This window comes from Lycorma delicatula, chromosome 1 (assembly GCF_047948215.1).
Source record: "Lycorma delicatula isolate Av1 chromosome 1, ASM4794821v1, whole genome shotgun sequence".
Lineage (NCBI taxonomy): Eukaryota > Metazoa > Arthropoda > Insecta > Hemiptera > Fulgoridae > Lycorma > Lycorma delicatula.
In genome coordinates, this window is record NC_134455.1 from 178,990,774 (window position 1) to 179,193,661 (window position 202,888).

The following is a 202,888-nucleotide window of genomic DNA, read 5'->3' on the forward strand; positions in this document are numbered from 1 at the left end:
CATTTTGCATACACTATTATTATTATTGTATTTATTTGTTTTATTTTTATTATTTTATTAATATAATTTATTGATGTGCATGTTAAATTATGTACATTGAATTTATTGCATTCATAGCATACTTGGTCTAAATGTTGCCAGTGTTTTTAAATTATATTAATGGTATTACTTTAATTACATATTAGTGGCTTATTCAGTAATTATATCTGGGCAGTTAAGTGGTAAATTATTCCTCAATATAGAAAGAAATTTCCCACGCTAACTGGCTAAGCAACTATAGTAGTGTTTTTAAGCTTTATATAGCAGCCTTTGGCTGATAACTTATTTTTAAACATTTATTTTATTATAAAAGAAATAATAAAATTGAGATAATTATACTTAATTAATAATTATATTAGTGATTCTGTTGATCACTATCAATTGTTTAAAAGGTGCAATAATATTCTTACTGAATAATAATAAACAATATTTAAATAAACTAACTTACACTGTAAGATGTTTGGTTTGGTGCCACTCAGTTTCAGCATCAGGAATTAAGCAGGTAAACAAATAATTCATTAGCATTTTTAGTTCACCAAAAAGTTGTAGAATTATTGATTCTGAATTATTTTGTTAACAATTAATGCAGTCATTTTTATACATATATATATATATTTTTGTCATTTTGTACATAGTTTTGTGGTGGCTTTTTATTATTGTTGATTGCACATTGAAGCGATAACAAGCTTGATCTTATTTTAAATTTTATTGTATAAGGGGTGAACTTTGGCTATCACTGAAATCCAATGCGTAGTACATATCTGAATTGTCAAGAGTCGGATAAGTGCGTGTAGCCAGTGGTTGCATATGTTCCCTTTCAACTTCCAGCCTGTAGAAAAAATTATAATTTGAAATAAATACGTACATGGTTAACATTAGTTCTATAGAATATATACAGTTTAAAACTGTATAAAAGTAGTGAATCATCATCTTATGTTAAAAAAATAAGCTAAAGAGATATATTTTGTAGCCGACAGAAAACAGACAGTTATGTTACTTCACAAAAATCAACTTTTTTTTACTTACAATTTCTTAAGTTTGTTCTATTACATTTATAAATTTTATGTTCATCTGTATGCATATATATGTATACAGATATTTTATATAAAATATAAAAACAGGATAAAAAAAAAGAATTATTTTTTTCTAATTTTTATTTTTAATTTTTTTTTTTATATTAATAAATATCTTCAAAGTATTTTTCTACATAATCATGTGTAAATATTTTGTTAAATTTTAATGATTCCAACTTAAAACCCTTTTTTAATTTATAAATAATTAGTTGAAAAAGATATTAAAACATAATATTTTTAATAGGAAAAATATAAACTTAATATTTTAATCATATGTATATGATTATCTTTTAAAAAAGTCATTAAAATAAAGTATGCATGCAGTGTATTTGGTTAAGTCAAAATACTATTTTAAATTATTTATTTTGTTTAAGAAAATAACTAAAACTCATCTTTCTAATATATAGTATTTTCTTTCTATGTATTTTTAATTGAATGGAAATAAATGAAGTATGTTCAGAATATATGCAGCAAACTAAAATAAATAAATTTAATTTTAAAGAAATAAAATCATTATCAAGATAAAGTTTTTTTATAAACTGTTTATTTTTAATGACAAACAAAAACAAATTTATTACAATATACATTTTAAAAAGTTTCATTATTCCTTAACTCATGTTTACAGATATATTTAGTGACCAGATAAAAAATAACTGAATGAGTTGAGTTTTTAAAATGATATACTGTTATGAGTTTGGTTTACTTTATCAATGAAAATGAATTATTTTGCATAATTTTCACTCCTGATCATCATGGGCACAATGATGAATATTTTTCCTGTTTATCATCGCATTAATATGCATCATCCAGAGGTCATCTGAGACATAAATATTCAGGTATCTGACATTTTCATGAATGGAATTTCTTTCTAATTTTTAGATTTTATTTGACACTAGCACACTTCTATCTAAATGAAAACTCTAGTAGCTTTTATTAATATACTTTAAATACCATTATTGTGAATAATTATGCTCATTCTTTGTAATTTTATGAGCATTTAACATATGTAATCGTAAGATTATTTCCTTTCCTTTAACAGATTATTACTTTCGTATTTATTCTTAATTTCCCTTAATCCACATTTACCTCATTGGTTTGGTGTCCGATTCCAGTCGAGTTATGCTGCAAGGAAGAAGAGGTGTTGCTTTCAAGAAACAACGTTTGTATGTTTCATGCATTCGACAATGACATGCTGCCACCTGTAATACATAACATGTGTTGGTAATCATCATCAAATTTTTTTTACTGATGTAAGTTACATGATACAAATAATAATTTCTAATTTATTGTTATTATTTTTACCAGTATACATACTTTATTAATATGTATTTCACCTACTTTTTTACACGCTACCAGTAAGTGTTTGTGAAAGCAGCAAGCATTAATCCAAGAAAAAGTAATATTAAATTTAGAAAAATACAATTTTAAATTTATGTTCTATTTATGTCACTTTATTAGTGTTTTTAAATGTATTCTGAGCTATTAAGTTAAAAAAACAAATTGTCCTCAAAAATATTTTATGTCAAAAAATAGAAAATATTTCCATCAGGCATGAATTTTGATATCTCCAGGCAAGTGGTAAAATCACATTTGATAACAAACGAAGATCATTTATATAAAACCAGAGCACAGAGCAGTTTATTAATGCATTAAAAAACCCATGCTTTCAGTTTTATTAAGACAAGGATGAAAACTATAAGAATAAGGTGAGACACTAGGAGATAATGATTAGTTTGATGTGGAAAATTGTTTAAATTAGGAAGGAAATAGGAAGGGCAGAATGTAGTCTACATTGATTACTGAGAAATGTGATAGGTAGATAGGTATGAAAAAGATTAAGATTTTTAGTCCAACCAAAAACAAAAGGACTGAAAGGAAATATAAAAGTAAATGGAGGAAGATGGAAGTAGTGAAATCGTGTTGGTTCCTAAACAGTGAAATAGTATAGGTTGGAAGATATTCCTAAGTTTCTACTTCCTTAGTTTTAAAGTCTAATTTTATTGTTTTATAATAGAGAGTTAGTTACTATCTTGTTTACAATTTCTGTTTATTTGCTTATTTGATACTCTATAACTTTTATCAATGTTAGGTGTCATGACTTTTTACGACTGGCACCGCACAAGACGGCGGCTGTCTCGATCACCGGGAGAAGAAGACCGAGGGGAATGTCCTTCATGGTGGACGACGTACAGGTCCACACGTCCGGTTGCGCTAAGTACCTGGGCGTGTGGATTGACAAGAATGGGCTGTCTAACACCCACCTCAGAGAGGTACCGAAGAGGGCCGAGCAGATACAAGACGCTCTACAAAAACTAATGGGCAACAAGAGCAGACCACGGGCGAGCAAGCGACGGCTGATCCTTTCAGTGGTTTCCTCCGTCTTGCTGTACGCGGTCCCGGCCTGGAAGGACGCACTTTCGAGAAAGAAGAACGTACGGATGCTAGCCTCCCTTACCAAAAGAGCGGCGATACGCATAACATCGGCGTATCGCACCGTATCAGGATGCGCAATGGCAGTCATTGCAGGGGTGCCTCCCATCGAGCTGCGGGTCACGCAGCTCGATGGGATACCAGCTCAATAGCTGGTCTCCACATACGAAGGAACGCCGAAGGCGGAAGCCCGGAGGCAGCTGATGGTCAACTGGCAGGAGATGTGGAGAACGGCTACGGCTGGGGCATGGACCAGGAGACTGATCCCGGACTTGGGACCGTGTATCAGGCGGAGGCATGGGGAGGTAGATTACTTCCTCACGCAGTTCCTGTCTGGACACGGGGAGTTCTGGGTCTACCTACATCGGTTCAAGAGAAGACGGACACCGAGGTGCTTCTACTGCGGCCAGGATGACACGCCGGAGCACACCTTTTACGAGTGCGAAAGGTGGGCTGTGGTCCGGCGTAGGCATGACACAGATGGCCTCACTCCAGAAATAACTGTAGCTCACATGCTGAAAGGGAAGAGAGAATGGGAGGCGGTACAGACCATGGTGGCTGCTAGCCACCATGCTCTGTACCGCCTCCCATTCAGGATGCTATCCTGAAGACGAAGGAGGTACATGGAAGAGAGTACATGGAGAGGAGGTACAAGAAGACTTCTAGGCGCGGGTAAGCAGCAATGTCCCTAGCGAGAATACTGTGCGTTTCTTCTATTATATTTTTTATTTTTGTGTTGTATTGTATTGTATTGCGAATCCATTGTCTCCATTGTCACTGTGGTTGGTACTCTACGGCCGGCTCGGGATGACAAGCACGATCGCTTCGACCGTGTGCAGGAGGGCCACAGCTAGAGGTGACATCGCCGAAGAGACAACATGAAGTGTGGGTTTCATTTATTATGTATTTTCCTTGTATTGTATGATTGTGGTATTATTTTATTTTATCGATTGTGTTTCCGTTCCTGCTAACGGCTACGAGGGCACTCACGGCGAACGTGCCCGCGAATTGCGGAAGGAGGAATAAGTTCAGAGACCAACGTGATGGGCTGCAACTGAAGGGAGGGTTCTTCGCTATTGTCCTGATTGTGTTTTATTTTATCTTATTTTATTTCATTTTATTGAGTTGTTTTGTGTTTTGCTGCTGGTTGAGGAGTGCAATCGCAGCCAACGTGATAGTGGTGGCTGACTGCTAGAGCTGCCACAGCAGCGGGAAGTTACTGTGTTTACCGAATTTTATTTTATTGTAGTGTGTATTTCATTTCTTTTGTTTATGTTTTTGTGTTTATATTGCTGGCGGGATGGCATACACGATCACTGCGACCGTCTGTAGGAAGGCCACGATCAGCGGTGACGAAGCCGAAGAATGAGACGGATGGGAAGAATAGACTTTTATTAATTATGTTTTCTGTATGGGTGTGTTACTAGGCTTAACTGCGTTTTCCTGATGGCGGCTAAGTGGTGGTGTGAGTGAGAGTGAGTGTGTTTTATTACTTGTGTTGTGTCCTGCGGATGGGTGTGGAAAAAAAAATACAGGGGGCGAATCGTGGTCGCCGTGCAGGGCCAGGGAGACAGAGGACGCTTTGGCTCCTTCATATGCAAGAATGAAGGTCAGTTGGGGTGCTCCAATGATGCATTTGGGACCCTCAGGTGTGAGAGGGGGGACGCGGCGGTTTGCCGGCTTCGCGCAAGGCGTAGCCGGCAACCTATTGTATGGTCGGGAAGGGTAGCCCCTCAGTGGAGGGATGTAGTGGTTGTCCAGAAGGGAGGGCTACTGCATCTTGATGAAACTGAGAGGATCCTGATGGGATGCCAAAGAAAAGGCAGACAGGGGGGCAGTCGACTGCCACGACACTCCGACATTCCTGTGCATAGCCTAACAGCGGAGGCCGGGGATGTTTAACAAAAAAAAAAGAAAAAAAAAGTGTCATGACTTTTGTAGGCACAACCAGTCATAAGATGCAAATTAGTTATGAAAGTGGCACAGCAATTTACAACCATGAAAATATTCAGTGCCAGGTCAATTAGAAAATTAAAGAGTGAAATAGTTTCCTGTTACCTTCTTTAGTAAATCAAATATAACATTGCACATCAACATGCCAAATCTACTAAAATTAAAATGCTATTCAATTCAATAGAATTCACCTTTGCTCTGTTCGCTGCAGGCTGATTAAGGCAGCAGGGTTGCATTATATACCTCAGATACTTCACATGTTTACTTTACTTTTATTTTACATCTTTACATTTTTTTACCTGAGATACATTTTTTATATGACAGCTACAAGAAAACTTGGAAAAATAGTGAAAAGCTGCTAATAAATACATCCCATTCTTTTATGAAAAATGAGTTATGTACACTGCTTCAACAGGGGATTCTTTATTTGTTTGTTCTTGATTTGCAGATTGTTTTGTAAATTAATAAGAAAAACCTCCTTTATATATTCGCCAGTAGTGTTACTATTTTCTGAATAACTTGGAAACTGAAAATTGTCACATTTAGTCGTCTTCAGGAAAAAGTAAATTAAAATTATTTTGATTATAAATGGTTAAGGGGTTAAGAGGTTAGTAAAGGGATTTTCCTCATTCAGATGAGATGAAAAGACATCAAATATATTTTTCAAAATCATTATTTCTTTCTCTAGTCAAGAAGCAACATAAAAATTGTGTTGGTTTTTAAAATTCAGCAGGTATGAAATAAAAATAAAATCTTCATAAATTGTATTTAAATTAATTTCACTTAAGCAATTTTTCATAGAGCGTGTTCTCAAAATATTTTACCATGTAAATTAACAACATATTTTTAAGCAAAAATACTGAATACCACTGCAGAGTGACAAAGTGAGTGGTCAGGCTTGGCATTTTTCAAAGATTAAAAATTTTATTAAGTATTACATTAAGCACAAGTTTTCAGACTACAAAAAAAATTAATATTAATAAAAGTCACGTTTATAAAAAAAAAAATTGTAATATTTCCGTAAAGAAAAAAAAAACTTTTTACTTACAGTGAGGACTACAATTAGAAGTGCACAAGCCAAAGTACCAGCAGCTACATATACATTGTGCAAGTGATCCAAATGAATTGATATAGGCATCTGAAGATCTAATCCTTGTTGATTTTCCCCCATATCTACTGGATTAGAACTTGGTATTACTTCAAACACAACTTCCTCTAAAACAAGATCATAAAAAGAACACAAAATATAGAAATGTTATTATTAATACACCTAACTGGATTAAATACTTTCCCATCCTACATTAAAACATTGCATGTTACTGTACACTGACAAGGTGCAGTTATGATCAACCAAAAATATTTTTAAAAAAACAAGGAAATTTTCTTGTAAGTCCAGTTTTATAATTTTGTGCTGAGGAGTCTGAGGAATCTTGTTAGTAAGGATTTCTTGGAGTAACTACAAACAAGATATTCTCTCACTATATAATATATATATGGTTGTGTGTGTGCATATACTTGCGCTTGTGTACATATGTATTAAGGATAGTGATTTTTCTTTATTTACATGGCAAATTCTTTACCATCAAATTACAGGTTTTGCCATTTCTTTTTTAGTATAACAAATACATTATTCTTTAAAATTTAAGTCAACATTCATATTATTCAATACTGAAATATTAATTATTTGGTTTTTATTCATTGTGGAATAAGTAATTATTTTCTATCTTCATATTTTTGTTAAATGTCTATTATTTCATTAGATTAAAACAATTTGTGGCACCTGTTTAATGATTGGTTTCTTCAGAAATAGTTTTTGAATAAGGATGATGAAATTGAAGTAAAGATTTTGATAATGTTAATGAAGTAGAATTAATATTAGAAGTAATTTTAGAAGAGAGTACAGCTACAGATTTCCTAGTGATGTCAAATATCTGGAATGAAGATATTACTGATCATAATCCTAATCAATTTTTGGTAATAAAAAATACTCAATCTCAGTGAGTAGGAAAAGATACAATTAAATTTTTAGTTATCAGTTAAAATAATTTGAGTCCATAAAACTAGACGAAAGATCAATCGGCCATTTACTGGAAAAAATTTTTAGCCAAAAATGTCTTCTAAATTTTAAAAGCATAGCATTTATTTGAAAAAAAAGTTAATTGTAATTATTTACTAGTAGAAAACGGCGGGCCTGTGGCCCTCAACGAAAATGTTTCATTACACATGATTTTGTTAAAAGTTTTTGCCAATAGTAACTGAATAACGTTCAAGAATTTGGCGAACTAACAACAACAAAAACTTTTACAACGAAAACCTTCAAAATCCTGAACCTTTTTAGCTGTCCTTTAGTTGTGATTTTTTAACGTAGCTTTAACTCTGATGTTTTTCTTTTTTATCCCCAAAATACAAATAAAGTTTTTGATGAATCGTTCGTATAAGAGGTATAAATTGTTCAAACGAATCAATCGTTCGAGAAATATTCATCGTTCCTGCAAACGAATCGTTCAAGCGCTGCATGCATCCGCCCAGCGCACCACCATTGGTTCGCGCACCGCCAATAGTAGTTAAAATAAAAATATGAGCATATACAACAAACAAAAGCCCACGCACCATCATCTTTTATGGTGAAGAATAATAGCAGACTAGAATAACTAGACTACATAAGTCCGGGTTTAGCCCGGACAGCCCTGGTTTTTTATTACTGTTCGGAGTTGCAAGAATGTCCGGGGTTTGAGAATTTTATGACAGGCGAGGATTTTTTTTAATTTTAGAATTATATGTTCAACATCGCGTTTATTTAAACATTCCTTACGGCTGTTCACCTCTCACCGACCTTGGAGCAAGCGCTGACGACGATTTTGACGGAGGCGTGACTACCGGTCTCGCCACAATTTTTTACTTAGTCATTTGGCATTACAACAGGAGCAATGTGCAATTTGTGTGTGAAGTAACTCGTCTACACGTTATTGGTCATTTTATCTCTATTCGTTTTTGTTTCATTGTTTAGCAATGGGCAAAAGAAAATGTGTTTAATGTTAACCTGCAACAGGAATACAAATTTTTGAAATTGTGTAATGACAGTAACAATGAATATGTTTATTGCTCACTATGTACTGGAGAAAGGGTGACATTGAAGACCACATGAAAACAGCTAAACATAGGATGCTATAAATGCTACTGCTTCAGCAAAAATAACAGATTTTTTAATGCCAAAGGTGGGAATAAGAATAATAGTGATCTGGAGTGTGCTGCTAAAGAAATTACATTTTCATATCACACTGCTAGATACGAACTCAGTTTTAAAACAGACTGCACATCTAAACTTGTTAAAAAGTTTTGACCCAAATTTTTCATGTATTAAAATCAAAATCGAAGAAATTAGCGTTAACATTATTTTGCCATTTATATTTTACAATGTGTTATGTTCTTTGGAAAAAATTAATTATGTAACAGTAACTCAAACAGAAATGAAGTAAAACTTGATCTAATTGTTGTAAGATATTTCAGTCTGGAGGAGGGAATTCAAGTTAAACTACAAATTTTGATGAAGTGTCAGGTGAAACTGCTCAAATTTTGACTCTGTATCTTTTGCAGTGTGAAAAAATATAAACCTGAAGAAAAGTTGGTTTGTTATACTGCTGATAACACTAACAATAATTTTAATAGTTTGAAGAGAAAAGGAAATGAAAATGTGTTCAGAAAAGTTCAAAGTGATTTACATAGAACTATTTTAGGAATTGGTTGTTCAGCCCACATTGTACAAAATTCATACAAATAGCATGTGACTACTCTCTACCCCTGGACATAGAAGTTAGTTATAAAAATTGATAAATCTCTTTTCATAAGAGTAATGAAACTTAGTTCTGTGAATCTGTGGAAACATTACAAAAAAAAGTATTATCTCATAGCAGCTCAAGGTTCCTTAGTTTGTTCCCTGCAATAGAAAGCATTCTTTCCATTATCAATGGCCTAAAATCATACTTCTTATCTTGTGAAAAATGCCCAAAATTATTATTTGTTTTTTTGAAAATCTAGAAAGTGAACAGTTTTTGAAATTTTTATATTGCGCTCTATAGTTATTTAATAATGTAGTTCTGAAATTGGAAGCTAATTCTATCACAGCAACAGAAACATTTCAGGAATATTCTGAATTAATTTGTTAACTTCAGGAAAGAAAAACCCACAAATTCAACATTAGAGTTTTGGAGAACCAGTTTTGATAAAAGTTAGTAAGTTTCAGTGGATAAATTTAGGAACTGAAATTGCCTGGTATGATTTAGAAGTGAGCGCACAAGTTGTTAATAAAGTTATAAAAGATTTCATAAATATTGATGACGTATTTGATGAACATACATTGTTGAACCAGGTAATTCAAAACCAAAGGGTTGGTTGTGGTTCAAGTTCTGAATAAGTACCAGATCCTATTGAAGAGAATTGGAAAGCAATTTTAAGGTGTTTCAAAAGACTGATATTTCATGTAGCAATATTTCTAAAATGGTTGAGTTTGCGATGTCTTTGCCTGGTTAAGAGTTTTTTTTATACACCTCATCTAAAATAAATAAAATATAAAAAGATGGATTTTATATAATGTATATATATATATATATATATACACACACACTATATTTACTCCTATATTTACACTATAATTATATATATTTACTAGAATATTATATACAACTCTCACTGTAACACTAATACATATAGCTAAATCAAATATGTTAAGATTTTCTGCTCCAGTTAAGAGTTTTTTCAATTATGTGGAACACATGGTCTGCAGAAAGGGATAGACTTTTAGTATCTACTGCTGAACATCTGCTAAATGTTAAAATTAATTCAGAACTTTCTTGTAGTGAATTTTATGTTGTAATTAAAACAAATAAACCATTTCTGAAAAAAGTCATGTCTAGTAAAAAATACAACTGAATAAATAAAGTTTAATGTTTCAGTAACTGTTAAGACTTTTAAGTAATTTCAAAAATATGTCTTGTGTTGGACTTAATAAATATGGTATGTTTAATTATAACAGAAAATTACATGGCAGAATGAGATATGCAGGATTAATGCTGATGAAATTAGCACTGGCAGGATATTTTACTTTTCAGGTGTTCTGGAATAATTTTTATCAATGTCAGTGGTTCAACTATCACTGGTGTTGAAAGAAAAAGAATCAATGTTAAAATAAATTATGTATGTAAGAAATTATATATATATATATATTATATAAAATGCATCTTTTTATATTTTATTTATTTTAGATGAGGTGTATAATCAAAACCTATCCAGAAGAAAGATCTAATACGTGGCAGAAATATGTGAGACATATGGAACAAGAATTATTTGTTGGATACCAGAGGAGGAAAATGAAATTTATGATTTTAGAAGAAGAAACTGCTTTACAATATGAATTTGGCAGTTTTGACATAAATTTATTTACATTAGTGTAAGGCTTTGAAATAGATTTAAAAAGAATAAAACCTCTACAATTGACTGATGAATCTCTGTAATGTCTTAAGATTGATACATTATCATGAAAGGTTCATCAGACTGGAAAAGCACACTTAAATTTGAAACATTGTGTAATTGCAGTACAAGAGTAGATTGTACCTTAAAACTATCATGCTATTAGCCAGTCTCATATGTTGAAAACATATAGTAGGGTGTAACAGGCAAATATATGTTTGATGGAAGAAGGTTTTGTTGAAAAAGGCTATGTTCAGAAAGAACATGTCTAAAAGGATCATCAAATGAACTGTCTAATCACAAATTTTTTGGCTTAAGAAGAATAAAACCACCTAAACTTTATTGACAAATCTAGAAAAGGAATTTGATAATGTGGAATGGAACTAAATATTTAACATTTTAAAAAGTATTGTACTGAAATGTAGGGAAAGATGACAATTTGTATCAGAATCAGGTAACATTGATAAAAATATAATGTGAAGAAAGCTAACTTCTGATGCACAAAAGGAAAAATAAAGACTTAGCCTATCTCCATTGCTTTTCAACTAGCAGATGCATTTGTGTGGAGTGGAAAGTATAAACATTTACTCTATTATTTGTGTGGAATCATGCTTTATGATATTGAAATACAGACAAGAAGAAAGTAGTCAGAAAGAGAATAAAGGTCTTTGTTATATGATGTTGAAATATGACTGTTGATGTCAACAGTTACATCAGCTATTCAGTTAATTTTTATGAAAGGGAAACTGCTTCAGAAATTCATCACCAAACTATTTCTGTCTAAAAAAAAAGTAGTGAAAACATAGAAAAATGTCATAAATTAAAAATAAGAAGTAGTGTTTTGAAGATAAAGTAGAATGGAAGTCCAATCCACTTTATTCTTGAAATCTAGAAAATTGAAGAAAACATTTTTGTTGATAGTTGTTTAACAGCCAATGAACTTCCATTATCAGGATCTGTTCTATTAACCAACTAGTCAAAGATTAGGAATGCCATTGTAAGAAGAATGCCTAACCATGATAATGCACATTGCTTACATAGTACAGATACTCTTGCAGAGTAGAGAACTCTTGTAGAGACCTTAAATGGGAAATGTTAGTCCATCCTTCAAACAGCTGACACTGAGACTTTGTATCATTTATTTATATTTAACCTTAATGGGTAAAACTTTTCATAATGAGGACAGTAGATGCAGAGATTTCATGGGTAAAAGCAGGTGACCTCTTTGATGTCAGAATCAAGAAAATTGTTACCAGGTGTTTAATAGCACTGAAATATATAGAGGTTATGTCTAAAAATTTGTTCTAAAGGTATTATTATATCTCTATTTAAGATGCTTTAAAATTATTTTCTAGCCTTCAAATCTTTCCTTCTGAGCACACCTCAATCACAAGAACATTATCATATTGTAATACTGGGAAAAGAAGCTTCTAGTAACAGAAAGTGCCAGAATAACAAAGCGAGAAAAAATGGAGAACCCTTAATTAGACAAACTTTTGATTGAAAAAGAAGAATTCAGAAACAACAAGAAGAAATTCTTTTAGAAAAAGGTAGATTGATTGATGTTACTACAGGTCAAGCCTGCTTAAATACTGCCAAGGATCAGCAACCATCATTACAGTACAATAAATGCAAGGATAGTGTGCAGTAATAATCATGTTCACAAGCCAAGAGTGTTTCATGAGTATCTCATTTTGGGATAGTGTTCTCTGCGGTTGATTACAAGAAGCTGTACAGTGAGTTTGTTTTGAATAAAGGACAAAGTGACACCATAGATAGAAGTAAATAATTCTTGTATAAAGTTAATCATTGATTTTGTAATTGTTACATCACTGTTATAATCATTTGATAATGTTGTATTAATTGTTATAAGTTATTGTTAAGTTCATAGTAAAATTAGATATGTATTTGCAATTTATAATTTATTTATTTTGTACATAGTATTTTATTATATAGTAAATAAAGTGTATTTATAAAAAATTCTTATGTGTGCTATCTTTCATACCCTTTTCAATCGATAATAGGTGACAATATATTAAATTATTACTAAATTTATTTATCTAAATGAAAAATAAAGCAGTACTTAAGACTGATTTGTTAAATAGTGAGTTACCAATGAAAAACTTTGAATTTTGTTTCCTATTTCATCTTTAAAAGCACTAATGTCTTTAAATCCAACATACTGTTTTGTTACTTTAATAAAATTCAAACAACTTGCTTCAATATTTGCAATTTTAATGATTCTTAATTTTTCTCTGAGCAAAATTTACTTCATCAAACACCTAATGAATGTAAAATAACATAAATAAGGATAAAATTGTAGTAAAAATTCTCATAATTTATTAAGAAATTTTCATGGGGCTTTATAGTTAAATAAACCTGAGGATATCTATGCAAATTAAATAAAAATTTTTTTTACGTAAATTAAATTTAATTTTACATGTAATTAAATTTTTTTTACGTAAATATATCATCTGTATAGTAAATGATTTAAGAAAATAATAAATTTTAAAAATAAATGTAAGTGAAGTATTTTTACCATTACAAATTTTTCCAGTAAAGCCTGGCCTACATGCACAGTAGAAGGAATCTATACTACTCCAACAAGTACCACCATTATGACAAGGATTTGCACCACAAGCCTGGAAACATAAAAAAAGAATATCAGCTTGTTTAATGTAGTTATTGTTTTATAAAGCAATTTAGATAAAAGCCTAAATTAAATACATAATTTTGTACAAAACATTTTTGATACGTTATTTAAACACAGTTAATTTTTAAACATAAGTAAGAATGGCCCTCTATGTGTAATAATGTTTTTTATTGAGCATTAATTATGTTTAGGTGTAAATTTATCCAGATAATACCATTATTGGATGAGTACTAACACTAAACAGAAAGCATGTCTTATTTTACAGCAACATTTTCCATATAGTAATAATTCAAGTTTCTAATTAATTTTTTGTAAGAGACAGCTACATGGTTGCAGTGAGTAGAATTTAAAAAAAAAATAACTTAGTTCTATTGTAGTATTTAACTTAACAAAATTAAGTATTGTTTTCAAGATACCAGTTGCTCAACAAAAAAAATTCTATTGTACTACAACTTTTTTAGGTAGGTGATACTCATTTTTCTGGGCTAATGTTATCTATGTACCGTACATACAAAGTGTATCAAAACGTTCTCCCAGGACTTTCAAAACTCATTCTGCTTGTAAAAGTAATGGAAAAAGTTCATACAAACATGTCATAAAATGATTCGTTTGCAAGTTTGTAAGTTGGTGAAAGATATTAGAATTCAGCTAAAATCATACTGAAATTTTTTGGACTTAATTAAAGAGCAGAATTAGTGATTTCTTATGGTTTTTGACCTAAAATCAAATAAAATAAGTCCTAGAACCGTATCTGCTGTAGTTTTTATGAAATATGGAATGAAAACCAATTCATTAGGGTAAAAAAATCTGTTTTTTATCTTTGACAACTGTTAAGAAACAACTTTCTTAAATGGGTAATGAACGCATAAAACTTTAATACAAAACTTTTAAGAATCTAATTTTAAACAAAATGGTGTAAGATATAACCTAAATAAAACAAAGAAAAATTAGAAGAATTTGAATTTTATATAAAAATAATATATTCAAAGTGCGTTGTACCTACAAGTTTATAATAAATATTAAAAAATGAGCCTGCCGTTTTCAACACGTTTCTTGACATGTTTCTGTACTGCTTTTGTTGTCCTTTCTAATTCTTAAGGGATGTTCTTAAGTTAATCAGCCGCATCCATAATACGGACAATTAATTGCTCACGAGAATGTATTTTTGTTTTGTATACACAGGCGATTTTGGTGGCCAGGGACGTGAACCTCCACGACAGATCCATTTCTCGGGGAAAAGATGATTTAAATGGTGGAAATGGCATGAGAGAAATAGGGATGCATGCCATCGAGCTAGAAGTATACTTTGCGTCTCAGAGTTATAGGAAAATCTTCAAACAGCTGCGGCAATTCTTCTTGAAGAAAGTGCAAGAAAACCTCAGCATTTAAGCTGCTAGGTAATATGAACGATCCAAATGGCCGATTGTGAAGAAGGCCTTGCCGCACCATATAATGACGTTAAATCGGTGTTGAGAATTGCTTTCCACAGTTTCATGAAGATTTACTTCTGCACATTTGTGATCATTGCGTAAGTTTTCGACGCCATCTCGAGTGAAGTTTGCCTCGGCGGTAAAAAACATACTTGTAGAGTTGTCGATTTTTTATTTCACCAGTTGCAGACCTCCAAGCGAAGCAGTCCGCTTCCTGGGAGTAGATGTTGAAATGATTGTGATAAGGATAAAACTTGTTTTATTTAAATGTCCTCCAACCATCGAATGTGAAACTCCGATCCGCTTAGAAAGACGTCAAGACTGATAACAATTTAATCAGTAACAGCGTCGTGTTGGACAGATTGTTCCTAACTGGTACGAAAACTAGGTAGTGAACCTGTTTCCTGAAGATTGCGAAAATCGGACTAATTGTTTTGGGATCTGAATCCTGCGATTCGGAAAACGTATTTCATATTCTACTGCAGCAGCTGTAGCAACATACACACACACACACACACACACACACACAAAATGAACATCATATCAGCGTATATTCCTCTGATGTAAATAAGTTCGGCATTGCTTCAATGGTAAACCGATCACGTTCAAACTAAAATTCACAGAAAACCTTCGCTAACGACGCACAGTTCACAGTAACCCGATATACTTAATGTACCTTACAAAATGATTTAAATACTAATACAGTATTGCGCTTTCTTGATCAGCTGAAGTTATTTTATTGCCAACTTTGAAATAATATTTTTTCAAATAATCTATTGCATTTCTTTCATTAATAAAAAAAATATTGAAAAGTAATTTTTTTTATTTTACAATTGTTGTGTAATTTACAATTTTTTAACAGTATCTTATGTTTTTACCGATTTTTCATATCATCAAAAAGAATTTGATTTTTATTTACGATAAATAAGTACTTTTCTGACAAATATAGTACTACACTGTTTCTGATAAATGTACTTTTACACCATTTCTAAATAAAAATGTTTTTCTAACTTTTCTTTGTTATATTCTAGTTTACATAATTTTATACAAAATTAAACTCTCTACAAGTTTAGTTTTTAGTTTTATGTGTTTATTACACATTTAACAAAGTTATTGTACGTTAAATATAAAAAAAGAAAACAGGTGTTTTTATCCCAGATTTCTAAAAACTACTGCAGATGCAGTTCTAGGACCTATTTTATTCGATTTTTTAGACCAAAAGCCATAAGAAATCACTAATTCTGTTCTTTAATTAACGTCCTACAAATTTTAATAAGACTTCATTTCACCAGAGTAGCTGAAATCCAAGTGCAATCTTTCACTTTTTGCCGGTCACTAGCCGTAACTTGCAAACGCATCAGTTTAGAACGAATGATTATGTGAACGTTTTTCATTATTTTTACGAGTAAAATAGACTAAATAGTTCCAGGAGAACTTTGTGATACACTGCCTAATATTTAAAGTTCATATGTAAATAATTGCCAAGATGCATCCTGAACCCCTAGGAGAAGACACATCCCCCAACGAACTCTCCGTACCAAGCCCTGATGGGCTTCTCCGGAGGTCATCTTTTAAACCTCGCCATATGTCATCTCTTAGTCGCCTCGCACCAGGATGCCACCGATACGATTGCCACAACCGACGTTTCCAAAAATAACAAAATACATCTCTAGTCTCAAGCAGAACTGAAAACTATAGCCGTCGAAGGAACTGAATCACCTAGCTAACCGAAAGGTAAAGTGAGTTCATATGCGACACAAACGCGGAAAAACACGAAAATAAAACTAATAAAAAACAGACAAAACCAATATACCACTAATATAACAAATACAACACTAACAAGAAATCGTAACAAAACAAAGTACGCAGGAATAAGACCAAGCAACACACTAGATTCCTTCCGCAATCCGTTCCCTAGCCAAATAGTGCAGAAATTCTGCAACCACTAACTATTTAGCCCAATCCTTCCAGTTTTGACTGATGTCAAGCGTTGCTCCGATGGTATCCAGTCGAAAAATTACTGCGGTGCGCTCCAAATGGTATTTGGCGCATCCATACAACACATGAAAGCCATCAGCCTGCCCCACATACTGCGGGTACAGACCCGAACCCAGTCAGTCTACCCCTGAAGGTCCGGTAAGAAACTGAGTTATACTTGTTAGGGGAACCCCATGAGGAGCCCCGCAAGTTCTTAATGTCTGGGAAGAGATCGTGCATATATCGCCCATCAATATTCTTATCCCATCTAGCCTGCTGTATATCATAACCATGTTGGTCGATTTCCCGTATCTTTTCGGAAGTAAACTCATCCAACTTCATAGCAACATACCGCTCCGGTCTCTCAAGAGCTAGAATATCAACCGGTTTCATTCTCGCAATCACCAAGATCGCCTCCCGCGGAACTATCCGATAACTACCCGTTACCGTCAACAGTAATAGTCGTTGGGCCCTTAATAATATATCTTGGAATATAACTACAAAATTTCATCCTATCCGCCCAAACTGGTGCAGCATGCAACATAATGGCCTCTACACCCCCTTGTACAGGATACTTAGGGTCCTAAAATTGAAACTACAATCCGGATTGAACACACGTCAGATTCCAAAAAAGGCACTGCAAGCCTTCTCTGCTACATATTGAAGGTGCCTCTTGAACTGAAATTTCTCATCGAGATACACCCCGAGGTAGTGTTCTGAACCTGAGTGTACTTTATTCAGTGGCCTGACATCGATAGTCGAATTTGCCGACTCTTCGCCAAACGGCCTTTGAGGAGCATCATCGTGGTCTTTTCCAGGCTGAAAGTCATCTTATGTTGATGAGCCCACAGATCAAGTACCTTGCATGTACGAGTGGTCCTAAGACCTGGCAGGTAAAACTTTCTGGTGATGAGGTATCTGAGGTTCAGCATGATGATTCTTCGTTGTTTTCTGATGATGAGGGGCTGGGGGCTGGACCATCAGGGGTCCCTGCTTGTGGGGATAAGGACTATGTGGTCCAAAATTTCCAGAGGGCTGTTAGGAGTGTTAGAAGCTCCAGTCCTTTTTTGAGAGCTTTTGATGAACATTATGTGGCAGCATTGCACGTGTTAGAGGGTTCCAGTAGGACCAGTAAAAAGACCTTACATGAAGTGGTTGAGAAAGAGTTAAAGGAACTTAAAGTGATCATGACTGCTTGGTAAATGGTTATGAAACAGTTGTGACTAAGCCTCCTGTGGTTAAGGAGGTAGTTGTTAAAGAGGTTGTTAATGTTCCTACTTGGGTGCCACAGTCAGTGCAACCACAGTGATGGAGTGAAGTACTAAAAGGACAGTGTGAAGCTAGTTTATCTTGTAGGCTACCCAAGGTCCTGTTCATAAATTTAAAGGAAGGGGCTGCAGCATAGACTAGCAAGCAGATTAAGAATGACTAAATCGTCCTGTGTTACAAGAGGAAGAATCTGAGGATTTGAAATATCAGAGAGACTCAGTAGGATCAGAGAGACTATAATTATCATATACGATATTGATCGTTGGCTATCTGAGAAAGAGCTGCTGACTCTTTTGAGGCAACAGAATACTCAGATGAATGAAACCACTTTCAAGCCCGGATGTTGGTTGCTATTTCAACTGGGTACGCATGTGAGGCAGAGGTTTATCATGGTGTATTCAAGGTTTCTCCTGAGATTCTTGATAGCTTCGTGAAACAGGGTGGGTTGTTCATCAACTTTTCTTTGTGCAGGGTTATAGAATACATAGATGTCCGGCACTATTTCACGTGCTGCCAGTATGGTCATATGCCAAGAATTGTAAACAATTGGCAGTGGTCTGTGTACATTGTGGAGATGAGGGGCTTCAGCATGAAGAGTGCCCTAACAGGTCTGAGGGTCCTATTTGCATTAATTGCAAGCATTTTCACAAGGATCACAAGCACTTTATGAACAGCAAGGAGTGTCCATGTTATCACAGAGCTGTCAATATGTACTGTAATTCAATAGGTTTACATGGTTGGTTTCGGTCAGTTGATTTCACAGAGTGGATACATTGTTCAGGTAGAATTTAGTGAGATTGCTCTTGTAGGGATTGCTGTTGTAGATTGCTCTTCTTTGTAGGAATTTGGATGTTGTTTTATTGCAACATCCCTACATTTTGATTCTGGTGATCTGCCAGGTTTCTCTTGTTGGAAAAGTTTTTTCATGGTTCTAATAGTATGTTTGCTCTTCTGTGCAGAAGAGAGTTAGATTGTGTTTTTCTTTGAGAGTTCTCTAATGAGGATCATGTTGTCGTTCGTTTGGATACTCCAAACTTGCATCTTTATGTTCCAAGTTCATATTTTCAGTACTGTGACCTGGCTGATCATCATCTTGAGGTCTGGGATTGGATGTAGTCAATTTTTATATTCTCTTTGGTTTCTAGATAAAACTATAGAAAAATACTTGTAGCTTCTATTTCTCTGTTTATTTCAATTTGTGCCATTCAATTTCATTCTATTGTACTGTTTTTTCAGGATTATGCTTGAATGTCAAATTTGTGTTTAAGATTGAAATCTTAGCACTTACCAATAATTTGTTGTTTCTTAAGAAAAAATATTTACCTTAGGGTCGCTTCTTTGTGACAAAACAGTTTTTTGGGAATAGCTTGTTTAAAATGCAGTTTACAAAAAAAAAACAGTCAGAAAAATAACCAATTCCATAGTTGGTAAAATGTTATTTCTTTCAAATTTTCAGATTCAGCATACATTTTTACAAAGAATTTCAAGTTATGAAGATTAAAGCAGGTTGCTTTAATCAATATTTGCTTTAAATAAAGCGAATAGAATTAATTTTATATAACTTTTACAGAAACCTAAAAATATCTTTCTCTAATTTTATGAGACATTTTAGTACCTTACATACTGTGAATGAATTATAGTAAAAAAATTCAGAAGGAGAAAAATTAAAATAAGTAAAATTTAAAACAAGTTTCAAATGAAGTATTTTTTTGGTGTTTTAACAGAAAATTTACTTTAAGTATTAAATAAATTCTGGTATCTGAAGGAGCAGCAGGTAGTTCAGTTTCATATAATACATAAACATTAAGATGTATTAAGTATATATAGTTTATTAATTTAGTATAATATTCCCGAAGTATCAAAATGTGTTATCAGCTTTGTTGGCTTAGGGCTCAAAAGTAGCTGTATAATTCTTCTTCACATGTAGTAAGTGAGTCTGTTGCTTGTTAAATATTGAACTACTTGATGTATTCATAATAAAAATCTAATTACTGAGTAGTAGTAGGGAGTCAGTCGAGGAACAGTAGCGTTAAAATATATAACTCATTTAGCCCTGCTCTGAACTATAGATACTGCATACTGAAGCCTTTTAGTTTAAAGTTTCTTTTTTAAACAAATAGTTATTTGAAACCATAAAAATAGATTCAAAAAGGATGATGGGTAGGGTTTTTTTATCAAATCTATCACTGTAACAAAAAACTAGCCTATCATTTTACATTTTTTCTGAGTATGGTTCAAATATTTTCTTGATTCTTGAATTACACAACATTTAAAATTGTTGACTTTATTCTTTTTAATTTTCTGATCAAATACAAACTAAGTGAGAAAATGGCACAAAACACACACACACACACACACACACACACACACACACACACACACACACACAATGTATATGTATAAAATACATATGAAAATGTAGGAAAGTTTTTATACTGACTGCTCGAGTTGGAGTCAGACAGTCAACACCAGTGTAGCCTTTAGGACAATCACAGCTATATGTATTCCCTTTATCCACACAATAGTGATGATGTGAGCATGGATTTGGATCACATAAATCCACCTAAATGATCAACATAATAATTCACATAATATTAGTAATTATATATTATTATAATACGAATGCGATTAAAAAGTAAAACTTCAGTTTACTAATGTTCCATAGTGATTTTGATGTATAGAAGTCCTTCTTATATAGATGTCAAAGAAAATCAGAAATAATGAGTAAACATGTATAATGCCTTATGTATATATATGTACACAGGTACCCAAATAATTGTTTGCCAGAGGTTTATTAGATAGGTATAGAATGATGGACATGTATTTTTGTTATATTACATGATAGTATGAATTGCCTTTTCTTACTAATTCAGAAAGAAGGGATACAAACTCCTATTCAGTCCCCATTGTAACTTGTTCATACAAGAAGAAATGAAGAAACTGAAGGAAAAAGTTGAGATAGTGAAACTATCGAAGAAAAAAATTTGTAAATAATGAGATTTGCTGATGATACAGTTATTAAGGCTGAAATCAAAAGTTATTCAGAAGAAATGTTGAATAGTTGGGAAGGAAATTCAGTTAGAAAATAAATAAATAGAAAAACAAAGGAATAAATTGTGGCAGAAAGGAGCATAGAGGAATTTGATATTAAGTTAGGAGAACACAACTTACCAAAAGTTGCAGATGAAGAATTATGTTATTTAGGAAGTAAAATTACAAAAATGTAGATGAAGCAAGGTAATAAGTAGCTGACATTTGCTGTGAAATCATTTGTGCAACAATAAATGTCTGCTAGTATCAAAAAGGGATCTAAGAATTAGAAAGAAATTCTTAGAAATGTTTGTTTGAACATAACTTTTTATAGCAGCACAAAACAGGCAATAGGAAAAGTACAAAGGCAAATAGAGACATTTGAAATGTGGTGTTACTGGAGGATGTCAAAAATTAGTTCAGCAGATAAAATTCAGAATGATGATCTTAAGATGAATATAAAAGGAGAGAAATTTCTGGCTGAATATTATTTACGAATGATAAGTTGGTGGGTGATATATTAACAACATAATATTGTAAAGCACATGTAGAGGGTAAAAACTGAAGATGAACAAGATGGTTGCAGTATATAAAACTGAGGATGACTGATATGAAACTGAGGATAATAACTGAGAAATGGATGTAGTAAATGTGTTGAAATTAAAAGATAAATACAGTACAAAAGAATTGAGAATAACTGTAAATCAGTCCAGTGATGATGCCTAAAAAAAAAAAAAAAATAGTGTAAATTATTATGTGTTAATAAAGTCTATTCCCAAAACTCTGGCTGTTGAAAGTAAACTGATTGTTACAGCAACACTCCACACGCCTAACAACCACCAGCAATCTATACTCCTGTTAAATCTTCATCTGCCATCCATTAGATTCAGTGCTGGTGAAGTTTTTGTGGAAAAAAATATGCGGAATTTAAAATGTGTTAAATTTGTTTCTTGTAACAAGGCCACAACATTCCTGAGATCAATTGACCATTGTGTCATCCTAATGGTAATAATGCTATTTATAGTTATAATAACAAAGACACACATTTTGCCTGTGTAATAAACTAATATACTATATTATACTAACACTACATTACACTACTATACTAATAACTATATTCTAACAGGAATTGTCAAACCAAATAATGCTATTATATTTTAGATCAGTTTTTCTGAAAGGAAATTTTTCTTACAGAACCTGTAACCACAATAACATCAGAAATTTATTATGCAACACTAAAGAAGATTTGGAAGTGAAGCCAAAACAAACAGAATGGGATGTTCATTATGAGTGATGTTCTTTTGTATGACAATGAAGGGCCGAACTCCACAAGTCTACCCAGAACTTATTCTTAAAAAGTTCACTAAGGAGATTTTTAACGATGCCTTAATGCCCTGACTTTGTGCTAAGTGACTATCACCTGTTCACCAAAATGATCTGGCTGACTATAACCAATGCTTTTAGGTTCTCATGAATGTGCTTATAAACTGGTTGAATTCAATGAAGGTGGATTTCTTTTACATGGACCTACAAAAGCTAGTGCCATGTTAGAGAAAGTGACTGAATGTTGGTGGCACCTTTAAAGAATTAATACATAGCTTAAGAAGGCAACTTAATCATACAATAAAACCATTTTTATATAATCTACTATTGTGCGTTCAGTTTTTGAATAGATACTTTACATGTTGACCACATCACTTTCAATGCATGTAAAGAAGAGAAGAGAAAATTGTGAACTAAACATCTCACCTAAAACTAGCAATGAGTAAATGATAATTAAAAGAGTGATAGTGCTATTATATGAAGTTTGGAGAAGCAAAAGAAAAAAGACTACCTCAAGAGAGTAAAGAAATTACTTCATAAAATATTAAAAACAAAAGTGAGCAAAGACCACTGGAGTTAAACCATCAAATATTATTTACAATATGCTAATTTGAAATCTTTTCAAATGTTATCACAAATCCATAAAGATGTTATAGAACAATGAAGATTATTAATTTTGTAATTATCTCCATATATTGAAATTAAGCTGTGGGTAAGTGTATTGTTTTTTCCACTCACCCTAAGAAATCTTTAATAATTTTTATTGGCTGCTTTTTTAAAGAATTTTTATTCAAAGATACTATCTAAATTTAAAATAGCATTCTATAAAATACGTGTAAGAATGCATAAAAATGTTAATAATGTGCTTTTTACAATTAACATTTTATTTTAGTGTATGAAAAATCAAATTTTAATTTATGTGATAAGTGACATATCAATTAAAAAAAATAAAATGAAAGTAATCAAGAATAAATCACTATATATTGTAAATATTTTATATTGTCATGTAAGTCAAATACCAGAACCAAAAATATACTTAACAAAACAGGATTGAAGGTATACTGTTGTTTAAATTAACTTTTTAGTAGATAAATGCAATATACAAAACACCTCATATCATTCTTTTTGTAAAATTCTCATGTTCAGTCTGGCAATGCCGTAGTATCTATCAACGACGCAAAGAGGATTAAAATCACAAATAGATGTAGTTCATGTCAACTAGCTGGTAAACAAGCTTTAAACCTGATTGGAGTGACTCTGTACAGATGTTTGCAGATATTTTTGTGATCTTTGTTCAGAACTGTCAGTAATAATGTATTTAGTGTTATTGATCAGCTTTTCTTTTCCTGGCGTTAATGAACTATAATAATTTCTGTCGCTGAAGGTGCTATAAAATTACTTATTTCAGATATTTGTATTTATTTGTGAAATGCTCATCGACTCTTGAAAAGAAATAATGCATTGTTTTATAAATGCAAGGTCCATATATTGAAGCATTTAGAATATGTATCAAAATTTGAAAGAGGTATGATTCATATGATCATGAAGAAATGTATAATCGAAAAGAACATTTTGCTCCCTCAACCTCAAAACAAAGGATTAATAGGTGGAAATTGAATTCTGTAGCTGTTCATCCACTCAGCATTATGTAAGAAAAGATGTAATAAAATAAAAGGTGTCCTAACAGAATAATTCAAAAGAAAAACATTGTTATTTAATTTCAAGTATTACAACTGCAGCAAAAGTTATACGTAACAAAGATATAATTGTGCAGCTAAATATTAGATGATTTTGAAGTTTTCTTATTTCTTAAAGAATATTGTTTTATTTATTATAAATTGTATTGAGAATTCAACATTTCAAGAGTTTCATCAACATTTCATTGGGAAGAAATCCCAAAGCTATCAAGAGAAGGAATGTAAGAGTTGTATTAGAGGACAGGTGAAGGTGCTAATAATTTGTAAATACTAAATAAGGTTTCAATGTAGTACAATTTTACAATATCTTAAATAACAGAATTGTAAATTTTTCATACATTCCAGACACCTCATTATATGAAAACAATATATTAAATGCCTACTTTAAAGATTTAAATGTGTTGACTTTTGTTCATTTGTGAAAAAATTAAAAACGTATAATATAGATTAAAATTTTCTTAAATAAAAAATTGAATATAGTTTGGTTATAAATTTTTACTTAATTGTTATTAGTATTATTAATTAGTGCTTATAATTTATTCATTAATGTGTCGCTTATAAAGTTTCTGAAAATAGAAAATTATGTCATGTGAATTTAGGAACATAAAAACAAATAATATATTTAAAAATAAGTTTGCTTATAGTTTTCTTATGTCACTTTTTTATATTCTTTATAATTTAGATCAACATTCTTTGCCTGACCTCATACAAATTTAAAAAAAATCTCTTCAGTTTTATTCAATCACAAAACAAGTTCTTACTAAAATATAGTATTTATGTTCTACTTCTGTATTTCTTACACATATCTAGAAAATGTAAAATTTCTAATTTGAATTAATTTCTTATATTTTACTATTCATTATTAAAAATATGCAAGTGATTAATATCATAAATATCATTATTTCACAGAATTAATTTCATTCATATTTATTTACATAGTAGGCTGACTGTATACTCACAGATACATTAGACTTGTCTTAAAAATTGGTAAAAGCAATAACTGTTTTGTTCTAATCACTTAACCACAATATCCAGCAATAACGGGACACTTTTCTTATCATTCCAAATATGGTTATTTATATTGCAGAAGTAATCTTTAGTTAGTCTAAAGTTTGAGGTTTGTGATTTTGTGTATTTTTTAAAAATAAAATTTCATAAAAATATTTCCAGGTTTGATAGGTCAGGGAACAAAGTTTTGAGTTAACACAATTCCTGGCGGGTCATGGGGAATTCAGGTCTTATTTGTATATATTCGGGCTTGATCATTCTGAAAATTGTCCGGAGTGCGAGGTGGAAGAGACCCCCCCCAACATGTTTTCTTTTTGTGTCCGTGATTCGCCATTGAGTGTAGAGAGATGCTTGGCAACCTGAGACGTGAGCACATGTTTCACCCTGAAGATACCCTACGAGTCCTACTACAGGGTTAGGCACAGTGTCCTCGGCTGAGTGCCTAGGGGGTCCCCCGAACGTGTGGGAGTTGCCTGGGTGTGATGAGGCCAGAGACACTCTTTTCGTGCGTCTGATGGTGGCTACTAACATTAAAACAACTATAAAAAATACGTCAAAGGTATTGCCTCCATACGTAGTATGTAGACTCTCCGCTAGGTGGCGGACATGTTGCGCTAAATTCAGTCTACTTAATCACGTAAGTTGCCGGTAATTGTTAATTATTGAATATCAGAAAATTTTAATTCGTTTCTTTGATATACATATAGTAATTAGGTTAATGCAGTTGTATTTGATTTCTCAGGTAATGTGATATACTGTTTCTATGATAGGCGATAAATATTTGATTATTCAAATTTATAGAATTAAATAAATACAATTAGTAAATAATAATAAGTAAATAAAAATAAAAATATAAATAAAATTAATCTATGCTTAGAAATTAAATTAAATACTCTGTAAATTAATTGACAACGGACTGTTTCTAGCGGGAGAGAGCGTAAAGTAAAGCTTTGCTTTTAGCGTGGAGGGAGCTGTGTAAAGCCGCCCGGCGCACCACCATTGGTCCGTTCTGCACCAATAACAGCTAAAATAAAAATGTGAGCACATGCAACAAACAAACAAACTAATACAGTATAATTTTTATAGAGAATGATTTTGGCGATATTTGTTCAGCAATAAATATTTGATTATTCAAATTTATTTATTTATCTGTCTATTTTGGCGGTATTTGTTGAGTTCTTTTTTTAAAATCATACCGAAACGGAAGAGACGTAATATTGGTAGAAAATCTACAGATTGGAGGCGAATGTCTACATCGCGTTTACATGAGACTACGGAAGAGCGTGAGGATCTATTCTATGATGCTGTACAAAATAGAACAGCCACTTTAAAGTTCGGATCTGCTTTTGAATATGATCCTCATTTGGATTATATTAATAGTAAAAATTTACAAACTGGTGCAATGATTAAAATATGAAATCATTGTTTTGCAACAAAATGGAAAGATGAAACAGCTGGCACGTGTTGTTCTGGTTGGGAAGTTTCACTTTCTATACTTAATGAGTTACCAGAACCAATCAACAGTTTAGATTTAGGATATCCCTTGACAAAACATTTTCTCGATAATGTTGTAAAATACAAAACTTTATTTCAGATTACTTTTTTTCAGTGCTAAACAAATTGTTGAAGGGAATTTTATGCCTACGTTTAAAATTCAAGGTCAAGTTTACAATCGCATAGAAAGTTTATTACCAGCACCTGGTGTCGATCATCAATTTTTACAAATTTACTTCCTTTCTGATGTTGATCAAACTTCTCTTCATACTAATATTGTTCCAAACTTGAAGAAGGAACTAATAACAGCACTCCAGCTAGTTTTGCTGGGACATAATAATTTGACCGAGAGTTTAAATGCAATATAAACAACACATCTTTGGGTAACGCGGAAGATTTTTAATTAATAATTCATGCTGATCGTGTACCTATTAATCACCATAGAGGTCGCTATAATGTTCCAACTACTAATGAAGTTGCTGTTTTACTGATCGATGAAGATAAAGGATCTAGAAATAAAATCTGACGTCGTGACGGTCAAATGCAATACGTGTCTGAGCTTCAACGCTCTTATGATTCTTTACAATATCCCCTTAAGTTTTTGAAGGGTGAAGATGGTTATTATCTAATTATTTCGCTAAATAATAATGAACAAAATAAAACAGTTTCCTGCATGCAATTTTATGCTTATCGACTTTTGGTTCGAGATAAGATAGACAGTAACATTATTACAGAAACTTATTAATCAATATTGTGTTGACATGATGGCCAAAAAGATCACTAAAAGATTAGCCTTTATTCGTAATAATAAAAAAAATTACGCGCTGATGATTACATTCATCATCGAGATACTGTGCAACAAGACACCAACTTTAATGCTAACAACATGGGTAAAAGTCATACTTTCCTTATCTTTCACTAGTTCACCACGGTATACGCATGAGAAACCTCAAGATGCTATGACATACGTGGGTAAACATGGACGTCCAGATTTATTTATAAATTTTACGTGTAGTTCTGAGTTCTGAATGGCTAGAAATAAAAAACGAACTATTCATTGGTCAAAAATCTACTGATAGAAACGATATAATATCCAGAATTTTCCATTTGAAAATGAAAAAACTCATAGCCCTTATTAACAAAAAAGAAGTATTTGGTTCGGTTAACTACTATTCGCTAAGTGTCCTGTGGCAAAAACAAGGCTTACCTCTCGTATATTGATACGGTTAGTAATTAGAATACGACCTGATGAAATTGATTTTATTATATCTGCTCAACTACCTGATAAAAATGTTGACCCATTATTATATGACATTGTTTGTAAATATATGTGTCAGGGACCATGTGGTAATATAAATAGGTTAACACCATGCATGATAAATGGAAAATGTTCAAAAAAGTATCCTCGAATGTACGTACATTTGCAACACTAAAACTGCAAATGACGGTTACCCGGCTTATCACAGGAGATGTCCAGAGGACGGTTGTACTACATTTTTAAGCTTGCAATGTAACATAATTGATATTTATAATAAATGGATCATCCCACATTGTCCACTATTATCACTTTGCTTTAATGCTCACATAAATGTTTAATTTTGCAACTCCGTGCAAGCGATTCGATATGTCTGTAAATATATTACCAAAGGTTCAGATCAAGCGACTTTTTCGGTTGAAAATCAAAGTGATGAATTGAATCAGTACAGTAATGGTAGATATATATGTACATCTGGGGCCGATTGGCGAGTTTTTGGCTTTCCAATACACCTACGTTATTCCACTACTGTTCAATTAGAAAATTATCAACGTATTTATTTCACTTAACAAAATCTCTTAACGATTCCTGTAAAGTTCACAGAAGACCACTCTTTATGCTTTTTTTGAGCTTTGTCAGTCCGATGACTTCACTAAGACACTGTTATATCCTGAAGTTCCTAGATATTATACCTATAATAATAACAAGTTTAGCAGAAGAAAGTGCAAAACTGACATCTAAGGATTTCCTGGAATCAAAAAGGATGCTGCTCTGGGTATAGTATATACAATTCATCCAAACCAAAGTGAATGCTCTCATCTTTGTATGTTATTGCATAATGTTAAAGGACCTACATCTTTTGCTTACTTGAAAACTGTTGATGGTGTGCTACACCAAACATAAAAAGCTGCTTGCATTGCACTTGGCTTATTGGAAAATTATAGTCACTGGAAAGACATGCTGGCTGATGCTTCTATCTGTCAGTGATCGCCTAAATTAAGAGAATTATTTGCAATTATATTAGTTTTTTGTCATCCTGACCAACTGAACGTATTGTGGGAAATGTTCCAAAAAGACTTTTGTAGAGATATTTTATATCAAATCCAACATCAGACCAATAATGTTGAGATTACAATTTCAGATGAAATATTGAATAGAGATCTCATTGAGATTGAAGATATTGATGTTACAATAAGTGAGAAATACTTAGCAATTTCGGTTTACCAACACCAACACGTGATAATCAAGAAGTTATTAATGCTTATGATACAATGTTAAGACTTTGTTTTGACATCGATGAACAGAAAGAATTTGTAAGTGTTAATCTTCATAAATAAGTACCAGATCAATGCCAGGCATTTGATGATAAAAATGACAGTGTTTCTAGCAACAACCCAGATTTTTTCATAGATGCTCCTAGAGGCACTGAGAAAACTTTCTTAATAAATCTGCTTCTTGTTCAAGTCACTCAACTAAAAACGTTGCAATCAGTGTAGCATCATCAGGAATAGCTGCTACACTTATAAATGGTGGGAGAACTGCACATTTGAGTTTTAAGTTACTGTTAAATGTTGCATGTGAGCTAGAATCTGTTCCATTCGTAAAAATGGCCCACTTGGATAAATTTTTCAACATGCTAAACTTATAGTGTGGGATGAATGCACAATGAGTGCTCACATTGAAGAAATTGATCAGTCAAATTGAGGTATTAGACCATAAGGTAAATTAATGGGTGGTACGTACAACTTTCATGTTTTCTGGAGACTTTTGGCAAACATTGCCCGTCATCACAAGAGGAACTAGGGTTGATGTTGTTCAGGCATGCCTTAAATCATCACCCTTACGGAAATTTGTCCTTGCTATTAACTTAAGAACTAGTATGAGTATTCATCTTGGGGGTGGCAATGGTAACTTTCCATTACAACTACAAAACATTGGAAATGGGACCCAATTGCAAATGAAACCCTCACAATGATGGTTACATTTCTGTCAATGAAAACATTGGTACCGTTGTGCATACAGTGGATGATCTCATTTCATTTATCCAGAAATTAGTAAGCTTTTACAAAAATCATATGAGTGACTTTGCGAAAGATCTATCATAAATTCTCAAAATATTTCTGCATTTGAAATTAATAATATGATTTTAGAAAAAGTTGAAGGGCAAAGCAAGGAATATTCATCAGTAGATTTTTTAATTAGAACTGAAGATGCAGTTCACTATTCTCCAGAATTGAATTCTCTTAATCCTGCAGGTTTTCCAGGTCTAGGACTTTCCAGACTTGATAATTTGTGGATACCGGTGTTCTTTGGTGGTTGGGTTTCAATTAACCACACATCTCAGGAATAGTCGAACTGAGGATGTACAAGCCTACATTTCATTTACACTCACACATATCATCCTCATTCATCCTCTGAAGAATTATCTAAACGGTAGTTACCGGAGGCTAAACAGGAAAGAAAGACTTGATAATTCGGAAAATCAATACATTCTGCTACCAGAAATCCAAAACAACAAAAAAAATATCATATACCCGGAAGTTCTATCAGTTTAATACTGTTAGAAAATGAGATAGCTACATTATAATCATTGGCAAAGCCGAGATGGGGGATGCTATATATATATATATACATAAAATAACATGTCGTAAGTGATCAACACCCAGCAAAAACTACTGAAGATAAATTAATGAAAATTTCCACTTTCTGCTTATGGTGTAAGTGTATAATAAGAAAATCCACTTTGAAATTTCAAGTTTAATGGGTTAAAATGGAGTACAAATGAAATTATTATTTTTTTAATTTCTCAGTGTCAGATGTAGATAAAAACTTAATTTTTGGTGTGTGTAATCTTAATATGAATATGTAAAAATTTATTTGTAAATTTTTTTTGAAATTCAGAGATTAAATGTTAATAGGATTTTTGATTTTTTTTAAACCCTGTTATTTTTTTAATTTCTTGGCAACAAATGAAGAAATCAACTTGATTTTTGGTGAGTGTAATTTTCATGTCAATAAAAAATTTCTAGATTTTTGAAATTTGACCTTCAAAGGGGATGAAGAAAAGTAAAAAATATGTTGAACAATGATTATAAGTTTTCCCAATCCTGACCATAGTAAAATATATATTCAGTAGATTTCAGCTTGCAAATACTCTTCAGGTAAATATTTAAAACCATTTTAGGGTTTATTTAATTCCGATTTTTAAGGGGTGGAAGGTATACGGTGCTGTGGCTCAACCAACATAGCCACTGACACCATTACTGTATATGTGACTGGCTTTATTAATCTCCAGTTACATGACTAAAGAACATAAAATAAAAGAATTGACCTCCACGTAGAAATGCAATTAACCATATAGCACAGGCAAAGCTGCCATGTGGAGTTAGTTAATATATACAGGTGATTCAAAGAAACGGGAAATTAAAAAAATTAAATAACGTTAATGAAAAAATTTTTTTTAGAAAATGAATTTTATTTCATGTAATTGTACAAATGTTGGCATTTTAGGATACATTTTAGTTTATTTTTTAAAGATGACATCTTCCAGGTGACCTCCTCTTCTACGTAAACACTCACGAAGTCTCTTCGTTAAATTGTTCATGATTTGAAGATAACATCTCAACTGGAATTTCCGCAATTGCTTCTCAGATCTTTGCCTTCAGTTCTTCCGTTGTAGCAGGTCTACTTTGGAACACTTTGCTTTTAAGGTGACCCCACAAAAAGTAATCGCAAGCTGAGAGATCAGGCGATCTGTCATTTCGTGAAATGACACGTTGTCCAAACAATCGGCGTACAGCTGCCATCGATATTCGTGCAGTATGTGACGTTGCTCCGTCTTGTTGAAACCAGGCTATGTTAAGAATTGGTGGAAATCTCTTTTGTTGTTCCACAACAAAGGTTTCAAGCATGGCTACGTAACGAGCCGACGTCCCTGTAATCGCAAGACCGTTGTCATCCTCAAAAAAATAAGGGCCTATAACACCGTAAGATGACATAGCACACCACACGGTTACTTTCTGGCTGTGCAACGGACGCTGGTATAGCTGCGTTGGATTTTCTTGTGCTCAGTATCTGAAATTTTGCTTGTTAACAAATCCACTGAGGTGGAAATGCGCTTCGTCTAACATCCGCAGTTCGTGAACAAACTCTTCGTTATCATTTATCTTCTGAAGCATTACATTACAGAATTGTGCTCGCACAACTGCATCGTTCGGTTTCAGTTCCTGGACGATCTGCAACTTGTATGGATGGTAACATTCTTCGACCACTTGAACTATGCAATTGTAAAGATGCTGAGAGACGGCGGATTGACCGATGTGGACTTCGTGTGACAGCATCTTGTAAACCTTGAACATTCTGTGGTGTACAGACGGTTCGCTCACGGCCTGAATATTTCTTTTTCATTGCCGAACCAGTTTCCTCAAAATTAGATATCCATGTTTTAATTGCATGTGCTGATGGAACACGGTCGTGCCGTCCCAGATTAAAATTACGGTGAAATTCTCTACGCGCTCCCTCCACAGTCATTGTTTTTGTAAAACGCTTTGATAGCAAATGCACGTTGCGCACCACTCCAAGGATCCATGACAACTAAATGGCAGGTTCGATTAGAGAGGCTGGCGCCACTTATCAAGTGGTACCAATTGCCGACGGCTACCAACACAACTTTCAAAATTTCCCGTTTCTTTGAATCACTTTGTATATATATTCAATGTAAGAAAAAATATTTTTTTTTTCCTGAATCTACTCATAATAATTATTTAAAAACCAAAATATTCATTCAATTTTTATTATTTTTTAAACAATTTTATCTGTTTTCGCTTTATGATTTATTTTAATAATTGTTTAGCATAGCACTACCTTTGTATTACAATGATTAATTTTATTGCTAATTAAAATGTAGGTGAGCCAAGGAAAAAATCTTTAATGCTGCCCATTCTGCATTTTAATGTTAGAAAAGGAATTTGCAGAAATGACCTAAGTAACAAGTAACTACTTATATTAAAGAGCTTAAGATAAGGCTGTCTATAATATAAGACTAGGCACTGCATTTTACCTCTTAAAATTTCTATAAACATTTTCTTGAAATTTTTCATGAAATCCACTAAATAATAGAATTATATTGATAATGTATTATTACATTATAAACTCCAATGCAAAATAATTCTTTAAAACATCTCTATACGTCATGCAAATTTTTCTTTAAAACTGTTTTCTTCAGTTATTTGGAAAAAACCTACAAGAACACTAGATGTTTCTCTACAAAAGACTATTTATGAAGCCGCTTTTAGTGGCTTCATAAAAAACGTCAAAAATACATTGCCCTGTTACATGATGAGGTATTGATTTACAAAAAAATGTATTTTCTTTGATTGATCTATGCTTATCGCATTCATATCTTACAAAACATAAGAATTGAGAGATATTTGCCATAACTATGGTTTCATAAAATTGAATAGTAAAAAATTCACTTGAACTCACTTATTGAATTATCTGCAAACATCGGCAGTCATGTCATCGATTCGTCTTGATACTGTGTCGTTAGAAAGCGGAATTTTTTTGTTTCTTCCATGCTTATTAAAACAGTGATCTTATCATCAATTTCAGCAGGCAATATGAGGTTTTCTGCGATTGTGTGGTGTTTGGACATCTTAGCTACTCTTAATGCTATAATTAAGTCAGGATACTTTATGAGCACTTTCATCAGCGTGGCTTGATTTACAAGTAGCTTGTTGATTTCTCAGAGAATGTAACTTTCTTTCAAAAAATTTCAAGGGTTTGATTTTAGGTTCTGGATGCTTAGTTTACAAGTGTTGAATTAATTCTGATGGCTTCCTGCTTTCATTGGAGAGCACTTCAAAGCAAATAACGCACTGTGACTTTCCATCCAATGAGATAAAACCATAATTTAAATAATTGTCATTCTACAATCTTGTTTTTTTACCAATCAGTTCAGTGGATATTGATAGCTCATTTCGTTTTTTCAAAAATTTATTCATTTTGCATAAGAATTTAATTGAAATAAAAATCAGTTTCACTGTCTGATCACACACTAAAAAACTGAAATCTCTATTATTTTCAATGAAACTACATCTTTAAAAACTTAAGTAAAGGTACCAGATGCACACTTCGCACTTGAAACTAAACTGACGTTCTGCAATCCGTAACGCCACTTTTCTACTGTACAAAAGTATTATATTTGTGTTCGAACACGACAATTTGACAGCGAATATTAAACAAGAAGACCAGATTACAAGGAGCACATACACATCAAATTGGAACTGTAAATTGCTCATGTTTGTACACTTCATACATGCAGCTCATACCTGTTACTATCAGCAGAGCAATAGTTTTATCAAGGTTTCATTGGCTGGGGTTGGAAGGTTCAAATATTTTACATATATATTCATTCATTATACATGATTTTACTTTTTGGGACTGGTGGAGCTAAAAAGGTTGAGAATCACTGTAGAAATAGATTACAAATTTCCTAAATTTAATCATTGTGTGTTCTTTTAACCCAATAACCTGGTACAGTAAAATTCTTTTATAATTTTTAATAATTTATAATTATTAATTTTGTTTGCTTTCCAGCAAGGTTTTGTTGGTGATCTTGGGAGCCTTCTTTGTGAGATTTATAACATAATTTCTTTACAAATGTGTGGCCTTCATTAGATATTTGTATCATGCATGATAACGTTTTTGCAGAATACTTTATGCTTATGCTTTATTAGACAATTTTGTTTAATTATGATAATAATTTTTATTTTTCTAATACTATTGGGTATTACACCAATGTTGGCTAATTGGTATCTTCTTGTTTCATTGGGAACAATGTCAAATTCCAAAATGTATTTTTAATACTTACTAAGAAATTATTAAAATTACATTACTTTAAAGTAATATTTAAATAAAAGTAAAGTATAGTTTAATAATGCATTGTTATAATATAACAATGTATTTAATTTATATGTTTATTTTTATTTATTTATTCCATGCACGACATAAAGGAATTAATTTTGGTTTTCAGATTTCAACAGAAATATCCATTTACCCCATCCCCGAATCCATTTTGACAAGTTTCGGCGTGATGTCTGTACATTTGTTTGTATCTCACATAACTTAAAAACGATTAGCCACAGGGATGTTGAAATTTAGGATTTAGGACTGTTGTACCATCTAGTTGTGCAACTCTCCTTTTGATTGCAATCAGCTGAACCAAAAGTGTCCAAAAAAGCCCAAAATCCAAAAAAGATCTGGATTTTGGACTTTTTCTTAACTGCAGTAATAAGCCCTCATTGAGAGCTTTTTAACAATATATCATAAGTGGTATTTAATTTCATTGGTTTCCGAGTTATAGTCAAATGAAATAGTTGGGTCTTATAAGGGGAAGGCATATCGGTTCTAATCAAAATTCATCTCCCTTTTTTTTAACTTTTTTTTTAATTTAGATATATTGATTTATTAATAATTATTAACTTCTGATTGTAAAAAAAACTTACAATAAATAATAATTCAATAATAACAATAAAAAAATATCAGAAGTTATTAATGAAATAAAATTTTATGTACTTTTCATTTTTTTTAAATGTGTATATGTAATTTAATAGGTGTTCAAGGAAGTCATGTAGTGTCTACATCAGATTTTTTCTTTTAATTTATTTCCTAGCAAGTCATTTTGCACAATTCTAATATAAAACAAGTCAAAGTTTTTTACTTTGAACTTTACTTTGGTTGAGGTGTGGCCATGAAAAGAAACTGGCACATACATGAGTTCAAAGTTTCACTAAGTATTCAAAAATTATACTGAGTACATTTTACATTTATAATAAATAGATAATACAAAATTATTTTTTTTAAGATTTTATTTGTAATTCATGATTATGAATTATAAATAATTCTAATTCTTTTTAAACTTTAAATCCTGTCCATAAAATCACCTTTAATATAATTTATTCTAAATTATTTATAACTACCAAAGGTATTATAGGACATCTTAGTGCTTAAAATATAATTTCATCTACATTCAAAAAATAATAAGTATTACTCATTTTTAATAATTAGGTAGTATTAAAATAAAATAAAAATTTCTTCTGAGATAGAATATCAGTCTTCTTTGGTTAAATTTTGAAGCCAAAAAACTGCCTACACCTTTTCCTTGGGTCTATTCATGCAGGAAAGAGATTTGAGAGTTCTGAAGAACTCAACAGATTAGAAAACAATCTCAACATTGTTGACTGATGATTATTTTGTTGATGGACTCGTGCACCACATCCTCAATTTCAATGAATTTCAGAGAAATCTCAGTCGTCTTGGATGCATTGTCATTTATTGAAGTAAACCCCAAATTCAGAAAAACACAAAAAAATGATAAACCATAACTAAAACTAACAAAATTAAAACTAAAAGGAAAGTACTAATTAAAAAAAAACTAATTTAGTAGTATAAAATCAAAACATCAAAGAAAAATAAATAGTAAAAAAAAAACCATGCAAAAGGCTTAATATTGGTACTCATTCTCTGAGGGTGAGTCTGAATTAGTTTCTGGATTTAATATATAATATATTCTGGAATACATCAGTGTAGATCTTCTAGATTTTCTTTGTTATCTGAGTATAGAAATATAATAAATATAAGATTTTTGTGTTCTTTTATTTTTTGGTGGTGATAGTATAAGTTTTTTTATGCATTTTGTGTTTAGTATTGTATAGTATTTGTTTTAGTTTTTGTTAATATTTGTTTATATTGTACATGTTTTTAGTTTTTTTGAAGAATTTATGATCTTTTGTAAGTTTTACTTTTTGTTGTTAGGCAGAAAAATAGATTTTTTTTTGTTTTTCTTGGCATGTTCTTACAGCCAAGGATAATGGGTTTTGTCAAAAGTAGTTTATATGAGGAAACAGTTGTCTTATAGTGGTATAATAGAATATATACTTCCTTCATCCACCTTTAATATTTCTTGTCTCAATTTTTAATAATAAAATTGGGCAAAAATCAACTTTTAGAAGAATTGTTGAATAGCATTGTTTAGTTCTGATAAAGAAACTGATGATTAAAAGAAAAGAACTACAATGACACTAAATTAATAGTGAAACAAAAATGAAAGTTAAATATAAAAGTTTTAAGGAATATTCTTATGAAATTTCACTGTTCTAATTTTAATGCACCTGGTTGTGATGTGTAGGTGAATGAGTGAGAAGTTTTACTTTTACATACTTATAGTTATTATGCATAAATATATTGCTGTGTAAAATGTAACAGAATATTGATGCTCCTTCAGAGATTCATAAAAAGTATATAAAAATGAACTGTAGATATTTGTTTAGTGTCAATAAATAAGAATCATATGAAATCATACATAATAAAACAGAACTTAATTAAGTACTCTAACATTACCAGGTGTTTATATTTGAAAATGTAACTTTTTTAATGCCATGTTGTCATTATTGTAATCACTACAATTTAATTTATACACTCTAGGTTGCTGTATTTGTAGTTAGTTTTTTGCTTGATCTTGTGTTGTTTGTTGTTTTAAAAGCAACTCAGTAATATTTTTTCCTAAAAATCAGTTAAATTTTAGGACTACTGCTTGGAGAATGTTAGCATTCTGTTCCTTCTGAAATTAGGTATGTTTTTATTTTACCTTTCATACAACATGTTTTTATATAAATGTGGTTAGGTAGCCATAAATCAGTATTATATTATTTTGTTAAGTTATTAAATTACTTCTTGGCTACATTAGGATAATAACTACATCAGCCAGACATACAAAGAAAATGTACATGCACTATGTACATCAAAATTAATTATTGCAAATCATTAAATCTAAACAGTGTGTGTGCATGTGCATACATACCACTCTCTCTCTCTCTCTCTCTCTCTCTCTCTCTCACACACACACACACACACACACACACACAAATGTGTGTGCACCCCCCCACACACACTCACACACAAAGAAGTTAGGCACAACATGAACATTTTATATATTACATATAAGAATCAATACTTCAATGTACCTGCACAATATGAGATTTACCAACATACTAAATTTGACAACGTAACCACTAGATGAATAGACACAATAGAAATCACACATCATCTTACATCCTACTGAAGCAGTTGCATTATTACTTAAAAATCAGTGCCATTAATAAGTACAGTATCAATTATCCTGGTATGTTAGAGAACTTTGTGTTTTTTCAGGTTGAAAATTCAGAAGGGCCTAATTTTTTAATAGAATGAACCCTTTCTACATCATGCAGAAATTGTGCGGACTGCACTTGACAGGTTTTCTAATGGCTAGAATAGGCAGAGAAACTCCCATCGTTGACCACACTAAAGTTTCAGTTTGATGGCGATGGATTTTTTCTTTTGGGGCTACGTAAAAGACATTGTATATAAAGAAAAAACCCATTCACTTGACCACCTGCACCAAAGAATGCAGCTGTGGAAGCAATTCTTACAGACATGTTCATCAGAGTGTGGAATGAGGCGGATTATTGATTTGATGTCTGCAGGGCTATAAATGGTTTTCATATAGATTTACATTAAGAAGTAAAAAAAAAAAAAAAAATAGATTTTATACTTTCATGTAATAAAAAAATATACATTTGTAATTCTGAACATGCTAAATTTAATTTAAAACTGCAGAGTTCTTTTTCAGACCAGGTGTAATAACAGTTTCCAGTTTTGATGAGCACATTCTAACAAAAAATACCTAAAACTAGACCAAAACTAAATACTAAAAAACAAAATCTTACAGCCAATATCACAGCTAAAATTTCACTAAAAACACCCTTAAAACTAATATTACAGTCAAAATCTTAAAAATAATAAATATTTATTTAAAAGAAAAGCAAATAAAAAATATAAAATTTTGATGAACTCAAATAGATTTAATGAAGTCTGAAAGGACCCCTGTTTGGATAACTAAACAGCTTAAGAACTAAGGTAAAATCATAACTATTATAAGATTACTATTAAAAAAAAAATGTTAACACCATAACGAAATATACAGATGAGTAAACAAAAATTGAATAGAAAATAATTGGTTTCAGATGGTAAAACAATATTAAATTCTATGAAGTATATTGATACTTTGTAAAATAACAAGACCCGGTCTAAAACCTCCTTATCATTGCCAAGGATAAAGTGAATTTCGAATCATTTCTTGGTAATTTAAATTAATGATGCAAGGCTTCATAACATATTCAACCTATAAGGGTATGGTGCACAGTCAAGCAGCAGTTACATCGTACGCATGGGGGTATGTTTTCTGATGGCATCAGATACCCGTAGGTAGCTCTGCTTTGTCCTAACTGCAACTGGCAGACGACCACATTCTCTTGACAAATTTTTCTATATTAAGAATCCCATGGCAGTACAGCATCTGTGTTCGGAGTTCATTATCTAGTGTGGCAGTCCAGTAACCTTGCCACTTTGCTTGAAGAGTTTACTTTACAAAATTAAAAAAGTCAGCAGTAGTAACACGACTGATGAAAAATGGCTGGCTACATGCGTCTTTAGTAGTGGAATCCACATGTTCATTACCTGGAATTCCCTCGTCACTAAGGATCCAGCAGAAACTCACTTGTGTATTGTGACTGTTCAAATCATTAATTGTTCTATCATCAGATTTCACAGATGATAGAATGCCTAGAAAATCTTCTAAAGCTTGGAGTACACTACATAAGTCGCTACAAATAAGGTCATAATGGTATTTTGAGTTAAAGATTTCAAATCTTTATTGATGGCATACAGTTCGACAGTGAAGACACTTGTGATGCTAGGTAGACCTATAGGTTCTGTCATTAATGACAAATATGCATCCAATGGTGACATTCTGTTTCGACTCATATTGTGTATGTTTTGACCCACTGGTATTGTATAACATGGATGGTCTTCATACCATGACTTCACTGGAGATCAGCGACTGGACTCAACAGCCCCTATCAGAGCTATTTATAATTACACAAATGTCCCTTTTTAGGGCTAGCTCTACAAAATTTCAAACAGCACTTCTCAGGGCAACTACAAGATTCTAAGGTGCCATGTGCTGTCGAAGCAATTCAGTGACAATTTATAATCTTTTTATATTAATGAATTCTTCTGCTCTGAAATTACCAGTCGCACAGTAACTTTCCAAAACTCTGAATTTTCAAACATCCAAATCTCCTGTTATTTTGAATAATAATTGATGTTCTACTATATTGTTATTAAAATTATTTTGTTTTTCTGCTTATCAACAAATTCATATCCAAAGTTGACTTAAACAGTTAAGTGAAACAATAAAAATAATTATACATTTATCATGATTAATTTAATTAAAGCTAAGTGTAAATAAAAAAATTAAATTGAAAAGTTAAAAGAATAGAAGTAACTTATAAAATAATGTCTATTAAAATTTAAAAAAATATATTTTGATGGATATATTTTAATATTCTTTACATTTTGACTTTTTGAAGTTGGCACCAAATTAGAATAAAATTTATCAACTTTACCAACCCCAAAATTTGGTGCCAACTTCAAAAAGGTAAAGTTTTTGAAATAGTTTTTTTTTTTTTGCTTATTACTAATGCAATTTTTTAGTTTGTTTTGTAGTTTTCTTTTAGAAGTTCTTAATTAATTTTTTTAATTTTATTTTTCTGTGCAGTTGATGGATCTGCTAAAACAAATATCATATGAAAACACAAAACCAAGAAATTTCCTGTTATTAAAAGTAAAAAAATTAAGAGAAACTGTTACTAAGTGTAAGATAACTTTTTCTGGACTGCAATTATAAACATTGTATTTTTACTTGTGATTTCCACCTGATTTTCCTGAATTTTCAAATGAAGATACTTTGAATATTAGAATGACATCTGGGCATATATCATTACACTGTAACAATGCAATGCTAAATAACAAATTTTTCCTAATGTGTACATTGCATTCTGTTCACCTAGTAAACATAAGCAACTCCCCATGGCCCAGTGAGATGAGGATGATATGTAAAAGAGGTGAAGTCTTGTACAGACTCAGGCCAATTACTCCTGAGATGTGTGTTTGATTGAAACAACCACCAAAATGCACCAGTATCCACTGTCTAGTAATCAAATCCATATTAAAGTAACTAACTTTTACTAGGATTTGAACCTCAGTACCTACAACTTCGCAAATAGCTGTTGAGCAACTGATTTATTGATGAGTTTACCACTAGACCAGCCTAGTGGGCATTGAAAATGAATACAAAAAATTAAAAATTATCTTCAAATCGTCTCTGTAAACAAAATAATTTTTACTAAATAAAGTCTTCCACATAAAATTATTAAAAAAAAGTAGTTTAAATGGATCAGTGGTTTTTCCTTTAAAAAAAATTCATACAAGTCTAACTGATTAACCTTCTTAAAGGCAGTTGAAGAGACTAAGTTCATAGATTCTATTTAGACTAAAAAATACTAGCAATTTATGCAACCTTTATTGTATTAAGTTGCACCTAAACACAACTCTATTTTATGTGGTGCTGTACTGAAATTCAGAAAAAATACAGTTAACTATTTGTATTATTTCTTATCCTATTAAACAGTAATAGTGTGAGAATGTTAAAAAAAAAAAGAAAAATACAAACTAATGTTAATTTTAAGGAACTACAAATATATCTGATAAAGGAACATGGACAGATGAGAAAAAAATCGATCTCTTTTACCGATGATTAATGGATGATCAGATAATGATGAATAAAACCATATGGAAAAAAATAAGTTTAAAGTAATTTTGCTGAAATTTAGTGGCTGTAATAATACAGTGACAAAATTTAAATATAAGCAGCTGACTGAGGAAGAAATAAAAATTGTCAGTTTGTGATTCTTGCATCAATCCTGCAAAAAACCTTTTTGGAAAATGTCATTAGTGTTGATAAAACATGGGTTTTGGTAATGACTAGGAAACCAAGTGCAATCATATCTCATTGAGTTGGAAAATCATTAATGCAGTCAAAGAAGTAAAGTTGATCCAGAGTCAAGGTCATATTGATTGTTTATTATACTAAAAGGTGTTGTTAATCATTAATTTACCTCTTGTCAATAATCAGTAAACAAGAATTTTTTGATAGTTGAAGAGCACTTGAGAATACAATTACAAAGAAGCACTGACAATGAATCAGTAATTCATACAGATATTCTACCATAACAGTCTCTGTTTACATGAAGTGTACGCATGTGTCATTTTTCAACAATAAGTTTTTAATGAAACAAGCACTGATTGTTGTTCTCAGCTTCCTACTCTTTCCCAACTTAATCCCTGTGCATATCTTCCTGTTTAAAAAACCATTAAAAATAGAAAAACAATCTCCAGAACCTTGAAAATAAACCATTTATAAAATAGAAGAAATTAAGAAAAATTCAACAGGTCCTACACAATATTACATCAAAAAATAAAAGGAATTGTTTTAAAATTATTAAAAAAATGCATTAAGAGTGCAGAGAAGTCCTTTCAAGAGGATAAGCCAAAGTAATATTTACAAAACAAATTACTGAAACAAAATTTGGTTTCTCTGTAGATAGTTCTCATCAGTATTTGATATGAAACATGTTAGGACTACAGTGTATTATGAATCCAACAAATATCATAGCAAAGAACTTTTAATATTGATAAGATTACAAATCACCAAATATAATTTCTAATGATTTAGCACTAAAGATGAAGCATTTATTTGAAACTGATATTCTTATCTCTTCTAATTAATCTTTTTAATGTAATTAAACTATATTACAATTTGATATAAAATAATTAGTCATATTATAATTTCTGATTGTTGATGCATTTTATTAAAAATTAAAATTAAACAATTTTTTAGTATTTTTTTATTACCAAAAATTTATAATAATAATAATTTCAAAATTGATATTTATTCATACAAAGATCATTTACAACAGTATAAAAAAAATAAAATCTGAACAAAAACTGAAAATAAAATAGTACTTGCATATTTTCAACAAAAACCATATTAATCAATTTGACTCTCTAACATGGTATAGAAGGAAGACTATTTAATTACTTTTGTATGTTCAACGTATAAAAATTGAATATATAAAAATAATTAAATAGATATATGATTATGAATAACTCTAATATGGCCTGAGTGGTTCCACCACTATTAGTCATATGTGACCAAAATGGCAATGTAAATGTTAAAAAGAAATCATAAATTACAAACATCTTTAACAGTAATGAAAAAAATTTATATTTAGGAAAAGGATGTGTGTGTGTGTGTGTGTGTGTGTGTGTGTGTGTGTGTGTGTACTTTTGTTTATAAAATAAATTTTACATACAGTAGGAATTATTTTTAAAATAATCAGCCATTCATTTTAAAGATATTATTTATTATTGAATAAATAATATTATTACAATTTTTTATTTCTTACAATAATAAAACAAATTCTTGGATGCTAAAGTAAAAAAAAAAAACTATTTCAAACATATATATATATTAAAAAAAAGATTAGTTAGCAATCAATACAAAAGTTAATTTTAATTATTAATAAATTTATGAATAGTGATTCAAAGATAAAATTTATATATTGAACATGTAAAAATAATTGTTAAATTTACATAATAGATCATTATAAGTATAAAAATTACTTTTAAACAATAATTAATATGTGAGCATATTTTAATATTTTACATATTTCTAACGTACTTTGATGTTGCAGGTCTTGCCAGTATACCCTCGGCCACAAGTACAGCTGAAACTTCCTATGTGGTCAGTGCAAGTACCACCATTCCGACAAGGTGAAGATTCGCATTCATTATATTCATACTGACACTGATCTCCAGCAAATCCTGAAACAAATCATTCTCTTGATTTAATTTCTCATCAAATCTTTATATATATATATATATATATATATATATATATAGTTTAAAAAGAAGAATGCAAGGATAAAAAAGTTGAAAAAACCTTATATCATCCACAAGTGTCATTTTAATAATTGTTCTTTCCATCACATGACTACATTGATTTCCAAGGATGAACGTATAGTGAATGAGTTATTTCATGTATAATCTTCTGAGCAAATGGTACACAAATTTCAATTTGTGTTTCCTCATTGTGAAGTTTGCAGTATATAAAATACTATTACATTTGACAAAAATTTTACGAGACTGGGAAAGTAAAGATCAAAAGGGTGATCGATGTTAACCACAAAAGCTTTTGCCCACCAAAAGATTTTTCAGAATGTCATCTTCACAAACTGGACTTTAGGTTTTTAGGTTGCCACTACATACAAATTTCTACTGAATCAGGACTATAAAAAATTTAAATTGCATGCTTACTCACCAGTGTTCCTTATAAAACAAAAGAACCAAACTGTGAAAGTCAGTTACAATATTATCACTAGTTTTGATCTTTTGTTCATAAGAATAAGATTAAGGCCTGAATGATGTTTATTTGAGTGACAAGATTTTGTTTTACCTAAATAAACAGTGTTATGTGAATAATCAAAACTGCCAAATACTGAGCAATGAAAATTCTCTCACTTTCCATGAACAATTATTATACATACATAAAATTTCTATCTGGTATAAGTCTCCTACTGCTGCATAGGGAATAAGTTCACCATAATTTAATCCAATAATGTTTAGGATATTGATAGAGGAAAAGAAGAATGTTGTTTTTACAAAAAAGTGTTGTTTGTCAATAAACTATTGTTTTTTTTTATCATCACTTGATCTGAAAATACTAACAATTGCCAAGATGATAAGATCTTACACCACTTGATTTTCTATTGAAATGCTTAAAAAATGGATTTTTTCAGAATAATCCTTAAACACTTGATAAAAAACAATTTACTTTGTAAGTGAAATTTCATTGTCCAAAGTTGATGCAAATATCATTGATTAGGTAAGGGAACCTCATCCAAATTAAATGAAATTACTTACAACATAAACTGTTAAACAAAAGGCAGATATGAATATTTTGTGATTTGAATACTATATCATGAAAAAATAAATAAAAAATATATCATGAAAATTCAGATTGCATCTTTTTGCACAAAGATTATTATTTATATTTAAACAAATGAAGGGATTATTGCATCCCAGATTTATATGGCATGAAAATCAGATTCATGATGAATATCTTTCTTTCAGTTAACTAAGTATAAGTGCAAATCATTCTGAGAGCATCAGGAGAGAATTGAAAACAAACTACACGTTTACCAGCCAAGAATTCACTGAAGACAAGTAGAATGAAATTTAAACTCTTACTCAAAAAGATTGGCTAATTACTATTAGGGAAATCTCATGATAAACTTGAAATCAATGATGGAAGTAGAAAACAGTAGTAAGAGAACCAAACAAATTTCAAAAAGTGAGTGTTATTGGGTTCACTGGTTTTTTTTAGACCAGGAACAAAGAAAGATAATGGGTTACTGTCATACGTCTTCTACAGCAATATGAAAATGATAGAGGCAAGTCTTTAATTCTATAATAATCTATAATGAAACAAGGGGGCAATTTTAACCCACAGTCAAAACGAGTAAGTGTGCAGTAGCAACATTTCCATTACAGAAGATGTCTACTATGAACAAATCACCTCTGTTATGGAAAGCAAACCTTGCTCTTTTACTTTGAAAATAATATTTGGAAAGCAACCTCAATTTCTACTTTCTCGTAGAATAAAGAACCACTTCTTTGTGTATGCTATCATTTAAAAAGATAAAGTGAAAGTTTGCAATTTGATTGAATCAGAGACTGGTCCAGTTTTTTGTCTGTTTCCTCCAGAGTACTGTTTATTCTTTATTCGCTACTTTAATCATGGAAAACTGCAATAGTCGAAGTAGGATTTGCTTATCCACTCTCCATACAGCCCAGATTTAATTTTTAACTATCTGGAACCATCTGTTCCATCTCTGGATGAAATTTAGGAAGAAAGAAATTGAATTGAATGTGAAGATCATATTAATGATACATAATGGATCAAGAAGCTTCCTGAGCACTGGTAGCGGAGTAAACTAATGAATATTGTGTTGTCTGTAGATACAGTCTAGTTTTTTTTTATAAATATGATTGTATCTCTATTAACAAAATTAAACTTTGAGAAATCGCAATGCAAATTCATTTTATTCCCTTTGATTAAAGGCTTTTACTTCTCTTTGATTTAATAATAATAATAATAATTAATATTTATTTTATTTCTGTTTCAATTTTTAAAAGTTTTCAAATTATTCAGTTTTTTTTTTGAACCAGGCAAACAGTTAAAAAGAATACCGTACTTTTAAATGTATGGAGTTTCAGAATATTTTTTATTAAAAAAATATTCTGTTAAATTGTTAATATTGTTATCACTTGAACATTTAGATTTTTGTTCACAAAAAAATAATAAATAAATAAAAAGCAGATTCTAATATAATGTACATTTAGAATGAATTATTACTAATCATTTAGTAAAAGTAGGGTTGAACTGACGGTACAGATCACTAAGTAGAGTTATAAGACAGAGAAGTGTGTTTAACCACACACTTAACAAATTTCAAAAAATGTCTGTTATTACACCAAAGAAGGAAGCAATAAAAAGATATGAGAATTATCACATTTTAAGTCTAAAATTTCAACACATTAAGGTAGTTTAAAGGCTTACGTACAAGCAGAAAGTATGGGAAAAGTGAATTAGATGAAGAAAAATTAAGGTTCAGAACAAGAGAGACCAATTTGGCCTTCAAATTAACCTTAAAAGGGAGGGTTAAGAAAAAATTATACATTGTCCCAGACATTATGCTTTTGGTAGAAAACAAAAATGAGTTAGAAGGAGTAAAAAATGGCATGGATTTACTACTAGCAAAGAAATTCAGTTTTAAAATAAATAGGAGTAAAGCAAAGACAATGAAGTTTACTAGAAAGGAAACCAATGTTCAATTAAATATTAGGATAGGGACATAAGTTGAACAAGAATGTGCAGAATTTTATTTCTTATGTGATAAAATTACAAACTATGACTGAAATAAGGTACAGGTAAAAAAGGAGACTAACAAAAAAGGACAGCATTGTATAAAACTGATATAACTAATATCAAATTCAGGTCTAGAATTATGTAAAAGGTACTATGCTGTTCATAATACAATGTTCTGGCTACTGATTTATTTAAAAGTCAATGTTCTCACTCCCATGAAATATTTAACCAAATCTTTATTTACAAATATCAGTTAATCTGTGACTTAATAAAAAAAATTTGTTATTAGTATATTCACTTTTTTACCTGGCTTACTAAAGTGAATGAATTACCAGTTCTTTCATTTTTAAAAGTAAATTTTTGTAACTGAAATGGCTATAATTGTAAAATGATCAATAGCTTAAACTTGTCAAAAACTTTTAAATCTTGCAAGAAGAGATTAATTATTAGACAACAATAGACCTTATTTTTAGAATCTTTTTTAGGGCCTAATATGTTTAATATAGACTTAAAGTATAGTAAGGCTAAAAAGTATACAAAAAAAGAGTATTCTGTTTAGTTTTTATGAAGAAAAATTTCAATCTTAATATGAAATGTCAGTCTCAATTATCAGAAAATTGATTGGGGAATAAAATAAGATAAATTTTTATTATTATAAAATACGTTATTAAGTTTCAAACTTAAGCTTAAAAGATGCAGCACAAGTTGTGTAATCAAACTTTCAAGTGCTGGTAACCAGGGAATAAGAGAACAGGAAAGAGATGAATTACACACAAACTACTTTGTTCAAAATGGTTCAGTTTCTTATTTAATAATTACAGTACACTATTGTTCTGTTTTGTATTTCTTATACATATACACTAGCACAATAAAGATTAAGAGCATTAAATTTTGATGAAAACTTAAGACATTCTTGCTTGATACCACTGCTACAACACATAAAGTATATGCTGGTAAATCTGTGAGTGATACACAAATTAAAAAGTGGTTTAGAAATATGCAAAGCAATGCTCATAGACTTTTTTTTTATAATCAGGATGTGTTCACTATGATCACACTCCAAACGACCAAAGAATGAACAGAAAGTATTAGTGGAAGTTTTAAAATGGTTACATGACTCAGTAAAAGGGAAATGGTCTGATTTACAGAAAAGTGATGACTGCTTGCTTCATCACTACAACACGTACTTATTGCAATTTATCCAGTAATTTCTAATGAAAAATGGGATTTTACTTTTTTATCAGCTCTTTATCAAGGGTTTATCAAGGAAATGGAATATCTAAAACTCTTTAATGCTTAGAGCTGTCTAGAGTTGGATGGTAAATCAAAGGTATATACAAAAGCAAAAAATAAATCCTAAATTTCTAACCTAGGATAAGTATTTATTCAAAATTACTATTTTTCAAAAGTTTGTATGACATCTGTATTTATTACAGTGCTGTCACTGTTATTATTTATTTATCAGTGTCATTATTTTCTATACCACTTGACTCATCATTTTTTCATCAAAATTAACACTACTACTTATCTAATCCTTTCCAGTCCATTTAGAATCTCTTGCAACTCTAAATTACACATTTCCATAACATTTTATATATTTTTAAATAAATATGAACACGATTCAATAAATAAATAAAATATAACCTGAATGATATAAACCAGCGTTGTCCAACAGGCCCGTGGGCGTCATGGCGCCCTTAGTTTCGTCTTTTGGTACCCATGCCCATTTGCCAATTTTTAATACTAATTCACATTTCAGAATAACGTTATATTTTACATCTTAAAAAGAATATAAAAAATATATTTTAGCCGTTATATTTTCCAGCAGTTCAACAGAAGTAATTCTGCCAGCCTTTGTAACACGTGTTCATTTCTTTGTCATTGTTGTTGACAAATTCATTTCCTTTATAATGATATAAGTAGGCATAAGACCCTCCTAGCAGGGGGTCCAGCTCAACAGAACAAACTATCTAATTATCAGTCATTTGGTGGTCTGCTCTCCACTCATTAGCATTCTTTGTAATAAATTTCAAACTGACATTCTTTTCTATTCTTTTGTAAAACTGAATCCCTTTCATTATTTGTATTTCGTAACATTGATTTTTAATAAATTTTAACCTGATCTTCCTAAAATAGAAACAGATGTTTCCCTTAAGGGAGAATTTTTGAATTAATTTGTCTGTGGGTGTGGCCAGTGAATTTTCTGTTATTTAGAAAAACCAATGTGCTTCTATCTTTCAATCTAATTAAGTCTTCAACTAATATGGAGATGAATTTGAAACATTTTAACAATTCTGACTCTTTGAGTACAATCCAATTCTTGTATTTTAACTTCAGTAAAACTTGGTAGTTGTAAAGTGAAGTAGGCCTACGTTCTGTTGGTACAATTTATTATGTTGTCTCGTGCTGTGATATGTTGTACATTCTACATGTCATCAGTGTTTTTAAAGTGAAGTTCTTTAAATTATGAGACATTATTTTAATGTAATATCTAGTGTAGTGTTACATGGCTAACAGGCAAAGAACTTACAGCTTTAACAGTGAATGGGAGAACCAATATTGTTTTATTGAATATAGGGGAAATTCTGTGTGTTAATTGTGTAATGCTAGCATGTCTGTTTTTAAAAGAAGTAATGTAGAACAACATTTTTGGATTAATCACAATCAGTTCGATAACGAATTCCTTCTGAACTGAGAAAACCAAAAGTGAAAGACCTTAATTCTAAATTCCAATTGCAACAATCCATGTTTACAATACCTGTTCAGGACACCAGTAACTTGACAGAAGCTTCTCACAAAATCTGTTACGTACTAGCTAAAAGGAAAAAACCATTTAGCGATGGAGAAGTAGTAAAAGAAGCAATGATCAGTGCCGCTGAGTCTCTGCTCGAAGGTCACAAACATAAATCTGCACTTATGTCTTCCTGTCTTCCTTTAAAGGTCTACAATTGTCTCACCAAACTGTTGCTAGGCAGGTTGAACATATTTCTAATAATTTGGAATCTCAATAACATGAGGATTTGCAATTATGTGAATATTTTTCACTCCAGTTTGATGAAAGTACTGACATGTCTGATATTGCAGAGTTGTGTGCATTTATTAACATAGTTTTCTATGATTTCACAGTAAAGGAAGAGTTTGTCAAAGTGTTGCCACTTCATGGACAAACTAGGGAAGTAGGCATATTTAATGCGTTCCTTAAACTTGTCAAAGATAGTAACTTTTCACTTTCAAAGCTTGTTGCTATAACAGCGCCTTCTATAGCTGGTAGGAATATTTCTATCTCTGATAGATTTCTATCTCTTTGTGCTAAGGATGAATCAATTTCCAAAATTTATTTCTTATCTTATTGCATTATCCACCAGGAAGTTTTATGAGCAAAGATTTTAAAGTTTGATCATGTCATGAAAGATGTAGCTCATGTAGTGAACTATATCAGATTGTCTTCTATACAGCATCAATTGTTATGAAATATTTTGAATATATCAGATACTCAGTATGGCGATGTAATTCTTCATGCAGATATAGGGTGGCTTAGTAGGGGTAAAACACTGGAACAATTCTGCTGTCTGCTAGAAACTGAATTAAGAAACTTTTTGAACCATATTTTCACGAACTTGATGATATATCTTGGCTATTAGATTTACATTTTCTGGCAGATATCACCTCAAAATTAAACGAGTTAAATCTCAAATTACAAGGGAAGTATCATAATATTTTACGTATAAGTGTACTTCCCCATTGTTTTTAAAGAAAGTGAAGTTATGGATTACACATTTAAACAGAAATTCCCTTTCACACTTCCCAAATTTCAAATCAAGAAACAGTAAAGATGGTGAGTCTGATCTTTCCTTTTACGCTACTGATCTTGAAACACTTATGTTTGAACTTGACAATAGATTTAGCCAGTTTTTGGTACTTGAAACAGTAATATTATTTCTTAATAATCCATTCGCTTTTGTTGACGTTTGTGAACTTGGAAATAGGATGTGTGAAATATTCGGAAAGTATAAAATTGAAGAATTAGAAATGAAAATTTTAAATTTTCAAGAAGACGTTTCTTTAAAATCCTCATATGCAGTGTCTAACATTATATGGACCCTGGTGGACAGAGAAAAATACCCCATTCTCCTTAGTGTTGCACTGAAAATGTATTCATGCTTAGGTTCGACATATCTTTGTGAAGTTGCATTTTCATCAATTAACATCATCAAAAACAAGTACCGATCCTGCCTGACAGACTCCCACCATGATGACGCGTTAAGATCAGCTTGTTCCAGCTACACACCAGATTTTACACAACTTGCAGCAAGCATAAAGTGTCAAATTTTGCATTAATTATTTGGTGAATAAATATAATTAATTTTTGTTTCATATGTTTTCGTCTTTATTATAATTTATAATTATTGATTTGGTTAGTAGCAGCAGTAGTGTGGAGATAGATGAAATGAAGCCTGGCGCCCGCGCAACCTTTGTAATCATTCAGATGCACCCCTAGTTGTAAAAAGATTGGACAGCGCTGATATAAACAATATCAATCATCATATGAAAATCAAAATAGAGGTTCTGATAACACATTTAGCTGAGTTCTCAACTTTTTCTTCTCAATAGTACAATTATTTAATATTTGTTTATATGGAAGTAGTTTAATGATCCTCCTCATGATGTAAACATGAGATTGTATTGTATGCTGGAAAGAATTAATTTCTTTTAAGCAAAACAATACCCAAATTTAGGAGGCTAATTAGTTTTAAATCTTTAATAAAATATAGTGTATAAAAATCAAAATCTGAGTTTTAATATGTAAATCTAGTTATTTTCCAATATATGATAATAATACTCATGTTATCAATACCTTTGATTTTAGAATAGATATTTTCTCAAACTTTGGTGCAGGTTCTTAACCATTTCATGACATTTGCAGCCACTTTTTATGTTTAAAAATATTGCTCCTAAATTTTAGTTTTCAGTTCAAGTATGTGATGATTATTCTGAAAACTCATATCTTTTAATTACTCCAAAAGGAAAAATATACTAGTGTAAGGAGAGTTTGATAGCTACAAATCATTTGAGATAAGTGACAACCAACAAATTCTCATGCTATGACTACTGGTTCATTAGCAGTAGGGAGTAAGTCATTTTTGAAACATATATTCTCAATATTCTCATGCAATTCTCTCTTACAGTACAATAAACTTCACCAAGTGCAGTTTTATAAACATAATAAAATACCCATTATATAATGACAGGAGGCTGCACATTCAACACCTCTTTATGTGCGTATCCATGTGAAACCAAGTTTTATGCTAAAATAATCACAATCCAGCACTTTCACCAACAAAGGCACAAAACTAATTAAAGTACTATAAAGATTTGGCCTGTTTAACTTAATGAACAACATTAATGTAGTAAGCATGCAATTTTAAGATTTTTTGAGAATAAATTTCTAAAAAGTTTTCTTGATGAATAAGATAATGTCTTCTACATCCTCGAGAATTTCTGTAGTAAAAAATGATGGTCAGCCATTTTGTTTCTGAACTCCCTTGGTCATATGGAATTTATCTAAGACATAATATCATTAATTTATTGGAAACTGCTAGCAGGAGAAATTGCAACTGAAATTTGTTTTCATGTCTGACAGATTTATATGTGAAATAAGTCTATTTTAAACTTACTCTTATCCTTAAAAAATTACACTAAACAATACAAAGGAATGATGTTTTACAAAACAAGGTTATTTCAACTTGCACCACTATCCTTGCATATAATGCTTCCATTTGATAAATAGAGAAACAAAAAAAAAAATTACCATGCATTATGTTTAAGATTTGTAACCTTTCATTATAAACATTACAGTTTAATTGTAAATATGAATAAAATAAAATTAAATCTCTAAATTTGGGTACCAAAAACTGGAATTATTACGTAGAAATTCATAATTAGTATAGCTTTTAAAACTAAAGTATTAGCCAGTGTACATGTAGTTAAAAATTTTAGTTGGATAAGTGCATTGATGCACCTATTTATTGTACTTTGATTCATTCCCAACCCTGACTAAGATTTTGTGGACCTGTTTAGAGTGGTACTATTAGGGTTCCTATGCATAAACCTTTTGTTTGACAAAATGCCACTAAAATACCACATTTTAAAATATAAACTTGTGAAACAACACACCATACTAAATTTTTTTAAATAAAACATTTTTAATGATGTACTTCAAAATGTTTGTTTCAGTTACAAACAAGATAAAACAACCAGACTACCTTCAGTGTCTGGTGATATTATTATTAGCTTGCTGTTATTGCTGATGGGTTTTTGTGTTAGGGAGAGTTAAGTACGTTACACTTTTTAACCATTCTAAATACATATCTGCTTAACTCAAAAAGCTGTCTGCAATATTGATAACATCAGCTGACATTAGGGTGAAACAACAATGCTGCTCATTGTAACTGGTACAGCACCATAATTACCAAAGGCAACTAAAAACAATTAAAGGAGGTTATTAAAAACATTTTATTTATAATATTCATATTTTCTTTTAGTTTCAGAAGTTTATAGTTTTAAATAGACATAACTTCTTTGCTTTTCCTACTGTCTTGCAGGAGTATATATATAATTATTTCACAACAGAAAGGGATACATTAATTTATTGCTTTTGCTATCTATCCTTGTGTTTCTTATGGCAGTGATATGACAGGGGAAGGAGTCACTTATTAGGCTGAATACCACCTGTATTTCTATGGGCTTGGCATGCTGAATTACTACCATTTCAGCTCAGTGAAGAAGGCAACCCAGAGACTATTTCAATCCTCAGTTTATTTAGCAATCCTGGAATTGGATATCATTGTTCTTCAAGTAGGTTTTAATTGCCAGGAGTGATGCATCATCACATTACAGATCATTTACAACTATTTCAGTAATACACTTGAGACACATATGATTGACACACGGTCACATTCAACATGTTACATCTTCAATAATTTAAAAGTGGTCATTGGTGACTACTTTTAAATCTGAAACCACTTTTAACTTGTGACTGATGACCACTTTTAAATCGTGAAAACCATTCATAACATTGCTTACGACCCACAGCATCATCTTTGTAAGTTTGTGAAAGTTTTCCCCAGTTTCACGTAAATGTTTATGTTGTATCATTGCTCCTGAAAATCACACATTGCAAAAATCACTATAACACTTAAACCATGTTGCACTCAAATAACAATAACATGAAAACTAAATGAGTTATCAACAATCCAAGAATATGTGGTTGCACAGGAGGTTGTGCAGAACATAATGCTGCTAACCACATGTCACTAAATATTTCCCTTGATGCGTAATTAAAAATGTTTGGTAATTTTCTGAACAGACCTCGTAATTAACTAAAAATAGGAGGGCTGCAAAAACAAAGTATAAGAATAGCGTTTTGAAAATCTATGGAGAGTGATACCAAAGAGAGAAAAACGGAATTATAAAGTGAAAATAATGTGAAAAAAATGGAAAGTTTTTTCTTTGTACAAATGAGGAGGTATATCTTTTAAGTTTGGCTTTACACTTGGAAAAGCTATTAATATTGCCCAAATAAAAAATTCTGCACTACAGATTTATTAAAACACACACTATCAATTTTAGAAACATCAAAAAATAATTAGCTATAAAAGTGTACAAAAAAATTGCAAGCAGTAGCATTTAAGAACAAAAAGCATAAGGGGGTTGTAGACGGGCCCCATCAAAATTAAAACCACAAACCAATATGGATGAGAAAATCTACTACTGCAAAACCTCAATCACTGGAAATAGTTTAAATAAAAGATAATTAAAAAGAAATTTAAAATAATTTTAAGGAATGACAAATATAAATAATAACAGTAGTTCTTTCTCTGAGAAAAACTATTTAAAAAATCAAAAGTTCAGAAAGCAGCCTAATAGCTTTGAAACTTCAAACAATTTATCTGCCAATTCCTTGTTATAGCTTGAATTTTCATAATTCTACATAAAATACAATGTAAGAAAATATGATAAACCATAATATAACAATATTGAAGTATCATCAGAGTAGATCAGAAATGCTTGTATCAAACTGATATTCCTGAAGCAGGGATACCAATTCAAGATTGACAAGCTTGCTTTAAAAATTTCCGATTTTAGCAGTTAACCAATCATTTTACTACAAAGTGTTAACTGATGTATTACTTGTATAAAACATTTATAATTAAAATTGATCCCTCTCTATAAAGTTTGATTGGGTGTAAGTTTCCATAGTGACAACATCAGATTATTCATTCACTTCCCACACTTCTATGAACCTAGAAGAAAGTGAAAGTGATACTGTTACTGCCAAAAATTAAGATACAAGTATTTGATTAGAGGATGTTTGTTGTTTGTGTACAGGCTTAAAAAATAATATATTGAAAAATCATCAGGAACTTCTATAAAAAAAAATCAATTTTTACTTAAGAAGTAGAAGCAGGTTGAGATCATAAGAAGGGGGAATAGAAGAAACCAGGATAAGAAAATGAGAAAAATAAAAATCTGAAATCAGATTTTTGAAGAAGAATCTTTTAGAAAAGAGTACAGAAAGGGAAGTTTGCAAGGATTTTGCATATAAAACGATGATCAAAAACTTTTTAAGACTGTGAACTTGGAAGTGTCACTAACCAAACCAAGAATCAAGCTCAAGAGAGGTGGATAGACAGAATAAGTAAAAGGTTTTAGGATTTGAAGAGTTATGGAAAAGGGGTATGGAAGGAGAAGACTAAGCGGAGGTCACTGTTTCACAAAATATCCAAGAAATTAGTAAAAGGATCTAAGAGAAAAAAGAATTCAATACCTGGTTGACAAAAGCAGCGGTAACCATCATGCTGATCAACACAAATACCATGTTGGCATGGAGAAGAGGCACACTGATCTAAATTGTGCTGGCAAAGATTACCACTATAGCCTGGAGGACATTCACATTTGAATTGCTGAGCAGTTAAGTTACTAGGACTACATATGGCTCCGTGTTGACATGGTGAAGACTCACATGGATCTGAGGTATCCTGACAAATCTTTCCAGTGAAGCCTAAAAAAGGAAAATTTTGATTTATATAAAAAACACTTCTAAATTTTATCTTAAGTAATTTAAAATTTGATTTCCTTAATTCTTTAAATTACATATCATAATAATTATAACATATCATAAGTTTATCTTCTTACTTTTGAAAGAATCTTCTGATCGGTTTACTTATTTTACACTATTCTCAAAATAGTCTCTACTAAAAAATTTAGATCTATATTTTTCCATAAGTTTATGATTTCCTCTGCTTCATCAAGTGAAGACCAGAGGGTGTGAGTTTTGGTAAGGAGTGTTTTCAAAAATTTCCAGACCTACTGTTTCAATTCTAGAGTATGTTTCCATACTTCCAGAAATACAAACAATTTCAGAGTTATGAAAAAACTGAACACCCGAAGTCCAATCCAAAAATTTATAAATGAATGACTTTTAAAATTTGTGTCAGGTTTTAATGTAACAATTAACTGTGTTAATTTTTTAGCAACAATAATTTGAGATAAACTTCAATCAACCCTCCAGAAGTTATAAGATTATGTCCAACCAACAGACAGCTCCAAAATCAGAGCCAGACTATTAAAATTGTTACAAAGAGTACTCTACATCGAGCTGAGTTATGTGAACCTGAAAACGAAAGACATTTACATGAGTGATATTGTTTTTTACACTTGACATTAAAATAATTTTTTTGTATAATTAAAATTTCCAAAAGTTCATATACAATGGAATACTACTACTTCAAATAACTAAGGGACTTTTGCCTCATAAGTAGGAGTTCATGAGTAGTCTATACTCAAAATGTTTAACAAGTATGCATAAGAATGGTAACACAGTAAGTAATATTTAAATGTATAAAAATTTTTTTTATTGGGTTATTTCTTCTAGAATAAATAAATCCTTCAGAGCAGTATTGTTTCACTAAACAATATGTGAATCTTACTAAGCCAAAAGTTCACAAACTCTTAAAAAAACGTTTCCCTTTAACTTTGAATTTCCAGGTTGAACTACAATGTTATAATGTTATGGCATATTTCGTCAAACTATTGGAGGCATCAAAAAATGTTCTTTATTGATTTGATTGTTTAGTAATTATAGAATTCAATAAAAATTCAACACCTTGTAAAAGATTTCTTACTAATGTATTTTTACATTCTTTCTTCTAAAATTCTAAGTTGTAGTTGTACTCTTCTTTGATTACCTAAAAATTATACAAAAACAGAATTTTCATAAACTTCAAATTGATTCAATTTATAGAACTCTCTTTACAAGTAGGAAAAGTGCCCATAATCCATGTTTGAAAGCTCTAAAAACTTTTGTTAAAGTTAAAATTTATTTCCTTGAATTTTTATCACTTGAAATATTTCAACAGAATTCAATCATAGCAAATTTAACCATAAAAATTGTTGTTATTTGGAGGATCAAACTCCAGTTTACCATTGCATTTAAAAATAAAACTTCCTGCGATTTTATTTTGTTTAATTGAAATATTTTGGTAAAGTGGATATTGTAAATTGTATAAAAATGTGTTTTATAAAAGACAAGGAGTTTTTTTTTGTAAAGCTCATCCTGAGAGGATAAATGCCATTTTTCAAGTGAAGAAGTAGCAAGTAATGCTAAGATAGCTAGGAAAAATTGCTACATCAATGAAAAAAATTCATTAGGAAAATTTTCGTAAAACAGGTGTATCAGTAATCTAGTGCCATCAGAAAACAGACACAAACAGATAGATGTATGAGCATTTATTGAAATAAATAAAATCATTGAAGAAAAGTTTTTTTTTGTTTGAAACGTAAACAAGAAAATAAAACGCATATTGGCAATCATTAAAAAGATGTAAATTTAATTACGTTTACGGTACATAAATTCTTCTACGAAAAATTGTCATTCACCTACACATGACATCATGACACAATAAAATATTCATTAAAACAGCATTTCGAGAACAATTCACCTGATTTTTATAAATAAAGGGTATTTTATCACCGGTTGGAGACCTCTGAACGGTACACTCTAGTCAAATCAACACTAACACTCTCCAAAGTTGTCAGCGAACGTTTTTGTTACTAGTGTGTGCGTAGAAATTATTCTAAAAACAAATTCTATTCATTGGTTTTCGTATGTATATTAAAATGTTTTACCAACATACTTTTTTGTTGTTAACTGACATTACTCATGCATATAGATAATTTAAAAATTAATTGTCAAAAAATAACAAAAGGTAGACTGATTATTATTCGTAATGTACTATTTATTTTTAAATTTGCACATCATTTCTAAAGATTTGATGAAAATGTAATATTAAACATACGGTGTTAGTTCTGTTTTATTAATTCACATAGTTCAAATTTTAGAGATCGTATATGAAAGGAATACTGAGACCTCTTAAACAAGTTTGAATATCTACATTTTTGGGTATTAATTATTCCTAAAGCCAATTCGAATAATTTTTGAAATTAATCACACTATGGTAATTAAAGTCAGTATTTGAGCTTGATTTTCACATCGAGAAACAAGCTGCAATAAAACCTGTTTCACTTCCTACATCAACAATTATAAGAATTTGACTTTTTCAATAAGGAACATTCATTTCTTTCTAATTTTCCACTTCATATGATGAGCTTTTACTGTGAGAGTGGCTGATGTGAACGTAAGTTTTGTTGATGCAGATTGAAAAAAAAACTAACAAGGTCGTTCCAAAGAGATTGTAATTGATAGTTACACTTAAAAACTTTACAAGTGATAGCGTTCTATCATACTACTGTCATCTGTCATAATAGTATTTTTTTCTTATTTGCTATATTTATTTTTAAAGTAATAAAATTGAATCTATTTTCATTTGTTGCTTTATTACAAAATAAGAAGTTTAACATCTGAATTTGTTTCTGTAAAACTGACTATCTTTAATATTATTTACATTATCACTGGGTCATATCAGCACTGGATTATAATAATAATAATTTTTTTTTTTTTTTTTTTTTTTATTGCCTTGTTTGTGCAACAGAACAGTTACAAAACCTTTGTATGCCACACAATATCACGTAAAGTCACAAAAGAACAGCCACAAGTCAACAACCCACATATAAATTAAAAATACAATATTCAAAACACAATAATAATAATAACAATTATGCAGTCAAATACAAAAAATAATTAGAACTTTAAAAACGGTAGCTACGGAGTGATAATAAAAACACATAGATGAAAACATACAAAAACAAAAAGAACATTACTAATACATTCCAAATAAAACAAGTTATAAGCAATAATCCTTAAAAAAACAACAATAATTTTAAAATCATGAAAGTGAGCATCACACCAAGGACAATGATCCATCGCCACGTAACCCTCTCAAATTTTTAACGAAGGTTGCCTCATCTTCCCAAAAGCTTAGCTTATCCTGGAACTCCACTGCAACACTGGTACACCGTTCAATCGGAGACACGGTGGAACCAACCGGCGTCACAAATTGCCTAAAAGACCTCACTGACCTGGCCTGGTTCCGCAAGACAACATGATAACGCGTCGGAAGTCTGTTGTGCAGAGCTTTATAAAAGAAAACCAAGTCAAAGTACGCTCTTCTATCGGATAACCTGGAAAGGCCTAATTGCCTCAACATATCCTCTCTACTAGCACCAACAAAACAATCTCCAAACTTAAAACGCATCCAGTTCAAGAACCTATCCTGAACACCCTCAACCAGATCAGAGGCAAAACGTCGTGTACTATTCCACACCACGGTCGAGTACTCCAAGCGACTCCTCACCAAAGACTTGTACAGCAGGTTACAAGTGGAAATATTGCTAAACCGTCCACAAATCCAAAGGACAAGACCAAGGTCCCGGCGTGCTTTACTGACAATCCGAGCAACATATTCGTGAAAATACAACTTCGTGTCAAATAAAACCCCGAGGTCCTCAACCAATGTCTCAGCGACAATAACGTGCGTACCAATCCTATAGCTGAAAACAGAGCTCGACGTCTTACGAGACAAAGTCAAATGTTTGGTCTTCCGAAAATTCAAGGGCATACAATTGCGGTCAGCCCACTCAACAACCTTGTTAATATTCAATTGTAGCAACAGGTGATCCATACTATTTCTGATCGGACAATATATTTTGACGTCATCCGCAAACATCTGAAAATTGCACGTCAAAAGATGCCCGATATCATTTATAAAAATAATAAAAAGAAGGGGACCCAAAACAGAGCCTTGCGGCACTCCAGACTTAGCCAAGAAGGATTCCTCAGACATCTGTCCACCAAAACGAACCGAAAAACGCCTGTCACGAAGATAAGAGGATAGCCAATCATTAAAACGATCGCTGAAGCCGAAGCCCTTGGTCTTTGTTAACAACAAATGATGGGGTATCTTGTCAAAAGCTTTGGTAAAATCAAAATATATCACATCTACTTGACCCCTATGCTCAATTGCATTAACTGAATCCTGCAAAAAGGCGGCCAAATTAGAAGCTGGTGAACGACCTTAATAAATCCATGCTGAAATGACGACAACATCGGGAGAACATGGTCATAAACATGTCTAAATAGAATCCTCTCGAAGACTTTGGAAAAAGTACCGATGATAGAAATAGGCCTGAAATTATCCAGGGAAGGGACACCAGGCTTAGGTATAGGAGTAACAACTGCGTGTTTCCATAGGGACGGAAAAGAAGAAGACGACAAGCTCCAATTAAACAGGGAAGCAAGGATAGGAGAAACAATCTCATTCAAACCTTTGATAACAAACGCAGGAATCCGATCCAAGCCGACCGCCGATCTAGCGTTAAGAATTTCTATAGCACTGGATACGTCAGAAGATGAAACCATCGGAATGTCAAGAATCCGATGGTTGTTGATACAGGCCCCACCAGACGTAGTCTGCGTAGGAAAGTCCTGGTACACTGATTGAAAATATTCACCAAAATACTGACAACTCAACCAAGGATCAGAAATAGTCCGCCCATCGACAATAGGGGCTGGAGTCCTTACATGGTTAGACTTCTGTCGAGAAATATATTTTCAAAAATTCCTCGGATTAGAACAAAGGTCAGATTCACACTTCCGAGCCCAAACCACTCTGGCATCCGCTATCGCATACTTAACATCTCTACGCAGCCGAGAAAATAAGAAATAATAATAAATAAGAAATAATAATAATAATAACCCAGGGGGGAATCCTGTTCCCCTACTGGGCGCGTCCTCAAGGTGGCGGATAGAGGATGGCCTTGTAGATATACAGGGTAGGTGGTGTTCTTCAAAGGCCCACCCGCGGACCATAACAGGTACTTTAAATCCAACGCGTCTGTTCCAGATTGGGCGGCGTTTGGTCGGCGTCTGTTTCCCATGTTAGGGACGGCCGTTTCTAGAGGTGTCGGAGCCTTGCCCGCAGGAGCTTATCCTGTTACCCATTTGTATTGAAAATTAATGGAGTACAACGATGTGAATAAATGCCGGGGCGGTAGGGTGTTGCGAGCTGACACCCTTCGGAGCCGTCGTGATGTTCAGTCTGGGGTGAGGAGTGCTGGAGCGAGTGGCGGCGCCTCACCTAATAGTACCACAAGGCCTAGAACGTCTTCTGTGGCTTCTGTTGTGGCTGAAGTTCAGTCACCCAGTGCTGTAGAACTCCGGGGTAGGAAGCGGTTTAAATGGACAGATGAACATAATGCCTTCCTTTACCGTACCTACCTAACTATAACAAAAATGGAATCGGACTTGAAACCGTATAGTGTTCCGCTGCACCAAGCGATGGTTGAGAAGTTCCCTGAGCTACGACGTAAGTCTGTCCAAAACATCCTGGATCAGCGCAGACCCCTTTTTAAGTCTAATAGGGTTCCTGCGGATGTGGTGGCGTTAATCCGAGCTGATGTTTCTAGGGAGTTGGGGTTGTTGTCCAGCCCATCTTCAGATGAAAGTACTGTAGAAGAAACGATAAGAGCCGACAATCCACTCTCCGATCAATTTGCTGAGAACGAGATGCTGTATGGTGGTATGTCGGCCAGACAGCGTATACCAAGGCTGAGGGTTAATGGCGGAACGAGGAACATAGTGAGCCTTATTAATGAGATTCTTGAAGAAAAAGTAAGATTAGTACCCTCCATAACTGAGCTCCATGAGTTAGTGTACATCGGTGCGATTACGGCAGTCAAAGCGAATGGCCAGCGAATCGTCGCTCCTGCAATGGGTAAGAGTCCCCAGCGTCCACCTTGGGAGGAGAGACTGTGTAGGAAAGTCGATAAGCTGAGAAAAGAGATTGGTCGTTTGTCCAGTTTCTTAACATCTGCTAACCCCAGTGGAAGGATCCGATCGGCGGCGGAGTCGATAATCCGAACATATGAGAACCCGGAAAACACCACCGGCCATGAAGTCCTGGATTTGTTAAAGCAACGATTGATGGTACTGTCATGTCGGCTGCGGCGGTATCGGTAGAGTAACATGCGCCGGGAACAAGCTCACTTGTTCCGTACCAATCAAAAGGAGCTGTATAAGCGGTTGCAGGTTTCACCTCAGCAACAACCTCAGGCGAACGCGTCCCCTACTAGTGTGGAGGTCTTGGGTTATTGGGGCCCGCTTTGGTCGTGTTCCTCACAGCATAACAGTTGGGCAAGGTGGATTCGTGAGGAGCGAAAACGAGTTGATAGAGTCCAGACAATGGTAGATAATTTAATCACTCTAGAAGATGTACAGGAGGCAATTAGGAAAACCCATAATTGGAGGGCGCCTGGGATTGATGGAGTGCATAACTTTTGGTACAAGCGCTTTTCTTCTGTTCACAGGCGTCTTGCAGAATTTTACTCTGCCATCTTGCGAGATGCAAGTCTAATGCCGACCTTTTTCACCCAGGGGATGACCTATCTGATCCCGAAATCTTCTACTGCGAAGGCAGATCCGTCCAAGTACAGACCTATTACCTGTCTCCCCACAATATATAAGCTTTTTACTTGTGTTCTCATTGCCAAAATCAATAAGCATTTTGAGAGGCATCAGATCTTAGCTGAGGAGCAAAAAGGGTGTCGTCAGGGTAGTAGGGTCTGCAAAGCGCAGCTAGTGATTGATAGCGTTATTCCTGTAACGGCAAAGAAGAGCCGGGGCAGCCTATATACTGGTTATATAGACTACAGAAAGGCCTTTGACTCGGTTCCGCACTCCTGGTTGATAGAGGTCTTACGTCTCTACAAAGTCGATCCCGTTGTCGTTGAGTGCCTAAGTGTCGTTATGGGTAAGTGGTGCACAAATCTTTTGTTGATTATTCCAGATAAGAACCCCGTTAAGGTCGGAGTAACACAGATCAACCGAGGCATTTTTCAGGGCGATTCCTTGAGCGCTCTATGGTTTTGCTTAGCGTTGAATCCTCTGTCTTCCATCTTACAGAAGTCCAAGAAGGGTTTTGCCCTTGGGCAGTACAGTTTTAGCCACCTCATGTATATGGATGATATTAAGCTTATTTCTGACACTGAAAAAGGGATCCGGCAACTTGTCAAATTAGTCGAGAGGTTCAGTGTCGACATATGCATGAGTTTTGGTCTTGACAAGTGTAGGGTCAATGATATGAAGAGAGGAAAATGGTCGCAGATTGAGGCGTGTGAAGTGCCGCAGATGGATGCTCCTGCACTCATGAATGCAATGCAGCGTGGTGAGACATATAAGTACCTTGGTTTCCTGCAGGATATTGGAATTAGCCATAGTCGAGCGAAAGAGGCCCTTACATCTGGCTTCAAGAGTAGAGTAAGAGCCGTCATGAGTTCCCAGTTGAGTGGTTCTAATAAGTTAAAGGCCATTAACATATTTGCCGTTCCGTTGATTTCCTATAGCTTTGGCATGATAAATTGGACGCGGACAGACCTTGAAGGGCTTAATAGAATGATTCGTGTATCGTTCACGCGACACCGCTCCCATCACCCGCTCAGCTCCGTTGAGCGGTTTCACCTGTCCAGGAATAGAGGAGGAAGAGGCGTTGTGGATTTGTGGGAGGTTCATGCAAAACAACTGCTGAATCTCCGGAAATACTTCCTAGACAAGAGCCAATCCAGCTTGCTCCACGGGGTTATAGTAAAAAGTGACAGTAATCTAACCCCACTGCGCCTCAGTGATGAGAAATTTCAGCCCCTTGAGGATACCTTCTCCGAGATCAGTGTGATGGATAGGTGGCGTTCAAGGGAGTTGCATGGGAGGTACTATGCGGCGCTTATGGATGAAGCGGTTGATCGAGATGCGTCTGTGGCCTGGCTGGAGTATGCCGAGTTGTTTGCTGAGACGGAGGGCCTTGTATTTGCTATACATCAGCACACTCAGAGCTACAGAAAGCATGTCGTCAAGGATCCTGCTGTAACCATTGACCTGTGCCGTCTTTGTGGATCGACCAACGAGTCCATCGAACATGTCGTTAGGGGGTGTCAGTTGTTAGCTCCAAGGGAATATACAGTCCGACATAACAACGTGGCGAAGATACTTCATCAGAGACTCGCTTTGGAGCTGGGTCTCCTCTCCGTTTCAGTCCCGTATTTTAAGTATGCTCCTCAGCCTGTATTAGAGAACGATCAGTATAAACTGTACTACGATCGTACTGTTCTGACGGACAGGACAGTGGAACATAATAGGCCAGACATCGTTCTGACCAAGAAGCAAGAAAAAATCACCTTTCTGATTGATGTCACAATCCCATTGTCCACCAACATAGTGAAGAAGTACACGGAAAAACTAGTGAAGTATAGGGATCTTGCAGAACAAGTCAGGGAGATTTGGGGCCAGGAGAGCGTAACGGTGGTCCCGGTGGTTTTGGGCGCGATGGGAGGGATTCCACGTTCTCTGCATGGTTCATTAAGATCCGTTGGAGCACCAGAAAATCTGTTCCGACCAATGCAGAAGGCTGTGTTGCTGGATACATGCCGCTTGGTCCGTCGGTACATCACAAGCTCGAGCGATAAGATAACGCCTGTTCTTGAGGGGCCACCTGATTGTCATCAGATGGAGCTGCAGATGGGGGACAATGGCCGTTAACATCTGGCAGTTCATAAATTGTTATGTTTGGTATTTTGTCTTTCATTCATACATTTTACCCATAGTTTTCAATAGTTCATGTTACCATATACAATGCACGTCAGAACAATAGTTATAGCTCCTGCGCCTTGCCTATGGGCCGGCCAGGATGCTTTTTACTGGGCTTGCCCAAGAGAATAATAATAATAATAATAATAATAATGCCCTGAGGTAGATAATCCCCACGTCCGGAACACAACATCTACGTTCCACGTCCAGGGCGGCAACAGCTGTACTCACGTACATTACATATAGCTGGCTAACGGGGTTCCGATTGTTGTTCTCGGATACTTTCATTTTCGGCCGAATTAAGTTTAATCTTTCAGTATACATGTGAAAATATTTATAAATTTTTATTACAATAACCTCTATGTCCAGGGGTAGAGAATCACATGCCATTTGTACTGAACTGTGTACAATGTGGGCTGAACAAACAATACCTAAAATAGGTCTATCTAAATCACTTTGAAATTTTCTGAACACATTTTCATCCCCTTTCTCATCACACCACCAAAATTGTTAGTATTAATTTTTTTTTGCACAAAGACATTTTAATCTACGAAACGTACTTCAAAATATCCAACAATCGGTTTCCGGGTAACAATTTTGTCACTAACTCAGACCTTTTTGAGCTCTATTGATTGGTATATTGTGTTTTTACGCATTTTAAACCTCGATCAGAAATACTTATTTGTAAATATACATAACGTTTTGAAAACAAAATCTTGAATGAAAGTATATTAAAAAGTGTTATTGAATATTAAAAAATGCAAATGAGTACATGCATACAATCTCTTCAAATGATTTAGACCACTGATTCCCAAACTTTGTATTGTAATCCACTGATGAGTCCCATCCAAAGATTTTTGTGAATCACATAAATTTCAATTAATATAATCGAAAAATTTGCAGTGAATCAGTTTAATTACGCGAACAGCTGTTTTTACTGCAGCATTATTTATCGAGACTTGTTCGTTAATAGTATCATACGTTAATAGTAACATATCAATACGTTTACAGTAGAAGTTTTGAAAAAATTAGTTGAAAAAAGGGTAGAAGACTGAGATTAAGATAGGAGATAAGAAATTTAAGAGATTTAAGAAAGGAGCAGGTGAAGAAATTTCTGTTCTTAGGGAGCTTTTATAACTGATGACCTGAGTTGCATAGTAGAAATTAAAACAATATCAAGAAATAAGCAGAATCGGAGAGAACAGAAGAATGCTAAATGCGATTGAATATAGGAAAAAAACTGGCTAGAACATTCTATGAGAAGGGATTATATTAGTGGATGCGATAGAAAGTTTGGTGAATGTAAGAAAATGAAGAGATGGGATTATAGAATCCATCCATCCATCCAATGATGGATGGATGGGATTATAGAAAAGGGAAAACCTGATATCACCATATCAAGCAGGTTTTCGGCAATACCATTCTACCTCCGATCAAATGATCAACCGAGAGAACATTATATACAACAGCTTTATTACAAGGAAACATTGTGTCGGAGTCTTCTTTTATCTTCAGAAGGCTTTCAATATGACCTGGCGTCATGGTATAATGCTCCAGATACATGAATGGGGCATTTGTGGCAAACTGCCAATCTTATTGAGCAACTATATGAATGACTGTAGTTTCCAAGTACGGGTCAACAACGAATATTCATCTATAAAAATCTTGGAAAATGGCATACCACAAGGTTCGCCGTTGAGCGGTACCTTGTTTATGATCGCCATTAATAAATTGATATTAGCCATTCCAGTGGAAATCAGCAAAAGCGTCTATGTTGATGATTTGGCAATTGTGTATGCCAGCAACAACACTGCTATGGTGAAATACAAATTGCAACGAGCGATTAACGCTCTAAATGAAGTTGCGAGGAATAATGGATTCCAATTTTCACCAGAAAAAACGTGCTGTGTACACTTCTGCAGGAAGAGAATTCCTCACCAAAGTCCTACTTTGAGAATTGACAATGATCCAATACAATATAAAGACAATGTCAGATTTTTAGGACTAGTATTGGATAAATCCCTTACATGGAGATTACACATACAGGACTTGAGTGTTAGATGCAAAAAAGCCCTAAACATTATCAAATGTTTATCGAATATTAATTGGGGCTCAGATAAAGAGATATTGTTGAGACTGTATAAGGCATTGGTTCAATCGAAACTAGACTACGGATGTATTGTATATTCATCCGCTAGAAAGTCGCATTTAAGAAAGTTAGATGTAATTCATAATAGCGGAATTAGATATGCGACAGGCGCTTTCCGCACAAGTCCGGCGAATAGCCTAATGTCCGAAGCCGGAATAATGCCACTACATTATAGAAGAGAGATCCTTTTGTTAAGATATGCAGCAAATGTATGGGCTTTCCCAGCTTATATAAATAATAGATTGTTTATGAATCATCCTATGGCTGCAGTATATGAACATCGTGCTACCTATTCCAGACCAGCCGGAATTAGGTACCACGAATTAAGAAGAAAATACGAAATTGCTATACCAGAGACACTAGCAATTTCCACAAGAGAAATACCGCCATGGCTCTTGCCAGCGGTAAATGCTAGGTTGGATCTCTCTCAGGTAGAAATAAAAAAGAAGTCAGCAGTTATCATCCAACAGGAATTTTTGGCAACCGTCAGTAGTTACGAAGAACATATTAGAATTTATACTGACGGTTCTAAAACCGAACATGGTGTTGGATGCTCCATATATATAAATGGAGAAGCCCATTATTGGAAACTGCCAGATTTGGCCAGTGTCTACACGACAGAACTTACTGCCATTCGGCAAGCTCTTCGATACATAGAACATTATTGCGAAGAGAGAGTGCTAATATGTTCTGATTATCTTAGTGTACTTATTGCAATTCGGAACAAGAACATTAAGGATGTCCTAATTTCAAACATCCTGTCCATTTTATACGTTTTAAATCAACGAGGACAGCGATGCGTATTTGTATGGACTCCAGGACATGCTGGTATTACAGGTAATGAGAACGCAGACGAAGCTGCCAGAAAGGCAACAGTCTGCGATGATTTGGACGCATTTCCTGTAAGAGTGGCAGATGTTAAAAACTGTCTAACTAACGTAGTAAAAAACAAGTGGAATACTGAATGGAGGAGTTTAAATACAAAATTAAACTCAGTTAAAGCTTCTCCATATAAATGAAAAACCACCTTAAATTGACTCGCCGTGAACAAGTAGCTGTGACCAGACTTAGAATCGGTCACACGCGATTAACAAATTCACAATTGTTAACCGGCGAAGAAAGACCAATGTGCGGTGTTTGTTATAAAACACTGACAGTCAAGCATCTAATAGAAGAGTGTACCATATATGAAGACCTCAGAAAGAGGTTGCGTCTTAGAAATGAGATTACTGCTGATCTGGATAATGGAAATGAAGAAAAGATAGTTGCATTTTTACACGCCAGTGGACTTCTTGGAAGTCTGTAAAAGTGAAAAATTTAAAGCTGTGATAAAAAGCCACGGCACCCTGACGCGATTAATATACTGCTTCACGGCGGTTCTTGTCGCCCCGAGGGTGCTTAAACAAACTACAAATGAGACAAGTAGAAGAAGGAAATGGTATTGTAGATATATAATTTTATTTTCATGTTCATTGAGAATTTTATCTCAATTCTTAATATCGGGGCCCTTTACACCCCGTAAGTGTTGTGTTTGTCTTTGTTGTTTTTTGTCTTAATGTATTTTGTGAAGTTTGTGCTTTTAAATAAAATGTAAGGGCCCTTTACACCCTTACATATGACGATCCAGATGGTGATACTAATTTCCTTTAAAGAATGTGACGAGGGCCCGTATGACCCTAGCAGTCGATGCCCGTAAATATCCAAGAAAAAAAAAAAATAATAATAATATGTCCTGAGGTAGGTAATCCCCACGTCCGGAACACAACATCTATGTTCCACGTCCAAGGCTGTAACAGCTGTACTTACGTACAATACTTATAGCTGGCTAACGGGGTTCCGAGTAAATTCCTCGGTTATGCTTTTTTACTTTTGACCTGTTTCCAACTTCAGGTCACCAGATGGACTGTATTTTTCGGCCACCTGCAGGATATGGACAAACAAACGATTTGGAAATGGATTCATACCATTTTTAGAGCTGGCGATGTAGCGGCCAGGGTCAATGTTATTGCACGTGTAATGGAGAAAATTGTTAGTCTATGTACACCTCGACCATCGACCACTTATGCAGAAGCAGCTGCTGCCCCTTCCACATCTAAAATTAACGTGGAACAGTTGCGACAATGATTGAAAAAATCATTGATTCAAAGATTGAGTCGACTTATCGGACAGTATCAGTTAAACATGAGAAGGCTTATTCTCGGACTGACGTCGTTGATATAGGAAACGTGCCAGCGCAGCATAAAAAAATAGCAAAACCTGCGATTATAATGCCACCAATTAATATAATAAATAAAAATCTTGATTTATCTGAAAAAGGAAAAAAGATCACTTCGTCGTCTAGTCATAAGGCTAAGGATATAGTGCCAAGAGTACAGGAAAAATCTGGGTCTACCGAAATGGAGGTGCAAGTCATCATTGAGAAAGCACCAGACCCAGACGATATAAAAACTGTACCAATAGAGCCTCCGAAATCTCAAAGGACAGCTTCGGTGAGAGCGTCTATTTCAGCTGGACCAAGCACTCCCATAGAGATAGAATCCAACTCGTCAGCCGCCAAAGTGTATCGCTTGCTAGTTTAGATTCAATAGCAACGATGCTAACTGCACCAACGAAGCTTTCATCACCTGATGTAAGCCGGCGAACGTCATTGGCATCAGAAAGAGAAGAAGATGCCATGTCCGAGGCCTCAGACACACTGTCATCGGAAGTTGAGGCCGTTCGCAGAATGGAAAAACGGTGCAAGAAAGGATGGCCGAAAGTAAAGCCTAGATGGTACATATTGGATTTGAAAGTTGTATTACATAATGAAATTTTGAACGTTTTTTTAATTTTTTTTTTGAAGTGGGACCTGGCTAATAACCAAAGTAGTCGATGCCCCTAAAAACCTCCAAAAAAAATAAAATAATAATAATAATAGGTGAATAGATTAGTTATACTGGATTATAATGTACATATAATGCACATTTACTAATAATTATCCAATTGTATTTAGACATGTTTCTTCTTTTCAATTAATAGTTATTACTGGGAAGTCATAAAAGTGATGCTATTTGTAAAACTGTTAAAAACAAATATTCTTAAAACTGATTTTTTAAGATGAATAATAGGTAAATAAGGAAATACCTAAAAAAAATATTTAAAATAATTAATTACAAAATATTCTTGTATCCTTTTAGTATTTTCAATTGAGTTTAACTTAATTTTTATTTGAATCCTGTTACTAATTAAATAAAGAACATATTTACCATATGGACAAAGGCATTGAAATGTAGATCCTTCATGACCTTGAGAAATATCAACACAAATTCCATTGTTAAGACAAGGACTTGGATAACATGCATCTTGTTCTTCACAATGTGGTCCTATGTATCCCGGACAACACTGGCATTCATAAGCTTCCTATAACATAGTAATTACAATGCAAGTTTTTATTATTATTGAATAAACATTATACCGATAAAGCAACTTGTCCTGACCGACTGTCTGATTCATCAACAACCAGCAAAAACTAATAAAGTTAAATTGGTGAAAATTCTTATACATGTTGTTCTTATGGTGTAGTGTAAGTGCATACCAAATGATTTTATAAAAAAAAATTCCGAGTTTAAAGTTTTAAAATGGTGTAAAAATTAAATTTACTATTCGTTTTAATTTCTCGGTAATAAGTGAAGTTATCAGCTTGATTTTGGTGTGTGTAATTTTCATGTAAACATCTAAAAACAAATTTCTACATTTTTTTGAATTTCGACCTTGAAAGGGGGGTGAAGAAAGGTGAAATAAAATTGAACAATTATTGTAATTTTCCCCCATTTCCGACTATACTAAACGAGATATTCACTAGACTGGAGCTTGTAATAGATAAACATATAAAAAAATCCAGTTTTTTGTGAATTTCGATTTTTAAGGAGTGTGACGGTATACGGCGCGGCTGCTCAACCAACACAGCCAATGTTAATGTATGTGCAACGCGACTGGCTGGATCTGCTCCAGCCAGGAAAAATCCGTAAGATCTACAACGGACTCCATGTAGAAACTGTTAATGATAATCAGTCACAGAAGATCCTTAGGCTAAAGAAAATAAGTGAGTTTGCTGTACGAGTTGATCCTCACAGCACCCTCAATATCTCAAAGGGTGTTGTGGTTTGTCGGGATGTACTGAACTGCACGGAGCAGGAAATTGAAGAAGAGTTAACACCTCAAGGAGTGATTGATTCCCGAAGGCTGAACATGAGAAGAAACGGCGAAGTTCTTCCGCCTGCCTCTCATGTCATTACTTTCAACAAACCAACCCTGCTGATGAAAGTGCATGCAGGAATGTACAGGTTGGATGTGTGGGCTTTTATTCCGCAACCCATGACATGTTTCAGGTGTCAACGTTTTGACCACTACGCTGCTCGTTGCGGAAGGCCACTAATATGCATGTGTGGTGAGGAAATTCATGAAGGAGAACCATGCAAGGATCCTGCGTAAACAGGATACATTGAGACGAAGAAGGTCGTAAATATCCGCAAGCCTAGAGCAACAACTTATGGTCAGGCTGCGGCTGTGGTTACTGCTCGAACTGCTGTTGATACAGACCAGCTGCTACGCAAACGTGCGCTCCTACCATGATTGAGAGAATAATAGACAATAGAATGAAGTCTCTCAGTCATAAGGAATTTACAAAACCTTTGATAAAAGTACAGCATCCAGAGAATAAGCCGACTAAGAGAAAAAGTGCTCTTGAAAAGATGAAGTCTGATACCAAATCAGAGGTCCAAGTTCGTCTTCGCGACTTACTGGATGATGGTGCGAAGAAAGTGACTGTTTCGCAGTCTTCTATGGAGGCTCCCAAGACTCCTAAAACTGAGGTGGTCTCTAAACCACAGAAGCCATAAAAAACCACACAGGGACGATCTGTTACCCTCCCTGCCTGATGCAGTGACTGGTGCAACTCCTATTGGGGGGGGGGGGGGGTCTCCCAGGTTCCCGCCTCTCAATCAGCGCCTAAACCAAGCACCGATCCATGTCCGTTGTCGTCCGTGGCTTCGATGTCCTCCGATTCGGAAGCTGAGAGCTATACCGACGATGACATTCTTAACGAACACGAAGCTGTTCGTAAAATGGAAAAGAAGAGGAAAAAAGGACGGCCGAAAGGCAAACCAAGAGATTAAATAATTTAAAAAATTAGCGAGTCGATAATTCAATGGAACGTCAATGGATGTTTATCAAACATCCATGAGCTCCAATGCTTGGTACACGATGTAGACCCAATTTGTATATGTCTGCAAGAAAACGTTTCTGCCAAAATGAAACTTTCCAATTAAGAGGATACAATACATTTCAGCGAGATCAACCGCCAAATATAATAGTTAGAAGTGGAGTAGTCATATTAACATCGACTAAAGCTGTCACTGAATCGGTTGAAATAAACACAAATCTGCAAGCGGTTCAATCAGAATGGAGCATCCACTGCAAATCACTATCTGCAGCATATACTTGCCAAATTTTGGTTGGAACGAGGATGACATAACACGCTTAATTGCTCAGCTCTCCCCAACCATACTAGTGGATGACTTTAATGCACACAATTTTCTTTGGGGGTCGGATCAAGTAGATCCCCGTGGAAGAGAATTGGAAAAGTTTCTATTAAATTCTAATTTCATTATCTTAAATGATGGTTCAGGAACTTTTCAATGCTAGAGAACGTCCTGTTTAGATTTAGCGCTTATAACTGCATCGATAGCATCGATACTCTTTCCAAGTTTTAGATCTGCATGGAAGCGATCATTTCCCGGAGTAAATTGTAACTGACGTTGCAAGGAAAATATATCTTCAAAAGGTGGATGTTTGATGAGGCAGATTGGATGAGCTTCACAGCTGGTACGATACTCCCGAAAACAACTGGGGTTATCGAAGCCGATGTCGATGCTATAACTAACGCCATATTTGGCTCGGCATCAAGATATATATTCTTAGAACATCTAAGAAACTGAAGAAGCGACCCGTTTCAAGGTGGAACGATGAAATCAGTGAAGCTATTAAACGAAAGAAAAAAGCGTAAACGCTTTTAAAAAACGTCCAACATCAGAAAATCTGATTGCCTTTAAAAAATACAGAGCGTATTTTTTCAAAAGACTTATGATAGATTCTAAAAAGCGATCCTGACAACATTACGTGCCATCCATTAATAGAAACACGACTGCATTAGACGTTTGAAAGAAAATGAAGGCGATTTATGGGCGCACAAACCTTACTCCCATAACTAGCTTAAATATGAAGATGAAGTTTGATATACTCCAAACGAAATTGCACAGTTTCTAGCCAATCAATTCGAAAAAGCCAGTAAAACGCCCTAACTACGATGAATATTTTAGAACGAAAAAACAGAACTTGCGGTTCTACTAAATTTCAAAACTGAAATAGATTATTCTTACAATGTACCTTTTAAAATGGAAGATTTTGTGAAAGAGTTGGAGAAAGCAAGCAACACAGCTACTTGTCCGGATGAAATTCATTATGACATGATCAGTCATAATGGTGTTGATGCAGCTCAATACCACTGCAAAACGTAGATTGTTAGAACAATATATTCAGATGTGGCGGAATGGAATGTACCTGCAGCAATGGATAAAAGCATATATTTCTCCACTTCCAAAGGAAGATAAAAATCTAACCGATCTCAATAGTTACCGTCCTATTTCTTTGACGTGCGCTATGGGAAAAATATTTGAAAAAATTATAAATAATCGACTCGTTTGGACTTCAGAAAAAGAAAACCTCTTATCCTCATATCAAACAGGTTTCAGGTAATACCACTGAACTACTGATCAAATGATTAATTTAGAGAACATAATATAAAACAGCTTCATCACAAGAAAAAATTGTGTCGGAGTCTTCTTTGACCTGCAGGAGGCATTCGATATGACATGGCGTCATGGAATAATGCTTCAATTACATTAATAGAACATTCGCGGAAATCTGCCAGTATTACTCAGCAACTATATGAATGAACGTACTTTTGCAGTATGTGTCAACACTGAATATTTAACAGAAAAATATTGGAAAGTGGCGTACCACAAGGCTGGCCGTTGAGCGGTATTTTGCTCACGATCGCCGTTAATAAACTGATGTTAGCCATTCCAGAAGAAATTAGCAAAAGTATTTATGTCGATGATCTGGCAATTGTATATGCCAGCAACACGACAGCTATGGTGAAATACAAATTGCAACGTGCGGTAAACGCTCTCAACAAAGTTGCGAGGAATAATGGTTTCAAATTTTCACTAGAGAAAACGTGCTGCGTACACTTCTGTAGGAAGAGAAGTCCTGTTTTGACTATCGACGACCACCCAATAGATTACAGGAACAATGTGTGATATTTAGGTCTATTATTAGATAAATCCCTTACATGGGAATTACATACACTGGACTTGAGTGATAAGTGCAAAAAAGCCCTAAACATTATTAAATGTTTATCCAATATCAATTGGTGTTCAGATAAAGAAATACAACTGAGACTCTATAAAGCATTGATTCAATCGAAACTCGACTACGGATGTATTGTATATTCATCCGCAAGTCGCATTTACTAAAGTTAGACGTAATACATGACAGGAATAAGATATACCACAGGCGCTTCCCGTACATGTCCGTCCGGCGACTAGTCTAACGTCAGAATCCGGAATAATGCCACTACGTTATAGAAAAGAGAACCTATTGCTAAGATATGCGGCAAATATATAGGCCTTTCCTATGCATATAAATAATAAGATATTTAGCAATCATCCTTTGGATGCATTATACGAACGAACATCATGCTACCAATTCCAGACCAGCCAGAATATGGTGCCACGAATTGATAAGAAAATATGATATTGCTCTTCCGGAGACATTAGCAATTTCTACAAGAGAAATACCGCCACAGCTCTTACCAGCGGTAAATACAAGACTGGATCTTTCTTTTGGAAAAATAAAAGAGAAACCAGCAGTAATCATTCCACAATGATTTTTATCAATCGTCAGTAATACCATTAAGAATCCATTAAAATTTATACTGACCGTTCTAAAACCGAACACGGTGTTGGATGCCCGAACACGGTATATAAATGGAGAAACTCATTTTTGGAAACTGCCAGATATGGCAAATGTTTAAATGGCAGAACTTATTGCCACAAAGCAAGCTCTTCTCTACTCGGAAACTTTCTGCAAAGAGATAGTGCTTCGTAAATAAAATGTAAGTGGACTTACTGCAATTCGGAACAAGACTATTAAGAACGTCCTTATCGCAAACAACCTATTCATTTTGTGCGTTTTAAATGGACAAGGACAGCGATGTATATTTGCATTGACTTCAGGGCATGCTGGTACTGCAGGAAATGAAAGCGCAGACGAAGTTCAACAGTCTATGATAACCTGGAAAGAATTCGAGTACGAGTGACAGATGATAAAAATTGTCTAACTAATACAATAAGAATCAGGTGAAGTAATGATTGGAGAAGATTAAATACCAGATCAACGCAGTTAAAACCTTTCCATATAAATGGAAGAGCGACGTGAAGCTACTCGCCGAGAACAAGTGGCGGTGACCAGACTCAGAATCGGTCACCGCGAATAACAAATTCATATTTTTTAACCGGCGAAGAAAGACCAATGTGCGGTGTTTGTAATAAAGCACTTACAGTCAAGCATCTAATGAAAGAGTGTACCATATATGAGGACCACAGAAAGAGGATCGGGCTAATAAATAATATTGCTGTTGATGTGGAAAGTGGAAAAGTAGAAAAAATAGTTGCTTACCTACACGTCAGTGGACTACTAAATTTCAATCTATGGTAAAGAATCTCTAAATGAAGTAGTTTAATTCTATGAATAAAAACAAAAATTGAGGGTCTTGAAATGTGGCACGTATAGGGCCAGGAGGTAGCCCTCTTGCCTAGGATACCCGGGCTCGCCTGCACACAAGAATGGGGGAGTCGGGGCGTATCTGATGATGGTATGGGGGACCTTCGACTGTGGACAGAGGGCGCAGGGCAAAGGGTATGCGCAAGGCATGCCTGGAGCCAGGTAGGTCAGGACCGGGAAGGGCAGCTTCCCCGCCGAGGGGTTCTTTGGCCTGAAGAGGTGGTAGAATTGCTCCTAATACCCGGAGGGGATCTCGATGGGTTAAGTTATGAGATAATTTACAGGGGGGCAGTCAATTGCCACGGCATCCTAGGGCGGCTGATGTGCTGCTGCTTAACGGCGCTTTCAGTTGTCCCGGCGGTGATTAAAAAAGAAAGGAAGGAAAATAATTTTTTGGATCTAGACTTTCTAGATATGGATATGAATAATGTTGGTATTGTAAAGACATTTTTTTATTTTTGTTTTGTGTATTATTTATTGTTTCTTTTTAATATCAGAGCTCTTTACACCTTGTAAGTGTTCTTAGTGTTTGTGCCTAAATGTTCTGTGTTAATAATTTTGGTGTTTTTAAGTAAAATGTAAGAACCCTTTACATCCTTACACATGATGAGCGTGATGGTAATTCAAATCTTTTTTAAAGAATGTGACGAGGGCTAATGACCGTAGAAGTCGATGCCCATATATCCCCCCCAAAAAATAAAAAATAAACAGTGATTACACACAAAACAAAGTTTAAAGTATTCAGGATTTATTCACAAGTAGATAAATCATGAAAACCAGAATTCAGTTCTATTGACAAAAGACATCAGCATGACTGCTACTCTTAACACTTTTAACCATACTAGTTTTGTATTAACAACAATAGTACAATAGATAAGACAAGAACGAAGTCCTTTTATTGCAAATACCTTTGCTGTTCACAAATAAAATACCCAACAATTTATGAATGAAATTTAGTACATTATCTCTTTCACTTATAGTCTTACAGTAACTCACCGATCCATTTCTTGTTTTCGTGTACTGGAATTACTTGTGACGTCACCTTAATTGCGTCGAATGTGTACACCTTTCTTTCTTTCTTTTTCCTGTTTAGCCTCCGGTAACTACCGTTTAGATAATTCTTCAGAGGATGAATGAGGATGATATGTATGAGGGTAAATGAAGTGTTAGTCTTGTACATTCTCAGTTCGACCATTCCTGAGATGCGTGGTTAATTGAAACCCAACCACCAAAGAACACCGGTATCCACGATCTAGTATTCAAATCCATGTAAAAATATCTGGCTTTACTAGGACTTGAACGCTGTAACTCTCGACTTCCAAATCAGCTGATTTGGGAAGACGCGTTAACCACTAGACCAACCCGGTGGGTTTGAATGTGTACACCTAGGAATTCGTTTCTTCACTGACCTCCTCGCAGAATGCTCTCGCTGATTGACATCTCGCAGACTCACATCATAACATCTCGCTTAGATTGATTTCGCAGATCTTATATCGCAGGCTATTTTCGCGGAACTGATTTTTAACTGGTCTTCCCCGGTGTATCCCTATCTTCTTTATCTGCCGGACCAGACCCCAGTTAAGCGTGAGAATGATCTACCGAGCCCTTTCGTTTTCATGCATTCCTAACCTCGGTCCGGGAACTCTTCTCACGGAAAAACATCAGTTTAGGTGTGTCAGTGGGCAGTATTAGAAAAGAAGATTGTTAAACGGACCTGTTACCTTTACTAAAAGACAGTGGTGGGGTTCGTAACTAAAATTAGGGAGGGTGCTGCTCCAGAAACATTTTTCTGAGCCTTTTCAAAGTCGTGGTTAAAGTTGTCTGTAAAATAAAGGAACCGAAAAAAATGAATCAAATATATTAGCTGGAAGCAGGATAATAATCATCTAATTCTACACTTTATCACATTCAAGAATATGGTACACGGTTTTTAAGCATATTGTATTTAAAAACCATATTCGGTTTAACCGAATAAATAATAAAATGTCAATACAGATAATTTTTTTTAGTATTATTAGATAATAATTTAATATAATGTCCGCTTAAAAACACTATAATCCAATAGTGCTTAATTTAGATTTTTATGTACAGAGATCCAAATACATAATTCGTTTTTACTAATTACCTTCTCTTTCGCCCTTCCAGCGTGTTTTTGGACAGATCTGGTAATCAAAGAGCTCTTGCTTTCCGCCATTTTCTGATCACCACTAAAAAAACAACTAAACCACTTTTATATTCCTTCCACTGACTAAAATAGAAAAGGCAACGAACAAAGAACGTTCCATACACACGCGGAGTAAAAAAAATTAACTTTCACCAGCACGACAGGGTTAGCACGGCGGGAACAACAGTGCTGTCTCTCCTTCGCAGCTTCCTATGTGCACATGCGCACAACAGCCAACACGACGCCGCTGAAACTGTGAAGCGCACAGTTCCATACAAGATTTTTGTATCTTTTTCATAAACTGAGGGATGGCTGCTGACATTAAGCTTAAGGATTATATATTGTACAAATATAAAGAAAGAATTAAAGAAAAAAGGACTCGTTATATTAAGTGAAAATAGGGGGTGCTGCAGTTCCACAGTGCCTATACGCGAGCTGCCACTGCTAAAAGGATTCCTTTTAGCCCCTTTCTGGATTCCTCCCGTTATTATATTTTCTACTAATTTCTTCTTAATTGGTAGGATTCCATTATTCAGATCCGCTATATCGATCTTGTTACAATAAATGTTTACTTAGCCAGTTATAACAATTTTTTTAAAGATGGAAGCCAACCGGTTTGAAAGAAATTAGAATATACTGATATTTTTATAAATTGAATAGGCTTTAATTTTTATTTATCATTATTATTCTCTCAGGCACGAGTTTACTGAACTCAGCGGGGTCCAAGGAGCAGAGCCCTCTGGCTAGCTGCGAAGGGCGGCGAACGAAACAAGCCATGACCGGCTAAATATCCCCTGACCGCGGCGGGAAACGCAAGTAACAATACAGTGTGGGCGAAGCCTCGACAGAAATGGTCTATTTTTTGGGCTTGTAAATATTCTCTAGATATATATTTAAAAAACATTTTCGAGGTTTTTTGAATTTTGATTTTTTAAGGGGTGCGACGGTGTATGGAGTGGCGGCTCAACCAACACAACTACTGTTACTTTTACTATCTGTGGGTCGGAATTGGATGCACCTGCCTCCAGTTACCTGACAAAACCATAAAATAAAAAAATTGACCACGACTGGAAACGCAATATATTCATTTCAGTTGTACATCCAACTGTACATGTTCAATAAGGCTTTACTTAGCAGTCCAAGTGGAAATTTTCAACGGTCTACCCTGCAGTATAAACTTAGACTTAGAGTCTGTCCCTTCACTAAAATGTGCTACTTATCCATTGCACCATAACAAATGAGCTATTAATGAAATTTTTTTTAATAATTGGTAAGGTATCATGGCAATGATCTTCTTCAACAAGAATTTGCAAAATCTAACATTACAATAAGATAACAGACTGACTGTGGGTAGTTACTATTTGAAGAAGAAAGAAGATTATGTATATAATTAAGCCAAATGTGTAATCATTTTGAAACAACCATTTCATAAACGCATCTGCTGGAGGCTTAGTGTGACTAAAGGAGATATAAGAAAAGTAGAAGACAAAAAAGAACAAGCTGTGAATGTGAAACATAAAAAGGAATGAGAAATAAATTAATCTATTACACTTTAACTTCTGTTGTAAAAGTTAAAAAATTGGAGTAAATGATTTGAAAGTAGAGTAATAATTCAAGGAAATAAGGTAAAAATATTACACCTGATAACGATAATATTAATTTTTTAGCAGAGCTATAAATGAATTAAAAAATAATAATTATTAATTAATAGAAGATGCATACAATTTGAATATAACGATTAAGTAAAAAATAAATACAATAATGGTATATGGTAAAAAATTTAAGAATAAGTTGTCAGTCAATGTAACTGAATGTAATAGTCAAGAAGCAATGGAAACATTGTTGTTTAATTTACAAAATTATAAAGAATAGACAAAGTAACACTCTGTCCTACATTAAATAATTTGACAGATTTTATATTAAACAACACGCAAATATCATATAGTGAGCAATGCATGCTGTACATAGATTGTAATGAGACAAAACTGCATAGTAGCTTCAAAAAAGCCTGTTAAGAAAAGTAGAGTCAAATGAAAACTATCATCATGGTAGTTTTATGTAATATATCAATTCTGTTTAAAAACTCAGGTAAAAGGATAAAGTTTATCTGTGACTGTACAGTGAATGAGGCGATTGAGTTACATGTTTATTTCATGTATAGTTAAAAAGAAGTAAAGAAATCCTGAAAATGAATTCAAGATGGAACCTCTGTTCATAATGAGGAATTCATTGCCAAAGGAACGGAAAGGTTTTAAAAAGAATGTCATATGAATGTTAGAAGATTTGGACAAGAAAGATGCTGTCCATCATTAAACATTTTTTAGTGTTCTGGAATGCTTGTACTGAAGGATTCGCAGTGTATGCTTAAGTTCTTAATTTTAGAATAAAATTTATCTTACCATTTTACAGGAAAAAAAACTTTTTTTTAAATAACATTTTTCGTTAAAATGTCAAAAATGCAGCAGTTGTAGTATAAAAATTGTTTTGTATTTTTATAAAAATGAGATATTTTTTATTTTTAAGTGATTATCTTTCATGCCATTAAATATATATGACATGGTATGATTTGTTGTGTACGATTATATACCAAATAAATTTGATACAGTAAACCACTGAATTTAGTACTCTTACCTGTTATGAAAGTTAAGATAGTGTTGTTTGTATTAGTTAATGGGTGTCTAGGGAGATAAAGACACATCATAAGAATTGAACAACTTAATATCAAAATAGGAAATCCTATACTTTGGAGTATCATATTATTAAGCCCATTAACACACTATAATCTTCTCTTAACTTTCTCTCATTAATTTATTAGACTGTGCTTTTGTTTCATGATTTATTACTTTGTATATTCAACGTCATTATAATCATTACTTTTATATTATAAAAAAAAAAATACAATAGTAAGGTAATTTGTTTAACAAAAATCTAGTAATTACTTTAACTTCTAATCTATCCTCTATTATCTTTGTTAAAAAAATTGTGTATAAAAAAAGAAGAAAAGGTTATCTCCATCTCTAGTAATCTTAATGAAATGATTTCTGGTCAGTTTTAAGACAGAAATTAAAAAAATGTGATCGTGCGCAAAATAGATACTAAAAAACTGCAAAAAATACTTTTTAAATTTTCGTTTAAATTCCAACGATTTTTTGAGTGTGGTAGTCAATCAAGTACATATCACCAATCCGTAACTTACGATCTATAAACAATAATAATATGAAGCTATCGTTCCGAACAATTAAATTTGCGCTTTAAGTAATATAAGTAGCTTAATATTTCATTCTAAAGCTTTTGGAAATGTTAATATCGTATTTTACCTATGGGAATAATATATATATATATATATTGTGATGCAAAGAACTAATACTAAAATTCATATTATTTAGATTCAATAATATTGTTATTAAGTTATGAAGGCCACTGTAATTACATAAAAAATGTATAAACTTAGAATTACGACTCGTTTGAAATTGTACACTAATTAATTACGGCGTAAATATTTATTCTAATGATAAATATCTCTCGATAGAATTATTTTATTTAAATTATTTATTTTATTTCCACGATTCATATACAAATAAGCAAAAGTTTATGCAGTTTATATAACATGTTGAAATTATTATTGCAATGATGTGTCGATAATAGATTATTTTTTATATAAAATGAACATTTGTAGCACTGTACAATAAAAGGGATTACTTTTTTATCCGCTTAAAATAAGTAAATCATTAAAAAAATAAATATAATTGAAAATATCGATTAAACTTCCGAGTAAAGTTAATATTACGTTTCCGTAACAAAACAGCCTAATACTAAATAATTAATTCGAAGTATGTACGTAGACTTATAAAAATTACACTTTTATATCTGCAACCTGAGAATTGTCTTACAATTAGTCTTACAATCGCGCAAAAATAAATCCATAATGAAATAAAAGTAAATAGAAATGATTAATTGTAAAGAAAATAAAACTATTTTATTAATTAAATAACGATAAAAATGGATAGCGACATGAATTAAAAACAAAATTTCTGTACCTAATTTATAATACTGGACAAATAAACTCAGTTAATCATTGGGAAGTGACTATTTTACACACGAGTGGGCTAACGCCGGTATACAACGTACATTGTAAGTTTTTTAATTAATTTTTCTCTTTCATTTCAAAAACCCACCCGTGGTAATAAATTAACTAACGTAAATGTCACATTTCTTGATGTTTAAACGAATCTGCTCAATACAACAATGTAAAACAGATCAAGCTTTAATTTGATCACCTTATTCTCTATCGGTTACAAAGTAACTCAAACCTAAGTCCTTTCTTGCATAAGCCAAGTACAGCAATTTAGCAATACATTATTGTTTTTAGTTAAATGTTCCTATTTTTAATATTTAATGGACTAAAACAAAGTGTTAAATTTTCTCGTTAAATTAAATAAATTTATAAATACCGTAATTTAAATTTATCTTTCTACTTCGTTATTTGTATCTATCGACATATTTCAGAAAACAACTTTCTGTTGTTAGGTGTAAATAAATTAATCTATTACATTACGCTTCATCGGTAAAGGTAAAACGCTAATAAATGCAAACAAGCATATTATTTACAAAAATTGTCAGCAGAAGAGTTAAGAACATACGCACATTTGGACCTTGTACGTTAACTAAATACCATGTGCTTGTATCGATTAAATTGCTGTCTATTTTCCGAGTGTAATTGAAAAAATTACGTCAAATGAACTGTTAGACCTGAGTTCCAATCGGTAAATAGGAAACAGTTCTTTCTGAATTCTGGAAACCTTTTATATTTTAAGTCTGGCAAAACAACATGATATTTAACCCTATATTTCCATCTGCAATTTGTTCACTCACAGATTGGCTGTGTTATAAACATTATTACTTTCAGAGCGAATAGGCCTATTAATTACTTTTTTATATCCTTGATTTACATTTCAAAACCATAATAAAAAGCGGGTCAGATAGTCAAGAGAAATATATTAGGGATATACAGTGGCTTTATTCAGTAACGGGTAATTATTTTATAAATGAATAAAAACGAAAATTTGAAAGTTGGCTAGAAAAGCGAATCGTTGGATATTCTTTAGAAGTACTGAAATTAGTACTACAAATTCCAGATTATATCTATATTATAAACTAAATAAATAGCTTTGGTTTGGTTATAGATTGTTTTTTACACCTAAAATGTTTTAAATTTTCATAAAAAAGGTACAATACCAAACTTTCGTTCCATAAATTCGTCTGTTCCATAAATAAAATTGGGTACACAGAATTCAGAAAAATGTCCAGCTCAAAATACTTTAACTAATCATCAGACAGCTTACATTTTTTTTCATCTTAATACGGGTAACATGTTTCGTAATAAGTATGACTTGACTGACTCGAAATGGGTGGACTGTAATGGCAGTGGTTTCGTTTTCTAGCTTTTTGTAATTTCTAACATTTTCCTTTTTTTATTTTCAATAAGAAGTATAATCAACTTTTAAAAAATTAATCCTTTTTTAATAAAGTAGTAATTGTTTTTTGTTTACGGCTGGAGGGTTTTTTTATTAACCAATAATAGATTTTATAAATAAAATATTTCCTTCATTATTCTTCTTTTTTTTTTGTTGATATTACACCTTATTTACTGCAAGACACCTACTATTATCATGAGTGATAATAACTTCAGACCCTTATTAAAAAATCTTGGGAACAGTCTATTATTCCTGTTTTCTATTATTATTGTAACTAATGCTAAGTTCGGGAAATAACTGAGTACCTTTGGCTGTTAAATATTTTAAAATTTATGAAAGAGTTTGTCACTAGGATATTCACTTTGGTGGCTTTGAAAATAACTAATAAGTCTGCTGCCCGGGTGTTTAGCTACGGTCTTAAATGGGTGTGATATCAATCTTAATAGGCTGGCTCTAGGAAGATCCGTATTGCCAGTGAAATTCTGGATTTAATAATAATAATGGGTGGGCCAGCCAAATCGTTTTTGGTTAGCCATCCAGCGGCCGGAGTCGAAAGCCTGATCGGGGAGATTGGTTATGAAGCGGCCAGGATAGTCTTCATTGAATGTCTTCTTCTTTTTGTGGCGTTGTCCAGCGCTCTGGCTTTCAATGCATCATGCTCTTTTAGCTGCTGACTGCACTGATAGGAGATCAGTGCAGATTGGAAGAGTCGACCCGCTTATTATTGATAAAAACCTATTTATCTGATTGGTTGCCGTGTCTCAATCCACCGCACACACAGGTTAGAAAAAATTACTTCTCTACCGCCTACTTTGACAATTGACATTAATAAAATTTTGGAGGTTATGGCAAGTTTCAACATTTCTATTTTTTTAAGTCACCATTTTTTAAATCCATCCATGTGTTATAAAATAATAATTGGCATTTTTTAATACTACTGTCAAAAATAATTTAAAAAAATAAATCAGTGATAATATCTATAGATATTATTAAAAAAATACTACATAACTTTTAAATTATATTATCTGTGTTTCGAGTTGAATTGTGTTATTTTGTTTTCACCTGCTATCATTTTTCACATAAGAATTTTTTTTGGTGACTATTTCTTTCGGTGAGAGTTAATTTTCACTTATTGTACTTTCATCTTTATTTGAGGTAGTTACTCAAGTCTTACTTCGCTAGAGGATAAGTCCAATTACACATGTTATATTATTGAGTAACTCACTCTGAGGATTGACATTTCTGGCATTTGAAATTTTATGTAGCCGACTCCTTGTTTTCGGTGATGAGACTTTTTTTGGTTCGATAATTTTGGATGTTTAATTCACCACATAAGCCTAAAGTTTGTGCATTGGAATGAAAATTTTTGTAGCATATGAAAAATGTCTTGTCTAAACTGGATTTGAACTCAGGGTCTTCCCGATTTTAATCCCGAAGGTCTGTATTCGGAATATAGGCGAATATCAGGTAGCATCTGGCGGAAAGTAAAAGGTAGCAGCATCTGCCATCCAGGTATCAGGGATGACTGACTCCTGCTACCCCTGGATTTGTTTTAACTTCTTTCAGAGCTCAAAACAATTCCTTGGAATAACATAATTTGGAAAGAAATTATCACTGTCACCACAGTAACGAACAGGGTGCTATTGGATAATGTATGGGTACTATAACTGGATAATGTATGGGATAATATTGGTATGGGTACCACATTGAATAAATTAATCAGATTTGATCATTTTTTCCTCGATGAAAATTGTATGCTTTATAAAATGTATAATCAATTAAATCTTTAAACATATTGTAAATTTTTAATAAAAGTTTTAACCTACCATTGATGTATTGGAGTAGCATAATCCTTTTCCTGAACAATCCTGATTATCACCACAATTATCTGATTTGACGACAACTTTCAACTGTATGCAGTGTGAGCCCCATGATTCTGAAGTTACTGCAATAAAAGAAAATACAAATCTTATTTATAAAGTAAAGAAAAAAAAATCAAAATACCAGCACGCGTGCACACACATACACTTTTAGTTAATGACCAGTGAATTAATTTGTATTGCGAACAATTATTACCTGATAATACTTATCAAGGTTTTATCCTCAAACTCATAGACACGTGTTCCTGGAAGTTCTTTATAGAAATAACTTTACATATAAACATGCTCCTGGAAACTACTGTACTTAAATATAGCAAAAAAAAACAAAAAAAAAAACATGTAACAAAATTATTGAGTGTATTCTCAAATCCAATCTTAAAAAGAATTTAAATGTGTCTCAAAACTGTAATCTTAGTAGTTTTCGAAGAAATGATTGTAAAGTAAATGTAATTGTAAGTCGATTTTTTAGGTATTTATTAAATTAATATTGTTAAGATGTAATAATATATGAATAAAATTACTTATGTATTTGTTTTCGCAGCAAATTTTGTGGAGAATTCTTTAAAAAATTTATATAAAGAAAATTCAATTTAAAAAAAAAAATTAAATAAAAATATTTTTCCTCAAATAATTGAAAAATATAAGATATTCTAATTTTATTTATAGCACAACCTTAATATGGCAGGAAATACTATGAATTTTGACAAGTTAAAAATTATTTTGGTTTACTTTGAAGATAATTTTTAGAATTACTTCTGGATAAGTTTCCAATTATTGATAACGATAATACACACAAAGTGAAACTTTTGACAATCCAACTTTTGACTTGTCAAAAACAGGTTACATTGATTGGGATGATCAAATTTATTTCGTTTGTAACAATCAAATTGTAGTGTTTTGCTTTGAAACGCCCTTAATTAAACTCTAAGGTTTTCATTGTTAATAAATATTTATTAACATATGTAAAGAGATATTAATGTATACACAATATTAATTGTATATACCCCTATCAGCTGAGATAGGTGGAAAAGTCAGGTTTTCCCCTACACACATGCTGAGAGCTTGTATTTCTGGATAACATACTGTTCAATTTCCTACTTTTATTCTTCTTAATTTTTGACTGGTTCTATTCTGGCTATATTCTTTTTTTTAACAGCATCATCCAGGACCAATTGAACTGAAATATTTTCTAATTCCAGTTTTTCAGTTCTATATTTATTCTAAAGTTTTAATTTTTTATCATTTTTTGTTTTGCCGCTCATACTTTTTTTGTTGCTGTTCAAATGAAAAGGTTTTATCCCTTATTCTTAAAAAGGACAATGACAAAGCACTAATTGAGGAATTTGAAATTTATGAACGTAATGAATTCCTACAATTCACTTGTTCATAATAGAGGCATGTGATACACTCTTATGTAAATCTACAAACTAAAATGTGGGTGGTGAGCAAAAACCTTTTTAGTCTATCTTTGAGTGTGAAGGACTTAACACCTTCTCTTTTAATCCTAAAGGAGCTGATATTAAATAAAATTATTACTTTGAGGGAAAATTGTTCAGGTTAATCGAATGACATCTTGGTTTAATTTTAAGTCAATTCGATTGATGGGTAAAAATTTGAAGTATTATTTGTAATATTGGTTAATTCTATTATAATTTAGTGCCAAAATTTAAGCTTACAGAAGTATAAACCAAAATTAATAAATATAACCAACCTATAAATTGATTGACTCCATCTGCAACGTCCTTGTCATAAAGAGCAATTAATTTTTTTCCATCAACAGTAAGAGGGGTGATATCCAGTTGGGAAGTATCTGTGATATCACAGGAATTATGAGCCCTTGTTGTAAAATAAACTGAAAGCTCTGATTCTTTTTCAGTGTTTGTTACTAATAACGAATCATTCATTCTTACTAGAAGTATATCTCCACTTTGCATTATTGCTGATGAGTCCCACATTACTTCATCACCTTCCTGTTAACAAAATAAATAACATAAATAAAATTCATTTTATTTTAATTTACAAACTTTAAATAAATTATTTTTAGTTATTTTTAAAGAGATTGAACCAAATAGATTTCATCAGTATGTTATTATTATAATACTACGGTTGGCAAGAAAACTTAAAATAAATGATGTAACCCCAAAAATCATGGTCCAGTAATCTATCAAGATTATGAAACAATTAGTAATTTTGCATTCAGCAACGATTCTTCAACAAATTCAAACAGAAAACTAGAAAAAACTGTGTAAATGATTATAGAAAACAATGTGGCTTCGGGACAAGAAGAGGAAAAAGGGAAAGACTGGGTTAATAGAAATTATTGGTAAGAGAATACAAAGAGCTAAAGAAATAAATGTATGATTTATACATAAGGAAAAACAGTCAACTGTATGAAATATAGCAAATAATGGGAATATTTAAAAAAAATAGATTGAAAGACCAAAATTAATGATTATTTCCTTAATGTTATTGTTTTTGTTTTTTTTTTTGAATAAAATTTCCTCTCATTTTAACAAAAAATATTAAGTATTAAGCTGTATGGTAGTAAAAAAAGATAAACTTCCAGCATCAAAGACTTGAAATTTTTTTCACCAATTTAGCTGTAAAAATAAAGAAAACTAAAGAAAGTTGATGTTAGAAACTTAGGAGATCGATAATTTTAAAAAATCTGTAGAAGATAAAAATAAAAATTATTAAAAAAGACTGTTCCTACTACTACAGAAATACTTGTACCGTGAATTTAATTTATAAAATACAAGAAACATATACATTTTTAACGATTTAATGTGGTACTAAAGCTCAGAAACAAAGTTTTCACAACATTAAGAAAAAAATGTTAATGTCAGGATGTTGCTTCTAATGGTCAGGACAGCCCTCAAGCCGCCGAAGGCATATCAAAATGCCGCCCCCCAAGCTTTAAGAAAACTTTAAATTTTGTTAAAAAACATAATTATAAAAGAACCACCAGAAAAATTGCATATAATTGAATTAAGACAATAATACTAATACAGATTTACTGAAAAACAAAATTTACATTATTAACGAGCTAACGACAACGAACTTACAAACTACAAATAGTTCCTAATATTTTCAGTGATAATTTAAATATACCTTTAAAACAACAAACAGAACTAGTACAATAATAATTAGAGACCGGATTATATGCAGTTGTATATTTGCATATGCATTTGCACAATAAGCCCAATCTCTCCGGTTATTGCATACTTTCCTTAAAATCCAGTTATGATGCATATTTTCGCTAAATTTACATTATTTTTCGGTAGAATACCTAGTTAATGAATGAAATTCTACGTTGTAGCCGGCTAAACCTGTTAGCCGCACGGCTCTTAGAGCGAGCGCACTTAGCCGCTGGGCGTCTATTGTTTTGGAAGGATAATATTACGAGGTTAAGTAAAACATAGACTCACGCGAGACAATGACGGACGATACCGTTCTGCGTCGCGCAGAAGTGCCTACTGTAGCACTCCTCTAATTAGGCAATTTAATTACTCATATTATTGTTGACGAGCTCATTGCATCAGTTTAGTTTTTCATTTATTTGTGCAAAGTTTAATGTGTACCATGCCTCCCGAAAAAAAGTCTCTTCGTGGATAGCTGACTATCATCGAACATTTATATACGACGGAACCATTGTCGAGTTTCCGAGAAAAATATTTCGTAAAAAAAAAATTCAAATAGACCAGCGAATCAAGAAGTCTTCATATCGCAAGATTGGAAAAGATAAGCCCACGACAATAACAGCGGCAAGTAGCGGTGATTTCACTTCCAAAGGTAAACAAAAAAAAATCACTGAGCGTGGATTTATGTGAAGCATTGCTTACAAGTAATATTCCTCTTCACAAACTTACAAATCCTACCTTCAAAGGTTTTCTACGAAAATATTGCTTGAATCAAAATATACCAGATGAATCAACATGGCGTAAAAATTACATACCGACAATTTACTTATATGTTCTGGAAGAAATACGCAATGAACACAAAGATAGCATTGAACACAAAGATAGTTGGATTTCAGCTAACGAAACTACCGATAGTTGTGGCTGTTACATTGCGAATTTAATTGTCGGTGCATTAAAACTAGAGCCTTCTTCTTCCTATTTGGTAGCCTGCAAAGACCTTGAAAATACAAATCATTCTACGATCGCCAGATTTGTGAATGAAGGAAGGTATTAAAAAATTATTTCCTGAATCTTCTGCAGGTGAAAGAGTGTTTATATTTCTTTCAGATGCTGGTCCCTATATGATCAAGGCATTTTATCCCAATTTGATTCATGTGACGCGCTTTGCTCACGGAGTACATCGACGACTTGCTGGAGAAATACGATCCACGTTTGGGAATGATAATAAACTGATTTCATCAACAAATAAAGTATTTCGTAAGGGCACCTGCTAGCATTAAGACCTATAAAGAAAAATTGCCAAATGCACCTTTACCTCCCCAAACAGTGATAACTCGATGGGGAACGTGGACTGAAGCTGTACTGTTTTACAATGAACATTTCTAAGCCATCAAAGGTGTAGTAAACGACTTCGATAATGCAGAGACTATGGCAGTTTGTCAGCCCAAGGAAGCATTTAACGACTCTAATACTAAAAAAAAAAACATAGCTGTGATTAACACTCATTTTTCCCACATACCTGCGAGTATTAAAAAGCTTGAAACTTAGGTTTAGCGTTGGCTATTTGGCTATTCAGTTAATGAATAAAATCCGCTGAATGAACTCGGCATTGCCAGGGGTATTCCCGTGTAAACTTTAAGAAAGATTTGAAAACATTTTGAACAATAACCCAGGCTTTGAACATTTGTGTCAAATCGATAGTTTTATTAATGGAACGGATGAATTTTTGCCAGAAGCTATAAGTACTAACATAGCACCCAAATTCAAATACTGCCCAGTTATCTCAGTAGATGTGGAACGATCTTTTTCCACTTTTAAAAATATTTTGAGTGATCGAAGACAATTTAATACCGAACATTTGAAAGAGTACCTGATTGTTTACGATTACAAGAGTAACAAAATGTTAAATAATTGTTATTTATGGAATTTATCGATATGTTATACTTACTAATAGTATGCTGATGTTGAAATAAAAAAACTAATAATTACTATTTTTTCTATTATTGAAAGTTGCATATTTTGACACGTTTCATACATATTTTAAGCATTCTTCATGCGTATTTCAAGCTTTTTATGTTGCATATAATCCGGTTTATAATAATAATATTATTGTTCTAATAAAAAGTAGATCATATTATTTTCTAGATTAAAGTAACCGAAATATTTTTTCGTGGGTTGTGTATATTTTTTGGCATTCTAGTTTAGGAGGTTTTCCCGCTCCTAAATTTTGCCGCCGTAGGCAGTCTCCTACTTTGCCTACCGCCTAGGGCCGGCCCTGTAAGGATAGATACGGCAAGATTGGACAATAATCTTCAATTAGTTGCAAGAAGACTCGTTAAATATTTGCAGTTAGAAGAAAATGAAAATGATAAATAATAACTAATAGTATATAATTAATAAATAATATAAATTTTTTAATTATAAAATGTATCTGATGATAATTTACCTTTGCATCTTATTTATTTATTTCCTTATTTTTGAAAAATAATATAACTGAAGAATTAAACAAATTAAGAAAAAATATCCCTTTCCACCCCGGATAAATGTAGGTTAGGGTTCTGTTCTCCTCCAGCTTTTATGTCATTCCTTTAAAAACTTTAAAAAATTAAAATCCTGAAAATTTAGATAACACTTTTTTATTTGAAAGGAATGCTAAGAACGTAAAGGAAGGTTTTCTGAAAGTTTTACACAATTACTATTTTTTTATAATGATCTTTAAAAGTGGTGTTCAGTTAACATTATAAAAGATTGTACTGGGAAGAGGTAGTAGTTACAAGTCCCAGTGGGTCACTGTACCATTTTGCCCATTTTTTTTTGGAAAAAGAGAAAACTTTATTTTTCCTATTTATTTTTTTTACATCATAACTAACAGTGTTCAAAAATTTCTCAGTGTATCCATTTTCCAATGAATGTACCTATCTCAAGTCTTAAGTCATATATTAAAAAAATTACTACTCTACCCAGTTCTACACATATAATTACCATAAAAATTAATTGTAACCTCCCAAATATAAGATATGTTACAAAACCTTTTTTGAATTGCAAAAAAGATTTTATTAAAAAAAAACAATTTGTTGTTTTGAACAGGATCATATAACAAACCATTTGTAGAAATAGTTTTACAAAGAAAAAAGAGAATTACAATTCTTGAGAATTGGTTCAGCTATCGGTACATGTACCTGTAGTCAGTTATGAATTAGCTTACCTAAACAGTCTAACTCCTTATGTGAGCCAGGTGATCATATAAGTTTTAGTTTATATATAATTGTGAAGGCATTTCATTTGCTTTATTGATTTAATTGTGAAGTAGCGATTAATGACAATGGTGCACTAGTTCAGTTACGATAGATCATGTCTTTCTTGTTAGTTCAAATTTCATTTATAATAATTCGTAATAAGAATTTGTATCCTTTGATCCAATAGTTAAAATCTGACTTCATTGTGATTCCGTATACTTGATCTTAAATTTGGCAATAATAGTAGTTACAATAATATTAAAGTAATGAACTTAACAAAAAACAAGAATGTAACATCATTAAACTTTTAGTTTTATAATGAAGGAAATTATTTTTGAAAAATCGCAGAATTTTGGTCAACAATTTTTGTTTAATGTCCTCTCAAGAATTCACTTATTAGAATTAATTTTACTTCATGGACTTGTTTTGATTGATTTAGTAGGATTTTTCCACTAAGTTTGATTAGTTATTGTTATTTTTTTCTTTTTCATGTTAAAGTATTGGTATCACTTATTGTTACCAAATCAGTTTGGTAGGTTTTTCAGATATTACTTTTTGTTTCCTTCTGTTATTTAGCATAATTAATTAACTTGCATTTACAAAAATTATGGTAACAATTGAAAGTTTAAGTGAAATTAATGGTTAATTATAAAACTAAAGAAATTCATTAATAAGTTACTACTCTTGGAATATGAAAATTTTCTATATTAAAGTAAGTAATAAGTAGTAGCTATAAGTTAATGTTTTCAATTGTATCTTTGTATCTTTATTAAAAGTAAAGGAGAGTAAAATTAAAAATGAATGTACCAGTCACTATCATTCTCAGTATGAATGTTAAATTCACATTTAAGATTTATTTAGAATATTAGTTTATCTAAGATCAAGCATAATCGATTTCTCCATGGCATAACCTGGATCAATAAAGTGGTTGATGGAGCTTTCCATTGATTTGCCTTGAACATGATTCGCGAACCCCAATCAGACATGGTCATTCAGGCCGGTAAAGGTGGGTTCGACAATTCCAGCATGGAACATTCCCCCAAAAAATTAGAAACAAGATTTATTAGAAATATTCAAACAAATGAAAAATGATAGCTATTTACTTATTCAAATGCATGCTGTTTTACTTAAACCATTAGCAGGTAGTTGATTTTAATTTGGTAACATCAAAAAGTTATAATTTAAAGTATAACTTGTCTATAAATGAAAAAAATAATATTAAAAAAAGTAAATTATTTTTTTTCAAGGTAAGTTTTTTGTCGATTTTATTTTTACAAAAAGAGTTAATCCTTTATTTTTTGTGATCGCTGAGAAATTCATTTTTTAAAGTATTTTTAACTGATTTGGTAACTGACATTATTCTATTACATTTTTTCTTAATATGATTGAAATATCTTTTAAATGCATATGAAAATTGTCTTTCAGTTTACAACTACCAACCAGATTAATTGGTTAAGCCGCAATTATAATCAGAAACAATCCTGCATATGTTAATATTTTTAACTATTCAATGCACACTAGGTTTGATTTTGCATATCATTAGAATACTGCGTAAATATAACAAAAAATGCAATATTAATGTACAAGATAAGTAATACAAATACAATGTAAAGATATTGAAAATCTAAATAAATTCTATAAACATAAGCTAAAACAAATCTGTAAGCCTGTATAAAAACCCTGGCTGAAGAAAGCTCTAGTAAGACATAATACAAAATGCATTCTGTTACTACTGTAATGAAACACTGAATTCCTTCCAACTACTCAGAGAATTTGAAATTGAACAGTTTAACATCCATTAATTCTGCAGATATTTACTAAGAAATATCTGCTGTAGCCCATGGAGAACATGGAGGCCTGAGCCAAAAGAAAATCAAAAGGCTTGCAACATGGAATTTACGTGGAATGTCACACAGAAAATAAGACACTGTGAAATCAGAAATGACCTGACTTAATGTCAGTCTATTCAGTGTGAGTGAACTACATTGGACAAACAATGACCATTTTAGCTGTGATGGCTTCACTATCTACTATTCTGGTCATTATAGCATCATAAGAAACGGTGTGGCCTTCATTGTGGATGAGCTTACAGGTCGTGCTGTGGAAAGTCATACAATAGTTAATGATCACATTATGACTGTTTGAATCTGGGGGAAGCCGATAAACACAACTATTGTACAAGTCCACAGCTATTACACCATCCACAGCTGCTGATGAAGATAAAATTGAAGATTTCTGTGCAAGAGTACATGAAACACTGGAACAGGTGCCTAAAAATGACATGATATACATTATTAGGGATTTTAATGCAGAAGTTGAAACCCAACAAGAACAGGGCATCTGTGGCAGGTTTGGGTTAGGCAAGCAAAATGAAGCTGGTGATAGACTAGTCCAGTTTTGCCATGAAAACAAATTGTCCATCACTAACACACTTTATGAGCAGCCGAAATGGCATTTATACACCTGGAAATCCCCAGATGGCATGTACCATAATCAGGTCGATTTCATTTTATGCAGTCAGTGATGGCAAAGCTCGGTTCTAGCAGTAAAAACGTTCCGTGGAGCAGATTGTGGCTCTGATCACGAGCTATTGGTGGCCAAGTTGAAGATGTAATAGCAAGAAAAATGCTCCCCAAAATTTCGCCAACATGTGCCATAAAAGTGAAAGTGAAACAAGTTCGAGCTGTTTAATACTGATGAGAAGCTGTCTCAGGAGTTATGGCAAGAATTCTAAGCTAATGTCATAGAAGCCACTCTAGAACATATACCATACAAAAAGTTGAAAAATTATCCAAATGGTTGACATCCAACACCATTAAAATTGCTGAAAAACGAAGAGCAGCAAAAGCTGTTGGTAATAGACACACACACACACATATATGTGTGTGTGTGTGTGTGTGTGTGTGTATGTGCATGTGAGTATGAAAGTAAAATTTAAAACTAACAGTGAAAAATGTTGGGGTTGGGAAAAAAATTTCTTGTGATTGTTTTAGTAGATCGCTTTAGAATCCATAACCTTTGTAATATTAATCAAATCTGGAAACACTTGCTTTTGAACATATCACTGAGTACTTTTAGAAAGATTATGGTAATATTAGTTAACTTAATTAAATTTTGAAAATGAATGAAAATAGAGAAGAAATTCGATACATTTTGTAACAAAAATGGGAAGAATGCGATTCAGGCTGCTAAAAAAGTTTGTAATATTTATGGACATGATATAGTTTCAGTACGTATGGTACAAATCTGGTTAAGCGTTTTCAATCTGGAAATTTAGACAACAATGTAATTTCACTCTGGCCAATGACTGAAAAAGTCAAATAAAGATTGATAAAAAAATTTATCCTGTTACAATAAATAACAAATCAAAAAAAAAATCCAATTTCTTTTGCTGTAACATATCACCCGAAGTTTCATTTGAACTACATAATTTTATTTTTAAAGCATATGCTGTAATGTCTCATGTTTTAATTTTACAACAAAGCATTCCATATGTATAAATTTAATATTTTTATGTGCAAATATTCAATATAAGAATGAAAAAATAATCAAAATTTTAAACATTTTAAGATAATGGTTTGGAAATTATAAAATGACCTAAAAATAGTTTTTGTTTAACATATATTTTTATACTGATTTTAATCATTTTGTGTCATAAAATAATTTAAAATTAAGGTATTAATTTTTTATGTCATTAAAGGTATCTTTTAAAGGAACAAATTAAAATCTTCATTAAAAAGTAGTTTTAGTCCACATGTTGCACAAGGAGGATAATAAAAACCAGAAAATTTATTGAAAAAGTTTTTTTCTGGTTATGAGCCAGGTGACTGGTTGATGCTATTTTCCACTCATTCTTTGTGCTGTGCTAATCTTTTAATATCAACATATTTACTACAACATATAGGCTCAACTAACTACTAGTATTTCATAAATCCAATTTTTGTTTTTGTGTATAATTTTTAACTTCTATATGTCTCTATCACCAAATTAAATAAATAAAAGGATTTTACATAAATATTGTTAAAAATTTTATATAGATTAAATTATGATATTCTCCATAAACATTTTATTAAATAGATGTTTAATACAAAATAATAGTCAAAACGAGTTTCTGTATATATATATATATACATCATCCCTCCATGAAACGAATTCCTTTAAAATGGATTAGACATTTCGAAGTGATACAGAATAGACAGGCTCATTTTTAAATTCTCTAATCAAATTATATAATAAAGATTAGGATAATATTTTCGGCTCACAGTTTTTTAATTCTGAGCCTCTTGTTTTCAAATACAAACAAAATGTAGGACACAATTATGTTTGAATTAATATGTATCAGTGTTTATTTTTCTTAATATCTTTCAAAGTATAATTATGAAAATTCTATTTAGTTAATCATGTGTATGGGGTGACAATGCTAAAATCTTTATGAAAATTGGACAAAGGTGTCTATTATTAGTATTAAAAACTATGTTGTTACCATACTGAAGAAAGAAGAAATATATAAGTGTGTACATATCACACATTTGTCTGATACATCATTAATTGAAAATAATCTCAAGGATAATTAATAGGGAAATAAAATATAGCGTATATTTTACTTGATTTATAATCAAATAAAATAAGGTGTGATAGCGGATGTGGTGATGGAGATCAGTTACACACACACAAAAATTATATATATATATATATATATATAATTTTGATTATGAAGTGAAATGAGTATAGTATATGATAACTGTTCTTCTTCAATGAATGATGTAGAACTGTAAATTACCCACTTATACGAAAGCCATGTTAAACTGAAAGAAGTGTAAACAAAAGAGGCTTATGTTACTCTTATGAAAAATTTACAAAGTCACTGATATCTGTCATACATTTTACAAATATAAATTGTAAAATGTAAGATTATAATTGTAAGATTAATTCATCTTTAACCCATGAATATTACCTTAAGATAAAATATATTAGTAAATTTTGTGGTAATTGTAAAAGTATAAGTAGTAGTAGGAGTAAATAATAGATGTAAGTAGTGTAAAAATATTTTTTTTTAAATCTTCTTTACCTTCATTTCCAAAAAAAATCACAGACAAAAGGGAAGAGAGGCCTAAACTACTATTTTGATTTAGAGATAATTTGTTGAAAAATTTACTGTGAAACTTGATAAAAATTCACAGGTTGTCCAGGAAAAAGGTGTAATTTTAAAACATTAGTATAATTATTTACTTTTTTAAAAATAATTCTACAATGTTTCATTTCATTATTTTTCAAATACTTCAAAAAATAATAAGATTCATAAATAAGGCAGTAACTAAGCCCCAAAGATTAGGAGTAATCTTTAAATTAATAATGTGGGATGAGATAAATTTTAAATGCTAAGCAAATACCAGGAAAGTTCAAGTTACTGCATTACTAATGCAGTAAAAAATTCAATATTAAAAATTAGACAACTTTAACACAAAAAAATTAAAAAAATTCAACAACAGTAATACAAAAACACAGCATAGATGGGAATCGCCTATGTCATATGCTGCTGCACTTGTGTTTTGCCAAGTCATTTCAGAAATAATAGATTGTAATTCCCGGACAATAGTCCGGTCAGGGACCCTATAGACCCTATGTCATTAATCGTCTATAGGGCACGCATTCAGGAATCTGAACAGACAACTAGGAGTCGATATGTTAGAATAATTATATATAAGGATTGAGCGTTCTAAAAGCAGTGGCCCATGCGGAAGAATAAGCCACGCAGCCGAAGTCCAAGTGGGTACGCACCGGGGCAGCCTGAATAAAATATAGGATCAGGATTTATACTATTTATTATATAAATTTTTTCTTGCAAGATAACCGGATTCGTGTAGTTTTTACGATATCTAAGAAGACTAAAGCGATAATTTACGAGAGAATGCCGCCAAGGGGGTAATAAAATTGAGTAACAGTAAGAACTGGAGGTAGCTGTAAATTTACAGCCAAGAAAATGTAATGAGCTCTGATGTCTAGCGGAGCAGTAGATTTCAACCGTTCCTGATATCAATTAAGATGCGGGTTAAAGAACACTGCATCAAAGGTCAGATGATTGGGTTGCGTTTCAATACGAGCTACAAAGGAGCAGATCATTTGGTTTCGTTTATGGCGAAGAGATGGCTCACCATTGTACAATAGTAGACTTATCACAGGGCTTGAACGAAAGGCAACTATAGTAAGACCAATAAATGAATGATGGACTACATCGAGCATTCTGAAAGTGATAGCCCTTGTGGAAGAATAAGCCACGCATCCGTAGCCCAAGCGAGAACAAATCAAAGCTCAGTAGAAGTGCAACATGAATACTCAATCAGCTCCCCAACGAGTATTAAATAGAACTATCAGCAGATCCATCATTTTTAGGCATTTTACCTTCAGCTGCTTTAAATGAGTTACCCGTATCAGTCGTTGGTCAAAGCCCAACCCTAAAAATCTATTCGTGCATGGTTCAACTGGTTCCCCAAATAAAAGCAGTTGAGGATCAATGAGTTCCCTAAACTGGGAAACGCAAATGCACTTTTTTCTCACCGATAAAAAGAAGAATCCAGTCGTTTTACACCAGGATTCCAAACGGGTTATTGTGTTTTGAAGCAGCCTATCGGCAGTAGCTAAAGTTCTACAAGCAATGTTAATTGTAAAATCATCTACAAATAATGAACACATGATGGGTTTTTGCACGCAGTTTGTTATACTATTTATAGCTACGGCAAAGAAGGTTACACTTCGGATACTTCCCTGTGATATTTCGTTTTCTAGTGTGAAACTTTATACACTGCAAGGGCGCGAAGAAAACCAGCCACTACAGACCACCCTCGCGGATCATCCAGTTAATACGGAAATCCAGAAAGGAATGTATCCTCTCAAGTTCCCTAACAGCTCGTGAAAGTTCGATTTCTTATCGGAGACAGACGTAGATGACGTGGTCCACTGTATCATCAGTCCAGCAATGTGAGCATTGACTCAAATCCACCAAACGAAACCTGGCCCAACTCGCCCGAAAGGCACCATGCCCGGAGAGAAACTGTGTGATATACCGATTGGAGGAGATCCATTCAATCGGACTTAAATCAGACACTATAGGAAACATACCATGCATGCAGTGACCTTCGGGGGATTCGTCCCACCTTACCTGCCAAGACGCAAGGCCCCGGTCTTCAATCTCCTGCTTTCGTTCTGACGTCAATAGGTTATTTACCTTGGAAATGTAGCGTTCCTTACGCTCATTAGCCAAGATATCTATTGGTTTGACTCTGGCTGTAACACAGACTGCCTCCTGCAAGACTGTTCTATAACTACCTATTACAGCCAACAAGAGGAGTCGCCGGGCCCGCAACAAAATGTCCGCGCAATATCTAAAAGCCATGCAGTGAGCCCAGACAGGCGCAGCATACAGCATAATAGCTTCGCTGACAACCTTGTAAAGGATACACGCATGGTACGGTAATTCAACCCCCAATCGGGATGAATGACTCTACGGATTCCATAAAAAGCATCAGAGGGCTTTTTTGCTTCTGTAGATGTTCCTTGAACCGAAAATTCTCATCAAGGATAACACCCAGGTATTTTTGAGCCGTAACGTACCGAATAAGGAGACAGCCATCCGAAACCGGATTCGTTGTTAAATGTTAAATGCCCCGAATATGTCAAGAAAAATCCCTAATACGTATTTACATGGACTAGAGGAAGCTGTATCCATCACCTTAGTATCCTCAGTATGGCATCCTCAGTGCACTTGCCAGGTCGGAAACCGTACTGGTTGTCCATTAGCAAATGATCAGTGGCGAATCTCACATTAATACTAAATACAGAACCTTCTCAAAAACCTTGTCAATCACAGGCTAGAGCGTTAATGGACGGTAAGAAATGGTAACAGTAGGATCTTTGCCGCCACCTTTGAAAAACAACACAAAGCTTAAAAAACACCAAAAGGTTAAAAAAATCGAAGTTGAATATTGGAGCCAAGAATCGTTAATAGATTCTCTGACAGAATCTTTCATTGTTTGTTTACGTAGTGACAAAGTTAATAGTGACAATTACACTGAAGATAATGATGACAGCGAGGAGAGCGTTTTAGCTGACGAATTAAACGGATAATTCATTTTCCAATAAGTAATTAAAGTTGCAGTAATAACCATCTATCGCAATATTTACCGGTAATTAGTAATAGATAATATTTTTTTATCCGTTATTACATTTTGCAATGTACAGTATAGAATTAGCCGACAGTATTTCATTTCAAAATTGTTGAATTCATTTGTTAAAAATAAAAAGTTATTTGGTAAGGGGGTTATTAAGAGTGAGGAACATGTTTTTATGTCGGGTAGTAATCGTGACCACTCAAGCTCGCCGTTACTTCGCGGCGGCTCTATGTTATAACACACATGTTTATGTATATATTATAAACAACATATATATATATATATATATATATAACTAATTTAGCTTATGTAACATTTTATAACAACCTCATTTAATTGTGACTAAAAATAAGAAAATTAAAAAAAAGAATTTTTAAATTTTCAAAAACATGCTTTTTTTAAAAAAAATAATAAAACAAACAAAAAAAAAACGATTCGTACTAAAAGGTAAAAAATAATTTTATTTTCAATAAAATTACTTTAAAAAAATGGTATATTTATGCATTATTGAAATGAAAATGACGCTCTCTTAGCAGTACAACCACTTTATAATTAGAACGCGCGCCTCACTCTTTTCTTTTTGGTCATGCGTAAATAAAAAATCTATTTAAAAGTATCTAAATATATATATATATATATATATATATATATATATTTTTTTTTACTTTTTATTATTTACTTTTATATGAGTTGTTTTGCTTGTTAATTTTTTGTTTTGTTATTTTGAAGAAAATCATGATTTTAACATTATCAAAATTTTTTTATTGTTTATTAATACATCTAATTAAAGCTTCTTCAGGATGGAAATTATATTACATTTTCTTCCACCAACATACGAGTGTAGGGTTAATTTTAAAATGTTTTTCAAAACAAAAACTTTTACAAAATATTTTCAATTGAGCTACACTTAAGGTACATTTAATAATATCTTAGCAGAAAATGAGTTCGTCTTAATTATACCAATGGTTTGAAAATTCCTTATAAACAGGGTTTTTTTTAAAATAAAGAACTGTATAAATAGATAACTGAAAAACTATATAAGAATATTAGGTCAGTCACAATTTTCAAATTTATTATTGGAAGGGATTGGCTATTAAGTTCTATGCAAATAGCAAGAGAGCAAATTACTTTGCTCTCTCGCTATTTGCATAGCATATAAACCTTTCCCAGCTTTTGTCTTTAAATCCGAACTCGTGAATTTAGTGCATTTGTTTTTTATTATTATTATTATGTTATAATTTAATCGATCGACTCGAGTGATTGAGATGAAATGTAATACGAAAATTTCTTAAACGTGTTTGCTTTTGAAAAACAAAGTCAAAGAGACAAAGCAAATGGAATGTTAAAAGGGTTTCTTGGTGGATAACACAGTATAAGCATCCTTATAAGTCCATTATTCTTCAACATGTTTTAAAACATCAATATAATGCCTAACGGTCATTCAAATGTATATATATATATATATAAAACGGTGTGTGTGTGTGTGTGTGTCTGTTGTGTGCGCACGCGCGCCATCATATATGAAATCTCTATTTTTCAAGAAAAATGTTGTTTTATAAAACTAAAATGTAATTAATAGAAAGTTAAAAATAGCTAAGAAAATCTGATTGAAGAAAAAAGTATCTTAATAGAAAAAAATAGTTTTATTACAGGAAAACATGTATAGCATAACAAAATGCAGATTGAAAAAAATTGTTAGGGAGAAAAGAAAGCTAATAGGGAATGAAAATATATAGAAAGGAAAATGTTTTCTGACAATGAACTAGAAAAGAGATGAAATCGATGATGTTAGAAGTGATTCTACCCTATGACCGGCTGTGCTAGAACTGTGTGTTTGAACAAGAATAAAGTTCGCTTTCAGGCATTTCCAAAAGCATGCAGGCTAGAGTGCCTGCTAGCGAGAAGCTGCAGCAAGATTTTAAACCTCTTACCGAATCTTTGTTTAAGTTAGCCGACAAAATCGGTTTCGAAGAGAGTGAGAAAAAGCGGATAAAGAAAGAAATACATACAAAGACGACACCAACACCGGATATGTCCGTCGAAGAAATGAAGGAAAAAGAGGAGCGGGAGTACCGCGAATTCGAAAAGAGGCTCGATATGGACGTTAAGTACGATCTGCTGACTGAAAAACACAGGATGAAGCACGGTATACTTCTTCCGCAGACGACGGATCGCAGAGCATGCGTTCTTTCGACGAGGCCGCTCAAGGAAATAAACGGTCGTTCAGCGAATTGCACCAGAACATGGATAAGTCTAGCCTGCTTTCTCTAGGACTGACTCCGCCGTCCAATACGGGTGATAATGAGTTGGCAGGAGTGTGGCGGCGGCAAAATGCAAAGAAATTTATCCCTTACATGGCTCGTCGCCTTGCCGAAAAAGAGGCGAAGTGTCTGATCCGCGACTGATAGTCGAACTCGAAGAGTCGTTCGAGTCCGAACCCACCGTTGAACAGCTGCTGCATACGCCCGACGGGAAGATGAGAGCGAGAATGACTGTTAAGACTAGCATTCGAGAATGGTTGACTGAGTCATAATCGCTCTAATAAACCGCTTCCTCTGAGAAACTCGATCATTATCTTTTCTCATTATATGACAAATCGTGAGTTAATATGCCGGTTAGATTGAGCCTCATTCTGGGATCTTCATATAAAGTTCACGCTTCTATTATATGTTTCACTGTAAGATATGTGTCATAGCTTACACATATTGGTCTTACAGCTATAGTTCGAAGTAAGTCTGGTGTGACCTATTCGAAGTCTTGTAAGGGATACTTGCTCTTGAGTTAAATTGTTTTCTGTTTTATTAGTAAGTGGGGTATTCTTAATGCAATTAAGCCTCGTAGTAAGCGTACCTCACTTCCTTATCCAGTGCCGGATTTACCTTGGACGAGGCCCCAAGCAATCGATATTTTTGAGGCCCCCCTCCCTCCTTCGAGGCCCCCCGAAAGTTCCAATTGCCTATTATCCTACAAAATTTCATTTGATAAACATATAGATTATGATAACAGAAATAATCAGACACAACCTGATACATTTTGTAATGAATTTTATTGACCTTAATTTTTCGTTTGAAATTTTAAATACATACCTTGTATCTTTGACTCAAGCAACGAAACAAGATGCTTCAAGAATCTCTGCCGGTTTAGACAAAGACGAACAAAACGTTTGACCAAGGCGCCATCTTTTTGTTACACGTGAAAATGACGCGCGGGAAAAAATGGTTTGCATGACAAACCAATTTTAAAATATACTCTCTTTATAGTCTATGCTATAAATATAAATGAAGCTTTTTACATAATTGAAGATAGCAATTACAATATACATAAGTTATAAAAGTAATATATAAAATATTATAAATATATTCTTTATTTTTTGTTAATTTTACTTTTATTTTTCAAAATTTTTTACTTTGAGGCCCCTGTCAAAGTGAGACCTCAAGCAGCTGCTTGTTTTGCTTTATGGTAAATCCGTCACTGTCCTTATCCATTCTTTTCTCATGACCTGTTTACTGTAGTTTTTAAGGACATCTAGGACATCGAACTGATGGAATGTCGACTTGTTTGCTGTTTGCCGCTTGTTTGTCTGCTTTATTAGCTGCTTCATTTCCTGGAATACTTACGTGGCCAGGTCTCCGAATCAAGATGCATTGTTTGCAGTTATCTTAAAGATTTTTAAAAGCTGCCAATATATCCTGAAGTGCATCTTGCGTGAAGCGATTACTTAAAGCAGTGATTGCACTTAAGGAATAGAAGCAGAGAAGCACTCTCTCTTCGTTGTAATGTAATACATAACGAAGAGCTTGCTGAATTGCGTATAACTCTGCTGTATAGACACTGGCTGTTGAAGATAAGCCCCAAAATTGGGATTCACTACTGAGCTTCTGACGCCGTTTCAGTCTTCGACTGATCAGTGAGGGTGAAATTTTTAAATTCTGCAATCAGTCGTCGCAAAGCATTTGGATTATGAACGTCTGGTAACCCTATCTTCTCCTTCAAGTTTATGTGGCCCTCCACTGTAGACATCAACCACGATAGGGCTTCCACAGATCTTCATTCTCCTTATTCCAGCTGGTCTAGAAAAAGTGGGTCTTTTCCGATACTGTTCAGCCAAACTGTGTTTATAAAAATAAAAAAAATTATATGTCTTGGGGAGGCCAAGACATAAGCAGAAATTGTTTCCCTTTTGTAGTTCAACGGCATAATTCCTGCTTCTGTCAATATGCTGTCAATCGGACTGGTATGGAAAGCTCCTGTAGTAAGCTTGATTCCTAGAACAGTACTTCTTTATCAGAGCCCAATTTAAATTTGACAGACACTTGATGACATTTAGTGATTTCTGTCACTTAATTACTAGCTCTGTTATATGCACCATCCGTGAAAGGTATTTTTCCAAAGTAAGACGTAAGAAAAAACTGTTTCTTTATATCCAATAATACTGTTGTCCATTATAAAAACTGGACTTCTATATGCCGATCTTTTCCCAGTGAAGTGCACACAACAAGTCTTCTCAGTTGAAATCCGGAATCCATTGATATTTACTACTTCGACAAGTTTGTTAATAGCCGTCTGTAGCTTGTATTTAATCATAGTGGTTTTACTGCTGGCGTAGAAGATCGCAAGGTCGTCCACATATAAACTTGTTCCAATATCAGTTGGTATAGCGGGAAGAAGCTTGTTCACTGCAATTGTGAAAAAGGTTACGCTAAGCGGCGATCCTTGTGGTACACCATTTTCTAGCTTTCTGAGCGACGAATATCCGCTTCCAATACTAACGCAAAAGTGTCTTTCCTCTAATAATAACACCTAATAATAGCTGGGAGTCTTTCTATTATTCCCCAATCTTGTAGTTGTTTTAAGATGCCGTATCTCCAAGTCATATCATAGGGTGTCTCTAAATCGAAAAAGACGGCAACACAATGGTTTTATTTATAAAGCTATTCAATATGAAATTTTCAATATTAATCATCTGGTCTGTGGTGGAGTGAAATTTACGATACCCTGCCTACTAGTTGTGACAGAATCTTGTTAAAAAAGAACGAGGGTGGTGAGCCACATATTATATTATCTAGGATTAGAAGGTTTTGTTCTAAAAGGAAGTGTAGGGGGTAAAAACAGTAAAGAAAGACTAAAATTAGAATACATCAAACACAAAAATGAGAATATAAGATTTAAAAGATATATTAAGGCTGCAAGATCACCATTGAATAATTTATAGAGGTTTGAAAGATCATTAAAAAATAAAGAAGAACTTACTCTTGTAATTACAGGTATCCTTCGCTTACCTCCTTTTTACCGACTTTTCGAAGAATAGTATGTATTACTTTCGGTCGCATGGTAGTAATGAAGGATGAAAATGAATTTTCTTTACGTTTTGAAGTATGAGAAGTACTAGAAAACCATTCACTTAAATCGTGGTTTCCTTATATACATATTTATAAGCCTATGTATAACATTTTACGGCCGAAAATCTCCAAAACTATAAGATCAACTTCATTGAAATTTAGGTATGCTCTAGTAATGTGTCTGATGGTGTGCACGTAAAGATTTGATGAAGATTGGTCGAGTCGTCCTTGAGTTACTCTCAATTTAAAATTGAAAAAATTTGAGCGGGAAAAGTTAGAGTTAGAAGCGTGGCATTAAGATGCTGCAAGTTGGAACGTTGGCGTTTCTTTATCTACGGTATCTAACTTTAGCAATATTTTTCAGTGTATCAGGTAGCGTTACCAATTTTGAAGGTTACGAACACTGGGTATATGTATTTTTCTAAAGGTTATGTTGACTGTCTAGTAGTGTATTTTTCATACGCGCTTATGCAGCGAGTCACACTGGTGAGTTGAAACTTGATGCTTTTGTGTAGTCTCTACTTCTTCATCAAACGTATGAGTATATGCATCTCACACTGAAAATCATTGTTTTTCTGATTGCGAAATAGTGAGGCCGTCGAAATTATTAACTTATTACAGATTTTCTTGTTACAGTATATTAAAATTATTTTTTGTTATTATTGCTTTTAGTTTTATCTGATTTTAATTTGCTTCTTGATCGTTTACTTATTTCTGTTTTTTATTTATTTCTTAATTCGTGTTCTTTGTAAAATTTTAGATTAGATTGAGTTGATACTTTTTCAGAAAACAGAAAAAATAACAAACAGTCGGTCTTCTTGAGTAAAAAGTTGCGCAAGAACCTTTTTATTTTATTGAGATCTGATGTATTTTATTTAGTAATCCTTAAAATCGGTAGTCTATTATTAATTGTTTTTATGTTTTATACCTGAACAAATAAATCGTTTCGCCCTCGTTCAGTATTCTTAAGGCATTTTTAACAAAATGAAAAGATTTTTAATATATCAGAATTTTGCTGGATATGCAAATCATTCTAAATTTTGTTGTTTTTTGTATGTTATTTCCTTTTCTTTAAGAAAATTAACAAACGAATAAGAAAATACAGTCGTGTAGATGAGAATCTTTGTCACATCAAACGCATAAATTTTACGATATTCTATTTGTAAGATAGCAATGGAGTTCTTAGGTCAACCACTCTAGCAGATGTAATAAACTCGTCGTACATAGAGCCATTTCTGTATTCATTCCTTTGTGTCGTATCAGTTGTATCGTTTTCAAAGTATAAGTGCGTGTTAGTTCGCGTAAAAATTTCTCGATCTAAGGGAAGACTAATTTCAGTTAAAAATTTCCTATTCCTCAGTTCCCTTTAAGATGGTAATATCAAATTTGATAAATAGATTCTGTTGAACTGGGTTCGTACAGAATCAAAAGCTCCAGACCGACTATCGATCCTGTTTGCTGTTAACTGTAGAAATTCTTGAGAACGGGCGTCAAAAACCATTTAACCGGTACATTCAGAAAATCTCTTACGAAGTTATATTTTTAGATTCAGCAGCATCTAACAACTATTTTTTTTCAATAAAAATTAAGAAAACTTAAAAAAAATTGCATACATACAAAATCGATCTGAAAGAATTGCATACATGATCTGAAAGAAGCAGACCTAGAAAAAAATTTACAGAGTTTTCGTCGATTTCGATGTTTTGTCAGTGAAAATGATACAGAGGAGCTAACTCAAGTTTTGGTGAAATTCGGTTTCACCCGGGTGATTGTGATCATCAATGTTGAGATGTGAAAACCTTTAAAACTTTTCACAAAAAAAAAATAAGTCTCATTACTTTATCTTAACTTAATCCAAATGTTTATTGCCAAATTGGCGAGAAAATAAACGAAAATGATATTTTTAAGAAGAAAGCGTAATTGAAATGATAACCACATCTTAAGAATTATTTCATCCATTTTTTAAAGACTTCTGGCAGCCAAAATTTTTCTTTTGAGGGCATTTAAGAAATAATTTTTTCAGAAGGATTCTCGTATATTTGAAGAATTATAAATAAACACTGAAAGTGAAATTTTAAACATAACTAAAAGAAATGGCAATGTGTAGAAACCGATAAGAACGTTTATATATGTTAGAAGAAATCACCTTCAATATTTGCTGTGAAATTAATGATATGTGAGCGAATACTTTTTATCTTCTATTATGAAAAGATAGTTTGAATATACGTACGGGGTTACTACCATCTATTTACGAACTTGGAGTGATAATTATTGCTACCCGATGTAAAAACATTCACCGCGCTTGATAATTTCCGTTACTGAATCATCTTTTAACATTTATAAATTGAAGTAATGATTCTAATATGTATTAAATTCTGAATAATGTAAAATGTTATTACGAATGATAAAGTATTATTTATTAGTTATTAAAGTTATCGAAGATTTGAAATCCTCAAGCCCCACAACTTAGTTTAGCCTATAAATAATAATTAATTGGAAAACACTTAAATAATAATTTATAGAAAGTGTTGAAAATGATGTCTGTCAACTTCTATGCACTTGTCAAGATGTTTGACAATGTTCCTGGCCACTCTTGTTAGCTTTACCATATTTATTTTCTGGGTGGTATTAGTAATGTTTATCTTTAATTTCTGTAGGATGTATGGATAGTTCCTACAAATAATTTCGATTAAGAAACCCCAACAGAAAGAAGAATTAATATTTATATATATATATTTTTTTAACCGGTTTCTTCAGCTTGCTGCCAGATCTGGATTTGTGTATATAGACATACAATTACTCGAGTAACGCAATTACTGCTATCAGTTTGCCAGGCCTGCAGCTGCAAATGTTAGTGTAGATGTACTGGTAAACGTGTAGTCCTGAACAGACTCAGTTCGACCACTCCTAAGACGTGTAGTTGATTAAAACCCAAACACCAAAGAATACCGGCATCCACAGTATAATATTCAAATCCATATAAAAGCAACTGCCTTTACAAGGACTTGAACCTTAGAACCCTCGACTTCGAAAATTAACTTATTTTGCGATGACGAGTTTAGCCACTAGACTAACTCGGCGGGTTTGTCCAGTGATTTAGTCTAGAGTGAATATTTAATATTGAAAATAGCTTTTATATAAAGAAAACTGCTTAACAAAGCGGTATTTTCGGTTATCATTTAGTGTATGTTTTTTTAGCGAACGAAAAGTCGCTATCTTTCATAAGAAGCTTATGAAGGAAAGCTGGCTGGTCTAGTCAAATCAGGGTATCTTGATGTCCACGATACTTATGTAATAATTCTTTCATCGGAAAAATCATGTAGCTTCTCCATACTAGAGTGAGTTGTATGTCAAGTGGCGTTGTCCTGCTGCAACCAGCAGTCACGCTCATCCTCTTGCAGTAAGGCTGCAAGAATTGTTGGATAATTTCTTGATAGACGGCAGCATCCACAGTTTTTAAAAAAAAGAGGTTCTTATTATTCGTCGCCTTGAAACCTATTTTTTGTGGGTGTTAAGTAGATTCAAGGAAAATGTGTGGGTCCGCTAATCCTGGCTATTAACATACCCATCAAGGTGAAACCACACTTCATCTGTGAAAAACACTTGATCTAAAATGCGACTGTTGCCTCAAATGAAGTTCTTGAACCATTAATAATAGTGAACGCTTTTAACATAATCAGCATTAGTTAACTCATGGAAAACCTGCATTCGATACGGATATGATTTCAGCATTCTCCTCACTGCAGTATGAGCTGAACCTAGTGAAATGTTTTTTCCCAGCTTACCCTTCCCAAAGATTTATGAAGAGATCTTGGAACTGCCAATATAATGCCCTGTACGACCTGCGTCGTTAAAACTGATCTGTATCGGGCACGTTTCTGGTTTAACACTGAATCTGTTTCATGAAATTTTTTTACTAACTTCTGAATAACACTTTTCACTGGTGCTTCTTTTTAAAATTTCTCCCTAAACATTCGCCGATACACAATATTAGATCTCGTCTCTAAATAAGTTTCCATCAAATAAATACGTTCTTCAATAGTTAACCGCATTTAAACAAACAGCAGCACAAGATTACGCAAATTTGTTCAAAAGCCAACGCTCGACACAGTCTGGCAATACTCAAATTTACAGGTAATAATCAGTCCTTGCCAATCCAGCTCCAGTCGTACCAACATCTTTCACATTATTTTACTCATCTCACCATTATTAAATTTTAACAAAAATATGCATTTAGTTCTACTACTACTACTACTACTACTACGTAGTAATAAGGCCTCTTTTAAGTTGAACAATCTGAAAGAATTATTACAATATTAATTTAATAATTTACTTTTTATACTGATTTACGGTTTTATCAGTAATAAGAGGACTAAATATAATGTTACCATCAAAAAATAGGACATGAATGTAAATGAGAACCTAAATAAAACATGAAGATTATGGTAACGCATTAAAAGAAATGTTATTACTGCATTATAAGTAGATTGGGTACGTAAACATAGTTTTAATATTTTGACCATATTTTAACACAGAGATTCTAAAATTTTAACACAAAGGTACAAGTTACATTAATAATGTTATTTCATATTAACTATAACTGGGTTATAAATTGTCGCCGAATGGCTTCGACGGCACATGGCACTTAATAAACTTGTAGTAGCCCTGAGAAGGGCTGTTGTTGTTGTCGTCGATTGGTTTCGACTGCTCGTAACTAATAACCTTATGGTAGCTCTGAAAAGTGCCGTTTTTTGTGTTGACTCTGAGAAGAGGTGTTGGTCCGGAAGCTGGTCTCCGGCGAAGTCGGGGAGTTGCGGCTCGTCCATTGAAATCAAATTGGTATTCCCCTCAGCGGCAGTTGGGTTCCCACTACAGCGTGGCAGTGGTGGCCTCCAGAGCCCTGCAGTGTTGGGTTGGCGTCGGTCGTCCTTCACCGGCGCGGCCGAGGCGGTTCTCCCCGAGCGATCCCACGATGAGCCGGCTCCTGCTGCTGAGTCCGCCGGCCAGGGTGATTGAAGCCCGGCGAGCTGGAGCAGGTAGGTAGCGTCCGCATCCAGCGGCTCCTTCGGCGGGCTGGCCAGGCCTGCTGCTTCGGCGGGGATGTTGGCATCCGCCGGGTCCACGTTGAGGCGGCCAGGGATCTTCTTCTGTCTTCTCCTATCTCCTTCTTGGTCTTCTCCAGGTAGTGGTTGACGATGAATTATAAATTCACTATCGTGCAGGCTCTTTTAATGGAGCCTGAGAATGGTGAGGCCGCAGCGCCGCTGTGGTGGGAGAACTGCGCGGTCATCTGCGTGGCGGGAATGATACTTGTACCAGCGTGTACGTATACTGTACTGCAGCCAACATCTGAGCTGCTACCGTGTTCGTCCGCCTATATTAAATTAGGCATATATGTGGTAACAAAATATATTAAATTTTATACAAGTATTTAAAATTTATAAATTATATTTGATGGAATTATAAATAACATACGATTAATTAGTTAATAGAACAACTTTTTGTAGATAATTAAGTCAAATGAAATTAATAATATTAAGAAGCAGGATTTTTGCACTGTATATTTCCATGGACACTCCAGTATAGGGTTGATAATTAGGAGGGTACTCTTCAAAGATGATAAATGGCTGAAGCGTACGATACACTATAAAATTTCTTCCCGTTTTGAAATATTAAGTAGAAAATTAATTTGTAAACTATATAGAAATGCTGTGAAAAATAAAGCACATCGTTTTTTTATATTCTAAGGATGTTTTTTCTAAGGATTTTATATTCTAAGTTTTTTTTTATATTCTAAGGATAAATTTTGAAGAAGGTTTGTAATAATTATGTATTCAAAATATTTACTAGTAATTTCATAAATATTGATAATATATTTTAAAAAGTTAATTTTTATTCTCAGGATTAATAAGAAAAGTTATTGAGTGAAGAACTGGACAATGGTTTTTTTAGCCAAGCTTTAATGCAAACAGAACATATACATGAAAAGAGAAGTTTGTTTACAAATTCTGAAAATATCTCTAATTGTTTACACAAAACCGTATTAGATGCTTTTTTGCAAAGTAATAACCGTCCTTTTATTGAAATACGAGTGGAGTTATATTAAAAAACTGTTTAGAATACAAACATTGCTTCTTTCCTCTTTCCACTTTCAAGGATTATTATCAGCAAGTAACATTTAGTATTAAATCATCTATAATTAATATTTAAAACTCCTCTAATTATTATTTTTTATTCTTTAATTTAAATTATGTTTTACAACATATTTTAATACTTCTTATTAAATAAACTCAGCAATACATATTTGAATCAGTATTTGAACAATAAACCTTGCTCATTTTATGCTGAATTTAACAAATTTAGCTCTACAAAGAAACCAAAATAATAAATCAAAACTAATATAGTGTACAGTACGGAATTTTGATCGTAATTGTCTGTAGAAGATTTAGGCATTGCCAAAAATAATCTTACCGTATTATAAATATCATAAGCACTGTTTCTTGGTATACAGGAAATTACGGGCTGATGATTATCAAAAAGATACTTTCCATTCTATGTTTTGTTTTTGTTATTTAGCAATTTGTGTATTTTCTTCTTTGTATTGTTATTAAGGTACCCAAACAGAAAACAATAAAAAGTAAGTTGTCGAAAAGAAAATTAAACTCAAATATTTAATGTGCGGTAGGAGGAGAACGGTCTGTTTCGTAATGCTAAGCACCTACGCTTATTCGCAGAGACGAAGTGGAAATTGTGTTCTTAGGAGAGGAGAGGAGCCAACGTGTTCAGTCTATTAGTAGAAGTAAATAGATGACAGAAACTTATTTACTCCAGTCCTACTTTATTATATACTTTATTTCACGTATTAGCAAGGAACCTTAGTGCAAAATTTATAAAAATCGGAAAATGTGTTTGGCAGTAACTCTATCATAAAAGACAATATTCAAGAAAATCTAAGACAATATCATGAAGTAGATTATTTCTGAAATGTTTGTGAACTTTCTGAAATTTGACAAAACCAAAAATTTCCATTACCTATTTCTTTTTCCTTCTGTCTTAAAAAAATTAATTACTTTTTTTTAATAAAACAATGCCAGATTTGCAATGCCCTTTATTTTGCAAGGCGAGTTAGTTACGCTGTCCCAGTTAACCCTATTATTTTTGTTTATGTAGTCCTCATAATGATTAGAATCTTATTTCAACTCGGGTACAGTTTACTGGATTTCAAAAGATTTCCTTGGATATCTCTCTTGTTCGTAAGAACTAAAGGTAATTATAGTAATTAACTGTTTTAGTAAAATAACTAGGATAATAATAATAAGAAGAATAAAAAGAAGGAAATTTATTATCAAATTGTAAAATAATCAATAAATAATTGGTCTCAAAAAATATATAAATTTAAATTAGTTAATTTTTTTCACCTTCTTTCACCTGAAATCTTGTCACATTCTCTAGGCAATTAATTACGATGAGTGTGCAATGTAATTAAAATTATCATTTCTTTTTTCATTTCATTTCTAAAAAGTTAGCTTTCTGTAACGTTTGCGTATATGTACTAGCCATTTTTTGTTTGTTTTCATTAAATGGTAGGGTAAGTACAGCTGAAAAATAAGTGTAATGTAAACTGGAAAATCAATACAGTACTAAGCGTTTTAAATAATAACGGAAACAACATGCTGAAACAATAAAACTACGTAAACTAAAAGTTCTCGCCAGGTATAAATAAAACCAAGATGGATAATATGAATTTATTTAGACATTTTACAACGTTTTCGAAAAGTGAAAATGATTTGCTCTATTGATTGCTAGCAAACATGATTCCATACGGTAATTATACCCTATTGGTTTTAGAAATCTCAAGATTGAGCAATTTATTAATTAATTAATATTTAATATATAATTTATTTATTCATTTTTTTAACATTATTTAATTGCAAAGCTTGGGCTTGAAAAATTCCTAAAAAACACTACCGATTGAAACTGCTGAACTTATGACTGCGCCTACGTGCATTGTTTACGCCTCTGCAAATATCTATTGTTACAATGTATTTTTCTTTTTGTTTGTATATGTTGATTTATGTTATGAAATAAAAATTAATTGCATTTTTCAAATTACTAATAGTTCCGTAAACAGCAATCCTCGCTTAATTAGTTTGTATTTAGTAAATTGAGCCCTATAACGAAATTGAAGAAGGAAAAAGAACAGAATTGTCGACTGTAACTAAGTGTGGGTAGTTTGTAGACTTACCAAAATGTAAAATATATTTTACAGTAAAATATACTTGAGTATTATTTGGGTACTTGAGTATTACAAATACTCAAAGTACTGTTAACACGATCACAAGACTTCACTAACTGATCATTGTCGAAGAAGAGCATTGAAAAGCCATGTTTTTCCTAGTAAATAAGATGTTCGGTCTCAAAAATTGATAAAAAAGAAGTTTATAGAAAACTATCTTAAGAAAGTTATTAATAGTCTATTGAGTAAGGCAGGGTGATGTACAGTAGTGGGAGAATTATCTTAGAGATAAACATAAATAACGTTTAACGTTGGAGTAAAGAGTAAAATATCTAACGTGCAGCTGATGAAGAACAAAACGGCGATGACATCAGGTGAAAAGGGAAGACCCAAGTAATGCCACCTTGGGGGTGGAAACTTTCCCTTCACTATACCTCCGTACTCTCTCTTTTTAAGAAAAACTCGCTGCTGTAAATTTAAAAGAAACTTTTTTATTAAATTCGGTACACATAAAATCATCACACCTAATTCCAATAAACCTTAATGTAAAATTTTATAAATCTTGAAAAACGAATTTGGCTGTAACTGAATAGTAAACAGTGCCAAAAAATCGAATTAAAATAGAACTCGTTTTACTGGCTGATTAATAATTCTATAAACACTAAACCTCGTTATTTTGTACTGAATCTGTTGACCGTAATTAATTAATAGTAGAATACGAGTATTTAGCCGGTAATAAAAACAATCTTAGTGTACTACAGCAATTTCGTTAATACTGTTTCCAGGAACAGTGATTGATTGATTATGGCTGTCAAGGAATTATTTCCACTATAGCATGTTTTTTTTTTGTATTTAAACAATTTTCTTAATTAAAGTAAAAGCAATAAATATGCAGCTATATCAATATTTATAAAGTAATTTGTACAAAGATCAAATTCTGGGATATAAATCGGTGAATAAGGGTGAAACGTCGGTGCTTTTCCTAATAGGTGAACTAGCCACCAGTTTAATAAAGTGAATTTACGAAAAATCGTTACATATACGCTCTTTCACCAAATAGCAAGAAACCATATCGCAAAATTTAAAAATTTAATTTAATTATAAATGGGTCACAAACCTACAAACAAACAAAATGGCAAAAGTTCGAGTTAATAATGTTACATTTTTAAGTTTAAATTAAAATGATGATTATTTCTTCTTTTAAGAAAATTATTTGTAATGGAAGACTAGATAGAAAAAAATATATACAAACGTGTGCAAACACACACACAACTATTAGAAAAGTTGTGCATTATGATAATACATTTTATTTGCCAGACAATAGAACGTACAGAGGAAATAAACTTAAAATAAAAAATAAATGAATTCCAATTAGCAGAATTCTTTTCGGCTATATTTTTAATCCTACGTAAAAAAACAGCAGCCGTAGAATCATCCTAAAACATAGTGAAACTGTAGCGTGTAACAGTAATTTGAAATAAAGAGTAGGCTTACTAAACCGTTGTAAAGCCTCGTTGAAAAATTAAGGCGTAACACAATATACAATTTTCTCACAATGTATCCGTGAATAATGTATAGAATTCCTTTTCATCCTTTTAAATAGTTAAGGCTACTTTTGTTCGGTTTTGTTTTACCTTTTCATTGTTAAATATTAAAATGACCTTTCAAGAAGCTTTGTATCTATTCGCACAAATTATTATCTTTTCTTAAACTCTTATGGGCAAAACCAAACCGTATTGTTTTTGTAATTATACATAATCACTGGACTTTGTATATATATGTCCTTGAGATCACGAAAAATGTAAATTTCTTGAAAATAAAAAGAAAAAAATTACTAGAATTCTAATAAAAATTCTAAAAGAATTATTATGACAGAAACAAAAAATGAGTTAAAATAGATATTAAATACATCAATTTATTATTAAGAGTGTGAATCATTTTGAAATAAATAAGAATAAAACAAAGATATAGCAAAAAGTTGCTGGGTAATGAGAAAGTGGATATTGATATAGGGAAACACATAATATACAGAGTGTTTCACGAAGAAACGTAAAGAATTTCAGGACATGTTCTACAAGTGAAAATAAAGATAAAAATTTATGTAAACATAGGTATAAATTTATATCTTTATAAAAATAAGAAAAGAGATAAATAATCTCGTAAAAAAAACTGGTACCGAGTATGAACTGAGGCTTTCTGATTAAGAATACGTATTATTTTTTTACATTAATCCTAAAATGATGTTTTAAAGGGGATCACGAAACTCCTACATCTGAAAAAAACCCACTGGCAAAATTTGACCCTATTAGCAAATTTCTTTATTTACGGTATACTACATACAGTACGTAAGGTACGTTCTACAATACGTACTACATACGTAGTACGTATGTACGTACTACATACAAGTACGTAAGGTACGTAAGGTACAGTACTACATACAGTACCTTATGTACTCTAGCTCTACAGTTTACACAGATAAGAAAGTAAAATTACATTGAAATATTGCGTTTTCGGCAAAGCACCAACAACAATACTGGTTGACGGTAATCTTTCTTTTACTTTACTTTTTTTTTTAGTAGCCTGATCTCTTACGATGTTCTATCAGGATTTTAAATTTGTTTGTCAAATATTTTTATATGGCAAGATTTTAGAGTAATATACATACAAAATTTTCATAGTTTTAATTTTCTGAAAGTTTACTTAGTAGCTTTCGTGTATCTAAACAATAATTTGCGTTGTTTTTTTTATATATGAAGCTTGAAGCTTGATATGGATCTCTATTAAGTGTAAACGACAATCTACAATCAAGTTTGTATTGTATTTTCCTTGACTACGTTGGTGGGAACATTCATTACATTAGTCAAGTAAATTTTCATTATTATGTGAAAAATTATCAAATGAGATATAAAACATAAAATGCAGATTTAATTATTATTATACCCCTTTATTTAAAAAAAAACCCCTAAAATAGTACTTAAAAATTATTTATTGTTTTATTTATATAACAATAATAAAACTAGAGAAGGATAGATTATTCTACGGGACCCTCTTCGGTGTGCAAAACAGCATTTAACTAAAGTTACGCAGTAAGTTCGCCATGCAGGAGCTTTTGTTTTAAATCACATCATTAATAAAAAAACTAAAAATAGTTTACTTAAGGCTATAAACAGTTTCTATAGTAAGGTCATGTCGCAAGAAATTATTAAAAAAAAAATTGTGTATTACCTCTCTTGGAAGAGGATAATGTAACTAATAAATTATTAATAATATTTTAATTAATTATAGGAGAAATTACATCTGCAATTTTTAATAATTAAAGGGATAACGGGTAGTAGAATTCAATTCTCAATAGTTCAGAATGGAGAATATTCTGCACCTCCGTTTTACGAGCACATACGTAAAAAGAAAAATAATTTTCTGAATTAATAAATATATTTTACTACCAGTTATCACTTAAATTATAAATTGTTGCAGATTTAATTTCTCCTATAATTAATGAAATTATTAATAATTTACTAGTTGCATTACCAAGAGAGGAAAGAGGAAAGATTGAGGAAGAGAGGTTTCCAAGAGAGGAAATACACACACACACACACACACACACACAAAGGTACATGTGTCTATATATTGATAATATGGAAACTATATTATAGTGTATTATTAAAAAGGAAAGTGAATTTAATTTTTTGTGCATAAATTTTAACATACTTAATTACATAACATTATTAAATACTCTTAAATACGAGTAAAAAAAAAAAACATACGCGTAAAATTAGGAGAACCTTTTTATTTGAATATCTTCTGTAAACTTTTTTTTTCAGTGGAATTTTGTTGTGACTGTATTTAATCGTAGAATAATGGCAAGGGACAAAGTAATTTATTTTCTTTTCGGGTTAGAAGGCCTGATAAGCAGTATTGTTATTACGCTTATGTTGCACCCACCAGACAGGAAACAAAAGCCCTGTACACCCGCTATCCTACCAGACACCAAGAACGCATCAATTGTTCAAATCCTAGCATCCTAATTATGAAAAAGTAGTAATAGCTACCTCACCCGCTTAATCGAAAATGAGGAAGAAGGACTTAAGAGTTAGGAAAAGACGTGAATGGATAGAAAGGTATCTGCCATCAGGATAGTTAGGAGTAGCAGGCTACAATTTTATCCAGTACTAATATCGTCGTCCTCCGTGGCGCGAGTGGTAATGTCTCGGCCTTTTATCCGGAGGCCCCGGGTTCGAATTACCCGGTCAGACACAGCATTTTCACACGTAACAAAATTTACATTTCATCTCATCCTCTGAAGTAATACCTAACGGTGGTTCCGGACGCTAAAAAAAGTACTCAATATGTTTTCAGAAGAAGTTTTTTCTTTTACTTTATTTTCTCCTTACATATAAATAAAAAATGTATTTGCAAGTCATAAATTTAGAATGATTACTCGCTTATTAAACAGACACGACATAAAATAAATTGTTTTGAAAAAGCTATGCAAACAGTTCTTTAAACAACTGATTTATACATACTTTTTTTTAAGTTGCGTATGCGTGTTAAAACACAAATAAAGCTATTTGTGTTTTAGAACAAGTGCATTAGCAGATCTCTTGATTTAAAGGAAAAAACATAAGAATCAGTCAGAATTATCCATTATAGTTTTTTATGAGGATAATTAAAGAATATTTTAAAAATACTTTATAATTTTTTTATGTCGATCAATAAAATTATAAAAACCAATTTTTTTCGGGGTAGTCTGATTATTATATTATACTATTATAATTTTAATTATAAAAAAGTGTTACAGACTTAAGTATCTTGTTGGATAATGAGTTTGTGTCTAACCATGAGGAGGCGACCACAAATAAAGCGAAATGCAATCTGGGTCTAATTAAATGGATCTATAATCATTTGTGAATTTCCGTTCATGTCTCACTTTATACAAATCACTAATTTGATGTCACCTGGAATAGGGATCGAACATGTACAAGTAATTATTTGGAAAGCGTTCAAACAAGTTTCTTGTCTTGGTTGAGATGGAAGTTTCCCAAGTTTCAACATCTAAGAACAAATGAGTTTCCCTCTCGTCTTTAGATTCCTAAACCTTCTGCGAGAAGAATGCTCTTTGACCTGTTTGAACTACAAAACATACACATGATTTTGGCCTTCACAACAGTGTTGCATCGCTTCGAATTCCTAGAAGAAATGTAAGAAATTTCTGTCAGTTTCCTATCTCTCGCTAGAATTTCTGGCTCCCTACGAGAAATGTAAGACAGTGGCGACTAAATTTTGGAATGCAATTAATTTCTTTGAGGCTGATAGGAAGGAAGTTAAATTTAAACTTAGGGATCTCCTGTACAAAGATTAAAATAATAAAATACGACTATTCAAAATTAAATAATTGTAATTTCTGTTATCTGCAGTATTTCAGTGAATATCTAAGAAATGTCTAATTATGACTAGCTTTATATGCTCTTTTGCCATTTTGTTTTGTAATTATTAACCCAACATATCAAGGATTCTACTCTTTTGCTGTATTAAATAAATAAAAAAAAATAAAATAAAGCTATAATTATTATATTTATTTTATTATTTGATGTTTCGTCATTAATCTTTTTTTTAATACTTTGTTGAGTAATGTACAAATACCAAAACGTAATATTTCATTTATTTTTATTCTTTAAGAAATATTTGTTTTCAACCAGTAATGTTTTTTTTTTTTTACTGCTAATTTGAAGCTGTATGTACGTAAACACGGTTTCACTAGTGAAAAGAGTGCATGAAGATGACACTTTACAATCAGTCCAATTCTTTTTATACCTGTGATATACCTAAAACTCCTGATCTACAAGAAGCACTAGCCAGAGTCACTTTATCTGAGAGTAGTGATTTTTCATGTGATCTCTTTCTCAGAGCGAAGTGCTGAATATCATCTGCATTTCTGTAGATTCGGCTGATATTCAATTGTATTCATGGGTCTTTCTTCAAAGATCCAAGCTCTTTCTTCAAAGCGCTTGGAAATCACTTCACTTCTCACCTTTCCAGATGTATCTGTCGTATGTGCTTGTTATTCTTAAAAATATCTATATCATTTTCAAGAGTAACTTTTGACTCGTGTTAGATTGGCTGCAATCGTTTTGGTTGCGATACTTATTATAGTGTATTTTAATATTTTTATGTAATTTTCAAATTTTAAATCTATAAAATAATTTTTATTAATTGTTTTGAATTACGCATTTTGGATTAATTTTGTTTATTACAAAAATATATATATTTATTTTCTTTTTGTTTTTTTGCAGGCCTATTTTGGTTGAACCTTTAAATTTAGAAGTTTCCTTATTATTTTATTTACAGTTCAATATTTTTATAATAAAATATGTTTATAATTTATTATAAGTTTTTAAAACTAATTTGTGTAATTTAACTAATATTTGTTAATATGATCAGATTTTGTTTCTTAAAAAAATATCTTTCAAGAATTCATTGAGTTTATTATTACGTTCAATTTTATTCGTTAAAAAGCTAATTTTGTCTGACTTTATGTAAATATATATGTGTGTGTGTGTGTGTGTGTGTGTGTGTGTATATATATATATATATATACTGAAAACATTATACGCACATACATATACAACGTCTCAGTAATTTAATTATATAATAGGCAATGAAGCAATGACAAAGTAATTTGATAAAGATATCAATTGAAGTAGGTTTTTTCTTCTGGGTAAATAGGTTGATTAAAACTGAGCTGTATATTTTTGTAAAAGTTAGTAAACTAGGTTGGTTAGTAGTTGTAGCTTGAGGAGACCACCAGAACGCGCCGCCCGTCCCAGAATCCAGCTCAGAAGCAATCGATTGGGTGAGCGCGCGCGCGCATAACGCGTCTCTCTCCTGGATCTGAAATGTAATAGCCAATGAATCTAAAAAGAGGATAACATTACATACTAAATGAGAGCAATGAGAGAGAAAAGAGAGAGAGAGAACAGGGGAGAGTAGTTCACCTCTCTCAATCTTCCATTTACCTCCCTTTATTTCGACACCTGACCTGCATTATATTGCAGACTATTTGATTTACAAACTGATTGATATATATATATATATATATATATATATATATATCAATGTGTGTGTATAGAAATCGATAACCTATGTAGTAATGAACTATTTACAGTTCCCTTCTGAAAAAGAGAAAGAAAAGCAATTTTATTAAATAGCCCTACCATTTTAGATTTTCTCTAACATGACTAATTTAATTTCAGCGATATTTTTACACTACAAACTCAAAGCCTTATTTAATTGATTAATAAAACGAGGAAGTTTAGTATTCAACTCATAGATAATTTCTTTATTGTAGTCTTTTCTACCTTCTTATCTTAAACCTAACTTTTCACAAAGTATTCTGATTTTCATTATTTTTTTTTTAATTTTGTTATCTTTTACGCGAGGTTGCGTTTTATAAATGAAAATTCAACATTATTGTTAATTTTTCGTATATTTTAAAAGTTAGTTTTTGTTTTTTTTTTCAGTGATTGTGAAGTCAAGAAATTATTAATACATTTTTGTTTAACTTTGAAGAATATCTTCTTCTGATGAAGAAGATGAAGGTCTTATGATGAATTTCTAAAAGTTATATAATCTATATAGAATATTTTAGGATATTTTTCTTTGATGTCATTGTATATAATAGAATAATAATTCTCTATCTTTGCCGATGAGTTGAAGCTTAACAATTCACTTCATAATAAAAAATGCCACTGTTTCTTCTATTTGACTACATAATTAAATTGTATTATTAATTTCATATTTTTCTTCAAGAATATAAAGAAATATTTATTTTTTTGACTATGTACTGGTATTATTTTTAAACTGGATTTGAATTTTTGGAAAACAACAAAAGAAATACTGATATTTCTTATTAATTTCCAAATAATTAATCTTATTTTACTGTTCTCTACTAGTTAAGTAATTTCTTTTTGGACGGAATCAGCTAATTTCTTTTATGAATAACAACTATTTTAGTTAGGCCTGGTTGTTTTTAAAATTAAAAATAAGAAACTAATATGATCGTTTTGATATACTAAATAAGAAAATGTGAAATTTTAAACATATACATACGAGTATATGATGACTGGAAAACTGTTTTCCTATACATTTTAACTAACTTCAAAAAAAGAGCAGGTTTTCATTTTGACAAGTGTACGAGTTTGTTCAAGTTTTATTCTTCAACAAATGAACTTATTTCTATAATTTTTAATTTTATTTTAATAAGTTTCTCTAATGATCCCATGTTTAGTTTTTCCTGAAAATTTAAGAGATTTAAAAATGTTATTTCATCTACGTAGACGATTTGTATATTTTTCTTCTTTTTTTTTATTGTCATCATTTGTTATTGTTATTCGGGTTAGGAGTTACGTACCCTTACATTTGAATTTATTAACTCTCTTTACAATATAGTTGCTGAAAACCAGACTTACGTTCCTGCATAGGTGTATTAATATTATTATTCTGCAGTCGAAGACCAATTGAGCGTCTACGAAGATAATACATGTATTGTAATATAATAGTGTATTGAAGAACTCTTCCATGTGGTGGTGTACTGTGCCCTTCGCATTCAGTAATGGAAAGGATTAAAAAATACTATAATTTCAGACTATATTTGTTACATTTTATTTTAAATTTAAAAAAAAAAAATAAATCAAGGACTAACAAAAATGGTGGTACTTTTTACTTTAAATTCTTTTCAAAATCTGAAAATGTACTATGTATATGAAAACAATTTTATTGTTGTAAATATTATTTATTTGGTAGCTTCTAATAAATTTCAATTTCAAATTTTCTTTTTTTTGAGTTATTATAACATAATAAGATAATTAACTGGCTTGGTTTCATTCTGATATTCAAACATTATTTTTTTGTAAAAATTAAAAAATATTGGTTGGATAAGTGTTAAAAATTTGCTCTTCAGAAAGTCTTACATTTGGTGGCAGTCTCCTTATGTCGTTCTCTGGCATTCCTTTACCATTTCTCGATGTTTCATTACTTACAAAAAGCTTTTCTTCGTATGGCCAGCGTTTCTTTTTTTGCAGTCTTGCAAGGCTTATATATATAATATTAATAAAAAGAGAAAAGTAAAAATGAAAGAACACCAACTTCCGTTTTTGAGTACACAATGTCTCGGCATTTCGTGCGGAGGTCCTGGGTTCGAATCCCGGTCAGGCATGGTATCTTTTTATTGACTACCAATTTCCACTAGCTAATCACCACAGCTGTTAATGCCCGCTCTTTTATAACATAAAATTAAAGAAAAAAGAACAATATCTTTTTACTTTATGATATCTTTTATCTTTTTACTTTTTTTGCCAATTTGAAAACCTTGGCGGAAAATTTGCAACTTTTTTATTAGATACCGACTTCTGAAAGACAAGAACAATAAGAAAAAACAACTATTGTTTTATTGTGCAGGTTGTTATTTTGCAGGTTGTTTTTATGTAGATTTGTATTTATTCCAAAAAAATGTATTAAACACACCGGTATATCGATGTACCGATATTCGGAAAAGAGGGAACTGGCCTAAAAGAATAGAATGTCTTTTACCTATTCAAAATGGAAAAGAATACATCCAAGGAAAATTGTTACAAAATTTATTTTCTATCGACGAGATATTGATAAACTACATTTTCACCAACTGAATAACAATTTAAAATTAATCTATCAAAGGGAAATGTTTTTTTTTTGTTTGTGCATCTTGAATGCCTAAACACAAAAAAAATATATTTCTCGTTTTGAGTGAGCGATCCACAAGTAAATACTTAACGGAGGACTGAGATAATATTTAAATAAAGGTTAATTATGTTATTAATTCTGCAAGTCCCTTTACAGTAGATTTTAACATTCAAGATCCAGCCATGAAAATAAAACCCATTATTAGTAGTAGTAGTAGTACTAGTAGTAGTATATATATATATATGTATATGTATAATGTAATTGAACTTTTGTGGGCAAATTACTTACATATGTATAATGAATATATACACAAGTATATAATACATATATAAACACAATATACATTTTGCTCTCATTACGATAAATTACGTCACTTTCCTACAAAGAAACTAATTTTTCCAAACAACTTATGTTTGAAATCTACAAACGGATAGCCAAGTGTTTTTTAATAACGAATTTAAAGAAAAGTGCGGGTATATATATTTATATATACAGAGCGAGAGAGAGATTGAAAAAGGGCAGACTGCAAGAACTGCGAAGTTTTTCACATAGAAGTTGATTTAGTCAGTAGTATCACTACACAAGAAGACACCGAAAAACTGAGTTACATTTTCTTTTTAAAACTGATTGTTTACCCAAGTATAAAATTGTCTTGTTAATTTTTGCCTAAACTTTTCTCAAAATAAGCTAAAAAATATTTTATTAAACCTACAAAAAACATAGTTTTTGTAAAACTGACTAACTAAACTAAATATAAATAAAACTGGTTAACGACAATATTAATTAACCAACTTTAATTGAAATAGAGCCTGTAAATTCGAATTTTTTTTATCTTCTTATGTAGTAAGTTCCTCTGATGGTCGCATCGTAACATTTTTCCAAATAACCTAAGTGGAAGATTTAAAAAAAAAATTATTGCTTACATAGACGACTGAAGGTACTCGTATATTTATTGTTTTCTTCTTTTTTTTTTATTGCATTCACGGGTTAGTACTGCATTTTTATAGCTTAGTAGCACACACACCCTGAAGTTATCTTCATATTCAAAATATTTCACATGAAGTTTTTAGGAAAATTAAAGTAAATTACTAAATAATAAGTATTAAAAAATAACACATATCCCCACCTTTCAGCGGAATGAATAGCTAGTAGCCTATTTATATCGTTTCTGTGCATTTTATTTTTTAATTTTATCAAGAAGTTATTTTCATGCTTTTGAATTTTTTGCGAACTATTTTTTTTTTAGCAACCAGTAATTTTTGAGACCTACATTTTAAATAAAAAAATGTGGTAAAAACGAGTGAAGAGTATGTCTAGAGTATTCCAGTGTGGAGAGTGGAGATACTGGAAGTTGTTCGGTGAGTTATTGGTAAACAGCAGTGAAAATGACAGTATTCTACTCATTCATAAAGTGTAAGATAGTTCTATTGTAAATAGTAAAAGTAATAATATTAGCAGAAAATTGAATTGTATGATCTTTAGACTGTTCTTTCCTTTCTTTTTTACTGTTTAGCCTCCGAGAATTACCGTTCTGGTATTACTTCAGAAAATGAATGAGGATGACATGTGTGAGTGTAAATGACGTGTAGTCTTGTATAGTCTCAGTTCGAACATTCCTGAGATGTGAGGTTAATTGAAACCCAACCACCAAAGAACACCTTGCGTCGCCTTTGAGTTAGTCGAAGGTTCATTCTTTGGTGAAGTAAGATATTTTTGTTTTGGCAGGTCTGCTTTATGTACTCATAAGTACATGGTACTTCGATACCTGCACTTATGTCGGCCAGCGGGGAAATGGTCTTGTAAGGAGCTCCTTATGGAGTACGGGACTAGTGGTCCGGAGCTGTCCGAGCTGGTTGCGGTTGTGCTTATCTGTTTCGCTGTTTGCGGCGGGGGTGGGAGGCATGACCGTGATCTGTTTTCCGACGCTGGGTGGAGTGTGGACGGGGAGTGCCCACCCCTCTTCTTGGTTGTGGAGCCGTTTTGATGGCGGGCTGCTTTGAGCTTGCTCTGCCAAAGTCTAGCGTCGTCCGGTGTGGGTCGGTCACTTCGGCCCTTCCAGGGATAGTCCCATTGGTGAGGGTATCGGAGCCCTACTACGTGCGAGCCTTGGGATGTCTGTATCGTGGGTCAGGCAGTACCTGACGTCACAAATCGGGTTAAATTTGTGGGAAACGACTGACTGGGGGAACCCAAGAACATAATTCTGGAACTTCAGAGGTCAAGGGGAAAATTGGGCTCTCACAAGCGGCGAGTTAATGGGGCGAGAGCCGCATTGTCGGACCGTCTGGGAGTTTCTTGATGCACGTGCTTTGTTCCGACATTAGTAGTTAAGCTAAGGAAAATGAATCCTACCGCGCTGCTGTAGGAAGCTAACCAAGAGGTATGGCTGGCTAACAGCCAGATTAAGGCTCCAAGCGCTTTAAAGGTGGACAGGAACTTGCTGGCATTGAGCGGCCTAGGCGTGGCAGCAAATTACTGTCTTTGACGAGATAAGTTAATTATTGATAGTCATATATGTTTTACTAGTTGACGGGGTGCGCCTACCCATTTTAGTGATATACGACAAGTGGGCGGTGAGTGCCCACTTATCGCAAGCGCGTGGTGTATTGTACCACTTATTCCGCTCACGCTTTTAGGTTAGCTCTAGGAGCTAGTTAGGACACTGGTAGCTAAACTGTTTCGTGGGCTCAGTAGCCGTTTATGGCACAGACATTCGGTCTTATGCTTTAGGGCAACCAAATGGGGTGGGTGCAGGAGAAAAGCCAAGCAAACCAACCTGTTCAGAAGGCCAAAGAACCCCTCAACAGGGAGGCTATACCCTTCCCGGTCCTAACCTACCAGGTTAAGGGTATGCCTTGCGCATACCCTTTGCCCTGCACCCATAGTCCACCCTCGAGGGTCCTCCATGCCATATTCGGATACGCCCCGACTCTCCCGTTCTTGCATGCAGGCGAGCCGGGCATCCTCCAGGCCCCATAGGGCTACCTCCAGGCCCTATACGTGTCACGCTTCAAGATTACCCTTGTATACATAGAATTAGTCTACTCCCTTAGAGATACTTTATTAACTTGAATTTATTACAGACCTTTTAGTAGTCCACTGACGTGTATATAAGCAATTATTTTTTTCTTCTTTTCCAATTTCAAAATCAGCAGCAATATTACTTATTAGTCCGAACCTCTTTCTGAGGTCCTCATTTATGGTAGACTTTTCCATTAGATGCTTGTCTGTAAGAGTTTTCTTACAAACACCGCGCATTGGTCTTTCTTCTCCGTTTAACAAATATGAATTTGTTATTCGCGTGTAACCGATTCTAAGTCTGGTCGCCGCCACCTGTTCTCGGCAAGTCAGCTTCAGGTCGCTTTTCCATTTATATGGAGAAGTTTTAACTGCGTTTAGTTTGATATTTAATCTTCTCCAATCATTACTCCACCTGTTTGTTATTGTATTAGTTAGACAATTTGTAACATCTGCAACTCGTACAAGAATTATATCCAGGTTATCACAGACTGTTGCCTTCCCGGCAGCTTCGTATGCGCTTTCATTTCCTGCAATATCAGCATGCCCTGGACTCCATACAAATAGACATCGCTGTCCTTGTCCCCATTTAAAACATACAATATGGAAAACATGTTGGCGATAAGGTCGTCCTTAATGTTCTTGTTCCGAATTAGAGAAAGTGGACTTAAAGAGTCGGAACATATAAGCACTCTCTTCGCAGAAATGTTCAGGGTAATGGCAATAAGTTCTGCCGTGTAAACACTTGCCATATCTGGCATTTTCCAAGAATAGGTTTCTCCATTTACATATATGGAGTATCCAACACCGTGTTCGGTTTTCGATCCGTCAGTGTAAATTTTAATATATTCTTCATTATCACTAACGGTTGATAAAAATTCCTGTTGGATGATTACTGCTGGTTTCTCTTTTAGTTTTTCACTGGAATTATCCAATCTTGTATTTACCGCTAGTAAGAGCTATAGCAGTATTTCTCTTGAAGAAATTGCTAACGTCTCAGGTAAAGCAATTTCATACTTTCATAAAAACTATTTAAATCAAAAAATTCTAAATAAAAAAGGAAAAGAACCAAAAGGAGTATAAAAAATTAAAAAAAAACCCTCTTAATTCATTAGTTCCTGTTACCCTATTCCGGCTGGTCTGGAATTGGTAGCAAGATGTTCGTGTAATGCAGCCAAAGGATGATTGTTAAATATCTTATTATTTACATGGGTTGAAAAGGCCCTTATATTTGCCGTATATCTTGGTAATAGGATCTCTCTTCCATAACGTAGTGGAATTATTTCGGGTTCTGACATTAGACTAGTCGCCGGACTTGTATGGAAAGCGCCTGTGGCATATCTTATTCCGCTGTTATGTATTACATCTAACTTCCGTAACTGCGACTTTCTAGCAGATAAATGTACAATACATCCGTAGTCGAATTTCAATTGAACCAATAATTTATGAAGCCTCAGTAGTGTTTAACTCCCCAATTGATACTGGATAAACATTTAATAATGTTTAGGGCTTTTTTGCATCTATCACTCAAGTCCTGTATATATAATCCACATGAAAGGGATTTATCTAGACCTAAAAGTCGCACGTTATCCTTATCTGTTGGTTGGTCGTCTATGGTCAAAACAGGACTTCAGTGAGGAATTCTCTTCGTACAGAAGTGTACACAACACGTTTTCTCTAGTGAAAATTTGAAACCATTATTCTTCGCAACTTCGTTGAGGTCGTTTATCGCACGTTGCAATTTGTACTTCACCATCGCTGTCGTTTTTCTGTAATATACAATTGCCAGATCGTCGACATAGACAGTTTAGCTGATTTCTACTGGAATTGCTAATATCCATTTATGGCGAGCCTCGTGGTATCCCATTTTCCAGTCTTTTTTTCTACTGAATATTCGTTGTTGATACGTATTTGAAAAGTACATTCATTCATATAGTTGCTGAGTAATACTGACAGTTTGCCACAAATGTCCCATTAATGTAATTGAAGCATTATTCCATGACGCCAGTATTTTTTGATTTTTAATTTTCTTTTCTTTTGTAGTTTTTTGCCTTTGGCAATATTGTATCTGTATTTAAGGTAGCTTCAATTTCTTATGTACTTTCAAGATTTTTATTTAATTATTTTTATATATTACTTTTCTTTTTGTATATTACCTTTGCATTTTGTAATAATGTATGTTAGAATTATAATTTATTGTAATTATAATTGGTGGGGCGGTGTGTTCTGTTCCTAGTTTGAGCCAGCTAGTGCTGCGCTCTAGTATCTATTAGCGCTGGCCTGCGAGTCAGTTTCATACTTTCATTCGCGTGAAGAATCCCATCCGGCGCGGTCATGCATTCTCTTAGTCTAAAGTGAGTTGTTTTGTATAGTATTTTAAGTGTGTCTAATGTGACAATAAATTCAACTATCCTAGAAGAACATGGTTTCATCATTTCATCCGAACACCAATACAGTCCATACCAGCTCTAAAGATTAACACCACTCATGGCTAGGAACGGAGGGGGTGGTGTAGCGACCAGACACGCTGCGAAGCGGGAATTCTTCTCCTTCGGGGGGGAATTGAGATGCCCCAGTGACCCCTATTGGAAGCGGGAAATGATTGATATATGTGATTGTCAAGCATACAAAGAGAGTTCATACTGTATTTAGGCAACAAGTAATGATTATCTGGGTGAAGAGAACTAATTTTTATTCTGAAACAGTGAAATATGTTAGCAGGAAGACAGTCTGTGGCCTACCGAATGGCAGCTGAAGCTGTTTTCGTTCAGGTCCATTACGGCATGTGAATGTTCGCATTCAACGGTAGGCATGTGACTGCGGTAATACAACCTTTTCTTTTTTTTAACCTCAGGGACCACCATTAGGTATTGCTTTAGAGGATGAGATGTATGACAAGTAGGGTGTGAAAATGCCATCTCTGACCGGGATTCGAACCCAGGACCTCCGGATGAAAGGCGGAGACGCTACCACTCGTGCTACGGATGCCGGCAATCGGCCTTCGTGGCGGTAATCCAACTATCTTTTTTTTTTTTGTTTCTTGATAGAGTCTTATTTTGGGTGAGCTGGGGTTGTATTGTCATTTACACGAAAATCCGTCCAAGACTGCACATTTTTAAAGTTATTTTTTTGTAGTGGGATTCTTTTTTAATTTTAAATAACCAGTTATTTAACTTAAAATAAATGTTCACGTTGATCTTCAACTTTAAAAGCAAGTTTTATAAAACAAGAATTTAGTCTCATTTTTTAAATTTTTTTCTCTATAATTAAGTGCAATTATTATTCTTTCCTTTTTCTAAAGAAAAAACAAACAGATAAATATAAAGATATAAAATAACCCAAACTTTTTCACAAAAAAACCAGACTAAAATCTTTTATATGTATATATATATGAAATTGAAAATGTAACGTTTTAATATTAGAGTGAATGTTAGAAAGAACAGGGGATAAGGGAGAAGGAAATTACTACCACTTCCACCGTCAAATCAAACCGCTAACCAAACACTACACTTCTTTACTCTATTGTATTCTACGTATTTTCAAATATTACATGTCTCTTTTAAAAATATTACTTATCGCTTACACAATACCAACACTGCCTTCTATTAAATTGTGTCTTTGCTGAACTTCCTTCCCACATTCACCACCAACACCACTCTATTCATTTTGGACTTTTTATAAAAATGTTAACAAAGAAAATAGGTTACAATTACATAAAAAATTAAATATATTTCCTTTTTTTTTAAATATATATAAATAAAATAAAATATACGGAACAAAAACATATTCTATTTGTCACATTGAATAAAATTTATAATTATAAAATAAATTAATAACGAATATTAACATTATACATAAATCAAAATATCCTAGTGTTTGTTTATTTCTTCTCGTATATATCACTTGAAAGTCAAAAACTCCTTGGCCAATTTGAATGATTTATTTACTACTGGGTTTACTGAAGTTTGATGATGATTTTAAGTGTAAACGTATCCAGATAAATTCATTATAAATCAATGGAAAAATTTTAAATTGTTTCGACTTTTACAGCGTCAATTTTTGTATACCAATATTTTGAAATGTGACTAAATAACGCTCTGTAAGAGATAAGCTAAAATAGACTTATTAATTTATTATATTATAAGAACTTTTAAAATAGAGATTTATTAGAGAATATCATATTTTCACTTGTAAGTACGCGTTCAAAAAATTTTTAATGAGAAAACTTTTCTAGAAAATGTTAAACAAAACCATCTTTTTAATTTTTAAAAGCTTACCTCCATGACGGAGTGGTAGCGTCTTGGTGTTTAATCAGAGAGTTTCAGCTCGAATTTCGATCAAGCACAGCATTTTTCATACGCTACAAAATTTCATTTCCATATACCAACGTACAAGTTCCAGAAGCTTCTATGGTGAATTAATTCATCAAGCAAAACAAATGTAAAAGTTTCTTTGAGAAACATTATAATATTTCTAAATTTTTATGTTGGTTTTTATTTCATTTTAGCTTTGATTTTTAAATCAAACTGAAGCCAACGCCTATTATTTCAGTTTTTTTTTTACCATGCTATCGCATTACCTTGTATTTTTTATTTGTTTTTCTGTTTGTGCAAAATTAATCAGGCAAACCCTAGTTTAAAAAAAAATCAGAAATTTTAATCAAACACCATAACCTTAATAGAAAAAAATTACATTCCACTCTTTTTTTAAAAAAACTTCATACAATAAAAGTAAAATTAAATCGTAGATTTTTTGACAGAAAATTTAAAACGAAGGATTTTTTCATAAATCTTTCACAAAGTTTTTTCCTAAATCTTCCGGAGACTTTTTTTGTGACCTCACTATGAATAAATTTTACTAAATGTTTTCAGAGTACACGAATTAAAGTGAAGTTATTTAAAAACAGTTATTTATAGTCTTGTTTCTTTTGGTTGACGGTTTTCTGTATGACATCTGCCATAATCAAATAACAGTAACCAAACGGGTGACTTGATATGCAATAAAAATCGCTCCAGAAAGCAGGATAGCATTTCTCCAGATAAAAAGCGGAGCCGGATATACTGGTGCATATCGGTATGCCAAGCTTTCCGAAACGCAGCTATTCAACTTTACAGGTGACACAATCTGCTCTCTGCTCACCGTAAAAATTCGTCGTAGAGGGAATATTATTTACTCACAAAGAAATCAATTCTAACTAGTCCCTCTTTTACCTCCGGTGCTTTACATGTTTCACGGACATGAGAAAGAGCTGAAAAATTGTGTAAAGTACTCCATCTGTTGAAAAAATATTATTCATTAACACAGCACTTCCCTGTTTCTCGATAGAGGGATTCCTATCGGATAATAAAATGAGATTTGGTTCTCGGATGATGCCAGTTAATTCAGATTTTTCTTAAATTTGAACGAGTGATTATTAACATTCTCTTGCTGGAGATAATAGTTTCTTGTTCTTCAATTTAATGAACCCCAAATCTATAATTATTCTTTTTTTCGACTTTTGTTTACTTAAATGTTTGAAAAACAACACATCTTTCCTTATTAACTCTACTATTATTATTATTATGCTTATTGTTGCATGAAAAATCCCAGGCTTTCATCCGGAAGCATATAGAAAATTTTTTCACTCGGTAAAAAATTTATTAAAATAATTGGGGGTAGGGCTGTAGTTATCAGTGTGGGAGAATAAATAAATAAATACAATTTTTCCCCTTAAAATTCTAAAAGGAATTTTATGTCGGCAAAATATATCCACTCTTTTCTCTTAATCTGAAGGGGGCATCATTTCCTTTTTCACTTTTATTCTGCTATATTCCGTTATGTTTTTTAAAATATTTATTAACATATCGTAAATTTTCTTTAGGGTCGTCTTTTCTTACTATTCTTTTAAACTGGTTCCTTTTTAATCGGCGTTTGAATACCATGTATAATACATCTATTATTTTTTATATTCCTAGTGTGTACACTAAGCAAACCTCCCATGCCTCAATGAGATGACGATGATATGTATGACGTAAATGAGGTGCAGTCTTGTAAAGACTCAGGTCGAGATGCCGAGGCCTGAGATGTGTGGTTAATTGAATCCCAACCACCAAAGTACACTGGTACCCACTGTCTAGCACTCAAATCCATATAAAAGAAACCAACGTATACTAAAATTTGAACCTCATAAGCTTCGACTTTGAAAATCAGCTGTTAAAACAATCTGCGACGAGTTTAACCAGTAGGCTAGTCCGGGAGGCTATTCTTTTAATTGATAAAAATTAAAATTAACAAGATATCTACAGAACCCTTTAAACTTAAAAAACCCTATGAAAAGTTGAAATTTTTCTTTATTTCAACTGTTTAAAATCTATGATACATTAAAAGCAATTAACAACTTAAGTCTTTAATCTGGCAACGATTTCAAAAAAAATTAAAAGAATTATTTTCTTACTTTTCAGGACAGCTTGTAAAATCATTTTACAATTTTTCAATTATTAAATTTTGATTACAGTATTATAAAAAAAAGGTTAATTTTTTTTAAAACCGTTGCTGGTATGAAAAAAATTCGTTGCGAGTAAATCTATCGACAAGAAACATGTATTAAAACTAACAAATGGAATGCCAAAAAACGTGCAAAACAACAACCATCGAGTATGTTCTACGGTTCAAAGGAATGCGGGAATTTGTCTTTATGTACTTTTTTTCAAGTAATTTATTTGAATTATATTTTTTGAATATACGTTGAATATGATAATTGCATCAAAAAATGGCCTATAAAACCCAATATTATGCAATGATGACCATAAAAACTAAAATACCCGAAAACGACTCACGTGATCACGTAGTCTTTTGTTTAAAAAAGTTTCAATTAAGTTTTTGGAATTATTGTTACTAATTAAATCAATAATAATTTCCATTAATAATAATCGAAAACTAGCGTAAAATTTCCAGAAATCGTTTTTGCAACTTTAACAACTTACCAATTTTTGTTTAACAATTTTGCCACTTCAACAATTTCAGTCGCATCTCATTTGTTTATTAACCGATTTGAAGAAATGACGTTTCATTTTTTCATAAAAAAAAGAATCAATATTTTATTTACAATATTATTCGATGAAAATAATATTTACGAAGCAATTAATAATTAAGTAGTTTAAATGGTCGCCATTGTTTAATTTTCAAACTTGTTTATTTTGTAAAATATATTGCTGGATACATGTTCACTACATTTTATTGAAGTATCAATTCGTTCTTAACAAAAACATTTTTTATAAACACAAAATGCTGGAAACAAAATGAAGCGATACAATTGGCCAACACCTCCTGGGGCACACACAGTTCAGGAAATATAGATCCAGTAATAGTAATGAAATATGCATAGATGTTCTTTTTTCACACTCTTTCACCAATCAATGAAATTACAGTACGACGAAGGCACCGATAGTTTTAAGAGAAGAAGAAGTAGGCAGAAATTTTTATTATTTTTTTTTAAATACTTCCAAAAAAAAGGTTTCATTAAATATTTTTCTTCTGCTTCTACACAAGAAAGATTGATCAATTAAAAAAATTTTTTTTTGTTTATATATATATATATATATATATATATGTGTGTGTGTGTGTGTGTGTGTGTGTGTGTGTGTGTGTGTGTGTGTGTAATATATATATACGTAGTGGAAATTTTCCAGTTGAATCGCAAACTTTAAAGTTTCTTCATTAATTCAGTTTAATGAATTGAATTAATGAACTGTATGTAAATTGTGAGTCTTTATCACTGTGGGTGAGCTGGGTTTGAATTGAATGATTCAAATCAACGGAATGAATAATATTACAAACGTAGTAGAATTAAATTTACGTTAAATAAAATAATATCAAATAAATTTTTAAAAAAATTCTGTTTAACAATAGTGTTAAAAATAGTTTAACAATACTGTTTAAAATAGTTTAACAATAGGCTTTCCGTGTGGACTGCGTGTGAGACTGGAGTGGTGAGGTGTGCTAGCACCTTGTGGGAGACTAGAATTATCATCACCATCAACTGCTAACAAACGGGTGTCCCTGGGGCACTTGTTTTAGTAGGTGGAATGGAGTGCTCTTATAATATCTTCGCAAACAATCGTCTGATTTTCAAAATTCAATCGGGGTATTTGTTAATAGGTTGAAGGCTAACTTTTGGCATCAATCAGGTGCACTCTCTATCTAACAGATCACGGTTATTCAAGATAGTTTTCAAAAGAAATATTTTCAATAGAGGTCTTAGTGAAATTTAAGACAGATGGTGAATGCCTCATAATCAACGCCGAGCAAAAACTACTGAAGACAAATTGGTAAAAATTTGTATACATGTTTTTCTTACGATGTAACTGAATCACTATGAAAGGATTTTTTTTTAATTCCACGTTTAAAGGGGTAAAATAGAGTAACAATGAAATTTACAATTTTTTAATTTTTCAGGAACAAATGACGATATCAGTTTGATTTTTTGTGTGTGTAATGCGATTTCTAAAAATCAATTTCTACATTTTTGAAAATTCCGAGTTTAAAGAGTTAAAATAGATTTTTGAATCTTTTTGAATCCTGCTTTTCTTTTTTAATTTCTCGGTAGTAAATGAAGAAATCAACCTGATGTTTGGTGAGTATAATCTTCCTGTGAATAAAACAATTTCTATATTTTTGAAATTCGACCTTGAAAGATGGAGAAGAATGTTAAAAAAACTGAACAACGATTGCACATCTTCCCAATCCCGATTATATTAAACGAGATATTCAGTAGCTCCAAGCTTACAAATACTCATCACATAATATTTAAAAACAATTTTCGGGGTTTTTTAATTCCGAATTTTTTAAGGGGTGCGAAGGTATACGACGCCTGTGGCTCAACCAACACAGCCATTGCCACATTTACTGTATGTGTGACTGGAACCTGCCTCCGGTTATTTGACTAAAATACATAAAATAAAAAGATTGACCGCTACAGGAAATGCAAGTAACTATATAGCGCGGGCGAAGTTGCGACAGAAAGCTAGTTTTTATAATAAAGAATAGAAAGTGTAGAACTCTTCCCCCAATGTAGCGAAAAGCAATATGCGGCGAAATACTTATATTGTGTTTTGATGCAACATTGAAAGGTGATAGCGTTCTGACCTCGGACTCAATTCCGATTTACAACGAGAAACTATAGTTTATTATATTTTAAATAATTTTTCGGAAAAAATTTGCTAAAAAATATTAAAAATGAAATTTTTAATGAATTTTAAGAGTTCTAAGATGGTGTCAAATATTTTATCTTCATAAGCCTTTAATCTTTTTGCGCTTGAAATAAAGTACTAATGGATTAGCCCACTTTTAAAAGTCTTATTCCCATTCTTCATTATTATAACTCATTGTGTTAAGGCAGACAGTATCATTTCAAAATTCTCATTGATTTAATCGCTTGTGTTATCTCTTTTCACTAATAATCTAATCTCTTTGCTAACTTGAGAAGTGAAAAAGAATGAAAATGCAAAAAACATTTCTGAATATTAAAAATTTCATTGAATTTTTTGAATAAAATTATATATTGATAAAAGTGAATTAATTAGGATTAGAATAAGGATAAAGTAAAAAATTAATTTTACTATAAATGCCAAAATACTATTTTATTAAAATTTTTTAAATTCTGGTATTATTATTATTTTACAACTAAGATTAGAATTCTATGTAATTTCTATGAACATTATGTAATATTTCAATTATTCGATTAATTACATAATCTCTTATTTACTTCGTTAATAAACAGCCGGTAATAAATACTTGTTCACTAGTGTGATTATTTAATCAAACCATTTGTAAAATACAGAATCACATAATAAAATTTAAAAAAAATTGATTTAGTATAGGCTAATATATTTAACTGAAAATAAGAGCAGAAACTACATTATTGTGTGCAAATAATAACTTACAGCAAGTGTGTGGAATGGAGAGGAAACAAATGTGTGGAATGGACAGGAAAAACTGAGATTGTTGTTTCTTTTTCCGTAATGGACCTGACATTAGACACTGTATCCAGGAGGTTTGATGTAGGTTACTTCATAAATCGGTGAAACAAGTTAAGAGATAAAGTAGTGTTAGGTCTGCGGGGTATTATACCATGTAGATTTTCTGGAAGGAGGTCGTCGCAGAGGATATTAACGGGTAGTTTTTTTTAAGTGAAGATCAATTAGGAACAGGAATTTATTTTTCCTTTCCCTCTATACAGAACGTTGAGAGGTACCCTTTGGATGAAGAGGCGTTATATGGCGAAATACCTGATTCTCACTGGACTGAGGATTTTGTTAAAAGATTAATATCGACGATTGTGATGAGTGATTAAAACAGTTCTCTGAATTTTTAATAATATTAGAAGGCGTAGCCCTAGTAATAATATTAAAAGAATGTATGCAACCACGCAAGAACTGTTCAAAAATGCCCTTCTAAGCTAGTAGAATTGATCAGGAAAAATCATTCGGGCGATTTAATACTAGGAGATGAATTAAGACCACCAACTATTCAAATCCGTGATGTCTATGATGCCCTTTGGGGTGAAGAAGGAACATGCGAACTCCACATATCCTACAGTAGTAGAGAGAAGAGGGTAAGCTGTCACTAGCGGGAAAGTTCGTTGTTTCTTCAAAAGATGAATTCTAGGGGAGCTCCTCGTCCTGATGGTATGAGAAAGGAGATGGTAATCGGAATCCCTGGTATATATGACCTTCTATCTGATCTTTATAATCTTTTGATCTACACAGAATATTACCCAAAATCTTGAACTAATCTCACAACGATGATTTCAAAGGAAGGAAAAGAGTATCCTCCATTAGTGGACGAAGACCTATTACTGTGGGGAATCTTTTAGGCTGTTATCGGAATTATCGATTGTAAATTCAGAGCTTCATGTAGATGATTTCTGCACAGAGAGGCTTTACTGAAGTAAATGGTTATTTTGTCAACATCAGATTAAATGGTGACGCAATGTCTGCAAGAAAGAAGAGCTACCTTTATGCTACAGTTCCGGATAACTTCAACTGTGTGTCACATGAAACTATTGAAGAAGTCCTGAGGACGTCCTCAGTTGAGGGTTCCTCAATTGGTCAGCAGCCAATTGAGGAATGTTATCCAGAGTATGTACTGTGGTATTTCGACGAGACTGAAGAACTGCGGAGAGGTGTGGAGCTATCTGTCAGAAAAGGGGTGAAGCAAGGAGATCCACTTTCCCCTCTGTTATTCAACCTGGTTATTGATCCGCTGATTCGGCGATTACAAGAGCTGCCTGTGGTTTTAAAATTGAAGGTGTCGCGCTCCCAATTTTGACCTTTACAGACGATTTATTATTTAACAGAAACAATTCCCTGCAAAGGTCTTGGAAGTGGCTTCAGATTATCTGCTTCGAGTAGGCCTTGGTATGCCTCTGGATAAGTGTGAAGTTTCCGGTGGAGAGAAATGATAAAACCAGGATCGACACTAAGGTGAATGTTTCTATTGAGGTTACCTCTTTGAAACGCTTTGGAGTCACTGAGGAGGTTAGGTACCTCGGTAGCTATTTCAACCTGGCGGAAGGCGTCTCCAGGTTGCACGGCATGAATGGCAGCATGGCTCTGAAGCCTACGTAAAAGCTGGATCTCCCTAGTTTTCACGTGCTGCCTGTATATTACCACCATATTTTCGTCACAGACCTGCCCTCGAGGAACAACTTAAAGAAAATCGACTGTATCATTAGATAGTTGGTGAAGGAATATTTACCTCTAAAATTTTTTAAAAATTGAGGGTAATCAATTTTAGTATTGTAATCAATTTTAATTTTTATAATCAATTTTAATATTGTAGAAGAAGTGACGGAGGTTTGGGTGTTTCGAGGATGGAAGATCTTGTTCGGGCAGCCAACTTAAAAGCATACTGTTTATTAGAAAACACCGCTGACAACGTGGTACAGAAAGTACCACGTTGCCACGAAAGCTTGTAGATGGCCAGGTGGCAGCATGTGAAAATATTGTACGGAGTATGGATTTGAGGTGGCCGACGAGCCTATCTGCCATGAAACTAGGAAAAAGAAAAGAAAATTATGGAATTAGAAAAGTGTGAAGGAAGCAGCCTGTCCAAGGCAAGGGTATTGAGTAATTGAATATTCATAGGTAACAGTGTAGGAAACTGCTGGTTACGTAGAAGACTTCTTCATGCTGGCGAGGAAATTGATATGCTGCGGATGAAGCGTAATGTTTTCCCTACAAAGACCTATATCAATCGCATAGATCCAGACATCGACAGAGAGTGCAGGATGTCACGCGAAGGACCTGTCGTTGGGACATGTATTGGGAGAATGCCCAGCAGGCCCAACTGTTTTGGACTAACTGAAGCTTTGAGACCTGCCCTTGTCATTAAAACACCGGGGAAGGCTCTCATCATGGATGTTACATTTCGATTTGAACAAGCCGTACCTCTCAAGGATGGTGCCACAACAGTTCCAAGTTAATTGGTAATCGGTTAATAAACTCAGCAGTACCCGGCGCAGATCTAGATGCCGTGCTAGAAAATTGGGATGGGCCAATGATATTCATGGGTGACCTCAACGCTAAGCACAAGTCTTGGAATAGCAATCTGACAAGTGCAAATGGCAGGTTGCTATACGAAAGGGCACGAGCACGCCGGTTAGTCGTCATAGGCACTGAGGTAGTGCCTATGACGACTAACCTACCTCAGTGCCTAAGGTGGGCACCTCGCCCACCTTAGTTCATTGAACGGGCAGATCGAGACCTGATGTACTCGACATCGCAATCATGAAGGCCGTAACAACTCCGGTCATAATTGAAACGATAGAAGACATCAGCTCGTACAACTCTCCTGTCTTATTGGAGTTGGGCCAAGTAGGGGGCGGCCGAGACCCCACGACTATACCCCGAAGGTCAGGGAATTGGAAAATGTTCTATGAAACTCTCCAACGGGATTACAGACCAGCGTATCCTGAACTCCTGACCACACCGGAGGAAATCGACGACACGTTCGAACGCGTCACATCGTCAATGACCGAGGCTCTGTCAAACAGCTCTACGGAAAAGACCACGAGGCCTATCCGTAATAATCTCCAACCTCACGTCTCTGATGCTATAACAGAAAAGCGCCGACTGAGGAGGAGATACCGAATCACCCTCTCCCCCGATGATAAAAGGGCTTTTTATATTTAAACGGACAGAGTGAAACAGCTGCTGGCACAATATCGAAAGGATTCGTGGAATGAATACCTCACCTCGGTCTCAGACGACCACTCCTCGGTGTTTAGGCTGAACAAAAAAACTACGAGAAAGAAAGAAGCCCCGCCACCCGGTTGTGGGGCAACGAGGCCTTCTGGCATATTTGGAGGTGGACAGGACGGAGGTTTTCGCCGACACCCTGGAGAACCAATTTACTCCAATCCCCCCTCCCGCCCCGAACGACGACCACACAATCGAGGTGGAGTCCTTCCTCGTAAATTATTTAGCACAGGTGGAGGACGCCGCACTAGAAATAGGCCAAGTCACTGAGGCGGAGGTTTCCGCTGCAATCAAAACCACAAGCCCCGACAAGGCTCCGGGTGTTGACGGGATCGGTGTCCGCGCATTACGGAATGTTCCACCCGCTCTTATAGCGACCATAACCATAATATTCACGTCAATTTTGTACGTTGGATATTTTCCGAATAGCTGGAAAACTGCATTAGTGGTATGCCTACCCAAACCTGGGAAAAGTATGCTTTCCCCAGAATTACAGGCTGATTTCCTTATTACCAGTGTTGTCAAAGCTATTCGAAAGGATTTTCCTGGAGAGACTTAGGCGACATTTGGGAAAAGGAGTACGGCCTGAGCAATTTGGGTTCAGGGAGGGCCATTCGACGACCCTCCAACTGGTTAAAATAATCGACAGTCTTGTCAGAGGCCTAAATAGAACTGCAACCGTTGCAGTAACTGCAACCGTTTTTCTAGATGTAGCTAAAGCCTTTGACAAAGATTGGCTTAGCAGCTTGCTGAATAACTCGCACATACGACGATTCCCTGTCGCTATGTCAGATTGATACGGTCTTATTTACTAGAACGACAATTTATTGTTCGCGCAGGGGGAACAATCTCCTCCACCAGACACGTAGCCGCTGGAGCCCCCCAAGGAGCAGTGCTTTCGCCGTTTTTGTACACGACCTACGTCAACGATATGCCGCTGTCGGAAGGAATCAAAACAGCTCTATACGCAGACGACACGGCATATTACTATGAATCCCGAAGTGTAGAATACGCGATCGAGAGACGCCAACGGGAATTAGATTTAGTACAGCCGTGGCTCGATGTGTGGAGAATCAAGGTCAACCGTGAAAAATCGGTGGCAGTGATGTTCACATACAAGACACGTGCTCCAGCCAGGCAGCTTGAAATCTCATGAGAGAAAATCCCCTTTGGGAAAACAGCACCTGAGAGTAGTCCTGGATAAACGGCTTACCTTAGGAGAACATGTTAAATATGTGACCCAAAGGGCAAAGGCCATCAGGGCCTCACTATATCCAGTACTGAACAGTGCCAGCCCATATCCACTGGCGACCAAATTGCTCATTTTTTGGCTATACGTCCTGCCGATTCTAAGATATGCTTACTCGGTATGGGGAGCTTTGTTGAACTCCACGCTTCAAAAGAAATTAGAAGCCGTCCAAAAAATAGCGTTGCAGACGATATTTGGAACACCGTGGTTCGTCAGAAACATCACTCTTCACTACGATGCGGTACTACACACCGTATCCGAGGTGGGAGTGGCGCAGGCATGCAGACTATTCGGGAGAGCGGCTGTGTCCGAACACGGCCATCTCCGGGACATCTGCCGAGAGGACCGTACTCCACAGGGTGTAAGAAAACGGCATCATGCCGTATTAAACGAACCACCGTGATGAGGCGGAACGAGAGTCAAAAAATGACAAACCAGGCTTAGGAGCCTCTTTATCGCATAACCTATAAATGGAAACCGCGCGAAAATTCTGGCCGCGAAAGTAACCATTTTCGCAATTAAATTTTGTTAAAACTATAAAAAGCTAGACAACACCCCACACCGTCCCACGAAGAGACCACAATTTCATTTAGTCAGCATATGCGACTCCCTCCGGAGAACGGGGCGCATTTCTCCCTCCAAATAACTAGGGCTCCGGTAGGTGCACTCCTGTAGCCCATAGGTGCTGGTACCGAGACTTCAGCGGATGGACTGAAGGGGAGTCACGCCGGGATTACTAGGCTCCAAAGCTTAGTTTCTCACGGTCAGAACCAGTAAATAAATTTCACGATGGTCCACACGGATAGGAACGCAAATTACCCAACCCGTCCATAAATAAAACTTAAAATTTATAACCGCCACTAAATAACCGATCAAATCCGCCCTATAATAGAAAGATACAGCAGCAAGGAACATTGTCCAGGCTCTGCGATCTGTAGGAAGAAATATTGAAACTCCCGCCATTCTTGCGTTCCGTTCCCATAAGTGAATAAAAACTGACTGAAATGAATTATTTATTGTTACTCCGCTATATGTCTACATTAAATTAACTTAGAAAAAGTTTTTTGAGATGAAAAATACTTGGTACTAAATAAAAAAATACTGCTGCGCAAAGAACCGTACTTCACGCAACCATAAAAGACTTCACAACCATCAGTAAGGTAACCCGTTCTGTCTGTCTAACCTGTTTTATCCAACAATACCTTACATTCGGATGGCAATTTTTATTGGCTGATATTTTACTTTAATTTTATAATCTTTATTAAAAAAATTTTAATATAATAAAAATTATAATATTTTAATTTTATTTAGTAGATACAATCACCTTCATTTATAATACTTACTAATTAAATATAATAATATAAATCTAATTTTTGAAATCTTTAATTTTTATTATTTCTGCTGGAAGTAAAATATTTTTTTCTCTTTTATCTTTAAATCAAATAGTTTTTCTTTCAGCTTCGATTGTAATATTGTCACATTCTTGGTAATGGAAGTTAGTTTTGTTAATTTTATGTGTATTAATATATATTATTTTGCAACAATACTAATAATCTTATTTTTGGCTAAAGAATTTTTGTTTTTTCGATAGTCTAACGGTTAATAATTTTTATTTTTTGTACTGTTTATTATTATTATTATTATTATTATTATTATTATTATTATTATTATTATTATTATTATTATTATTATTATTATTATTATTATTATTATTATTATTATTATTATTATTATTATTATTATTATTATTATTATTATTATTATTATTATTATTATTATTATTATTATTATTATTATTATTATTATTATTATTATTATTATTATTATTATTATTATTATTATTATTATTATTATTATTATTATTATTATTATTATTATTATTATTATTATTATTATTATTATTATTATTATTATTATTATTATTATTATTATTATTATTATTATTATTATTATTATTATTATTATTATTATTATTATTATTATTATTATTATTATTATTATTATTATTATTATTATTATTATTATTATTATTATTATTATTATTATTATTATTATTATTATTATTATTATTATTATTATTATTATTATTATTATTATTATTATTATTATTATTATTATTATTATTATTATTATTATTATTATTATTATTATTATTATTATTATTATTATTATTATTATTATTATTATTATTATTATTATTATTATTATTATTATTATTATTATTATTATTATTATTATTATTATTATTATTATTATTATTATTATTATTATTATTATTATTATTATTATTATTATTATTATTATTATTATTATTATTATTATTATTATTATTATTATTATTATTATTATTATTATTATTATTATTATTATTATTATTATTATTATTATTATTATTATTATTATTATTATTATTATTATTATTATTATTATTATTATTATTATTATTATTATTATTATTATTTTTTTTTTTTTTTTTTTTTTTTTTGAGGTTTTTAGGGGCATCGACTACTTTGGTCATTAGCCCCATCCCACTTCAAAAAAAAACAAAAAAAAAGTTTCAAAATTAAACATTTTCATGTTCAAAAAAAAATGATCAAAATTTACTTTTTCTTATAATTTCTGGTCCAATTATATCACTTTCTAGGCTTTCCTTTCGGCCAACCCTTTTTACACCGCTTTTCCATTCTGCGAACGGCCTCAACTTCCGACGACAGAGTGTCTGAGGCTTCGGACATGGCATCGTCTTCTCTTTCTGACGCCAATGACGTTCGCCGGCTTACATCAGGTGATGAAAGCTTCAATGGTGCTGTGAGCATCGTTGCAATTGAGTCTAAACTTGCAACCGATGCACTTTCGGCGGCTGATGAACTCGATTCTATGTCTAAGGCTGTGCTTGGACCGGCTGATACAGATGCTCTCGGCACAGTTGTTCTCTGAGCTTTTGGGGCCTCTGTAGGTACAGTTTTAATATCGTCTGTGTCCGGTGCTTTTTGGATAGTTACTTGCACCTCCATTTTGGTTGACGCAGATTTTTCCTGTACTCTTGTCACAGTATCCTTAGCTATATGACTCGTCGTCGGGATGATCTTTAGATCTTTGTCGGATAAATCAAGATTTTTCTTCATTACGTCTATTGCTGGAGTTATAATCGAAGATTTTACCGGTTTTTTAAACTGAGCTGGTACGGGTCTTCTGTCGGCGACGTCAGTCCGGGAATGAGCCTTCTCATGTTTACTTTGTGGTATCTGATGAGTCGACTCGATCTTGGAATCAATGATTCTTTCTATCATTGTCGCGAGACTTGGCGCCATCGTATTAAGCAACTGCTCCACGTTGATTTTAGGTGTGGGGGGAGCAGCAGCTGCTTCTGCGTATGAAGTCGATGGTCTAGGTGTACGTAGGTTTACAATCTTCCTCGCTTCAGGGTAGCTGACTTTTTGAAGCGTTTTAACTTCCTGAATGGCTGTTTCTGATTTGTATACTGGGCAGTTCCTGGATCGACAGTTATGGTGCCCTTTACAGTTAATGCAGACTGGAGGGTCTTTACATGGATCACCCTCATGTACCTTCATTCCGCATATACAAATTTCCTGCGCTTCACACCTAGCGGCAGTGTGTCCGAAACGTTGACATCTAAAACATCTCATCGGCTGCGGAATAAATGCCCGTACATCAAGCCGATGGATGCCAGCTCGTACCTTTTCAGGAAGACTTGGCCTATTGAATGTCAATACATGAGAGGCCGAAGGAAGAATCTCACCGTTTCGTCTCATAGAAAGTCTGCGACAATGTGTCACTCCCTGACTAGCCATTTCCTGCACTATTTCTTCTTCAGTACAGTTAAGAAGATCACGGCAAACAACAACTCCTCTAGATGAATTAAGTGTACTATGCGGTTGGACAGTAACCGCAAATTCACCTATCTTCTTCAACGCCAACACTTTCTGGCTTTGCATGTCGTTTATAGTTTCGACATGTAATCCGTTAAACGTCTTACGGATTTCCTTGACAGGACCACCAGCACAATTCGTAATCTCTCTAGCAATTAAGAATGGACTTACCTTTTGGAAGTTACCATTCTCTTTTGTAATGATCAAAAATCTTGGTTTGGGAACATTATTACCAAACAAAGCTTTTCTCAAATCTTTACTGATTTTATCAGCATCTTTTCTAATCTTATCACTCTCCTTACTTTTTTTCCGCTTCGCTTGTGGCGAATCGGCGGTTTCTAAACGAGGGTGTTTACGTGCACCCTCTGCCACGTTAGTTTGTTCAGAAAAATTCATGAACAGTGGATCCCTTCTGTAGCAAGGCTAGCCGCCGGGGTACACCCCCACTCCAGGGCTACTAACCTTGGAGGTCCTATCCGGTACTCCGGTGGAACCGGCATATGTCCTGGCAGAGAGCGGATGCGCAGTCTCTGCACTGACTCCAGGCCCCTACACACCGAAGCTTTCAGGGCTCCCATGCTCCGAACATGGGCACCTTAACTACATGCTTGCCATCGCAGGGGGCATGTGGACAACGGAAGGGTCTCCGTTACACCTGCAATAACATTGACCCTGGCCGCCACATCGCCAGCTCTAAGAATGGTATGAATCCATTTCCAAAATCATATGTTACTCCATTTCCTGCAGGTAGCCAATAATCCAGTCCGTTTAGTGACCTGAAGTTGGAACCAGGTCAAACTCAACAATGCATAACCGAGGAATTTACTCGGAACCCCGTTAGCCAGCTATATGCGATGTACAAAGGTACAGCTGTTGCCGCCCTGGACGTGGAACATAGATGTTGTGTTCCGGACGTGGGGATTATCTACCTCAGGGCATTATTATTATTATTATTATTATTATTATTATTATTATTATTATTATTATTATTATTATTATTATTATTATTATTATTATTATTATTATTATTATTATTATTATTATTATTATTATTATTATTATTATTATTATTATTATTATTATTATTATTATTATTATTATTATTATTATTATTATTATTATTATTATTATTATTATTATTATTATTATTATTATTATTATTATTATTATTATTATTATTATTATTATTATTATTATTATTATTATTATTATTATTATTATTATTATTATTATTATTATTATTATTATTATTATTATTATTATTATTATTATTATTATTATTATTATTATTATTATTATTATTATTATTATTATTATTATTATTATTATTATTATTATTATTATTATTATTATTATTATTATTATTATTATTATTATTATTATTATTATTATTATTATTATTATTATTATTATTATTATTATTATTATTATTATTATTATTATTATTATTATTATTATTATTATTATTATTATTATTATTATTATTATTATTATTATTATTATTATTATTATTATTATTATTATTATTATTATTATTATTATTATTATTATTATTATTATTATTATTATTATTATTATTATTATTATTATTATTATTATTATTATTATTATTATTATTATTATTATTATTGTCTTGTATATTCTTTTATTTTACATAATTTATTTAGTTTTCTTTTGAAAATTTTTGATTTTTTTTCTGTAATTACAAAACAGTTACAGTATATAATCTTTTTCATTCAAATACACGGTACTGGACAAGATCCGGGATCAATGAAAGTGTGAATTTTAATATAAGTCTGTTTAATTATTTTCATTCTACAATGTGTATTTCATATACACAATATCGAATTCAAACTTCAAAAATCGGAATTCCGATTACCGGAATTAATGGAACTGATTTAAATTAAAATATAAATATAAAACCCAATTTAAGTTGCATAAGAAGTGCGGCTATAACTTTCTGTAAAAAAAAAAAAAAAAAAAAAAAAAAAAAAAAAAAAAAAAAAAAAAAAAAAAAAAAAAAAAAAAAAAAATATAATAATTTATTTATTTAAAATATCCCGACTTCAAATGTAGTACAATTCAGATGTCCGGATAAATGGGATTTGGATAAACATTGTTACATTGTAGTTCTAAAAATTCTATTAAAGTTCATTTAATAAAGTGTAATTATTTTTGATGCTGAATTTTTTTAATAGTAAAAAAAATAATAAACTGTAATAATAATAGGCTGTATAATGAATTGGTTCAATCGAAATTCGTCTACGGATTTATTGTATATTCAATCGCTAGAAAGTCGCATTTATGAAAGTTACATAATACGTAACAGAGGAATAAGATATTCCACAGGAGCATTCCGTACAAGTCCGGCGAATAGTCTAATGACGGAAGCTGGAATAATTCCATTTCATTATAGAAGACAGATCGAACGTATTATTATTTATATGAGTAGGAAAGGCCGCATATCTTAGCAATAGGATCTCTCTTCTATAATGTAGTGTTCTAAGATATTCGGCAAATATATGGGCCTTTCCTACACATATAAATAATAAACTTTAAACAATCATCCTTTGGCTGCATTACATGAACATCGTGCTACCTATTCCAGACCAGTCGGAATACGATATCACGAATTGACGAGAAAACATGAAATTGCTTTACTAGAGACATTGGCAATTTCTACAAGAGAAATATCGCAGCGGTAAACACAAGACTGGATATCTCGTGAAAAATAAAAGAGTAGCTTGCAGTAATCATCCAACAGGAATTTTTATCAACGTCAGTGATTATGAAGAATATATTAAAAAATTTACACCGACGGATCGAAAACCGAACACGGTGTTGGGTGCTCCATTATGTAAATGGAGAAACCTATTCTTGGAAAATGCCAGATATGGCGAGTGTTTATACGGCAGAACTTATTGCCATTACTCTAAACATTTCTGCAAGGAGAGAGTGCTTATATGTTCCGACGCTAAGTTCACTTTCTGCAATTGGAACAAGAACATTAAGAACGTCCTTATTGCAAACACCTGTCTATTTTGTACGTTTTAAATCAACGAGGACAGCGATCTGTATTTGTATGGACTCCAAGGCATGCTGGTATTGCAGGAAATGAAAGCGCATACGAAGCTGCCAGGAAGTCTGTGATAACCTGGATATAATTTCTGTACGATTTGCAGATGTTAAAAATTGTCTAATACAATAAGAAACAGGTGGAGTAATGACTGAGAAAGATTAAATACCAAACTAAACGCTGTTAAAACTTCTCCATACAAATGGAAAAGCGACGTGAAGCTGACTCGCCGAGAACAAGTGGAGGTGACCAGACTTAGAATCGTCACACACGAAAAACAAAGTCATGTTTGTTAACCGGAGAAGAAAGACCAGTGTACGCTGTTTGTAATAAAGCACTTACAGTCAAGCATATAAAGAGTGTACCATATATGAGGACCACAGGAAGAGGTTCGGTATAATAAATAATATTGCTGCTGATCTGGAAAACAGCAATGAAGAAAAAATAGTTGCGTATCTGCACGCCAGTCCAATATTAACAAGTCTATAAGCAAATTCAAGTTTTAAGGAATCTCTAAGTGAAGTAGTTTAATTCTATGGGAAAAAGGGGCGTTGAAGCGTGGCACGTATAGGGTCGGGAGGTAGCACTCTTGCCTAGGACGCCCGGGGTCGCCAGCATGCAAGAGTGGGAGTGTCGGGGCGTATCCGATGATGGCATGGGAGACCCTCGAGAGTTGGCGGAGAGCACGGGGCAAAGGGTATGCGCAAGGCTTGCTTGGATCCACGTAGGTCAAGAACGGGAAGGGCAGCCTCCCCGGCGGTGAGAGAAATTGAAATTGGGGAAGAGCGTTTTACTGCCGGAAGATCCTGGCTGGACAATGTGCTTTACTAACATCTTATAGAGCAAAAACGGTTTGTAAGGTGGAGACTCATTCGTTTTTAGTAATTAAACTCGTCAACGCAAAATCAACTGATTTCCGAAGTCGAGTGTTCTAAGGTTCGAGTCTTGTAAAGGCAGTTGATTTTATATAGATTTGAATGCTTGATTGTGGACACCGGTGTTCATTGATGGTTGGGTTTCAATTAACCACAAGTCTCAGGAGCGGTGGACCTGAGTCTTTTCTAGATTACATGTTTACCAGTACATTTACACTTACATTGCACTATGTCTACATCTACGTCAGGCATGGCAACCGGTAGCGGTAATTGAATTTGCCTTTTTACGTACATCCAGACTCGTCCAAAACTTGTTGAAGAAAACAAACAAATATATATGTATATATTTTTACTTCAGGATGACCAAAAAGCTCAGAGAGGATTGTTATCTTTCCCTCTTTAAAAAAAAATTGCCTAGATGAAGTTGGAGCCATTAAGTAAATGCAGAGGGACCTAAATAAAAATTACAACAAGTGTAGTTGAAAATGAATTTTATAAAACTTTTATTTTAGTTGATGTAATGAATGAAGTGAGATTTAAATTTGATGATTGTGTTATTAAAGAATATTAGTAAGAACTGAGAGTAACCATTACGAAACAAGGAAATAAGTAGCAGAATATATTACAAGCTACCAAGAAGTTTAAATCTCTCCTACGGTCGACTAAAATTTTAGTATCTTTTTTCTTTTTATAGCAGTTTGTACAACCCTATGGTGTTTTCCTATACCTTACTCTTTGTTCATCCTTTCTGTTTCTTTTTCGGTTTAACTTCCGGAAGGTATTACTTCAGAAGATGATATGTATACGAATGTAAACGAAGTGTAGTCTTGTACAGTCTCAGGTCGACCGTTCCTGACATGTGTGGTTAATTGAAACCCAACCACCAAAGAATAACGGTATCCACGATCTAATATTCAATCGCGTAAGGATTTGAACCTTAGAACTGTAAACTTCAAAATCAGCTGATTTGTGATGAGTTCACCACTAGACCATCCCAGTCGGTAGTCATGTTATCCACCAGACCACGTGCCGCATCACCTCCGCTACCTCAGAATTCCACTTCCGTCGCAGATGTCCCCTCTTTCTTCTGGTTGGTGGTCGCCATTGCTAAATCTGGCGTCCTCTCTGGATCCATCACTGTTATGTGGCCATACCACATCAGTTTCTTCGTCATAATACGATTCGATGTTAACGATTCCTTTACAGCCATAATCTTTTTGATCCTCTCACTTCGAACTCAAAATTATCTGACACCTTCACCAATAAATCATCTCCGCCACCGATAACCTCTATTGTAACCCACTACTTGTCCAGACCTCCTATCCATATGTGATCACATTTTTAAATAATCTTTTAAACATATGGTGTTTCGTATCCTTCAATATTTGGTCATTTTACAGCAATGAATGTACATTTTTTAACTTTACCATTTTTTACTTTCTTCTTACTATCGACCTTATCCCAACTATCAGATGCTAATGTCACTCCTTAATACATAAATTCAGTCAAATGTTTTATATTCCCGATTGATTTTTTTAAAAATCTAGTCCTCTTTCTCATACTACCACACATCACATTCTCCATACTCACATCTTTCTCGCCGCTCAAAGATATTTTGTAGACACGCTATCACATGCCTTTCTCAGATAAAAGGACAGAATACGAAGTTCTCTATTGCAGGTTATCTTCTTTTCAATAAGCTATTTTATAAAACATTATCCGTACAGGAGCGACCTGGCCTAAACCCACTCTGTTCTTCTAATCTTGCATTTGGTCCCCAATACGCTGTTTCAAATTCATCCTTACAGTTTACCCACTGAACTTCTAAATCTTATCCCCCCTGTAGTACAGTCCATTCCTTTTTTGTTATGTCTCCTGTTTTCCATTCTTGTGGAATGTCGTCCCCTTTAAGACAGAAAGTAAATAAGCTCGTCAGGACTTCGAACAGAACTAGTTGTACGTTCTTAACAAGCTCGATGGGAATACCTCCTGAACTAGGGACGTTTTTCATACCCTTCAAGGCATTTCTCACATCCTGCACTAAAATTCTAACATTACTTTTTTTACCGTTCTCGATGAATAATTTAATTCCTGAAACTTGTGCCTCTCTCTCTTCTGTTAATAATTGAAATTAGCATTTACACGGAAAACAGTAATAATGTCATTTTGTTAGTGTGTCCTTGACTTTTGCATCAAAAGTGTAGAAGTCAACAAAAGTAAATAAGGAAAAGTAAATACAGTTGAAATGGATTTCCTCAGAAGAAGTTGCATGGTATCTTACTTAGAACATATAAGAAAAGAAGAAATGAGGAGAAAAATCAAGAGAAAGCTGGTAGATTAAAATTTGGTCAATCAAGTTAGTTGGTACGGACGTATGCAAGAGATGGATGACAACTACCGGCCAAGAAGCAGAAGAAAAGGTCGTCTCAAAGACGGTAGTGTGACATTGTTATAGAATCCATGATGGAAAGAGGCCATTACAAAGAAATTGTACATGATCGAGATATGTGGCGTTTAAGAAGCGAGAGATCGCATTCTTCAAGCTTGTGTATATATCTCGCCAAAAAGTGCAGTATAGACAGTCTTATTAGAAAACTACACGCAATAAATATTGTGTTTTATTTATTTTAAAAATTGTATATTCGTAAAAATTCTTTATTGCGAGTTGATAAAACATGTTGGTAGATAACTGAACAGCTCTCATGTACAAAGCGACTGAAGTATTAACCTTTATGGGATGGCGATTTCGGTAATTTTGTTCTACAATCAAGTTTGCTCGTTTTCAGTAGTCGCATTTCTGTGGGCCTTTTGAAATGCAAAAATATAAAACAATCTTTTATTATAAATTATTAAATATAAGTAAATTAAACTATATTATTCGAGTTTAAAGTTAAATGTTTACCATAAAATTATCATACGTTTCCAAAATTTGAATCACCGGTTCTGCTTTTACAATAAAATTTAAGAAAGTATTTCTGCAAAGGTAAATTGAAAACAAAGGGTTTTCCAATCTAAATTACACTTGTTACAATGGATAAAATGTTATTAAACATAAAACTTTAAATGAAATTCCTCTGTAAAAAGCTCTTCTATGAAGGTACGAAAAATTATTTCCTCGCCTAATGAAAAATGTGAAAACAATTTTTTTTATAAATCATAATATTTGTAGAACAATTTTCTCAATTTTTAACAGACTTCAATAGATGGAGTTTTTCAATTTATATATTTTCAAGCCTTATTCTTTATAAAGTAGAATCGATTTCGATGATTTTTTTTAATTGTATTGCGGAGGTAACTCTAGTTTTTTATTTATAAGTTTTTTCATGTAACCTAAACTCCTTCATTCTTTGTAAATCCTTTTCTTACTTTTATCATGACAGATTTCCCGCCTTTGCGTTTCTTTTAAGAGACTTTCTTTCATTCGGGCAATGTTTGTAGGGCTTTGTAAATTTAAAAAAAAATAAATTTGTTTTTTAAAATTAGAAAACTGCACTAAAAAATAAATTATTATTTTTTTTATTTCAGATTTATAAATTAGAAGCCAAATTGTAAGGTAAAAGATAAAAGGTATTTTATTTTGTAGGCAGTATAATGCCTACAAATTTAGATAATGCCGGAAATTTAGATAACGTTATATAAAAATAAGATATTATTTTTTTACGCTTTAGAGCAGATTTCTTTAAAGTTAGTTATTAAAAGTATCTTATTTTATAATATACATTAAAACAATATTTGCAGAACTACGAGTATATATATATCTAATATATCTTATCTTATATATTTTTTACATAATATGATTTATTCAAAAATTCAAGATATTACTACGAGAAAATTGACACTATAAAACAATATACGCTCTTTTGGATCACTTAATTAGAAAGTTATCCGAATAAATTCATCTCAGAAACTTTTATAAATTTAAATAAAAAACAACAGTGAACGATCATTCAGATCGGCCTAGCAAATCCTTTAAAAGAACATAGAAACAAACAAATGGAACGCTGATATTTCTGTAGTTACATTGTGATAAAAACTGAAGAAGGAAAAATTTAATTCAAAGGAATGTATATAAATAAACATACCATAGTTGGCAGTGATAGTTCAAGTGTTTGGTTTGGGCGCCAGAGGGCTGCGTCGGATGGCAGGGTTAAATCGCATGGTTGCGAAGGAGTAGTAGCTGGGGTTGGCGTTTCCGTTCCCAACGCCAACGTACCCAGTACCGCTCCCAAATGCAGAACTGCCAAAATTTTCATTCTACCTCCTCATCCCCTGCAACTAAAAAAGAAGTATATTATAGGATTTATTTTAGTGCATAAATCTCACAATAAAAAACAATATCATAATCAAACAGTTACTGACGTAAACATTATTTATTTGTTCACTAATATTTAAATTTTTCCCAACAGTCGACTTGCAGTATTTACTACAGTGTAAATAGAGTTTTGAACTCTTCCAAATTATTCTTTTACTTCTTCTTTCTCTGCAACAGCTCCATTGTCTTGTCAAATTTATGTAAAAATTCTATGAAATAGAGGTTTGTTTTCTTTCTTTAGAAGAATATATTTACAACAAATATGTAAAAGTTTTCTCCTTAAACCTTTTTATTTTAAGGTAACTGCAACTGAAAACTTCATCCCTCTTGTTTTAGCTGAAAATGCAGAACAAACAGATTGTCCAAGATGTTTTTGAATTAAAATCATATCCAAGTGTTTTCTTCTCATATCACAAACAATTTTATTTTAATAAAACAGCCAAATTTTATATAATGGCTTATAATAACTCTTTTCAAAAACTGTTGTAATATTAATTTTATCTATTTAATGGTTACCTCATCCTTTAATTTTACTCATGAGAGGGGATATCTAATAGATTTAGGTTTCATGCTATCACTCTTATATAGTCTACATATGTTAGGTCGTGGTCTGAGCGAAGGTTTCAGTAATTGACAGCAAAAGAGCAAAACAGTTTTTTTAACCGGTACTCTATAAATACTGTTAGAATACTCGTTTTATAATATTTTTTAAGTGCTGCAGTTTTTTTGTGAATGATTTTTAAGTGCTTTCTTTTACAGTTCCAGTTTATATATAAGAAAGTCTTAAAAGTTAAGGAATTGTAATTAATTTATTAGAAATAATTATACAAAGAGTAAAAAGTAACTAAAATAAATATTTTTATTGAAGACTTTATTCGACGCATTTAAATGAAAGTTCGTTTCAAGATTATTACACCTTAACATGGTAAAATCTGATAGTGAAAAATTATCCTCTAATTCCGTGAGCTGCACTATTTGCCGTAATTGTACAATTAATCGTATAATCCTTATTTTCAGACAGGATAATCAATTAGTAAATTACATTGTTTAGCGCGTTTTGCGCTAGAACTTCTGCTTATTTTTACTTTCCCACAAACAGGTAGAAGGTACCCGTCATTAGTCTGCTTAAAAAAACGACTGTTGGTTATGTTTTGGATTTATAAAGGTGAGAAGCTATTGATGCTGATTAAGGGGTAGGTAGTTTGTAAATGAATTTTATTTGCGAATGAAAAAGAATTACAAAATAAAAGAATTTTATTAAGAAATGATTTTTAATAATATTGTAATAAACTATTACCCTACGCTATTTTCATATCCTTAACCTTTCCAAATAAGTTTTTACATTTTACTTTTAGAGTTCAGTATTTTTATTTTTTTTATATAAAAAAATTAAACCCCACTTTTAGAATCACAAAATTCTCGCTGTGAATGGGCTACTTAGCTCGAATCTCAGCGCTGCCAACCGGACCGTTGTAGGTAAAAATTGCATCTTTTTAAGTTCCGTTTCGTCAATATCTTGATCACATATCAAGGTGTTTGTTATTAATTAAATATTTATTAACAAAAAAAATATTGGTTCTGATAAAAAAAATTAGATTAATTTTATTTTTAAAATATCTATCAAAGATCTTTCAAATAGGGTCAGTAATTCTTTAAATACAGAATGGTAACATTCTCGAGTCAATTTCTCGAATAACGATGTATTGTGCTGTTACATGAAAATATATCTCTGCTTTGTGCTTTGAAAGAGGTGGACATTATTACTTTTTTTGGAACACATAACTTTTTTTTTAGAAATAAAACAATCTAAAATGAAAAAAATATATATTTTTTTTTCTTTGCTAAAAATTAATTATTAAGACTCACACGTATAAGAATAAATGTTAGTGCTCAGTTATATATTTTTTTTTCTTTGCTAAAAATTAATTATTAAGACTCACACGTATAAGAATAAATGTTAGTGCTCAGTTTTATATCCTGAAAATTTATTCTGATTCTTAGAAGTTGCCTCAAATCATAATACAATAAATATAGGAGGACATAATAAAAATACTGAATTTATTTAAAACACCACCAAAACAGAGAAAAAAGTTTTTCGCCTAATAGTAAGAACCCAAAATTTTGAAAAACGCATTTAATGGTAACTGTTGCTACTTCACAAGTGCTAAAAGGTTGAATTAAATCAAGGGCCTCATTTTCATGATCGATTCATTCATACTTCACAGAAAAATAATATGGTTTTATTTTATTGTAAATGAAATCAAAACAGAGTCTAACCGATATCAATAAAAAGCAATCAGTGGTTAGACTAATTAAAGGGGAAATTTTCTGCTTAAAAGATTTGCTAGAAAATTATTTATTTGTCCTAACTGCCTTACGGAGTTAGAATAGCTTCACCTAAAACTGTAGTAAACCACCATGGTTTAACGATATAATAAAACTTTGAATAATCTATTTCTGCCAATATTGTGTAATTACTACTACTACTTGATGGTGAATTTAAATGTGGGATTCACTTAAAATACTCTGACCGGAATAACGACCATACACACTGCATTTCTAATTATTATTTAAATAATTTAATCCTACTGATGATTGTGAGTTTCAACTAGCAGTCCGTTTGATTCTGAGATATTTTAAAAATCAATAACTTTCCTGTTTTTAATTATATTTGCTTTTATCTTGTAACGAATTATAGATCTTTTTTTATGTTAATAATGTGCGAGAGTCAAAATCATGCATTTTTACAGCTTCGAGGAGAACGACTTAGTGGCAGAAATGTTAGAAAGAGGTTCTCAACCAGCTTGTGCGCACTGATGTGGTTGTAAACGATGAACTATCCGTTTCTAACCCTCATCGTTGTTTTCCCGCACTGGGCATCTTCCGATCATCACTATAAAAGATACATCTTAAATATTTTCCATCAAAGTTCAAATGGTAGAAGAATAATCTCACGAAGACGTTAGGAACGCCCTCAATATGCGACTGAGAAAATAGTGGAAAAAACGACAACCTTTTAAAAAAATATGTGCCTCTTTTTTAAAAAAAAGGAGTTCACTACGTTCACATAAATGAACATGACAACAAACAAAAATGCCAATTCTGGATCTGCATATTAATTTTAATATTCTATAATATTAATTACATCCTGTTCTCACATTAGTGTTACGGCTGGTAGAACTATCGGTCAATAATATTTCGATCGTGAGTAAGAGTATCCAGAATCCGTCAACCGAGATTTGTGAAGGAACAAAACTGATGATAATTATATGTATTAGACAACTGAAAATAATCATAATATCTCGTTCCATTGGATGAATATAAGTACAAAAAAAGTGAAGAACAGAAAAGTGAACGTCAGTTCACTTTTCTGATGAACGAGTCAGAATTTTTGCGAATTGCATGTTTTGCGAATTTCTTTTTCGACCTTTCTTTTTCCGTTTAGCTTCCAGAACCACCGTACGGTATTATGAGGATTATTGGAATGAGGATGATATGTATGAATGTATCTTGTACAGTATCAGGTCAACCGTTCCTGAGATTTGTAGTTAATTGAAACCCAACCATCAAAGAACACCCGTATCCACGATCTGGTATTCAAATCCGTATGAAAGCAATTGCAGTAAATTCTTGTTTAATGCTTTCCACTCACCGAGTCGATGGTCTCTGATTGCTTACGAGACTATTTGATGTAACAAGTTAACAGATCTTAAATAATTCAGCGACTTAAGCTGGAACATTCATGTCAAGGTAAACTTTGGAAATGCTATGAAAAAACCACTATTTTAGAGTAAAAGAATAGAAAGAATCTTAGAAAAATCTGATTTTCAATGCATAACCAATTAGAAATCCACAAACTGCATTTTTTTTAAATTTAAGAAAATAGATAATTGCAATTGTTTTTAACTGTTGCATCCTTCAGTCTCAATTGGGATTTTCTGTAGAGTAATCTGAATAATGAACATGGTATATTTTGGTCAATAAAATTCAACAGATACGTTAGAACAATGTGTATAAAAATAAACTTTTTAGGGATGGATTTTACAAACATCAAGTTTTCACTTATGACTAATATATTAAATCCTTTATAAAGTGTATTTTAGTAAAATAGACTATTTAAAACCAATTTTACGTTCTGTCACCTGTATTTTGCTTAACACTAGACAAGTTTGTTTAGGATATATCTGTCAAACTATACATGATTAATGAGTTTCTAGATGAATATTTTTATCTAAAAATAACAAATTCCTTGAAAGATGTAATATTACAATTATTGTAAAATTTCAATACCCTGGTAATTATTTAGTGTGTAAATTTAAAAATAAGATATTATTTTTCCATCTGCCGTGACTCGCAAACCTGTTTTTATCAGAAATTATTTTCCTGCTTTTTAATTTTTTGAAGATGGCTTTCTTTAAAGAAAAAAATTGTCTTGAGGAAAACTTTTATTAGAAGGTATAAATAAACTCTATAGAAATTAATGTTTACTGCTTGTTATTTGTTCGGTCCTAGAGTTACAACTTATGAAGAATAAAACAAAACTTTGTCGGCCTAAACACTTAACATTAGAGGTGGTTGATACTGAAGTTTACTTTAAATAGAATCCTTTACATTAATGTTACAATTGCATGTGCCATTATGTTGACCTCACCAGATGTGACTAAACACTCCGTTGAAATATTCTACAGGTACGTAGATAACTAACGTCATTTAAATTCTACAAGTAGATACTTGTAGCAAGTGTAGACTTGTTGAGTGGAGATCCACTCTCCCACAAAATATTTTGATCGCTAGTGTGTTGAATACATTTCGGTTGAAAAGTTGCAAAATAAATTATATATTCCCAGGCCTGGCAGTTTTCATTTGCTAAAAAGTATATCCGTCACAAGAAACTGAAATTGGATGTTAGTCGTTGTTCTGAACTAAATAAATAAGTATTTCACAAATAAGTTCACATATGTTGACAAATCGGAAACCAAAGAGTATATTAAATACGATTCCAAACTAAAGCATAATAATATTTACTTTTTTTATTCAATTTATAGTTAAGTCATCTGTATTTAGCCGTTTTAGACGTTTGTATCGAACTTTTTTTTCTCGAAAAGTTTCTTTACTGTGGAGAATAACCGGCAGTTACTGCATAAAATTTCCATAAACAGTGGAATGCAAGTTACCCTGATTGGTCCTTTACAAGGCCGAATCCGAATATTGGAAAATTTTAAATGTTTATGTATTGGACATATTATTCTGTTTAATAGGTATCTTGTTGAATAAAAAGATGAAGATATAAAAAAATAATGTGTTTCATTGAACTTGATACACTAGCAGTGCTATAAACGAACTGCAAAAAGTAAATTAATAAAATCAAGTAAAACAAAGATTAATTTTAAATAATGTTCCTATTGAACCGAAAATACTATATTAATTTTTTTTTTTAATTGCCTTTTTGCAGATATAACGGTCCAGATAGTTGATCATCCGGAAAACCGGTGTTCGGATGATCAGCTATCTGAATATGTTAGTTTATCCTACATTATTTAACAAATAGCGTATCCCAACTTTCTTAATTTGGAGAACGACCAATAATGCAGAATATTTATTATTTCTGTACACTTTCAATGCTATCCAAAGGTATAATAAGGGAGTCGAGTTCGTATATTTGAAGTGAGTAATAATGTTATTCTGCACTCTGGTTTTCTTTCTGTTTTTCTGGGATTTTTTGGTATTCTTAAGGATTGTGGGACTTGAATCCGACGATTGGATTATTTTGGGAGTACTATTACGTTTCTTCGAGTTTTGGATGCTGGACCCATTTTTTATTTAAACTGATATGCAGCTGTAATACGGAGGCAGCTCCTTCTGTGTATTGATTCGAGAACACTCTGTATACTCCATCGTAAAGTAACGTGGAGTATATCACTCCAGACAGCAGCCTCCTCCTCTGCCACCTCGGGGCCCCCACAGTACGGCAGTAACCAAGCAACCAGACCATTTCAGCCTTCGAGCAGGCCTCCAAGACGTGGGTGCCGAAACGCATCCTGGCGTTGATTCATATTCCAAGATATTTTATCGCAGTCCTTGACACTATCTTTTGGCCCTCAAGTACCATCTTTAATGTTGGTCTTCGCTTGGTTGTTGTAATTACAACAATCTCCGTCTTATCTGGAAGCCATAGTTAACCCGACTCCGACCATCCAGGTTTTGATTGTTGTGCATGAGCCTTGTGTATGAGCGATTTACACTCTCAGGGTACTAGACTCCACCTCGAGGGCCAAGTCGTCTGCGTAACTTACGAGAGTGACGCCCGTCTGTAGAGGAGTATGAAATACATTAGGCCTCCAGCGCAGTCCTAATGGCGTCATGAGTCACTCAACTAAATGCGTTGCGAATGTCAAGCGCCATGAGCATCCAGATCTTCCTCCTTCCGATGATTCTCCTTGCCATACCAACAATCAGCTGATGAGCTGTGCGTCTGCGGGTCCAGTCAGATGAACACCTGATGTTTGACTGTCCTGCCCTTAGGGGGCCCAGAGACCGGACCACCTTGGAATTTAGAGGTCAAGAGGGAAATTGACCTCTCACAAGCGGCAAATCAATGTGCCGAGAGCCGCATTGTCGGACCGTGTGGGAGTTCCTAGATGCGGTTGCTATGTTCAACCGACAACAGTAGTTTATTTAAGGGAAAGACTCCTACCGCACTACTTCGGAAGCAAACCTAGAGATATATGCTAACCACCAGCCAATTAAGGCTCCAAGCGCTTAAAATGGCGGACAAGTACTTGCTGGCATTCAGCGACCTAGACGTGGAAGCGAACTGCTGTCTGGACGAAGTAAATTTTAATTTATGGATATCATATATATTTTTAGTAGTTGACGGGGTGCGCCTACCCATTTTAGTAAATATATGACAAGTGAGCGGTTGGGACACGTAAGCCGGTGGTGTATGGCACCGCGCTTAGTACGCTCACGCTGTTAGGTAAGCTCTAGGAGCTGTTTAGGACACTGGTCACTAAATTGTTTCGTGGTTCAGTAGCCGTTTGTGGTACAGATATTCGGTTTTATGGTTTAGGGCGTCCGAATGGGGTTTTGGCGGGAGAAATTCCAAGCAAACCAATACAGCCTTCCTGTCTTCGCCCCTGCAGTTCTTTGCCAGATGTCCTGTTTTTAAACAACGGTAACATCGCAGAGGGAGATCAACAACATCTACAATACAGCTCACAAGCCCGATCTTCACCCCTCCCTTTTGTACAATGGATGTAACAATCGGTGCCGGCAGACGATATATCGCCACTCCAGTTTTTTCAAAACCCGGTCTAATTGTCAGTCTCGTTTCAGCCGGTAACTCCTGACCGGAGGCCATAGAGAGCGCCTGTAAGATCTCACCCAGCTGGCTGTATGCCGTTCTCAAAGTCCCGTACCTGAAGAAAGGCCGTCCTGGTCTTCGTGAGAACACTACCACCTTTTATAGTTGACGAAAGTATCTGCTTAAGGGCGTCATAAGTTTCCCTTTTCTCCTTAACTTTAATATCCATATTGCCGCCAGCCTTCCTTATTGAGAGAATTTCTGAATCAGCTGGGACCTTCACCTCCGTCATAAATGATTTAAGGAGGTCCGCATAGGCTGCTGCCGTTTTGACTACTATAGACTCCGTCCTATGGTTATCCTTAGGAGGACAATCCATATTCCATGCAGCTGAGAGTTTGCCAATCGGCGCAGTAGTATAGAAGCGACAGCCAGTCGCTCTCCTTTCACATTCAAGGATCTTCCGGACCAAGGTAGCAGTATCCTGCCCGTATATCACCGCTTGTAGTCTCCCAAACGGCCTCTACAATCCTAAAAAAAACTCCACCAACACCTGCGCAAGATCTCCGCAATCATCCGAGTCCACGTATGCCACATGGAACATTTTGGAGACCGGGGCCTCCCCACCTCCAACTTCCCCTATCAGTCTCGTCTCCAGAGCAGCCGACACAACATTCCCAGCTTTTATTTCGGATTTACTCTACAACCAGGCGACCTGTGACTGTCAACCATCTGGAACGCCAGCACCCCATTATCCAGAGCATCCTCAATGGGACAGCCCGTAGCAACCAGTGTCTGCGTCGCTATCTCTGCAGTCAGTTTCTTGCCAATGGTAAAAGAAGTACCAGTAACCATCCTCCTCAGATCTTTCACCGCTATGCTAAGTTCCATTTCTAGCTCCTTTCTACTCTTCTTTACGTTATCAATATTCTTTCTCAGGTCTTTCCCCAACCATTCAAATCTGCTGACAAAAACCTCTAATCCCGGGGATATTTCCTCCTCCTCTGTACAGGATTGCCTCCCTTTCAGTCTTTTTGTCCCCTTCCTTCCACCCTTAGCAGATCTAGGTGGATTTCCGGCTGATAAGCCTCCATCGGGCGTCAACACTTGCGGAAAAAAGGAAGAGTGGCTAGCTCCATCATGAAAAAAAAGAGGAGAGAATGGCAGATACGGTGGGACACTAGTGATAGAGGCCGATGGACACACCGCATAATTGGGGGCCTGATAAGTTGGTGCGAGAGGACCCGTGGCTCGCTGGATTACTGTCACACACAGTTTCTAGCGGACCATGGGGGAGGGGGGTTTCAGATAATACCTTTTTAGGTTTATGCTAGATCACTCCGCTAGTTGTCCGGTGTGTGTAGATGAGAAAGCATGCATTTCACGTCTTCTTTCGCTGCCCCCGATTTGAGGACACGAGGAGAGAAATATTGGACACCACAGATAAAAGAGAAATGTTCCTCCCCAGAGGAACTGCAGCACATCATGTTAGAAAGCGTGAAAAACTGGACGGCTGTAGCAAGGTTTGCTAGGAAGATCGTGGAGGATCGTCTCGGAGGCGTCTCGCAGGGGTAGAAGAAGGGGTCTCGGATGGTACGGGGGTGGATAGGCACGTGGCTGAGAGCCTAGGGAGCTCCTCGTACGTGAGGGGATCACTTGGGTGCGATGAGGTCGTGGGCATTCCGCTCCGCTCCCGCGTCCGATGACCCATGAGGTAAGTACACTATAGTGTTTTGATTTTCTGTGAGGTGCTTGTTTATGTGATTGGGTGTGACTGGCTTTGATATGATGTGTGGAGTGTGCGGCGTGAGGTATGTTTTCATCAAAAGTGATGATTGGATGTTGTGGAGTGTGAGGTGAGATTTGGTCTGATATTTGATATTTTGCGGGTGTGAGGTCCGGGTCTGTTGACTGTGGTGTCTGAATGTGTGTGAGGGCGTATTCCCACATTCCTGAAGTAATTCACACCCGCTGTACCAGGAAGGGTGGGTAACCAGGGTTGGAGGTTGAGTCGGTAGTGCGCAGGAACACATACGCATTTAATAACATTTTGTTAAAGCTGTTGGCGAGCCTGACACTACCCAGGCGCCCGTAAATGGGGTTCCTCTACCTCAACATAATTTTCATAGTGACAGTTTTTTATTTACATTTAAGACACACTATTCAATCACAAGAAATTTTAAGCGATATATAAAAATAACTAAATGTTCAGATGTCCGAAAATGCTTTAGTTTTCGTAAACCAATTTTTTTTTATGACATTCAGAAATAAAAATTACTTAAAACTACTAACTTTTGTAATGACAAATGTATTAATAGATTCTAAATAAATATAAATATTAATTATTATTCTCTACTGAACCAAATGTTCAAATAAAATTTTAAGAAAACTTATTTCTACATCCTTGCCACCGTCTCCAGTAAGTCGGTGAATAGACACATTCAAATTCAGTGTCACAGAAAATATTAAAATTTGGTATGCGCAGCTATTTTACTTGTTTAAATTCCGATATTGTATACCGATTACAATTAATCTAGGAAAATTGCGTTTTTTATTGAGAAAATATTGAAATACGACGTCTATGAAAACATTACGACAGACATTTTTATCGCTAGTCAAAATTTCAGTTATTTTTTATTATGCAATGTAGAATGTATTTCATATTTATGCTTTTAATTAAAATGTGTTTCTATAACAGCAATAACTATTTGAACCTCATAATTCACAGTATTAAGGAACAATATTTTTTCATCTTATACGAAACGAAATCAAGATAAAACTTCAATTTCACTTTTCCGTGTTTGGAACTGAAATTTTGACTAGCGATGTGGAAATTTGGTTCGATGTGGTATTTAATTTTTAAATGATTTCACTTATATGAAGTAAAGTTCAATTATGTTTTTTAAAGTAAAAGCTTTTCAAACCAGAATTATTTTTGATGTGATTTCTGTATTAAAAAGTTTATACTATATATCTTCAACTTAAATCTTGCAACATATTTTTCTTTTGTGCCTGCTGACATGTTTTAGAAAAATGATTACTGCATTCATGTTAAGTGCACATAAAATCATCGATAAATGGCAAATAACACACGTTCGTAATACGTGGGATTGTCCATGTTGACATGTAATAGGCACCACTTCTTGAAGTGCCTGTTATCTTTTTCACTTAACCAATATTCTGAAGGGCATCAGCATCCCAATTAAACGAATTTTTCAAAACTAATACGAATGAAAATCCATTCTATTTCACAGCTCCGACTGCGTGCAAACTCGAAACTTTAATACGGCTTATACAGATCGGACCGTTAAAGCTATTAAATAGTTGTTAGATCAGTCAAAAGGATGGGGAGAAAAGGTTAGATTTTTATCATATCTTGATAAAAATGTCGAGGGGCAAAATTGTCTTATTTATTTATTACCTCTTGGATACAAGTAATATTTACGAGAAAAGGTCTTCAGAAAACCACTTTCTCCCCAAAATATCTCAAATATAAAAAATTACAATAGGTTTTACTTTATTGAAATTCAAAAGTTAATTATAGGTATAAAATATGAATTAAGGGTGTTAATTTAATTTGATGAATATTTCAAATAAGTGAAGTTACGTATTACACAGTTTTCCCGAACTTCATTAACGCAAAAGTTGGAAATCTATCTAAGATACTGGTGCCGATAAAGTTTTATTTTTAAAAAAAAATTATACAATGGGGGGAGGGGAGATTTCCTCACAAGCTCGGTAGAGTTAGGTTTACTGCGTTTTCTAAATATAATCAAAATCAGGCTTTTTAGTGAATAAAATTCCGTACTATTTTAACGAGTTTATTATTTGGGTGCTTTGTTTATTAAATTTATTTAAAAATTCAGACGCAATTCTGTACACACATACATGTATATAATGGCATATTTTGTGTTTTAAAATTTGTGAAATGAGGATTCAGAAGAAAGTAATCATAACGATTAGGAAACAGCTTTATACGCATATCTGAGAGGTAGTTGGAGGCAGAAAGAAATGGGGTTCTACATAGTTAAAAAAATCTGCATCTGCATTACGGTGGGTTTTAATTTTTGTCCGCCATCTTGGATCCGCCATATTGAATCAAACTATTTTTTTAAATATTACATGATTTCAATTTAAAATTTTACAAGAAAAAGAATGTTTAAACCCGTTTTTCTGTTAATGCCTTCGTTATGGAGTTATAAGCATTCAAACTTGCAATGACGGAAAAATCGTGACCGATAAAACGAGGTGAAATGCGCTGCAAGAACAATTTTATTGCATTTTACATTCATCATACATTACAATAACTAACTTTAAATAGTGCTATAATATTGATGAAGATAATAATAAACAATAATTAATAATTAACACAACAAATTTAACTACCTATTCCCAATTCCATTTTTATAAAAATATATTTTTTATAAAAGTGGCTCACTCACGTACAAGACTGTTATATATTCCATCCGCTCGAGGTATTAAAAAAAATTAGAGCAACATACAAACACGCGCATGCGGGCACATGTACGCAGCTACACATACAGAATTGCTTCCGAGGTTTTTGCATTTTTGTATATATGGAACTTTCAAACATCGATAAACTTAAGAAACCGGATGTCCAGAATTTTGAGTCATTACATTAGTTTTCGTTACAGTAGTGTTCTTTACTAAAATTATATTTAAAAAAACTTTATTTAAACGTTTTTGTAAATCGGAATATAGATTTGAAAACAATATTTTTTCCAAATCGTTGCATCATCGTTGGCCAAAATATAAGAATTTTATTTATTTAAAATTCTTATATAAATTTTTTAGAAAGAGATAAAAAATATACTTATTCAGAAATAATATTTATTAATTTGATATAAATGAACTAGGAATTTTTATAACAGCACACTTTTATCGAAAGTAAAGATTTTCAATATAAATTCAGGTATCAATAATTGTAACTGAAATCATGAACGTAAAAACAAACAACGCCGTTAAATATTACTGACAATTTTTTTATTCTTAAAACAGTAAATCTTGAGACAGTACATCTCTGCATTATTCTCTAGACTTGGTCTAACAGATTATGATAGAGCAGGTGAAGATAAAAACTGACCGAAGTCGGTTTCTTGGACTAGTGCACCTCTACAGTATACCTCTAAAATACGGCGTAGGCTTTACGCATTAAGAATTAGTGAAGGAAATACTATCCACCTAATTCCAAAATTTCTACATTTCCACAATACAACGAAGGTACCTTACAGCAACTTTAGAAGAACCGGTGAAGGAAAAGCTAGTCAATGTAATTAATAAACTATTACATCTGTTACCATCTGAGATTTACATAGCGGCTTATAATATAACTGGTGAAGGGAAAAGATGACAAGTATAATTTTCTTAAACTAGTAACACCTCTCAATCCTTCTAAGTGTTTTACAACATTTTATGGTAACTCTGCCGGAGTGATTGTTTCAGCAGGTTACCTTACATTCATACTGATTAATTTTGTTTCAACTTTACTTATTGATAAATTATTATAACTTTTTTTAAATCAATTTATTAATAGAATAAAATCATAATAAATAAATTCGGATAATCGGGTTTTCTGAATTTTCATTTACAGTATTTAAATAAAGATAAAATTATAAAATAGAAATGATCAATACGTAGGCAAATTAATAGGATAAGCGCACTGCGGATACCTGAACGATCCTGTTTACTCTTGCTACAGCTCGTTGTCGTGGTGTCACCCAGAGAACTGAACCCAAAACTTCAGGGTAGACTGTCCCCGCGCAGGCGCCGCTTACCCTTACTACAGCATCCCTATTCTCAATCGGATGCGCGGGTCACACGAAGAGAGAATTCCCTCTCGTCACCCGTTGGACCGCTATACCTCGCTTGCCTTTACCTCCTCCTGTCATCCCGGTTCACCGTGATCGGTTACCACCTTACATTACTTTACGGGACTTATGAGAGCTCTTGCTTGCTCTCTTTCTTTTTTCTTCTTATTCTCCTCTCAAACACTTTTCACGATCTTATCTAGATAAAATAACGGAATTCCTTTATATGTTTTTGAACGAGGCCATTTATTTAATGATATTAGACTAAATAATGATTTTATCGTCGACATTCATCAGTTAATTTAATGTATCAAAAAGAAAATAGTTTTATTAAATGCTAATTTACCATTCTCTATCGTTAAGAGCTTCTCAGTGTTGAGTGGAGGCAGAGTATATATATAATGCTTTATTTCACAACAGAAGGGGTAATTATTTATTATTTTAAACGGTATCTCAGTCACTTGCCCGGCTACGTAGCGTAATAAACATTTAACATATGATCGCTACTAAGCATTTTTACTTTTTCTAAAATTAATGATTTCATTTCAGACTGTTAGTAATGTCTAAGAGGAAGGCGATGAGAAACACTACTCCTCACTTATTGTTTTCCTTGTAAACATTAGCGAATTTTGTCCCCAGATTCTTAATACCGATCTCAAATTTCTCTTATTTTATTTCTTTATTCGTCAATTATAAACGAGTTATATTTTCTTCTACTTCAATAAATATCTAATCTTTAAGCAAATTGTTATACTCGGCAACCGTAACAAATCGGTTTAATTTGTACATATTACATAATCAGTAATTAATATATGGAAATAACCATATTATAAACTAATAAAATAATATTTTTTATAAGTAACAAATTCAAACAGAAAATGATATCTTTTTTTTAATTTTCTTCTTTTTGATAATATGATAATATTAAATATTCATAAAAAACAATTAAGAATTTAAATATTTTTGTGATTTGATAATATTAAATATAAAAAAGAAATAGCATTTCACACATACATTGTAGTATAAGCAGTTTACACATCATTTCACATAATATAAAAATTCAGCGACGAAAAGAATGAAAATCGCAAATTCTGACACCAGTACAAATTTGAATTGCCATGCCTCACCGCAATCTTCTGCCAAGCTCTCCCAACTTCTACCACTTGTGTACTCCACAAAAACAGATGGTCTTTTTTTTGGTTTGGTCACAAGCAACAAATCATCAACGGATGTGCGCTAATATTGAATGTGCAACAAAAAAGAGTTATGTATCTTCATTTTCCTCCCTAATAAGTGATGAGCTCTCATATACTTCCTTTAACCCATGATTTATAATTTAAATTTATTAGCTCACCTCTAACTTTTTAATCTACTTCAACTTTTACAGTTTCAGCTCGCTTTCCAAAATATCCATCATTACCGGAATTCTCATTTAATTCGTTATTCAGTAAACGATATCTGGTCGCCAATAATGATTATGTAACTCGTAATAAACTTTTTCTTGTTTCTCTAAAATAATTATTTTTTCTCATTTTTACCAGATTATTTTTATTGCTGTATTCAATATCTAGATTCTGTTTACTCCTAATAACCATTGCACGCCAATGCTTATACAAATATATTTTCTTATTAATAACTTTCAGAGCCAATAATCACGGTTTCGGTATTCTGCCATAATTAGCACTTTCATTATGTCCTTAAAATGTAGCCTTAATATTACTTCACATACAGCAGGCTACCCTGTCACCAGTACAATAATATAATTGGGGAGTTATATGGCAACCCAGACAGTATTTTAATAAAGAGATCTTTGTAACCGTTCATCATCGTCGCATACAGGGGGTAGAAAAAACTTCAGTACCATAAAAAACAAAACAAAATGGTATATTACTAGATTAAGTTTGGCCGAAAAATGTATGTTAAAATTCGATATCACTCTCTTTTACATGGCGTTAAGGCCTGCCTTCGCTATTGACAATTTATCAGTAAGATGCCCAAAATTTAACGTCCAAGTTAATTAATTTCCAGATATTTATATGAGTTTACGCAGTCAAATTCTATTCCTTTATACTTTGTATCACTTTTTGAAAACTTATCCCCGTTTTTAAAACCATAATTTTGGATTTTTTAAAATTTTAATGTGAGGTTCAAAAAATGCAATAGTATTCCAATTGTTTTATCGTGTACTGCTTTTGTTTATCGCTTCTGTACTGCTTTTATTACTCGTTTTAGTTCTTCAGGTGTGACGCTTAAGTTGCTCAGCCGCATCCATAGTGCGGACAATTAATTCCTCCGGGGAATTTATTTTTATTTTGTATACAATATTTTACATCTATCCCCAGACAAAAATCTAAAAGTGTTAGATTACACTATCTTGGTGGCCAGGAATGTGGACCGATCCATTTCTCAGGGAAATGATGATTTAAGTCAGTGGTAAGGGGGCACTTTTATGAGATGTGGGGAGGCGCGCCATCATGCTAATAGTATACTTTGCATCTCAGCACTAGAGTAACATCTTCAAGTAGCTGCGGTAATTCTTCTTTTAGAAAGTGCAAGTACACTTCAGAATTTATGCTTTCAGGCAAAAAAAAGGTCCAAACAGCTGATTATACTGAAAGCCTCATAAGATGATGCATCTCGAGTGAAATTTTCCTCGTCGGTAAACAAAACACACTTAGATAACTAGATTTATCAATTTGTAATCCACCACTTGAACTCTAAGCGAAGCGAACTGTCTCAAACCATCGAATGCGAAACTCCAATCCGCTTAGAAAAACATCATGTAACGACGCCTGGACTGCAAAGATAATAATTTCATTAATATCAGCGTCGTGTTGGACAGATCATTCGCATCTAGTACGAATTCTAGCTAGTGAACCTGTCGCGCTAATTGTTTTGGAATCAGGAATCCTGCGATTCGAAAAAAGTATTTCATATTCTACTGCAGCAGCTGTAGCATTACCATTACACACCCAAAATGAATACCATATCAACTTACTTCTCTGTTATAAATAACTACGGCATTACTTCAATCGCAAACCGATCACGTTCAAACTCAAATTCACAGAAAATCTTCGCTAACGACAGCATGGTTCACAGGACTTAAATACCTTACAAAACGATTTAAACACATACAGTATTGCGCACTGTTGATGGGTTGTTATTTTATTACAAACTTTGAAATAATTTTTTAAGTTTCAAATTTTACATAATTTTTTTATCAATGACAGATATACAACAAACTAAGGATTTTTGTTTATTTTATTTAATTTTATAATTGTTTGATAATTGAGGAGTGTTTGTAGAAAACTATATAAGTGCCAAAATCAAAATTTTTCATAAACAACATAAAAAACTACAATCTCGTAATAGGCTTTTTTTATATTGGGTAGTATATTTTTTTTTAAATAATACATTACTGAGCCAATTAATACATTTTTTAATAAAAAAAATTCATAGTCACAAAAATAACGAATTTATTTTACAAGTATTTGTAACAGTACAACTATTTTTCACTGAAAACAATCCTGTAACAATCCTTACAATTCCTGTAATGCAGGAAATCAAAAAAACATTCAGATTAAAAAATTTAAAAAGAATCATGATATCTATTAAACGATCTCCGTAACTAATCCTGAAATTTATAATGTACAAGAAAAAAATGTAAAAAAAAAACTTAAAAAAATCTTACTGAAAAACAGTTAAAATCTTAAAATTTAACACAATAGTATTGTAAACAAATCTTTAAAGAAAGCTACAAAATTTATTCTTAAAAATTAATACTTTATTTACATAAATTTTGATAAAAATCTTTGATATTTTCATCTATGTAATCCAGGCATTGATAGAAGATTGTTTCATTAGTAATTTTATTTGATGTACTTAATGCCAGAAGTTTATTTAAACTGGCAATGTATTATGACTTTTTCATTTTTTGAATACAGATTGTATTGTCTAATCTAATTCATTGAATACCTGCCTTGTTAAAATTTTAGGAAGACGTTAAGTAGAAATGTTTAACCACAATATTTTTCTCTATAACTTTAAAACGTAAATTAATTTTTGCTCTCACAACTTCATCGAGTACCATAGTTTTACGCTTACAGTTCCTTTTCTCTACAAGACCAAACTCTCTATCACATTGCATATAACTATGACCGGATGTGAGAAATTTTATATCAATGCTTTTAATATATACTTTAGCTACTAAATACATAACAGCCATTACTGGCATTCAGTTCTTATTTCGCCAGACAGTTTCTTCGCAAAAAAAATTGTGACAGCATGAAGAGATTTCATTATCTCCAGAACCAAAAATTCCCTCGTGCCGCATACGCAACCTTCCCAGAATCACCAACATGGATGCATAAGTTATAGTTGGAAAGTTGGTGCCTGTAAAACATTTTTCTGTGGGGCAGTGTAGGACAAAACAATACCTGCTGTAGGTCCATTGAAATACAGTAAACATCACTTTGTGGTAACTGTGATTTATTCATACTTCTCTTCATCAGATCTAAAGCTTTTGTACTCTTTCTTTGATGTAAAGTTAGTTGAGATCTAAGGGAAAACTGTTCAAGCAGCTGTATTTGCTCCCTTTATTTTTGCATTGTATCTGTCATAGACTCTACATGTATCAGTTTCCAGGATTTCAAATTACAGCTTATGGTAGTACTTCTTAAATACTTGGTGATGGTATCTATAAGATACTTTTGACTGTGGCTTTCCTGTCGAGGGTCACTATTGATATGCTCATGATCAAGATTACAGTCTTCTTCAGTGAATTTAAGTTATGTTTGTGAAAGTTAGAGTTTTTTCCTGTCATTATATGCAAATTTCCAATTTCTTTTTTATGATTGTTTTCAATTTACTGTTTGTGAGACTAAAAATCTCTAAATGTTTTTGCACATACCTGAACAAGTCCAGAACCTGTAGGTACAGTGTAAATCATTGCTGACTGGTGTTTACTTTCACTTTGATCATTGTACGTTCCACGTCGCCATATAGAAACTGATATTTCAATAGAATACAATTTCAATACGATTCATCAAATAAGTGCCTTGTTGTTCATCTGATAATTTGTATAGTTCCAGAAATAACATTTACTTCACTTCCTTTGTCAACTCTTTACATTTGTATTTACACTTACAAGTGACCTGAAATATTTTAAACAAATTAATCAATGTTGTGGATTATTTTACTTAAACATGTAAATAAATGCAAAATTAAAAAGATTATAAAAAAATTAATTAAAATATTTGTATTTTATTTTTATTTCATTTAAGATAACTGAAACGATTAAACAATAAAAGAATTAGATTATTTTCTATTATTTGCACACAGGAGGTGTGCTTTTCCTGGTTTCTGTTTATCCTTTGCAGTTGAATAAAGATTTCCCTTTAATCTTAGATTTTTATTATTAGATAAATCTTTTCTTACAGTAATATTTTCTTTTTCCATTATTCTATTTCAGTAACCAAAACAACTCACTTTATCCTAACTATTCAGAAGTCCTGCACAAAACTACAATGGCTACCCGGCACTTGCACTACTCTCTACAAAATTTCAACTGCAGTTGTATGTGCTGCACTCCAGCACTCCTAGCATTAACTATTACCTGGTGTTTTGGCATATATACAATTTTTTACTGAATTAGCATCATTACATAAAATAATTTCAGAACAAAAGAAAAATTTTTTTGTCACTTATACTGTTTTCTATAAAAATTCTGGCAAATATATACTACCGTTTGTCAAATATGGTAATGTACTATTTCTAAATAAAATTCAAATTTTATTCAACCTATCATCTTACACAGTGTTGTTCAGAATTAAATTCTATACAAGTTATGTTAAAAGTTTTATGTGTTTATTATCCATTATTTTAAATGATTATACATCAAACATAAAAAAACAAGGTTTGTTTTTACCCCAATTTATTTGTCTTCACCCCAGATTTCTCAAAAACTACCGGAGATGTTCTGAGATCCATTTTATTCAATTCTTTAGGTCAAAATCAATAAGAAATCACTCACTAATTTTTCCTCTTATTAATGTTCTAAAAATTTCAGTACCACCTCATTTCATCGGGGTTCCTGAAATCAGAGCAAAATTTTTTACTAGCTCTAACTCACAAACTAACATTTTAGGACATTTTTATATGAACATTTTTCTTATTTTCACAAGTAAAATAGATTATGAAAGTTCCGGAAAAACTTTGTGATACATCTTGTGCAATTACACAGTAACAATCTGATCCCTAGAAAAAATCTACAACCATCTTCTAGAAAATTGGATTTTCTACGTTAATAATCCTTGAGAACCACCATAAAAACTTCCTCTATAAAAGAAAAAAAGAAAATCAAAACCGATCCATTTAGTGAAATGAAAGGAGCTTAGTTAAGAGTAATACATATGTACAGATTGAACTTACAAGTCTTTTAAAAATGACAACTTAATGTATTACATAAATCTTCAAAATAAATAACTAAGCTTCTTCAAAGCTGTTAGATACTTTTGGAATCTTTTAGCTATGATAGATTCCAAAAGCCACTGAATGACAGCGGTTGAAGGAAATTTATAAGATTTAGTTTTTATAATTTTAAACAATTTTTTTCAATCAATTTTATAATAAATTTAAATAATTTAGGCAAATGTAAAACTGATTTGTTTAGGCAGTACATAACAGGTAAGCAACTTAAAGCCAAGATAACTCAGCTCGAACTTTATTTGAGTATCATTAACACAGTTGCCGTTGCTTCTGGCACTACTAGCACCACTATTTGTTTGTATTGTTATACTCTCATTTATTGTTATCAGGTGTAATGTGTTCATGCTTCAGTGCAGTATAGTTTCATTCTTTGCAGTTGTGTTTATCTAAAATGCTTTATTCAAATGAGGAAGGGGTTATTTACAGCTGAAGTTTATGGTGTTCTGGATCCTTTTAAAAAATGTGTCAAATGTTCTCTGAAAAAATTTCTAATGCCAGTATCCATTAAAGAATAGCATACACTTTGGCTAAAAAATGGCCCACAACAGGGTCGGCTTTAAAAGCAAAATGAAACAGGCAACCTTCAATTAGAACTCCAGAGGACATAGCTAATATTCAAAGATTTCTGCAAGTTCAAAAAATCTATAGTAAATTATCACAAAAAAGTGGTGTAAAATACATATTTTTCCATAAGAGTTTTTACGATTTAAATATTATGTAACAATTTTAGATTACAGACAAACCAAAACAATTCGAAAACATGGTTGATAGTCTGGTAGACCTGATGCGGTATGTACAATAATTTCAGCCATGTTGTAATACATTGTTTATGTAAACCGTATATATTAACTAACTGCCAGATTAAAGCCAAGAAAATAAATATAAGCCTAGCTAGAACAGATATAAAATTAGTAATGTTGTTTAGTTCAAATTTTAAACAAAATTAAAATTCATATAATTAATAATTCTACAATAATTAAAATCAGCTGGTTCAATAACAAATAAGAAGAAATAATATTTGTTTATATTAGATAAGAGGATAAAGAAAATGAATCTTAACATACTGCCCGTCAAAAGAGAAGTTCTAAAATAATAAATTTTCTAATAATAATATAAGAACATCAATATAATTGAGTTATAAGATAAGTACATAAATGTTATAATACAAATATAAATTATACCAATAATATGGTTCAGTCATTTTCTATAATGTAACAAGACATAGGATAAACCAAGTATACTGTTATAATACAGTTGAATACATAAAATATTTATTTTACATTTTTTAACAATATAATATATTATAGCAATTACAAATTAATAATGACAATGTATTACCATAATCTCTTGTACCTATCATCTTATAGACTAGAATTTGTTTGACTAGGATATGATGTACACGCGCGTGCGTGTACATCATAAATGTAGTATGATATTTATTCTGTAGTGTTAGAAGTATAAGAGCATATGAGTAAGGTATAAATATATTTATATAAGTGCAGAAAATAACAATGTATAAAAAATTTATGAACATATTACAAATCACAATTGAAAGCATATTAATAAAATACAATAAATTTTTTTTTTTTGTCTTCAGTCATTTCACTGGTTTGATGCAACTCTCCAAGATTCCCTATCTAGTGCTAGTCGTTTCATTTCAGTATACCCTCTACATCCTACATTCCTAACAATTTGTTTTACATATCCAAACCTGGCCTGCCTACACAATTTTTTCCTTCTACCTGTCCTTCCAATATTAAAGCGACTATTCCAGGATGCCTTAGTATGTGGCCTATAAGTCTGTCTCTTCTTTTAACTATATTTTTCCAAATGCTTCTTTCTTCATCTGTTTGCCGCAATACCTCTTCATTTGTCACTTTATCCACCCATCTGATTTTTAACATTCTCCTATAGCTAAACATTTCAAAAGCTTCTAATCTTTTCTTCTCAGATACTCCAATTGTCCAAGTTTCACTTCCATATAAATCGACACTCCAAACATATACTTTCAAAAATCTTTTCCAGACATTTAAATTAATTTTTGATGTAAACAAATTATATTTCTTACTGAAGGCTCGTTTCGCTTGTGCTATTCGGCATTTTATGTCACTCCTGCTTCATCCATCTTTAGTAATTCTACTTCCCAAATAACAAAATTCTTCTACCTCAATAATCTTTTCTCCTCCTATTTTCACATTCAGTGGTCCATCTTTGTTATTTCTACTACATTTCATTACTTTTTTTTTGTTCTTGTTTATTTTCATGCGATAGTTCTTGCGTAGGACTTCATCTATGCCGTTCATTGTTTCTTCTAAATCCTTTTTACTCTTGGCTAGAATTACTATATCATCAGCAAATCGTAGCATCTTTATATTTTCACCTTGTACTGTTACTCCGAATCTAAATTGTTCTTTAACATCATCAACTGCTAGTTCCATGTAAAGATTAAAAAGTAATGGAGATAGGGAACATCCTTGTCAGACTCCCTTTCTTATTATGGCTTCTTTCTTATGTTCTTCAATTATTACTGTTGCTGTTTGGTTCCTGTACATGTTAGCAATTGTTCTTCTATCTCTCTATTTGAACCCTAATTTTTTTAAAATGCTGAACATTTTATTCCAGTCTACGTTATCGAATGCCTTTTCTAGATCTATAAACGCCAAGTATGTTGGTTTGTTTTTCTTTAATCTTCCTTCTACTATTAATCTGATGCCTAAAATTGCTTCCCTTGTCCGTATACTTTTCCTGAAACCAAATTGGTCTTCTCCTAACACTTCTTCCATTCTCCTCTCAATTCTTCTGTATAGAATTCTAGTTAAGATTTTTGATGCATGACTAGTTAAACTAATTGTTCTGTATTCTTCACATTTATCTGCCCCTACTTTCTTTGGTATCATGACTACAACACTTTTTTTGAAGTCTGATGGAAATTCCCCTTTTTCATAAATATTACACACCAGTTTGTATAATCTATCAATCGCTTCCTCACCTGCACTGCGCAGTAATTCTACAGGTATTCCGTCTATTCCAGGAGCCTTTCCGCCATTTAAATCTTTTAATGCTCTCTTAAATTCAGATCTCAGTATTGTTTCTACCATTTCATCCTCCTCAACTTCATCACCTCATCACGATTGTTGAATTTAATTGGTTGACTTATCTTAATTCGATTAAGTGCAACTGATCGCTTAACTTATACCATTGAGATATCATTGTGGGTAATCTTTCATCCCAATTAATTTTAAGTTGTCATAAAGATTGCATAAAGCATTTATGATAGAAAACAATTGGACCAATAAGACCTAATGGGTCAAATACTCCCGCAATAATAGAAAGAATAATTCTTTTAGTATATTTTTAGCATCAACAGATTGAGTAATTTGGAATGATAATGTATCTGTAGAGTTGATCCATAAAATGCCTAAGGTATGTAACTCATGTTCCTGGGCTAAAGGAATAGAACAATTATGCTCAGGAGTAGCAATATTATGATTATTAGAGAACCATTGATGAAATGGAAAACCATAACAAAATAAATTAGAAACATCAGTTTGTAACAAGATAGCTTCAGATAGATGGTCAGAGCCTGAAATGAAGTATCATTTCTAATACCATTGCATGATAATGAGAAATATCTTTGGTTTACATTTGATATTTTAATTAGGCTTAACTTAGTCTCTTGAATAATAGGATGTCTTGGATTTCGAATAAATTTACAAAATAAGATCTAAATAAAATTAGGCTCTAATTAAAATATCAATATTATTTGTAATGTTACATTTAGGATCTGTAAAAAATAAATTTTGAGTTAAATCAAGATTTCAAATGTATGTAATGAGAAGGCTGTTAGTCTGACAAAACTTTATATCAAGAATGCAATGTAAGTACTACACTATAATCGGAATTAGTTAATGCATTATTTATGTGCAAAATTTTTATTGACTTTAAGACCAAAAATGTTATTAACATTACATACAGAAGTAGGCAAAATCACTTTTTTTCAGTATGAACATGTGTGTTGTGTCTTTGTTGACACAAATTACAATTTATTTGAGTAACATTGATTGGTGGAATGACCTTTATGAAAACATATGAGAACTATTATATTACATCTCTAATATGATAAAGTCAAACATTCTTTATATTTTTGTAATTGATTGGAATTACAGAACAAACAATGTCTAAAATTAAATTTAGAATAACATCCTTAAACATTTAAAATAACATTTCCAGTATTGAATTGTGAGTTTGTAGTACCCTAAGTAACATTTTCAAGGTTTGTGTCATCTGGTCTCAAGAAATTCTAGGACACTTGAAAATTTGGACAGCCTTTAATTGATAATCTTTTCTTCCATAGTCTGGCAGTAATGAAATCTAACCTTGATGTTAGAAATTTAATTACAATGAATTCAAATATGTTAACTGGAAGTTGCATTGATTCAAGTGAGTTGACAATGAAGAAATGTAAATTAATTTAGATAAAATATCTAATGATTCTCCTTTTAATAAATTTATTTTTAAAATTCAGTCTGCATTAAAATATGCAATCATAAATTTATTATCAAATCATTTTTTCAATAAACCTATTGCGATTTTATAATTTTCATTGGTTATTGGAAGATTTTTAATAATGGCTAAGGCTTCGTCTCTTAGTGACAAATGTAAGTATTTGAACATTTGTTAAATCCTTTTGAGTGTGGATTAAATCATTTTTAAAAAAGGGATTCCATTTAAGAATGCTACCTTTAAACAATGGTAAATTAATAGGTTGCAATTGTTAATTGTTTAATAGTTGTGTCTACAGAATATTCCTGATTAGTTGATCTATTATGACTCTTTATTAAATGTTGCAACTTACATTCTATGTTGCATAAATTTTCATCGGCTTTTACTCCTAAAGACAAACTATCATCATCAAAGTCAATTTCTAATTGTGTTTGAATGGATTCATATTTGCTACGCAAATGAAGATTTTGAAATTTGACTTGCAAACCATAGCAGTCACCTCGTGACATGTCAAATTTATCTGCAAATGTTCAAATTCTTGAAGGTTTTAATTGATTTTCTTTGGTTTAATAATTGTTCCCTAATCCATAATAATTACACTTGTTAATATGGTCAAAAACAAAGTAAATTAAATTAAATAATATTAAACAGATAATATGTTAACATAAATTATGAACCCAGTTTCACTGCAGTATTAGAAAACTCCACAATCGATATCTAATTTCATCCATAAATTAACTATTAATGAAGATCACCAATGAAACTTGTATATTCACTTGCTTTATTCACTTTTAATAACACTGAATTAATTAATCACTACAATAAATTATAATATTTTCATACTTTTACTTAAATACACATTTTTAAATATATGTTAAAATGCTGTCTAAATAGAACAGATATAAAATTAGTAATATTGTTTATTTCACATTTTAAAGGAAAGTAAAATTCATTCAATTAATAATTTAGATCAGCTGGTTCAATAGCAAATAAGAAGATGAGAGTAGGTGTTTACATTAGGAAAGAGGATAAAGAAAATTAATGAATCTTAACACTGTATTTCATGTCAAACAAGGTGTTGTTTCATTTATCTGGCCATTTTAATTCCCACAAGATTGAGAATTATTGGGGTTGGACGAATGAAAATCCTCACCTGATGTTTGAACGTCCACTTCACAATGACAAAAACGGTGTATGATGCTGCTGTTTCTCGTAATTGTATAGTGGGGCCAGTATTTTTTCAATAATGTACTGAATGTAAAATTTTCAAAAAATCTAACATAAATAGCTAACATAAAGTGAAAAAGAGTAAGGCTTCTTCCAGCTAAACGGAGCAATGTGTCTCACATCAAATGATTCACTGGAACGCATTCATGCGAATTTTACAGAAGGATGAACTGTCAGCAGAGGGCGATGTCCTCCATCCTGCTAGGCAGATTTGTCTAGTTGCAATTTTTTCCTTTGGGTCTATTTGAAGGAAAGAGCTGAAATCCCCACACTATAGATAAATGCAAGACATAGATATATTAAGATAAGGCAAGGATTCAACAAGAAATCGACGATATTGATCATATTGATCAACGTTTTGCGTCAGGTGACTATCAACATGAGCATAAAAGAGTATCGTTGCTCAGAGCGCTCACCTCGAACGTATTTTGTAATAATATTTTGTATAATATAGAACGTATTGTATAATATATGGTAAATATTTAAATTTTTGCTAATTTAAATACTGAATTTAATTTATTTCATTCATAAAATGTTACATAAAACATGTTTAGTCTGTAGGTGTTCAGTTTTAAATTGCTTACCCGGTATATTTTCATTAATCGGCGTAGTCATAATAATGTTTTTTTAAAACGATAATAAGTCTCCTAATTTTTTTTTTTAAAAAGAAAAAGAAGGAAATGAAATCAGACGCGAGATTTATATTTAAAGAGTAAATGGATAAATTATTTAGATTTATGTCAGGTAACTAAATGGTTTACGTTATTCTGTAATAAAATTAAATTTCCTATTTATTCGACAACGGTTGTTGAGTAACGGGAAGTGTCGATCGAGGAGCGTGAATAAAAAAAATATTTTTTATACTCTGTATTGAAATATATTGAATTTTATGCAAAAAATTAAATCTACTTCTTCCTATTAAATTAAAAAATACGATTTTTTCAAGTGTATGCTAAAAATCGATAACGAATGAAATAAAACGTTAAAATTTTTTTAAAAATAAACTTTGCTTCTGAATACAATAAAGGTAGGGAATATACTTGAATATTTTGAAAGTTAGATGGGTAGATTAATATACCAAATGAAGAAATCGTAAGATGAACAGAAGAAGAGAGAAATCTGGGGCCAAACTGTATTATGATATAAACTAGGATATTTCGGTACTTTCCCCCCCCCCCTTCAAAAGTGAAAATTTTTCATCTGCAAATAACTCAAAATAGCAGAAATTATTGATATGAACAATAACCAGATTGGAAAAACAACCCAATAACACTAACATGCTGTTTTATACCGGTCATTTTAATCAATCTCCATGTTAATGTATTTTACATATTAAAGGTATAAGCATATTAAATTAAATATTATTTTATATTAAATATAATCTAAACAAATTTAACCTACGCTCGCTAACCTCGCCTAATTAACAGTATTGTTTTGATTATTTAAATAATTGCATTAATTTCTGAATTTATTATTTAAATACCCATAATATTACTATTAATTAGTCAAGGTTAGCGAGCGAAGCGAGCGTAAGTTAAGTATGGTAATTATATTTATAAAATAAATAATTGTAAATGGTTATAAAAATGATAATATAAATGGTTATATCGGGTTACTGGTTTATTTCTCCAACATGGTTATTATTAATATCAATATTTCCTGCTATTTTAAGTTTTTTCCAGGTGAAAAACTTGCAAACTTTTTGGGTGTGGGGGGGGAGAAACGAAAAAGTACCGATATTTCAATTAGTGAAGGAAGTGTAAAAAGTCCCAAGATTTTCTTCTACATTATTTTCCGTGAGTGTAATGTACGAGGGTTATTTTTTTTCAAGGTCCGATCGGTCACCAAATTAAAACCACAGTGAAAATAAAAAAAAGTTTTATTTGTAACAAGTACTTACATAGCTACGCTATTTCTCTACATAGTCGCCACTCCGATTTAGACATTTGTCGTAGCGTGGTACCAACTTTCCAATACCCTCGTCATAGAACGGAGCCGCCTGTGTTTTCAGCCATGTTTCTACGCTGGTCTACAGCTCGATGTCTGTGCCAAAATGTTGTCCTCCTAGCCAGCATTTCAGGAAACGAATCACTCAATACAGAAATTGTAAACCGACGATTTTCTCGAATTGTCTCATCCACTCGCTCAACGAAATCATCGGTTGACACTCGCTTCCTTCCCTGACCGCCTGCATCATGAAAGTCTGTACGTCCTGCTTTAAAGTTCCTGCACCATTGTCGCACTTGGCTTTGAAGTTTCACTGTACACATTACTAATTCGTCGATGAATTTCCGCTGCATTACACCCCTCAGCCTCAATAAATCGAATTCCGCACGCACTTCACACTTGGCGGGAGATGCTATTGTTGTAGACGTGTTTACGTGCTACCTGCGTGTTCAGAACTAAACGAAGTGACGCGGCGTGATTGAAGGTCATACTAGAGACGCTGCGCAACACATATGCGCAAATTTTCATCCGATTTTTGCGCAGGTTTTTATTTCGCGACCGATCGGACCTTGAAAAAAAATAACCCTCGTGTACTTCCTTTAACAATTTCCACAAATTTTTGGTTAGTCTATAGGTTTTAAAAAAAATAATGAGTAATTTTGTTCAATAAAATAAAATGGTTAAAATTTTGCCTAACAAAAAATAGTTTGATGAAACTAATAAAGGTTGTTGTTAACCCTTTAACGTGTTCGTTATGCAGGTAACTGTCGGCCCCTCTCTGCGTAGGTTTTTTTTAAAAATAAAAGTACAGAAACGAGCATGTTAATTGAATTTATTTATTTTAACTTCTACTTAAGATATTTAAACAAAAATATTTAAAAACTAAAACTATTAAAAAGATTAAAAAGAATTTAAACAAAATTAATAATATAGTTCCAAAACTCGACGCCAAAATTCGTGGGAAACTTGCCTAACGAAAGGGAATTTTTAACCGATGATCTTTCTTTCTTTCTTTTTACGTTTAGCCTCCGGAACCACCTAAGGTATTACTTCAGAGGATGAATGAGGATATGTATGGGTGTAAATGAACTGTAGTCTTGTACAGTCTCAGTTCGATCATTCCTGAGATGTGTGGTTAATTGAAACCCAATTACCAAAGAACACCAGTATCCACGATCTAGTATTCAAATCCGTATAAAATTAATTGCCTTTACTAGTACTTGAAGGCTGGAACTCTCGACTTCCAAATCAGCTGATTTGGGAAGACGCGTTCACCACTAGACCAACCCGGAGGGTTGGGAGGAACAGACTACAGTAAAGGAACGTTTAAAACAGCTGTTTCTCTTCGCAATTATTACAGAAATTAGGTCTTTGAGTAACATTTTATAGCTTAATGATACTATTCCTCTATATTACTAAATAAATTGAGAGAGTTATTTTTCACAGCAGCAGCTTTAGTAATACACGAAGCGTACTATTACGGCAAAACGCCGTGGGACTGAATTTTCACTGCCGTAATAGTTCGGAAAAAGGCATCTGAAGGTTTAAAAAATTTTAATGGCCGACAAATTGACATTTTTTGAAGGTAAAATTTCTTACTGTTTTTTCGTAAAGTTTATATAGAGTAATATACCAATTTTTATCAGAATATTTCAATCCGTTCCTAAAACGTAACTGTTTATTGGCAAACATAAAATGAAATGGAAAGAATGAAAATGAAGCAAAATTATATATATATATATATATATATATATATATATATATATATATATATATATTTATTTATTTATTTACTCAGGATGTAACAAAAAGGCTGCCTGGCGATTAAAATTTTCAGATTGTAAGGATGACATTGAACAAAAAATGTTCTATAAGAAAATTAGAAACAAAACAAAAAATGAGAAAATAACAACTTCTTTTTCATTTAATCCGCTATTCTATCTTTATTAAACAGGAGTCGTATTGTAATCACGAAAAATTTCGGTTTTCAGATTTCTACGGAAATATACATTTTGACTATCCCTGAATCCATTTTGACTAGTTTAGGCGTGACGTCTGTACGTACGTACCTCGCATAACTCAAAAACGAATAGCAGCCGTAAGATGTTGAAATTATGGCTTTAGGACTGTTGCAACATCTAGTTGTGCACCTCCCCTTCTGACTGCAAACAACTGAACCAAAAGTGTCCAAAAAAGCCCATAATCCCCCAAAATTTGGATTTTGGACTTTTTCTTAACGAAAGTAATAAGCCCTCATTGAGAGGTTTCTAACGATATATCATAAGTGGTACAAACTTTCATTGGTTCCAGAGTAATAGCCAAATTAAATTTTAATTAATGAAATATTTGATCTTACAAGAGGAAGGCACATCGGTTCGAATCAAATTTCATCTCCTTTTTTTTAATTTAAATATTTTGATTTATTAATAATTATTAACCTCCGGTTGTAAAAAAAAATTAGGATAAGTAATAATTCAACAATAACAATAAAAAAAATATTAGAAGTATTAATGAAGTAAAATTTTATGTACTTTTCATTTAAAAAAAATGTGTATATGTAATTTAATAGGCATACAAGAAAGTCATGTGGTGTTCACATCAGCTTTTTAAAATTGTTTGGCAACAACAGAGTTATTGCTGAAAATTGTTGAATAATTTTCAGCCAGATTTCATCTTTAACACTAACTAAAAATTACTTAACAAAAATGATCAGAAAAAATTAAATAAATATCGGTTATTGATAGTAATATTAAATCTATTAAATTCAATTTATTAGTAAATGTTAATTACTCATAAAAAACCAAATTAAATTTAGCCACAACAGTAATGCAGCTGTAATAAAGATATTGTATTATTATATACAGTTGTCACATTGAGATATTGAGCAGTATTATGGTAGTGATCATTGTTAGAACTAGCAATGAAACATACTGAGTAAAATCCAAAGGACATTACAAGAATGCTTACACTATGTGAACAAGTTGATAAAACTGTTTGGAAAATTCCGCGAAGCCAACATCTGTAACCATATCATGTACAGCTGTATTTTTATCATTTAAAATGTGCAAGCAATTAATAAAAATTACCATCTGTCGATCATTTTGTGAGATTACTTTACTAAAATTTACAAATTTTAGTTTCTCACCCTCATAATGTTCATTGATGATTTTTTTCGACTGAAATTAAATCATTAATTTTCACAATAAGAATGGTCAGGCACAAGAAAATTCTAATACAATTTCACAGTTTCAGCAGTTATTTTCAATAAATGTGGGCTTGTGTCACTGCAATTCACTGATTGTATTAGCCAGTACTACTGAACTGCGATAACTATTACCTATTAAATTTCTTACTGAACTAAACATTTAGATGAAGTCCCTTTGGTAACTAAGAATAACAAGCGGTTCAGGCACGATGATTTTTACATATTTAATATACACCACCTGATCTAAATCGAATAGATTTCTACCTTCGTCAGCTTATATTGTTTTGCCACCAATGAAGACCATTTGGAGAATATTTGCTCTAGGGAAATTTAAAAAAATTAAAGTGGTATGTAATTATTTATTTATGTCATTTAATTTCCTGTTGAATCCTATTCAAATTTAAACAAATGTAATCAAATAGAACTGATTAAATCCTGTTGTTTTCCTAAAATGATTAATAATCTTCACTCTATCATTACTCAAAACAGAGACAATCTTTTGAAGCTTGTGAACTTGCTTACACCATTATTACTTTTTATTTATTGGAGGAAGTTTGTAAATATATGTTTACAAATATTCCGTAATGCAGTATTGAGATAAAACGTTTTTCTTTAAAAAACACAAAATTACATTTTGGAATGTTCTGAAAAACAAAGGTTAAAACACAATATTTTCACAGAACGGTTTTTGTTCATTTTGTTAAGTAGAATTCAAAAACAAATAGCCACGTTCAATTTTTTGTTACAACTTTATATGGAATAGCTTCAAAAACTTTCCAGAATTAATATCTTCTGCTTGAGATATTAAATGTAACAAGAAAATTAATGTTTTATAAGTTGGCCGAGTTGGTGATGTAACAATATAGGCAGTGTCAGTCACAGTATAGTCTATGTCTGTGTCTGTATCTGTGTAGCAACTGACACAAATTTTTCATTCATACAAATCTAAATTTTTTTTGTTTCAAAAATTGCCATCAGACATTAAAATTGATTGAAAAACTGTTTGATGAAATGCCAGTAAAGAAAAGAGTTTACGAACAGTTACTTTTTTGCATTTCTGTAATGATAGTTTTATTGTTGGCGATTGTATTTCTAGTGGACGCATATATAGCGTCCAGTAGAAATACAATCAAGTGACAAATGATAAGTAAGAAGAGGGTTGAAGAAATGCCATCACAAGTATGAAAATAGAAAATTTCATTCAGCATTCTCCACAATTTATATTTACAGTTATCACCAGCATTCTAGTAGCATGGGTAACAAGAAATATTTTATTTATAAATGGAGATATAAAAAGCAAGATGATAGGAGAAAGTTGTATTAACTTTTATAAATATAATCTATAGCAAATACATAGAAACAAAAAAAGGCTGGTTGAAGGAAAGGTGTAATAAGGTACAAAGTAATATGATATCTGCAACAATAGCGGTAATAGAAAAAGAAGAGAAAACTTTAGGTAAATGAAATCAGAATTTATTAATATAAGAGAAGCAGATGGAAAATCATAATTACAGAGACATAAATAAGCTAATAGGTGGAAGGAAAGCTTAAAAGCACAAATAAGGAGAAAAATTATCTGATAAACTGCTAAATGTGGAACAAGAAGTTGATGATTTTATGAGAAACTCTAAGTTACGATCTGTAGTTGATAGAGCTCTAAAAGATTAAACAAGAATAATGCAGCAGGAATTGATGGTACTATTAAAGTTACTATAATGTATGACAAAAAATATGACTAAATAAGCTTTACGTATTAGTAAGCAAAATTTATAAAATGAGAAGTAACGTCATTTAAAAGAATGGATTATAATTTTTAACACAACAAATGAACAAGAACACGACATATATAAGAACTAACAAATCAGTTTAACATTTCATACATCAAAAATACTAATAGGACATCTTGACCCCCCAAGGGGAAAATACTCACCATGTGATGGGTCCAACCGTCACACTATCCCCTCCATACTTATAGGACAGTTTACAGGTGAAGAGAATGAATACAGTGAAGTTTACTAGATATTTACTAAGTACAGATGAGAATAACATATAAGTAGAAGAGAGGCCATTCTCTCAAATTAACTTTAAAAAAGCTTAAAAACAGTAAATCCATTTACATGGTATTAACACTTTTGAAGAATAATGTAGAACTGAAACAAATGTTTCAGAAAATTATACTTAAATTTTAAAACATTTTACAATCTATACAATCATTACAATCATTTTACAAAACATTATACAATCTATAAAGAATCAGGTGCAAAATGAGCAAAGACAAGCTCTTATGCAGAAGGGAGTGGGACAAGGATGTAGTCAATTCTAGTTTGTTTATTAACTTGTACATAAAGAAGCAATACAGAGATTGAGAGTAATGTTATCTAATTAGAAAAAAATGAAATGTTCAGATACAACTATGACATCATTTATTTTTGAAAACCAAAAATAAATAGAAAAAATAATGAATTCAATGGATTTATAGGAAGGGGAGAAATTCGTAGTGAAAATAATAAGAAAATAAAATTAAAAAAAAACAAATGTGAAAGAAAGGAGGACTTGAATATTACAGCAGAACAAAATATAACAAACATCACAGAATTTTATTACTTAGAAATAGTTAACAAATTACAAAACTATCATTAAAAGTATATCGCCACAAACAAAGAGAGTTTTCATGCATAAAAGAATTTTGCAAGTTTAAAAATAGCCTAAGAATTAGAAAAATATCCTTGAAAATATATTTATGAAGTTCATAGCTTTATCAGAACCGACATACATAACATCTGAAATAAAGAAAATTTGATATACATTATCACAGAATTTAGTTGAAAACTGTGGGTCAATACAATTTGAAAAGAAAAGATCTTAAAATGGATAGAAGAGGCGTAAAATTTGAGGCAGAATTTTAGAGAGTCAAATTAGATCAATAGATATGTTTTGTTAATAGAGTAAGATATGAATAACTGTAAAAGGATGTTTAAAGGAATAGAACTAGAAAGAAGGTCAGAGATTGAAATATACACCATAAAACAACAGCTGAAGATCTAGAATATAATAAACATGTTAAGGTTAAAAAATTAACACTTTCATATAACCATTACATTAGTAATATCAAACCATTAAATGGCTAATGATTCACAATCGGAAGAAAAGCGCCAAATAAAACACCCATAGTAGTCAAGAACTATCTTGAACTGGACATCTAACATCCACTAAGCATGTACACTCTTGGTACTTTGACACCATCTAACCTTTAATCTGCTTGAAATCAATTCTTAAATGTAAGTAATTCAAAGATACTGATAAGGTCATCACTGGTGAAACTAAACAGCTAGAAGAGATTTCTAAAAACAGTTTTGAGGAATGTTTGCAAAAACCTAAAATGTTAGTAAAAGTGTGTATTTGCCAAAGAAAACTACTAAAGCATCATGATGTAAATGTTTTAATAAAAGGAAATTTTTTTTATCAAATACATGTATTGCGGGAACTATGTGAATCTATCTTTTTCAAAGAGTAAAGTCCTGAAAGTAGAATTCTCTTAAGTTCAACCTTCTACGCAATCCCAAAGAAATGAAAGAACTTCATCTGGACAATTTCATCATAAAAGTGTATGAGTATTTCACTGATATTTCCTCACTTACCTTCATTTAAAAATAATAAAATTTTATTATTGATTTTAATAAAGTTATTTAAAATACTAATAAAAGATTTAGAACTATATTTTAAATAAAGGGGAGAATTTTTCAAATGGTTCGGCAATTTATTAAAAATGCCAATGGAAGTAGATCCTTTCCTTTTGAGAAAGACCCTTTCTCATAAGATGAAGTATTGAGTTAAGTTATATGGAAACCATTATGTTGCTTTGTTTGGTAGGGCTGAAAATTGTTATTTTTTAAGAATTTTTTACTATTTTTTTTTGAAAAGTTTCAAAATTAATTCATTTTTTTACTAAAATCACGCTGAAAGTTTGTTAATACATCATGGTTTTCAGGAAATGTTAAAAGGTGATTTTTCATAATTTTTCAGATACTTTAAAAAATATTATGGAGAGTTAGGATATTGGTGAATAATCTTGTACATTAAGTTGGAACTTTTCTTAAGGAAGAGAATAACAATGGAAGTTTCAAGGCAATGGGGATTAAGTTGAAAGATTCATTAATTATGTAAGAACAATAATAATAGCGTCTTCTACAATTTCTTTTAAAATACTGGTAGGAATTTTATTAATACCACTGAATATTTACACATTATACCTAACATCAACTCAGTATAAATCAACAAAACCATTCAAGGGGCTTTGTTTGACACTGATCAATTTATTGTTCTTTGAAAACTGGAAAGAAAATTATCAAATTCCTCTACACCTGAGGAGTTGAGATAATGGATGAGTCTTTTGCAGTTTTGGTGAGTTATCTGACCTGTTTTTTTTTTCAAAATCCGCCTTCATTATTGACAAATGCTCACCATTGTTTTATATAAATGGATTATTAACCAAGTACTTTAAATGCGATTCACTGTTGAATGGGGTTTCCTCCATTCTTTCATCGAGCCAGACAGTAATTGAAACAGGCCTCATAAAATTCCATTGTTTTTGTCACTTTTCTGAACTATGAGCTTATTTAGACTTCTGTTATGTAATGTAATTTGTCAAATTTTTTCCTAGTTTATATTTTAAATATTTGTCATTAAAAAAAAAAAAAATATATATATAAAACATTCTCATATACATCATAAACATGTGCCCGTGCGTTCACACACACACATCATAAACCATTAGTTTTATAACTGAGAGTTATTTTGATAAATTAGTACATAAATAATTTATGAGATTTTTACAATAGTTTGGGTATGTAATTAACATCACAAAATATTTCAATATTGTTTTATTGAATGCAGATAAATACGAATAAAAGTAATACAGATGAATAGTCTGACATGTACTGTATGCAGTTTTTGAAGCATATTTATCAGATAGAGATGAATATTTAATTTTTATTATCTTTAATATAGTACAAATATTATTTTATATTTTATACTATTCCATTGTTGAATAAAATAATTTTTGTCATAACCTTATGTTTGATGCAGCAGCAGCAGTAGTTCTCACTTTAGATAAATGAATTAATTAGCTGGATGTATGGCCTGTAGGAATTTTGATTGAACCTTTTTATGGGAAGCTTCAGGACAGTTTTATAAAAAAAGAACACTAGAGTCGAAGGAGGATGACTCCAATGCAAATTAAGTTTAGTGGATCTTGATCTCCATTACCAAAACGTTCCAGGATTACACACAAAGGCTGACAATAATTTTCCTTTTTTTCAGGTGTTAACTACATACAGAGTGTATCACAAAGTTCTGCTATTCTACTCGTGAAAATAATGGAAAATGTTCACATATATCCTAAAATGCTTCATTTGCAAGTTATGGCTAGTGAAAGATTTCACTCAGATTTCAGCTACCCAGTGAAATGAGGTCATATTAATTTTTTTAGAATGTTAATTGAGGGGGAAATTAGTGATTTCTTATGGTTTTTTGATCTAAAAAATCGAACAAGAAAGTTCCAAAACCGTATCTGCAGGAGTTTTTAAAAAATCTAGAGTGAAAACAAATAAATTGGGATAAAAACTCCTGTTTTTTGTTTGAAATACAATAACTTATACGAAGAATTGATAATTTGAGCTGGATGGTATCGATCAGGAGAACAAGCGGAATATAGTCTTCTACATTCAATGCAACTATCCTAGTTAGTCACACATAGGTCAAATACATTAAAACCAGGAAAATGAAACTACAACTGCTCCTAATTCAAACTGTCTATGAATTTAAATATGATCTTCGTTCTTTACGCTGCATAATAGTTTTTTTCAGGATAGAAGGATTTCCAGTCATATCCACACCAGAATTAAAGTCCTCAACCACTAAGAAATCATAAAGTTGACACTACTAGTAACAGATATAAGATATTCCTCTATCTCAAACAAAGACATCCATCTAGAGAAATAAAAACAAAAAATACGAAGATTTTTCCATCGGAGATTACAATTTTAACCCAGACACTGTGCTATTATTTCCATATTTAATCACCCGCGATAAACAATGTTTCTGTCAGTAGCAATAAGAGCACCACCTTGAGTCAAATCAAGCTCCTCATGCAGAATATCAGCTTGATGGACAATATGATTTATCTGGAAAAAAGCGGAAGGGATGTGACCTATGGAAGGGACATCACCCAGCCAAGTCTAACTCAGCACAATAATTGGAAAAACAGAGCCAACAATTGGCGGCAGCTGCAGAATTATAGACAGCCTTTGTATACAATCCTTGGAAGTTTTGGTAATAGAGATCAAGATCCACTAAACTTAATTTGCACTGGAGTCATTCTCCTTCAGCTCTTTAGCATTTTTTTTTTTATATATGTAAAACTGTCCTGAAGCTTCCCATAAAAAAGTTTAATCAAAATTCTTACAGACCATACATCTAGCTAATTAAGATGACTAAAATCAGTTGCAGAAATCTATAAGTGAAATGAAGGTGAGTAACAAAGTATTGAATTGTAGAGGTTTCAAAAGCTCAATAACTGGTTCAGTGGTGAATTAAACCTTGTAGCAAAAAAAGTTCTCTTTCTATTCTTAACGAGATCACCCACAGTAACAGTGGTTCCAACAATACTAACAACCTTGTTTGGCCTTCTAAGCTTACTAACTGCCAGAGGGGCCATATTACGACTCGGCATGTGCTTTCGTCTATTAGCAATTACAGAAAACAGCTCAATTCTGCACTATTATCTTCAATTGAAGCAAATGACTCATCAGACTCTGTGAACATCTCCTCAATGGTTGCAACCTGAAAATACCAGCGTGGAAATCTGAAATGTCCTCCGCTCCATTCTCACCAAGAAACCGAACCGCTTACACTGACCTCTACTACGTTTTTCTTCCTTTGGCTGATACTATGAGTAAAACTGCCTTTATGTTGGATGAAAGGCCAGCATAAGAAGAATCAACGAACTGAAGTTGAGCTCTTCATTTCTCTTTCTGAGAGCAATGATTATCTTCCAAAGTAATGACATTTCATTCATGAGTTTTGTAATATGTTTGGTTCTGTTTAAAAAATAATACCAATATGTTTGACATTAAATATTTGATATTTAATACTTCTTTGAGCCTGTCATCAGAATCAGTATTTTTCAAGATACTCTTGTCAATGTTTCTTAACATTAGTCAAATTAGGTATATTCATAACTTCTGATTTTACTATTTCTACAATCTTTTACAAGCGTGTTGTCATTAATTCTGTTTGGCTTCTATAGACAATCTATTGCTTTATATTTCAGTTATGCATCACTGAAGTGTAATGTAATGTAGTGTAAGAAATTCTTTGTAGTTAACTTTCATTATACGCTTTACCAATTATTCATTAAATGCACTTTGAGATTTGACATTTAAAAATCAACTGTGTTTTGTTTGTAAATATTAGGATTCTTCAAATTTAATTTTCTCCTGTAACTTCTATAATCCTTCAACCGCTTTAAATAGTTCTTGCACACAAATAAACACAACACTCAGCACTTGACACCAACACCAAAACAGGTAAAAATAAATTATAATAATAATGCCCTAGACCAAATCCAACCCCACGTCCATGCAGTTACATTTACGCCTTCTCCGTGGCAGGCAACGACAATGTCCTTAAGTACTTTCACTTGGTGGCTAATTGGGAAATGGTATTGCTCATAAGCTCTGCGAGTGGAATACAGGAAGTGGCGGACCCAAGCTGGTTGCAGTTGTGGTTTATGGTTTTGCTATTTGCAGTGGAATGGGAGGTATGACCAAGATCTGTTTTAGCCGGCGCTAAGCAGGGTGCTTATCCCTATTCTTGGTAATGGAAACTGTGTTAGGGGTGAGCTTGCTCTTCCTAAGTCTTGTGCCATTCAATGTGAGTCAGTCACTTCAGCCCTTGGGAGGGATTGTCCCATAAGTAAAGGTATCGAAGCCCTTACTGCTACGTACGAGCCCTGGGTTGTTGGCTAAGCAGGTAAGGTAGTTTCTGACTTCCCAGGCTAGGCTTGTGAAATTGTCGAGGTACTTTATAAAACAGGAAATTGTAGCTTGTCAATGATTGAACACAGGACACAACGGAAAGTTGTACCCTCTGCGTCACATCTCCTGACTTTCAACAAATTGAGGTGCCAGAAAATAAAGGCTGAATTCCACAGATTTATTCCTAACTAATATGGCCAAATGTATCATCAATGAGATAAGTTTCGACCAACCAGAGAAAGTAGCCTAAAACTGACCAAAAAAGCAGCTACCTCAAAGCAAAAGAATTGAGTAAATGTCCCAAAATCTAGGAATGAGCCTTTAACCAGTCACAAGGTGAATGAAGATCATCTTGTAAAAGAACTTCCACAACAAAATTAGCTCATCAAGAAATTACAAGTAATTTTGCTATTATAGGCATCAATAAGATGGCATTATGCCACATTAAAATTTATTCTTTCCTGCATCATTTACATAAATTACATTTTATTTAAAAAAAGTACAGGGTTTTGTATTTACTCACAGTATTCTGACTTTAATAAGACGAAAAAAAATTTGTGGTTATTTGTATTTAAAAGCAGAAGTTTATTTGTTGTTTAAGCATTTTTCACAAACTTAGTTTTTTACAAGGTGATTATGCTTAATAGATAATATTATTGGGTAAATACTCACAATAAAAAGTTGATATTTTGAGTACCCATCCATTAATTTTGAGTATTTTTAAATACAATTACAATATGTACTTACATAGTTAAATAATTTCAATTAACAGTGGACCATAAAAAAAAAATCCAGTTCAATTGAATAGTAAGTAATTTTGGTGATCTTTTAAAAAAAAGATAAAAGTTATGCCTTTTTGAAAAGTGTTACATTGATATACAGCAAAACAAACAAGTACAAGATCCTGTACTGGTGACCACATTTTATACTTACATGAAACATCTTTACTCTTTTCTAGTAAACAACTGATATTACAGGAATTTCAATGAAAATTTTAATTTTCTTGACAACTCTTCTTCTATCCCATTAATTAAACTGTGTGCTTAGTGTTGATAAAACAAATAATAGATCTAAAAAGAGTACTACCTTAACCGAGAGGCAAAATAGCAATCTTTTATTTGAACATGGCCACTATCTTCTGCCACTAAGCAATGATGCTTAATTTAAATTTCTATGTACACAGAAACAAATACATAATTAGGTTTTTTTAATTAGCTTCTCTTTCGCCCTTCCAGCGTGTTTTTGGAGAGATTTGGCAATCAAAGAGCCCTTGCTTTCCACCACCTTCTTATCACTACTGAAAAAAAAAACAACTAAACCACTTTCATAATCATTCCAACAACTAAGTTTAATTGTTGGAATGATCTTTTTTCTAGTTAGAAAAAGGAACAAATAAGTAACATTCCATATACACACACAGAGTAAAAAAAAAACTACCTTCCACCAGCACGCCAGGATCGGCACTGTGGTCGTGACAGTCTCTCTCTCTCCCTTGCATGCAGCTTCCTATATACGCATATGCACGCATAACAACCAAACACCATGCCACTGGAACTGTGAAACGCACAGTTCCATATAACGTTTTTGTATCTTTTTCATAAACTGTGGAATGGCCACTGACATTAAGCTTAATAATTATATATTGTACAAGTATAAAGAAAGAATTAAAGAAAAAAGGCCTCATTGTATTAAATGTCATCAATAAAATCAAGTAGAAATAGGGGGTGCTGCAGTTCCACAGTGCCTATATGTGAGCCACCACTGGAACCCAGAACCTTTCAGATAAAGTGCAGATGCTACCACTCTGCCATAAAGGTTGGCAGAATATTTATTTGGCATTTAATTACTAGATTGTAATACATTAAGACAAAAATAAAATTTTCAAATTGCTGTTGGTTTTGGAACCTGTACATTTATAAGTTACCATTGTTTCCAGGTAGGCAGGTAAGTAGCAACAACAGTGCTCCATCAACTGAGAAGAAATTCTGTGTACTACACAAAAAATAAATCTATTACACACCACAAACATGCACTATTGTAACAATGCAAACTTACATGTTTTTAGCTTATCAGAAATGATTTGTATATCAAATGGTGACAGTAATTGCCAAAGACTTAGAATGGTAAAAAATGATTGGATTTAAGAGAGGAATATAAATCCAGGGAGGAATTTGTTGAGAAAAGTATAGACGATTGGTAGATTTATTTTTGGGTGCTCTTGCAAAATATTAAACAAAAAAAATAAGCAGACTTGGTTGAAAAGAGCAAATAGTTCAATGTTGAGTATATTGTATTAAATGTTAAATACTGACTTGGTTGAAAAGGTTACAAGATGTTGAGAGGAATTTTATGATTATATTTTTATAATCTGAGTCAACTCTCTCTGAACTTTAGCCCTAGTAGATAAGAAATAAGATACTTCACAAAAGATAAGAAATAGGATACGTTTGTGTAATAGCAAAAAGGAAGACATTATTCTTTTTTTTGGGCAGATGCACATGGAAAAGACAGAGAATAAACATATTGATTTTTAAAATAACAAGTTTATTAGCCTCAATAAATTATGAGACCTATGGAATATAGAGATTATAATTAATAATTGTTAACGTCTATATGCCTACAAGCGCCCATGATGATGATGAGGTAGAGTGTGTATACGAAGAGATTGATGAAGCAATTAAACACGTAAAAGGAGATGAAAATTTAATAATAGTTGGAGATTGGAATGCAAGCATTGGAAAAGGCAAGGAAGGAAATATAGTGGGTGAATACGGGCTGGGCAAAAGAAATGAAAGAGGGGACCGGCTTATAGAATTTTGCACGAAGTATAATTTAGTAATTGCCAACACCCAATTTAAAAATCATAATAGAAGAATATACACTTGGAAAAAGCCAGGCGATACTGGAAGGTATCAGATAGATTATATCATGGTTAAGCAAAGATTTAGAAATCAACTCGTTGACTGCAAAACATACCCTGGAGCAGACATTGATAGCGACCATAATTTGGTGATAATGAAATGTAGATTGGGGTTTAAAAACCTGAAGAAAAGGTGTCAGATGAATCGGTGGAATTTAGAGAAGCTTGAGGAAGAGGAGGTAAAGAAGATTTTTGAGGAGGACATCGCAAGAGGTCTGAGTAAAAAAGATAAGGTAGAAAATGTAGAAGAAGAATGGGAGAATGTTAAAAAGGAAATTCTTAAATCAGCACAAGCAAACTTAGGCGGAATAAAGAGAACCGGTAGAAAACCTTGGGTTTCAGACGATATATTGCAGCTGATGGATGAACGTAGAAAATATAAGAATGCTAGTGATGAAGAAAGTAAAAGGAACTATCGGAAATTAAGAAATGCTATAAACAGGAAGTGCAAACTGGTGAAAGAAGAGTGGATTAAAGAAAAGTGTTCAGAAGTGGAAAGAGAAATGAACATTGGTAAAATAGACGGAGCACACAGGAAAGTTAAGGAAAATTTTGGGGTTCATAAATTAAAATCTAATAATGTGTTAAACAAAGATGGTACACCAATATATAATACGAAAGGTAAAGTCGATAGATGGGTGGAATATATTGAAGAGTTATACGGAGGAAATGAATTAGAAAATGGTGTTATAGAGGAAGAAGAGGAAGTTGAGGAGGATGAAATGGGAGAAACAATACTGAGATCTGAATTTAAGAGAGCATTAAAAGATTTAAATGGCAGAAAGGCTCCTGGAATAGACGGAATACCTGTAGAATTACTGCGCAGTGCAGGTGAGGAAGCGATTGATAGATTATACAAACTGGTGTGTAATATTTATGAAAATGGGGAATTTCCATCAGACTTCAAAAAAAGTGTTATAGTTATGATACCAAAGAAAGCAGGGGCAGATAAATGTGAAGAATACAGAACAATTAGTTTAACTAGTCATGCATCAAAAATCTTAACTAGAATTTTATACAGAAGAATTGAGAGGAGAGTGGAAGAAGTGTTAGGAGAAGACCAATTTGGTTTCAGGAAAAGTATAGGGACAAGGGAAGCAATTTTAGGCCTCAGATTAATAGTAGAAGGAAGATTAAAGAAAAACAAACCAACATACTTGGCGTTTATAGACCTAGAAAAGGCTTTCGATAACGTAGACTGGAATAAAATGTTCAGCATTTTAAAAAAATTAGGGTTCAAATACAGAGATAGAAGAACAATTGCTAACATGTACAGGAACCAAACAGCAACAATAACAATTGAAGAACATAAGAAAGAAGCCCTAATAAGAAAGGGAGTCCGACAAGGATGTTCCCTATCTCCGTTACTTTTTAATCTTTACATGGAACTAGCAGTTAATGATGTTAAAGAACAATTTAGATTCGGAGTAACAGTACAAGGTGAAAAGATAAAGATGCTACGATTTGCTGATGATATAGTAATTCTAGCCGAGAGTAAAAAGGATTTAGAAGAAACAATGAACGGCATAGATGAAGTCCTACGCAAGAACTATCGCATGAAAATAAACAAGAACAAAACAAAAGTAATGAAATGTAGTAGAAATAACAAAGATGGACCGCTGAATGTGAAAATAGGAGGAGAAAAGATTATGGAGGTAGAAGAATTTTGTTATTTGGGAAGTAAAATTACTAAAGATGGACGAAGCAGGAGCGATATAAAATGCCGAATAGCACAAGCTAAACGAGCCTTCAATAAGAAATATAATTTGTTTACATCAAAAATGAATTTAAATGTCAGAAAAAGATTTTTGAAAGTGTATGTTTGGAGTGTCGCTTTATATGGAAGTGAAACTTGGACAATCGGAGTATCTGAGAAGAAAAGATTAGAAGCTTTTGAAATGTGGTGCTATAGGAGAATGTTAAAAATCAGATGGGTGGATAAAGTGACAAATGAAGAGGTATTGCGGCAAATAGATGAAGAAAGAAGCATTTGGAAAAATATAGTTAAAAGAAGAGACAGACTTATAGGCCACATACTAAGGCATCCTGGAATAGTTGCTTTAATATTGGAAGGACAGGTAGAAGGGAAAAATTGTGTAGGCAGGCCATGTTTGGAGTATGTAAAACAAATTGTTGGGGATGTAGGATGTAGAGGGTATACTGAAATGAAACGACTAGCACTAGATAGGGAATCTTGGAGAGCTGCATCAAACCAGTCAAATGACTGAAGACAAAAAAAAAAAATTAATAATTTTATTTTCCAGCACATATACGTATCCCTGGAACTAGGATAATAAATTTAATCAGTACTTTGATTATAACTTACTTCTTATTAGTTGTAAGTTTAATAATTAAACAATTGTAATGGTGCATGTTTTTTTTTCTTTTTGTTGTGTTCATGCTCTGATCCTCAATTTAGCTCTTTATTTAGAGCTTACTTTTACATTTTATATAGATTTTTTTTAATTTCTATGTTCGTTATTTTAATGAACCAACCTGGCAGGTAACTTTTGGCCATGCTCAGGTTGTTTTAATACAATTACGATTAGCATAATGAAGCTTTATGTTTGCAATAAAATAGATTGGGTTATTCATATCCTGTTTTGAGTTCAAAGATTCAAGCTCTTATTGTATTTTTACTTTGTAAGCAATTATGTAATACATATTGATATAAGAATAAAATCGATTTATTTTTATTATTACTATTATTAGATTAAAATGAAGGTAAACTTTTCATATTCATATCATGGAAACTGCATGCATGTAGTTATTTAGTTATCACAATCAACAAAAAAGTAAGATATTAGTAAAGGTAGAGTTATTACATCAACTTAAAAAGTTTTTGTGTTCAACAATACCTGAAAACAGATATGCTTTAATAATAACTACAATTTTAGTGAGATAAAAGCTAACTACTCCTCCTTGGTCATACATCCAGGCCTAGTGAAAATACTATCAATCAAGTTGCGCAAGTCTATACACATAGACCCTACAAATCATCAGATGTGCAATCACCCAATTTGGTAAATTCTTTGTATTTAACTTAAAGGTTAAACCCTAAAGTTTCATCTGATAAAGGCTTTCATTTCATTACTGATGATAAAGTTGTATGTATCTATTTCTGTTCAAAATGTAGGAGAATATTAATTATTTCAGGTTGTCACTCATTTTTTATTTTGAGTCTGGGAGTATTAATCGTCAAATCAAATATGAGGAAACTAAAATGATTCCTGAATCTGTAGAAAACTTTCCAAAACTGAATGTGTGTTAAGATGTTTCAAAAGTCAAAGGTAACTTTTCTTTGTAGTGTTGACCATTACAGGAATAAGGATAAGTGGGAAAACTTGCAAAAACTATGTAAATAATGCACAGGTTGCATCATTTTTGAGTTAATATGGAGGTCGCCCTGGTTACAGGATTTAACAACACATATTTTTTGCTATAAGAATTCATGAAGGATACTGTTTGTACTGCATCCTTTGTTGATCTCACAGAGCATCAAAACTGACTGACATTCTCACATTGATAAGTTGAAGTATAGAGTCAGATTACTAAAAACTACCACATTTAACAGAGTAGACCATTGAAAATCTGTAAAAAGTAAAAAAAAAAAAAAAAGAACTGGTAAGATCACTGCAGTACCTCATTTTAATATGTTTACTTTTAAATATTTCACATTTTTGAAAACCTACATAAAACTATCGCAGCTAAAACATGTTTTTAAAATCAGCCAACATCAAATCTTTAGTTAGTTATTTAACCGCTTGGATAAATGTCATTATTTTATTTTCTTACTATAGCTGAAACTATCTAACTTTTAATTTACAATGTACAGATTAAAGAGTTTCGCTCATGACAGTCAGCAAGGTAAGATAATGCAATGATGCAGATGGGCACATGTGTTAAATAACAAAAATCAAAAATGAAATATTTACTATCATACTATTTCAGATTTAAGATTAACTTCTATTTATGTAATTTTCTTCATCTATTTCATACTCTACAGTATTTTATAGCATCTTTCAAAAGCTTTACAATAATCATAGCAATGACAGTAACTCTAGGGATATATTTACCTATTACTGTAAATCTACAAATTTACATTTCTTCCCTTACCTTTTACATGTTATCCCACCATCATTCTTTTGTGTTACACTGAATTTCTTTATAGTTACAGTATCTTTGGTTTCTACTTCTGTTACTTACATATACACAGAAGCAAAATATGAATGTTAAAAAAAATGTTCTTCTGCGCACTGAAAATTTTGAAACTTAAGTATCTGGTACAACTGACACAGTAAGTGAAACAAATGTGGATCTGCTTAACAGTGCTCAAAAAGACACAGTTTATTTAATAACTGTATCTACTAAAAATAACTATTTAGCTGAAAGAAATAAAACTTTTATTTCCAACTGCCTGCACCTTACGGTTTTATTGATTGTACAGCAACCGCCTATTTTAAAACCATTGCTTCTAAGGTAAATGTCAAAACAGTTCTTGGAAAAGGTAAAAAAATTATGAAAAATGAAAATTTTTGCATGTAACAGAAAAGTTACAAGCAGACTTTTAGAATCCTCTATTAATAAGCGGTGCAACAATTTTGTTTAGACATATTAATGTAAACATATTTTAAAACACTAGTTATTTTACTAAATTCAAAAGCTTTATTTCTTTAAAAATTAATTTTTAACTTTTTATGAACAATATCTTATTATTTACCACACAATAATTTTTTTAGTGTTCTGGTAAATCTGCTATTTGCATCAGCTGATGATATTTCAATTATAGCCATCTTAGATATTTGTTATATGTTGGCTTCTGTTATTAATCTCTTTTTCGTTTATGCACGAATAAAAAATGACTTCCAGCTACTGTGATTTATCTGTAGAAAGAGTTTTAGAATCTGGTAGTGAATGTGAAAATATTAGTGGGAAAGTAGTGAGTGAAAATGAAGATGTTGTCAATAGACTCAAAAAGTGAACAAAATCGTGATGATAATTCTAGTGAGGAAACTGAAGAAGAGGTCCAGTAATTTGTAGCCAAGTCTGGTCGGTCTTATGTTAGTAAACCTAAAATTACTCAATGGAATATAGCAAAAATTATAAAATGACGTCCTCGTGTAAAGGTCACCAGTATCTTTACAACCACTGTAGATGCTTTTAAATTATATCACCAGATATCGTCCAGTTACATACAAATGAAGACGTAGTTGACAAATGAAACTGAAGTCTATATGTTTATAGAGTTTCTTATTACATGATAGAATTGTTGACTTATGGTCTTCTGTGAATGAATGGTCAATGTGTCTACTATAGTACAATGAGTCGAAGAAGATTTAAAGAGCTGTTAAAAATTATACGATTTGACAATAAAAACAATTGCAATGAACAAAAAATCCAGTATATGTTAAAATCCTTTTAATATATCACAAAGGAAATTTACTGCCTTCCATGAAATTTTTGAAAAAGTAAATGACAGTTTCATGACGTTTTACAATCTTGGAATAAATGTAACATTAGATGAAATTCTGAGTCTTTTTATAAGTCGTTGCCCTTTCAAGGTTTACATGAAAGAAAAAACAGTGAAGTATGGATGTTAATTAAGATGACATCTGATTCTGATGACAGATATGTTCTAAATATGGAACCATACGCTGGTAAACATGTATACACACCAACTGGATCTAATACTAACGCAGTAGTAATTAAATGATTGGTAACTCTACTAAAAGACTGGTTGTAAACACATACCTTCACTTATTACATGTACAACTAACCAAGATCTCTACTTGTCAGTGTTTTTATCTACAGATCCCTTTACAAAATGGTCACCAATTACTTTGGTATTTAATATTACAAAAGAAAACCCAAGAGAAATTTAAATGTGCTTTTCACTATGAACCAAGACACAACTCATACAACTGACCAAATAACCCGTGCTTGTAGCTGCAAAAAATCAACAAGACGGGCCATTACCAATGTTTTTACTTTACTAGATAGATGTGCAATAAATTCTTTTACACTTTCTGACTTGAAGAACAAAGAACAGAACACAAAAAAAAGAGTAGGAGGAAGTTTTTTCTTTTGGGTGTTGGGTTGAATCTCATCAAGCCATATTTTGAAGAAGTACCAGTGTAACCAACATAACTGGCACAAGTACAAACATAACTGTTGGTATGGAATTAATTTTGAATAAGAAAAATTTAGTACAGATGCTAATACAGGAACCAACCAGGAGTAGAAGTCAATGTTACATATGCATAAAGGAAGCACCATTAAAAAAAGCAAAAGATAATGCAAGCAAACAATTTCAGTATTGTCATTCTACAACAGACTTGTGTGCAAGAAGTATTCAGAAACTGGAATAAAACGCACTCAATATGATCTCTTAAGTGACTCGGAAAGAATGTGTTTTAGTTTAGAAAACAATTTCTTAAAAGTAAATATATAAAGTAAAAGCGTTTTTTTAAAGTAAACTCAATTTTGTAATTGTGTAAGGCCTAAAAAGGCAATATACAGTAAATGTAGATTAAACTGTATTAATTTCAATATATGTGTCTTAACAAGGGTAGTTTATATTTTACTGGTACCAATGAAGACTGACTGTTGTGGGATCTAGGAATCCCCATAGGTCAAACCATATCAAATCATCCAGGTCATAAAACCTATAGTCTCAGAATGTCATGAATTTTTTTATTTGTTCTATTTGCCACCCTTATTAGCCATGTAAAATTTTATTTAGATATCTTAAATACTTTTTAAGTTATTAATTTTTTTAAATATATGTTATTGTTTTCAAGACTTTTAGTGATTGTGACGTTGATTTAGTAAAAAACTCATAATTTTGTTAATTTTCATCATATCACAGTGGGTTTTCCACCAAAATTTTCAGAAAAATAAACAGAATAAAGTAAAAATGCATTTAGCAACTTTTCTGACATTTTCACCTTATTCTGTATATTTTTCTGAAAAGTTTAGTGTAAAAACTATTGTGAAATGATGAAAGTTTGCAAAGTTATGAGTTTTTACTAAATCAACATCACAATCACTAAAAGCCTCAAAAACAATAATATATATTTTTTTTAAATTTAATAACTTAAAAAGTATTTAAGATATCAAAATAAAATGTTACATGGTTTATATGGGTGACAACAAATAGAACACATAAAAAGTTCTCATGACATTCTGAGACCATGGGCTTTATTTCAATTTTTAGCTGATTATTTTAAACAGACACCCTCCTGGTAATCACTGTAACAAAAAAAAATTTGGTATTCAGATGATTAATGAAGCTACATATTGAAATATAAAAGGACTTATTAAGGGGACTAGGATTAGGACTTATTAAGGAATAGGATTTTTATGATATACTGGAAGGAAGTGAAAGAACTACCTGCTGATATTCACATATCAGAAAAAATAATTCACTTGCCATCATGGATTATTTAAAAGAAAAACGTAAAACTACTTCAAGTTAAACAATTGTACTTAGCAGGTGGAAATACTTAACATTAAGAAAAATATCTCATTTTGTTAGATATTTAAAAAAATGCTGACCCAAGTCAAAATACTGCATTTGTACGTCATACAATTCTTTACACAGCTGTTTCATTGCAAAACCTTTCCAATTCAATCATCAAGTCTTATTTTTACTTTCATAATAAACATTTAAATTTAAGTAAAAAAAACAGGTTTTCCAATTTTTTAAAAATTTTGGACCCCTTATAAATAGAGCTGCTTTTTTATTTATTATAATGTTTACCAAAATAATATTTAGCATCTAAATTTACAATTTAAAATAAACAATTTTTTTGGACGCTCCCTTACTCTGTGGGGACAATTTAGCAAAAATGTTTTTTTATAAAAGCTTAATCCTTACAAAAAAAATTTGAAAAAAGGACTTTTATGATAATAATGTAAAAAATTGCTTCTTATTTTGGGTCCAAGGTATATTACAGGAGCCAAAACTACTTAAATTTTAATTGCAGTTAAAAGTAGAAAAAAATTTTTCTCCTTTTTCGATAACAAAAATCAATTGTTGAGCAAAAAAATAAAAATCCACAAATATCATTCATTACCTCAACTTTAAATTTAGTTTAAGATTATATATAGATTACATAATTTTGGTTCCACAATGACTGTGAAATAAGTTTTTTTTTGTTAAACCGATTTTTTTTTATTTTCAGACTTAGCATCTTTTTAATTTTCACTCTGCATCTAACCGTTAAAAAAAAATATATATTTACACTATGAAAATTAGAAAAAAAGCAGAACATTTT

General features: G+C 32.6%; 1 protein-coding gene across 1 annotated transcript; it reads right to left on the bottom strand.

The window, feature by feature from the left end:
* Window positions 1-682: 682 nt before the first annotated feature.
* LOC142318226 (uncharacterized) lies at window positions 683-166,209 on the bottom strand. The gene is made up of 12 exons (XM_075354792.1): window positions 166,148-166,209; window positions 152,925-153,117; window positions 87,378-87,636; window positions 85,613-85,731; window positions 70,511-70,664; window positions 55,853-56,086; window positions 43,777-43,919; window positions 20,728-20,850; window positions 13,498-13,600; window positions 6,544-6,710; window positions 2,199-2,311; window positions 683-868 (listed from the first exon to the last, which is right to left on the bottom strand). Exons 2-12 carry the CDS (start codon window positions 153,093-153,095, stop codon window positions 745-747), a joined length of 1,710 nt encoding a protein of 569 aa, XP_075210907.1. The 5' UTR covers window positions 153,096-153,117; window positions 166,148-166,209; the 3' UTR covers window positions 683-744.
* Window positions 166,210-202,888: the final 36,679 nt, after the last annotated feature.

Bases quoted from the DNA above. Each gene is read 5' to 3' on its own strand.
- LOC142318226 (XM_075354792.1), bottom strand. From the start codon at position 153,095: ATGAAAATTTTGGCAGTTCTGCATTTGGGAGCGGTACTGGGTACGTTG. The intron at 87,637-152,924 runs GTATGTTTATTT...TTTTGTTAACAG, and splicing joins AACTATCACTGCCAACTATG to GAAGGTGATGAAGTAATGTG. The intron at 85,732-87,377 runs GTTGGTTATATT...CTTTTATTGCAG, and splicing joins TGGAGTCAATCAATTTATAG to TAACTTCAGAATCATGGGGC.